Source organism: Thermobia domestica, chromosome 11 (genome assembly GCF_964235325.1).
Source record: "Thermobia domestica chromosome 11, izTheDome1.hap1.1, whole genome shotgun sequence".
In the NCBI taxonomy this organism is placed as follows: Eukaryota; Metazoa; Arthropoda; class Insecta; order Zygentoma; family Lepismatidae; genus Thermobia; species Thermobia domestica.
In genome coordinates, this window is record NC_137464.1 from 169,819,436 (window position 1) to 170,058,644 (window position 239,209).

Here is a 239,209-nt window from a genome sequence, read left to right on the forward strand (position 1 = left end):
GGTCTGTGGTGTACTTGATAATGTTTTTAGCTATTGACTTGTCTGTTTGGGTATTATTGGATTATTAAAACTTTGTATTTTATTAAGGGTTACACAACTATGAGTATTAAAAGGTTGTATAATATGAGTTGTAATAGAAGTAACAGTGAGAACGAAGGTAGTAAGAGAGAGAAGGGGAACTGAATAGAGATATACATAAAACTATTACTATACAAACTCCTTTTACAAAGTACCATTGCATTTTACTGTTGTTTGTGTATATATAATGTATGTAAACGAATGTATTGGCTTTTAAAACTGAATAAACATGAGGGGGTCAAAGTGGTTCCTAAGATGCTTTAATTTTACCAGCTCTGGGAATACCCTTTGGGCCTTTATGTTAGAGACATGAAATTCGATATTTGGACTTCTCATTTAAAATAATTAGATATGTATGTAAGCGTTTTTTGATATTTGCCCTAGAAAGGAAGAAACCAGGGTAAAGTTGCAATTGTTATAAGCGGAAAACCATATCTCGAAACCCCTTAAAGTTATTAGCTAAAAAATTAGTGTTTATGTTTTTAACTTAAAATAATTAAATTTAAAACAATTAAAGACATGTTTATGCGTTTTCTTAAATGTTTCCTTAAAAAAAAGGGGGTTGGAGTTGTAACTGGTAAAATAAAATGGCCATATCCCGAAATTCCTTAAGAGTAGAAACATCTTATTTAATTATGTATTTTAGCTTTTTAAATATTATCGTTAAAAGGAAAAGAGAGGGGAAGAAAAATTACACGTTGCAATTATTATAATAAGATAGCCATATCTCAAAATCCCTTAAGATTAGAGAACTTAGGGATATAAGAAGTGAAATGCCGTGGGAAAAGCGAATGCAGGAGTCTAGAGACGAAGTCCCCGACTAATCAAAGACTAGTTATTCAGTAAATAATCTGCATGAGCTAGACTTTACATACCGATTTCTGGGCATTGGTTTTTGAAGCCCTAAATTAATCACGTAACTTTAATTCATATGTGTTTATTTTCTAATATTCAGTAGTGATTTATAAGAGAGTATTTTGGAATGAAAATTTATATTTAGATTCATATGATTTGTTATAATTCATGTCAACTTTATTTTCTTTATCAGGGTAATAGAAGATAAATTATTCGAATATTTTCATAGCTGTGGCTTTTGTTATGCAATAATTTCATTCTTATCCCTTTAATATGCTACATGTTTCATGTTTTTAAATAATCTTATTATTTCTAAAATTATTTTAGATCAAGCAGGGAAAAAGAAAGAAATATAGTCCATTCTTTTCCATTTATTTCAGCTGTTATTCGTTCCTTTCATTTTGATTAAGAATCAAATTACAAAAGTATGCAGGAAAAATTGCTCTTGACAAGAAAATTAAATTAAGATAGTTTAGAAAACATTTTTCTTATATCATAGGCATGAGTTCAAGCATTAAAGAGAAATTAACAAATTGTTTCCGCTCTCAGCATGTTAGCGAGATTAAATTTTGTAAGTTTAATCCTATTTGGAGAATTTTTGAGAGATAGACCACAGTGCCCCTTGTGTATGTAAATAGAATTTTTTTCGCTTTTTAATGGCAGACGGAAAAGCTATGAATCTTGTAAGTTCCCTTCCAATCTCTCAACACTTTCTAGGCTAGATCCAAGAGCCGGTGGGAAATCCCTCTGCTCCCAGTCCACCTATGTGTGTGTAAATAGAAAATATTTTTGAGTGTGTGTTTTAATCGCTTACTGAGGAGGTATGAATCCTAAAAGTTCATCCTAATCGCCCAAATCCTTCTAGGCTAAACCTAAGAACCGAATCATGGGATTTCATGGATGAATATGTTCCCTTTGCTCCCGCCAAATAGATATAGGAAGAAATTTAAAAATGATTTCCATTCTCAGGATCTTAGACAAAATTTTATCAGTTTTATCCCATTTGGTCAATTTTTGTTTGCTATGCTCCACGTTCCCTTTGCCTGTGTACATTAAATAACGTAATTTTTAGTGCTTTAATAGTAGATTCAAGAGCTAGAATTATGTAGATTTCATTTAGTGGTGGGCACAAAATCGGTTTTTCGGTTTTCGGGTGTTATAAAAACCAAAAACTGGCTTTTGAAAATTTTCAAGAAACCGGTTTTCACCGAAACCAGTTTTTGACATTTTTCAAAATTACCGGTTTTCACCGAAACTGGTTTCGGTTTCCTTTAAAAGCGGTTCGGTTTTAACCGGAACCGGTTTCGGTTTCCTTCAAAACCAGTTCCGGTTTTTTTCTAAAGTTGGTTCTATTTCTGACCAGAATAGTGTTTAATTGTCTCCAAAAACCGATTCCGTTTCCACAGAAATAGTTTTTTGTGTTTTCCAAAAGCTTTCACCGAATCGGTTTTGAAGAAAACCGAAACCGGTTTAGAACCGAACTGGTTTTGGAGAAAACCGAAATGTCGGTTTTTCTAGAAACCGGTTTTTATAAAGAAACGTTTTACCCATCCCTGATTTCATTCAATTTATTGGTGATAAAGTTATGATGTTAAGACTTAAAGGGAAAACGAAGGATCTAGTATTGATACAGACATATGCACCGACGACTTCGCATGCAACTGAAGAAGTAGAGGAAACTTATGAGAAAATAGAAGAAATTATAGATAGGGAGAAGAAGGGTGCATGCATATTTCTAATGGGAGATTTCAATGCAGTTGTGGGAGAAAAACAGGAAGGTAGTATCGTAGGGAAATATGATTTAGGCGAAAGAAATGAAAGGGGAGAGGGACTGGTGAATTCCTGTAGACAGAATTCACTAGTAATTGGGAATACTTGGTTCAATCAGCACCAGAGAAGAAGATATACATCGAAATCACCAATAGACGGTGGAAGATATCAGATAGACTATGTTATGATTCAGGACAGGTATCGGAATAGCTTAAAGAACGCGAAGACCCTTCCCGGGGCTGATATTTTCTCTGATCATAATCTTATGCTGGCCGAAGTAGATATTCAACTGAAAAATGTAGGCAGAAGAAAAGTAGGTAACAACGTGTTGAATACTAAAAGGTTAAAAAACGAGGACTTGAAATAAGAAATCTTTTCGTTGAAAAATTTGAAGAAAAATGTTCAAACGAGGAAAGGATAGGTGCAGGTAGTAACGCACGGTGGGAACATATTAAACGTTGCTTACAGCAGGCTGCAGAAGAAGCAGTAGGTTACCGCGAACACCAAACTGCTAAGAAACCATGGGTTACAGAGCAGATGTTGCAGAAAATGAGGGAAAGGAAGATGTGGAAACAGGTTGACACAGAAGAGGGCAGAAACATGTACAGAAAGTTAAATAATGAATTACGAAGAGAAACACACAGAGCGAGGGAAGAGTTTTACAAACGAAAATGCGAGGACATAGAAGAATTAGAAAGAGTTGGGAAATATGAGGAAATGCACAAGGAGGTGAAATTTATGGAATTTCGGAGGAAACAAGGGGGTATTATGATGGCAGTAGAAAATAAGAATGGGAAGGTAGTCAGCGAGAGAAATGAGGTCATAGGAAGGTGGAAAGAATACGTTGAAGACTTATATGAGAGTAGGGATAGACCGTGTAGCCTAAATGTTGAAGTAGAAAATGAAGTAGGCGAGGATGATAAAGGATTTAGTATTCTTCGGGATGAGTTTGAAAAGGCTATATCTGAGATTAGGAATTGAAAGGCAATCGGAATAGATAACACCAATCGAATTCATTAAAAATATAGGAAACAAGGAAAAGAAAGAATTGTTGCGACTATGCAATGAAATATATGAAACAGGGGAATGGCCAAAAGACTTCCTGAAAACGATCATGATACCGATGGCTAAGAAATCGAACCCAAAGAGAGGTGAGGATTATAGAACTATTAGTCTCATATCTCATGCAGCTAATATTCTGCTCCGAATACTGAACAGAAGGTTATATGGAAGAACAAATGAAGAAGTTGAGGATAAGCAGTTCGGGTTCAGAAGAGGTAAGGGCACAAGAGATGCTATTGGATTATTAAGGGTGATCGGTGAAAGATGTATAGAAAAAGGGAAAGAGTTGTATGTTTTGTTTATTGATCTAGAAAAGGCTTTTGACCGCATGAATCGGGAATTCTAAAGTTGGGAGTTCTAAAGAAGATTGGGTTGGAATAGAAACATCGAAGACTCAAGAAACTTATACATGAACCAACAAGTAAGTGTGAGGATAGGGGAAGAACTGACGGAGGGGAGTGCAGTTGGAAGGGGAGTTCGACAAGGATGTTGTCTCTCGCCAACACTATTTAATATCTATCTTGAAGTGATAGTGAAAAAGAGCCTACATGATGATGATGGCATTTCGGTAGGAGGTAGAATGATTAGATGCATAAGATTTGCAGACGATATGGCGCTTGTTGCAGAATCTGAAAAGAAAATCAATAAAATGTTAGAAAAAATGAGAAAGGGCTTTGAAGAATATGGGATGAAAATAAATGTTAGAAAGACAAAAACCATGGTGATTGGAACGAAGGGGTCTGTTTCAAATATAAAAGTAGGAGGGAAGAGAATAAAACAAGTGAATAGTTTTCGATATCTGGGTAGTATTCTTAGTAATAACATGAAGTGCAAACGTGAAATAAAAGCAAGGTTAGGAATGGCGAAAGAAGCCTTTAGGAGGAAGAAAAGTCTGTTTTGTGAGACCTTGAATAAAGAGTTGAGAAAAAGACTCATAAAATGTTTCGTGTGGACTGTTGAACTGTATGGGGCGGAAACTTGGACATTACGTGAAGGTGACGAAAATCGACTGGAAGCCTTCGAACTGTGGGTGTGGAGAAGAATGGAAAGAGTTAGTTGGGTCGAGCGGAAAACGAATGAGAGAGTGTTAGAAATGGTGGGTGAGAAAAGAACACTTTTAGATATTATTAGGAAGAGGAAGAGAAACTGGTTGAAACATTGCCTAAAAAGAGATTGTTTCATGAGGGACGTCCTAGAGTGTATGGTGGCGGGAAAGAGAGGGAGGGGGCGAAGGAGACTACAATTAATGAATGATATTAAAACAGAAAGATCATACGCGAAGACGAAGAAGTTAGCGGAGGACCGTGGAGAATGGAAGCTTTTCTGCTGTGGCAAGTGACCTGCCAATAAAGGCAGAATACCTATGATGATGATGAATTTCACTCCAATCTTCGAACTCCTTCTAGGCTAGACCCAAGAGAAACATTCCTGAACGGTCTTCGCAAATTTTGCGTAACGTTTACAACGTTAATAATTAGGGCCTTATGCAGAGTCGTTCTTTATCGTCGTGATTAATGTCATACTAAAGAGTTCGACTAACATACGTTTCCTGCAGTGGTTAGGCCTTTAGCTTGACACTAATTATGTATCAAAACGACTCTGCATAAGGCGGATAATAATTATAACTGTTGTGTTAATAATTATAGTTTCTATGTTGTCGCAAACTAAAATCTACATTTTCCGCTGCGTCAACGCAAATTATTTTGGAATGAGTTTCGTTTTTCTTCTACATCCCCTAGTATCCTTGTGATTTTAAAATCTTACCTCTGCCCATTGCCCAATTTAGTCAAAGTATATGAAATTTAAAAGCTACAATTTGTGATGATTATTTCATGTATATATCACCTTACTAGTTACCATTTTATTATTTTATATTTTTTTATTAGGCATCACTTTTCCAAGCGTATTTGTTATTGACTGTTCAGAGGTATCATAACGAAACATTTTTCACACCAAATCTTTCGTGATATTTTGAGTGTTAAGATCTGGTAAATGAAGTTGCTATGGTAACATTGATGTTTATGTAAACAGCCGATATTTGAAAACAGGGAGCGTGTAATATTTTTCATATAATTATGTTGTAAATCAGAAAAAACAACAATTTTAATCAGCTGTAATGGCTCAAGACGTTGAAGATTTGGAGTTGATTTCCGTTATCGGATTTGAAGGTAAGATGCAGTTGTTACATCACGACGATAACTAATTGATCTTACTTCATGGAACGTTCATTATATGTAACTAGAATAAATTTTCCGTAAATTTTGCCAGGCACACTTAAAATTGAAGTATTGAAAATGAATGGTAAATGCAAGTGTTGCCCTGCAGCATCTTCCTGTTCGAAATTTGAGGTACACACCTTACAAGACAACTTAACCAAACTTTCTAGTAAAGCAGAAGAAATGGAGAAGAGCATGACAGATCTGGAATGCCGCTTGGGTAATTTGAAAGGTCAGCTTGGCGAAGTCCAAGACAAGAAGAAGAGTAGTTCTCATTCCCAATGCCATTCTATGCCTTGTACATCAATTCGACCATATCCCCCTCCTTTCTATTCAGCATGTTCATTACCTCCGCAATGCCAACCGATTAAACAATGTCCCCCTGCAATTTCTTGTCCTCCACCACCTGGAGGTTGTGGGTATCCGACATGTCAAACATGCAAATCCCGGATGCCTTGCCTTGGTTCTTGTGGGGTTGAAGCACAACTAAGATCGGAGCTCGAGGAATGCACGAGTTTAGCACGACAGCTGAAACAAGACAAATGTTTTGCGGAGGCAAAAATTTCAAACCTTGAAAAAGAGGTAAGGCGTTTGAACGAAAAAGAGAAGATGCTGCGTTGCTTAGAAGAAGAACGCTTCTGTCTTCAGGAACAAATAAGAAAGCTAAAAATTGTGGAGGCAGAAAGGGATTGCTTAAAGGAAAAGATTGACGGGATGGCGCATCTTAAAGATATTTACAGCGATTTTCAAGACATGGCAAAGAAATATGCAAGTCTAAAAGGAGAAAAAGAAACATTGGACCTCAAAGTTCAAGCTTTGTGTCATTTAGAGGCTGAAGTTCTACAGCTGAAAGCAAAGGAAAACGAATCTGAGTTATTACGCTGTGAACAGAGAGCGTTGCAACTAGAATTAGATCGTACATTGCAAAGTAAACACATAGCTGAAGATGAAGCGAAAAAAGCTCAGAAAGAATGTGCTGAACTATCAAGGAAATTGGAGCAGTATACTCAGCTTGGAGATGTACAAATTTTAAGATGTAAATTGAGAAGATTATTGTCACTTGAAGAGGAGTGTAGTTGCTTGAGAAAGAAATTCCAAGGTTGCGTTTGTGGATCATAAAGAAACAAACGGCACTGCTTTTTTCACTCCTATTCCGCAACTAAGAACTTCAAATAAAAGCAAAAGTCTTGACACAGGAAAATGAAATGACTCTGTTCCTATATGTGAGAAAAAAAACTGATTTTTTTCTTTCTTTTTTTGTTGATGCTACTTGAATCTTAAATATATAAGCTCCTTGTTTACAACAAAAATCAATACTGGTCTTTCATTGTTTTAATTGAAAGTTTTCTTCAAGTGGGGCTTCCAATAGATAAATCAAATACCCTGGGCATTCCAGTTCTGTTGTGCTATTTTCTTTATAGGATCGTTTGTGGTAGCACATTTTTAAATGTGTTTCTTTAATTTTTTTTTTCCGTTTTCCATATACTGACTAAAGATGCTGTATATTAAAAAAAAAGTCCATGTTCCGTTAAGGGTGTCCAAAACTACACTGGACCCCCTTAAGCTAACCTAACCTAATATAACGTTATATTATGTAATCAAATGAAAATCAATACAAAGAAGTGGTATCAAAGACACTGGACCCCCTTAACGGAACATTGACCAAAAAAAGATACGATGCGCTGCGTGAAGATTTAAATTCTGTATCAATCTGTAATATCTGTAGTAGGTTAATTGAAAAATTATGTATTTGTTAAGCAAATCAAACCTATGGGGAGCCCTACTTGATTTTATGTAAATACTTACTTCATTTTTGAAAGATTATCATAAATGCAGTTGGTAGTGTAGAAACAGAAAACACTTTATAGCTATATTGCAAAATACTTTAAAACAATTATGCTTGGTTCGTAAACACTGACCGTTCTTTAAATAGGTTATAGGAAATTAATGACTGATTAGGTATAATGCACTAAGCGGTCGTTAATAGAACGATTGGAGCTTGAAATAAGTGTACGTGATACACACTGTATAGGGAGATGGAATTTAGGTACTGGTATCCATAGATTCTGATAATTACTTTATTGCTGCTATAGTATAGTTCAACATCATAGCATGTGATCAGCTAGCTGCCCAACATGATATAAGCTTTAAAATTATCTTGAGGATGAGCACTCGAAAGAACGTGCTTGAAATATTGATGATCATTGTGAAGAATTTCGGTCACTTGAGGATTGCTTTCAGGCCAATATTGTGGCGTAGATTGATATGTGTTCCTTATGTTTCATTAGCGAAAGTATTCATAGTTTAAGAAACTTGTTCCTAAGAAGGACGTTCGCAAATAAAAGTTGGTATGTCTATTCACGGTTTTATACAGTGACACCATATGATGGAACCTCGGTTAATAATCGGACCGAGGTTTTCTCCCGACAAAAGTTAGTGTATTATTGAGGGACGAACCATCTTTTTTTTTTTTTTTATGAACACGAACAATCTTCGGGTTATGTTTAGCAAAAGGGGTCCAGAAGCACGTAAAAAAAAAAAAAAAAAGTCATGCAAGTACTTAGACCTAACATAACGTAACCAAATCTAATCTCACGTAACCTGAACTAACCTAATATAAGCAGAAATGAGCGAAATTCTTTAATAATTTTTTGGAAAATGATGCTCGACCCCTACACTAACATAATCTAACATAAACTAACCCAAACTCACCTAAACTAACCTAATGTGAACAGTAATTACCAAAATTGTAACATGTTTTAGAAACAATTGCTGGACTCCTTCTGCTAAACATTAGTCCAATCTTCCCCTCTCCCCCCCCCCCCCCCAACATGCTAACAATCTGTTTATAACAAACCGGTATCATTCTTAGTTTATATTATTTAGAACAAATAAAATAAGTTCCTTCAATTTGAAAATAAATTTGCGATACAGTACAGCAAATTTCGAACAGAAGCTATTGTTCATAAGATGTTCACTGCAGATTTTTCTCCAAGAATTTATAAATAGATAGTCATGATTGATGACATGTGTAGATTTTCAGTGCCACAGAATTGGGTGACTTCGGCCGATTGCTTATTATTGTATTTTAGAGGATCGGCACATGTTAAAATATATTAAAAGAACGGAACAAGTAGCAATGTATTCATTGCCGACTTTAAAATATTGGCACAAAGAATTGTTTTTCTGCATGTTTATGCCATTGTTACAAACCGAAAAAAAGAACTGAAACATTTTAATTCAACGTCCCACGCTCATGCTCTTGAGACTAAAGGAAACGGTTGATTAGTCGAAGTAAATAATTGTGAAATTAAATTTTTGTGCTTTCCCACCGAGCATTGAACCCAGAATCACGTGCACCGAAGTCGCGTGTGCTAGCCACTAGACTAGCGGTGCGGGCTGGTTAGAAATCTTGTGTCTCGTAACTGCAAGATGAAAACTAGTGTATATTTTGTGTCTTTAATCAGAGTAGTTCCAAACTGGTGTCCATTGCAGACTATAGGGTTTATCTGAAACATTAAAGGTTTAACTACTCTGCTGCGGTTAGTTCACAAAAATTCCTTAAGTGTAACTTCGGTAGTTGATGGGGTGACTTCGATCATTCCTAGGAATCATACTAAAATGCAAACTCAAAATCTTACCTGGTATCCTTAACTTCCACTCCTGCTTAAGTCATTATCCTCTCAATATTTCGATTCTCTCTGGAATCATCATCAAGCACAGACATGATGGTAGCCGGAATCTATTTTTTTGATTAAATTAATATCACTTCAAAACCTATAAATAGAGAGATCGACACTAAGTGTTCCGGGATACACTTCTGTAAATTCCATTTACTACTCCTGAGTTTATGTGCAAATAACTTCTGTACTTTCTTAGTGTTCACAGCTATTGTTTGTTGTTGTCTAAATCCGTTTACGGGCCAGGACCGGTTCTAGACATTTCTTAAGGGTAAGCAAACAATATTTCGGCGCCCCTACCTAAATGATGATAAAAGAGTAGAAAGTTACAATGGACAAAAATTCTTCAAAAATTGTTACAATTGCAAATTTCTTCAATATCTGTAGTCTCGCTGTGAATATTAACGAGAAATGACAAAACTATAACTAATTGGCTGCTGACGAATACTGAGCAAAGCTCTAATTTTAATAATTAATAGCATTTTTTAAAAATTAAATAAGCACAAGACACAACTAAGATATATACCTAAGATTTATCTTGACAAGTACATTTGAAACATAAATACATAAAAGTCGAAATAGAGTAAAACTCATGAGCTTCAGGTCTAACATTACTATAGGTTTGATTTTGACAAAGAAGTATGTTCTTAGGCTTCATTAAAAGCGTATGTACGTACATAGTACTTTCTAGCAATATGATTATGGTAATTAACCTAATTTCTCGTTTTCTTTGTTACTGAAAATTTCATTTTATAAAAATTTTCTGGCTTTCAATCTGGCAAAAATCTCATTATTTCATCCGTATCCATTTCATTGAGTATATCATTTTTAATGACCATTAAAGCTAGTCCATTTAATCGTTCTTGAGATATAGTTGATCTCAAATACGATAGGAAGTTCGTAAAATAAGTTTCGTCTCAATTTTTCTCCTTGGCAGCGCTACAGTCGCTGTTCTGTTCATGCGTACAAGTTACTCTGATCCAAGCAGAACGAAATGACGCTATTTTGAGATCGCTCTGTGTTGCATGTCGTTCGTAGTGATTCTTTATAATGGCAGCTTTAATCAAAAATCCCACCGCTTGTGAAGTTAGATCTGTGATACGTTTTCTGAAAGCGAAGAACGTAAAACCAAGTGACATTCATCGACAAATCTGCGAGGTTTACGGGGAAAATGCAATGAGTGATTCAATGGTGAGAAGATGGGTCCGACAATTTAAGGAAGGGCGTGATCAAGTGCATGACAAAGAATGATGTGGACGTCCGTCTGTGGTTTCTGATGAACGTGAGTGCAGTCGAAGAGAGGATTAGGAACAACCGTAGGTTTGCGATTAATGCTCTTACGTTAGTCTTCAATTTCCACAAATTTCACGAACAGCACTTTACGAGATTGTTACTGAAAAACTAGGTTCTCGTAAACTTTGCGCACGTTGGGTGCCTAAACTTCTCACTGAAGAACAAAAAAACAACGGATGGGCAGCGCACTTGATTTTCTGACACGTTATCATGATGATGGCGAGAACTTTTTATCGCAGATAGTCACTTCTGGAGATGAAACTTGGATTGCTTATGACACATCTGAAACGAAACGGCAATCCATTGAATGAAGGCACACTTCGACCCCAACAAAGGTTAAACCAAAGCAATTCTTGACACTTCGAAAAGTCATGTGCACAGTATTTTGGAACAGACAAGACATTTTACTGATTGAATATTTACTACGAGGTGCAACAATCAATAAAGATGTTTATTGCGAGACGCTTAGGAAAGTGCACTGTGCAATACAGAACAAACGCAGAAGAATGCTTTTAAAAGATGTGGTTTTCATTCACGACAACGCCCGACCACTCACTGCGAATGTGACCAAACAACTCCTTGAAAGCTTTGGCTGGGACGTTTTTGGCCATCCTCCGTTCAGTCTCGATCTCGCTCCTACCGACTTCCATCTCTTTCCCTGGTGGTAAGCGCTTCAACAACGATGAAGAGTTAAAACATGTTACCACATGGTTGGCAATACAGGCGGCAACATTCTATGACGCAGGAACACACAAATTTATACCACGCTATGAACAATGCCTGGAAAATTACGGAAGCTATGTAGAAACTGAAATTGTGCTAATTTTCGTAAAAATTAAAAGTTCTGGGGATCCAGACTCTCGGGCCACTTCTGTCGGTGCATACCTGAACACAAGTAATTAATAGCATAAATGAAAAATTTACGTTGCATTAGGACTATTACCAAATGTTTATAAATATCGCTTCATCTAAAAATGTAATGCGAGATAATAGATTGATAATGATTCTTACATTTTTATAATACAATGAGCACATGTATACGCTTCTGTGATTGACAGTGAGAGTTTTGAAAAAAAATTTACTTATAATCCTAATGACCTTTCGATTACAGTTTCGATTTTGATTACAGTTACCCTTTCGAGTTATATACGCATATACTGCGTGAAAACTAATTGTATTCAAACACATTTTTAAATACATTAAAATATGAATGGCAGACTCGTAACCGAAGGGGCCGTATCCATTCCATTTTAATTTTACAATAAAATTACTGCAATCAAGTAAAATAAGTTTACAGTTTCAAAAGTTTGTCGACTTGCAAATGCTTTGTTAACAGTAACAGGTATTAAAAACTCCCCCACCTCAACATTATCACTTTCGAAATTTTGTCCAGAAGTCAAAAGAAATTGTTTAAGGCCTTCGTTTGCCTCTCATCTTATTTCAAGTTTCATAGCTTTTTTCCTATAAATTGCTCATTTGGTTTTCTTATCGTTGGCCATTATTATTATGAGAAATAAAGTACTATTGAAAAGTAAAAACTCACATCAATATAAACATGATATAAAACGAAATGACTTAGGATAGAAACAAAAATGTTGACGAATGACAAATGAACTAATAGACATTAACAAAGTGAGCAGGATTGTGAGCCACTGATATTAGGAACTTAAGTTAAAATTTCTCTCAGATATGATCAAAGTTCCATTTGTACCGCCCGTCTTTTAGTATTCGCCCTCTCCCTGGACCAATGGACAACAAAAGCCTAGTCACTTGGACTTCGATAATGTGCATTTCATTTACGATGGCATTTGTCAACCCTTAACTGTGGTCATTGAACTGAAGCACTATGCGAGGACACTTTTTATGACAAGGCGGAGTACCCTTGAAGACATTTCTTCCTACTGTGATAATGCCACTGAATCAACACGTGTAGTTGACTTCCTTTTGTTTGTTGACCCATTCCTATTTCAAAGACATATTTGTCAACGAAATTCTCTAGCAAGGCCACGGAAGGATTGTTGGGAGAAGAATGAAGAGTCTGTTATATTTATATTTTGTGCATATGGTGGACTTGTGAAAAGAATGTCGCTGTCTTTAGTTGTACTGCCGTAGTGCTTAATATAACATCAATTGAAAAGCTAAATTTCCCTTCATTTTATCTCATATTCGTAAAACTTCCCTTTTTTCCTCTTTAAAAATTTGTCCTAAATCTCCCTGCGCTGTGGGAAATCTTCCTCAAACTACCATCACCTTGTGAGTGGCATTGGCGCCAATTGATGTACGAGTCCATTTCAATTGTAAAGGTATGTTTTACAGCCAACCACGGAAAGATTCGACTTCATTGTCCTTATGATGTCTTTTATGTTTATCTCAGTCAGTACAATATTTATTTGAAGCTATTTGGAAATTTTTTCATCATAACAACTTTTCTAATAAATATTGACATTTAAATCACAAAATTCGTTTTCCGGTTTGGCACCCTCTTCACCTAGCGCCTCCTGCGAACGTTCGCAGGATTCAAAATCCAGTCCTGTTACGGGCTTGTATAATAATGAAACAAATGTCACGCTTTACGCATTCAGGGTTCTGAAAATTTCAATTGAGTTATCTCTTACGTTTGAAACCAGCGTTTTAAATCTGTCTGAACTGGACTAGGAACCGGAGTGTGTTGCAATATATGATACGAACGGAAATGCTCAAGGACCCCAATCTGTTAATACACTAGTCAGTAAAATTGGTATTAAAGTAACAAATAGTTTCGCCACTTTCTGCTTTTGCTATGGGCTTCTGAGGGCTACGCTGAAAACATTTCCTCCACACCGGCTCCAGACACAGAAACGAGTTACCTTTGCCAAACGAGTTACCTTTGCAAATTTCCTGCTCGCTGGAATTGATCATAGGACCTTCATAATTAATTCTTTAATGGCGGTTCTTTATTAATCGTACACGTAACGGAAGTTGTGCACTCAGCACAAACAGGCTTACGTGACATTCTAAGACGCAAAATTCTTTGTTTTCATCACGGTAGCCTTTTCTTACTAAACAGTCTGCCACTTGGCGGTAGAATTATGAATTATTGTACCTGTTGCTTTAAAAATTGACGATGTGTTCAGTTATATATCACGAATTAACATATCGGTGTTAACATACTCATGAAACGATTTTCTTTCTTTCTTTCTCTTTTGTTTTCTTTTTTCTTTCTTTTTTTCTTTTTTGCTATTCAAGTCTTTTGAAATGCTCTGTATACATTGATGGCGTCGAAATTAGCCATTTATAATGCCAAAGAAAATGGCCATTTTATAGAGTAATATTATAAGTTCCAGAGTTACGTTAAACGAGTAATTAAGCAGAGATCCAACTAAAATAACAGGTGAGTAGCCAAGGCGCAGTTCCAACTCGAAGTCTAACTAGTACTAAGAAAGAATGCTTAGCGTCCTTGTTTTACAATGGAAAATTTCCGAAATGGAATCAAATGGAATTTCTAGTTTTACATTCAATGATAATGCCCTTTACGCTAAAGGAGATGGATGATTAATGGAGGTGAATGATAATGAAAGAGTTGATGGAATAAAATGGAGAACCCCAAGAAAACCCACAGACACAATCTTCTCCACCACAGTCTCGCATGGCTTGGGATTGAACCGTGAATCCCTAACACTACAAGTGAATGCTCTTACCACTGAGCCATCGTGCCTTAGGAGTTTCGAGTTCAAACCTTACTACCGGCCAGATTTTCTAAGATATTTCGAAATAATCTTTTGACAATCCCATCAAGCGCATGGTGGATAATACGTTGAAATACGCACTCTGAAAATTCCTTTTGCATTGTTATCCCTGGTAGTAGAAGCTCCTGGTTCAACCTCAGCTCAAATGTATCTGTAGTGGACAGCACCCTGTCATGAGTTTTCCCCTTTCCTTCCACATTCTCATTCCGTCAATTATTTCATAATCTTTTCGCATGTACAAGTGAACAATACTGTGATGTCTTGAACGCAAAATAAATAATAATAATTCATTCTAATAATCATGTGTCTCATTTAGGCTAAAAGGCATAATAATGGAAAGTTAAGTTAAAGATTTCATTTTATTTTTTCCGTTGATTTTATTGTTATTGATAGTCAATTATTCTAATGTAATAAATAAGGTACTCATCTCTGTTGCATCCTCAGTGTTTGTTGATCTATTTTCCTGATGAAGGAAAACACTGTTTCCAGAAATATAAGCGGCTATCAGCTAATTTACATAACAGCACGGAACATACTATCCTTTAAGGAAAATTCTGAATTCAAAGATAGTTCAGAACGAACAGGGCTGCAATTCTTCTCGTATAGTCAGTGCATGACACTGTTTCTTAAAAACACTTACAAAAGTAATATCACGACAGAATGGGATATGAAACGGTACAAATTATTTATATATTTGTGCATTCACAGGAACTCCTGTAACATGAAGTAATTGTACTTGAGATTGACTCGTATAAAGTGCTCTTTACGGAAGTTTCTGCTAGCCAGGTTGTTATGAATTACCTTTAAACTCAGAAATTTCGTTAGAGGAACTCATATTTTGTGGTATTATGGGAATTTGTTGATACCTACTTATATTTTTCATTATTTAATCAATGAATGAAATCACTATTGCCCATAATATAATGATAAATAAATATTGAGGGTTCTATTGGTGTACCTTATTTATTTATAAAAAGATGTGCCACAAGTACTTCTTAATTGACCTTTCAGTTGGTATCTGGAATACGTTAGGCAGGACTAGAAAAATTTTCTTCTGACCAGGCACCACAGTAATACAAATCCACTCTGATAATTAAGTCCACATCTTTAGGCCTTAAATTGTATTTACTGCTATAAAATGTACAAGCGTAGCTCATTCTACAGGCTATACCTCTATTGAACTCAATATAAGTGAAAATTTATAAAGCAGCATTGCGTGATTTATGTCTATCTATTTATATAATATATTGAGGTTCGAGGTAAATTGGAAACTTTTAACTTCATAACAAATTTATAAAAGTTCGCTTGAATCTATCGAAACATAAAATATTAAAAAATGGGAATACTAACATATAAAAAAGCAGACTCATATTTTCAGTCGCCATTCCATGGTGATCTGATGCCCAGGATTTTTCGAGCCCTTAAGATATACATTTCAACGCACCATTTTCAAGTCAAGGTTTGTTTTCCGGAATATTGCGTCATGGCTTTTGAAGAAGTTGCCGTATTCCGTTGAGTTTATTTCTGTCAACATTGACGAGTGTGTTAACACTCTGAAATTATTTCTTCTATTTCTACATATTCCATGTTTGCTTTTCTTCTGATGTACTGGAAAAGAATATGATTATCACTTGGAGTCAAAATTAATAGCTGTGTAGTATATGCCTGTCCGCTTGTGAAGTGGGATAACTTATCTAAGTAAAGATGGCAGCCACCTTATATTTAGTATATATTGTTGTGTAGGTTATTCCATTTCAGAAGCGGACAGGCTTTAAGGCTAATAAGTGTAACTTTAGAAGAATAACAAATATGGAGAAAGCAGTAGTTCAAGAAATAATCTGAGAGTAATAACATGCTCATTAATGTTGACAGGAAATCAACGAAATATAGCAGTTTTTTCAAACGTTGCAACGGACCACGTAGATAAACAAATTGACTTTTAATGGTGTCTGGAAGTTAGCTAATAAGTAAATAAATCTGAAATAAAAGCTCTCAAAAGTAACGGTACAAAATGTTTCAGGTAATATTTGAAGCTTTCCTGGCGGCGTATATGATAAAGTTCTTCTCGGGCAATCAGCTAGGTGAAAACTGGTGGATAGGCCAACGTTTCGAGAGCTGTCATCGTTTTCATCATCAGGGCAATTATGTAGAGATCAGCGGATATAAGTAATATATACTCTGGGCTGGCGAAAATGCTGGTTCCTGATTGGCTGAAAATGCTGGTTCCTGATTGGCTGATTCAATCTGAAAACTGGAGCTGTGATTGGCTGGCTATGTTCCGTAGTCCGTGGTACTGATTGGCTGAGGGTTATCTGGATGTTTGTGTGTCGTTTTCTTTGCTGTGGTACTGATGACCGGGTTCCACAGGGGGCTGAGTTGAAATCCAGTGTCTCTATTAACGTTGTTCGATTCATGAACTATGGCAAGAGATTCGGCTACTATCCTGGTCCAGTAATTGGCGCTCTTGGTAATGATGGATGTGTCCTTAAATAAAACTTTATGGCCTTCTGTTAAACTATGTTCAGCTAAACCTGATTTTTCTGTATGGAATAGTCTAATGTAATTTTCATGTTCTCTGCAACATTAAGACCATACACAAGCCGCCACCAAAAATCAGAAACTTACTTCGCCCGATCAAAGATGACTTGGGCTTAAAGACACCAGGCGTGTATCGTATACCCTGTGAATGCGGAAAGGCTTATATAGGACAAACAGGACGCACCATTGAACAACGTTGCAGAGAACATGAAAATTACATTAGACTATTCCATCCAGAAAAATCAGGTTTAGCTGAACACAGTTTAACAGAAGGCCATAAAGTTTTATTTAAGGACACATCCATCATTACCAGGAGCACCAATTACTGGATCAGGATAGTAGCCGAATTTCTTGCCATAGTTCATGAATCGAACAACGTTAATAGAGACACTGGATTTCAACTCAGCCCCCTGTGGAACCCGGTCATCAGTACCACAGCAAAGAAAACGACACACAAACATCCAGATAACCCTCAGCCAATCAGTACCACGGACTACGGAACATAGCCAGCCAATCACAGCTCCAGTTTTCAAATTGAATCAGCCAATCAGGAACCAGTATTTTCGCCAGCCCAGAGTATATATTACTTATATCCGCTGATCTCTACATAATTGCCCTGATGATGAGAACGATGACAGCTCTCGAAACGTTGGCCTATCCACCAGTTTTCACCTGGCTGATTGCCCGAGAAGAACTTTATCAAAATGTTTCAGGTTTTCTTTCTTCGAAAACTATTATAACTTTCTGCCTTATAAGAACTAACTGAATACATCAGATCAATAATTTTTCATTCTCATTTTTTACTACTGTTTTACTGTTATTTTTAAAAATATTACAAATTGATTAATTGGAATGTAATGGGGTAAATACGAGGGTCGTAAATACTGGCGACGATATCGAAAGGTGAATATACGCATGATCATGCACAAGAAAGATAAATTGGTAGTTAGAAACACTGTCGAAGTGTACAGTACTCAAGGCAGTTGATAAAGCGAGTAGTTTGGAGCGGCCAGCGTTGTGTGAGGAAAATTAACGTTAAACAACGTTTGCAAAATTTAAACAACGTTCTTGGATAAAAATTTAAGTAGTCCGTGGCAAGTGAGTACGTCAGTGTGATGAAGTGTTGCAAGAAGCGTATGCAACGATTTACTACCGTATCGGGAAGCTGCACGATAAGTCGAGGCGGTTCGTTCAGGCTGAGAGGAGCCAGTAGATTGGATTCGTAGATATTGTATGTCTATTATGGAAGAGCAAGTGGAGCTAGTGCATGGTTTCCTTCAAAGTAATCGTTAGTAGACTATCTGGGAGGTATCCATGGAAGTTGGTCATCAAATTGTGTAGCACATCCTGACACTCGTGGTCAAATGGCAGCCACGGTGTCAGGTGACACTGGGAGGTCTTGGAACATTTACCACACTTACAGACGTGAGGTTGTGTAATGTTAACCTGTTTCCACAGCTGAGAGAATTCATCAAGGAACAGCTTTCCAGATATTCCTTCCTTAGCACACATTGTAGGGCGGTCCATCACCGAGTTCAACGAAAATAATCAGCTACGGCATACGACGGCTACCACGAATTTGGGAATCGGTACAGGATAACACAGATTATATCAAAGACTTGTAATATGATTGCCAATGAACGTTAAATATCATGTGTGTATTAAGTATGTTGCCAGTACTTTATTTCCAGCCTTCTTATTACAGATATGTGTCATGCGTGTAGTACTTTAATTGTAGCAAGCTCTTTTCAACTATGGCACTTCCAGTGGAATCCTAATGTTTTCAGTAGTCGTCTTAGGGAACTGAAACAACTGATCTCTAACCACTCACCGGCTATTGTCTGTTTACAAGAAATTCATTTTCGGTTTACACAGTTATCAGCTTTAACTAGTTACATATCACGTTATTCATTCCACCATTTCATCCATTTCTCATCATCACCGTCTCCTTTAGTGTAGCCGACATAACCATGGGACGTAAAACTGAAGGTTTTCATTTCATTTATATAAAGTAACAATTAAAAAAGTCATATTAAGATTTATAATTATATACGGAGAAAAACAAAATATACAAAACCCATCGATTGGATTAATGTAATCAATTTCAATTCAGCGTACCTTTTTTTCTCAGGACGTTGGCTTTATGTTACGATAAGATAAATCTAGAAGAAGACAACGGTTTCGTGTTATAATTGGAAAAGAGTATAAATACTCCAGTCATATTTCATATAAACACCTGTGGGATATTAATCCCTCCTGCTTCAAAAGGAAAGTTTTGAACCAAAACTGGATTTTTGAATGGATCTTTTACAACGCAAATAATAATTTTGAAAAAAAAAAAAATTAAAAACGCGTAGAAAATTTGGGATAAACGTAGTCGTCAAATCAAGCAGAAACGTGGAGAAAACATCTGACTAATTACAAGAGCTATTGTACGGACCATTAAAAAAAAGTTATATTTCCTAAGTTTTCATAGTGTAGTAGATCTTGTATTTGGTGTTCTAAAACAATCACCAGAATGAAGAGTACAGTAGGAATATTAGAAATGAATTTCCTACTTCGAGATTGTCTCTATATTTGAATAATTTCCATGATACAGAATTTTAAAAAAGTAAAGAAAAGGAAGTGATGGAAGTCTCATTCATTAAAACTAAGAGCTCTGGTAAATACCCTGCTACCGTCTATGTCTAAAACTATTTTATCAGCGTTTCTGAAGTGTTTCAGGAAGTAATATAAAGCGGATGATATATCATATAACAACTATAAATCTATACATCTTTCAACTATCATAAATGTTCATTAATATATGCAGCCAGTCTGTTGTCCAAATACAACAAACATATGTTGTGGTACAGTTCAAGTTGCCTGATTACTTACTTTATTGGAAGTGAAGTACAGAAACCATCAAGTGGATTTGATTTGTGTACTGTTTTCTCAAAAGGTTTTGATTTAGTAGATTACGGTGTATTACCATACAGACTACCGTATTTTTATTGTTTTCATGCCTTTTCTTAATTGTAAATGTGTCATAATGTGTAACAAACATGTTTATGACAAATTCAGCACGCTAACAGAAGTTCTCAGGCTCAAATATGGTTCACTCTTGTGCATTCAGTATCCTAACACTCTTTCATTTGCGGGTGACTTTAAAGCATTTTACAAAATTAAATGAATTGAAGACGTGACAGGACTTGGGTAATATGAAGGAATGGTATAATGATAACAGTCTTGAAATGAATAAATTCTACTATGTTATTAGCATCTAACGGGGAAAAAATTAAGGACGATAAAGAGGTATATACCAAGCGATATATCTCATGGAACTGAACAAAATTATAGCGGTGAGCATAATTCCTCTTGCATAATTTTCGAGAAAATCGGGATCCTTTGTTTGAAACCTAGAAACTGATGCTGTATGATACTCCATTACTCAGATGAAACTGATCCTGAAATATACACTAATCATGATTTTTATTATGACACTAGCAAAACGAAAGCATACAGTATGATTAATGAAACTTATAATTAACTCTGAAACTTACATTTTTGTTTGATTACAATATCGTCTAAAGCTGAGACATGTTTCCGCCAACGGAAGACATTGAGCTGAATAAAATGAGATATTTAGAGTAAATTTTCATACGTAGTTTCCGAGAAGACTGGGGAAAACGAATTTTAATGGCGTTAAAATATATGTAGTTGGTAATTTTTATTCTGCTGGAATAGGTTACATTTATTTATCTGTGCACTGTGTACTGTTAAGTATACAGATTGTTGTTTGATTTCTCCCAACAGTGACCCACACACTATTTGTAAATGCAGATCATCTTCCCTTAACAGTAAAGAAACATTTATATTGACTATGAGTCATTGTTCGATGAAACTGTTCTTTGACAGCACCTAACCTCACCACACATCTAGAAGTTGTTTTTGTTCCCATGTTTACCTTAGCTTACTTCACTGAAACAGTTGCAAACGATGGTAATGGAAATCTTGTTTTATTATCAGAAGATTATACTGATGTAACGATAGTTAAAAAAATAAATAAAAATAAAAAAAATAAAATAAATTGTTTCGACACTAGTATATGCGTCGTGACGGGGACAAATAATCTCGATACTGACGTTTCCGTTAAACCTCAACCAAACAATCAATCAACTAGTATATGAGAATCTTGTTTGGAGACCGCGTATACAAATATAGTGACATGATTTAAAGAATAAATAAATATTTTATCTAACTACTTATTTACGAAAACCTGCGTCTAAAATATGATTTAAATATATAAATACATACACACAGAAAATTTCAAAATGTTTACTTGGAAACAAATTGCATAAATTACTTCATGACAAAATTGGCTAAATCCACCTTGATTTAAATTCAAGACTGGTCCATATTCCAACAGGAAAGTCCCGATATTTTACTGCCTCAAGGTAAGAACACTTATATTTTCTAAGTGTGTTTGTATGAAGGATGAGCACTTCATACATTACATTGGAAAGAATCTCTTATAATTTTGGGATTCGGATGACATATATATATTTAAAAAATAAAATACGTCGTAAAATTGTGGATTTAAAAAATAAAATATAAAATATTTGTGTATATTTCTATCGGCAATTGGGGCCAGAACCTTTGGTGTTGTATATATATATATATATTTAGCAAAAAGCAGATTTTATATTCTGCAGAAAAGACGATAGAAATATCCAATTTTATTGTTACGTTGGTTTATGCAACAAGTACAGTAATCATGTCCGATGAATGTTAGGACCTTCTCAAGTCACTCGGTACGGATGAGACCGGTGTTGGGTAATTCGAAGTGACAAACAATGTTGGCGTTACATTGCGAAGAAGTCGTTTACATCGTAGTCATGTAATTAGAAATATCCTCTAATGATAATGTCATTGCAGAGAAATGACAGCCTAGGGAAAAGATGTTTCTGCTTTTATTGTTGGGCTCCTAATCCCTCAAGCGATTTGGAAAAGGTTTTGAAAATTCGAATGCCGTTAGGGTACTTCTACAATCATTTTCAAAATATATTTCTATGTTATCTCTTATGCAGCACTTCGCTTCTGTTTTCTCACTACGAACCTCAGGTTATGTATCGGTATATAGTTTGAATTCCACTTTAAAGAGACGATAGTTTATTTTTCGTTTTACTCTTTATATTTTTACTACGAAAAGGATGTCATTACTGAAATGTAGGTATATAATTTCATTGTAATTTTATGTCAATGTTTCGACACCCCTATTGTTTGTGGGCATTTGTATATTATTTCGTAAGATCTTACAAATGCTTGATTGCTCATATATTATTCAATTAGGTACTTTTCTAAATTAATTGGAGATTTTAGAGCAACTCTGAAACAATAATTTTTTTTTCAACTTTTTGAAGTATGTATGATAATTTTGACCAAAATAGAAAAGATGTCCACTTCTCAGAACTTCCATGATCTATATTGTTTTCTTTAGTGTTTTTCCTGTAAATTTTTAAAACGGAAGTTCCATTTATTCAACGTTGATATTGAAGTCCTTCTGGAAGCATAGACCAATTAACCTTAATAGTTTCTGTATTTCTTCTTCTTCTTGAGAGACTAACTTATATTCTCTGCGGAAAAAAATTATCCAAACAGTAGCCTTTTCTTTAAACAGACGAGCTTACTGTTTGTTTATGCGAAAAATTTGAAGACCTGATTTCCTGTTAACATTTGTGTAGAATTTATTCCCCATCCCATTAATTGTGATACCTAAGAAATTTATTTGGTTATTATTTTGCAGTTCTGAAGTGAATCTGATGTTATCATAAGTCTTATTTAATTCTTTAAGTAAGATTTCCAGGTCATTTTTTCCTGTAAATAAAATATCATCTATAATACTTACGCATATAAATTCTTCCCTGTTCGATATTTTAGTGTTGTAATGATTCATAACAACGTTAGCGAGAAACGAAGAAAGGATCTACCCATAGCCAAGACCTATATTTGTAGAATTTACTTTCAGTCTAAATAATTTGTTTTTAACCAAGATTCGGGCTTTTTTGTGGGTGGTCAAACACACCTCAGTAGACGACTGCAGAAAATCATTCTTACCTGCCGTATAGCGTGGATCTTGGTCCAAGCCAGTGGCGGCCGGTGGATTTTGGTTACGAATGTTGCAGTACGAACGATAAAGGCAGAAGATACAAAGTTGACTCATTGACTAATCAGCATAACTTTAGATGCAAATGCTATGCGACATGTTAAATTTAAAAAAATTCTGTTTTTAAAAAATAAAAAATGCAGAACATTTTATCCGATTAATCACATTAATTAATTAGTAAGTTTATTCTCCTCTCTTTGATTGGATTAAATCTGTCTAATATATGCTGGTTGAACTCTGGTATTCTTATAGACTGAAATAGTATGACGTCACATCCTTCTCGTTGCTATGGTGATCGCCATTTTATTTTCTAAACAACAAGTAGCCTAAATACCTAAAGAACCTATGTGCGAAATGAAAACAGTGATGAAATATTTCGGAACTGTTAACATTAGAGTGAAAGAAATACTTATCTTCCTTTTTAAATATTTCTACTGAATGAAACTGAGAAAAAGGATGGAAAGGGTAATTAAAAAAGAAATATGTTAAATACTGTTAGTGCATGACAAGCATTGAAACTGAAATCATCGACTTCACATGTCTTATGAAATTTTCCCTCTGATGTATATTTTGAGAATTTCTATATTTTCAGGTTAAATTAAACCTTAAAGTGTAGTACTCACCCTGTTCATAATCAGATATTAACTTTAAATAATTCCGTAAAATTTCTGATTCAATAATATGAGTATGATATATTTTATTGCAAATTTGAACAGAATTATTGTTTGACACTTGTTTAAAATATATACTGACCCATTCATAATTTGATGTGTAATTATTGGATCTTTTCTAAATGATTTTTAAAACGTTGATAGAGAATATAAGAAAAGATGTTACCTATATCCACTGATGGTCTGGATTGAATATTTCTAAAGACTAGCCTTTTCTTTCTTTTGTAATGTCTACTTAGAAATAATATTATACACTTCCATTATAAACAGTAGACATTAGAAGTATAAATGCCCCAATAGAATTAATATTATTCTAAAAGACTTTTTTCTTTTTTAAAAAACATATATTTTTATAGCTTTCTCTGTGCCGACAGTTTCTCAATCTACACGTTAGGGAGTTTATATTGCGCATAATTGCTTCTTATGGTGGATTACATGATAATTGTGCCTACATTAACTTCGATTTCTACTTTATTACTTAGTAATGTGTAGCTTTCTGAAATAAGCTTTTTAGGTCCATTAGCTTCACGCGTTTGTATAGAAAAAGACATGGCGATCACCATGGTAACGGGAAGGAAATGACGACATCACTATTCCAGTCTATTGTCAGGTCTTTTTCGATGGAAAGCATAACCAATGGTGATAACCTTTCTTGGGACATTCAATTCCTTGAAAGTGTCAATTCTTTCTCATGTGGAAAAAAACTTTTCGTCTTTTGCTGACGCCATAGGTACTGTTAATATTAATTTCAAAGCTTTGTAGATTTACTAAATATTTTTTCTAGATTATTGCGAACGATTCATTCTAGCAAACTCAGTCCTTGACAGTGATCCGAATTCCTCTTCAGCGTTGACTGAAGAGAGTTCGTAGCAGAGATTAGTGTTATAAAAAATGTACATTGAACACACTTTATTCACAGTTTATCCAGGAAAATTTAAAATAAATTGAGGAAATGTATCTGGCGCAAACAACATTACTGCATAAGATATCCTGTAAATTTAAACTGGATTTTTTCTTTTCGAACATTCTCCTGAATTGCCCTTTGCTAATTTTGTCTAAGCCTTAATTGCAAATTTTTCCTTAGTTGAAAGCTGGTCAATGTTTTTTGTAAGTTATTTACAGAAGTCATGGTATATAATTCATTCAGAGTTTGTAGGTTATTTACAGAATTAAAGCACACACAATAAAATTAAACCTAATAATTAAAAATCAAAACAGCTGATACAAAATAGGTACTGGTATATGAATTCCGAATGTCACATATTCATACATCAACACACACACATGTGCGTAAAAGAAAAAACTACATTCCAAATCATCCGTCTTGCTTGTTACGCAATGCACGATGAACACAATATACTTCCACACGAAGCGAAACAATGCTTACCAATGTGATATGTTCTGGAAAGGAAACCTCGAAACCCGCCAGATGAAGGATCAGCATGTAACAGAAGCCAAAAAAATCAAAGAACATCAAAACAAACAGCACTGCCAGTTCTACACCCAGAAATGTTAACTGGGAGGGGTCCAAAGTATTTGAGGGAGGTCCAATACGTCTACATAATATGGAACCTGTCTTATACTGCACCCGAAAAAACGATAAGTAATTCTTACTTACTGTCACCTATATTTTTAGAAAAAAATGATAGAACGATTATTTTTATAAGAAAAGAAGAGTACATGATGAGGCGTAAAATAAAATATTTAGCATACATCAATCGTTTCTGTGTTAAAAAAGTATAGTTTATATAGTATAGAAAGTCTACAAATGTTAGTCAAGTTTCGAAATTTTTGGGAGGTCCGGACCCGGTGGACCCTCTCGTGCCTACGCTCCTGAGCATTGATAACTAGTCCCAAATTCAATGTGGAGTTCTCCATCATACAGTTTTATGTGGAAATTATCAAGAGTATAAAACATACTTATTTTATAAAAGAAATATGTTTATACTAAAATACTATCCACAGAGGGGGGAGGGGAGCGATTCTACATACAGACTTATTAATATTTGATTCACAAATTACTGTAGAAGAAGCCTTCATTATCAATATAAGCTAAGAATTAATTTGTAAATGCGGGTCTACTTTCATTTGTTTTCTTCTCTACTAGATATTTTCTTTCTTATTTTGTAATTTTGCAATCACTTTTTTTTTTAATTGTCATTATATTGATTTGCTTCAGTATGGTCCCGTAATTTAAAAATATGAATGCATAAAAACAAATTCCAGTTGTTAATTGCTAGTGAAAGAAAATTCAGAAATCTTATTTAGCGTGAAAAACCTTCTCGTTTACTGGAAACCGTGGTGTGTTGCAGAAGCATTGCAACGACCAGTCCCTTTAACTTCTGAGATAGGGGAAAGGAGACTTAACATTTGCTCCAATTCCCGCGCTGAAGGAATCTGGTCGTTGCATGCCCGCTGCAACACAATGTAAATTAGAGACTCTGTGACGGATTATTTTTCGCTTTTTAAAACAGATTAAGGGAACGGACAGTTACAGAAGTAAAAATATGTTATTTAAAGTGTATATATGCAAGTATTAAAAGTATTTTTTTCTGTTCTTTACTAGTATTGATAATATTTTTTCTTGAAATACTTTGGTCGTTGCGCAACGCTGCAACACTAACATTAGTCGCCACTGGTCCAAGCAATTTTTATGTCTTCTTACAGTTTAAGAAATTATTGTCCGGTAAGCATTTTGATAGTGATGAACAATTACAGACGGCTGTCATACACTACGACGGCGGTTGACTTCTACAATAGTTGATCCCACGGCATGACGAATATCTGAATTTCGGTGGTGAATATGTTGGAAAGTAGTGTCACTTGTTCTGTATTTGTGTCAATAAATGTTTCAATGTCACTGTGTCTTCCTTGTGTTTACCGCCCTAAGGAAACTTGCTTTCTGCACGCGCCTCGTAATAAAGAACGATGCCACTTTTCAACCCGTAGCTGTTATTAATAGTAAATTTGAATTTTGTAGTGTTAGTAGCAATATATTTAACAACCATTTAACAATTATATAAGTGAGCTCACGCTTCCTAGATATGATTGGGTAATCGGTATAGTAGGCTTACGTAATTTAGGCAAAACGTATGATTCGTATACTAGGAGCGTCTATGCGAGAACATTTTGCTTGACCGCCATCTCTTCAACATAATTCTTCTATTAATGTATTTATCCTGCTAATAACTTCAGGTAAAGGATTCGTTACAATTTCGACGTTATCTGGACTATTTTTTTTTTTTTTTTTTTTAAGTGTAGTCATTCTTGTTTGTAATTGTAAATATGTTATCCTTATCTGATTTCAAAGACCTACAGTTGTTCTTTCAGCTAGTCTTTTTAAAAGAATTCTGTAATCAAATTAAGAACATTTTATTATGTAGGTTTTGTATTACTGTTTGCTAAATAATTACCCAAAATATATACGTATCTTCATTTATTAGTAAAGAAATATTTTGTTTCTGAATCCTCGATTTTATAACTCCATTCCAACTCGATTAAAGTGCAAGAAAATTTAAAATAAAAATTGAAAGACTAAGCAAAAGAAGTTTAACGTCCCTTTTCAGCACAGAGCTTATATTAGACGTGGGCGCAGAGTTCAATGTGGAATCACTTACTGTGTTGCTGAAGAGAAATGAACTAATATAATTATACAAGGTACTATCTAAAAGTTTCTGAAACATGTACGAAGACGAGCACTGGTATAATCAAACGCTAAAGTCATTACTCTTTGCGCTATTCGTCACCCAATATGCTAAAGAACTTTGCACAGATTGTATGCAGCTTCTGTTATTGAGCCCTTCTCATTATTGTAAGTTCTTTGCCATGTGATAACCGATGTGAGATAGGAGGGTGTATACATACATTCTGTTTTGAATTTGGAAAAATTGCAACACAAAAAATCAAGTGTTAAAGCAAACATTTGGAGACAATACTTTGTGCCCACTACAGACTCATGAATGGTTTAAGCGTTTTTATATCACCGAACATTAGCTGCTGCTAATTATTCAGAACAGCTATAATCTAACATTATACAAGCAAATGTTGCTGTTGTATGAGCTATAATTCAGGAATATTGTGTAGCTTGAAATAGTATGGGGAAAGAAATGACAGACATTCATTAAAAGTCAAGGTCAGCTTATATATTTAATAAGTAAAATGACTACAAGTTTGAAATATAAAATAATTTAATGGAAGTCTTTATGGTATGAAGAACAAAAATTCGTCCACTACTCAGAACATACAGCTTCAGGATGTGCATTCCTAGTAGCGTAATCTATATCTAGTTTTTATTTTATCTCCAACCATCTACTCAACAGCATTGTCAGTATCTTCACAGATTCTGTCACATGTCATTCAATTGGCATCATGACATCTTTGAGTTTTACGTCCCATTCTTATGCCGGTTAGGCCAAAGGAGACGGTGATGATGAGTAATGAATGAAATGATGGAATGAAGAAAGTGGGAGGAAACGAGAGAACCCCGAGGAAACCCACGCACACGGTGTTTGTCCACCACAAAGTTCACTTGGCCCACATGTCATTCAAGTTCTGCACATGTGTGTGATGTACCTAATACCTCCTAACCTCCACAGAAAGAAGTTCCAAAGGTTAAGATTGAGTGTAAATTGAGACCAAGCAAAAATTTGTGATCATCTTCGTATGTATCATCCGAGGAAATTTTAATTCAGAATATATTTTACTTGAATAGCGAAAATGAGGAAGGATCTCGTCCGGAGTTTCTAAAGGAAGTATAAGCACTCCCATACTTCTTACTTTACGCTAATCAGTGTCACATCAGCGGAAAAAATGTCGATTTTTCTGATTTTTCATTTATGCACACCACATGACGCTCAGTTTTAATATCAGAAAGCCATATTTTTCTTTGATTCTGGCCAGGTTTCCTTCAGTAAAACTCTACCGTTATGCTTATCAACGGAGTAAATGCTTATTTTGTTGTTAAAATTTAGTCTCTCTTTCTAGCAGCGAAAGTATATTAGACCTGGACTTGCAGTTTAAGGTGGAATCCGATCCACCATAGTACAGATTTTTAATGCTCTCGAATCGTAAATAGTGGATCGAGCAACTGGTTTGCTTTGAAATCTACGTGAAATACACTGATTCTAATATGAACATTTTAGGAAGTACATAAGATACAACTAACGAATGCATTTTCACTGACAAACGGATTGGAACCACGTGGCGTAACAGCCTTTTGTGGGCCTGATTCGCTCCAACGCCATGTATTAGCGACCGGCTGAACTACGTCCAGCCCAGCTACGAACATAGTCAGCGCGCATCGTAGTCCTGTCTCTAACAGGCGTATCAGGAGCTTTCTAGACCAAATGGCCGTCACACGTGACTTCTCAGTTTGCCTCACGACGTTGGGTGGACGTCAAAAATTAGGAAGCACCGGCCTGGAATCGAACACAGGACCTCGCGGACGTGAATCCAACGCTCTAACCTCCAGACTACGATGTCCTCGGATTGGAACCAGTCCAACAATAATAAACTCCGATTTGTAAAGTCTCGTTTGGCCAAATGGCAGACGTTGTAGTGTACTAATCACAGAGATAAAGTGACCCTGACACGTTTGCGTTTCGGTCATTCTTATCTCACACATCTCTATTTAGGACGTGGCGTTAACCGACTGTATTATGAAGATTGTATCGTACCACTGGAGTATTTAGCACATTATTGTAGAATGTCCGGAATATTCAAAACCCAGAGAAAGAGTGACTAATAGTATTAGCCAGTTCTTTTTAGAGGGGATAACCCTGCTCTTAATAACCATATTCTTGCTTTTGTACTTGATATTGAAATAGTTAATGTGCTTTTAACTTTTGATACAAAAGTACGATATTTGATCATTGCTTTTATTTGGGGATTTTTTTTTCTTCTGAAAAGCATTTTCTTGACGGGGATAAATAATTGCATTAAGAAAATTCGTAGAAAACACTTTCTGTTGTCTATAGTCAGAGTGGGTTTTTGTAACAACTTTAGACGAGTAAATATTAATATTTATTGGTCATCCAAAACATCAATGACACGTCTAGTCTTGCATAATAATAATAATAATAATAATAATAATAATAATAATAATAATAATAATAATAATAATAATAATAATAATAATAATAATAATAATATATTGATTATAAAGGAATTCCCAAAAATGTCATTAAAAAGTTATATTATAGTACGATTATAGAACAAATTATAGGATACATTTCAAGTATTGTCGTTTCACTTAATACAAATCAAATTACAAAGAATTATGTAGAAAAAAATATGGGACTTACACGCTTTTACTTTATTTTTATTTCAATTTTTATTATTGACTGATACGGAAACGTTTATTGTCATTAGGAAAGAACTTAAGCGGATTGCATTGTCATCCGGATGGAGTCCACGTGGTCTATGCAATGGGGAATGTTGTTGTTATTCAGAACTGGGAAACGAAAAAGCAGAGCTTTCTTCAAGGCCACACAAATGATGTATCCTGTGTTGATCTCTCCCCGAATGGAAAATACATTGCATCTGGCCAAATCAGTAATTTGGGAATCAAGGTTGGTGATAGGTTTACTTATTGTAAGATAACGATTAAAAGTGTTAGTGAGGACCAATATATATTCATATTACTGAAAAAAATAATTTTAAGTGCCATAATTTTATGATTTTAATTAAAAGCGAGCAGGTAAAAGAATATTATAACTTTACATCATTTATGAGTATCTTGTTTATAGGAGAGGGTGATTTATACTTGTAAGTGAATATGTTAAACAATCCTTAATTCTATGATTCGATGAAATTGAAATAATGTTTAAAAAAAAGTAAAATAAATAAATACATGAAATATTGTACAGATAATCTAGCATTACTAAAGAGAACCTTACGTTTCTGCAGGCGACACAAAAATTATACTGCTAGACTTGTACAAAGAGGAACTTGAAAGAAAAGAAAATATTACTAGTGAGCAGTAGGAAAAGCTTCTATGAAAACAAAATAATGCTGTATTCAGATAAAACTAAATGTTTGGCATTCAGTTCTGGTTGGTGGGTTATATATAACCTTAGGGGGAGGGGGAGATCTCTAAAAATGATCGAAAACGACCGATATTGGTGCCAAATTCATAGTTTTCGGGGTTGCTGAAATGAACAGTGACACTTCTAATGCCGTTTAAATCCAAATTCACCTCTTTATATCCAAAATGAAAAGTATTCTCCCAGTACGATGAACGGGTATTCTGCTACTAGTAATCTAAGTATAAAATATATTTAAGTAATTTGATTCTTTCTGATTTGCAAGAAGTAACTTCTTTAAAAATATTTATAAATATTTAAGTTCCGTTAGCATTATATATCCTGGCGCTCTGAAGTTTTCAGATTACTTTCGTTTCGATATCTCTTAGCAGATAAATGATAAACAAATTTCCCCTCTCTATACCTCCTGAGAAGTTTTCTTTATTGTTTACCGTTCTGTTATCATTGACTTAAAATAATTGGGTGGATCTGTTGACAGACAACGGGACTCAAAAACAAGAAATCTACATGTCTTTTGAGGCTGAAACACAATGTCTCTGTACTTGATTAACGTTAAAAAGTACATTCTTTATAAATACGTAGAGATAAAGTCACCAAGGTTCATTTGTTTCTTGGTCTTTTGTGCTTTCTTCGGGACTGGAAATCTTTTCATTTTGCAGGGTAATTGAAATAACCAATAGATCCGAGCTTGAATACATAAAATATTCATAGGTTTGTTTGTAGAAGATTGAACATGTTAAATTACTGACTGGATTAAAGCGTCTATTTGAACGGTAAAGAAGAACAAATACTATTTATATTGTAATGTCCCACATGCTGTTGTGTATAAACAGTGCTACCCGCCAGTGTTTACAAACACCACCACGTGCTTTAGCAAGAGGATTCTACACACCAAATGGATCTATTATCACCTGCAGACGACGGGTTTCTGATCCTCCCTTGGAACAGACGATAACAACGAAGCAGCAGCGCCACCGCCGCCCGAGGACCTCTATAAATTGGCTGGATGACGGCAATTCTGTACCAGTTCACTGGTGCCCTTCCTATTGTTTGCTTCGGAACATTAGGAGTAATCTAACCCCAGGCCTCTAGTCTCCTTCGGGACTACGCCTTTCCTTTCTCCTGGCCTAGCCTGCTTCGGGGCTCTGTGGTCATCTAACCAACCCACTGCTTGCTTCGGAGCTTTGGGCCCCTAACTCCACTCTTCCTAGCCTACTTCGGGGCTTTGCAGAGATCCTGTCTGCGACCTTACGGTCAAAGACTACCTATAACTAGCCTTATAAATTTGGAGAGATTATTTGTATAGTATTTTGTAAAAATACTTTTTATAGTGGAACTTTTATAATAAAAGCCGGTAGTGGGAGTCGATTCCGGAACTGAACTTTTTTTTTTTTATTATTATTAACGCTCTACCTATAACCTATATGGGACAAAGTTTTACAATATATTCACATGTGGATATGTGAAATGGAATACAGAAGTTTGAGATCAGATTAGGTGGCCAGGATAAGTCGTAAGTCACGACAGGCTTTAAACAATTCAACTCTTATATATGATACTTATATACGTGTTCACGTATATTGATGTCCTGTTATTATTTACATTACATATAGGAATTGTCGTTCACCTCTGTGTGGAAAATAAGTTTACTTAAATATTTAGCATTATTGGTTTCGCACACACAAATTCTTACTAGAACATATTGTCAATGTTTCATGTGCTTCAATATTCGCACATGTGCAATCATTTCCTCAGTTCGGACTGAATGTAATTTTTTGGCTCATGGCAAATCTTTTACTACATCCTGCTGTCTGAAACGACCTAAAAGGTTCACTCAGGTGAGAAATATTTGGTTCCAACAGTACATTCTTCATATTGAAGTGGTTATCACACGCTCGTTACGTTAGAATAGTTAATCTCTGCTAAAACTTAAGAACTATGATTTGTTATGCAGTTGTGAATGTTGCCATCACGATTTTCTTGGATGTCTATTTCATGTATTCGAAAGATATTAGGAAAGAAAATTTATCGGAACATTTTTCGCAAGCTTTTCCGTTTCGAATCTGTAAGAAGTTGAAATTAACAGGAGTATCATGAACGTTTTCAATCTTGCAATAGAGTCGTGATTTTTTTATGGTTCCTGTAATTTATTTAAGATCATTGAAAGTGGTTATTAATTTTGAATATATTTACTTATACGTATAATAAGTTTTCGATGTTTGAGTACGCGTTGATCTAGTATTTTGTAGAATTTAGAATTTACACAATTTATAAATGGATGCGAAATTCAAAGAGCAAAAAATGCCTGTGATCGAACCCGGATTTCTGATTTACCGTGCAGGTTTTTAACTATTACTTTATCCAGACCGTTCATAGATTAGCCATATAATTACATTCTTGAAGTTGGTACTTAGCCAATAAGGCCACAGGCACTCTTTTATTTGTTTATTGGTTGAAGTTTAGCATACCTTTTCAGCACCGAAACTATACAGATGTGGACCTACAGTTTAAAATGGATTTTTTATTTAGTTTGATTTGAATTTAGCGTCCTTTTCAGCAGCGACGCTATATGAGACGTGGACCTAAAGGTTAACGTGAGATCCGAATCATGAGTTCGCACCGGGAATTAAATCCGGATTTCCCACGCGGAAAGCACGTATGCTAACCGCTTAGCCACGAGGGTGCTCTGAGTTTAAAGTGGAATCCAAGCCAGCGCAATCGGTTCACATTTTTAATTCTTCTTCATGGGGTCACATGCATCACACGCGCACGCGCTAGTCACTAGTCAAGCGGGGAAGGTAACTACTGTTTTGCTTGAACAGTTAAATTTCTATGTTAATAAACATCTGTGACTGTCAAATTAAATAGTAGATACGAAATTATTTGAATTTCGTTGAATATGCACTTAAAGAAGGTATGGTGTAAGAAAATGGATTGTTTCTCCTTTTCTAGTACCGTAAACTGGGGTTACTTGGAAATTTTTTTCTTTTTCTTTTTCATATTACCTCTTGTTATTTATTGCAATTATTTTTTCCTCTTCTTGTAATGTTTCTAGAGCTTAGTCCATGTTACCTTTCCTTGCAGTCATCAAAATTTTACTGAGACTGAAGCGTCCCAGTAGCCAGAATGTGCTGTTTCCAAGTAGCCTCAAAAGCGGGGCTACTCGAAAAATATGTATATTTTTATAGTAGTAAGAACTGTGTGAAAGATGGGGTTATGTGGAAAGAACCACTTACAAGATCACAATTTCCTGAGAAGATTGATAATCAACATGTGTATGTTTTCTCCATAGTAATGTGTTCTTCCTAGGTTGTTTTAAATAAAAAAAGATTTTTTTTTTTTTTTTGCACAACCTTTTAGTTAAACGCAATAAATTGTTGAACCAATCTAAACTAATTACAGTGGTAAGCTTGTCTTCCTGAAGGCCTACAGAACCAGTAAATATGCTTTTATAAACGTGGTAGTTTTTTAAACAATGCAGGGAACTATTGGCAAATGCCAATACACGCATAAGCTCTTGAGACTTCTTTAAGACACTACAACATGTCTTACATAAGTTTATGAACTTTATGTATGTATCAGATCAGTAATTGCCGTGCATTAGTTTACAGAATTACTGGTATCGTTTTTAAATTGTATATTTACATATCTTTGCGAAAGTATCATATGGAATTGTTATAATAATAATGTAACACAGTACAATAAGGACAAAATGTAAATGCCAAGCTAGGCTCTAGTGGTAGAAATTCACATATTAAAATTCTTTGCTGAAAAGTTATATGGAAAAACGACTTGTTCTTTGCAAAACTTCAATAATGTCATCGTTGTCTATCCCCTGGTCAATATCATCATTTTTAGCAGTAAACGGAAGGAAATAAAAAAATGGCCACAGATTGTCCCAGAAAGAAAGTGGAAATGTAAAACTAATTCGACTCATAGGGATACGCCTGAGATCAATTTTATTTAGCACAACCAAGTAAAAGTCATTTTTCATTACGGAAATACAGGGACAATTCCAGAAAATTGAAAAAGCACAAAAAAAAAAAAAAAAAAGTATCAATAGTTGTGAGAATTTTTATACCAGTTATAAATAAGACACAACACTTATGACCATCCATGTTGCTTCTTTTAGGTACCTACTTTTCATTGGTCTGGAAGAAAACGACATATCTGTCATAGTTCTCTCATTATTATACCATGTAACAACAACAACAACAACAAAAATTCCGACTAGCCCCAAATTTTTCAAGTAACCCCAGTTCGCGGCATATTTTAAGTAGACATATTGATTTAGTGGCTTTTATGATGTAAAATCTTTCCTGAAAAAACACTGGTAATAATGTTTTTATTCTTTTACTTTTTTTTTTAAAAAAAGGAAAAAGAATGAAATTGTAGACAATAGGAATAAAATTTGAAATGCAAATAAAGATTCGAAGTTTAATTTTATTACTGTTTATGTAATATAATATATATTATTGTGTGTTAAAGGCTTTAGTTTATGTTTGGGACTTCGAGAAGAAAGAAGCAGTTACATGCTATGAGGTCCATAAGGTTCGTGTGGATGCTGTGAAATTTTCGTCGGACGGGAAATATCTCATGTCTATGGGTGGAAGAGATGACAATAATGTTGTGATGTTCGATATTGAAGCGAATGAATCAGTATGCGGTAAGTAATTCTATTTGAAACAGTTTGTGGCTGTGTACTGTTGAGGCAAACTCAAATGTTTCTTTTGAAGAGGCATATAATTGTTTTGATATTCTAATTATTTTCGCTTTGGCTTACAGTAACCCTTGTGTATTAAACGCAGATTTAGATTCTATTAGCTAAAAATAATGAAATTTTATTTTATTAAATCAGGACTTTAATCCTTTATAAATTCTCTTATTTTTTTCCTCGTGCGTTTTGGGCTCAATAAAAAAAATACTGATTCGAAATATTACCGTCTTTTGTAAATTATTTTCCATACAGAATCATTTTAACAGCTCTCTCTTTCTTAATACACACACACTCAAAGGGCAACGCTATACCAATTCTTCAAAATCACACGAACTCACTTTAATAGCAGGTGTAATTAACCACACAATTAACAGTCGTACAGATACTGACTGCCTGTCTGAGGTATGATATATCACGTTCGCTATAGTTGCTGAAGCCAAGCTGGCGATCAGGTGCCTTCCCACGCTGGACAGAACAAAAAGATCATACAGGGTGTCCACCCGCCGGGGAAAACCGGGAAATAGCCGGGAATTTTATGAACCTGAAAAAATAGGGGAATAAGCCGTGAATTTCTCCAAAGAACCGGGAAACACAACGATAATAGCCAAAGAAGGCCGAAAGTTAAAAACAAAAGGCGTAGCTCAATTGTTTTCTGCCGATAAGTCACTCGGCGCTTCTGAATTCATGATCCGTTGGGTCGGATCTAGCGTCATCCTGTCGGTATCCACCGTTTGGGGCGTCCGAATTCAGCATCAATGATGAATCGCAAGTGAACGTGGCGATCGTGAAACAGGCGATCGCTTGAATCCTATGTTGAGGTTCGCTTATCGACCATGTTAGTTATGTATTTAGAAAAAAGAATAGAGTAGTGATGCGTCAAAGGGGGTTGTTTGAAACCTGAAAGAGCGCAATGTTGTAGTCAACAATCATGTGTGTGGTCTTTTGTTTTAGCCTTGGTCTTTTAAGAAAAATGGATAATTATTTAACTATAATTCAACTTTAAGTAGCACGAATTGTTTCTTTGATATATTCTTTATTATTATTTCTGTTTAAAATGAATAGCAATGTAAAGATGAATGCGAGCAGTTAATGGTGGGAATGTGATTGTCTAGTTGGCAGTTATGATTGCTTGTTTAGTAATAGGTCTGGTTCTGCAATCTCCTGATATCTTGAACCACCAGATAAGTTAGCAGTAGTTATTATTTTACAGTGACGTTGCACCTCGAGCCTTATTAATGATGTACCTCATTTAAAATATATATATATATTGCGTGTGTCAAGAAGGACAAGAAAACACCTAGCTCGACAACGTTCTTAGTTGTAGAGAAAAAAATGCACGACAAAATGCTAGCACCAAAATTAGCATTTTTCTCAACTATTGCTTCAATGGTGGAACCATTTCTGACCGAATTTCAAACAGACTAACCTATGGACCCTTTTTGCATGAAGAGCTCACTTCTCTCGCACAAAGATTAATGGAAAAAATAGTGAAGGGTGATGTTCCTAATAAAGCAGGTGCATCTGTTCAAAAAATAGATATATCAGATCCAAACAATCTTCTTCCTGCTAAAGATTGGACCTAGGCTTTGCAAGTAGGGATGCCATGCGTGGAATCAAGGAAATAACGGATCTAGGCAAGCTAACTCTGCGACGAACGTGCAGAGAAGCTATCGCAGCAATGATTAGTAAAATAATGGATAGGTCACCATTGAAATACGAACTTACTCGAGCTATTTCGTGTCTTGATCCTGTGTTTTTGGTCACAACCTGACACTAGCGGAGAAGCGTTTGACATTATCTTTGGAGGAGATAGTAGCTAAACGATGGTTTACGGGAAGCAAAGCAGGTAAAATTATGGGGCAATATCGGAAGGTATTTTCGTCACCTGAATCTATTAATCACTGCAAAACGTTTAAAAGAAAGGAGAAGCGTCTGGATGTATTTTATGTTCAACTTCTTAGCGTATTCAGTGAGGACAGTGTACGAGAACTCAATGATTTTATACAATGTATTTTGATACTGTCACACGGAAATGCATAAGTAGAGAGAGGATTTTCTGTGAATTCTAAATGCATTTTGAGAATCAAACAGGAGAGCCTTATTGCCATGAGACAAGTGTATGATGGTGTGAGTGCATTAGGTGGATTGGAGTCAATTAAAATCAGCAAAGATATGATACATGCGGCCAGAAATACACATGCTCGATATACTGAACATTTGAAGAAAAAGGCGAAGGATTTGAGTGAAAAGGAAAAAAAGGAAAGAGAGAGAAAACGTGTAACGCGAGAAAGACTGGAATTGGGAGCTAAAGAAGCAAAGGTAATTGCTGAGGCAAAACAGAAGCTGCTCTTCTAGAAGAAAAATCAATGCACTTATTGGGAAGTAACGAAAACAGGTAAGAAAATATAATTTATTTCGATAGCATAATTTTATATTGTTTGGGTGGGAAGTAAATAATAATCCTTCCGCCTCTTTCGTAAAATATTCGTCTTTTAGTGCCCGTTATAACCGGGAATTTTTCTAGTAGAGCCGGGAAAACCGGGAATTTCAAAACGCTTTGAGAGTGGACACCCTGTCATAGGATGCTCTTTTCCACCTAAAATGTCCACATAATCACTGGCAGTAATGCGTCCTGTGAGGGTAATCATTACACCAACAGAATACTAGAAAATTGTAGCCCACATCGTAGAATTGTCGCCATGTTTCATACTAGGGACTAGACATTGCAGAGCATAAACTTCTTTGGGCGCCCGATATACATAAACACATATATTGTTGGAAATAAGATGAAGAAAATCATTGGGCTATATTACATGTTTCCAATCATCAGTGATCCACTTTACATGTTCTCGTCACCATTCATTAAAGCATTGTGAGCGATGTAGATAGTGTACATGCCTTTGGCGTGGGAGACCTCGGTTCGATTCCCGGCGGGAGCTCATGTGGTTCAGATCCCACATTAAGCTGTAGATCCACGTCTCGTATAGCCTTGGTGTTGAAGGGGACGCTAAACTTACATTCAGTCATTCATTGTTAGCTATGATGAGCGGTTTGGAAATCGCAACCCGACCGAGTGTGTACAGGTTGTGCAACTCGTGACGAACGGGAATTGTAGAAATAAGCTGTTTCAGGTGCTGATTGAGCTCCGCAGACAGTGTTACCGCATTCGCTCTACGGTCCTTTGTGACAATCCTATTCAGTGCTGGGCGATACCTGTCACCAAGGCTTATCTTCCGTCTGCTACGTAAAAGAGTCATATGTCTTACAATATTTCCACAACTCAAATACTCCGTACAAATTGAATTGGCCCAAGAGGTAGTGTGGCAAAGAGACTATTTAACACGCAGGTCGGCACTCAGTCAGATTTTAGTGGCAGTGACGATGAATGATCAACGAAATCTCATACATTAACTGTCACTGTATGCGTTCGAACTCCAGTACTTGTTCGCGATGATGCTCTGGCAGCAACACACATTTCTTATGTGAAAGGGGAAAGTGCAGTGACCACAGCACAGCAACTCGTTAGTTCCAGAAATTTTGTGCAAACTGTAAAAATGTCGAAGATCAGTCAAGGTCCGACCGGGCCAGGGTAACAGATTCTAAGGCCATATAATACGGCAGTCAGGAAAAAGACATCCACAGCACACGACAACTGTCAAACCAATTCGCCATGTCCCAGTCTATTGTAGTCTGCTATCTTCACGAACTCAGGAAACCCACCAGGAGGTGCCACTTTTTGTCACATGGATTGACCCCAGCTGAGGCCCAGAGCAAAGTAGATGTGACAATGACTGCTGCAAAATTCTCGCGATCTGCGTTTCCTGAAACAGATTGTCAGATGTGACGAAAAATAAGTATTTTTGCGAAATCCGAGTATGTAAAAACAGTGTTTGAGCAAGGGTCAACTTCTAGAACCAGTCGTCAAACAGAGCCGTTTGTTGTGGAATTATGAAAAGATAATTCACTTCGCGTTCGTTCCTAACGGTCATACTACCAGTGCAAACATTTATTCCGAACAGTTAGAGCAAACGTATGCTGCACTACAACAAAAATATCCTGCATTCGTGAACCGAAAGCGCGCCCTCATGCAACAATATAACAGAACTACACTCGGTTCGAAAAATTCAACAAAATATTTAGGAACTTAATGGTATCAAACTGACTTATACCCGGCGTATAGTCCTTACCGCCCTCCCCCCTTCCTCGTATTACTATCTATTTCGGTCCATGACGCACTTCCTGAAATCACGATGTTTAACTAACCAGCAGGAAGTGGAAACAACAGTGACTGACTTCTTTGATCTCTAAGAGCAAGACGTTGTAGCGACGTGAAATCAAGGACCTGACAGGAATGTGGCTGCAGATAGTTTAATACGAGGATCTATGCTTTGAATGTTGACCTTTCGTTGTACTGTAACAAATACAAGTACGTTGTATACTCAAGACTCAAGACTTATGAAAACCTTGTATTTATTTTGCAGATGAAATGTGCATGATCGTTAGAGCTCGGTCATTCAATTTGTAAGATTTCCGGAAAATTCCAAATCTCACGTGCTGTAATGTGTAACCTAGAGATAAAAAGGAAACGATAGGGAGTGATAAAGCCGCAACCTGACTAGAGAAGTCAAGAAGGTTGTCTCTCAGAGATCAATTATGACTAAAGTGCATGGTGAAAGTACACCGACAAAAGTCGTTGGACACTGTAACCACAGAGCTTCGGGCGGCATCTGAGGTTGATACCAATGTATGTATTATTCATCACGAGGTGTTAGAACTGGGATTCAATGGACAAGCTGTTGCCCGTAAGCCAAGGATCATACAAATGGACGAGCATCGTCAATTAGAGTGGACAAAACATGGAGTTAATGGACAGTGACAGAACGTCATGTAGAGTGACGAATCACTACATGCTGTGGGAATTTGATGGACGTATGTGAACATGTCACGCACCAGATTAGGTGAATACTACATACTGGAGAGTTCCCTCATGGCTATGTGGTCTGCATACGCGTTTCTGATACAGGAGACCCTGATTGATTCCCTGTGGAAGCTCATATGATTCGAATCCCACGTTAAGTTGCAGATTCACGTCGCATATAATCTTGCTAATGAACGGGACACTAAAGCCCAACTCACTACCACCGCTGTTACTTATCGAAATACGGAATAAATAGTTTAAAGAGTATTATGGTTACTGTATATTAATTCCAATTTTATCTATATGTTTATGTTACTAATCTCCTTAGGTGGCCCTGCAAGTCCTGGAACCTCTGGCTTCGCTTCTTGCATTACTAACGTACATTCAAGGCCATTATATATGATCACTGCCGGTGAAGATACTGTGAGAGTTTGGCGTGGAGACCCTCGGTTGAAGAAAGCACACATTATGGATGTAAGCTTCAAGAAGTTAAAGAGAGTAATACGTTGTCTGGTGGTAAGTTTTTTTTTTTTTTTTTTTTTTTTTAAATATAAGAATAGAATGTAGAAATTCATTAAAGAAAGGAATGTACAATAACCTGCATTATCACTCTGATCTTCCAATTACTTAACATTCATTCAACAGACAGTGGAAATCCACAATGGTGTAATGTAACAAAATTTAAATACATTAGTTGTTTACAATCATAAAAAGAGAGAAGAGAGACGAAAATATCCATTGGAAGTTGGATATCCACATTTCCTACATTCTATATTTTGTTTAATAGAGGGAATTGGTTACTCCAAAATTCCCATATGATATGTTTATAAATATTGGATAAATATTGAAGACTGAAACAAAGAAATGAGAATTATGTAGTCCCAGTGAGGATTGGCTCTCATTAAAGGACTAAATATTTCTGTCTTTTAATATTTTTGTGTCAATATCTCTACACTTTAGTTCTTCATTTTTATATCTTATGCTTTATTCAACATAGTTATTCCAGAGGTATTTTTTAATTTATTTTTTTAAATAATACGATTAATTTTATATCCTTAATTTTTTGAGCAATATTAATTTTGAATAATGTTATGTGTAACACTGTTTGTACCATAAGTTATTGAAATTATATTGTTTATTTCAGTTTCATTCTTTTTTCTGTATTATAACTATAAATCTTTCCTCTTTATTAGAAGTAAATTACTATATACTGTATACTACGTGTAAGTACATTATGCACACACATACAAGAATGATTTTTTATTAATAAATCAAGTGATAGTGTATTTGATTCCCTAAGCAAACTTTTACTTGGATAGCTACATAGGACGACCATACATAGCTGTTACGGCTTTATTTTGTAATATTAAGAGTGATTGTATTTTTTATTTATTAGTGTGTCTCAATATTATACATAAATACATCAGATGACTTTGTGTGTACGCATTGTACACCAATCTTTTAAAATCCATTGTTAGAACTGTTTGAAAGCGATGCATAATACCTACTATAGGAGCTATAATTTTTTCTAAACTTGTAATATGCAGTTCCTAAGACAGATGTTGATCTATTACTATCCCTAATTATGTTGTATATTCGACTATTTTTACCGCCAAGTTCTTAATACCAATTTTATTGGTCAGTGTTATATTTGATAACGATTTGTGAAAAATTATATAATTTGACGTTTTTAAGTTTAAAGTCAGAGAGTTTATACATAAGCAATAATATAATGTAGATTTGTCTTCCTTAATATGTGATATCAATTCTTCTATAGTGTCAGCTTTATAAAATGTAGCACTGTCATCAGCAAATGAAGTTATTCTATCTCTTAGTTTAAGTAGTTGTACATCATTCACAGAGTGAAAAGAGTAATGGTCCTAATATGGATCCTTGTAGTACATCATATTCTGTTTTACATTAGTGCTTTCGTTTCCATTTGCCGAGATATATTGTGACCTATTAGATAGATAGTTCTTGAACCAAGAAAGAGATATGGTTCTGAATTTTATATTCTCTAGCTTTTGTAACAATATGTAATGCTTAAGTGTGAAATGCTTTATTCAAATTAGTAAATAATCCTGTCGCAAGTTTAGTTTATTGTTATCCAGACACTTGAACTTCTATTACTATATCAGTTACAGCAGTTCAAGATACTCAATTTTTTTTTCCTAAAACCATATTGATATTTGTGAAACTAATTTATAGAATCTAGATATGTTACTACTCGATTATGCCTACACTTCTTAATTACTTTTTTTTTTTTTTTTTAAATAATATAGTCTTCGAATACTAAAATACTATACGAATACTTTAATCATAGATAAGGTTCGGGCCTGGGATGTTTTCGTTATTTCACTTTTACGGTGCAACCTAAGGGAGGGGGAGGAGGAGATATATATGGAAAAGGAATAAAAACAAAAGTGACCGTCTTTGGAACTTCATCACGCTTAAACCACCCGACCGATCTTTAAAAAAATTTCAATATGGATGAAGTTCGGACCTGGGGTGGTTTTTACCATATCACTTTGACGGTAGACCTTAGGGGAGGGGAGGGGAAGGGACAGCTATATAAAAATATATAAAACCTAATAACTCTTGAACCATCCAACCGATCTCAATCAAATTTTCAACATACATGAAGGTCGGGCCTTGGGTGTTTTTTATACTTTCACTTTGACAAGCCAACGTAGAGGAGGGGGAGGGATGAGATATGTGTAAAAAAAAAAAATCAAAATAAAAATGACTGTTTTTGTGACTTCATCACTCTTGAACCACCCACCGATCTCAATCAAATTTTCAACATACATGAGTTTAGGGACAGGGATTACTTTAGGCTATTCACTTTGACGATGCAATGTAGGGGAGGGGGGACAGAAATTTTAAAAATGATGAAAAATGACCAATATTAGTGTTGAATCCATAGTTTTCGGGGTCGATGAGAGAAACAGTGACACTTCTGATGTTGTTTCAATTCAAGTTCGGGTCTGATAGTTGAGGAGGTGGAGGGTACAACGTAGGGGAGTTGAATGAACATTTAAAAATGATCGAAGATGGCTAAATTAGTGTCGAATCCATAGTTTTAGGAGTAGCTGAGATTAACAGTGACGATTCTGATGCCGTGTGTCGCAGCACGGAGGTGGGAAGGGGGACCTATATATAATAATGATCGAAAATGACCAATATTAGTGTCTAATCTATAGTTTTGGGGATCATTCAGATGAACAGTGACATTTCCGTTCCAGTTTAAATACAAAATCAGCTCCGTACCTTGGGGGAGGGGGAGGAAGAGATGTATAAAAATGATCGAAAATGGCCACTATCAGTGTTGAATTTATAGTTTTCTGGGTTTCTTAGATGAACAGTGATACTTTCGACCCCGTTTAAATTCAAATTCAAACCCGCAATTTGAGGGAGGGAAGGAATAGATATTTAAAAATCATAGAAAATGACCGTTATTAGTGCTGAATCCACATTTTTTGGGGTCGCTGAGATGAACGGTGACACTTCTGATGCCATGGCCCGCAACACGGGGGAGGGGGAACTATATATATATATATGTATTGTCAAAACTGACCGATATTAGTGTTGAATCTATAGTTCTTGCGGATGAGGAGGGATGACATACATTAAAATGATCGAAAATTAGCAATATAAATGTGCATTTAAATTATTTATTTCAACCCAGCGAAGCGGGTAATATATGCAAGTTAAATATAAAAGCAGATAAAGAGTGAGGTTAGAGGGTAAATGGGGTAAGGAGTGTTCTAACACCTGACATTGAGATTTGTAAGTCTCAGTGGTCTCCTGTGATTGATATTGGAGTTCTGGCTATCTGAAGATCCATGCGCTCTAAGCTTTTGGTCTAAAGGAAGAATCTACTTGTAGTTCCTCGCTAAGATCTTGAGAATGAGAGGCCAACAATAGCTATGACCTCAAAGTGACCTCGATGTTCTAAGCTTTTATGTGGTGGCCAAATGCATCGTATGCATGTCTTGCCACCTTCTTTCTGGTTATAGCTGTTGATGTCAGATGCTGAGATAAGGAAGATTGGGTCGACAGGAAAGTTGTTTAAGAAAAGATAGCAAAGCGGTAATGGAATAAAGGGAAGTTTCTGCTGTTTATTGCAGTCTGTTTATACAGAAGAAATACATGAATTTGCGTCTTTCAATGATGGTTTGGTATTCATAAATAGACAGTTGCTGTCTTCTGCTTTTCTTGCGAGTATAATGACTTAGGTCTGTGTCGACGATAGTCTGAGAATCAGGGTTCTTACAAATCTGAGAAACTGTGTAAAGTCAGGGAAAATGGTGCTTAAGCTGGAAAACCTGGAAATCAAGGAAATTTGGGAATTTTTTTTTTCAGGAAATGAAACTATTGTCCGTCTTACCTATTTGTTAAGATAGGCCAATAATTCAGCCATTACTTGTTGAAAATAAGTATTAATGATTTTTGTTGATTTTAGGAGTTGTATTTATAGTATGTGAACTTAAGTAAAGCAGTTACTACTTTATGTACAGTTGTACACAACATTATTTCTAATGAAAATGCGATTTAAGAAGATACTTTGATTTGTTACATTTCACGTTATAAATAGTGACATTTCATTCTGTTGGGAATATAATAATATAGAAGTACTGTTAAGTAAATTGTAAATAAGGGTAATTTAGTACTACTCTATGGTTTTTCACACTGTAATAGACAGTAAACATTTTTTAGAATATATGATAAAATTTAAATGCCGATGTCCAATGAAGAAAACTGAGGTCAAGGTCTAGAAGTTAATAGTAATCTGAAAGCCCCAAAGAATGTAGATATAGGGTATTACAAAAATAATAATAATAATAAAAAAAAAAGTATTGGGAAGCTTTAAGATGCCAAGGAAGTAGACAAATGCAGTTTCTTCATTGATTATCAAAGATTTTTGATAGGCGCTACTGAAAAAATAATCGAAAAATGTCCTTTTGGATATCCTTTTACTCGTGCCATTTCATGCCTTGATCCTGAGATAATCGTGCATAAACCTAAAATTGCCCGGATAAGGATGACGAAGTGCTTGGAAATATTTCATCAGTCGTCTTGTCACGATGATGTTAAAGCAGAGCTGGTTCAGAAAGAGGTCAAATCTTTTCTTCAACTGTCTAAAAGTGTGTTGGCGTCTTATTATAATTCAGATGGAAGCAAAACAAATCTTGATGAATTTTATAAACCAGTTCTAAGTGGCAAAAGTTAATTTAAACACTTGTGGAGTTTTGTGAAAATGACATGGATTATTTCACATAGAAATGCAAGTATAGAGTCTGTTATTTCTAGTAACAAAAGTTTATTGGTAGAAAATTTACAAGAGGCTTCTTCAGTAGCTCAACAACAACTGGTAGATTATTTGGTCTACATAGGTGGAATTAGATGTCCCAGTGCCTCAGATCCAGAACTCTTTAACTTCTGTAAAAGGTGCGATAACAAGATACACTTCGGCTTTGCAAGAAAAGAGAAAAGAAAGAGAAAATGAGAGGTCTCAGGCAGTACTTAAACGGAAGAAAATGGCTGTTAAAAGAACTAAAAAAAAAAAAGAAAAAAAAGAAAAGAAAAGAAAAGAAAGAGAGAGAGAGAGAGATATGAACTGAAGAAAAAAAAACGATTGGAATCAGAAGAAATTAAAAGCGAGATAAAAATTTTAAAGCAATCAATCTTAGTAAAACAAGTAATCATAGCTATTATTGTTAAGAGCTTTTAAGTAGCGTTCCTACTTACTTAATATCATTTAAGTTCTATTTGCCTTTTAATATGTTGTACAATATATATAACATAATAAATTTATGTTTTATTGTGATAACAATTAAGATATATCGCAATTCCTGAAAAACAATACCTGAAAAGAAAAAAAGAAATAAAGGTCAGAGAATTGGCATGGGCAGCTGTAATGTCCGCTCCCCATAACTTTCACTAAGTTAAACTTTCAAAGATTTTTGCGTTTGAAGGGAAAAAGTTCACAATTTGCATTCTCACAGTTGCACATGCATTTACATATTATTTTGAAAAGTTTCTCATTGTTTCATTTTCTCATTTTATTGAATACGAAAAAATATTAAGAAGTTCCATTAAAGTGTTGTTTACTTAATTTTTAGGAGCGCTTCTTATTTTCTTCGAAATTAGTAGAAGCAATTTGTTGACTTTTTTAAAAAGAATTCTTAAGTTACACCTGCTCATTGGAGAGAAGGGTGGCCAATTTCTTTTTTTTTTTCTTTTTCTTTTTTTTAAAATAAAGAAATTTAACGTTAATATGTAATATTATTTAAAGAAGTCTTAAAGACTTCCTTCACTAACTCAAATAGCATTTCTTTCGTTACCTTGTCTACTATTATTAGCCTTTTGTATGGTTCTGTGTCTACTGTATAGTGTTGCAAACGAAAAGTTACTGATCTTTTGCAGCACACAGGTTGAGAATCACTGGCCGAAGCCTTTATTTAACTCTTACAGGCATTCATCATCAATACACCATCATCTTATTAAATATCGCGGGTCAGGGAGATGGCACCTGGAAATCAGAGAAAAGTCAGGGAAAATGATAAAAGTAATTTTGTAAGAACCGTAGAGGATCGAATCAGGCCACTTCCCAATACTACTACATTCTTAGCTCGAACTCGAAGTGAAAATGGTAACATTTCTGATGTCCATAAATTGCGTACTCCTGAGAGGATTGATAGAAAACTGCAACGCCCTGATTGCCTAGAATGACAACACTAGATATGAGTTGGAATAGCGTGATAACTGTAGAAACGGTAAGATGAATTGCGATGCTGAAGTCGTCTTAAATTTACAGTTCAGGCGTTAATCTGTTGACTGGATGGTCATTTTTCTAGTAATCGTGCGTGCGTCTTGTGCATCGTGAATGATTACTAAAACGAGAAGTAAATTGTGTGAATTGCGTGTTGTAAATCATATGTTGGAATGTGTCAAATTTCAGTTTTGGGAAGAGATAATGTAAAGTTCAAATATTTCAAGCAAAATCTAGAGTAACTGTGATGCAGTTCTCAACATAACTTAAATGTTTCGTTTGAATCTACATTTAAGACATCTCTACTTGTTTGTATGATGTTCGATGATCTGTAGCTACTGTGAAATTCAGCTTGTATAGCTTGAATGATGGAAGGTTCTGTTTGAAGTAGTATCATGCATTTCCTGGAAATAATCTAACTCCTGTTTCCTACTCAACTTCGTACTTTGTTGTTAACAGATTCCGTGAGTACAGGACTGATCCGTTTCTATCCGAACAACTTGCAGACAGTGAAACCTGTCAAACTAGGTTTTACATAACAACAAAACTATGCACTCATATATCAGTCTTTCAGCTGTTGTGCAATAGAGCCAAGATGTAGTGAGCAAAATTCCACCGAAAATATCCCATGCAAACTTTAAGATTTTCCGCATAGTGGAATGGTATCCAAAAATGGTTTTGTTGTAGGATGAACCATCGTTGATGTTATAATTAAACATTATGCACAGCAGTCTTTCCCATAACCCACATCAACTACGAAATTGTATCCAAAGAAGGCATCAGTGAAACTCACAAAACCTATGCTAAAGATGATTTTGAATGTGGCAGCTTGTAAGAATCCATTATCACATCGTATTATGGCCAGATGATTATGACCATTCAGCAGTGAGTCGTGAAATCCTCGGAAATTGTAGCTGCAAGCTGTCTGCAAGGCCAGTTGGAAATTTGTTGTGACAATGGACGAAGCATGGATTTACTTAAGTAACTGTGGAAAATTTTGGGTCAACACCTACAGAGGTGTTTATGAAGAAGGCCGATATAACTTAGTGCGTCAATGCAGAGGAAATTTCTCGAAGGTTTTATGGTTGTTACTGAATTTTGATGGAGATGGTAGCTCAAGGTTCGTAAGGTCGAAGAAAAGTCTTACTCAATCGAACTGACAACTTACGATTAGAAGTCCCGCGCTTTATTATTGAGTTAACATGAACACTCCTACCGACCTCTTTCTGAAGAAATATACCTGAATTCCCAAGACAATGACAATCATATCCGTTCCAACTGCTGTTATTTTTTCTCATTTGTCTTTTACATTCTACTATGGATCTGAGAACTATGTTCGCTGTCTTTCCTTTCATTGGAGTCCTTCTACGTTTAGAAACGTAGGTGACAACATAGACATGTGCCGACGTGTTTGCATAGTTTTGAAATATAATATCATTAGTTATTTTAATGAATATTGCTTTTTTCTACACCTAATAATATTTCAACATGTCTTATTTTACTTCAAAGAAGAAAAACACGTCGGCACAAATTTTTCCCAATTGCGAAAGTTCACCATATCCTGGGGGCTTGAACCTGGCATCTTTTGTTTACTATTTCTAAAGATACTCCAAGTTGGACTTAGGGAATTTTCAGCTCAAAACACCCTAATCAATACGATCAACCTTATTGGGATAGGTTGTACATTCCTATTTTGACATGCAGTGGATGTGGTGGCATCATGATCAAATATTATCAACTATTGCGTGGCATCCAGTGAATGTGCCTTTTTCACTGATCTAGTTCCTAGCGCACCTGCCTATGATACACGGAAACCTGAGTTTGATTCCCGTTGGGAGAACTTTAAAATTTGATCGAATCAACCAACATCCAGTGAATATGCAATAACTTGCTAGTGCCTTAAGTGATGGTGATGGAATTGGATTTGTGTGAAAACTAGTTTCTGTCTGTGTGTATAGTGGTGTGAATTTTGGATGACGGAAAAGGAGCACCTGATTTCCCGAAATTAATTATAATATAAGGTATAAGTCCTGTGGATGTCCTGACGTCATAATTAAAGATCACTCTACACAAGTGTACATTCCTGTCGAGACGTGATATCATGAACCTCCAAAGCCATGGGATCTGTCTAATCACTCATGTCGCTCTGATCCGCCCAAAAGTCACTTATATCAATAATCAAGACATCTCTAAAAGCACGGTGGACCAAGACCTCACCCGTGATTTATTTATTTATTTTTGAGGTTGGGCTTTGTTTTATGGCATGGTGCCTAATTGTTTAAACCATGCCTTATTTTACTTTTTAATCTACTATTTATATTTATTACAATTATTATTATTATTATTATTAATAATAATAATAATAATAATAATAATAATAATAATAATAATAATAATAATAATAATAATAATAATAATAATATTATTATTATTGTAAAAGTACATATACAAATGATCACAGACGTAATACCTGAAAAGAGACTAAAAATTTAAAAAAATATTATTATAATATGTAAAAGTGATAGTCATCATAGTAAAAACTGAAAATTTTCCTTCTTAACTAGTTTTTCTGGTCTGTCCGAAAACCCATGATCTGTCCAATCAGTAAGAGCGCTGCAGAGTTAGATACACCCCATCAAATTTCTTTCAGACCAATAACCAAAATTGCTAATACCGCTATGAGCCAAGACCCTCCCCGATCTTAAATGACTATTTCATTAACAACCCTAAATCATTTCTTTTGAAAGAATCCACGGAAGGTAGCTTTGGATAGTTCTAAGATAATTTTTCATAACGGATGAAAAATACACAAGAGATAGCTTTGAGGTAAGGTTTTCAGAAGGGATATTTTTTGAATAGATTTTGGGTGTGTGCTTCCAAGTATAGTTTTTTGTGCCCTCAGTTGCTCGATGCCCACTTCGTTGATAGGTTCAATTTCTAATCAGCGGTATTCGTGGGAAAAGAAATAGATAAAAGACGGGATGTACATTATATGTTTTTTTTTCTTTTTTTGGTAGTATATTTTACTTCAGAAATTAATCAGTGGAATAATAAAACATTAATTAATGCATTTCTTGTCTGTGATTGTAGGTGGATGATGAAGATCGCTATCTTTATTGTGGAACAACTTCTGGTGACATACTTAAAGTTGCTTTAAATTTTCATCCAGATCCTACTGTAGATGCAGATAGAACGCCAGCTCTTGTATTTTGTCTTGGTAAACTTAACAGTAGGAAGAAGAATGCTGAAGTAGGAAGATACAGCCTTGGTTAGTGATTTTTTTTTGGTATATTATATCTAAAATTGTAAACGAATTTAATTCAAAGTTTTCATGATGATCCATGTCTATATTTTTGTTTATGATTTTTTTTTTTAATGAAGAAAAGGGGTACTGTTTACCTTACGTTTCACATCTATCATTTTTATTCGATTATAAGCCATCACTCGGAAATCAAAAAACTATTTTTTAAAGAAATCTATTAATGAAGCATGCAAAGCATAATGAATAAATTTTCTTTTTAAATGCTCAAAAATTCTGCTAAATTAATATGTTTTTATGCAAATAAATTTATTGTTCTTACTGTGAATACTTAAAATGCCTGCTGAATGAACAGTATAAAAATGATATTTCCTTCTTGACGAAAACTGATAATCCATTACAATTACAAAATCCACTGACTTGGCATTACTGAGTCTATTACGATTGTAGAAACTTACTGGTAGCGACTTCAGCGATATTTTTCGGAACTTTTTCCTATTGCGTCGATAAAACGTACCGTCAACTTTACCTGCCATGTTAACGCTATGGAATCGTTTCTTGAACCAAGAAAAATGTACAAAAAGGCCGGGTAAACCGTACAGTATTTACAACCGGGTAAATACTGTATATAAAATAATTCAATTGGATTCATGCCTCAGGAATGGTAATATTTCGTAATTGTTTTAATACAAAAACTTCTTTTTAAATTTATCCTATGCCCTCAGTTCTGTCTTGTGCGAAAATTATCTCGTACAGTCACAGCATTTCGTTTTATTGCAGTGGTCGAAGTGAGACGGTATGCGGTGGTATGCCATACCGCCTTTGGTTTTTCAGTATTGAGGACATACCGTCTCTGGTTTTTCAGTGATCAAAACAATATTTAAATAGCCGGTATGTTGAGTCAAAATCATAATAAAACATACCACTTCTGCTTTTTTTCCCACTTTGAACACTGTTCTATTGTTTGCACTTATGAATATTCTTCAGCTTTTACTGTTTTTACTTTCGAACGACAAGAGAGAAAAGAAAGTGTGGTGATCGTGAAAAAACCTAATTCGAGATTTCACCGGATTTACACGTTTCATAGCCTATAGGTACCGAAAATCACCTATAGGTAGGTGATTTTTCGACATCTATCCATCTCTTCGTCCTGATGTACATTCACACAAAGGCCATACCATTCAACGTATTTCAAATTTTGAACTTGAAGTTTTTATGTGATCCTGCAGGGAGTTTCCGTTCTTTCTATCCCTAAAACTAAGGGTAATTTACGTAAGAGTAAAAATAAATAAAACTGCTATTTTCTCAAAAACGGCTTCAACGATCTTGTTTATATTTCATAAGTCAGTTTTCCAAAAACAACCCATTATGTGGTATGTCATTTCTCTGGGAAAAATCGAGAAGGGGCAGTTTATTCTTGGGGGTAAATTCTCTTTCGGAGGATTTTCTCAGAAACGACTCATACAATTTTGTTCATATTTCATAAATAAATATTTTATCAATAAGACGACAATATGGCAGAACTCATTTGTCCTGAAACAAATGTACGATGGGTAACGTATATTTGAGATGAGTTTTTTCGGACGATTTTCTCAAAAATGATTTAGGCTATTTTTTTCATATTTCATAAGTAAAAATATTTAATAAATAACATGACAGTATGACATATCTCATTTGTGCTACAAAAAAGTCTATGAGGGGTAGTTTATTTTGGGGGGATTGAGCTTTTCTTCGAACAACTTTCTCAAAAACGAGTCAGGATATTTTATTCATATTTCATAAATAAATATTTCATTAATAATGCTATAATATAGTGTAAATTATTCCTTACGAAATGAAATCACAAGGGTGTTTATTTTTGGAGATGAGTTTCGTTTCAGACTACTTTCTCAAAAACGACATGGACGATTTTGGTCATATTTCATATTTTATGAATGTTGATATCTGAAAGACTACAGTCTTACGGACATGAATATGGCCATAAAAAGGGCCGTTACTTCCCAACACAAAGTGATCAAAAAAGTCAAGAATGAGGATTATCTTTCTACTACAATATTGCTTTTCCTCGTCCACAACTCTAGCAAACTCAGCAGAATTCTTACCAGACATTGTGTAAGAGTTATTCACAACTTCTAGCCAACATCAGATTGTTGCTCAAACCAGTGAAGAACAACCTGCACCTACACACTCCTGGAGTATATCGTATATTCTGTGAATGTGGCAGATCATACGAAAGGCAAACTGGACGTACATAGAACAGCGATGCAAAAGACACAACAGCTACATTAGACTTCAACAACCCAAAAAGTTAGGAGTAGTACAGCATAGCTTAGAGCTGAGATACAGAGTCAATTTTACAAATAGCACCATAGTAGCCAAATGCTGCAATTTTTGGGACAGAATAATAAAGGAAGCTTAATCTCCGGTCTCTTCATCACAATCCTTGAAGATTAATTCAATGTCTGCATTTGAAATGTCGGAAGTCAATATTTCAACTGGCTAATATACTGAGAAAAGTTACTAGAATCACGCCACCAGGAAAAATTTATTTTTCTTCGAAACAGAAGGTAATATATTTGATGATTTTAAAGCAGTATTTTGTTTAAGTACTGATATATAGTTGTCTTGGCAAAATAAGCGATATTCTCTTTGTGTTCCACAGAGTAAAATGAAATAGATATGAAGTGAATAGAGTATCATAACAGAATGTACCAGGTTATCATAAAATAAGTATCGCTGTTCAGAGAACTCTGGCAGAATGCAACCAAACCTGATAGGAGCATATTTGGAAACGCAGAAGCGATTGGTGTAGAAAATAAAATAAAATTAGTTCCGATTTTCGCCAGCAGAGGTAATTGTGGCGCTGTACACCAAATAAGTACAGCATATAAGAAAAACGACACTAGTGATGCTAAATGAAAGAAAGACTGTAATTGCCTCTCCTGTGGGTCTCGTGGCATTGACTACCAACGCTATTAATACCCCGAGGTCAGTAGCAGATTTACGGAGGGCGCGGGCTTTTGAGCTGAAGCGTCCTTTTATAATTCTTGGATATCTTACGAAAACGAAGTTAAATGTTAGACTTTCCTGTGATCATAAACTGCAGGCTCCCTCCAAAGTTGCAGGAAAAGGTTACTGTCAAATATCGCCTCCAGAGGCTATTGTTTTTGTTCAATATTATATACGGTAAGTGTGGTATAGAAGACAAATAATATTGATATTCAATGAAAGAAAGGCCATAATTATGCTCTCCGTGCGACGCGTGGTATTGATTTGTACTGCTTTTAGTAATCCCGTGGTGTAGTGATGTGTTATAGGCGATGATGATGATGTAGGTTCTGTCCAAAGGCAGGTCTTTGACGTGAAGGTCCCTGGGCAAGAAAATCCATGATGATTGGTACCGTATGAGATGATGACGTTCTAAGGACGGGACCTACAGTATAAGATGGTATCCGACTTACGTGTTTTCACCGGAAATCGAACCCGGGACCCCTTAATCACAAGGCAAAGAGGAGTGTGGGAAGAAAAAAAGGCAAAGAGTGTGGGAAGAAAAAAAAGTTAACATCGGATTACCATCAGCTCACTTCTGGCACATAGTGGCGCTCAAATCCGTAACACATGCAGGCGTGAGGAACCACCTGGAGCGTCACTAGTGTCGTTTTTCTTCTATGCTGCACTTAATTGGCGTTGTACAGCGCCACAATTACCTCTGGTGGCAAAAATTGGAACTAATTTTCTTCTCTACACCAATCGCTTCTGCATGTTTCCAAATACACTACTACCAGGTTTAGTTGCATTCTGTCGAATGGTTACGTCTCCAAAGTTCCCTGAACAGCGATACTTATTTTATGATAACCTGGTACATATCTGAAGAAGAGATGGACAGCTTATTCTAGAGTGTGTATGTGTACACCATCATTTTCGTAACACACAATTATTTGCCTCCAGGTAAAACTCTCTGCAGCACTCCTGGAGTGATCGTAGCAAATGCATTTCAAACGGCTTGTAAAGTTCATCAGTTGTATGGTAGGAGTGTAGGCATAAGTCCAGAGGTGCTTTGTAAATCCCCAGCTAATTTATCTGTCAAGAAATAATATATTGAGATATTCTCTCACTACAAGCAAATAATGTGTAAGCACTCCCTTCATCTTGCTGAAACCATACTCGAGCTTGTAGCTGTGGGACAAACCAATGTTGTAATATGCTGAGATATGTTACATGGTTAACAGAACTGACAAAGATAGAACACTGAAATGAAATATTTAGTTTAATGTTCCACGATTATGCACCGAGGCTAAGTGAGACGGTGTTGATGACACATGCATGAAAACAGTGGAATGAAGAAAGTGGGAGGAAACAAGGGAACTCGAGAAAACCCACGCACAAGGTGATGGTCCACCACAATGCTCACTTGGTGCGAGTTGGGATCGAACCAGGTACCCCACACACTAGAGGCGAATACTCTACCACTGAGCCACCGCAAGCACCTTCAAAGAAATATGACGTATAGATTTTCTTCACTCCACAGGAAAAGTTTCTCGTTTTTGCTCTGGGTTAGATCCCACACTTATCCGAAATAAGTACTTTTCCACGCGATGGGATTGGCTGAATAATCGTTCACACGCAGCACGTTGTTTCGTCCTGTCATTATCATCCATAATTCTTTACCAACGGCTGAATGGCTGCAAACCTATATTTTGTCGAGTGCATTCATAAAGTTGTGTGTAACATTTCCATATCCTGCGATCGCTTTAGGATTTCTTTTTCTTTTTTTTTGGGGGTGGGGGGAGGGTTACAATTCAACAGATATAGGAGCCGCACCATAAGTTTCTTCTCGCGTTTATGTCTTGGGTGGGACCTGTATCTGATGGAACTTATGGCAGAAAAGCTTCTTCTCCCATCGCAACATCGTTTATTTGGGTGCGGGAGGCTTGCTAAACGGCTAAACCTTATAAGGAAATCCCATTGGATGTGCATAATTGATTTGCCTGTGTGAGGCCGAATTCCCATTATCTGTAATGATACAATAAAATACACTAAATGCGAACAATATAACAGTAAAAGCAGTGTTTTTACCAAACGTGTTTTTGGGGGCACTGCCACCCCGAAGGAGACCAAAATAATATGTCTATAATATAACAATAAAAAGAATAGTACCGTTTAAAAATAATATGTGCCCCTCCGAATACTACGTGTGCTCTCCCAGAACATTTTTTTTTCTGAAAGAAACACTGAGTAAAAGGTACCTGCAATGAGAAATATAACAATTAAATCTCTATCTGCAAAGATCTTTCTGCTAAGATGATCACTTACATCTCACATACGCAGAGAGTATTGGGATTTTCGATTTACTCTGTACATTCTTTATAAAATGCGTGATAAATGCAAATGAATTGGAGATAGTGTGTTCTAGGCCTACTGTCATTTCCTTTTGTTCACACTTCTAAACGTTCAGATGTGTTTGGCTAGGCCATAATAATCTGGACCAAGGTAAATATCTTGTGGATAGGTTCCATTGACATTTGATGGGATATAAATAGTACACTTAGTCTCAGTTCGAATGATATTTCTTAATTAATTTACATGTTTGACTATAGATCTGTTCCTTTTATATTCTAGGAGTGACGTCAATGAAACTAATGGAAGATGGTAATATTTTAGTTGGAGCTGGAGATGGAACGGTAGAACTTGTACAACAGCTGAAGCCACCGGAGAAAAAAATTGGTGCTTCTCAGTTCGAGCTGAAATCACCGTCACAGCCTATGTTGTCAGCCGTAAGTTGAATGATTCCTGTATGTTACTAATAGCTTCTTTCTATATATACTTTTTTTTTTTTTTTAATGAAACCACATTTTTGTCTTAAGTGTACGTCGTATTACTTTTATTTATTGATTTATTAAGGAGTTTGGTACACCAAAACACCTTATAAGTTTACTTTGTCCATGTGTCCATCCATTCGTTCGACAGAAAAGTCTTAATAACTATTTGATGGATCATCACCAGATTTGGTCAAGATGTAGATCAAAAGTTGGAAATTGAGTTCCTTGATGGAGGCAATATTCAAACCAGAAGTGGTAAATATCATCTTTTTTTTTGTTTTTACGTTGATCACTATATTGCAAAAACAGTAGATAATAGCAAGAAGCGGTTGTGTGGAATCGATTAAGCGTCCCAACAATACGTTTCATCTCCATTCTTAACTCTCTTCTAAAATCGATAATGGTAGAAATCCACTATAACTTCCGGTTTCGATATTGATCTACATAGATTGAAAAAGATAGAGAGACAGCAAGAAGCCTTTTTTTGGGAATCGATTTAGCATTCTAAGAATATGTACCATTTTCTGTCTTAGCATCCTATTCAAACCGGAAGTGGCAAAAATGTACCACTTTCTGTTTTAACATTGATTACCATAGAATAAAAACCATAGTAGATAACGAAAAGCGTTTTTGTAATCAAATAAGCGTCCTAAGAATATATTTAATCTCAACTCTGATCTCTCTACTAGAACCGGAAGTGGCAGAAATTAATTACTTTCGGTTTTAATCGTAATTGTCATAAAATGAAAATGGTGATAAGCTGTTTTTTGCAATCGATTAAGCGTTCCAGGAGTACATTTCATCTCCATCCTTACATGTCCCCCTCATACCTTCGGGATTTGCGCCAGTGAACTATCGTTGGCTATAAACAATAAATTGAATCTTTCTATAAGCAACGAAGTTTATTGAGAAAGCGTTTTAAGCTAAGATTTTTTTCCTTCTTTCTATTCGTTTGTTTAATTTTCAAAACAGTAGAAAAAATCTGTTTTACCTTTAACTTCTTTATATGTATTACTGCTCATTCATGGATGAAGAATACCTAAATCAAACTGTCTTTCTTTTTTTTTTTTTTTTTTAAACCCCCTTTATATATAAATTTCAAAAAAATCATGTTTAAATTTACAAGAACGTGATTCATTTTATTATGGTTTTGAAAATCCGGAAAACTATAAAACTCAAGAGGAAAAAAGGAAAATAACCCTACTACCTGCTTTAAGTTGTATATTGTAGCACCAAAGACTCTTGCAGGAATTGAGAATGAATATTTACCCTTTTACAGGCATTTACACTCTTCGCTTTTTATTTATTTATTTATTTATTTTTTTATGTCATTCTGAAGGAAAGAGGATCCTTTTAAAAAATAAAACCTTCGTTAGTTCAGTTTAGAAATCTAGCAGCATTGACGCCTTCGCGAACTCCAGTGAAGTTTGCGGTTGCTAAGCCACAGGGGGTAGAGGAAAGTTTTTCCTATTCCAGGAAAAATAGTCGTTTATCCATGGCCCCGAAATTACATGTTCATTCTTGATACATGTAGAAAGTGGAAAGAACATTCCAAATTAACGATAGAAGTTGGTTGTTTGGTAAATTGAAATTTAACGCCCTTTTCAGCATGAGACTAGACCTATTGTTTAAAGTGGGATCCGAGCCATTCCTTGGTTTTATATTCTAAGCAAGTGCTCAAATCGGGAATCAAACTCGGGACCACGCGTACTGAAAGCATTCGGCTCAAGAGTTATGATAAGAATTATTAACAGTATCGACACTTGACAGTAGTCTATTAATAACCAGTTTACCAGTATATATCCACTAAATCAGTTCTAAATTACTTCTAATGGCACTACCGCGATTATAATTTGCAATGGTAAGTAAGTTTTCCAATTCATGGTGTAACATCATGCATTTATTCATGTGGATACCATTTCACATAGCATATACCTGCAGTATCATCTTGTCACATATAATCAGGATTTTCGTACCGGTATGCTGTCTCTTCCATGCCACTCACTCGTGCCGAACTTGTTAAAGTCGTGTACCGTTATTGTTATATAACCAACACATAAACAAAATTGGAATTCACTAGTCAGAATTAGTATATTCATCTTTTGTATGATGTATTCTACTTAATTGAACATTTAGTACCCAAGTTTCTCTTCTGTACTATTATGTTGCTGTTTGACGTTATGTGAAGGTGACCTTATGGTGAGTCTGGTGAGGTAGATCTATTTGACACAAAGTAATCTATATCTACGTGTATTAATGAAATGCTTTCGTGTTAGCAATGGCCTCAAGAGAGTGTCAGCATTGTGTGTTAAGTTGTATATTAAGGGTGTAAAGGTCGGAGACCTGTCCTGGGAGTGAGTGAAAGGAGTTGTCAACGGTCATGGTAGCCAGTCGATTTAAACACATTTGTCACAAGTGGTAATTGTCATACCATACGACATAGCAATTCGGTAATCTGGTACAATTGATTAGGCTGCTTGGCTCTTAATTACAACCTTTTTAAGTCAATTCTCAGCCATTCAGAAGAACTATACATATTATTGTTATTATTATTGAGCACTCATGGCGGTTATGACATGGAGAAAATATTAGATTTTTTTTATATTATATGTTTTATAGGTACGAATTCAATAAAATTCGAAGGGCAAAAGTTTGTAACTTGACTGAGAATCGAACACGGATCTCCGGCTTACCGTACTGCTCGAATTCTAATATATTTTTTTTTAGTTTAACGTCCCACGATTTTGCACCGAGACGGTAATGATGATGAGATGGATGATAATGGTGGAGTGAATCAAGTAGAAGGAAATGGAAGAACCCGAGAAAACTCACGCATACAGTGTTTGTCCACCACAAAGCCCACTTGACGGGAGTTGGAATCAAAGCAGGAATCTCACGCGCCATAGGTGAGTTCTCCACCACTGAGCAATCGCGCTTAAATTCGTGAGTATTTGCATACTTAGGGTGTGTGTTCTGTTTGTACTTTTTCAAGCTACGTGAATGTTCAGAATCTAGTGCGTTAATATATAGAAAGCTGATAGGGTTAAATCTGACTGTTTTTTAATGTACTTACCCTGTGAAAAGGCGTTTCGCCACCACCAGTTGCATTCTATCGGACCAGTAGCATTATGGAGTATCCCGACATCGTAATTTCTGTTGCAAGAAACTACGTTGGAACAGAGATATAGTAATTCTAGTCATTCCATAGGCCAGTGAGGCTACGTGGGAGGGGAAGTTGTAGACGCCGTTTTAGCAGATCAAATGCGCAGAAATCTATCGGACTTTTTACAGGAATGCGATACAAGGGAGTAACACGGATTTCCATTTCCTGCTTCATGTCATGATAAAACGAGAGGGATGATTTGATGGTATGGTTGGATGATTTGTCCATATGAATTTGCACCTGAGTCTTGGCTCCGCATAAACGAAAAATGTAAATCCGGTGGATTGGGGTTATAATGGATTTCTAGAAGTAGGCAGGATTTCATTTTTACCTTTTTATCCATCTTATGTACCTCCAACTTTTCCTCGTAACCGTATCCGGCAACGATCATAATTCTCTACAGGAAATTTTCTTGCCCCTGGCGGTAAAGCGCGATATGTACCTCGCAAGAGATGGCAAGGCATGCATGTAATTGTTCGAGTGTTACCATTACGCATAGATAAATTAATCCTTGTACAATATGAAAAGTGTCTTTCATATCAACCCTGTCAATTGTCTCCCGTACAGTTTGCGATATTTTTCTTACGTCCATTAATATAGCTCGGGTGGAGGTTGTGAACCCGGCCTTTGTGTATACCGAGCCTTAAGAGAACAGAAATATTGAAAATAATAGAAGAGGAAATGGGTGAAAAGAGAATAGAAAACTGGACAGTAAGAAGGTAAGAAAAGGATTAGGGCATTGTGGGAGAATGTATACTGTATAATCAGAGACAGGATTATTAAAATGAAGGAAGGACTTAATATAGGATCTTGTTTGAATCCAGTACTATCAGATATAATAATGAATCGATGGGAGAAGGAGACGATAAAAAGAGGAGGAGAAAGACTGCTTCTTTTTTGCCGTTATGTAGATGACTGTTAAGGAATATGGAAGGGAATGAAAAGGCAGGTGGAGAAATTCATAAGTGTGTTACTTTTTAATGAAGGGGCGGAGCCTAATTAAAGTTAATCTCCGGAGAGTATATAAGAGGTGACTAACTCCCAAACAGCCAGAAGGAGTGGAAGTCTGATGAAGACACAGTTATTGTGTCGAAACTGTTACGTGATTGTGTGCTTTGTTACATATTATCACATAGCCTTGCTCAGTGTGTTGTTGTATTTTAGTATAAGAAATTAATATATGATTTTTCTTATATGCATTCATTTTCAGATAAAATCAACACAAGTCAACGGAATCGTGACCTCATTGGTAATGGTGAATGGATATGTATGGGTTGGGACAACTATGTGTGAAATCTACCGACTTGATCTAATAAATTTTAAGCTAAAACTCCTATTATCATGTCACACTTCATCAGTATTTGATGTTAAATTTCCACGGTAAGTTTATTTTCATTTATTTATTTAGCTTTTCCCTGAAGATAGCCTTACCGCAAAAGCTACATCTGAATACTTGTTACCTCCACTCCACACCTCCCTTATTTTGTTAGAACTCTTTTTTATCTAATAACTCACTTCTTGCTATGTAAGCAGGAACAAAAAACTCTTTTGTATTTGTCTTGGTAGAATTTATTTAGGTAGTTTGATGAAAAAGGTAACATATAAGCAAACTGAAATTGCTGAATGAAAGTTAAATTATAAATAATGTAGTAGGTTGGTTGAATAGTTTAGCGTCTCTTTAAGCAGCAAGGCTATGTGAGACGTGAACTTACAATTGAAGGTGGGATCTGAACTATGTGAGATACCATCGGAAATGAACCCGGATCTCCCGCATGAAACATGCGAACGCTAACCATATAGGGACGAGGGAGCTCTGTAAACAATGCAGTTTTCTTTGGTGATAAGATTGGACGTCTCTTTATTCAATATATCGAGCAGGCATAGATAAACGTTATGCGGTCTTCCTTCTTAATCGAGAAGTCCCTGATTCGAACCTTAAAACAAGTTATTCTGCTTAATCCCTTGCACTGAAATGAGGAGTCTAGCTGGTCATGGCCTCTTGGTGCCAAATCGCATAATGACGAGCTACACTCGTCATAAAATTTAAGCTATTGTAGCATCACATAGGGTTACTATATTGATGTTTTGAAAGTTATATTATGATAAACCATCTATAATACACTTTTTATAACTTATACTTCAATTATCAGAATTCAGAAAATAAATCGTAGTGGAAGGGGTTAATGTTTTCCCAGGGTTTCTTCTTAGTTTCATGAGGCGAATGCTGGAATAAATCAGTTAATAGATTGGCCCGGCTATCTTCCGAACATTCATTCCTATGTTTCAACGTAAAAGATGGCTTCACAACTACGCTAGTAAATAAAGCAAAAATAAAGAAATTAATAAGCCTGTTTTAAGTTCCGTTTCTTTTAACTTATTTGTTATCCATGGCCTCTTTAAGTTGCGAAGATATTTACTTAAATCTTTTACATCTTTTATTTATTTGTAAAATTAAAAAAAATGTACCGGATTTTTCTAACGACTATTCAATAAGATACAAGCTCGCGTTTTCTCTTTGACAGAATTTCTTTTAATATATTTTCCTGCCCAAAATATTCAAAATGGATGAACCAGTTTCAATAGTTCTTTTCTGAAAATAATAAGTCATTCAGAAAATATTAAATAATAGTAATAAATAAGGAAAGATTACATACACACATGAAAAACATAACATCATATTCTAGTTCCTAATATCCTTCAGAATAGGCGGTGGAAAAATTAATTGGGGTTAAAATTAAATACATTAGAAAAAGAATAAGAGGAGAGAAACGAAAAGGAAAGAAGGCATAGTAGATGAGTTTTATTATTTATTCATGTCGAAAGATTCATTTTGTCTAATCATAATAACTAAAACAATTATATTTCTATTTCAGTGGTTATAACAAAGTATTTGCAACTTGTGGCAAGGAAACTATAAGAATATGGAATACAGAAACGTCACAGGAATTGTTGAGAATTAACGTGGCAAACTTCACATGCACCAGTATCGCTTTCAGCAGCGATGGGAAATCTATCGTAAGCGGTATGTACTAAATCTAATTGTAACAGTAAAACAAAGTAATGGAAAAAAAAGTACGTTGTACATTGATATCAGAAAGATACACACAATTTGTGACCAAATATGATAAACACAGCAATACTCTCCAGTACTAAATGGTTTCTTTAGTACTGGAAAGTATTGCTGTGTTTATCTGCTTCCTTTAGTGTTACTGACCCCGAGTTCGATTATGATCTTTGTATACAGCAAGTTGAGATAGAGCTTTATTTGCTGTTATATAATCTCGACAGGTGTTAAAAAGCTTATTGTTTATCTTGGTCTTTAGTTCGTAATCTGCTAATCATTTATACATACAGCAAAAATACATACAGCAGGAAGCAACTGATTTTCACACCGAAGTTAACAAGTGCGCATGAGCCGGCGATCGAACCGGACTATATGCTGAAGATTTTGGCACAGTCTGTTTTTGATTCCTTGATTTTTTTTTTTTTTTTCAAAAATTACCTTTATAACAATTTTTGAAATTCAGATACGTATTTCTGTGTGGAAGATATTCTTTAATTGAACTTCCTGGTCATATTTATAGTACTGCAGAAAATGACCAAGATATCTTGTGTATTTCTAACAAACTACTTACTTTTCTTCTTATTAAAAATCGTAATGTTTTTATTTTGAAAGCTTCTCAATATGAACAGAAAACAACAATCCCTCAAACTCGTAATGTGCTTTGTATTTTCCACATAGCACCACAAATATATTAATATTATTAGAACAATTATTACAGAAATCAGTGAAGGATTAATAAATTAACTTTGCTTTAAATAAATAAATAAAAAATAATAATAAAATGAAAATACAAAATAATTTTATTAACATTTCTCAATATTTCAAATTTGAGGAAAATTTCTTAATTTAGATTTTTTGTCAAATTCCTTCAGTTCATATAAAATAAAATAATTTCGGAAGAAGGACACAGGTTTTTGTAATGGTACAATATTATAAATGTTACTAGTGACTGACGAAGAAAATTGTGGATATTAACTTAACTAATTGATTTTTTCAGGGTGGAATGATGGTTCTATTCGTGCGTACACACCAGAAACTGGCCGTTGTATTTTCGAGATAGTTCAGACTCACTGCAAAGGAGTTACAGCAATAGACATGTCTCTGGATGGGAAGAAAGTGGCTAGTGGAGGAGGCGAAGGCCAGGTATGAATTTACTAATCATAATCAATTTTAACAAAAGTAACAGAGAAGCATAAAGTTTTGAAACATATTCATGTATATTGATAAGCATAGAGAAATCTTATGCTAAACTGGTGGAGAAGTGAAACAAGTGCTGTTAACCTGTGGGGAAAAAACCCATTTAGTTGAATTTTTGACGTTAATTTTTCGGAAAAGAATATAGAAAATGTTCATAAAAATTTGCAAAATGTGATTTCTTTTATAGGACTTAACTCTATAGGATCAACAAAATTCTTTGGAGGGAGAAAGTAGATATTATGAGTCATCAGTAAGCATGGAATGAGTGTTAATCGTTAAGTTTTAGCTCGAAGTGCGAAAACTAATATTTCTCGTATTTACTTTGATAACGGAAAAGTGCATGCTAGTGTAAAAGTGCTTTGAAGAATGGCTTAGTCATGTGTGATTCTCAGAAATCAAATACCAAGAAACAAATTATGTTGTGATATTTTAGAAAACTGAAAAAATATAAAAGAAACGAAAGAATCAAAGAAGACAAGAAGCAAAGTAAAATACTAAATTAAAAAAATCAACTTGCAAAACGTTTCGCATGAAAAATGTGAAGAACGAAGTTTTTATAGTATTATTACGCTCGGTAGAAAGTGACGGCATAATGGAGACACTGCATTGCTGATTTGATTAAGGAAAACACTTATTCATAAACTACTTTTTATAAACATGGGAAAATCAAATTTTACAGATACTTCACTCAGTTACTGAGAAAGTAGCATATTTTATTGTGGACCATCACCACCAATCATGTTCTATTGGACCCCCGGCATTGTGGACTATCACACGCCATCGCAGTTTCATTGCACAACTACACAGGACAGGCATGGGAATTTTGTCCCAATCCTCCTTACAAGCCTTCCGTAGACCATCTGTGGTCATGTGGCAACTGTGCCTCTAGAGGAACGTAGAACGGTCAACTCTGAATGGTACACAATTTGTTTGCCGGAGGTCTTCGGTCAAATACGGAAAACAAACAAGCGCCGTCGTATCATTCTTCATCAAGACAATGCGGGCTTTCACACATCTCGTCTAACAACCGACTATTTCAACACTCAAACAATCGAATTGATGTGTCATCCGCCGTACAGTCCTGATTTGGCATCCAATTACTTCTTGTTCCCGAATGTCAAGAATAAATTGCGTGGACAACAATTTTCGTCGGCGGAAGAAGCCGTTGATGCGTTCAAAAACCATATTATGGAGGTGTCTCAAGAAGATTGGAAAAAATGCTTTGACAAATGGTTCGAACGAATCCAAAAGTGTATCGATCATAAAGGAGCATATTTCGAAAAACAATAAATAAATTTTAAGTGACAAATTAGTTTTTTTTTTTTCATTATTAGGCTCAAAATATAAATAGTGGCCCTCGTAAAGCCACAAGGAAAACTTTCCCTGCAATAATGAACAAAGTTGCTGCACCCTTTGCCATCAATGTCACGGTATGTGTTCGCCCGAATGTGACCACCAGCAGTGAAATGGACATATAATTCATCCATTGTAACAATTTTCTTCCATTTGGAACGCGCCAGATACTTTTCATACAATTTCCTGCATTTCGTCTCACGTCCTGCAATGTGACGCGGTAGAAGGTAGTGTACACGGGATTTCCGCACACACTTCAACCTGAGGCGCTTACGAATTGTTTTGTACACAGGTGACGTTGCGAGATGGAATCTGTAGCCCACGTTGAGTCGGGGGATTTTCATGGCACGCCAATCGACGGATTCCCTTTAGCACTACGGGTGTCACTTTGCTTGCAGCCCTTCTCCTGGTGGTTTTCGTGGGTGGATGTTTCGCAAGGGGAATCTGTTGTGTGTAACGGGTCACAATAGTTTTAGCAGTCGTCACTCCGAGTGTTAATCCATTCTCCCGACACTTGTTTCACAATGCATACGTACGAAAACTTGGCATGGAAAATTGCTATTACGTAATCCTCCCAATACCGGTTGATTTTCGGCTCCATTTGATAATACTGCTCATCACTCACACACCTACAAGGTCACACACAACACTGCTCCCGCCAGCAAATCCGTAGTTCCACCATGATACGCCAGGTGGCAGCACCGAATCGAAAATGATCGGATATACGGCGAACAACCTTCTGTAGTATAAGGTGGGAAATTCAAAAGCAAAATGGGAATTTTTGCTTCTTGAGATAGGATTTTATAATGTTTCAGGTTGGCATCACTGATTGAAGCTCAGAATTCCATTTGCCGAGTGCTCTATTGTAATTCGTTGTCGGTCTAGCGTTTAGCTTTTCTTTGTTATCAAAACTTGTTCCCTGCAGATTAGTATTATGGAAACTGGAAAAATTTCAACTGAATAAATAAATAAATAAATAAATAAAAACTACACTCATATATTTTTTCCATATATTCTTTTTTTAAATTCATCACGCACATTTTGTACTTCCATGAAATATATCTGTCTATGAGATAAGTAGACACATCTTTCTTTGGTTCGCTTCTGATTTAGAGGACACAACATGCCAGTTTTCAGTATAATATTGCTTCGGATGTGTTTGTGCCAACTCAAGTAATACTTCACAGATTAGGACGACTTTTATTTATTTATTTATTTATTTATTTGTGAACAACAACACAACAGGCAAAGCCCAATTATAGTGTTGGTGCATTACTAAATAAACTTACAACAATTTTCTTGAACATATTATAGTTCATATTACATATATAAATTTCTTTGTGTTCGATACATAATTTGTTATAAAAAGAGCATATTCTCCAGATTGGTGACTTCAATAATACGTTGGTCCTTGCCTTTTTGCAATAGAACAGGCCAGAGTTTTCAACACGAGTGAAGTGTCGGGACATGAAAATTAAATGTCGATATCAGATCTGTACAATTAAACTCATTTTGTACTGTTTTACGAAGAAAGATCAGATCTACCACATTTCGTCTTTGTTCTAGTGTAGGGATACAGAAGTTGTCTATTAATGTCAGATAGTTTTCGTAAGATAGATAGATTCCAGTACTCTTGTATACTAAGTATTTGATAAATTTGGATTGAACTTTTTCGAGTTGGTTTCGGTATTGTTGTTGCGATGGGTTCCAGATCATAGCAGCATATTCCAGTTTTGATCGGACATAAGAGTAATACATTTTTGTTAGTGTGGTGATATTGTTAAACTCCTTTCCCGTTATAATTATGAATCCTAACATTTTAAAAGATTCATTAACTATGTTCACTATATGATCATTAAATTTTAGTTTCGTATTAAACGTAACCCTGAGATCTTTCACTGAATATAATCTGTTTAATACGATCTGATTAAATGAATAATTAAACTCTACTTGATTTTTGTTTCTAGTAAACGATAAAATACTACATTTATTTATGTTTACACTAAGTTTATTAAGAGAACACCAGTTTGCAATAGTTTCTAAGTCATGTTGTAAGTTGAGACAGTCATGAGTGGTCTCTATCCTGGCGTATATTTTGAGGTCATCCGCAAAGAGTAATTTGTTACTTAATGATATGTGATCAGGGAGATCGTTAATAAATAAAAGAAACAATAACGGATCTAGGTTGGAGCCCTGTGGAATTCCAGAGTACGCAGTAGAGACAGTTGATTTAAACTCTTTGTAGATAACATTTTGTTTACGATTGCTTAAATATCATGAGAAGAACTTGATCAAGGGAGGAGAGAAATTATAGTTGTTAGCTTATGTAATAATACTTTGTGATTGACTCTGTCAAACGCCTTTTCAAAATCTATATCACTAAGACTAGGCATGTGTGAGTGATGTTTCAAGAGTAATGGGAATTGCCGAGTCATTAAATAATACAGGGCTCATAATTAATTTGATAAATGGAGGAAACAAGCGATTTTGTAGTGAAGGAGCTCCTTTATGATGAGTTCCTCTATAGTAATTGTGCTCAGGGACTGTAGTGATTAACGGAGACCCGGATTCGATTCTTGTTTCAGTCGTGCATTTTTTTTTCAACTTTTGTAGCCTATATCAGTATATGTATGTCTGATAACTAAAATTTCTGCGTATAAACAGGTTATAACGCATTTGTGTAATTATATTAGTAAACCCGACCAGTATGATTCAGTCTTTAACCTTAATATGTAAAACATGGAAGACGCAGTTAATTCTCAAAGAGCTATTATATTGATATTAACCTTAGACTCCACTTAAACAGTAAAACAGACTCCAATGCTCCGTTGGCTTGAAAAACTACCGTTAGCCATATGTTCCATTCCTAAAATTAAAAAGATCACAGAGAATGAAGATGCTATTTTAAATTCATTGTTTATTTCCACGCCAAAGGTAGAATGTAAATACTACTTATTTTCATCGAATTACGAATACTGAAGTTCGAAGATTTTACAGCAGGGAGGTGATATCGGTTGTTGTATTAGTTTGATAATTTGAGTCCAAGTAAGCATTTTATATCATGGATGCAGAATTAAAATAGTGAATTCCTCATCCAGGAATTATTTAACCGAAGATGTAAGCTATTGTGTAACACAGAAGTTTACCATCCCTTCAAGTGATTTATTGGAGTAAAAAAGATTAATTTTTCTTTGTTGTTAAAGAAATTTAACTTATTTATTCTAAGGATTGAAACGTCATTGAAACATATACGAATGAATTAACTATACGAGTGCTTAAGTAAGTCATTGAAATATACAGATGGTGATCAGAAAAATGGAAACACCTGAACGAAATTGCAACTTACCAGATTAATATGGTGTCGGGCCACCTTTCGCCTTCAGAACAGCCTTGATGTGACGTGGAATGGAGGCATAGCGGTCGTGAATAGTAGCAAGTGGAATTGTAAACCATTCCTCGTGCAGGGCATCGGCCAGTTCTGTGAGAGAGGATGGAGGTGGAAATCGTCGCCAGAGTCGTGTTTCCAAGACGGACCACAGATGTTCAATTATGTTGAGATCTGGGGATTGGGCGGGCCAGGGGAGGTGTTGAACTTCATCCCGATGTTCCTCAAACCACGCTGCAACAACGCCAGCTGTGTGAATGGGTGCATTATCATCCTCGAAGATAGCGTCATTGTCCGGGAACAACATCCGGACCATAGGATGCAAGTGGTCTCCTAAAATTGCGACATAATCGTTGGCAGTGATTCGTCCGCTAAGTGTGACCACAGGACCCAATGAAAACCATGATATGGTGGCCCACAGCATCACCGAGCCGCCGCCATGTTTCACAGTTGGGCGGAGACACTGCAGATCATAAGCTTCTTTGGACGTTCTCCACACATAAACACGGCCCGTAGTTGGGAATAGGGTGAAGGATGACTCATCCGACCATATCACACGTTTCCAGTCCTCAACGGTCCAAGTTGCATGGTCGCGGCACCATTTGCGGCGTGCGAAAGCGTTATGGTCCCTGATGAGCGGTTTGGCCCGTGCAACACGACCCTGTAAGTTCATGTCATGTAATTCGCGGCGGACTGTGATTGACGAAACAGGGTGGGGGAGGTGCTGATTGAGTTCCTCCGCCACTTGCTCCGCAGTGGCACGACGGTTCTGCGTGATGTTCCTCAAACCACGCTGCAACAACGCCAGCTGTGTGAATGGGTGCATTATCATCCTCGAAGATAGCGTCATTGTCCGGGAACAACATCCGGACCATAGGATGCAAGTGGTCTCCTAAAATTGCGACATAATCGTTGGCAGTGATTCGTCCGCTAAGTGTGACCACAGGACCCAATGAAAACCATGATATGGTGGCCCACAGCATCACCGAGCCGCCGCCATGTTTCACAGTTGGGCGGAGACACTGCAGATCATAAGCTTCTTTGGACGTTCTCCACACATAAACACGGCCCGTAGTTGGGAATAGGGTGAAGGATGACTCATCCGACCATATCACACGTTTCCAGTCCTCAACGGTCCAAGTTGCATGGTCGCGGCACCATTTGCGGCGTGCGAAAGCGTTATGGTCCCTGATGAGCGGTTTGGCCCGTGCAACACGACCCTGTAAGTTCATGTCATGTAATTCGCGGCGGACTGTGATTGACGAAACAGGGTGGGGGAGGTGCTGATTGAGTTCCTCCGCCACTTGCTCCGCAGTGGCACGACGGTTCTGCGTGACAATGCGCTTTAATACCCAGCGTGACCTGTCACTCATGATTTTCTTCCGCCCACTGTTCCGCTTCCCCGATGTGGTTTTCCCGTGTGTTGTGTAGGCCGTCATCACCTTCGACACTGTCCCACGCGACACACCTAACACAGTAGCCACTGCCGTCACATTCACTCTACATAACCGCGCACCAACAATTTGCCCTCTTTGAAAATCTGAGGGGTCTCCCATTTTACACTACCTCCGTCTGCTGCAGCCACTGGACACTGTTGTTCCACTGCGCCTGACTAGTATGGAGACCGACCTAACACACCACCACTAGCGGTCCGGCGCTGCGGGCACCACGACACCATTGCCAACCCATACATCTGACGTGTTGCCAACTACAGGTGTTTCCATTTTTCTGATCACCATCTGTATATGAATGAATTAATTGTACGAGTGCTTAAGTAAAGTTCAAGGTTAGTATTCATTAATATACTTAATGTAAATATGCATTCTAGCAAACAAGCTAAAAGGCGAATACTCACCGCAAAAAATAGCAGAGTTTTCTTCTACATGTAAGATGCGCTTTCGGAAGAACCTTCTTCCATCTTCAGCTTACTTAAAATTCAAAGAGAATTTAAAAACATGAAAGAGAATGTGGAAAGTCAGAAAATGGTTAGAAGGATTAAGGAATGTAAAACACAAATCTTCTGTCAAAAATTAAACACATGCGAATAAGCACTACCGTCACTGTTTTTTTGTGACATCACCTTGTAGTTTTTCAGTATAACTTCCCTTTAAATGAACTGTTTGGCTATATTCAAATTTTCGGATTATATAAAAATTCGAATATGGCCAAACAGTTCATTTGATAGAAGGTTGCTATGACAGTCACATTTATTGTATTAGAGTGAAGTGTGCGAATTATTAGTGGTAATAATGAAGTCGTCATCATTGTACGCTGCCATTAGTGGAAAATCACTTGAGGCCAATTGAGAAATTTTCATAAGTGTTGTGCTTAAGTGTAGGTTCCAAACCATTTGATAAGATGACCTATTAAACCATTAGAGCAGGGATGATCCATTGTGAAACAATGGATATCAGGGAATAGGAATGAAGAGATAGGTTGAGAATTAGGATTAGGAGTACCATGTATACAAAATCTGTAACAAAGTAAACCGAGTTGAAATCTTTGGGGGAGCCTTGAATATTTCAGAAAGGCCGGACTTCTTACATACTAAAACTTGTTTCAGAACGTGAAAGCATTAATAACTCATTATGCATAGACTACGTATTGTAATCTCTATTTGGTAGAGGCAATAGCAGTCCGGGATTTAACCCTTCACCGAATTTATTTATAAAATTATTACTAAATGTCTTTCTATGTACAAAGAGAATTATATCAGTCTTTCCTTATTATTAAAGAAAACGGATCTGGTCGATCATATGGTCCACATTTTAGCCGGTGACGCCACATAATGTATGGTGTATGTCAGCGCACTTGTTCGTTATGGTAGTTATTAGTGCCCTTCATGATATTTCTGGTTATGTAACTAATCAGTACTGCACTAATTATTGCATTTGGGAAGTTCGTAATTATTATATGCGTTTTAGAATGTTTTTCCTTTCATACCTATACTATTATATAAAGCAGTGAAATCACTCATCAACACAAAAGCCATTCTGTAGCTAGAAAATATAATTTGAACAACCCACTCCTTTTGCTATGAAAACAAGGGATAAAAATAGATTTTTAAAATGCGTATCCTAAGAGAGATTGAAAGAAGGTTCAAATATTTTTTTTCAAGATTTAGTGTCTCATTCGAAAGAGAAAACTTGGGATATAAGCTTCTCATTAAAATAACTGTAGATATGTTTCAACATTTTTCGTAAATTCCGCTCTTATATAGGGAAATGGGGGCAATTTCTATCTTCAAAATTTCAACCCTTTATTTTCGTCGTCGTCTTCTAGATCTTTTTCTGTCTTCTAATTTTTTCGCAGTTAGCTGGGGTCGCCTTTTTTATTTTGCACCATATACACTGACACTACACTGCACCATACTGTTCTTCACACAATTTCCCCACTTCTTCTTTGGTCGGCCTTGTGCTCGTTCCCCATTCAGTTGCATAACATCCACTCGGTGAGCTACGTATTCCGAAGGTTTTTGTCTTACACACCCAAACCATCTCGGCCTACTTTCTTGCAGTTTTTCTACAACTCGTCTCACCCTTACTGTTTCTCGGATCATTTCATTCCTAATTCTGTCCTTCGCGTCACTCCACACATTGACCGTAGTATCTTTGTCACCGCAACATGCAACTTCTACTCCTCTCTTTCCTTCATCATCCAACATTCTGCTAATATGGCATATCTCACTATGGTCTTGTAAACTTTTCCTTTAAGGCATATTGGTATCCTGTGATCACACATACTTCTTCCACTTCTCTCCATTTTGTCCACCCACTGCAAATTCTGCTGTTTACATCATCTATTTCTTTATTTTTCTGCAGTATTAATCACATATGCTTGAATTTCTTCGTCATTGCTACCTCTTCTTCGTCCAGTTGTATTGTATTTTCGATTCATATTTGTTGAATGGGGAATGCAAATATTCTGTCTTGGTTTTACTAATCCTATGCTCTTTGCTCTCCAATGCTCCTCTCCAGGTATCTAATTTTTCTTGCAGTATTGCCGTGGTCTCACTCACCAGCACGACGGCGGTCGCAAATAACATATTCCAAGGTGCTAATTCTTGGATATCCTTTGTAAGCTTGTTTATCACATCTGCAAAAATGTAGATCTCTGCTGAAGGCTCACTTTAATTGTGAACTCTTCTTTGTTTTACATGAGATCCTCATCCCTGTCCTACATTTATCATACATATCTTGGATTATACAGATGTTCTAGATTTTTCTTCACCAATAAGGTCTCATGGCACTCTACCATACGCTTTATCTAGGTCGATGAAGACTATATGGAGGTCCTAGTATTCTCTGTGAAAATATTGTATCCGTCGTCGACCATTCAGTTTCTTTCTTTAATCTTGCTTCTATCACTCTCTCCCAGAGCTTCATTGCATGATTCATGATTTTTATTCCCCTGTAGTTTCCACATTCTTGTACATTTCATTTGTTTTTAAAAACAAAGAAACTTTTACCTCATTTCATCTTTTTTATGGTATTTTCTATCTACTTCTACCCTAGTCGTGGGCAAAACCAGACTCTAATTTATGTGTAGATTTTTCCAAGTTTCCCTGGAGTTTTCCTCATTGAGGAGTTTTTGGAAATACTCCTTCGATCACTTCTTTATAGTCTCCTCAGTTGTCAGAACCTAATTATTTTCATCCTCGTTACAGCGCATATGCAATATATCCTTCTTTCGCCTCTCTGTTACCTTCGAAAGATTGGACATTATCTTTTCTCCCTCATTTGTTTCCAGGTTCTTGTACAACCCATCATAAGCCTTGCCGTTGGTTACATTAAATACCTTCTTGGCGTTCTTCTTCGCTTCCTTATATTCCTTTTGGTCTTATTGATCCCCAGAATTCTGCAATTTTCTGTATCGTTCCTTTTTCTTCTTCACGGCTGCTTGAACTTTATTTCATCACCACGTTTCCTTATCGATGAGGCCTCTTTTTGTATCTACCAGTATTTTTCTTGCTGTTTACTTGAGTGCCTGATACTCTGATCCACGTGCATTTCTTCCTTCATTTACAGTACTTGCAATGTGGTAATTTCCTTTCAAAACTCTCAGCAATTGCCCCATCTAGTCTCCAGCTTTTCATTCGAACAGAACATGTCGTCGTCTTCCTAATTTTTCCTTGATGCAGATATCGGCTACTATGAGGCTGTGTTGCTCCGTTAGACTCTCACCTGGTATTACTTTGCAGTCCTTTGCATCATGTAGGTTTTGCCTACTCCATAAAATGAAGTCGATCTAAGACCTTGAGGTGCCAATCTTATATGTTATGCGTATCAAAGAAAATTGGCAATAAAGAATGTAATAAGTTGTTCTTTCTTTTTATAAAAGGTGAAACTGGAGAATTCACTCAAGCTAGAAATGTGGAATTCGACATTTTAACTCCTAATTAAAAATAAGAGAACACATATTTTGACAATTCCACTTCTAATGCGGAAAGGGAACAATTTCTATAATATTCAAATTTCTGATTTTTTATACAGAAAGACTCAATGAGAGTATTCGTTTAAGTTGGAGGTAAGTAATCTAGTATATAAACTCCTAGTTGAAGTTAATCGAAAACGTGTTTCAACGTTTTCAAAAATTCGGATCCAAAGCGTACAAAATCTAGTATTAAAATGTTCGATTCTTAACTCAGGAAGTGCTTAATGTGACTCTTCACTTAAGTTGGATATATAAGGGTGAAATTCGATATTAAAAGTCTAATCAAAAATGAGTGAACACATGTTGCAGCGTTTTTAAAAGTTCTTCTAAAAAGGGAGAGGAGCAAGTTTTACAATGTTCAAATTTACTGTTTTATTTTCATTACACCTTATTCTTCCCGTGTGAAGAATGTACACTTTTATCTGTTCTATTATAAGTATTCGTCATTTGCTGTAATAAACATATTTAAATAAACACCTAACAGTTGACCTCCGTTTGCTGGGCCGGGCTCCCGTTTGGCCTTATACCACGCTCACAAAGCGTGTCGGGTCACAATTGTGGCAATATAACGCATCTAAGTGCTTTGACTTTTCACTAATTGTATAAAACTGAACTTTAAACCTCGAGATCAATATGATTTGCTAAGTTTCATTTTGCTATCGTAAAATAAAAGTTTTAATGGCTTTTTTACACTTTAAGATTTGTCTACTTAGACATTTAAAGATGACTGCCGGGAAATCTGCCATGTCTGCAAGGTTCATAACTACTGTGAAATCTGCCATAACTGCACTGATCTATGGTTATTGGAAAATCTGCTATTTTTGCATTGGTCAATACCTGTTGTGAAATCTGCCATATCTGCAGTGATCTCCTCGTACACGAATGCTAATTACATAGTCACATTAAGTTGATGTGTTATAGTGTCCTGAAGTAAATTTATGAATATGTCTAATCTTGTAACTTATTATGCTTACTCAGCGTTTTATGTGTATTTTATAGTTTATTTTGATTAGACTATCTCTATGGTACTATCTTATTTTGTGGTTTGATTCTGTTGCAAGTTTTAGTTAAGCTTTTTCTAAAATCTCAGTATAATTAAATTTCAGGTAATGATATGGCAAATTGAACCAACGTATCAGACTCTGGACGGTGTGTTGCAAGAGCATAAAGCCCCAGTTTCAAGCATTCAATTTTCGAGAAATGGTAAACACTGTGTGAGTGCAAGTACGGACGGGACATGCATTATCTGGGACTTAATGTAAGTATGATCACAGTAGATAACAGTATAAACATTCTCTGAAAGTTCCAGAACTGATTTCTTTTATTGAAATTATAATATTTAAAAAGTTTGGGAAAAATAGTTTGCGCCACATGCTACTAAAATAAATTATCATTCGTTATTTCATATGCAGGCACGGTGACTCAGGTGTAACGAGTCTTGGTTTGATCCCAGGGATGTGAATTCTGACAAACATCGTGTCCTTGGATTCCTCAGTTTCCTCCCACATTGTTATTCCTTCAATTCATTCATAATAATTTACTTTCATTATTATCTATCTCCTTAAATCTAAAGGACCAAACATTAGATTGTACAGCTAAATTCAGCTTAATTTTTGCCCTGTCGATGCTACTGTCATTCTGTATTATTTTATACTATCAGCATAGTTATTTTTAGGAATTACACGTTAAGTTAAGCATTCTGGCTATTGATCGAAAGAACTTTAAGCACTAGATCTCATCCTTCATAACCTTAGTATTAAAGACATAAAGGAAAATCACACATCACTGTCACAGGTTGAAAAGTAGTCAAGACTTTCTTCGAGTTTCCGCGTAGCATATACCTAATAATTTCATAAATACTATAAAAGGTTTGAAAATGAAATACAGTCACAGTGTTGCAAGGTGATACATTTAAGTGTGGAACATAAAGAATGTCAATCAGTTTTCAAAATGTCAGTCTTCAGTCTGAATTTAGGCCCGGAGTCTGGCGGGTCACTCGTCTATTGAATTACGAACAATGTTGATGAAAAAGTGGGGAATTGTCTTGACTAGGGCGCGCTTGAAGAAGTCCACTTTAGAGTGTTTCTTCTTGCAAACCATTGATTGAAGCACTGACCACATTTTGTAGTCGAGCGGATTCAGATCTGGGATACTAGTCTGATGTGGAGATGAAATCTGGGACGTTGGCCTGTCCTATGATCATTTCCTGCGTAACCCTTGAGGAGACGTTTGGCTTTCATTACTCTCTGCTGGCGTAATGCATATCAGAAAGTGACTTGTACGTTGTTTGTAGGCTTTGAGTTCCAGGTCCTGATCGAGAGCTCTTAACATGGTTGGTATCGAAATGGACATGTCGTAACATCTCTTGGAACATCACTGATTGAGTTCTGACGGAATTTCGCCGAATCCTTGCCGCTACGGCTTTAACTGCGTGTGGTGTCCTCACATTGCGCGCGGTCTGCCACTATACTGCCGGTCATTGATACTTGTCATTTCATTGTAACACTGGATGGTGCAGTAGACAAATTCTTCACCGATTTGCAGGAATTTCAGGATGGCAAAGATCTGTGGTGGTGGTATGTCTACCATGTATAGCACTATGACTGCAACATGATTCTTGTAGTCGCCTCACTCCATTGTTACACGTTCCCGCTGCCACACGATTCACTGTGGAATGAACAACTCAGGAATACAGCTTCACCCACGATACCCAGATGGCAACACTCACTTATACCCAGCATGGTCAAACGGCGGTCACAATGTTTATGAAACAACTAGATATTTCAAGAAAAGAGAGGAGAAAGGAGATAACAACTCTTAAGAAGAGATGTTCTGTGATTCTACAGTGTTGTTTTAAAGTTATTCGCTCTTTCTTCTTCATTTTTACGTATAGTAATTGTAACACTACAATAAAGATATCAAATACAGAAAGGTTTTAAACACTTCTATAATTCTGTATCTGGGCAATCCAGCAGTTTTGTATAACACAGGACATAAATATTATATCCTGATTTTAATGCTACATTCACGATACTACCTCAGCTTGATGGTTTCATTAGCTGTGCTAGATAAGTGAACTACCGTTGGGCATAATACTCAGGTGAGACAGACAATGTTGCAGCGCTTGCTGCATATGTATGAAGATGACTCAGTAAAATCATAGGTTGCACTGAAACTTCTTATAAGTTGAATGTACGTTTTTTCTGTTGCACATGTGTGAACTTGGCCTAGCCAAGCAAGATTCAAGGCTGTGGAGAGGCTTTAAAAAAGGACGGAAGTTGTGCAAAGCATGTATTTAAAGGTACTATCGTGGCATTCACCTAGTAGAATGGCAGAAATTCTGTGAGAATGAACGGCTACCGGATTCGAACCTAGGAGTCACAATTGTGAATTAAGAACGATAACCACTAGCCTTATATTCCGAGCTGGACAGTATCTTTTTTCTCTCCTCCAAATTTTGTGATACTTACACATTACCTAGGTATTATTTTATAGCAGTTTCAATGCATTAAAGAAATGCGAATGCACGTTGCTTTAAGAACATGCCAAATTATATATTTGTCATTATCTATATTGGAACAAATTTTCACTGATAGAGGAAAAAAAATGTATTGAAATGACAGTCTATTAACCTAAACGTATAAGGAAAATTGAAATTCTTAGGATTATTGGTTTACAGATAGTTGATAGTGTTATGTGTGGAAAGGACCAATTTAGGGATGAAAAAAAAAAAAGCCGGTTTTGTGCGGTTTTTTTTTGTATAAAGCCACCATGTTTTTAAAAACGAAATTTTCGATTTTTTCTTCCTTTACTTTGCTTTTTAAGATTTTCTTATTCAGATACCACCTCTGTTTTCCTGTTGTGGATTCTACAATTAAAAAGTACCTTTACAACATTCAACACTTGTAAATTCTATTTTCAAAACGTTGAAATTGCAACTTTCACAGCACTTCTGGTTTCGATATTGATAATCATAGAATAAGCAAGGTAATGAATAACGAGAAACTTTTTTTAAAAAAATTGAATTTGCATTCTAAGAATAGTTCCATACCTGTCCTTATCTCTCTAGACCAATCAGAACAGGAAGGAATCTATCGTTTCCGATTTCAAGATTGATCCTATAGAGGAGGAACGATAAGGGATAGCGAAAAACATATTTTTAATATGGACTCAATGTTCTAACAACAGATGCTACTTCTGACTTGAACCTTCTACTGAAATTAAAAGTGAAATTGAAAGTGGTAGAAATTTACTGCAACTTTCGGTTTCAATATGATCTCCATTGAGTCAGACGGAAATAGATGGTATGCAATGGTTTCTTTGATATGAATTTATTGTCCCAAAAATAGACACAATCTCAGCTTTAATCCTTCTACTGGAACTGGGTGTAGGGGCCGCGGCGGCTCAGTGGTAGAGCGTTCACTTCTGGTGCATGGGGTCCTTGGTTCGATCTCAGCTCGCGCCAACTTAACTTTGTGGTGGACAAACAACGTGTGCATGGGGTTTTTCGGGGTTCTCCCGTTTCCTCCCACTTTCTTTATTCCACTGTTTCATTGAATTTTCATCTTCATCGTCTCCTTTAGCCTAGCTGGCATAACTAAAATTTAATGATTTCATTTTTCATTTCATGGAACTGAGTGTTATAGAAATCTGTTACTTCCGGTTTTAATATTGAAGTTCCGTAGAGTAGAAGCGGTAAAATATACGGAGATATATGGGTGTTAATGAACTACACCGACCAACTTTACGAGGTGATTCCTCACATCAAAATAAGAAAAAAAAAAGTTCATATGGACCTATGGCGAAAAGTGCGTAGGTTCAGAGCTAGGGCTGTGCAAAATCGTGAAAAAGCCAAATTTCAAGAGACCCTATTTGGAATTCGAGAGACTATGGATGGTTGTCCTTATCAGCGTAAAGGAAGTCACGCATACGCAATTCAAAAATGCATGTTTTATTAATGTTCAATGGGTGTACGGATTATTCCCTGCAGGGTGAAATTCCCAGACATGCCATCAACCGAATTTTCAGATGTGCTCTGACTTTATGATTGGTCCAAAGTAGGAAAACGATAAATCGTGATAGCAATGAACACGGGATCCTTTAGCGCGATGTCAGAAGTGTTACGGATCGTCAGCAGCACGGTCTCTCGTACTCGGGAAAACGCATGGTGCGATGTTTTCTTTCACGCTTATAAGTGAAGAAAACGTGATATATACCATGAGAAAGTACATATCATCACATGTTATTCCGAACACAAAGAAACATTGAGCTGCCGGTTTCTAACACTTCTGCCTTCCCTCCGAAGCATTGGATGTCCATTGTTGTCAAGGTTTACCTCTTGCCTACTTCGGACCCTTCTTGAAATCAGGGTATATCTGAAAACTCTTATTGAAAACATATTTGAGAATTACACCCTGTAGGGAATAACCTTTACACCTATTGACAATTGATGAAATGTGCACTTTTGGATTGTGTATGCTTGGCTTCCTTTACGTTGATAACCACCATCCACAGTCTCTCGAATTCGAAATAGGGCCTCTTGAAATTTGTCTTTTTCACGATTTTGGACAGCCCTAGCTCTGAAACTGCACTTTTCGCCATAGGTCCATATGAACTTTTTCTCTTATTTTGATGTGAGGAATAACCTCTTAAAGTTTGTCGGCATAATTCATTAACATCCTGTATATATTCAATATTCGGAGGATAGATTCCATTTCTCCCTTATTTGACTATTGAAATCAGGACTAATAAATCTATCACTTCTCGTTGAAATATTGGTCCCTTATAGTTCGTAAGTCCATTGTATTTTCACAGTGTGGAATGAAACACATTTATTTCTCTCTCTTTCTCTGAAGTTGAATTTCATTTTGTCCGAATTCTGTTATATCAAATAGATAAAGTTTAGATTAGCAACAACACCATACGCTTTTTGTGCTTGTTATTATTATTGTATGTGGTGGACAATATAACATCCGTGAATTTTCTCGGGGTACTCTTCTTTCCTCCCCCATTCTCATTCCTGCAATTTTTCCATCATCATTCACTTGCCTAGATCATCCATCTCCCTTAGCCTGAAGGGCATAATCATGGGACGTTAAACTGAAAAATTTCATTTCATTTTTATTATTATTATTAGGATCCTTTTGTACTTATTGTTTGAGTGAATTATAGAAGTATCTAAAAGTTTCTGTCGAAAGTTTTGACTGTCTTAAATACACAAATACGTATAAATCAATATTTTGGTCATAGGATTTTATATCACGGACAAAATTTAAAATATTGTGAAACATATTTGCTTATAATGAAATTAAATTTTAAAAAAATACATAGTGCTAAAACCTAAAATAGGTTCGCAATCTACCTTAAACGTGACCGGTTTTGTGACGTAAAAGACAGTTAAAAACTTCCGGAGGCATGTTAAACGGAGACCTTTTGTCTGGGTTGCGAACCCCAAACCATTCTCACACATGGAATTACTGAATGGCCTTGACATCCACCCAGTTTCTCCAACAAGTAATTTAAATTAACGCAAGTCTTGGGGGGAAGGGGGGGTAGAAAATGTAGCTCAGAATTAATTAGAAACATGGGAATAGAAATTCAAAGATAAAATTCGATAAAACAGAAATAATTTACAGAGGTTGTTCAGTCTACATTTGGCCAATTTCCACTTACCTGAAAATTTAGAAGAATCCATGGCGCCAGGTCCGTAAGTGCTCGATGTGTTTCCCTTAGTTCCTAACAATAGTCCGACAGCGTAATTTCCACTGTAATAGGCTTCTCTGAAGAACTGGGAGGGGAATCTTGTCTCATTCCCTTTGCACAGCTTTCCAAAGTCCTTCCACAGTTGTTACACGCCGTTTCAGCAATCCGGATCCAAAATAGTTCATAGGACTTGCATCTGGAGAATTTAACAGATACTTTATTGAAATGTATCACCTGTATACCACTTGCCTCCTCCATTTTCCTGTAGAATGCGAGGGACGATCGTGACGTATGCGATGAGGCCTTGTCCATGTGAATGCGCACCAGATTGGCGTCATTTCCATACATTGTTGGAATCTCATGCTCGTAGATCGGCCGCATGATCTGCTCCTGAAAATACTGCGAATTTATTTCGCAGTTCTTCACCACCCTACAAATCTTCAGTTTACCTCGGTAATAGTAGCCAGTAACGACCATGAACCCTTTTGGGTAGGATTCTTTACAGACACGGGCCCACCTTCTGAAGTTCTCGGTCCCTTTCTCTCGGTACATGACGACTCTCGGTTTGCCGCAGTCGGAAAGTAAATCCATGCTTCATCGAGCGTTACGACGTACACCCACATTTGTTTTGCCAGATGCTGTTCGTACAGTTTTTGGGCGTTACACTTTCGTTCTTTTGGTGGGCATCCGTGAGAAGATGGCCGCGAGCTTTCATGACTTTCCCCAGCTTGAGTTGATGGTGTAATGTCCGACTCAGAGTCCCCAAAGACACTTCAAGACGATTAGCCATACAACTTTGTGTTGGCGGATTTTCTTGCATTGCCATTTTGCGAAGTTTCCTCTGCATGGTGGAGGTGACTTTGGTGCATTCCCGCCTCCTAGGCAACTTCGTTGGTGATCCAAATGGTGGAGTTTCGTTGCCCTTGTACTTTTTAATAACATTTTTTATTCCACTTAAACTGATGTTGGAACCATTCTTCTTGCACTGTTTTCTAATGACAGAAACACTAAAGTGGGCGTCATAAAGGGCCGCAACATAGCCTTCCCAAAACCGGCTTAGTTTGGGCGGCATTTTGGTCACAAAGCGGAAACCCACACACTTGGAAACAAATTTAACACAACACTCACAACAGTGGTCTTGTTTTGTGCGTTATTGTCGTTCGCGCGGAAAAACAACTCCGTTCCCAGGAAGCCACTGCACAACACTGCAGGACCCCACGAGCCAGGTCGGATGAGTCCATTCTGCCCGGGAGGGGGAAGGAACGAAATCGGCCAAACGTAGGTTGAACAACCTCTGTAGAATAAGAATTTAATGATCTGATGTTGAATATTTGAATGGTATGGACTGGTATGACTTAAAGACTAGAGAAGACAATGCATAATCACTTACTTTTGGTAACGGTGATAAGCAGAACCTCTGATGGACAGAATGACGGAGTAGAACAACTAATGATAAACAATCTGACTCGCAGAGTTTCGACGTCAAAATAGAACTTCCAATACCCGGAAGAGAATCCGGTAGTGTTTATATGATTTTTTCGTCAACATTCTTACACATTCTTTCTGCGTCTTCCTAGTTCTAGAAGTCATAACCGGTCATTTGCATTGTAGAAGTCAAGGCACTCTAAATTTTCCATTGGATTATGAATCCTAAAGAATATTCAAACTGCCTCCACTTCATACATTGCCTATTTTATACACATTTTAAAATTCAATTAAATATTTTGTTTGATTACACATTGTGGTACACAATAATAGTATACTTTCGCAAATATATTTTAATATGAAAATGTTGCATTACCTGCAGATTGCTGTGTAAATTGAATGAGATTTATAAATGTTATATAATTACTTGTTAAGGAATATACGACTATAAGACATGCACGATTATAGCGGCTTCGAAACTAACAGTTTATTGTCATATATGGAACTTGCGGTTTCCAGATATTTTGTGCAAGCACAGTCTCATGAAATGATATGAAATCTTTCAGTTTAACATTCTCACAGTTGAAGCTAAGGGAGGTGGGTGATTAAGGCAAGCGAGTGATGGAAGACTTCGTGGAATGACAATGTGAGAGGAAATGAGAGTACCCGAGAAAACTCATGGCATGATGTTGTTTACCACAAACTTACTTGCCCAGGGGATCGAACTAGAGATCCCACGTACCAGAGGTAAGCGCTCTACCACTGAGTCATCCTGCCCCCAAGCATAGTCTCATAAATAAATACATAAATAAAGTACAGTGTCAGTAAATAAAATACTCACTAATCAAGCAATTATCACCCCAGGTTGTATTGGATTGCAGGAATATTGTCTAAAAAAGACATATTTAATTAGCACAAACTATTATGTGTGTGCAGTGACATGTCTCTCACTTCTTTACTCTCAAAGAGTCCACATGAAAACGCTGGATTACTGGACGATCCGGAGTAGCGTACGGCCAGATTATAGACTACTATAATCGATTTAGATACTAAACACACTTGTGTGTGGTACTGAATTTCTTACCACTGAAATGTGGTACATTGTGTGATTAAATTGGAGAGTATTTACCGTAAGAAAAACAAAATAGAATAATATTGATATCACTGATTGATATCCAATTGTTTAAATTATTTCGTATGTTCTTCGTACCAGTAGGAACAGAACATCGATGGAATAAAAACAAACATCTGGCTATTTTGCTTCTTTTCCTCGCCCATCCTGCATCTTTTTCTCAACTTCCAGATATAACCTTCGACCAATTTACATGAGTTTTTATTAATAATCAGCGTAAGTAACAACACCAATGGAGAAGCAAGAGGAAAAAGGTGTTGAGCCTATATTTAATGGTACAGTTTCGCCATTCACTGGTGAAACTGGAGAAAGCTCTGGTAAAATTTCTGTGGAGTGGTCAGCCATTGTATTTGAACTCAAAATCTTGTGATTGTGAGACACCAGCGTACGTGCTCTTGGTATCTTATTGGTACATTTTATGTATCTTAAGTATGTATGTATCTCAAGTTTTGTGTTTTAATTACTATGTGTTACGAGACATCTAAAAGGAATATGATCTCACATTGCTGAGGTCACTGTTACTTATGCGATATTAACTTAAGATTAATTGTAGACTGGACGTAAAATCCGTGCTAAGTGCCAAAAATGGAAAAGTTCGGTTTAATGAAAAAATGTGGCCTATGTGCCTAACGCTACTCAGAGAAAAACTGGCTATCTAGTATTCACTGTGGAAGTAGTTCAAATAATCCCCAGAGGAATGCATATGCTTATGTGTCCCACCAATTCTGAAGTAACATCTGGGCTGTTTACTCAATATTTTCATTTGGCACTTAGCACGGTTTTTATATTCAGTCTACAATTGTTCTATCTGTATTTAGATGTAGCCTGAAATAACAAAACCTTAGTCTTTTGCCCTAATACCATACTACTTAAGAGGTCAACCGAATAATCGAATGTTAGTACACTTCGGTTTAGAACATATGACTCAAGACTCAATTCTGGTGAGCATCAAAATCTCTAGAAAATAAAAGTAAACAAATTAAATAAAATATTGTATATTTTAAATTGTAGAATTTTCTGTATAAATGAAACAGATGTGTATAAATGTAAAATTAACCTATTTTTAAAATAACTTTGCAGTCGAAAACGAAGGGAGACTATAATCTTCGCCAATTCCATGTTTTTGGGTGCTTCGTACCATCCTTCAGAATTTCAGGTGTTGACAGTAGGATCCGATAGGAAAATTGGCTACTGGGAAGCTTTTGATGGCGGCGTTATTCGAGAAGTCGAAGGATCTTCTGTAGCTGCACTAAGTTGCTTGTCAATATCGCCAGACGGAAAGTACTTTGTCACAGGTGGAAATGATCAACTTGTAAAGGTTAGTATATTGAGGAAGTGTGTAATAGAATAATAAATTGAATAGTGTTTTAAATGTATGTGCAATCTTGTTTGAAGAAATTTGGCCACCGAACCTGGAAAAGAAAGATTGATAAAGTGTAAAATTATGTCAAAAGTTATTTTTTTCCGATATTTTAAATTTTACATATACACGGATTGATCACTGAATTAAAGCCACTTACTTAACAGTGTGTAAATATTCCGTCCTCCATCTATATAGGAGAGACCCATGATCTTTCGCTGGTATGATCGACCACGTTGCGTGTAGCGTGACCTTCAATGCGGACATGTAAGTGCTGTTTCATCGTCCACAAGTACTCAATGTGGTTGAGATCTGAAAACTTTGTGGGCTATGGAAGATGCTGCAAGTTCAGATTGTCTACTTCGAAACACTTCTGCACATGACGTGCGCGATGCCTAGATGCGTTATCGTCATTAACATGAACAAATTTTAACATAAGATGTAGTGTCTGTCAAGAGATCCATTCGTTCGTCTATAATCACCAGGGGCCTAGTTGCTATTTAAATATGCCTCACACTATATACGTACCGAAGAAGAAGAGGCTTGTTTCGTGTACCAAATAGGCAACTAGCACGTGCCATTGATTCTGAAAGAAAGTGTGCATGGTATCTCAACACGGAACTTTGAACGTAACTCAAGTAGGTAGGACTATGATTGCAATCCCCTGTGGAACTCTATAGGTATCCCAGAAATGGGTTAGGCTATGCCAGGTTGTGTTCAAAACCATGGGATTCGGTACCTGGGATGTTTCGGTACCAAAAACCGGGACTTAAAGATGAGTTTACCTTAACGCTCCGGAGCAGACGACATTGAAGATACCGGCAATTTCCTGCTCGGTAAAGGAGTTCCTTTCACTAGTAGGTATAACTAGAGATAGGCTTCGATCTATCACAAAACGGGCGTATCCCATTACCGTACTTGAAACATAAGTTTAAAGGTACAGCTGTAGGCGGGAGATTCGTAGTTGAGCTGATACAAACTCTGAATGGGCGGAGGATTTTGGGGGTTCTGTACGTATCAGGCATATCCTGATATCCACCCTCACTACCGAGTGCTCGAAATTCAATAGTAAAGAAATTCGAAATGCATGGGTAATTACTCTAGGGTCATAAGCATTCAGTACCTACCGTAGTAAAGCCTATGGCCAATCACAGGAGAAAGGCAGTGAAATTATCTTCCATCCAGAGTCACGTATGTATGTACTATAGACCCACCGCCCGTGATACGTACTGTTGACATCATGCACGAGAGCTCTAACTTATCATGGAGTTTTCGTCTACACAGACACGATTGTCCGAGAAGTAGAGTGCAATCGTGACTTACCAGGCTAGCAGACCTTTTTTCAGTCTTCTACTGTTGAATTTTCATGTTCTTTGCATCAGACTAGTAGTCGATGTTGGTAATCTCGGGTGATGCCCGGGTCGTCTGCTTGCGCATGATCATAGGATATATGATTTCGAGGTGACAATGCTGCTACATCGTGTTGCGCCTGTGAGCCTAGACCAGTTGCTGAATGGGCCACAAACCCCGACAGTCACTTTGATGAAACATATGCTACAATATATGATGGAATATTTGATGATGTATAACCGGCTTAATGCATCCGTTTGCTCTCGATTGAAACATCAGACTTTCGGGACCCCACGATCTAATCTTTTGTCAAATACTGATAAATCTTGACGATTACTCTCACTACTGACTGACTACCTAGACCCGTAGCTTTGCACTACCGGGGCGCGCGCTGCGTCTTGACATTTACAAGTATTTTTAACAATCACAAGTATTTCTTCTGCAGAAAATTTTTGATTTCAAAAGCTCATCGCAGAAAGACAAAGAATGTTTTGCCATCGGAATCTGTATTAAATTTTGTTTTAAAGTTGGAAAAACAGCTACAGAGACGTACGAAATGTTGCAAGTAGCATTCGGTGATGCATCAATGAGTCGCGCAACGATGTTTCAATGGTTTGCACATTCCGAAACTGGGAGATTGTACGTGAAGGAGGATCTCCATCTTGGTCAGTCGTGAGTAGAAATGAAAAAAATGCCCAGATCAGTACAGTTTTGAGATCCGATCATCCACTGATTGTCTATGAAATTGCGAGAAAGTGAAACATTTCCATTAGCATGTCGCCAAATCTTATACGAGGGCTATCCAGAAAGTAGATTACGTTTTGGAATAAAAAATCAACAAAGTATAGGAAACAAATTTTATTATATACAGATGAAAGCCACACACAAATACTACTTTTCGACATAGTCACCATTCAAATTAAGGCATTTATCGTAGCGATGTACGAGCTTGGAAATTCCTTCGTCGAAAAATTCGGCCGCCTGCGACTTCAACCACTTCGTTACCTCTTCTTGCAGCTGTTCGTCGTCATCAAAACGCTGCATAGCCAGCCACTTCTTCATTGCTGGGAATAGGTGGAAGTCGCTCGGTGCCAGGTCGGGACTGTACGGCGGATGAGGAAACAACTCCCACTGAAAAGATTCAAGAACTTCACGCGTGACATTTGCCGTGTGGGGCCGGGCGTTGTCGTGAATCAACAAGATCTTAGAGCTCAACATTCCTCTGCGCTTGTTTTGAATTGCTCTTCTGAGGTTTTGCAGAGTTTGGCAATACCTTTGAGCGTTTATTGTAGTGCCTCTTTCCAGGAAGTCCACCAAAATCACACCTTTTCTGTCCCAAAAAACAGTCGCCATCATCTTCCTTGCCGACATTGTTTGCATGCATTTCTTGGGTTTTTGGGGAGAACCTGTGTGCCCCCACTGCATTGATTGCAATTTCGTTTCACAGTTCACGTGTTTCACCCATGTTTCGTCACCAGTAACGATGCGATCGAGTAAAGAGTCACCATCCTTATTGTAGGCGTCCAAAAAGTGCAACGCTGCAGCCATTCGCTGATTTTTGTGGTCCTCTGTCAAGATTTTTGGAATCCATCTTGCACAAAACTTGTGGTAACCAAGCTTTTCGCTGATGATTTCGTGCAACAAACTTCGCGAAATTTGTGGAAAACTCAAAGAAAGTTCCGTTATTGTGAACTTTCGATTTTCACGGACTTTAACATCGACTTTTTCGACAAGTTCGGCAGTCACTTTGCTGGGTCTCCCACTTCGACTTCGTCGTGAACATTGGTTCGGCCATTTTTAAAACTTATGACCCACTGTCGCACTCCACCTTCAGTGATAATGTTGTCCCCATACACTTCACACAGCTGCCGATAGATTTCTATCGGTTTACAGTTTTTTGCTGTCAGAAACCTTATTACTGCACGCACCTCGCAGCTCGCGGGATTTTCAATTGACGCAGACATTTCAAACCGTCACAGTATCTTAACGGAGCACAGCACGAACCTCTCACTAGCACGGCTAGATGCCGACTGAGCTGCGCAACGCTCTGACCCCAAGATGGCCGCGCTAGCCCCGCCCCTAGCGGACACAGACGAAAACGTAATCTACTTTCTGGATAGCCCTCGTACGAAGACCTATGGATGCGGTGTGTATCACGAAATTCGTGCTGAGAATTCTCACATAGGCGCAGAAGGACACTCATATCACCATCAACAGGAAACTCATGATAGAGGAGAAAACAGCCACCAACGATCCGACGTTCCGGACTAGACAGAAGAATTGTGAATGAAGAAAACATCAACAGCATGGCCGAAAACGAATCTGATTGCAAATCTCTAAAGAAAACAAGCAGTTTTTACAAAAATCGAACTGATTTTATGGATTTATTTGTAGCCACCACAGTACACTACTATACACACAAAACGAAATAGCAATCAAAACAACGGAACATTTTGATTCCTCACCTCCAAAGCCCATGTATATATCTGCCGAAAATATTATGGCTTCAGTTTCTTTTTATTTTTTTTTAATACAAAAAAGCATCCTTCTCATTGACTATCTTCCACGTGGTAACACCGTCACCACTGAATAGTATGTAAAGCTTTAGGACCAATAAAAAAATATTGGAAAAGAAGCCGGGTTTATCAAAGAAAGGTTTATTTTGTATCACGACAATGTTCTCATGCCTATGGATGTTGCAATAGTCAAAGTCAAGCTGGAGTATGATGTGGTGCCATACTTGCGTTATTTATCAGATTTGGCTCCATTAGACTTAAATCTCTTCCTGAAGCAGAAAAGAATGCTTGAGTGGGCTTCTGTTTTTTTCAGATGCAGATTGTACAGTATCAATTGAGCAGTGTTTTGTTTTGTAGGCCTTGAGGAATCTGGTTTCTGCGATTGCAGAAAGGCTTTACGACATCGTTGGACAATGTATTATGTCATCAACGGAGCCATTGTTCTAAAATAAACACTACTTTTTAGTAAACCTGTCTTCAGCGGAATTGAGCGGGAGTCACACAAATTTCCGTTAAAGTCAGGTTTCCTTTTAATGGAGGTAGACATTTCCTTTTAAAATATATATATATATATATATATATATATATATATCACTTACATGTCTTTCGATTATGGAAGGTAGTTTAGGAACCCATTCATCAAATGTTTCATTATTTGCATCAAACGATTCACCACAAAATTCATTGAAAGCTATCTGTCTTTTGCGGAAACTTTCTAACCATTTATTTGATGCTTTGAATTCAGTTTTACCCACTTTTTAGCTACCGTTTTAGCATGTTCCTGTAATATAGGGTGAGATATGCTGTGATTTTTGGGTCTGACACTAACAAACCACTTCTATACTATTTCATTAATGTCTTGGTTTTCATTTTTCTTAAGTTCTCTCTTTATTTTTCCATTATTGCAGTTTTCCCACTGCTTCAAAATTTCCATTTTTCTTTAGAATCTCGTACACCTGAGTTTCACCGACGCTAAACATAACCCATTTTTTACAAGTCATAATGACTGCTACCAAAATAATGCAAAAATGTAAGTTTAGAGGTGTATTGCTAAAAGTTGATTTGCAAGGTGATTGAAAAGGCATAAAACGTAGAGTTGAGAAGGTCAAGGACAACAATAAACAGGAAATTATTATACACTTCTGAGTATCGGTTGCAGAGTTTGTCTTAGGAACTTTTTCTTTCCTTCAATCTGGTATTAAGATTTCAGAACCATCCCAACTGAGAGCAAGGGAGAAGAGAAAGTGGGGGATTAGAAAGCGCAAATGAGAAACAGTGACATAGTTCTCTCAAATGTTCTGCACATGAGTTTTTGCTTCAGGTCAAGATGCATTTCGTTCAAAACATCGCGCGGTATACTTCACGACACAGAAAAGTTTTCTACTGAATTCTGAAAGTCCTATGAACCTTTCATTGCTTGTCTTCACAACACGTGATAAAGATTATGATTCCTGCTTTATTACCTCAATTTCCTTTTTCTAGAACCTTGTTTTGTAAATTTTCTTTCTCTGTCTTTTGGTTGTTGCTAGTTGCGATACACAAGCGATACAGAAGTACGCCTACAAAGAAGACTGGCAGCTGACATGCTCCATAGGTCTAGCCGAAAATCGTAGAGGGTGAACATGTGTATTGGCTGGGAAAGGTAAACACTGTCCGAAATGATTTAACAAAAGAACGAAGAATTTATCGCAGATACTGTAATCCATATATTTGCCCTCTTACAGGGCGTATAAAAAATTTCTAAACGTTGTAGTCCGGAAGTCAGAATTTTCCGTTAAATGTTTATTTTGCTTTCCGTTGTCAGCATAACACAGTTTCCACTTAATGAAGGCACCTTTACACGTTTTATACTCCAAAATTCATGGGATCGTGAAATATTTCCGTTTAAGACAGTTTTCCGGTTAATAAAGGGTCCGTTGAAGGCAGGTTTTACTATATATATATATATATATATAGTAAAACCTGATCACCAGTTGAATTAGAGACAGCTGGACAGTTGCAGAAACCGGCCTGCAGAGACTCCACCAGTGTATATGAATGACGCGCATCGCGCATGTACTGCTGCCGTGTGCTTCCTCTCTTGGTGTCAGTGTAGTATGTGATGGGCAAGACGAAGGACCTAAGTGCATTTGATCGTGGTCAAATCATAGGGCCAGACAACTGCGTGTCTCGATTTCAGAAGTGGCTGCGGCACTTGGATTTTCAAAGGGAACTGTGTCAAGGGTGTATTGTGAGTACATGGCTTGCGATTAAACCGCACCCGCACAGGCAAACTGCCGTGGACAGGGGTAGGCGCCGACTGGCCTTCATCGTAACAGCTAATAGACGGGCCACAGTGCGTCAAATCACGGAGAGGTTCACTGCAGGATAACGACGCCGTGTTAGCAGCCACACAATCCGCAACTACCTACTCGCCATGGGATACAGAAGCCATCGGTCTACGCGAGTACCCGTTCTAACCATACAGCACAGGAAACAACGTCTAGCATGTGCAAAGGAACACTGCTACTGGACCGTGTAAATAGGTTTCCTGGATAGATGAGTCACTTTTCACAATGGTATATGCCGATGGACTGATACGGGTGCGTCACCAACCGCACTAGGCAATGGATCCATCGTGCCAGCAGGGAACTGTGCAGGTTGGTGGTAGTGATATTCTCATCTGGGGCATGTTTACGTGGACTGAAATGGATCCCCTAACACATGTGACACGGTCCCTCATAGGTGAACGCTACCACGATCTTCTGGATGACCATGTCCTATCATTTGCACGGCTGCAACATCCCGATGGTGACCTCATCTTTCAGCAGGAAAATGCACCGGCTTAGGTTGTTAGTAGACTGGTTTGATGAGCAATCCTCTGATCTGGCAACACTTTCCTCGCCATCACGATAACTGGATCTCAGTCCCATTGAACACATCTGGGACGCCATGGAACGACACCCTTGGGTGCGGACCCCTCTTCCGACCAACCTGCGGACTCTAGGATACTTTGCAGCAGATATGTTTTGAGATGCCACAACTCCAGACAACACGTACGTGTACGGCACATATACACTAGGGATGGCCAAAAATTTTCGGATCCGGATCCGGATCCGAAATTCGGATCTCGGATCTGGGTCCGGATCTCGGATCTGGGTCCGGATCTCGGATCTGGGTCCGGATCTCGGATCTGGATCCGAAACTCGGATCTCGGATCTGGATCCGAATCTGAGATATTGATTCGTATCCAAACCTACATCTGAAATTGTGATGATAAAATTGAATATCTAAAATTCGTCAAAACTTTTTTCGGATTCACTAATATAGTAGGATGCTGTGCTTTTAAATGTTTCCATAACACGTTTGTGCTACCGTTGTTCTTTGTTATTTTAACCTTGCAATGTTTACTTTCTTACATAAATTTTCTTATTTTCTCATATACAAATGAAATATCTTTTAGATAAGATCCTTCTAATCGCAGGAATACTGGACAAAACAAACTCTTTATTAATAGTAGTTTCTGACTCACTAGAGTCCAACCATCAACAAATCTTTCACTTCGAAGGTACAACAAAAAATATAGACTGGTTGGCGTGGAACAACAGTAGATCTTCAAACATACACACGAGAATTTCAGGAGAGCGATATGGTTGTATAGTATTATTAGTATTAATAAAAGTGTTCGTTGTACGACTTTATTACCTAACTTATGGCTTGCCCTTCTGAGGTCAGGAGTTTGTTGAAGGAGTAAATATAAAAGAGATTTCTGTTATTTCTTCCTCACCCTCCAGGTTTCTTTAATCATACATTGCAGGACGTAACCAAAACATATCCATGCATCGTATCATTGAAGCTTTTTGTGTTTTGTATATTAAAGTGTTCAAAAATATTTATCATATTCGCATTTGTTCATGTGATCTCAGGTTCAATTCTCGGTGGAACATACATGAGAAAATTGAAAGCTGAAACAATATGAAAATAGTATTTAAAAGTCAGGAAATTAATATTAAAACTTTAGCTATCTATTGGGACTGTAAGGCTATAGTTAAATTAACCCACACGTTTCGTGAAGATATATTAAGTCGTTATTGTTTATTTACTATAAGCTACCAGATACATCCTCAGAGGCCACTTTACACTGTAATCATCAACACATGAAAACATTGGGAAAGGAATGGAAGGAAGGTCTCCAGAGCCTTAGATCAAAGTACTAACCTAGCATTTGCCCAGTATAACTGAGGAACAATCCTGGAAAATCCTCAGTCAGGATACTGGTCTCCGAATTCGAACCCGGTATAATCCAATTGCGAAGCAAGAATCCTAACAAGTAGCCTGAGCTCACTCCGTATTATTATTATTATTTAATTAACGTAATGTTCTAAAATTAGTGCAAATTAAACCCTACTTTCTTTATTGCTGATGATATAGTTAATAAGCCTACATGAGACATCAGTCTCCCATTAAATAGGCCTTGCTCAAGAAAGAATACCAGAACTGGAATTCAGGAAGCGGGGGTGAAGAGATTAATGAGGATGAGGAAACTATGTGCGATGCAAAAACTGAGAAATTATGACTTCATCACAGATATATTCACTTACATACGTCAATTAATATTTCTCTGATACAGGGCACTCTACTTTCTATAGTGGCAGGAAAATGGCCCGCTTTTGTAAACGAACAAATTAAGTACGTGCATATAGGCGCAATATCCGTGCAAAGAAACATAGATAAAACTAGAAAAAAAATAGGGAAAGCGAGGGGAAAGTGATAAAACGCCATTCAGCTTTAAAAAAAAGCTGAAAATAACTTAGAGCTACGAAAGACGCGAGGCGAATTTTATTGAAATGATTGTTTTTCCTTAGTGATTAGTTGTGCTAACTATGAACATGAATTAAAAAGAAAACAAGTAGCTAGCTCTGAGTTTCGCAAACTGGTTGAAAAGAAAATATTGGATAAAATTTAATAATAAAGAATGCATTTATGATAATTAAAACAAATTAAATTCTTGGCACGACAGTCCTTTGGTTCCTACCATCGGGCTTACGTTCATTTGAAGCGGGATTTGAATCCAAGACATTTACAGTAAAAGGATCCACAGCCTACTGCCGCAGACCACTCGACTATGGCTGTCGGGTTTTCTCGGCTAATCTGTAGCACATTTACAGTAACTAATTATTTTAAAAGTTGCTCCTAAATACTGACAATCTAAGTTTTATGTATCAAATATTTCCTGCGATAATACCATACACTCTCCGACTTCTATAGACGAAAAGCTATAGTTACCCACATTATCTAATACAGAAATAAGTTCTGATTCTCTAATAGCTGCTGATGGTGATAGTCAAGGTTCACCGAAGCATGATCCCAAACCCAAACTGAGATATTGATGTCACTGGAACGCCTGAAAAGTCATTGTGGGTAAGTGAATTGCTCACTTGTCAGGATGAAGGGCGATGGTGATGTGAAATGCAGGGCTGTCAGAGGTACTACTGATAGGCCCTAATAATTGTATTTGTAATATTCTATGTTGCCGTAAACCCTCTTCAAGAAGATAACTGTTAATTTTAGCTTTGAAAATGTTACATAAAGAGTTTTATTGCTATCATTAGGTTGCATATAAATCTCTTTATTCCGTATTTATCGGATTTATTTTACCGCTTAACTTCTGATTTACGTCTTCTGATTTACGAATATTTAAATCACGATTATCCCCTTAAGGTCAATTAGTGATATTTTAACTTATTTCGAACCAACTATGTATATGGCTAGTCTTGTTATATGGGAATAATTGAGACTAGAAGCAGTCTACAGGCTACGTTCAAAAGAATCTTGTCCGACCTCCTGATAAACCACGTCTTTCAGCAAGGTGAATTGTGGCAATCCGATACTAACATGAGGAAATCTTCCGGTTCAAGTGAAAGCTTCCATAAGAATCAGCACCCTAATCAGTGGTATGTGCCTTGCTAATTTTTCTTCAATGTGAAAGTACCTAACTTTATTGTTAAAAATGAAAAGGTTTTTATTTCAAACAAGTTGTCATTACAGTTTTCATATTTGAACACAACACTCATGAAAAGTCATGTTAAAGCGCGACTTACTCCTGAAAAAGAATATTTATCTGTTTTTAATTTCTCGTGTTCCTCAAACTACATGCGGAATTAGTGCAAGTGCCTTCCGCTCGCATTATCTAGGTACAAACGCAATGGCGTATTTAGGGGAGAGGCTTCCGTTCTTAAGCCCCCCCGAAATTGTACTTACTATAGTAAACTATATGAAATATCTTGCAGAATTTTCACATTTTCAGGCAAAGCCTTCCCCCGAAAGTTAGCAAAGCCTCCCCCCGAAACAAAATCGTAAATACGCCACTGTACAAACGGCTACGATCTTGGTACTAGCACATGTTTCGGTTTCCAGATCTCAAATATTTATATTTCAGCCTGATTCTATGTATGAATCCGAAATTTCAAATCTAGATAAGAGGCACCAAAATTCATAGTTTATTCTCGGTGCTCATATTGTGATTTACTAAATAATTATTAAATCTAATTGTAGGGTATACATTTGATATTTTGAGCAGACTGAGCAGCAGGATAATATACGTAAAAAGTAGTCAATACTTGTCTTAACTGTTTATGTTTTCTTAACTGTCAATGAAATTGATGCATTGAGCAGGGACGTGTAGTGCGTATTACCGCTGTTACCGGCGGTAACGGTAAAAATATTACATTTTTTCGTTATTTTCATATATCTTCAAATTTCATTATCGACATGGGAAGATGTTTACATTTTCCTTTTTCTTTTCTTTCTTTCTTTTTTCCTTTTAAACAAAGTTTGGATGGCCTAAGCTTCATTTACATTATGAACGAATGCAACATGCCAACACCAAATAGGAGCATACTGTTGTTGATACCGCAGATTTCAGAGGTAACGCGAACCCCGATAGCGTTCGTTCACTCCAGAAGCACCTTTTAGCGTGCCAGCCAGAAGCATCCTGTGCGCTCGTATTTGGACTTTCGGAATAGCCCTTATGTTACCGTTCGGCTGAGTGGAACAGTAAAAAATAAGAACGTTCCCTGTCAAAACAAGGAGAATCTAGAATATCATCAGCATGTATATTCTACTCACCGCCCGCTTAGGAGTCTATTCGCTCTCCTCTCGCTGTAGAGGATCGAGCTGGCGGTAATTCCACTATACTGTTTCGTTTGCTTCCCCATTCTAAGGATTAGAAACTTGGCTGTAATTTCAGTACTCATAAGGTTATTTCATTGTCTTAACAGCATACAATTTCGGACAAATATAAGTAGCACGTTTTTCATACTAATAGCATTTAGCACGTGCTACTGTGAGACTGATGTTCCAGTGCATTATTTATATGTTAAAATCTATCATTTTTACACGACTTTTGTATTTTAATACATTATCTTTAAATTTGAATAATACAGCAACAGTGAACAAGAAGAATATATTCCATAGAATATTCTAACAAACAAATTTAATATAGGTTTACTTTGATTCAAAATAAAGTTTCTCACTGAATGTTAATTTGAGCTTATGGGAATAATTTTTTTAAAAAAATGAGATTTTATTTCTGTTTAAACAGTATATAAAATTTAGATGGGTGTCTCATGCCTGAAGGAACAAAGATATTGTCACTCCCTGAAGTATCATTAAACATACAGAAATACCTATTGATGAAACACATTGTGCTATATGGGAACTGTTTCAAGAGCAAAGGGGAATAGTAATGATAATTAGAGCGAAGCAGAGATGTTGCCCGCGCTCCTTCCAATTCGAGTAATTATTATTATTTAGAATTTATGCTAATTAAGTTGAAAATATTTTGTTTTTAATTTAGTATAGAAAACTTTCGATGCAACAAATTTCCAACTCTAGCCGCTAGCCTACTAGTTGAATTTGGACTTTGATGCAGTTTGATGTGTTGAAAAAGAACTGTGCAATCGTCTTCATCGTGCCGCAGTTTGACTATCTAACTAATACGGAAAACTTGTTGCTCAAACATACGATGGAACTTCAGTTATGGTTAGTGAGGTAGGGAACTGCAGTCTCTTGTTAATTATATTTTCATTTTTATGCCCACAGACTTAATTTAGTTTTAGAAAAGTCCGTTGATTATACAAAAGGGCATAGGCGTAAATAGCAACCCCGCAACCCTCGCGGCGGGGGCACGAGCTCCAGGGGCGAAAAATATATAGAAACTAGGGCGCATAACTAAAGGTTGCGGGGGCACTGAAGCTTCAAGTTACGCTATTGGAAAAGGGTATAAGTTTTTTTTTTTTAATTGTATTGGGACTTGCTTCTTCTTCCTCGAAGTCTTCAAAAAGAACAAATGCTCTGGATTAGGTAGTCAACAAAAGTATCCCAATAGTCTCAAACACAAGGTATGGAACTATAGGAGTAGGGTAAATGATGTGCTATATAGCTTTAAAGATGAACTGTTAGGAGTCTTTAAATCCATGATGGATAAAACCGACGAATATGATTCTCAAACCAGAGTTTGTGTAGCAAAATTCTATCAAACCTTTCAAAGTTTTGACTCCAATTTTTTACTTCAACTGTTTTCTATTATAACATCAAGACAAGAAATCTTGTTCAATATCATACAAAAGAAAGTTCATGACGTAGGTTACTGCAGAAAGAAAATATATGACTTTGAAGAATATCTAAGATTATTGAGAGATAGTTTCAATTATATTTAGTAAGAAATGAAAGAACATGAAGAGCCACATTGTTCAAAAAGGTCAAGAGTAAATGAAGTGGAATTTGACCACTTTGCCAATGCCTATAGTTTGAAATGGTTGATACGCTGAAAGGAAAAGTGAGTACTAGATTTTCTGATATTGAGAAACAAGAGTTACTTGTAGTATCAGCAACCGGTAACAATCGTCAAATTGTCACGCCACGTCACTGGCATTGAGGAATTTTAAATATTCATCTCGGTCCTGCAACCGAGTGGAACTAGATTCGACATTCGAACTCTCATCCGGATCATTTTCTTTCTTAAGTAAGCCAAACATTTGATCTTTAGAGTAGAATGAAGGAAACAAATAGACTTGTCAATATTCGTCTTAATTTTCTGTTCTCTTCTTCACTGTCAGGACTTCGTGAAATTACTTTCGGCGAATTTTAGATATTCAAGTTTATCATAATTTGGATGGGATGTGGGTTTGGATAAGAATCAAGATCCGAGATCCGGATTTCGGATCCAGATCCGAATTTCGAACCCAGATCCGAGATCCGGATCCAGATCCGAAATCCGAGATCCAGATCCGAGGTCCGGATCCGGACCCAATCAGATCCGGATCTTCGGATCCGGCCATCCCTAATATACACTATCCATGCATAAGCCGTACATGTGCATTTGTGTGGATGATGCACATATACATAACCCATGCTTAAGCCGTACATGTGAATTTGAGTGGATGAAGCACACATACCTAACCCGTGTGTGTGCACATGTGCATTTGCGTGGGTTATGCATACGTACATAACCCGTGATTAAGTCGTGCATGTGCATTTGCGTGGATAAAGCACATTTAAATAGGCTATTGTACATGTGTATGACACGCCCAGTATACCGTGCAAGTGTATACTTTTACTTTCATTCTCCTAGTATTTAAAACATGCAATATGGCCGTAGTATTTTTAATTGAAAGTGGTCGTTTTTCCTCCAGGCGGTGCTATAGAGACTTTTCGACGAATGACCGCTGAATGACTGTAAAAACTCCGTAACGTCCGCTGAGCTATGATATAACATCAACAAGTGGCACCACTGTACTGATGTAATTACTGTCAGACAGTTCATAGGTTTACAAAATTATTTTCGTGACCGATTACAGCAGAACATGTTGCGTTATTTGTTACTTGGCAAACATGTCAAATATACTACCTAAGGCTTTGCTCATTGCAAATAATAAACTCCAAAAGTAAAATTCTCACTGACAATTACTAGTTACTTCTGATATACTTGGAAGGTGATGGCTTTAGTGTTATAGATAGTGTTACTGCGTAAGGCACCAAATATATATAAACTCTTTTTTTTTTCCGTTGCACCTCGAATATGCTTTTACATCACCTCTGCATTACGAGGAAATCACCTGTGGACATGTAAGTCATCTGGGTACTGCGTGTAAATCACCTACGTGCTACGTGTAAATTACCTGGGTACTGCGTGTAAATCATCTCTGTCCTACATGTAAATCACCTGTGCATTGCACATGTACTGCGCACGTGAAGATGTTGAATAGGACCGGTGACGCTTATGTGCATCACATGTACAGACGTGCATTTATACAGATGATGCACATGTTGCATCTGTGCAATTGTACATGTACTATACGGTACTGTACGTGCATTGTGCTGTCTGGGACAACACCTCAGGCGCCTCATGGAGTCTATGCTGCGGCGAGTAGCCGCCGTTATCAGAGCGAAAGGTGGTACTACACGGTATTTGGTAGGTGTCTCCAATTCAACTGCCGATCACTGTATATACAGATATTGACGCTGAACTCCACTCAATCAAGAAATATATTTAACTTTACAGCACTCATGTAGAACGTAAAGCTAAAGCTAAACTTTTAATTCTCGATTTTTTAAAAATATCATTTCAAAATATTGTGTTTTAACTGGATTATTCTGTAACATTCAGAAATCCGTAGCTCTGAATGTACCACAAGCCCTCAAGGCAAAATGTTACAGTTTACATTTAGGTTCTTAAAAAGTGTAATATTGACGTCTTCTTGTATGTGCAACGATGTAGCTTATATTGTTTTACGAATGTAGACACTAATAATAAGTTTTCAATGTGCAGATATAAGGCGTGCAAATACTCTCAAGAAGCGTTTATTATAGAGTATTTCATACAGTAGAACTACAGCAATTTCCTTGAAAAAGAAAAAAGAAAAAGGAAGTCCTCTCCATTAATATATGGTTGCAGTGATTTATTTAGCATGTTTGATTTATCTATTTGTAACACGATACAAAACACTTCTTTTCTCCTAGTGGCCTCGTGTAGCGTAGTCGCTAACGCTCTCGCCTTCTCTGCGAGAGGTCCCGGGTTCGATTCCCAGTGGATTCACTCGGTCGAATAAGTGTAACACACTTTTTCAGGCCAGCCACCCTGAATGAGGTTTTCCTGGGTTTCCCTCATTCACACCAGGCTGCATTCACCTGTCCCAGAGCGCTTCCTTCCCCAATCCTTTCTTCCTTCCCTTTCTCGGATTGTGTGCTCGCCGACGGACGTCATTCCTTAAATCGTGAAGGGCTAAATAGCCTTAGATGGCGAAAATCCAGAAATCTAAATCCTTCTTTTCTCCTACCATTCTCTTTGAGTTTAAACTCAATCTGCCTTGAAGAGGAGAAGAGGCAGGGTCTTGTGAATGCAATTTTGATAGTTTGTTACTGCTATCTATCAGATGTATTTAAAAGCTAAGAACTTTTCTAAATTTCACCGGTACCATTATGTTTCCATGCTTCTACACTTCTTTCGTATTGCAGATACACAAATGTATGATCAAACTTGTAAATCGTAATGCTTAATTATGTATACATTTATAAAAATAAAATGCTAAATAAGGATTTTATACCGAAGGTCGCCCACAATAAAAATAGTCAACTTTCATTGGCTTTACCGAACGAGGCATTTAACCGCTGTTATGTTCCGATACATTGCTGGCTACACTGTGGCCTGTACTTGACAACAGTATCAATTGAGCACGATGCTTGGAACGATGAAGATAAAAGTGACCTTTTACGGAAGGGGTTCATTTGTGGACTTTCTGTCACCCATTACAGCCACTCAGCAGAAGAGGTTTAAAGGTCAACGAAGCTGGTGTGGGTTTCATCATTCGACGTGTGTTTAACAGGCCTGTGGGCTACGTGATCGGCCAGAAATGTGAGAACACGGACCCAACTGGCCGAGCATTAAGAGAGCAGTACCACAGGACAATTCCCTAGTGTCGAGAGGTTTAGCCATACGATATGGTATCTCAAAAGGCACAGTTTCCAACATCATCTGGAAGAACCTCAGATTGGAAGGGCGCCACAAAGCATGCAAACACTGCCTCACGGAGCGCCACATCCAGGAGAGGTTCACAAATGCCAGAAAACTATATGAAACATACTTCGCAAGAAGAAGTGGAAATATGTGCTGTGGATGAGGGATGGCTCTACCTAGATGAGACAAACAGAGTTCGGTTCATTTTTTTTCCAAACAGACCATTAGAGCCCTTCTAACTGTGCTGCAGTGCAAGGAAAAGTTATCCAAAGGAATTCTGATGGTGGAAGGATATTGCCGTTGGGGAATGCTGTTACTTGTCGAAGTGCCTCCCAACACCAAGGTCAATGCAGTTTACTTCCAGGAGAACGTTATAGATCATCTGTATGACACACATCCCTCACCTATACAGTGACAAGATCACAAATGTAGGATTCACATGGACATAGCCTCCAGCCATACCGCTCGATCTTCTTGGGCGTTCTACGCAAGAAGGGCAGAAAAGACAGGAATTCGAATGATTCCATGTTCGTTCATACCGGGACACATAATCAGTGGCTTACTGTGGGTTTGCACTCCTGAAACAGGCACTTACTCGACGCTGTCCACGTACCTTACAGGGGCTTTGGAAATTTGCCAAAACCGATGGCAAGACATTCCCATTTCCATTCTACGCAGGAGTGTGTTACAGTGGAAACTATGCTGCCGACGATTGCTCGGGGCGTGGTCATCACATCGAATACAATCGATGGTGGCGAAGGGTTATCGGTTACTAGCTAGGTTACTGGTTCAAAGTCGACTATTTTGATTGTGGGCAAGCTTCTGTAATATCGTATGTGGAAAGATTGGCCAGCGAAATATTTACCAGTTTAATAGTCAAGTTATCTGAAATCCTTTGTGCATTGATGCAGCAAATATTCAGTATCGAAACAAGTAACTGTAATTTCGAGGAATGAATTTAATTTAAATGTTATATTAAAACAATTTTTCTTTTATATATTTCCCAAATCTAACATACAGTGCTTTTTTAAAAATAAATTTAAATATCCTATGCATACGTATATACCTGTACATCATTTGCAGTTTTTTGCACTACCCTGTGCTTTCAGGATACATTGGGTGGTTTAATAAATGTCAGCTCGAAGTGCACAGTAATGTATTCAAAATGGAACAAACATTGGTTGTATAGATGGTTGTGTAAGGTAATTAAACCAAATTGCGATAAAGCTTGAAATTACACCGGTATTAATTTAAGCAAATTTCACTGATCAAAATGTACGATATTGATTATTACGAGAAATATCTTTCAAGTATTTTAAATCTATGATATTTATATTCATTCTAAATCTATAGCACTTTTTAATGCTTAAAAATACGTTAAATTCTATTTATTTATTTATTTTTTTTTTCAAATAAAAAATGTGTGTTGCTTTTTGTTTTAGATCAGAATTTTGCTGTTCGGGAATGAAAGTAGCAAAACCATATCTGATCTATTCGAAAGACCTGAAAAGGGAATGTTAATGCACATGTTATTTCGATGAGCAGGTCCAGCATTTATCATCTCATTGAAATACTCATATTTTTATTATTATTATTATTAGTTTAAACATGAACATTTGGCACGGAGTTACTGTCTGCGTTTACAGTTTTTCGTACATAGTCATTCTTCGGCTTCAGTTTTTATAAATGTAGTTGTTTGTTAGAAAATCTTGTATTCTTACAGTTTTGCTTCGAACATCGTTCCTTCGATACATGCAATGATGATAATAGTTCTAGTTTCACATTTATGACAACTTTTTTTTTTTCCGTTGATCAATGTTTGTCTAGTTACAAACTACGTGTAACTTCCGTGTAATTTTGTAACTATTTTTGCATTGCAAAATATTCGCATATGGGTTATTCCATTATAAATCGTCAAACAGTCCCCAGGTGACCATCTGGGATTTTGATGAAATTTGGCACACAGGTAACTACATCCTTTGTAAGAAAGTCTGTAATGTTTTATTTTCCTGCCGCTACCTGTTTCTGAGAAATTGACTTAGAAGTTTGGCAGTCTGCATCGTGACTTGCTGAACACGCTGGTTTTTGTAAGTTTGTAAAGAGCAAGAACTCGGTTACTAATTACGTTACATGGGTCAAACTTTTTCTGCTATAAATATACACATCGTTGTAATGCAGTAATATGTGGAAAGCGGTATTACCATTTTATATTCTGATATATAAACTGTTAAAATCAGCACTTTTTTACATTACCGTTTATAAAGCTCATTTTTTAACATGTCACAGATTTCCTAGATAACACAACAAATGTCTGTGTTTGTGCACAGAACCTTACAGGGTAGTGAACTATATGCACCAGTAATTCAGAACTGTTAGCACTTTATTTACAGGATTTATGGGAAGTTAAAATTGGTATCATTGTAGAAACACCAACTTTTTGCATATTTTCAGAACCCTGTTTAACTATGTTGACAGTGAAATATGAGTATGATATTTTGGATGAATATTGCTACTTATGTAACAAATAACTTGTGTGAATTTCAAAACCCTGATGTATTTTCTTCCATTTTAAATCATCGCCTTCGTCAACAGGTGTCGGTAGTCTTTCAGGTTTAGAACGGATATGAAGAATGGAAGTAAAGAAGTACGTATGCGCCAGGTAAAATCATTTACACTGATTGAGCACTTGAAAACATATATTGTAAGACTATAAGAAGAAACAATGTGCCACATAATGAAATTGGCAGAGTACAATTGTTACAAAATAGTAGAGTTCTGTGGTTCAAAATTACAGTTCAGTATTAGTAATAAGAAATTGAGCGTTCAAATAAATAAAGAAACATGCATACAAAGTGAAAAGGAACATAATAAACCTGTGGAATAGGATAATTCCTATAGCCTCCCCTTGGATAGGCTACTGCAATGCAGGGTTCCATTATCAGTATAGTACACCACGAAAGGATGCACAGTTGCCTGGGATTTCTCCCAATGATGCTCGTGAACCTCGTCATGTATAACGAAAGTGTAATTTTCGGCAAAATCCAGTAAAACAATTAGCTCTGCTGTTTGAAGGGAAGTTTTTATATTACTCAAGTATGCGGCTTGAGCCTTGGCTAGGTAATGGTGCTGTCTAAGACTATGAATTCCCTGAGTCAATGTGTCACAAAACTCATTCACAGAGAGCTGTAGGATTTGTAATGTCAACCGGTCTGTGTGGACCTAGTTTTTAAATTTAACACAGTCATAACCATCAAGTAAGTGATCATCAAAACGTTTTACTAAATAATCTTCCACAGCCTTCTTCCTTCCACAGTTGCCACAGTAATGTAACCTACATTGTCTGCTCGTTGCGTCACACACTGCAATGTTCAGCAGTGTCTTGTAGCTGTGTCCTGATCTAGGAAGGGCATCGACCATCAGTTTCATATTTTGATGATATTGACACACACACACACTGAATGAGTGTCATTTGCCTTAACTGTAATGCACCACTTTGGCCTTAAGGCACAAAACTTTGCAAACCCAATTTGAAACTGGGTTTCTGTTAGCAGAATTCAACATATGTTTCATGTAGTAGCCTTTTTTGAATTTGAACTGTACCTTCATCTGTATGCACATACATACATTCTTTCATTTCAGGAAAGATTATGGAACACCCATCGCTTTCATAAATGAAACTACGTCATTCACTGTTACCTGGGGAATTATTTTCCGAGGCTTCTTTTCTTGAAGTGATAGGATTCCTTTCTCATCTTAAGTTCTTTGCTCTTTGCACTAAATAATCTGAGGTTTTCAAACTCTATGCAGTTTTCTGATACTCCAAGTTGCAGGAGCAATTGTTAAGGTTTGGACTTTCTGTTTATAAGAAAATGTTTTGTGATGTTTTTCTACAAGCTGCTGTATAAGCATAGAGAAATTAGCATATCTGTCACATGTCTTTTTAGTAGAGAAATGTAGTGCTGGGTATTCCAAGAGCATCTTCTCCTGTACGACATTTGTTATTTGCTTCACTTTTCTCTTGCTGTATCCTTCTCTGTCTCTCTTACTTACATTCTTCAGTGGTGAGCAGCCTACAGATTTGAGAGACACGTTTAGTTGCTCCTGGTGAACAGTGTGTGGTGTGTAGCTAGGATCATACTTATAATCATTATCACTACTGTTTCTGGAACTGGCACATCTAACACATGTTTAGCACAACTTCTGTCCTGGCACGAGGTTAACACGAAGCTCATTGATTTTGTCCTCATCCAGAGTGGAGAGGGACTCTGAAAGTAAAATTACTTCCATTCTCCATATCCGTTCTAAACCTGAAAGACTACCGATATCTGTTGACAAAGGCGATGATTTAAAATGGAAGAAAATACATCAGGGTTTTGAAATTCACACAAGTTATTTGTTACATAAGTAGCAATATTCATCCAAAATATCACACTCTAATTCAACTGTCAACATAGTTAAATAGAGCTCTGAAAATAAGAAAAAAGTTTGTTTTCTTGCAATGATACCAACTTTAATCTCCCATAAATCCTGTAAATAAAATGTAAACAGCTCTGCATTGCTGGTGCATATAGTTCACTACCCTGTAAGGTACTGTACACAAACACAGGCATTTGTTTGTTTTATGTAGGGAATCTGTGACATGTTAAAAAACGAGCTTTATAAACGGTAATGTAAAAAAGTGCTGAATTTGATAATTTATATATCTTAACATAAAGTGGTCATGCCACTTTCAACATATAACTTCATTACAACGATACATATATTTATTGCAGAAAAAGTTTGACCTATGTAACGTAATTAGTAACCGAGTTCTTGCTCATTAAAAACTTAAACAATCAGCGTGTTCGGCAAGGCATGATGCGAACTGCCTCGCTTCTAAGTTAATTTCTCAGGAACTGGTAGAGACAGAAGAATAAAAAATTACAGGGTTTCTTACGAGGGATGTAGGTACCTGTGTGTCAAATTTCATCAAAATCCCTGATGGTCGACTGGGGATTTTTTTCTAATTTCGGTGATTAGATATGGACTGACCCATATGGTGTTTGTAAACTTTCCTTTTTATGCGTCAGTGATGTATCTCTCAGGTTTGCGTGTGGACATAACTGTTACTTGTTTTTGAATCGAATAGATGTAAGTCTTTCGCCTTTGTCTCCGGACAATTTTCTTTTCTTAGTGAATTGTACGGTTACTTCTAGTACTTTAACAGCTATTTTTTTTTTTTTTTTTTTTTTTTTTTAAGGTGTGGAATTATGATGATGCGTCTACTACTCACGTTGGCATTGGGCATGCTAGTGTTTTGACAAATGTAATAATTTGTCCCCTATCCCAATATATAATTAGTGTTAGTGCAGATGGAGCAATTTTTCGGTGGAGATCTCCATTTGCATCAGAATTACCAGAGGTAACACAAATAGTACCGAAAAAGGCAGTAGACAATGGAGGAGGTGACGCATCAGGATCTAAGAATGTTGATAAAGTTAAACCAACTGCCAAGACTTCACGAAGTACAACACAGGTAAATAAAGGAAACCCAGGTGGGACGAAGAAATCAGATTCCAAGATTTCTCTTAAATCATCTAAATCCGCGACACAGATTCGTAAGTAATCTGTAACTAAAGCTTCTAGTAATCTTTATGTTCGTTATGCATGTATGTGAGTGAATGACATGAAATGGAGAGGGTATGTATGTTTGTGTGAAAAATCTTGTACTATGACCAACTTTATATATTTTGCTATACAATATTTAAAGCAGTACGTTCACAAAAGTGCCTAAAATTATTGATATATATTTGGAGTAAAATGTTTTAAATATTTTTATTGATCTCATTGTCATGCATAGACTCCTTATTTTTTGAAATCTCTTTCAAGGAAAGCGAGACATACTCGTGAGTATATATTGTAGCAATATTTTACCTAGGATGCATGCCTCCTAGTTGTTTAAACTTGCTAGTACATAGGAGTTCGTCTTAAAAGGACAATAATGAAATTATGTAACTTTAAAAAGAGAATATCTTGGAAAATACTTATGTAAATTATTGTGACAGTGTAGTTATAACATCATTTATCAAACAATTTGTTTCCTTAATTTTCTAGTTATTATTTGTTTGAAAGCAGAAAATGTCTATTTGTTAGCTAATTTTATTGTTTTGGAGAAAATGTTGAATCTAGTCAACTTGGAATATTGTAGCAATATTGCCTTGTATTTATGTGATTTCTTATTGTACATCTAGTCTGAAAAATTCTTACGAAAATATATTTTCATATAAATTTTATGCTGAACACTTTGTTTTATTTCTGTAATATTATGTAATTTAGCTTGTATAATGGCGACAAATTTAAATATTCTGAAAGTAAAAATCTAATAAAAACAATTTTGTTCTTAAGACAGGTTTCCTTAGTTTTATGTAAAATTGAAACTGATGTTTAAATACTCCACAGAAAAAATAAACGACTGAATGAAATACAAGGTGAATTAAAAGTCTTTGAACACTTTTATTTTGAAACCTGAAAGGAACATATAAGATCTATTAATAGGAGATGGCAGTAGACAGTGAACTTATAGGGTACGTGGCAATCATGGCCACCATCTTGAATACAACTTCAAAATTTAGTAAAGAAAGACCGGTGTAAACTCAGAAATCCAAAGTGTATTCGTTTCTTTCATATCTTCTAGGGTTTGCACGTTATGAACATAATGTTTGAAAAGTCTCATTGTTAATGGCACTTTCATATTGTTGCAATTTAAGATACCTTTGAGAAAGAAATAGAAGATATAAATCACCATAATTTCCGAAGAACGCAGTTCCAGAGATATTGCAGAAAACTACAACAGATAGCATTCAAACAGACATCTAGTATCAGAGCACGTTCGTGTACGTGATCGTCAAATTCCAAGAAATTGGCACTGTGGATGATAGGGTACGTAGTGGGCGCCTAAAGACTACCACGAATGAGGAGACAGTAAACGATAGCTCTATCATCAGTTGTGAAGAATCCCAAGTGCAGTACTCGTCGATAATATTTCTAATTTCTCAGTAGAATGTGATATCAGTCGTTCCTCCAATGTCCGAATATTGCATATCGATCACTGACATCTTTATTAGTTGCACATGCAAATTAAAGGATGACTCAGATCGGCAGGTAGAGTTCTGCATGTGGGATAGAAGCCAACATGAACTGAGTTCCTCATTTACGTGGCATGCTGTTTAGCGACAAGGCCTATATCTGTTTGAACTGGGAAGTCGATTGGTATAACTGTCAGTGCTGGTATGACAGTAAATCCGTCTGGGTTGATCCGAATAAGAAACATTGTCCTGCAAAAGTAATGACGTGGTGTGACACATAAAACACGTACATCATTGCTCCATTTTCCATCTAGATTATCTTAACGGCGCAACAGTAGTTGACGCTCCTGCAGGACCATGTTTTCTTCCCTTCTAAATCCAGACGGCAACTTTTCTTCATATTTTCAACATAGTGGGGTCCCTTCGCCACTATGGCATTAGTGTGTGTCAATGGCTCGATGCACAACTCCCAGGAAAGTAGGTTGGTTGCCATGGTCGCTGGGATGACGCCCTCACAATTCCTTGATTTCTATATGTGGGGCCATCTGAAGTAGATGGTTTATGCCGAGAAACCCCGTGATACAAGGCGCAGGAACGCATTTAATCGGACATTCTCCTGTGAGTGCAATCGGAGTGGATACGGCATCTACGGTTGTGCATTAGATGGAATGACCACCACATAGAACATGTGCTGTAGCGTGCCGTTGATAGGTGAATTTGAAACTTAATGTTCAAATATGCAAACCATACAACACATGAAAGAAATACACTTTTGGATTCTAGAGCTCGCTCACTTGATACGCTTGGTTGGCTGGCAACATGCCTTCTTTTCCATTCGAAATTTCGAACTTGAATGTCATGGTCGCCATATACTCTACAAATTCCGCTCCTCTTCCCCTCCCACATCTTCCTCCATTAACAGATTTCACATATTTCTCTCAGGTTTTAAAATGAAACGATGTAGGCTTTTTCCTCATCCTGTAGAAAGTACTTAATGATACAGTATGTGTTTTATAAGAATACCCAAGGAAGTTCTGTTCTATTGGATTTCATGTGGTGGCTCTTGCATGCGTTTCCTATACATTTTGTTTCCACGTATTTTAGATAAGAAAAATGACTGGTTGGTGCAGTTAAAAAGAAATGTCAGCGAGACAAGGTTGAACAAAGTGAACTGGAAACAGACGCTAAGAAAATGAGAAGTAGTATATATTAGGCATTTGGTAGGAATGTGAAAGATGAGCGGGCAGTACTGTATAGCGGTGGTGTAACAAATTTAAGAAAGGGCGATGAATCTCTCCAGGGCGCACCATATACCATAACCCATAGAGAACGATTAACCCAAGATAGCTACTGACGCCGATAATGTCAAACATGGGAGCAACGGAAGAAGTAATGGCGTAAGCAGAATTTGGTCAAGGGAAGGTTTGAAGCCTCACGTGCACATTATTTCAGGTGGTTTGTATACATGCATATTTTTGCAAATATCTTGCTCAAGGCGGGGCTTAAAACCCGGAATCCCTCCTTGCGTACGCCAGTGGAAGAAGTATTCAATTGTAAACCCGAAACTATTTGCCAACATCTCCATCATCTTGGGAAATTGTGTAAATGAGATGATGGATCTCACATGAGTAAACTGCAGCTCAAAGAACGAGGTGTCTGTTTCTTTGTTCTCCCAGGAAAAGATTCATTTTTGGACAGAGTGCTAACGTACGATTAGAAGTGGAATATTTGCGATATCCCACGGCTCCTAGTCATTGGTTGGCACCACACGAACCTACTCCCAAACAATCAAATCCATCACAGTATGAACATGTTTGGAAGACTACTAGGAATATCATGTATCGTGACCTGCTGCTTTCACGCCAAGCGATCAATGCAACTATGCACTCCTGCAATTTCATATTGTACATGAAAAATTGAAACCCATGGAATCAGTGCTTGTGCATTGCAAAGGCATTATCCTGTATTAGATCACCATGATATTACTATCAACTTGATTTACATGTATATCTTATTTATGTATCGTCTTATTCTCTGGACATATGCACCGTCGGATTATGATTCCTTCCATTCGCTAGACAATTTGCGGAACGACAGTTCCAATCCGCTGACTTCTATCACCGTAGTATCCATAGTCTACTTGCATGTTGAAGTAAAATTGTTGCTGCTATTGGAGACTATTTCTGATTTACTAGATAATCTTACTTCATGTTATCGCCCTTGTCTTTGCTGAATCGAAATCCGACGGAGCATTTAAGGGAAAATAGACGAAATGTTTTACCTCTACGTCTATTTCATTATTATCTCAACAACAGTTTCACTGCTGTACTTATAGCTTCACGCAAAAACACAAATTGTGGATTGATGTGTATACGGAATATTAATACGTTAGTTAAACACAACGGTAAATACCACAAAAAATAATGGACCTTCTTCAGTCGTTCTTACGGGTGATTAACGCATGAATCATGCGGTAATGAAACCCTTAGTATGACTCTAATCCCAAGTAAAAACGACTGTGTTTTACCTTTTTGTTGTTAAAAAAAAGAAAAAAAGCAGTGAAGTTATATTTGTGTTTCTAGTTCTGCATTTTTTTTTTTTTTTTTTTTTTTAGATCATCTTTAATCCTGTTGGAAACATTTCAACCAAAACACTAAACACTTGAATGGATTATTTATAACAAGGGTGTCAACATGTGCATTTTGGTATTATGTTTTAGTAGTTGAGTCTAAAATTGCTTTGAGTTTCTTTCCATCACCTTCTATTTCCAGAAAAGCCAGATTTTTAACTTTTTGCCTTTCTTCGATCCGCTATCAAGCCTACCAATTTACCTGCGAAGTGGTACCGTGTAACCGGCGTGATTTATCTTCTTGCTTCATTTGTTTGTGTACTGCACGTTTATACTTGTTTCTTCCTAAACGTGGATATCATCAGAATGTTATCTCGCAATTGTGTGAATTTTACGAACTTTTTCCTTATATTTGTGGTAGATATGTGATGAAGACGCAAAGAAATTCCCGAATTTGTAAACGATGCATACTATGCGTATTTTTGTGTAAAAATAGGGTACCAAGATTAAATATTGGCGCCACATACATTGTGGAAGGCTTGCGGTTGTAGATTAAAGGCACGAAAAATCTTACCATTCGGTATCCCTATGGTATGGAAACAAAAATAACTTTCATCATCACTATATGGTTAGCATATGCGCCTTTTTCTTCAAGAGACAAGGATTCAATTTCCAGTGGGAGCTCATGTGGTTCGGATTCACTCCACATCAATCTGTGGGTCCATGTCTCATATAGCCTCGCTGCTCAAGTACTGCATCACAAGTTTGTATGGGTGGCAGTTAAGGTCCATACGAAATATTGTGCGTACGGAGCGGTCAGAAATTTCAAGGGCACTAGTATGTTTACTGTAGATCACCGTGGACGTTGGAAAACAGTGACACACACGTTTAATATTCTCTGGAGTTCGAAGTACGCGGTTTTCGTGAAGATCTCTTCTTTACGGGTCAAGTTGTTTCCCTAAATTTCCTAACCTACAGCACTATATGGTATTGCGGCTTTGAACACTAGAATTCTGACGAATGTTTAATTGTCGGTAAAATGCACGCTGAGCAACTCTTTGGATTCCTGGAGCAAGTCTCCAGGATGAATGTTCCATGTTCTGCTGACCAACGCTCGATGGTGACTGAAATGTCATGGCGAGCTGGATACAATGTTACGGTAACCTCAACAATCACGTCCAGACAGAATTGATCTAAAAAAGGAAAGAAAAGGAGAAACAAAACTTCTTTAGTTATATCAGTCGTGAATACGGCTCTTAGGCATGGGAAAATCATCTGAAAAGTCTAATTTTTAAAAGGTAAGTCCGGTGCGTTTCATAACTAATTGTTGTAAGCAAACTGCTTTGAGTTATAGTTTACTTTGGACATAAAAGTCCATATGTGAAAGAATCGGTCTGGTCACAATTTCAATTTGAAAACCGTCAGGTTGTTCTGCCCGACCCTGTACTTTGTATTTCGTGAGCTACTACTAGAGAGATGATATTTTAAGTACATGGATATGAAGGTAATTTATACATAGCACACTGTGTATTTGTTTTTGTCTTTTACTTAAGGACCACATCATCTGATAATAATATTGAGTATGTGGACGTGAGGTTAGAACTTTCTGAATACCTCTCAATGTATATGCGAGCTATTCTTGGCACTTACTGGTGATAAAGTTTAATAATATACAGTTAACCGATGAATTATTACTTCAGTATCCACCGCTTTACTTGCAGTTTCGTGTACCTGGTTATTTCATAAATACTGTCAGATATTTTGACTGCCGTTTGACCATGCTGGGTATGAGTGAGTGCTGCCATCTGGATATTGTGGACGAAGTGGGTTCCTGAGCCGTTCATTCCATGGTGAGACGCGTGGCAGTGGGAATGTGTAACGATGAAGTGGGACGACCACGAGAATAGTGTTGCAGTCGTAGTGCTACACAAAGGGGGCATGCCACTACCATGGATCTTCGCCATCTGAAACATTTGCAAATAGTGAACGATTTGCCTAAGGCACCATGCAGCGTTACAATGAAACCGGAAATGTCAATGATCGGCAGCGTAGTGGCAGACCGCGCAAACAGTGAGGACATCACAGATAGAGGCACGAGTTTTTCGCAATGCGCGATAAAACGAAATGCGTCAGAATTAGGTAATTTTCAGTTTCTTGACGTTTTATAATATTCTATGTATGCTTTCATTGGTTTCCATTGCGCGATAAAACGCGAAATTGGCAGTTTTGCGCGAAATTTCTAACAATACGCGAAATTTCAAAAATACGTTTTCACTAAGTTAAAAACGCCAGTTTCCTGCTGACGAAACGGTAGAACGTGGCATGAACGGTGCATTTTGGATGATTCGGACATGGCTATAGAGAACATGTTGCGCGTTAGCTATCACCATTGCAGCTGGATGGGGAGGAGCCGTTTTAACTAGCTAACCAATGGCATGGACTGGTGATAAATTATTTTAAACGTACAACAATGAAGGAGGAAAATGTGGAAACATGTAACATGCTTATGTTTAATGCTTAAATGTAACTTGTGCCTATCTGTTTTTAGAAGACAGCAAAACTTTCCCACTCATAGTAAGTTTAATTACTAATTTTCCTTCAGTTTGATTTAAAAAATATAATTTTCTATAAGTGAAATTTACAACGTCAAGTGAAATATTCATTGTATTTTTTTAAAGATAATTAATGGTTTATTACTGGTGATCTATGAATGAAAGGAACAATTTTAAAAATGTCAGGAAATATCTTTTCCACAAGAGCTAAAAAATTCGAAACTTTATTTGAAAAATATGACAAAACGCGAAATTTTCAAACTCTTAGTGCGAAAAACTCGTGCCCCTACATATATACGCAGCACTGAAAGAATGAATAAATAAAAAAAGAAAAAACTCACCTTAGCCTGAGATAATTATAGAACAAATTAATGTGTGGATTATGCTTATAGCCTATTTGAAGTAAATAAGCGATTTTATATTTTAGAAAATACTTTCCCTGAATAGTGTGTTTCCTGACTCTGCGCCGCCGAGGGACGTTATCCCTCATACGTTGACGGGTTTAATGTCACGGTACTAACAGTAAATATGTAAATTCATCAGTAAAACTATTAATATTATTTCTTACATTTGATGGTAACAAAAATATTCAGTAAAATTTGGATTTCTAACAACAGTTCAGTCATTTGTTGCTACCCTTCAAATAAGCATTCTGTAGAACCAACACCAGCAATAGCGTAAAAATTGTCAAAATTAAGAAGCTTAATGCTCGGAGCTTCCAAGACTACGTAACGCTTACTATTTTAAATGCTGAATTCAAACTTCAGTATTAATGGAAGTTTCGATGTACAGTAAAGCAAGCTGCATTTTCAGGGAAAACCCGTCATGAAAGAAGTGTTCGGGAAATTCCCGCAATTGAACCCACAAGGCATCGGAGTGAATACTTCACCAATAAAACTATTTATTTCACGCTGGAAGATATTTAATTTCATTTATGACATTTTGAAAGGTTTACTTTATAAAATATAAATTATAGGCCTATCTTTGTTAATTGTTTAAAATTAATTTTCAGAAAAGAACCGTCTTGCAACAAGTGCTCGGGAAATTCCCGTAATTGAACGCACAAAGCATCGAAAGTGAACTTCAACACTAAAACCATTTATTTTATGTTGATGAATATTTATTTCATATAAGACATTTTGATGAACTATGTCTTTGTTTTAAATTAATATAGCTATTTGGTATTCATATTTGGTGAACGTCACTGAGGCTCCTGGGATGACACGATTTCGTTTGTCTGCCTGTACCACACAGTATTCAACTTTCTATCTTTTAAATTTTCAGGCTGGAGACGCTCTAAATTTTCTGTATAAATTTTGGCGGCATACCAACGTAAAATTACATTTTTTTTTTTTTTTTTTAAAAAAATAGCGGATATCCATGCTACAAAGGGCAATTCTCAGTCTTTCAAGTTGAAATTTTCAGAGTAGAAGCACGAGAGACTAAATTAGCTGTATATATTTTAGCGGCATAAAATTTCAAAATAGCGGGTATCCATGCTACAGGGTGCAATTTTCGGACTTTTTAAGTTTAAATTTTGAGGGTAGAAGCACAAGACATTTTAAATTTGCTGTGCCCAGTGTGAAACTACTGAGTACCACCATATTCTCCATCCAACAGAATTTTGCTCCCGCGCACAAGGCATGGTCAACACAGGAGTCTATGTTGGACAGGGCTGTGGTCCAATGTCCCAGACTTCATTTCACATCAGACTCACCCTCTAGCAACACCCTGATCTGAACCCGCTCGACTACAAACTGTGGTCAGTGCTTCAATCAATAATCCGCAAGAAGACACACTCTAATGTGGACTCCTTGAAGCGCGCCCTGGTCAAGACAGCCCGCCACTTCCCTCTCGACACTGTTCGTAATTCCATTGACGAGTGACCTGCCAGATTCCGGACCTACATTCCAGGCTCAAGGTAGACATTTTGAAAAGTGATTGGTCTCTTCATGCTACACACTTTCATGTGACATCTTGCAGAGGAATATCAATATATCGTCAACACTGTGTCTATGTTTCATTTCCAAACCTCTCAGAGTATTTATGAAATAACTGGGTATATACATTCAGGATTTACTTGTATTTTCCAACTTTTATCCATGAGAAGAGTTTTAATTGCTCGACAAAATTATTATATCGTACTAGTTTGCAATGGGTAGCTTTATTAATTATTATTTGAGAATCAGCAGTTTCTTTACATTTCAACGTTTTACTTTTGAGCCACGATATGAGAAAAGACAGTGTGGTGATGGTTAAAAAATCGAATTCGAGATTTCAACGGATTTACACATTTCATAGCCCATACATCTCGAAAAAAGTTATTTTTGAACGTATGTCCGTCCGTCCGTTCGTTCCGATGTAAACATGTTCACTCGCCTAGAGGCCATACAGTTCAATGTTCAAATTTTACACTGAAGGTTTTCGTAAGATTCTGTAATTTTTTCTTTCTTTCTTCGAATTTTTTTCCTACCCCGAACATACGAGCAGTTTACTAAAAAAAGAAAGTTAAAAAAGGCGATTTGCTTGAAAACGGCTCTGATGATTTTGTTTATATTTCACATATCAATATTTCATTAACAACTTCTTACTGTAGTACAAAATCATTTATCTAGGAAAAATCCAGAAGAGCTTAGTTTACTCTTGGGCTGAGTTACTCACGACTTCCTCAAAAACGACTTGGGCGATTTGTTCATATTTCTTCACTAACTTGATAATGTGGCGTAGCTCATTTACCTTACCATGTGGCACTACAAGTCCTTGTGAGCTTTTGGCCCTCTAAGCGATTAGCCTCTATGCGACCTTCCACTACACTGTAGTAGGGAGCGAAAAAGGCTACAATTCATGGGTGATATAAAAACAGAAAATTTGTACGTAAAGACGAAGAGGTAGTGGAAGACCGTGGGGCATGGAATCTTCTCAATTGCGGCAAATGAACTGCGAAAAATGGTAGAATACCTATGATGATGATATCTTTTTATATTCTTGGAGAAAATTATTGCAAGCATGAATAGATTAGTACGTAGAATAGATTTTATTAGTTTATGAACAGCCGTGACACAACCTGATAGTTTTCATTAAAGATGACACCTGGTCGAAATGTTACTTAATGCTTCATGAACAGTGTGCGAATATTCAGCTGAAGGGTGAACGTACTTAGGCAACTAGTTAAAGTACGCCACTAGTGAATTTTGATCTAGAAAACCAGCTACGACGACACGGGACTAGATATGCTGACCCCACTGATGCCTAAAAACTGAATAGCTGCTAGTTTAGACTGGAGTACCTTTACAAAGCTTTTCTCTTTCTTTTCTACTCTTGTACTCTATACATTTTGTTTGTTCTCCTACTTATATCTTTAAGTTTTCATTATTATAATTTGATAGAAAACTAGAACTATATCATACACGTATGAATGTTGTCACACTCCTATATAACATTAACGATTCCACAGATAAAATATTCAGAAAAATTAAAAGAATCCTAGATAGATTATATTTTCCTTTAAAAAAAAAAAAAAAAAAAAAAATTGAGAGAGATTGATGTATATAACTGTTGAAGGAAAGACTACTTACCGACAACTACCTGTACAGTAGTAGAATTCTACAGACCATTTTTCTTTCTGCTTGAACTTGAAATGAAGCACATACTGCAACAGCTATAAACCATGATCACGGACCAGTGGCGTAACTAAAGGCTTGGGGGCCTCCCCGCAGACAGCATGGAGTGGGGCCCCTTCTGTACGTCCCACTTCACGATTTGGGGCCCCCTTATGGCTTGAGGCCCTCCCGCAATTCGGGGTCTGCGGGGGCCTTATTTACGCCCCTGTTACGGACCTAAATATACGACCTCTATTGGCAAGTGTGTTCGTATTTGACTAAATTATAAAAGTTTACGGATCTTTTACTTTTATGTACAATATTATTCACAGCTAATACAAAAATTCAATTAACTTAATAATTCTTTTACAGTAGACTGTACAATGCAAATTCACATTCAGCAAATGAATTACATACATATATGTCAAAAAATATAAAAATATAACATTAGATCAGTCAAGCTCTTTCCTTCACAATATTTCTAGCATACGAACATTTCTAGTACGTGACACATAATTAACCAGTCATTGTATGTAGAAAAATTGTAAATCTATTCTGTGTGTTCGTAACGATATAACCAATATTGTTAAGGATTCTCTTCATCCCCATGCCTGTCCTTTACAGTAATGCAACACAAGTTTTCCATCAGTACCAAAGCATTCGTGCAAATTTTTGACAAGTTGATCTGGAGATGGCGCAAATGCCTGATTGACATACAAGAACTGAAAGAGAGACGGAGGTATACATTAGATTATTTGATGCTTCATTCTGGATAACATTTCTACACGTAAATTATTGCAAGAAGAAATTTTAAAATATCAAAAGGAGAAATATTTATATAAAATGGCATTTTGTGTTCAATGTAAGAAGACATATTTTTCGAGTAATTTTCGAAATAAGTAGAAGTAGCAAAACTAATTCATTTTAAATTGGAAAAACCTAAAGAAAATATTCTGCATCATTTTTAAATTTTATTATTATTATTATTTATTGTAACGAAACTTTCGTATGAAATATACGAGCGTTATTTACTAAATCATGGCATTATATCAAAGCGGACAAAATCCAAGGCCCACCAGTGTATACAGGCTGACATTTTTTATTATTTACAACGCTTTATTTTATTCAACCGTAATGATGATCACATTTTTAATCATATTATTCACTGACATATAACAGACAACACCAATCACATTTTACTAGCACCAAACACTAATTCCCTTAATCTCTAAACTCATTATATATTTACGATTAATAGGGGCACGAGTTTTTCGCACTAAGAATTTAAAATTTCGCGTTTCGTGTTTTATATTTCGAGTTTTGTCGCATTTTCCAAATAAGGTTTCGCATTTTGTAGCTCTTGTGAAAAAGAATTCTCTGAATTTTTACAATTGTTCCTTTTATTCATAGATCACTATAAAAATAAACCATTAATTACCTAAAAACAAAATACACGGAATATTTCACTTGACAATGTGAATTTCATTTATAGAAAATTATATTTTTTCAAATCAAACTGAATAACTAAACTTACTATGAATAAGAAAGTTTTGCTGTCTTCTGAAAACACACAGACACAAGTTGCATTTAAGCATTAAATATAAGCATGTTACATGTTTCCACATTTTTCTCATTTATTGTTGTACGTTTGTCACTTATCATCAGTCCATACTTGGAAAAAATCTCTCACAATTGGCATTGCTTGTTGGAAGCCACACATATGTAAGTGCATTTACAACAAACTTCAAACAATCATGGGCCATTCCACGCGAAAGTGAGCCTGAACCCAAATTTTCGAAAACTGTCAAAACCAATGCATTTTTACGTATATATGAAGTAAATTGAACGAAATTTACTTTTTCATAAAGAAAAACTTATTTATACTTAGAATTCACGTAAAATTTTAAGTCTGAGTTGTGAATTTGTAACATGTCAGCTGCGAGGATTTTTTTATTCTTGTAATTGGCAACATTTTACGGTATATTGTGCATGTTTGGCTGAAGTAACTTCGAGCTATTCAAGATGCTTCTTTTTGCTACAAGCTGCAGTTGAAAAAGTGTTTATAGGATAAAAATTGTTTATAATATCATTAAAGATATAAACGTCAACTTGAGTGTCCTGCCCGTGACAGAAAACTACCCAAAGTTATTGTACTGAATTAATAAATTTGTGAATGTGGTTCGTACTTAGTACAAGTAACAATTTGCACGTGTACTTCACATTTACCAAACTTTAGACTAATGCTAACAATATATTTCGATTTATTTCAATTTGAAAACTTGTCCTGCCCGTGACAGTGGGCATGCCACTGGTGGGATAGTTTGTGTACATTGGTTATTCATGATAGAAAATGATTCCATGTGTACTAAAATAAAGTTTTCTAAGCATGAACACTATTTACTTAAATAGAGGATTATCTATTACTGTCAGTATGATGTTTTAACGTAAAATAAGTGTCATATAAATATTATCATTAGCGTCACCTTTTTGTTCGTTTCAAGGGAGCAGTAGATGGGATTGGAGTACGTACAAAACGGCCAGTATGGAACTTTGTGAAACAAAAGAAAGTAATTGTAGAATGTGCTGCTGATTTCGTAGCAGCTTTAAGCTCTTCGTTTCAAAATATATCTGTTTTACTACTATCATCAGCAGAAATTGAAAAAACAAAACAAAAAAAAAAAAAAATGTTTTGAATAAAAGACGGGAAAATGCTCTTGTCAATTGAATGTCCCCAATCAAAACAGTTTTTCCTGCAATTTGACAGCGAAAATTTGGTAGTTCGTCGAACTTTTAAACCAGAGCTTCATCCGTATAAAATCTTTAAATTTCTAAAAGACTTTTATTCAGATTCTGAAAATGATGATTCCGAAAGCCATGAAGCTATCCTGAGCGACGACTTAGGATTCCATGTTAACAAGGCTTGCGTTAGACCAGCTGTTGAAGATATAACACAAGGAACATTTTTGTTGATGGAATTTTTCTCTAGTGGACAGAAAAAGAAAACATAGACATGCAACTATCGCACAAAGCCCAGTGGAAGAGGACGAAGAAGTGAAGGAAATTCGTATGAAAACCTTAAGCGATTGCGGTAAAATTTTCAAGACTGATGAAGATGTGTCTTACGTGCATTTCGATCAAATAATACCTTTGATACCAGCAATGCTGTGCCCCGGGGGAAGAGGGGCGAGCGGGGTGTAGGCTCCGGGCGTCAAAGTAAGGGGGCGCAAAATTCAGGAGGAAAAATTATATATATATATATATAATGGAAGGAAAACAGTATTGAAAAGTGCTCAAAATCAAGGAAAAGCAGGGTTTATTTTTAAAAATATTCTTACGCGTCGCGCCAACCATGGTGACGCTTTGCGGCTGGTCTGTCGATCTCACTCATATTTACAGGGGCGCCGTAGCGACTCGTCGTATACTCTCGCCCCGGGCGCTGATTTTCCACGGCACGGGCACTGGATACCAGCACCTATTTTATATACTGTTAGATAGTGTTTTGTACGAATTTCCCTACAAGGTGGGTGTAAATGGGCAAATAAACCATTTCCTAAAGTGTAGGTGGTGAGAAATAAGTGTACGACATATTATTATTTTTATGTGATAAAAGCAAACCTCAAGTAAAGTAAATATAATTATTTGTGTAAAATGCTATAATAGAACAGCAGAAATTGACTTATTTTCGATTTTATTTCAGTTTTGAAATCATTCTTATTGAGATGTTGTGTGTTGATTCACACGGTGTCCTGCCCGTGACAACCATGTGTCCTGCCCGTGACACAGTAAAGTTTAGTTTATTCATTAAATAAATATTTGGCAAATTTCTCTTATGTGAAGTTTGTTAAAAAATTTCATCATTTATACATTTCCGTTTAAATAAAAACATTTTAACCTAAGAATTCACAGAGTTTTGTAAATTCACTTGGTGTGTGGAAAGTCACTTCTCTTTTTTGTCCCCGCCCGTGACAGATGTTTAGGAATTAATATTTTCTAGTCTAAACAGAAAAAAAATACTGAAAACATCAGCTAAATATACTCCTAAGTCTGTACTGCTCATATATCATACAATTAGCACAATTTATATTGTACTTTTAGAAATATACAACTTTAATGCATCAAAAATGTAGTGTAAATGTCCTGCCCGTGACGATGGAATGGCCCTCATCACTTTTTAAACTCCCCACCCAGCTGCGATGGTGATAGCTAACGGGCAACATGTTCCCTATAGTCCTGCTCCAATCACCCAAAATGCACAGTTCATGCCACGTTCTACCATTCCATCAGCGGAAAACTAGCGTATTTAAAGTAATGAAAACGTATTTTTAAAATTTCGCGTTAGATCGCGTATTGTTAGAAATTTCGCGCAAAACTGCAAATTTCGCGTTTTATCGCGCAACGGAAACCAATGAAAATACACACAGAATATGATAAAACGTCAAGAAACCGAAAATTACTGACGCATTTCGTTTTATCGCGCATTGCGAAAAACTCGTGTCTCTAACGATTAACTACAATGATATGACACATAAACCGACTATTTTATAAACAACGACGACGGAAGAATTCAACAATATACTTTAGTTTTTATCTTCAAAACAATTACTAAATGCTTTCTGTCCCAACCAATTAGAAGGATAAACCAAGAGACTGTGTGGGGGGAGGCTATCCTCCAAATACCTTCTCTTCTTATTCACTTTCTTACTTTTTCATCATAGGGCGACATCGTTAAATCAAAACTCGATTTATCCAAATCTGCAATAAACCCACCGAAGACATCTGCATTATTGCGGAGTACAATATTTCTGGGTATTTATTGGCCATCAATATCATCGAAAGTATGGTACCAATATTAAAATTGAAAAGACCCTAGAGGTCATCATTTGTTCTCTTGTTTACTCTTCTTTGTTAGCGTTATGCCTCGGGTACTCCGATTCTAATGGTATTTGACTCGTTTCGATTTTGTTTCAGGAATCTTCACTTTGGATTCCTTACATGTTAACGGTAAATTCTATGAATTCATGTTGAATCACCTGGGTAAGTGTCAGAATATTCTGACGTTTGTTCTGTCGTGTATATATTTATATATGGTATGTTCTGTCATGTTTTTCTCTCTCTCTCTCTCTCTCTCTTTTTTTTTCATTGGCACATACATTTCATTTACGTTTTGGTTTTGGTGCTAAAAATAACAGATTTTTTGCAAAATCGCTCCAAACTCCATAACAAACACACTATGATGCACTTAGCAAGACAGAAAGCCGTGTGTCGCAATTTTTAAAATTAGATTTCTTCATGGATAACTCTCTCTTGGAACTTTCGTAACTACTTATGGAATTCCAACAAACGTTGCTTTTGTAGCGCTGATAACGTATCTGGTAAATCATCTGTTATCTTCGTGAGAAACCGTAAGCTTCTTGTCGAGAGCTTCTATTTGTTATGCAGTGGCTAAAGCCTACTTTTATAACATTACAGCACTAGCTTTTATAACAAAAGAAATACTGACCTAAGCTTCAATACACTGCATTTTAAACTATAATGTATTACAATTTCGGATATCCATATCCTTCATCAGACACTATATAGACACACTTCATCACACAAATTATACTTTAAAATACAGTATGTGTTGAAGCTTTGGTCAGCATTTCTTGTTACAATATCCAATTTAAAGCCATGGATAGTGTTATTATACTAGCTTTTGATAGTAAATAATTACAAGTTCTCGCAATTACATAATTTTAAGCAGTATTGTAAACTTTACATATGTTTATCATAACTCCATAACGACTTGAAATATCATAGTGCTGTAAACGGCAAAATTATTTGTTAATCCATTGCAAACCATACTAGTACCTACATACGAAACTTATCTAACTAGGGAAGGTCGCGAGGTGTTACTCTGACTTCATATCGATACTATGTTCAATCGACTCGTTTTTGCATATGAAACAATTACGCAAACAGAGAAATCCTCTATCCTCGATTACGAACGTTAAAAGTTCAAAATTTAACAGATTTTGCAGAAAGTTTGAAGTAATCATTTCTTAAGATAGACGCTTCATTTTTGGTATTGGGAGGTTTTCTTGGATGTCCAGCGGCAAAATATATGCAGTTTGCAAGATAAGGCCTCTTATTGGGGAGTAATTATTCATATGTAAAAACGAGTCGATTGAGCATATATCGATATGAACGCAGAGTAACACCCCGCGGCCTTCTCTAGTAAGTTTTGTTCCTAAATACAGCCTTTCAAAAGTCAAATTTTCAATCTCTTTCGACTTCGTTCTCCTTTATTCGAAAAAAAAAAAAAAAAAAAACCGCCATATCACGATCATGGTATCAAACACCAAGGTACTTTGGATGATCATTGCTCCGTCCGTCTCAGTTGAGCTGTTACTTCGATAGAAATTTCCAACTTTAGATGTTTGTAATACTGTAGTGTCCTTAGTTTGCAGCATTCAATAATAAATGTTGTAAGTTTTCGTTTAGCATATAATTTTAAATATGTAATAATCTAACGTAGTTCCATTTAAAAATATTAAACTTTATATTGGGTTGGCAACACTGTTCACCTTTTGGTATTGCAGAGTATATCAAATGATTTCCCCTTATTGATATTTGCTTTGTACAAAATTTCAGTATTTTCCATCTCTTAGTGTCAAAAAAGCTCACCGTGTATAGTTGGACTTTCTAGTACCTCTCTTAACGTTTGATAAATTTTGTGGCCTATTATTAAAATGAAAATACTCACACATCTACTCCGGAAGATACTGTGGGCAACCTTGCTCTAATTTTTCAATGTAAACGTAAGTATTATCTTCTTGGGGTTCAAAGACTTCAAAAAATTGCAGTTGAATTCTTTGTTCAATCATCGTTTGTGTCTTATTGTATTTCTTGTCGCCAAATTAATAAATTAAAAAAAAAATGTCGGGCAATATTGTATACAAGCAGACATTTTATTATATACTACTAAGGCTTACTTTACTCAACTGCAGTGACACCGATTTTAATTCATATCAGCTAATGACAACAACAAGAAATAGAAAATTGATATTTCCATTGCAGTCACTTATTATTACTAAGACTGGAGACGGTTTCAGTACGAAGTATCTAGTTTCTTTACATCTTCTATGGAGTGTTAATCTCCAACGACTTTACTGTCCAATTCCAATAACTATATGTAGTCCTGTCAAAACCTTTTGATTCAAATATATTCTAATTTTTCTCTGTATCAAGATTTAAAAAAAAAAAAAAATGTATAGTTGTAGATTAAATACACAACTCATAGGAATAATTTACACAAGCATGTTTACCTGTTGGCTTGGGCGGTCTTGGTATTCGACGAGCTGTGGATATGGCGATTCCTACATTCTTAGCGTCATACCACAGATCTCTGCGTTTAATCGAAGCTCTCCTTCCACAGGGTTATTGTTTGGACCCAGATGGTTCAGTTCAAGAAGACTCTAATAAGTAGGCAAGCTTAGCAGATACAAACCTCCCAGAAATTAGCAAAAAAAAAAAAGTGTTATCAGTCATCTTGGTATACACCAATTGCATGTCAATTACATAATCATTTGTTACAATCTGTTGTTGTTCCGGTAGATAAAGCCAGGCTTCTTGCTGCCTCGTCTCCCGAAGCGGGTGCATGGTTAATGGCGATACCTTCTCCGCCTTTAGGCCTTCATTTGTCAAATGAAAGCTTTCGAATTGCTATAGCCTTACGTTTAGGCTTAGCAGTTTGTGAGCCTCATCGCTGTCCAGCTCGTGGGGATGAGGTTAACCAACGTGGCCTGCATGGCCTTTTATGCATGAAGAGCGCTGGTAGATTCGCCCGACATTCCTCTGTAACTACAAGCCCTCAGCTGGATTTCCTTCAATATGGGAACCTTCTGGTTGCTATCGTTCGGATGTTAAGTACTCCATTTTTCCAGAACGCTTATGAACTATGATGTCACATTATTTCATAATGATCTCTACTGAATCAAGTGACGTTCAAAAAAAAAAAAAACACGCATGTACCAGATTAACGTATCTTGTAAAATCGAGCTGAACGAATTTCAGCAAATAATACTTTCTTTTATTAGTATTCTAATTTAAATATTTCATAGTTCAATATAAGATAATCCATAAATAGAACATAATGAAACTTCGGATACGCCACTGATGACAACTTTGACTATTAGAAATAAATTAAAATCACACACAAGAACTTATAATATTACTATTTGAACTAATAACATTTTAATAATGGAATACTACCCTTAAACGCTATTTATGCACCCGTTTTATAAATTTAATCGTATACGTTCCGATGACTCATTATTAAAATCATCGGTCACACCTGTTAAGAGATTTTTACGTTGGTTCGTGGACTCAATGGTAAAGTTTTCAGTTTTTAGCAATGGTATCACTCCAGTAACTAAGTCACTACGAAAAGAAAACGTGTTTAATCTGCTAATACTGTAATCTGCTATTTTCTGTTAATATTACTCAAAGACATTATCGATCTTAATAATCTTACTTCAAACTATTCACATTATAACCACGACTACTGTGCAATGTTTCCTTAGTGTATTTAGTTCGAAGAATCTCTGAATATTCGATCTGGAAGGAATGGAAGGAAATACTTTTACAATCCACTAATATTAATTATGTGAAGTACTTTTCAGTACGACTCTGAGAGATATGGTTGCTCAAAATCATCTATGCTGTAATCGTTACTATGCAAAAGTTTGTTCAATGTGGCTCAAATCTTACGAATTATCAATAAACTCCAACGGTACTCTCTTTGCTCCTCCAAATCATTAGAGACTGACGAAAAGAGTCACCCTAACGCAGAACATTCGCTGGCAGCATTGTCTAGACTTAAGTGTTCAGTAGGGAGTAGGGAGACTTAAGTGTTCAGTACATTCATTAAGATGTATGGGAATTATATACTTATACTAATAAATAAAAATAGTTAGTTCCCATACATCATAGCCACACTAAACACTTTTTCTTATCTAACTCGTGACAATGCTGGCAGCTGGCAGCGAAAATTCGAGTTTAATATGAATTTTTATACACCTACAGAATATATGTGTGGAGAAGCAAAGTGAGATCATTTTTAGTTTATTGGTAAGATTGCTCTTCAAGCGGTTTACATTATCACGCATTACGAATTACTTCGATCAGGAAAGAAGTGAAATATCTTCAGTCTGCTAAAGGATCAAGCTGATTTGAGTTTAACGTTCCTTTTCAGCACAGACGTTATATGGGACAGGATAAAAGTTTAAAGCTGGATCCGAACAAATATTTGGGTTTGTATCAGAGGCAAATGTCCCAGCAGGAATCGAATCCGAGACAACGCGGACAAAAAGTACGTGGATTCGCAAAGAGAAAACACTTTAATCTACTAATGCTAAGTGTATATGACAATTTTTTTGATCAACATTCCTCAGAAAAATGATCTATCATAACTATCTACACTATAACAACTATAACAGATCAAAGTTTGCTGAACATAGTTCAAACTCTTTTGGACTAGTTCGATCAGGAAGGAATGAAAATACCTTTAACCTGCTCTGCCATTATTCCTCAAGAACATGATCAATCATAACCATGTTACTTCAAAATACCTACAGCTCTACACCATATCCATTATTACTGACATAAAGTTGATAGTCATATGTCAAACAATCTTGAAGAATCCAGGTTATGACAAAATGTAAAGTGTATGCATAAGAACTTCACTCGCTCAGATGATTATTCATCAAGGTAAAACGTACTAAATTTCTGGCCGTTCATCTTGTATGAGGAGTAGTCTTAAGGTTGTAATACCACCTCAAAGAAATTAAGTTACTTAACGTTTTTCGTTCTTTCTTTGTAGGTACATGTCTGTAGTCCTGGTACATGGAAATTCCAGCGCCACAGTAACATCGTACGCCGCTAGAGAAGCCAAAACAAAATGGCGTAGTGAGAGAAATCTGAATGACTAAGAAGTGGCAGATCATCTCTCTGTGAATAACCAGGAATCGCGAGAGAAGTGGAGGCCTTGGTGCTCGCAAACCAGCGTATCACAATAAAGCGATAGTGAAAAAGCGAAAATTAGTCATGGATCAGTTTTCAATTTCTTGCACAGCATTTTCCACATCATAAAGGTCGCAGCCCGCTGGGTTCTTCGACTGCTCACATGCATTCAAAAAGCGCCACCAATGGAAATGTAGCAGCTTGGAAAGGCCAATCCACATTATGTCTTTAAACACCTAATCACCATGGATGAGTGCTGAGTGTACCGCTTTGGCCCCGAGACAAAGAGCAGTGGATTCACCACCGCCAAAAAAGGCGAAAACTCAACCATCATTGGGCAAGGTGATGCTGAGTGCCATGGTGTGGCGGTAACAGATTATGCAAACCATCACAGAAGCATACTACTGAAATCTCGTGACAAGGTTACGGAAGGCTATCAAGACGTCGAGGGAACTTGTCCAAGAGGATCTTTTTGCTCCACAACAACGGCCCAGCTCATTCTGCATAGGATACAGTCAAATATGCTGCTTCTTTGGGCTATTAAATTTTGCCTCACTCTCGTATTCTATTCTTCAGACATGGCACCCAGTGACTTTTTCTCTCTTTCCGTAGCATGGCAGGCATTTCTGGAATGGCGATGAGGTAGTTTTCCAGGCGGAACGTTTCCTGAATAACCAAAATGAAGACTTCTACAACCAAAGTCGCCGCCAAGTCATCCATCGTTGAGAAAATGCTTGTCACATTGAAGGATGAATAGATAGAAAAGGATTAATACCATCACCAAGTTTCATGGTCGCAGATTGATTATTTTGAGGTGATAATTAAAACCTTATGATTACTTCTCGTAGTTTTACCTGTTTTACCTCACTTTATTACGCGAATGCTCACAAACGAAACTACGAAACAATTACATCTTACTATATTTTATTATTTTCATTTTCTTAAAAAAGTTCTAAAGGATAAGAGAATAGAAAAGTGTTTCCGACCCTTGAGATTTCCTCGTTTACATTGACTGAGCATTTCCTTCACTTTCTATTGAGATAACCTTGAAATATCAAGTTCCAGACAGATACAAATATCACCACTCTTTTGAAACACACAATAACGTACCAAACTTTCTGTGGGATCCATCTTCAGAAGGTTTTTCTTCATGAATTGTATTATCCACCCTATTTCCTTCTCTTGTTCAACAAACCATCTTTTCTTTTTGATAATCGGTGCGTCTCCAGTTGGCTTTAACAGAATTTCAACTGAAAAAAAAAAAATCAAAATACAAATATCTTACCATATAAAATTAACGAATCTTATGTACACTTCGGAAATAATAAACTTTGTTTGTTTGGAGCATGACATCGACCTGCAGGAATCCGAATTACATGCAGTCTTCGGTAAACGAATTATAGGAAAATAAAGCATAAATAAGAAAACTAATGTTAATTTCTTTAAATCGCCACGAAGATGATTGTATTAAAGTTTTTTTTATTATTATTATTTTATTTTACCGAGTTACCTTTACTTACAATAAATGCTCACTGTAAGTGGATATTAGTTATGCCAGTTCAGATCTCAAAGAATCGATAACTATTACAATTACTAGTTTTCATTTTTTAAAATATTCTATGGTGAGAAGTAAAAAGGATATAACAGCTACGATAAAAAAAGAACTGAGTGCGTTGCTATGAAAAGATCATAAGGTCATTAGATCTAATTGCGATAAATGCAGTTTGTATATATATATATATATATATATTCGAAATATTGGATAATTCGAACAGAAGTCCATTCCCTTTGAAAACTGTATTGAAAACAATAGTAAAAAATCGTGGATAAATCGAACTTTTGAACCTATGTTTTGGATAATTCGAAGTAAATACAGTTGAATTTTTTTAATGTTGGACAGATGTAAACAGAGAAATACAGTTTTAACGTGTTTTCAGTTATCCAGATGCAGCCATTGGGAAGAGTAATACAAAAGATAAATAGAAAATCTATGTAATGATAAAGATGAAGGTGAGTTGGGGAAGAAGTAAAGATAGAGAACGTGTGCCAATCTCATCTTGTTTTAGAATTGGTTGAAAATTTCAGATGAATTATTGATAAGGTCAAGAAAATGTTATTAATATCGTGTTCCACGCAATACATGAAATTCAATATTTATTGACCGTACAAAAATAATCAAATTTAAGCAAATGAGGTGTACGACTTCTTCAAAGTAAGAACAGAATATTCAAATTGTTACTGATGTTTAATTGTTGGGGCTATTCAATGTATGTTGTAGTGTTGTACGTAAATATATTTTCCATTGTACACGTAGTTTGAATTATGTGCAGTCAATGTCGTTTGTTAGTTTGCGGTATTCGATCATGCAAATAATAAGCTGCTTTAAAGGTAAAGTCTACACCATATGAATACGTTTTTGATGCACAGTACTTTGGTTTGTTTGTTGTTATATATGTGAAAATGAATGTTGTTGGATAATTCGAATATTGGATAATTCGAAGTTTTTTCGTGTCCCCTTGGACTTCGAATTAAAAAGAGTCCACTGTATATATATATATATATATATATATATATATATATATATACATACGAGGATCACTGCAAAGTCATGGCAACTATATTTTTCCTCGAAAATGGTGACGAATAAAAAAATTCAGAAATATGCACAATGAAGGTTATTTCATATGTAAACATTACATGTAGGAAGATGGATGAACACACATACCACCATAAAGATATAGCACGAGAGAATCTCTTTTTTTTTTTTTTTTCGTCGTTTCAAACTGTAATGTTTTACTGTAAACTGCAACAGTGCACAATAGTACATTACAAAGTACGCAGTGTGTGATGGATTCTTTGGAAGACTACTTGGAGGGACTCTAAGATGTCTGTTACGTGTTCCTGCCCCGTACTATTGTGTAGTGTTGCAATTGACAGTAAAACACGTTTGAAACGACAAAAAATTTTCGTCTTTTTTTCTTTCGTGCTATATGTTTATGGTGACGTGTATGTTCATCCATCTACCTACATGTAATGTTTACGTATGAACTAACCTTCCATTTGCATATTTCAGAATTTTGTTATTCGTTACCATTTTCGAGAAAATAAATAGTTGCAATGACCCTCGTGTATATATATATCGCGTCGTGACCTTCTGGTAACGAAATGACGTACTAGTTGAACAGACTCGCCTTGAGACACTTTTAAATGGAGAAAAATTCGTATAGTTTCAATTATGTCTTTGCCATCATCTTCGGAGCGCTTTGAAAAGAAAGTTACGCTGCTTTGTTAATTACATATTGAAATGCCTTCTTACTCGTAGAAAAAGGTCGTTTTTTTTTTCTTACGGTACAATGGGCAGTAATGGTGAAGTTCACATTATCATGTCTTTTCCTATTTTTTCTTATTCTTATTTTCTTTCCCTGTAACAGCTATTTCATTTCTGAGTGTTCTAGTATTGCTTCTCGCGTTCTTTTCATCTTCTGAATCCAAACTGATTAGATATATCGTGCTCTATCTTTATTATTATCCTGTATATTACTTACGGGGATACCGTAGCCTAGTGGTTAGAGCGTTGTACTCATGTCCGCGTGGTCCCGGGTTCGATTCCCGGCCGGTGCTTCCCAATTTTCGGCGTCTATCCAGCGTCATGAGGCAAACTGGAGAGCCACGTGAAAATAAGACGTGGCGGCCACTAGGTCTAGAAAGCTCCTGATGCGCCTGTTACGGATAGGGCACTGACCACGTGCTCTCTGTTAGGCCGGACGTAGTTGAGCCGGTCGCTAGTGGATGGTGCCGCCGGAGCAGGCTTAGGCTTACAAATTGGGCTGTTCAACCAAGCGGTTTGGTTTGGTTTGGTATATTATTAACACATGATTTTCAACTTATGTTACAGGAATTTATAGTTTGTTTCCTTTCTTTGTTCTTTGGAGCTAAAGTTATGAACGCATTCTGCATATCTGTTGATACTTTTCATGTCATGTATATTCGATTTAGCCAGGTCATAAATAGTTTATAAGTTTCTCTGGTATATACTATTAGTTCTCCTTCTCTGTAATGTTTTTTTTTTTTTTTTTTTTTCAAATTCCAGTGTAAAATTGGAGATCTTAAACTGTCTTGCTCTATCTGTTTATCGACTGCCTACTTAAATTGTTTCTTCGTAAATTTCTGTTATGCGTTCCTTCCGTCATTCCTGTGTATTGCGTACTTTCATACTTTCCTATAAGCACTAATGTTTTTCGTTTTACTTTTATCATAATTGAAGTCTTATTGTTGTCTTTTTCGCCATCCTATTTTCTTACCTTCATGTAGGTCTTCTCTGTTTTCTTATTGTTCATATTTGCTCATTTCTTTCTATTCATTAAGTTACTCACTATCTTATAATGTACCTCACTATTTTATATTCTGAATTGTGTTTTCCATTAAATCCAGTACTTCTTTCTCCTCGGGCTTACATTATCTCCTTCACCTATATTCTCGTTTGATTCTCCATTATTTTCCCTTTGGATTCAATACTTTTTGTCGGTGTATTTGTTTTTTTCTTGTCTCTTCTCTCTTCAGAGTTTGAAATTTACTTAACATATTCACGTACTTCTTTTCATACTCAATCTAAAAACTTGAACTTTATACTTTATTTGTCAATCGTAATTGACTGTGCACTAACAATTAGTTATGGTTTGAAGTCAATCTGCTTTCTGGCATTTTTTCTTGACGTAGGTACTTAAGTCGGACACAGATATAACCCATTTGATGTATATTATCGATTTCTGGCTTCCTCCATGTGTGTCGCCTTGTTTCCGGTTAATGAAAATGCGTCATTGTTATCAACAGTTTTTGGCTTCTGAACAACTAAATAGTCTTGTTCTTCTCGTTCCTCCTCCTTTCTCTGAAATTTCGTAAACCCTGTCTTCCTCAACTTCGCCAATGACTGCACTTCAGTCTCTCACATTAAGCTCCCCTTTTATATCCTTTATGTATTACTTCTATCTCTTCCGTATACCTTCTTTAACTTTCGTCTTTGGAGCTAGAAGTTGGGATATACATATATACTTCTACTATTGTTATATTTCCTGGTTCTGCCTTGATCTTTACAGCGAGTATCTGTTTTGTTTATATCCAAGTTCCTAGTTCCTAACCCAGCTGCCCCATCTCTTGCTCATGACATGTGAATGTCATCCCAATAGTCTTCGATTCAAAAGGCCCAGGAGCAATTTCACTTCATATCCTTCAGTCAGTGTTAATTTGTTCCATTCTGGATATTTTAGTACTTATTAACTATAGTACTGAGTTCATTTTCAAGATTAATTGGCTTTCAAGACCTCGTGCACTGTGACGACAGGATCTTTTTAACGCAACTGAGTTTCGCAACCACAGGGCTTAAGTTAGAACTCTTAACAATCGTAAAGAAAGGCATGTTCACAACTGCACTCACACAAGGATCCTTATTGAAATGAACAATCCATTGTAATAAGACTCTTCTTAAATCATGGTTCATTACTTTTACCAAAACACGTTGACTGACGAGCCGACTATAAGTAATCGGCTCTGCAACCCACACCCGTTCATGACACGTGCTACAATAAGAGCATTAGGAACCGGTCTCTGCCGTACGGTCATTTCACATTTGAACTGACTTACATTTTACAACAACATTTCTTCAACTTTTTTCAAGTGGGGACCACTCTTACTGGTCAGAATGTTCTACGAACCACCCTACTTTTGTGCACTTCGAAAGGGAACTTATTTATTTAATGTTCTGAAAATTATATACAGATATATATGATCACTATATCAGTATATTTATATTTTTAAATCGTATTAATTAAAATTGTCTTAGGGGGCACGGTGGATCACTGGTATAGCGCGCACATCTGATGCGAGTAGTCCCTGGTTCGTTCCTACAACATGTGGATAACTTCAGAAATCTTTAGTGTTTCTGGATTATTTCAGGATTCTTTCGTTTCCTCACACTTTCTCATTCCACCAATTATTTTATAGTCATTCACTTTCATTAATCATCGGTCTCTTTTTAGCCTACAGGGCATAATCCTAGGACGTTACATTAGAGGTTTATTATTTCTAACTCCCTTAATACTAGAAAACTATGTAATATATGAAGAAATATATGTTATATTTTATCATAATATATGTCTATAAGCTATTATAATTTGTATAATCTTTACTTTATTAATTTGTATAATCTTTACTTTATTAATTTGTATAATCTATTATTTATTAAAATCTAATATTTGTCTATATCTGTTTATTTTCAAATATAATGTATAATAAGCAATTCACTTGGATATATTTTTTCTTCATTTTTGGTCTAATGTTCAATCTAAGGCAGACCTCAAGGATCACAGTGTAAGAAACGCTGCTTTGGAACATTACTAGATCAAACCTGGCTCGAGTCCCGGGTTCAATTCCCGGTGGGGCCACTCGGTCGAAAAAGTGTAAAACGCTTTTTCAGGCCAGTCACTCTGAATGAGGTTTTTCCTGGGTTTTCCCCATTCACACCAGGCAAATGCCGGGGTGGTACCTAACTTATAGGTCCCAGGCCGCTTCCTTCCTTTCCCAATCCTTTCTTCCTTCCCTTTCCCCGGATTGTGTGCTCGTCGAGGGACGTCATCCCTCAAAAGCGTGAAGGGCTAAATGGCGTTAGATGCGGAAAGCCCAGAAATCTAAAATCCTCTCCTATCAAACCTGGCTCGAATACAAGATAATCTTAGATTGGAAAAATGATGATGAATTGATATATTGACAATGTAAGGACATTCAATATTTATCTTAAAAAGAATTAGAGTAGAAATGGAAAGTAAGTAAAGTCATGCAAAGTTTTAGGTTAAGAAAACAAGCTTCAAGCTTAAGGGAAGACAAATTACCTATCATTGTTTCTGTGCAGTGTTATTCTAATTTTAACTGAACAGCTAGCTAAATAACAGACGATAAAGCAAACCTTCAATAACAACACGAAGAAATCGATCGTAAGTGTTCGGAAATGATGTTTATGTAAAGAAACTGAATTAACGAAGACATGCAAGAACTGAAAAGTGCATTTTCAACGAATGCGTAGGAATATGTTCTGTAACCTTTCTAAACTTAGAAAATATGGGTACAAGGAGCTATCAAGTGAGCTATTCGTAGATATACAGTAGGGAGGGAGTAGGGTTGCCAGACATCCCGGTTTTCAATGAAAAAATTAACTGTCCCGAAAAAGGCTTCCGGGACGTCTGTTTGTCCCGGTTTTCGTTCTTCAGATTGAAAAAAAATCAACCTGCAAGAACTAGTACGTGTTACCTAAAAACGGAAGGTTTTCGGAAGATTTGTGTAGCCAATTGATTTTGCTATACAAACAACAAGGAGTTTGAAAATCACATCCATTCTTTCATCCTAATGGTTGTTTATCTTCCAGCCAGAGAGAGAGAGAGAAAAAGTTTTGGCCTAAAGTGGATGACTTTAGCTACTCTGAACGTATTGTTTTAACCTACCATTCCGCTACACCAGACATTTCTTATACGACGTGCTTGAAATAGGTGCCGACTCGTGGCCTTAAATTTCCACTTTTAATATTATTATTTTAAAGTAGGGCTTACAGTGACAACATCCATTGTTAGCTTCAGTATTTTTGTTTTGGAAATCATACTAATTGCGTCTGTATATACTTTACGACCTAAGTTTGCGAACATTACAGTAGCAAGGGGAGAGGAATTCAAAACACCTTAATAATAAAATCATAATTTTTGCCAGCAGAAATTTACACCAGTGGAAAAATATTATGTAATAACAAAACCCGAGCAGAGGGATATTTTTAAGTTTTGCTCGCTATATTACTTTCGCAAATCAATCTGAGAGTCCGAAAGATTTCTTAGGTGTTTTATACATTTGATGTGAAGAATTTGCTTCATTTTTCGAGGAATTCACTGTTATTATTGTAAAAATAATATGGAAGGTTCCCTGAGTGTCTATCGCATTTAGATCCGTAGTCTTACACCTAAGTTTCATTTGAAATCCTACGTCAACGATTGCAGTAGTGAGTTGTCTTTAATATGCTTTCCCGTGTGTAGATAAGTATTTCTAAAGATACTGTGCATGCATTCAATAATTTTGGATTTATGGTTTCCCTTATCTAATAAAATTTTCAGTAATTTTCAGGTTAAAATTCCGTAACAACTTACTCTAGCACGAGAAATTGCATTAACATAAGTTGTAAAATGAAATGAAATCTTTGAGTTTTACGTCCCACGATTATGCCGGTTAGACTAAAGGAGACGGTGATGATGAGTAATGAATGAAATGGTGGAATGAAGAAAGTGGGAGGAAACGGGAGAACCCCGAGAAAACCCACGCACACGGTGTTTGTCCACCACAAAGTCCACTTGGCGGGGGCTGGGATCGAACCCGGGACCCCAAGCACCAGAGGTGAACGCTCTGCCACTGAGCCACCGCGTAACATAAGTTGTGTATTAGGGTAGGTCGAAAAAATAATTTTCTTTGTTTCGAAATGCTCTAGTACAAAAAAAGTTGCCTATTATAATAAGAAAAAAAGGAACATCAAAAAATTAAAATCGGTTGCAAAAATCGTCCTTTTCTTGCAAATTTTAAAGTTGCTTTAAACTTTTAACATAAAGACGCTCTACCTTTTTTAACCTTTAAAAAACCTAAATAAGTAAAATTCTGATCAATAATGGTACCTTTTTCGTTCGCGCAAGGTCTGAGAAAAAAAGAGAAATTTATCAATATTTCTCAAATTTCATTGCGAAATTCTTCGTTCGTTTTGCTAGAAAAAAAAAGAAGAAGAAGCAGAACTCACTGGACATTGATTGAACTGCTTTGAACTGGATTGAATCATACGTGCGTTGAATCATACTGGATTGAATCTATAGACAAAACAGTTATAAAGAAGATAAATTTGACAGCCCAGCGGAAAATTCACAATCTTCAGCGAACACTGAGTACAGTTTAACGTCAATCCAAACCAATTTATGGCTATTTAAGCCTCAAAATACCCGTCTTCAATGTTAATGGGAGTAAATTATGTAATTCATTACAATGTTACAAAAATTATATTTTTTTCATCTTAGAAACACAAACCAATGCTTGCTATATTGCACAACATGTGCCACTTAATGGCTGTACATGTTCACCGTGTAACCGAACTTTTTCATACATTTTTAGATATATTGATCAACTAGCGTAAGGTCCAGGGATCTAACAGACCAATCGGGTGGTACAATTTTAATAAGCACAAATCAGCATCAGAGGAAGACCATACATAAACAACAGTTACACTTGAACGTCAATAGCAGAGTGATGAACAACATTATTTACTAGTTTTCATAGAACTTGCCACTTAGCGTTTTAGAATGTGTCCTTTTAGAGCTTTGTGTGTGTGTTTCACTATTAGAAAGGTTAACTAAAAAATTATCCTATGTATTTGAATGGTAACATACCATTATAAGTTTTGCATGTATACTCTTTACAACGGAAATTAATTTACTCGAATTGATATAATTTCCTAACATTAACGTCGGATTTTTTTTTTTTTTTTTTCACGATTTATACCATATTCTGTTCCTTTACCTGTTTATTTAAAGTTAAAACTGAAAAGGATAATACGTATCATTTCTCTGAATTAACAAAAAAGTGTGTCAACTCCCGTTATTGCCCACATTCTCTCAAACTGCCATCGTTTAAACCATAGCATCTTGAAGAATTGTATAGTTTTTCTTTTCCAACTCTACTTTTATTCTTTCCGAAATTAGCATCAATTCTTCTAATACAATACATTAGAGTTTAATTTTTTGTTTTTTTTTCGTGAAAATAATGTTCACGGGACACCTTACTCTGTCAGAATGTTCTTCTTCTTCTTCTTTTTTTTTCAATGATTTGAACACTTATGATGTCAATCCTGATACGAGATGCCTTAAGAACAATAGAAAGAAATGCAAAGGTTTTATTAAACGCTTGCAGAGACATGGGTTTAGAAGTAAATGCAGGGAAAACTAAATACATGGAAATTCACCATAATCGTAATACTGCTAATTATAAATAATACTTTCGATAAGCTAAGCAGTTCAAATATCTACGATCAACATTAACAGACTAAAAGCCATATCCACGAAGAAATTAAATGTAGACTAAAAGCAATTATTTCGTATTATTATTCAGTCTAAACTCTTTTATCTTCGCAAATTATGTCCAAGGAATAATATATGAAGTAATAATTATGCCTACTGTGTTGTATGGTTGCGAAACATGGTCGCTTATTTTGAAGGAAGAACGCAGACTGAAAGTATTTGAGAATAAAACCCTGAGGCAAACATTCGAACTCAAGAGGGACGGGAATGGCGGAAACTTCATAACGAGGAACTGCACAATTTATATCGTTTATCAAACATCATAGGGTCATAAAGTCGAACTTAGGTAATTTCGTCACCGGAAATTTTGACATAGTAATTTCGTCACCTGTAATTTTGTCGCCAAAATATCAGCATGTAGGAAATTTTGTCATGGTCATTTTTTCACCTTTGTTGAACTAAGTAGAGACAAAGTAAACGACCAAAACAGGTAACCTTATCTTAATCAAACTTGGAAAACAATTATGTTGGTGTTGGACTCTGCAAAATCGAAGTTTTTAATGCTCGATGCAAGAACAAACACTAGTAGAAGAACATAATGTCAGCTTCAGCAAATGTTAAAAAGCACAGGCAAAATGGGACGCTAATGGATTTATATCACTATTTACAAATATTAAGTTTTGCCAATATCAAAATTTCGGAACAGAAAATAGCAAACAAAATATAACTTGGTATAATGCAATAAGTGTTTTACATGTTCATTTTCTACTATTCACAACATTTAGTTCCAGTGTTATACGTTTTGCACAAAGATTGGAGCCGTTTATGCTAAATCTGAAACACACTTCCAGTTTTCTGTTTTGGTAGTTGACCCAAATCTTGATGAAGCACAATTGAAACCGTTGCTTTAACTTGTTGAATGCCATGAATAAACTTCCAAAAAGTTGGGTGGACATTCCTGCCAGATTATGAAACTTCTAATTCCACGATTCAGAAATATTAATTGTCGTAGAATTGCTGTTCAGGGTGGCTTGGTGAACATTCCAAATGTCTGGGGGACATAGAGGGGGCACATTACGTAAACAAATAATCCCAGACCGAGTTTTAGCACAGTGATACGTGCCGGACACGTAAGTACTATCAAAATAGTCCAGAAGTTGCAGCTCTTCCTCCGAAACCTCTTTTGTATTAATCGATGCGAATCTGCTATGGGAAGAAATACCAATCCGTTCATTTTCTCGCAAAACAGACGAAAATTTTCATTGCTTTTGTACCGTTTTGTGGGTCCAAGCTCTTGGACCTTCCCCCATGTTGACTGAATCAGGTGAAAAATGCAACGCTGTACACGAGTTGAATTTCCAAAAGTTGCTTTTACAGCCTGCATTTCTGCTATCTTCGAAATCCGTAACCACATTTACAGAGTGCAGATATTCAGTAAATTCACTGCACTGATGCATCATCGCACGAAACAGTTCTTCATATGAATTTTATGTCTTGCTCTGCATTAGGGCGTACACCTAGTAAAGAAAGTCTCACCTCAAATAACATTGTGATTTTTTTTAGGAGACTGAAAAGTTGCCGTCCACCATCCATGTTTCACTTCTCAATAGCTCCATAAGGCTATATTTAAAGTAAACTTCCAGAAATATTTATACACTTTTCTTCCTTTATATAAATTTGTTTTCTTCATATATATCCAATAACAATTTGGTAATGATTACTCAGAGTTGAAATATTATAATCTTCTTTCAATAACTCCTAAAAAAAGTCACACTTTTCACATGACTCAATTACTAGTTTGGGTCATTTGCTTTGCCTCTATTTAGTTCAATAAAGGTGAAAAAATAACCATGACAAAATTTCCTATATGATAATATTTATGTGATAGAATTACTGGAAACTTTTATGTCTTGTCTCAAATATGATATCTAAAATATGTAACTCTTTATTTAATAATAATAATAATAATAATAATAATAATAATAATAATAATAATAATAATAATAATAATAATAATATTTCGATTATGCTGCATAGTTTTGCTTCAGTTGAAGATTAAGGAGAGCAATTTCAAAATGTTTTTCGAGTGCATTTACTGTACTTGTATTATGTTCTAAAGACACCGGTGATGAAATTATCGTGACAAAATTTTCGGTGACGAATTTTCCGCCGCACCATCACGTCTAGGAAGCTCAGTTGGGGTCATATAGGGGCATATAGCCAGAATGGAAGGTAAGTAGGAACGCTTTCAAAGTTTAAACTGGAAATCCAATCGGAAAACAACCATTAGGAAGACTAGCAGGGTTTGCCCAAGTGGAATTAAGTTCAGCTGTATCTGGAATTAAGTTTGTAAATAAATAAATAATTCGCTCTAATTACAGTAGTTACTAATTAGCTAGCTTATCTGATTATTTTTAAAAAGTCATCCTCTTCCATCTCTACCCCAATGGGTGAGGACAAATTTGAACATCATGAAAACTGATATCGTTAAACTCAGAAACGTCGAAAACTATGAATTCAACACTAATATCTGTCGTTTTCGATTCCTTTTAAAATCTCACCCCCTCACTGGGAAACGGAATATGACCTTGAAGTTGAATTGGATTAAAACTATCACTATTCATCTCAGCAACCCCAAAAACTGTGAAATCAACTCCAATATTGGTCGTTTTCGAAAAGGAGGAGGGGGAGCAAATTATTTAAAGCACAGCGGCAGACAATATATAAATGCGGGCCTCACTACAGAGTATCACTTTCGGTTTTTTAAGTTTAAATTTTCAGGGTACAAGCACGAGACACTAAACTTCCCGTATAGATTTTGGCAGCATACCAACGTAAAATTTCAAAATAGCTGCCATTTGTTTCAAAAGAGCGGGTACCCACGCTACAAAGCGCAATTTTTGGTCTTTTAAGCTGAAATTTTCAGAGTAGGAGCACGAGACCCTCTAAATTAGCTGTATATATTTTGGCGGCGATCCAACGTAAAATTTCAAAATGGCAGCAAAAAAGCAGTGAATAGAAAATGGTTGCAAGTTGTGACAATAATAATCTTGAAATATACATCACTTAACACTCTTGTCCCAGTCATTGAAATTTTTCGAAAAAACCCAATTAAACCCGAAAAAAAAACATTTGGGTCCAGGTGGGTTGGGCTTTTTTTTAAAGTTTTTTTTTACAAACCCTGAAGACTAGGCGCAGATAGAAGGACAATATCTACAATAGATGGAACTCACAGAAACAGGAATACAATGTAGAAACTGGATCCGGTTGGTTAGAGACAGAAGTCAATGGAGAGCTTTTGTGAATGCTAAACTTGTGGATTCCACAGGCTATAGAGTTATAGTGACGTATGAAATATTAACAAAATCGCCTGAGACGTTTTTGAAAAAAAAAAAAAAAATCGTTCAAAAAGAACTCATCCCAAGGGAAAACTATCCCTTCTGACTTTCCCCGAGGATGACTTATACTACCGTATGGTGATGTTAACGAAATATTGATATGTGAAATGTAAACAAAATCATTGAAGCAGTCTTCAAGAAAATAGCAATTTTTCATTTTTAACCTTCAATTAACTGCCGGTATGTCTGAGAGCAATTTTTTTTCTTTTTTTAAATCTTACCTTACGTTTAAAATTTGGTGTGGATACGTTGAAGAGCCTACAGTCTCATAAATGCTTATATAATCATTATAATCAACAATTATCAATCTACTGTTGAATGAATGTTCCTAAAACTCTTCTCCATATCCATTTATTTTGGACAAATTACTTTCCACGTTACTGTGCAGTGCTTCTTAATTTCGTCACATCCAAAGTTGAATGAGAAAGAGATCGAACTGAACGTGTCAACAATATCAATGGGTACTAATTTTAATTGGTTTACGTCTATTAAAGAATGAAAGTATATCTTTAAAATTTGGCTATTGCCAATAGTATACTGAAATTTCTGGATATTGTGGACTATATGCTTAACCATTTAACTAGGATATATTCCTATTTTAATTATTTCTTTTATTTAAACCAGAGATACCAGATACTAACGATCTTAACTGTAGTCTTCTTTCCAGGGGGGAGTCCTCATTTTCTTATGTGTGTACCTAGCTGAAAAATGTGTTTTTCGCACGAGTGGAATAGGTTTATGGAAAGTATTTGAACCCCTTCCCCCTTTAAGATACTCATTGCAATCACAATGTAATGATAAAAATCCGTAATATCATCCTTTCCCACCCACACCCCTTCTCACAATCACCACCCACGCCGATGGGGGGCAAAACTTGGACTTAAATGGCATCAGAAGTGTGACTATTCATCTCAGCCGATAACTATGAACTATACAATAATACCGGTCATTATAGGTTATTTTTACTTGTCAAAAATCATCCAATCCCACCCAGTGGTTTAGGATTTATCTATATCATTTACATATATAGCTCTTTTTCCTTTATATATATATATTATTCAAATATAGTGATGAGAAAACTTGGTGTATACCTTTAGTAATTTCCTTTTATTTTTTTAAGCGAAGCGTCTTGTAATATCGGATTCAAATTAGGGTATTTAAAAAAAAAAAAGCAATTATTATAACAGAAAATTTTGTTTCCTTTTAAATTCAACTCTATTTTGTTTGTATCTGTGGAATTATCAAATTGTGTTGAAAATAATGTAAATTTGAAGTAGTGTTTTTTTTTTATGGTTTTCGATTTGTGATTAACTCACACATGGAAAAAGAAATTTTATTATTTGTTTGTAGTAATACGCGAGTATCTATTACGAAAACAGAGGAAATGTAGTCACATTACTTCTCTTTCCCAGATTACATGTGAACATCGTTACAGTGAATTTGATCGATCTGTATGATTCTCAAATATATATATTTTTCAATGGTATTTTGATCTGGTGATCTCTTATTCATAAATGTACATTTTAAGCCAATTCTGAAAGATGTGTGCTAAGGAACACGAATGAAGAAACTGATTATAATCATGTTGAGGTTATCATTTCAAGCCAAGTTTTGAAACATATCTTTAGAGGTGCGATTTTGGGCTGTACCCAAAACAAAGCAATGGGTATTTTGAGTTTAGGAAAATTCTAACAATCTTGCTTCAGCGCACGGCCGCGCAACCTCTGACCCTTGGCTGCAGATAACAATCTTATCGCACAGTGAATCTAGAATAAGTAAAAAGTGATTTCGTAGACATTTGTGAAGTAAACGTGATTTTTAGATTAAGCCCTCTTAAAATAAATGTGCAACCCCGCTCGTAAAAAAGAACAATGTTTAAGAAAAAACGTATATGAGCAGATTTCGGAGAGATCTTTACAATGCCAGCTCCAGTTGGTGCGTACCTTAGGCACATATAACAATTTATACCTCATTAACTTTACCAAAATGTGTCCAAACTTCCCTAAGCTAATTCAACTCTATTACATCCACTTAAACCGGCCCTCCTATCGACCCGCAGTCAGAGCGTGAATTTTAAAGGCTACAGACAATTCGTAAAGGAAGTAAATATGCAATTAATTTCCTTGTGGAACCGTATTGCAAATCTGGACCAATATAATTCATATGTTTGATCCTGAAGCAAATATATTCATTATCCTTTCCGTGGACTCCCAGCTTAGATAAACTTATGTTCATGACACATTTACATTTTTTCATCACTCTTACTAGGGAAGGTTCTAGAACACAGGTCCCCCCATATAGGATAGTAGCTAGGTTGGTTTCTTTCCGGAGCAAAGCTTAATATTTAATTCACATAGAATGCCGAGCGAGCGTTAGCGAGTGAAGGCGGGTTACAACCCCGCAGGGCACGTTATTTTCTGTCTTTATTACAGCTAATTGAAAAACGGGACCTGCGTTCTAGAACCTTGCCCTCTTATTACCTTAAAAAAGTGTATCTTAAGGAAGAAGTTACATTACTGGATGAATATTCACTTTAGGAGGGCTTACCTATTAATACAAATAATGTGTGAATATATTACATAAAGTGTGCAAAAGCAAGAACCAACCTGTGCTAGGGAGTCACTAAAAAGCACGAATGCTACCTAGTCGAGTCAGGACAGGAGAGTAGGGATGCAATCGTCGGGAGAAGGCGCGATGGTAGATATGCGCATACACCAGGATAATGGAAAACAGTTTATATGGCATAAAAACACGCGCCTCAGATGTGGCACCACTCGACAATACTTCTATGGTTACATATGTATGATCAATTTGTATACTGCCTTCACATGGCATTTCTACGTTTTATTATACATATAGGGTGAGAAATGAAATCTTCGAATTTTACGTCCCCTAGGTTATGGCGCTATGCTAAAGGAGGGCGGAGTGTGAATGAAATGGTTGACTGAAGAGAGGAAACGGGAGAACCTCAAGGAAACCCACGCACACGGTGTCTGTCCACCACAAAGTTCATTTGGGGCGAGCTGGGATCAAATCAGGGAGTCCATGCACAAGTGAACGCTCTACCCGTGAGCTATCGCGGCCCTACATGTAGTGTAAGACCCCAGTATATTTTGAGTGCTTATATATTACTTTTCTTAAAATAACAAATTTTTTCCGTAAATTTTAAAAATCTGTTTACCTAAACTAGGACAGCACTATTCTTTCTTTGCGGCTTAATAATTTTCAACTATAAATTTTCGAAAAAAATGCTTGGTTCTGTATATTTAATCTGCACCATAAAATTTTACCTGCACCGATTCACAGAGCTTACTTTTTTGTTTTCCACTCTTCGTTTGCACTGTCTGCTCTGCAGAACTTGAATCTCCAGCCTCAGGCAGCGAAGGAGATTCTGGCGCATCCTGTTGATCTAAACTTTTATGTTTTGGTGATTCTTCTTCGGACATATCGCAGACTGTAAATCAGTCAAGTCTATTACAACAACATTAGCACATGATCAATTACCTACGTAGCGTTAGAGATCATAAAACCTAGCATGACGTCTCTTAAATCTGCTCGAAGCAGAAGTCACATTCCACAATATACATTCAGTTATGGAGCAGTTATTACACTTGTTAAAAGCGAATAATTAAAACAATGGAAAGGAGGAAATGTTGGTGCAAGCACGATCGATCTCATGAAAACTTTGGAATTAAAAATTTAATACACGTCTTGAGTGATAAAAATATTTAAGCTATTTTTTCTATATTTTTGAAAGTTTATACTAAACTGATGATATACTTATCACTGGCGCAAATCTCGAGGGTTTGAGGGGGACATGTCCCTCCAATAATCCGATTTAAAATGTGTTTTTATGTAAAAAAAAAAAAAAAAAATGGGTCTAGGATGTTTCGGTGTAGGGCATTTTGGTGTAGGACGTTTCGGTGTACGGATGTTTCGGTGTACGGACGTTACGGTGTAAGGACGTTTCGGTGTAAGGACGCTTGGCTGTAAAGGACATTTCGGAGTATAGCCTAATATTTCATTGCATTAATCATATGCTTGTAATGAACAGTCATGAAGTGTCATAGTGTAGCCACTCTGCAATAGTGTAAACTGATTAACATTGTTATTGAGTCTCATTGTTCTTGCTCAATCTCTTCGTAACATTGGTGTATTTTTCGTTTTTCTGACTTTATGTCCGGCAATTAACTTATTTGTTCCATTTGAACAGCACTAACAAGGAGACTTACGAAGTGTAATTTACTGATTTGAATGAAACTTCGCATACTTGTATAATATCAAAAAATAATCGTCACTTTTTTATTTTTTACTTTAGTAATGGTGCGGGTTTAAGGGTAGAAACCACCCTTTGAACGTTAGAGGTGGCTTCCAAACATAAACAGAAAATAATTATTAAAATAGAATATTAAATGATACGGCCAGCTTACTGCCAGGGGTTTTTAGTACAGGTGATTCAGAACCTGACAAAATTACAAAATTCAAATTGGCGGATCCAATATGATGATTACAATCACAAATTTTATTCTGGTTTGAAATGTTCTGCAGTTAGCCAAGAACAATTATAATTGGCAGGGACTAGTGAGAGAAGGTGCAGACTGATTTGAAACCCCTTTCTGTACTTATTTTAACAGGACGTTTGATTACATCTATAGCCCAAAAAGTTAGAAGCCAGTGCCAATGCATTTGTCGCGAATGTGAAGCAACACGTGTTATTGGAAAAGAAAATATTTATAACTCTGATCAATACGGTTTAATTTGGAAATGCAGACGGGACGTACTCTAGTGTTTATGAGGATACAAACAGTAGAAAGTGTGACACAGTCAGTAAATTCTATGACTCGTAGCTACATCATACAGCTTTTAATTTCTGCTAATAGTGTTTCGTTATCACCACTGTTAATTGTTTTGTAGGAAAACAATGGAACATTTGTCGTATAGTCCAACACAACCTCTTTAAAGTTGAAAATATCCTTGTGAAAGCGTCAAATCCGGGACAATTAACATGAAGTGTTGTGAGATCATGGTTCCAGCGTCTAATGCAAAGTCCGTTTTGTTCTTAGCTTCCTGGAGTGATCACAATTCATCAATTTGTGAAGAACAAAAGAGTGGGATTCAGCCTCTTCTTGTGTTCTTTAGACCGTTAAAAATTTTAAAGAGGCTTTTTTTCTGACACTGTCCTCTACAACTATAACATGAATTTATATCTCCTTAATAATATAATTAAGATCCCAACACTGATTCATAATCAGTTTTCTACTCCTAGATTTGCTAATCTTATTGGGTATGCATGATATAAAAACGGTTATTTGGAAGAAAAACCACCTGTGTTTGAAAATTTCCTTTCGAAGATTGTGCAGTATTTTGCGATTTGTGCACAGTTATTGCCGTAATAAGGTATGTGTGGTGTACACAATGTTTATGCATCACACACTTTTTTTTAACTATATATCATTACCATAAAACGTTTTCCGAATCGATTCATAATTATAACATTTGAGGATATAAGAAGTTCTGACATAGAGTGAAGCAGTAGTAGTGGTCCCCGTATATCTAGTCGAGTCAGCAAAAAATTTTATGACGTCATAGGTCAAAGGTCAATGACCTTGGCCCGGGGTCAATGACCGAGGGGTACCTAGGACCACCCCCTCTAAATTTTGGCAGGGGTACCTTGGCCCACCCCTTAAATTTTGGCAGGGGTACATAGGACCACCCCCCTTAAATTTTGGAAGTTGCCAAATCTAAAAATTGGGTGTGGTAGCCTAGGACCAGGGTATGTACCTCTATTAGTATTGGGGGTCTATGTCGTTCCCTTTCATGGGTAAAAAATTGCCAAAAATTGAAATTTCGGGGGTTTTTGACCTAATTTATCCCCTTTGATGAGGTGTTATTACCTTATATAATTATATGGGCGTATACAGGGGTTCATTACCTTTCATAAGACATGGGTATATTAATGCACCCATTGAGAAATTTGGGAGGGGTACCTTGGCCCACCCCTTAAATTTTGGAAATTGCCCAATTTAAACATTTGGTATTATAGTACAGGACCCTAATATGTATTATGATAAATTTGGGTGGTCCACCTCGTTTCCTTTTAGGGGTACCAAATTGCCAAAATATAAACGTAAGCAATACGTTATACCACGTGTTTGGTTTTTGGCTCAATTTATCCCCTTTGATGAGGTGTTATTACCTTATATGGTTATATGGTCATGTATAGGGGTCCATTACCTTTCATAAGACATGGGTATATTAATGCACCCCTTGAAAAATTTGGGAGGGGTACCATGGCCCACCCCTTAAATTTTGGAAATTGACCAATTTCAACATTGGGTATTATAGTATTGGACCCTAACATGTATTATGATAAATTTGGGTGGTCCACCTCATTTCCTTTTAGGGGTACAAAATTGCCAAAATATAAACGTAAGCAATACGTTGTACCACGTGTTTGGTTTTCGACCTAATTTATCTCCTTGGATGTGGTCCTATTACCTTATATGATTATATGGTCATGTATAGGGGTCCATTCCTTTCATAACATATGGGTATATTGGTGCACCCCTTTAAAAATTTGGCAGGGGTACATAGGACCACCCCCCTTAAATTTTGGAAATTGCCAAATCTAAAAATTTGGTATGGTAGCCTAGGACCATAGTATGTACCTCTATCAGTATTGGGTGTCTATGTCGTTCCCTTTTAGGGGTAAAAAATTGCCAAAAATTCAAATTTCGGGGTTTTTTGACCTAATTTATCCCCTTGGATGAGGTGTTATTACCTTATATAGTTATATGGGCGTATACAGGGGTCCATTACCTTTCATAAGATATGGGTATATTTGTGCACTCCTTTAAAAATTTGGGAGGGGTACCTTGGCCCACCCTTAAATTTTGGAAATTGACCAATTTAAACATTGGGTATTATAGCACAGGACCCTAATATGTATCGTGATAAATTTGGGCGGTCCACCTCATTCCCTTCTAGGGGTACAAAATTGCCAAAACTATAAACGTAAGCAATACGTTATACCACGTGTTTGGTTTTTGGTCGATTTTATTCCCTTTGATGATGTGTTATTATCCTATATAGTTATATGGTCATGTATAGGGGTCTATTCCCTATCATAAGACATAGGTACATTTGTGCACTCCTTTAAAAATTTGGGAGGGGTACTTTGGCCCACCCTTAAATTTTGGAAATTGCCCAATTTAAACATTTGGTATTATAGTACCGGATCCTAACATGTAGTATGATAAATTTGGATGGTCCACCTCGTTTCCTTCTAGGGGTACAAAATTGTCAAAATATAAACGTAAGCAATACGTTGTACCACGTGTTTGGTCTTTTGGCCCAATTTATCCTCTTGGATGAGGTTCTATTACCTTATATGGTTATATGGTTATGTATAGGGGTCTATTCCCTATCATAAGACATAGGTACATTTGTGCACTCCTTTAAAAATTTGGGAGGGGTACTTTGGCCCACCCCTTAAACTTTAGAAATTGCTCATTTTATATATTTGGTATTATAGTACTGGACCCTAACATGTATTATGATAAATTTGGGTGGTCCACCTCGTTCCCTTTTAGGGGTACAAATTGCCAAATTTTAGTACAACCACGTGTTTGGTTTGACCTAAGTTATCCCCTTGGATGAGGTTCTATTACCTTATATGGTTATATGGTTATGTATAGGGGTCTATTCCCTATCATAAGACATAGGTACATTTGTGCACTCCATTTAAATTTTTGGTAGGGGTACATTGGACCACCCCTTAAATTTTGGAAATTGCTCAATTTAAGCATTCGGTATCATAGTACATGACCTCAACATGTATCATGATAAATTTGGGTGGTCCATCTTGTTCCCTTTCATGGGTAAAAATTACTAAAATATAAACATAAGCAATATGTTGTACCATGCGTTTGGTTTTTGGCCCAATTTCTTCCCTTTGATGGGGTTCTATTACCTTATATGGTTATATGGTCATGTATATGGGTTCATTTTCTATCATAAGACATGGGTACATTGACGCACCCCTTGAAAAATTTGGGAGGGGTATCTTGGCTCATCCACTCGGTTTTAGAAATTGTTTTAATATAAGCATTTGGTATCATAGTACAGGACTTCAATATGTACCACTATAAATTTGGATGGTCCACATCGTTCCCTTTCATGGGTAAAGAACTACCAAAAATCGAATTTCGGAGGTTATTGACACCTATTTAGCACGTTATATGGTTTATTACCTTTATATGTTTATGTTCCCTTTTAAATTTGGGAATTATCAAATAACAAAATTCGGTAAACGTTTTCTAGGACCCATTGGTGTTCCTCTTATGGCCAAATATTCAAAATTTAAATGTTATTGACCGGCTTTATTATTGAATAAGTACAGGATTTATTACTTTTTTTCATAAGACACAGGTGTATTTGTGTACCAATCTTAAATTTTGGGAGGGGGTACATTTCTTATTGTCATATCAATAATTGGTAAATGTTCTTTGGGTAAATCATTGTGATCACGTGATCAGTTATTGACCTATGATGGGATTAGGAGTCCAGGACATTGGTACATTGAAACTTTGTAGGATAATTTGAGAATGCGTCATTGGTATTGATTATTACAGCCAAATATAAACGTAAGCAAGACGTTGTACCACGTGATTGACCTTGAGTTTTAGAAATCTGATAGCTAACCTTATTGAATCTTATGACTCATAGTCTTAAGGGAATACATGCTACAACACTGGCAAAGTTATTGTTGATGCAATTTGATTGGTTGATCACTATCTTTCGTGCAATCTGATTGGCTGATCACTATCTTTCGTGCAATCTGATTGGTTGATGAGTTTTAAATCTTTGCTGCATTCAGTTTTTAAGTTTTGTTTTACATTTAAAAATCTTGTTTTCGTTCAACATTTTGCACTCAATGATAAATATGATCAAAACCGTTTATTTGTTAATCGAATAGTTAAAAACCGGATAAAGTTTGACGGTTAACCGTGAAACGTAAAATTTTTTTAGTTTGAAATTTTTTGTTTTAATTTTTTTTGTTTCAGAATTTTGTTTGAAATTTGTTTCAAAATTTTTTGTTTGAAAATTTTTTTGTTTGAAATTTTTTGTTGCAAAATTTTGTTTGAAATTTTTTTGTTTAAAATTTTTTGTTCGAAATTTTTGTTTTGAAATTTTTCGTTTTAGAATTTTGTTTGAAAATTTTTTTTGTAAATCTTTTGTTTAAAATTTTTTTTGTTTGAAATTTTTTCGTTTCAAATTTTTGTTTAAAATTTTTGTTTGAAATTTTTCGTTTCCAAATTTTGTTTGAAATTTTTTGTTTCAAAATTTTGTTTGAAATTTTTTTGTTTCAAAATTTTGTTTGAATTTCTTTCGTTTGAAATTTTTTTGTTTGAATGTTTTTCGTTTCAAAATTTTGTTTCAAAGATTTTTGAAATTTTTTGTTTCAAAGTTTGGTTTGACATTTTTAAAGTTTGTGCACTCATTAGTAAAGAACCGGAACTGTTTAGAACTAAAACCTCTGGCAACATTGTGGTGCAATAGTACACGTTAGAACATGATGCAATAGTACACGTCAGAATATGGGGTTGTACTTGAAATAAAAAAACACAATTCATTGAAATGGATCATTTTATTACACTCCACATACATCCATACCAGATAGTGGTTCTGGATATTGTCGATACAATGTATTTTGAACTTCTTGCACTAGTTTGTCTTTAGCGTATAATTTTAATTCCAATTGAAGTCTTTTAAGGTCTATTGCAATATCAATTGGTGGAAACTCAATGTTCATTTGATCACAAATAAACTGTTTATCAATACAGGTATGCACCCACGAACGATGTTGACAACCATTACAATATCTAGATACATGTTGTACAATATGCATAACACATTTTTCAAAATAGTACTTTTTCAGGAATATACTTGTTTTGTTGCACACTTCCACTGCATGTTTCGCGCACTGAAATACGCTGATGAATTTGTTCCATTCAGTTTGTGTTAGATACATCATGTTGCGAGGGACATGAAATGTACTCTTTTTACGTAACAGCACCATCTTCTCTTCGAGCACCACTTCATGATTTGAGCCTAATGATTTGACTATGGTCACATTTAGCTAATCGTTCATTTGGTCGATTCGTGCCATTCTTCACAGGTCAGTTGTACACCAAATTGTTCTGCTTTGCCCAATCGAATCACTGGGTCAAATGTTCTAGCACTGATACCAATCATCACATGTTTTGTTTATTGGATAATAGCTTGCGAAGATGAATTCTTTATCGTTAGAAGTACACATCTTTCCTCCCGAAAAGCACTTGCTCAAATGATTTCACGGTATTGGTTGATTTATAGAACTACGGCTGACGTCATGTGCTGACGTTTGAATTCATGGTTTCATCACAGTTGCTGACGTCATGCTGACCAACCACATTCATACAACTACGGCTGATGTGCTGACGTTTGAATTCATGATTTTGCTGACGAATCTGGCTGTGTACTAAATTCAAACTGATAACTTCGACCCAAGAGTCTTTTATAGCATAAAGATACAGATCCAGTATTTAAGAAACGCAGCAGTTCTTCTTGTTTTGATGCCTCCGTGGGTAAATATCTTGCTGGTAAAATTATATTCTTATCATTTTCAAGCTTCACTACGATTCTTAATCCAAACTCTGTAGGGATCATTTGGCTAGCTAAGATTCTATAAGGTACATTCTGTTGTAAATCAGTAATCTTGGTAAATGATTTCATCACATCACGTGTGTTTAGAAACTGCAGACAAGTAGCCATGATGATGTTATCATGAATACTAACGCGAACGATACTTATATATGATGCAAAAGTGATGACGTTGCATTATCATGTTCTGACGTGTACTATTGCAACATGTTCTGACGTGTACTATTGCACCACAATGTTGCCAGAGGTTTTAGTTCTAAACAGTTCCGGTTCTTTACTAATGAGTGCACAAACTTTAAAAATGTCAAACCAAACTTTGAAACAAAAAATTTCAAACAAAAATCTTTGAAACAAAATTTTGAAACGAAAAACATTCAAACAAAAAAATTTCAAACGAAAGAAATTCAAACAAAATTTTGAAACAAAAAAATTTCAAACAAAATTTTGAAACAAAAAATTTCAAACAAAATTTGGAAACGAAAAATTTCAAACAAAAATTTTAAACAAAAATTTGAAACGAAAAAAAATTTCAAACAAAAAAATTTTAAACAAAAGATTTATAAAAAAAATTTTCAAACAAAATTCTGAAACGAAAAATTTCAAAACAAAAATTTCGAACAAAAAATTTTAAACAAAAAAATTTCAAACAAAATTTTGCAACAAAAAATTTCAAACAAAAAAATTTTCAAACAAAAAATTTTGAAACAAATTTCAAACAAAATTCTGAAACAAAAAAAATTAAAACAAAAAATTTCAAACTAAAAAAATTTTACGTTTCACGGTTAACCGTCAAACTTTATCCGGTTTTTAACTATTCGATTAACAAATAAACGGTTTTGATCATATTTATCATTGAGTGCAAAATGTTGAACGAAAACAAGATTTTTAAATGTAAAACAAAACTTAAAAACTGAATGCAGCAAAGATTTAAAACTCATCAACCAATCAGATTGCACGAAAGATAGTGATCAGCCAATCAGATTGCACGAAAGATAGTGATCAACCAATCAAATTGCATCAACAATAACTTTGCCAGTGTTGTAGCATGTATTCCCTTAAGACTATGAGTCATAAGATTCAATAAGGTTAGCTATCAGATTTCTAAAACTCAAGGTCAATCACGTGGTACAACGTCTTGCTTACGTTTATATTTGGCTGTAATAATCAATACCAATGACGCATTCTCAAATTATCCTACAAAGTTTCAATGTACCAATGTCCTGGACTCCTAATCCCATCATAGGTCAATAACTGATCACGTGATCACAATGATTTACCCAAAGAACATTTACCAATTATTGATATGACAATAAGAAATGTACCCCCTCCCAAAATTTAAGATTGGTACACAAATACACCTGTGTCTTATGAAAAAAAGTAATAAATCCTGTACTTATTCAATAATAAAGCCGGTCAATAACATTTAAATTTTGAATATTTGGCCATAAGAGGAACACCAATGGGTCCTAGAAAACGTTTACCGAATTTTGTTATTTGATAATTCCCAAATTTAAAAGGGAACATAAACATATAAAGGTAATAAACCATATAACGTGCTAAATAGGTGTCAATAACCTCCGAAATTCGATTTTTGGTAGTTCTTTACCCATGAAAGGGAACGATGTGGACCATCCAAATTTATAGTGGTACATATTGAAGTCCTGTACTATGATACCAAATGCTTATATTAAAACAATTTCTAAAACCGAGTGGATGAGCCAAGATACCCCTCCCAAATTTTTCAAGGGGTGCGTCAATGTACCCATGTCTTATGATAGAAAATGAACCCATATACATGACCATATAACCATATAAGGTAATAGAACCCCATCAAAGGGAAGAAATTGGGCCAAAAACCAAACGCATGGTACAACATATTGCTTATGTTTATATTTTAGTAATTTTTACCCATGAAAGGGAACAAGATGGACCACCCAAATTTATCATGATACATGTTGAGGTCATGTACTATGATACCGAATGCTTAAATTGAGCAATTTCCAAAATTTAAGGGGTGGTCCAATGTACCCCTACCAAAAATTTAAAAGGAGTGCACAAATGTACCTATGTCTTATGATAGGGAATAGACCCCTATACATAACCATATAACCATATAAGGTAATAGAACCTCATCCAAGGGGATAACTTAGGTCAAACCAAACACGTGGTTGTACTAAAATTTGGCAATTTGTACCCCTAAAAGGGAACGAGGTGGACCACCCAAATTTATCATAATACATGTTAGGGTCCAGTACTATAATACCAAATATATAAAATGAGCAATTTCTAAAGTTTAAGGGGTGGGCCAAAGTACCCCTCCCAAATTTTTAAAGGAGTGCACAAATGTACCTATGTCTTATGATAGGGAATAGACCCCTATACATAACCATATAACCATATAAGGTAATAGAACCTCATCCAAGAGGATAAATTGGGCCAAAAGACCAAACACGTGGTACAACGTATTGCTTACGTTTATATTTTGACAATTTTGTACCCCTAGAAGGAAACGAGGTGGACCATCCAAATTTATCATACTACATGTTAGGATCCGGTACTATAATACCAAATGTTTAAATTGGGCAATTTCCAAAATTTAAGGGTGGGCCAAAGTACCCCTCCCAAATTTTTAAAGGAGTGCACAAATGTACCTATGTCTTATGATAGGGAATAGACCCCTATACATGACCATATAACTATATAGGATAATAACACATCATCAAAGGGAATAAAATCGACCAAAAACCAAACACGTGGTATAACGTATTGCTTACGTTTATAGTTTTGGCAATTTTGTACCCCTAGAAGGGAATGAGGTGGACCGCCCAAATTTATCACGATACATATTAGGGTCCTGTGCTATAATACCCAATGTTTAAATTGGTCAATTTCCAAAATTTAAGGGTGGGCCAAGGTACCCCTCCCAAATTTTTAAAGGAGTGCACAAATATACCCATATCTTATGAAAGGTAATGGACCCCTGTATACGCCCATATAACTATATAAGGTAATAACACCTCATCCAAGGGGATAAATTAGGTCAAAAAACCCCGAAATTTGAATTTTTGGCAATTTTTTACCCCTAAAAGGGAACGACATAGACACCCAATACTGATAGAGGTACATACTATGGTCCTAGGCTACCATACCAAATTTTTAGATTTGGCAATTTCCAAAATTTAAGGGGGGGGGTCCTATGTACCCCTGCCAAATTTTTAAAGGGGTGCACCAATATACCCATATGTTATGAAAGGAATGGACCCCTATACATGACCATATAATCATATAAGGTAATAGGACCACATCCAAGGAGATAAATTAGGTCGAAAACCAAACACGTGGTACAACGTATTGCTTACGTTTATATTTTGGCAATTTTGTACCCCTAAAAGGAAATGAGGTGGACCACCCAAATTTATCATAATACATGTTAGGGTCCAATACTATAATACCCAATGTTGAAATTGGTCAATTTCCAAAATTTAAGGGGTGGGCCATGGTACCCCTCCCAAATTTTTCAAGGGGTGCATTAATATACCCATGTCTTATGAAAGGTAATGGACCCCTATACATGACCATATAACCATATAAGGTAATAACACCTCATCAAAGGGGATAAATTGAGCCAAAAACCAAACACGTGGTATAACGTATTGCTTACGTTTATATTTTGGCAATTTGGTACCCCTAAAAGGAAACGAGGTGGACCACCCAAATTTATCATAATACATATTAGGGTCCTGTACTATAATACCAAATGTTTAAATTGGGCAATTTCCAAAATTTAAGGGGTGGGCCAAGGTACCCCTCCCAAATTTCTCAATGGGTGCATTAATATACCCATGTCTTATGAAAGGTAATGAACCCCTGTATACGCCCATATAATTATATAAGGTAATAACACCTCATCAAAGGGGATAAATTAGGTCAAAAACCCCCGAAATTTCAATTTTTGGCAATTTTTTACCCATGAAAGGGAACGACATAGACCCCCAATACTAATAGAGGTACATACCCTGGTCCTAGGCTACCACACCCAATTTTTAGATTTGGCAACTTCCAAAATTTAAGGGGGGTGGTCCTATGTACCCCTGCCAAAATTTAAGGGGTGGGCCAAGGTACCCCTGCCAAAATTTAGAGGGGGTGGTCCTAGGTACCCCTCGGTCATTGACCCCGGGCCAAGGTCATTGACCTTTGACCTATGACGTCATAAAATTTTTTGCTGACTCGACTAGATATACGGGGACCACTACTACTGAAGCGAGGGGACTCACTATAAATAAGTATCCCCTGTCAATTACAGCAGCATTTAATTTTTATTTTATTTATTAATTTATATTTTCTACTTCATGAATTTATTTCTCCCTAACGAATAATTTTAATTTTGAAGAGTGGACGTTTCGGTGTAAACATTGGAACTTTTACACCGAACCAGCCTTACACCTAAACGTCCTTACACCGAGACATCCGTACACCGAAACGCCCTGCACCAAAACGTTCTATAACGAAACATCCTGAAACCGAAACAGCCGTATCCCGGAAAAAAGGTAAGATTTGTGCTTGATTACCACAAAGGAAAGTGAGATGAAATTGATGCCCCCCAGAATAAATCTCAAATCTGCCCGCCTCCCAATGTTCATGACAACTTTGCTCCTCTAATCCTCCACAGCATTGTTTTTCAAATTCACAAATTTTTTGAACATCGCTTAAAAAAGATATGGGAACGGTCACCCGTTCCCCCACCAGTGTTGAAGACAAATTTGCGCAGCTAATATTTATCTTAGTCTTGGTTCTGGCTTCCCTCACTTTTTACCTTCTAGATCTGTCACTGTACATCCTGATAAGACCAAGAGTATTATGAGTATTATTAGATTTTAATGGGAACGCCAGCATCTAAACCATTTGTCCCCATCATGATCAACACAACTGCCTCAAACAAAATGTCCCCTCCAAATAATAATAATTGATCCCCCATCTCAGTATGACATGTTTATCCTGGTGCCATCAGTCGCCAGAACCTCGTTAGCCTGCATTGCAATGAATGCAGTTTCCAGGGTGCACTAGTGGTCAATATTCTATGTATTAAAATTTCAAAATTAAACTTAAAGGGCCTTATGTAGAGTCGTTTTGACGTATCACTAGCATCATACTAAAGGCCTGACCAGGACGGTAGCCAGCCCAAAAATGTAGGGGGGCCCGATCCAACCATATTATAGTTCATCACTATATTATAGTTCATTTGCAAACCTACCGTGAAAATTTTAGAGGGGGCCCGCAAAAATTTAGGGGGGGGCGGCCCCCTAGACCCCTGGATACGGTCCTGGGCCTGACTACTGCAGGAAACATGTCAGTCGAACTCTTTAGTATGGGACTAATCAGTGTGCGAAGTAGACAATTTATATTGGGGGGGATAAAATTAGGCCAATTGACGTAGAATCTGAAGGTGCAATAATTCAAAATGAGACAATAATGCCTCCCCCCCTCACACACAAAATATGATGTGACATCTGTAATAAATAAGGGATTTATTAATTCAATAAATATACCGGCAATAACTATGAATATATTGACATGCATACCACACCTAACCTTTCTGAACGTGTTTAAATGTCGTACTCACTCTTGTGCTCTCTAGGGTTTATTCACATAATAATTCGGTCCGAGCGATAGGGCCTAGCCATGATCACAAACACGTGTTAATTTTTCCGCTCATATTGAAATCTTCCACGTTGCGTACAGCCTTGCGAAAGAAAACCTCCTTCAGTGTTATGAAAACCACTAAAATTATCAGTTAAACCTAATTTACTTTTAAAAAAATCTACATATTAGCCTATTGTACGAGAAATGAATTGTTGCTGGTCTCGATTTCTGGCATCAAGGTCAAATCGAAAGCCAAATATCTAAAAAAAAAATAAATAAATAAATAAATAAAATAAAATAAAATAAAATAAAACAAATAAATAAATAAATAAAAAAATAAAAAAAACTCTCAATTCAAATTTCGAAATCGCGCTTCTACTTCTCGCTAATGCTGCGCTCTCCTGGATTTTTTTAAAAATATCGATTCTATGATGAAGCTCAGGAAATCAACACTTACAATTACTTTACTGTTAGGTTACAGCTGAGTTGATTCAATATGTGCTACGTTATCAAATAAAGTATAAACACTACATTGAAGTTTTTCAGACAGGATTATTGGCGTGGACAGCAAACTGTACAGCGAAAAGAAAGATAGAAAGTGAAGGGCAGGGACGGCGTTAAGGGTGGGCGAGGGTGGGCGACTGCCCACCCGGTGGATGGTCTCGCCCACCCATCCGCCCACCCCAACAGAAGTAGAGTAATGAAGGTGACCAGTGCCGGATTTAGGTTTGATGGGGCCCTAAGCTATTGAAGATAATGGGGCTCTTCGTATTTCTAGCTTCCTTTTTCAGCGACAAAATTTCGCCTTTTTTATTTGAATATATGCTATATGGTAATTTATGGACCTAATACATATCTAAGTACGTTTTCGCATATATTTCGTTATCTTAACTTACTGTTTTGAATACATTACAGAAAAACTGTAAAATTTATAAAATTAGCGGTAGTTTAGTTTGGTCCCAATAAAGCCCCTTGCCGATCTTCTCTGTTTTCTTTTTGCACCAACTATGATCAACGCTCCACGCCATGCTTCTACAATATGTGGAGGCCGCATCATTTCTCATTTCAAGTTGTTTCTAGTCAGTTGGGTAAAGTTTGAAACGTTTCCAGGGATCCGATGTAAGTAAATACAATCTGAATATCATCCAGGGTTGGTAATTACTGCCTGAAGCTCAACTAATCGTGTAAGCTTTTTCCAGGCCAGGTTACTAGAGTAACTCAAAATGGAATGCAACTCTTGAAGATTACACAAGGTGTAATACGACACAAATTCGCTGGAAGCAGAGGTGAATCTAGAAGGTTAAAACTGGAGGAGGGGCAACTAAAACCAAGATTATGATAGATATATTGTGAGTTTACTATAAACTTTCAAAAGTGTGTAAGTAATGGCTTCAATAATTTCTGTCACTCAAAAAACTGGGGGCTTAGACCTCTCCGGCCCCTGGTTAGATACGTCTCTGGCTGAAAAACTTGTTGCAATAAAATTATTATAAGTCCTATAAATGTAGGTAGCATCTTTTTACTGCGACGTGAAAAATGTTGGTACCTTGCCTTGCTATGTAGTAACTAGTGCCGATAAACTAATGCATTCAGTCTGCTGCATACTAACTTACACAAGGTAAATTCGGGCAGTTCTTAACGTAACAATACATAAAATACTGTTAATATATACAAACGAACGACTCATATGCCTATAACGAATGGATGAAATCACTATGATTATTGCTCCTATCCTTTCCTTTAGTCAGGGGCGGATCCATTCTGAATGTTTGGGGAGGCAGTCGCTCGAAGTCAATAGGTTTTATTTTACGTTTATAATACAAAGGTGAAAATTCTTAGGATTGGTTTTATTTTTAAAATAAAAAATATTCAATTCTGGGGGCGATCGCCCCCTGGATCCGCCCCTGCCTTTAGTGATCCATTATTGCACTCTATAGATCACTATATGAGCTCTCCGTGGCTAAGCGGTTAGCGTACGCACCTTTGGAGTGGGAGACCCGGGTTCGATTCCCGGAGAGAGCTCATGTGGTTCGGATTCCACGTTAATCAGTAGGTTCCGTCTCATATAGCCTCGCTACTGAAAGGGACATTAAATTCAAAATCAACTCAACTCTATAGATCACTTTGAAAATCAGTGCCAAGTTCTGAAAGTTATGAAAATACTTCTGCACACTACTTTTCATACTTACGTACAGCGAAATATCTATAATTTCGCGATATAAAGATTATTGCCGCTTAGGGCTATAATTCCAATATGTTTTACTATTATTTCACCAGCTTGTCGTTCCATGTCTTCTTCTTATGCATCCACTGTTACCAGACTCAATTTCTTGTAGAATTCCAAACAGTACGTGAAAGGGTAGTACTAGAGTTCTATCCGCATACAAGATACTGTATCACTTATGCTGTGAAGTCTTATTAAAATAGTTAAATGTAATGGCTGTAAAACAGGGTCCCGATTACAAATGGGGCTCTGAAACAAGATCCCCATTACAAGCGGAGTTGGGAAACGAGGGCTCCATTATAAGCGGGGCTGGGCAACAGAGATCCCATTGCAGGCGGTTTGGAAAACAGGGCCCTATTACTTGCTTCATGAGAGCTTAATACATAATAGTACAGAACACCGTTGTTGTATGTGCGTTTTATCTTGCTTGCTTTTTCATATTATTTGGAAATGACTTCAGCTATTTTTCTTTAAATTTTTTTGGGGCCCCCAAGCTTATACGTAAATCTGGCACTGAAGGTGACATCCTATATTTCAAAAGCAATAGGTATTACTTTCGATTGAAATGTAATAGGTTCTAGGACTCTGTTTAACTCTGCAATGAACAATGATTTTAAGACAGATACTTATAGTAATATAATGATGACAAAACTCGTGATAATTGAATTAAAGTTTAACACACACATACACAATCGTGCTATTGAAACGCCAGTGTTTGTATGTGCTGTACTGAAAAAAAAAGAGTATATTTTAAAAAGCCGACTAAATAATGGACAGGTGGCCAGTATTGTCTATTGTCTCATTTCAGAAAGAGAGGGAGGGGAATAGTGCTTTGTGTCGGCGCGATAGCTTCCTATAAAAGGGTTGCAACTTGCAATTGTTTACAGCAATGTACCAATTACCACATGTCTTATCCGTGTGGCATTAAACAGATTTGAAAAAACCCTTATTACAGCATTGTTGAGTTGATCTGTGTTGCGTTCAGAAGTCTTGGTGGTCGGTGCTTGTTCAGCTAATATGTCGAAAAAACTTATCAGCGATCTCTTCTCAGGCTCAGTGTCTTCCTTGTGTTCAAAGAAACGTGATTTTCAATCCGTTGACGTTAGTGATAATTCTTCTTCAATAGAGAAAAAGACAAAAATACAAATACATGTGACAACCAGGATTCTCAATTTGAAGTGTTCGATTACGAAGAAAGTGAAAATGAACTAGATGCTGGAGAGAGCAAAGATGACAGTATTGCTTCTGAATATACTGATTTATACTTTTAGTCTCTTGCTTTCTTGTAACAAATCCCTCAAAGATAAAAATGTTTGCAGTAGCCTATTTTATCCTTGGTTTACTTTACCTACTTGTTGTGTATTTTATGTTATTAACGAAAAGTAGAGTATTATATGTTAGTCTGTGTTGTTGGAACCTTCTTTCATTTCTATGCATTCATGTACATTCTTGGAGGGAGAGGAGTTAAAGCTATCTTGAACTTCATCGACTACACAGTACACACCGTTATTATTGCTTAAAAAAAAAAAAAAAAAAAATACCTGGAAGTAGAGGTAGTGTGTCTGCCACGCGGAATTCTGTAGGTCGAGCCTATAGCCCTGCCTAAGTCCTGCATTTCTCCAGTCCCATCAGGCGAATGCCGGAATTGTACCTTCTATAAGGCCAAGACAGCTGTTTTCCACATCCTTGTTTCTCCCCAATTTCGGTCTGAGCCTTAGCTAACTAAAGACTATAAAAATTGAAACTTAATTATTGTGAAAAAATGTTTACATTGCCCAGTTCTCATTTTCATTGTCCGCCCACCCAGGAACTAGGTCCGCCTCTTTCCGCCCACCCCATCAAGCGTTCCTGGCGCCGTCCCTGGTGAAGGGTTAACTTTAAATTGCACGCTCCAGTTGAAGTGCTTATGCAGACACGGACAATGAATGACACCCCTGCCTTCACTAACGTGTCTGCTCACTACAGACGCATCGTAAGCATATACGTTAACATATAGCCACGAGAGAATATATAACTCAGATTTTGAGTACTTTCAAAAGTTCATTTCCGTAAACTGTAAAAGGCACTGATGCTCAAGCAATAATAGTCCACTTAAATTCTATTAAGTCCACTTGTTCTACAGGGTGCGGCAGAACCTACTAAGCAGTTTTAAGGAGCAATAAAAAGTAAATCTGAATATATAGAGAAAAAATGTTTTTATTTTCTAAATCAGTACAATATACCATTTTACATTCATTTAGTTTTGAAAATAATGTTCTCAAGAGGGCGGCCGTTAGCATCAATACAATGTTGTAGACGATCCCTGAAGTTTCGAGCAGCTCTTGCAAGCATATCGCGGTGTATGGCATTCACTTCGTCAACAATCCGCTGTTTTAACTCTGATAGGGTGTGAGGGCGGCTTTTAAAAACCTTTTCCTTCAGGTATCCCCAAAGAAAGTAGGCCCAAATGTGCAAATCTGGTGACCGCGCATACCATTCGACATCACCCCTCAAAGAGACGAGCAGGGGCGTCATTTCAGACTTTGTTTGGGGGGGGGGGAAAGAGCACCACCGACATAAGAATTTCACGTTTTGAACTAGTATATTATTAGACAATCGACTAAAGATATGTATTCCTCAAAATCTTGGGGGGGCAATTGCCCCCTCCTGCCCTCCCTAAATAACGCCCCTGGAGACGAGGCTTCCCGGAAACATTTCTCTCAAAACATCAAGTGACATTTGAGCTGTGTGAGCAGCCATGTGTATGTGTATCTACTCTTAGTGTGCTACCAGTTTCCTCCAACTGCCGAACCCAGGATCGAATTGTGTTTGCATTAGGAACAGCATTGTTGCGTGGAGTGTTGAACTGTCACCGAAAAGCTCGTTGTGTAGCGATCACAGATCTGTTGTTTTCATAATAAGCGCGTACGGCAAAACCACGATGTGCACCGGTCCAGACCATATTAGCTACTGAAGACTGAAATGGGGTCAACGACTGAACAAAGGCAGACTACGTGCAACTGCCTACCCCCACCACAACTCTCGCGGTAATCGATAGAAACTGCTTAGTCGGTTCTGTCGCACCTTGTTATTGGATATTACAAATAGTAAGAACACTTGCAAACTAAAATGATATATAACAAAAATTAAAACAAGATGATAATCGATACAAATGTAGAGGATGGATATGACATGCCTTTGCTTACTTCTTGGCCAACCACTAAGAACATTTATAAATCCATATCCTACTTTCTTATGCGCAATTAGTACATTCAATATTCACGAACGACGACGAACTAAAGGGTATGAGGCTACCGTTGCAAGTAGTCATAATAATATAGTTAAACTAAGCAACGGTGAAAATAGTGGGGAAATTAGAAATGACCAAAACTGGACAGTTTACATTGCTCATTTCGAAATACGGCTAGCAGATTAAACTTACAAAAAATGACAAAAGTCAGTGAAATTTAGGGATGGTACCGAGACCGAGATCGAGACGGACTTTTATATACCGAGACAAGACCGAGACCGAGACTGACTTTTACATACCGAGACGAGACCGAGACCGAGACAGACCTCTATAAATCAAGACGAGACCGAGACGAGACCATGGTCCGTCTCGAAAGTCTCGGTCTCGTCTCGAATATTGATAGTTATTTTGCCTTTACTCAAAATGTGTTTCGTTGCTGAATGAGATAATATGGGAACGGTTGACTAATGTACCCGCACAGTGGCGTATTTAAAGGGTAGGTATCGGACTCAAGCCCCTTCCGAAATAAATTTGTAATCAGTTTTCGCACTGCAAGTACAACACAAATGTTTGTTACCCGTTCCTCAAGCCTCTCCCGAAACAAAATCCACTGCTGTTGTATGCAGTCTCTCTCTCTCTCTCTCTCTCTCTCTCTCTCTCTCTCTATATATATATATATATATATATATATATATATATATATATATATATATATATATATATATATATAGGGTGGCCCATTTTAATGTTTCCACGGAAATGTCTGAGAAATGGTTAAACATAAATGAACTGAACAAAAACTAAAAATGGAAACATGGGTCGAGTGACACCTCGTTCGATAGGTCTTTAAGAACTAAAAAGTGATGTGGCAAAAGATTTTTCATATCGGTCATCGTATTCAAAATAGTCCCCAAGATATGTTACCTGCATCAGATGAAGGTCCAGTAGCACTAATATGAAAACGGTTGAACATAAATGAACCAAACAAAAATTCAAGTATTAAAACCACGGGGCAAATCGAATGGCGTTGTCGCGGTGCCCCCCAGGGCCAGCTTTCATGGGGGCCCAAGCCCAACTTAGAAATTTTAAACGAAAATATGGGTCAAGGATACCTCGTTCGATAGATCTTCATACACTAAACAGCGTTGTGGCAAAAGATCGTTCATATGGGTCACCGTTTTCAAAATGGCCGCCAAGACATGGTGCCTGCATCAGATAAAACGTCCAGTACGACTAACATGAAAACGGTTGAAGATAATAACGGATGAACAGAATAAAACTCCTATAGGAAATCACAGAGGGTATTTATCATTCCAGGACTCGAAAATGTTGCAACAGAGGAGAAGATGCCTAGAAAAAAGTGCCAAATGCAAAGGAGGAAATCTAGTTCCTAGAAAATCATCGTTCCAATGTCTTCCGTAAGTGGGTGAAGCGGGACGGGAAGAAACGGTGAAATTGCAAATGAGAACCTTAGTTTTTGCAAATTGTATCTACACAACAAAATTATCTGAAATGTGATTTTATAACAGATAGGTGTCTTTAAAGAAAAAGGTAGGTAAAATTCTTGTTAAATATTACTTTCCATTTTGATTGCAGGCAATGATTTGTGCAAAAATGAATCAACTGAAACGCGAAACCAATTTGTCGAACAATTCAATTTTAGAACAACGTGTACAAATGTTGGTTTTGCTCAAAAGTCGTGTGCATAATATTGGTTCATTACTTCATTACAGTACCAGTCACTTGTACACCCAAGTGTTTCACACAAACCATACCTATTGCAAGTAAAAGTGGGGTTCTCGTTTGAGATTTTACGATTCATTTCCGCTTCATTCACTTACGGAGGGAGATCGGAAAGATAATTTTCTAAGAATTAGATTTCCTCTTTAGCATTATCTCACTTATACTTTAATAATCTTTTTCTCCGTTGGAATGATAAATACTTTCTGGGATTTCCTATACGAGTTTTATCCTGTTCATTTATCTCCAACTGTTTCCATATTAGTGGTACTGGACGTTTTATCTAATACAGGCACCGTGCTCGTGGGTTTTCTCGGGGTTCTCCCGTTTCCTCCCACTTTCTTCATTTCACTCATTTCTCATTGTCACCGTCTCCTTTAGCCTAACCGGCATAACCGTGGGACATTAAACTTAAAGATTTCATTTCATTTTTCCATTTAAAATTTTAAAGTTGGGCCCTGGGCCCCATGAAGGGTGGCCCTTGGGGACACCGCGACAACACCATTCGATGTGCCCCCATGGTTTTCCTATTTGAACTTTTGTTTGATTCATTTATGTTCAACCGTTTTCATATTAGTGCTACTGGACCTTCATCTGATAGAGGTAACATATCTTGGGGACTGTTTTGAATACGATGACCGATATGAAAAATCTTTTGCCACATCACTTTTTAGTTTTTAAAGACCTAACGAACGAGGTGTCACTCGACCCATGTTTCCATTTAAGGTTTTAAAGTTGGGCTCCGGGTGCCCTTTAAGAGCGACCCTGGGGGACACTATGACGTCACCATTCGATTTGCCCCATAGTATTTCCGATATATATATACAACCGCGGATCCAGGATATAATAAAGGGAGGGGCTAAGCCATATTTTACCTCTTTATCCAGTGTAAAGCAGGATTGAAGCTCATTTTATTCAGTGTATACCTGAACATTAAGCGGGATATAGCCCCTATAGCCCTTCCCTTGAATCCGCGCCTATATATAGAAAAGCAGTGTTACCAACGCAAAATAAAGTTATATTTTCTCAAATTGCACTATGTAAGGTATTATCTATTTCTAATTTAGATATTAAATAAAACCGCAATACTACATATATTATTTCAGTGTAACAAAGGACAATACAGTATCACTAACATCAACATTCTCCAGTAACTCAAATAGCATAGACAGTGCAATGCGCATCATTTGTATCTTAGCGTCAAATACTATGATTATGGAATAATGTATTTCGAATGAATGAAGGAACAAAGTTACAAGAAATGAAAAATGTAACTTTTTCTCAAGACTTTACTTCGAAAACGTGCTGAAAAATCACGTCTCATCATGTAGATGCTTCCAAAAGACTTAAGTGATCATATTGTCATTTACAAGAATTGTCATTTCAAACCGTTTCAGAGATAATAAACACATGGATAGTGATTGTTTTTATTTCTTAAAATAACGCATTTGTGTTAAGTTTTTATAATGATTGTTGTTTTAGTTTACTTTTATAACATTACAACAATAGGTTTTGGTTGTTTTAATTAAAACAAGTTGCAGTTCCATTATTTTAAGCAGTACTGCCAACTTAAATAATTTGCTAAATATTATTCTAATACATGTAAATGGAAATTGTAACTGAAATTAAATGTAACTGATAACTTTTCAGTAACACTAGTTGTTTCCCTAAGCCTTAGGCCTGATGTACACAAAACCATGCTTAATTAAAAGTTCTAAATATACCCTAGTTACATTTCACTTGTTTTAGTTTGACCATCGACCACCTCAAACTCGATCAATACCATTAGCTATATGCAATTATTCAAGGACTTATAGTTAGTAATACACATTGTGTTGATTTTTGGTTTGGTTTGTTTTAGTTTAACTCCCCTTGATTATGCTTGGGCGTCTAAAGGAGACGTGGAGCTAATGATTATAATGGAATCCGAACCACTTCGGTCGTTCAACCGTACTCCCACCGGAAATAGAATTCGGGACCACGAGAACCGAAGTCAAGCGTGCTAGCCGCTAGACCAAATGGAGGTCCTCATATTGTGTTGATTTAAATCATTGAGTCAGTGTTGCCAGATTCGAAGATCAAAAAGTAGAGTGCCTGTGCTCCAAAAGTAGCGGATTTGTAGGCCAAATATATACAATAGAAATGAATTATTTGGCAACTAATGACTGGTACTAATTGAATAAATTTTAACGTGAGCTGGAAAATGTGCTGGACATACCGGTAATCAAATTGCAAGAAATTATGATCGATGAACAAAAACAATTCTAGACAGAATACCACGAGATAAAAACAGATTAGGAAACGTCCTTATACAAGAAGGTTTGACGAAATCAAGAACAACTAAGGAGTAACCTGAAAAAGAATTGCTCAAGATAGATAGTTGTGGAGAAGACTTGAAAAGCCCTTTATCCAGCAATGGATTGACAATGGGTGATTATGATTATGCCTATGATTTTATTATATCTGCACCTCAGAGGTAAACTAAACCAAGTCATAATTCATAATTTTACAAGAGAAGCGAAAAACCAGTTCCTTAAGTAAGGCCTATAGTACTGTTTTCAAACTATATTAAGTAGTTACAAAGTAATAAGATGCTTTTAGTCTTACGTTGTTACACCACTAGAAATAACATAGTCTATTAAAAAGTATTCTTAACTCAATTTCGACCAAAAAACGACTTAGCATAGTCTACCTCTAAATATATATAACTTTTACTAGGTAAGGTAGGGTAAAAACATCCAAAATTTAACGATATTCGTACAGCGAAGAACAAATTTGATTGTTCATATTGCAGCAAAACTACGAAAATTAATACTAAAGAAAACTAGAAAGTTAAGAATCACTTGTTTTGCCGGGACAGAGAAAATAGATACATATAGCTCGAATTACCTATATACTTACATAATATGTATGTCCATGTTTCGCAAGTAATTTTCAAGCAATATACGTAAAATTTCAGCGTAATGAACGCATGATTAGTTTTCTCGAATAAAGATCACATGCACCGCTGAGAAAAATGAAATGAAATCTTTGAGTTTTACGTCCCACGGTTATGCCAGTTAGGCTAAACGAGACGGTGATGAAGAGTAATGAATGAAATGGTGGAATGAAGAAAGTGGGAGGAAACGGAACAACCCCGAGGAAACCCACGTCCACCACAGTTCCCTTGGCGGGGATTGGGATCGAACCCGGGACCCCAATCACCAGAGGTGAACGCTCTACCTCTGAGCTACCGCGGCCCCATGCATCGCTGAGAACTCAGGAATAAGCTTAATCTACGTTACGGCACTGGATATATGCTTATATAGTACATTACGACCTTATAAACTTGTATAAGAAACAGAATGTACTTAAAGTGAGACGTGTACTATACGAAACATAAGACTTTGAATCTAACTTGTTTGGTGATCCAACTCGAACTCGAGACCACAGATAGCAAAGATGAGTGCCGTAGCTCCCACCATAAGGTTAAGGAAGTGCCTGTTTTAAAGTGTCAATTAAACACTGCGATGTGAAACGGTAATAAAGCAATTGATCAATTTGAAACAAAATATATGATAGTAATAATTTACTCTAAGATAATGAACGTTATATTCTGTTTTTAAAATGACAATCTAAACCGAGTGTTTTGGATAATAACTGAGAAATTGTAAAATTTCAATTTCTGTACGATTAAATACATTCGTGCTGCTATGTGTTGCGTTATCCGTTAGGAGATATTGAATAATTCTGATTCAAAGGAAGTAAATAAACTACTGTATACTGCTGGAGTTAATTTAATAGAGTCCAATTGTATAGGCAGTACTGAGGCTATTTGAGACAAAGTCTATTGCTGAAAGTGAAATATGAGTTACTATTAGGGTTCTATCCCAGGTATGTTATACCCACTGATGATTGAACCCGGAACACACGCATGGGAAGCATTAGCGCTAGCAAATTAGCTACGAAGAAGTACATCATACCATAAGTCTGTCAAGAATGAAGGCAAAAAGTAAGAACCGGAAACGACAGACTGTACGATAATAATACTTTCACAATTTTAATTTCATACTATTTATTTCGAGACTTTCGAGACGAGACCCGAGACGAGACCGAGACTTGGCCTTCGAGACCGAGACCGAGATCGAGACAAGCATCTGTTGACCGAGACGAGACCGAGACGGCGATTTTTGATTCGAGACGAGATCGAGACCGAGACAGCTACTTATCAACCGAGACGAGACCGAGACTGTACAAAGTCTCGTCTCGTCTCGATACCATCCCTAGTGAAATTTGGCGTTATACTAAACATGGTTTGAGGGGGGGAAGCGAGAATCCCCGGTTCGCACCCTGGGACTAATCACGCGTCAGAATGATTTTGCGTAAGGCCGAAAAAATGCAGATTAAGTCAATAATAGTCTGCCAATATACGTATAAAATACTTTTTATTCCACTTTTGTTGCTTCAAATGATTCTCTAAAGCGTATTCGACAGTTATTACTTTGCTGCATGAACAAATAATTGTGTACAGATAGATAATGTGTGCGCTGGAATTAACTGGGTGCTATTCTAGTACCTGCTATCATATTATATGCAATTATCTTATCACGAAATTCACTCCCAGTATCTTAGAAGTTATTTCTTAGGATAGGAGTTGCATTCATGGTGCAGATTTACTTCACTACTAATACGGATTCGGACGTATGCCATAAAAATGACTGAGGAAAGAACACAAACAAACTTGTGCTAGGCGAGCACTAAAAGTGAGAATACTATCTAAACCGAGTGAGCGCAGAAGCGCAGCACGTTGGTCCGCGAGACGTGTGTCTGCAGGGAGCAGGCGCATTAGGAAGGGGAGTATGCGGTAAAAATAAAGTAATGAAAAAACATTCCATATCGCACAAAATTACATAGGTTAGTGCACTTGTAATTTTATACTTGTAAACATAAAATATAACTTCATCGTACAGAAATACTCCGGCGGTGGAAATTAGTTTGTCATAAAGTCGTCTTACATCTGCACTCATTCATATTAACCCTAGTATAGTCCTCGTAACAATTTTACACTTGTAACATTACACTTCTAAATTTGAAATACTGATTTCCTACACTGTCAAAAATTCGTCCGGCAATGGACTTCAGTATTCTACACAATCCTCTTTTAGGTACACTCTTTCATTTTAACCGTAAAATAACATTTTTATGAAGCTCTAGTCTTAATACTTTTAAGAAATGTTGAAGTATAAATACGTAAAAAATAAGACCCAAGAATAAAACAAAATTCTGATAGAACGTGAAAATGTTAAAAGAAGAAAAAAACAAAACACAAAATATATATTTTTCTTAAATAATTAATACTTTTCTGACGACAGTATATACTTAATTTAAATAAGTCGTAACCGTTTCAATGGCAGAAAAATTTTAATTGTTTCGTTTGACGTTTAGGACTATTTAGGCCAGTCAATGAAGGGTCGAATAAGGAAAAAAATGGTGGAAAGCTGGAACAAATTTTATTTTCTTTATATAAGTGTCCGTAACAACATACTAATTTTACATCACTCTACCACTCCGGATTTGGCTGCCATCTTGGAAAAATGGCGCTAAAAATTAGTTTTTTTTTTTGTAAATATCTCGCATGGAAAGCATTTTAGAGCAAAACGTTATTACAAAAAATAATCTACATTAAATTCTCTACAAGAAATGTTCTTAACATTTTTTTCTAGGATGCACCGTTTAGATGCTAAATGCGTGGCAAATTACGCATTTTTCTTTCAGCATCGCTTTATAGCAGAACCTTAACGAAAATTTTCTGATACTATTCTGTTTTAATGATTTTTCTTCAGGTCTATTAGATCTTCTTTGTTCAAGATGTCAGCTAAAAAATGTTTTATCTGTGAGAAACTTCTCGGTGATGATGTTACATGTATAGTAAAATAACATTAGTAGACTGCAGTATTAAAGTGAAAGATGGAAACGACTGTCAACTTAAGGGACTGAGAAGTGTTACACTTCATGAAAAGAGTAGAAAAGTTTACACAAAAAAACAAGAAGTAGCAAAGCGTTGCTATTACAACGTACATCATCCCTAACATTTAATTTTCAAGAAGCCTATGTGTTTTGTGGACAATGTTAATCAGATGAATTTTTAAAGGAATAGGATAAAAAATTTGTGAGTGAACGTTATAGTGTACATCGTGTCGAAACCATTCAAGTTAAAGATTCTATTATGGAAGCAGCCGACAGAAGAAATGACGACTGGGGCAAAGAAGTTAGTATTAGGATTGGCAATGTTCATGATTTAGTTGCTGCTGAAGCCAGATATCATTCCTCATGCATGAAAAAGTTGTACAAGATTTCTTCTGGAATGAAACGTGGTCGTTCGAAAGATAATGTTGTTTCAGATATCATGGCCTATGCTTTCAACTACCTTTAAGCTCACAAAGAATAGTGCCAATTTTCATTCAGTGAAAATTTTCAAGATTATAATGATACACTGTCAACTGAAAAAGCAATAAGAACTAAACTGAAAGAAATTACTCAGAAAATATTTTCATATCAACAAACAAAGAATGCAGGATGCAGAAGAGCCGAAACTTGAAAGAGAGCTTCCTCAGAGTATGGAGCACACAGTTCTAACGAAGAGAGAACATTAAGAAAATGATTATTACCATACTTTTGATTAAGATGCACCGCAAGTCCTACTTGCGATGAGGCTGAAAGATATTTTGGTATAGCTGCTGCAATTATGACATGAGAAATTGTTATACTTCCCCCCCCCCCTCATTTTGTGCTATTCCCTGTCTTGTTTTTGAAGATAATAGTATCGAGAAGGCATTTTTAAGGTTCCAGTAATGAATGAATCAACGTCATTCAAAGATTATCTGCTGATGGCTATTCATCAGTAGGCCTATCATAAACCTGTGATCTGGTATCTACAGCAATCATTTGCTCGGCTGTAATTATGATTCTCAACTTCTTTTCGTCCATATACTTACGCTTTTGACGATCATACCATGCATCCGTAAGAATTTTATGCCCTGTATCACGCAAGCAAACTACGGACTTGTTTTTGTTTGTTGGTATAATAATATCTTCTGAGTAATTTTCTTTCAGTTTAGTTCTTATTGTTTTTTTTTTTTTTTCAGTTGGTAATGCATCATTATAATCTTGAAAAATTTCATTGAATGAAAATTGGCACTCTTCCTTGTTAGCTTCCATAATAGAATCTTTAACTTGAAAGGCTTCGACGCGATGTACACTCTCACGCTCACTCACAAGTCTTTTATCCTGTCCCTTTAAAAAATCATCTGATTAACATTGTCTACAAAACAGATAGGCTTCTTGAAAATTAAATCTTAGTACTTCTGAACTAAGGGTTATCGGCGTAAGTGATGAAGTACGTTGTAATAGCAACGCTTTGCTACTTCTTTTTTGTGTGTGAGCTTTTCTACTCTTTTCATGAAGTGTAACACTTCTCAGTCCTTAAGTTGACAATCGTTTCCATCTTTCACTTTAATACTTTCACTTTCACTTTCAGTCTGCTAATGTTCTTTTACTATACATGTAACACCATCAACGAGAAGTTTCTCACAGATAAAACATTTTTTAGCTGACATCTTGAACATAGATGATCTAATACACCTGATTACTTATCTTTAGTTACACCATCAATGAATGAAAAATATATTAATTAATATTTTATATAAGAAATATCATTAAAACAAAATAGTATCAGAAAATTTTCGTTAAGGTTCTGCTATAGAGTGATGCTGAAAGAAAAATGCGTAATTTGCCACGCCTATAGCATCTAAACGGTGCATCCTAGAGAAAAAAAATTAAGAGAACATTTTCTTGTAGAGAATTCAATGTAGATTATTTTTTGTAATAACATGTTTTGCTCTAAAATGCTTTCCATGCGAGATATTTGCAAAAACTATTTTTGGCGCCATTTTTCCAAGATGGCGTCCAAATCCGGAGTGGTAGAGTGGTGTAAAATTAGTATGTTGTTACGGACACTTATATAAAGAAAAAAATTGTTCCAGCTTTCCACCTTTTTTTTCCTTATTCGACCCTAAATCATCCTTTATTGACTGGCCTATATTACCCAAGTGCATTGGAAACAAAACTTAACATTTTATTTATGTAGTGTGCATTGCTTTCATGAGAACGTCACATCATCAGCGAAAACAACTCGCAGTAGTGATTTACTTATTTGCTCAAGGTCCTTAAAATAATTTTCAAGTTACGAATATTTTCATTTATATATATACCATCATCGTTTATTTATGGAGTGAAACTAAACTGATCTGACTTCGCCGAATATAAGATTCTTTGTATTGTTTTTCATTTATTACTGTATTTAATATATTCTGTTTTACTTCATTATTATAAAAATTGCAACATATGTTCCAAAAATACATTTTATATATTATTAATTAGCAGAAATTGCGTGAGTTTGGTGAGAGGAGGGTGGTTACAGAAGCAAGATTTCTTCCAATGCTTTCCCCTTTCATTTTATATATGTGCACATACCTACATGTGTTTCATTCCTCTGTTTTTTCTTCCCTTTTCTTTTCTTTTTCCCTCCCGAATTTTGCGCCCCTTACTTCGGCCTCCGCTTACCCCTCCCTCATGGCAGGGCACTGAGCAGGATCTACATCACCTTCAATAGCAATCTTTCACTTATATACTACTATTATATTGATAAATTCTATATAAATCTCTGACTCAGGAGGGATAACTGTTCCTCCCTGATCCGTCTAAATGACGCCCTGTGAATCTCACCATTTAACCGACTTATTTTTAATTAAAGAAAGGTGTATTTACTTTAATAATCGTAAAACACATTTACGTCTGTTACTTCCGATGCGTGAAATGGGATTTAGGCGCTCTATTTCAAATAATGCAAGAACTGTACATTTTCAAGAACTGAAGTCTGCTGACATAAGAGATCATATGGAAAGATCGAAAGATCTTTCCTTTCCTATCTCAATCTGTGCTAGTGCTACCTACTAATATATAGTATAGGGCAAGAGTATAGTACCTACTAACTTACAAACCTTTCTTCAACAATTGAGAATTTCATGTTCTGCCAAACTTGGTCATAGCGTTAAGAAATACAGGTTTTATTGACTATTTGGTTAGATGTTACATGTTACATGTTTAGATGTTACATGTTTAATATTTATATAGACTGGGTCTGCGTCATTTATATGTATATTGAGAGATAGGATTTCGTCTGCACGTGCACGGAAAGAAAAGCAAATAATTGGGTGAAGTAATTTCTACATTTTGAGACTGAAATTCTGGGAGTTCTCCTGGGGGGACAGAATTTTCTTCGGGGGGGGGGGGGATTTCCCCCGGGCTACCCCCTGAATTCATCCCTGGTTCCATTTGACATCGATTCGCATCAATGACGTACTGCGTCATCCACCGACTGCTATCCCAATCACCACCGACTGTTATCATTTTGAGTTTGCAATATTTCTCTTCGTGAGAAAACAGGTTCCAGTGTATCACATTCTGGCAAGTATGACCAGAGTACATGTAACTTTTAGGGGCTATGGGGGAACGATCATTCTACTTCCGGTTCGACGACGTTGCAAATGGTCAGAGTAAGCATATTTCCATCTTTTAATATGTCCTTGCACAAGTGCAAGTTTCAATGTGATACTCGTCGAGGAGCTGGATAGCTTACCTTGTAAGTAGACCTACATGTTAATTGCTTTACTGGCTTTATACATATTTTTTGAAAAGTGATTGTACTCTTTAGCTGTTCTCTGCCAATAGCAAATGAATGCATGATACGAAACTGGTATACAGAAGAATTTAAAGAATTTTTATAATGTGATATTTCTCACGGTGCCTTTTATAAAGGCGAATTTACTATACAGAACTGATATACAGAAGAAGAACTAAAACCACTTATCTATAATGTGATGCTTCACAGGGCGCTCTATGCATAGGGCGCACTGTATTTTTCACATGTTCTTTATCAACAGTGATAATATGTATTTATTGAACAGAACTGTTGCTATACAGAAGAATAAATAAAACTGTTTATCTTTGATATGGTTTCGCAAGGGCGCCTTACGTAAAGGGCGCACTGTACTCTTCACGGGTTCTTTACCAACACTAACAGTATGTGTTCATTGTACAGAACTGTGCCGTACAGAAGAATAAATAAAACCGTTTATTTTTGATGTGGTTTCGCAAGGGTGGCTTATGTAAAGAGCATACTTTACTTATCACGGGTTCTTTACCAATAACAATCCTTGAAACTTCATTTATAATGTGATGTTTCGGAGGGCGCACCGGGACATGTCCCGGTGGGCCAGTACGGGCCTGCTTTCTATGTTCTATCTAGTGAGTCACTACTTGCTCATATGTAAAAAATGCACATTATTATTATTATTATTATTATTATTATTATTATTATTATTATTATTATGTTGTGCTATTGTTTTCGCCTATTCTGCTGTAGCAACCTCGAGAGTCTACGACATCCGACATTTTTAATTAGGTGCGGTCGCCCCACTTTTTGTTGTTTGGTTCGATGCTGGTTTCACTGTCCTTTTCCCATCTTTGAAATACCCTAAGCACGGCAGATCGCGAAAACTCGACAGTCGCGCTGTTTCCAAAATGAAACTCCCAGCCATTTAGTCATCCTGATATATCGTTGTCCTTCCCCATTCAAGGCACAAGCACCACACTGACTAATCGAGTGACATTCTTGTCACGTTTGGCGCGCGGTTGTGTTATGCTTCGTAGCTCTTATCTCAGCCCAATGATTTATTTCAAAAAGTAGCAAGTGGTCAGAATGTTTTCGCTGGTCAGTATAGTTTTGTTGGCTTTTAATTTACTAAATAATCGCTCAGGCGTTACCGTCTTCACAGGTAAAAATGAGATATAGTTGGAACATCACATAATTTTTAACATCCTAACTATAAAGTTTAACTTCAAAACTTAAATGGGCCTCTTTCTGTTCTGGGCCTCTCAGTGTTTGCAGGCCCTTTAGTTGCGCCACAACATTCTCTCTATTCAGAAGGATAGCGACAAATACAAAAGTCAAAATTCATTCTGTCCATTTTTCATGCATCATACACTTCAGAAAAAAATCATATAATACTGATATGTAAGAAAATATTAGTATTGTTTGTTTGTTTTCTGTATACAAAGAATCATTTAGGTTTTTTATCTCATATTCTGGTAATAATCGAAAAAAGGCGCTTCATGTGATAAACGGACGAAAGAAAATTTGTCAACGCGATGCGAGTGACGTTCTCTGCAACCTAATTCCCGTTTTTCGTACAAAAACTCTATTCCTACTTGCAAAAAGAAAAGATTTGTGTTACCCGTCAATGGTTGAGGTTATGCCCTACGGCTTAGAGACCTGCACGGGCCGAATTTTTCGGCCCGAGCCCAATCCAGCCCGAACGTACCTAGGCCCGGCCCAGCCCGCGCCCGAAATGTTTTGAAGATTTTCGGCCCGAGCCCGGCCCGGCCCGATAAGTTTTTTAAAATTCTTGGCCCAAGCCCGGCCCGGGCCCGATAAATTTTAAAAGTTTTTGGCTCGACCCCGGCCCGATAATTAAAAAAAAATACCTCTAGCACCAATCTTTCTCAAAATTTAGTACTAAATTTGACCTAACCTCAGAAACATTTTCTAAACTTTGGTTCACAACCTGACGCTTGCCTCCCGAATGGTACCATTGCCTCCTAGAACTTTGCCTGTCATCGAGAAAACAAAAACTCCATTCCTTGTAACAAAAATCTAACTTAATTGATTTTTAGCATAAAGTGAAGATGGCAATATTGTTTAGCGACAGGCAAAACTTTCCCACCCCTTGTCATATTTTGAGTTCAGTGAAGGTCAAGGTCACAGCTCAATTTACCACACAATGCCTGCAATCCTCTATAGTGAAAGTGGAGCAGCTGAGCAACACAAAGTGTAAATAGCTATTGCATTATTTGTAACATTTTTCACGGACACACTTCTTCAACGTTTGGCTTTATTCCAATTATCGTTTAACGAAAGTCAATAATTATTAAAGAATTTGCAATTGATGGGCCCCAGGCCAGCCCGACCTGAAGAGAAATCAGTGTCGGCCAGCCCAAGCCCGGCCCGGCCCGAAGAAATAACAGTGTCGGCCCGCCCAGGCTCACCCGGCCCAAAGAAATAACACAGTCGGCCCGCCCAAGCCCGGCCCGTGCAGGTCTCTACTACGGCTGAACAACACGGCTTGTAAAAATAGACTCTGACTGACTGCAGGTGGCATTTTTGCCGATCCCAAACGTTTCAGCATTCTTGCCAATTTGATGTCGAGAACATAATCCAAACAACCCCTGCGGGGCTTCTAACCCGTTCCTACTACAACTACTACTACTACTACAACTACTACTACATTAGCTGTGGATCTATATAGTACAAAGGCAAACGTACTACTACTACTACTACATTTGCTGTGTATCTATATAGTACAAGGGCAAACTTATTTTAATGAAAGAAGTTTAATGAAAATTTTAAAACAATGATCGTTAAATCAGTTTTTGAATATTATTTTTAATCTTATTTTAACGAAAGAAGTGTTATAAACATTTTTAAAAGTAGTAAAAAAACTGTCCGTAGGCAGGATTCGAACCCTCGCCAAAAACATTTTCGTTATTAGCATGTTACGCTAGACCACTTTTTTTTTCATAGTCACTTTATTTTTCTATATACATAGTATTACAGAGTAGATTTACAATGGAGAACAAACATGTTTGATCACTAAAGTGAAGAAGTAAAGTGATGGTTTTATCCTACTTGTCCAATATCACCTTAAGAAAGTTTTCAAACGTTTTGTTTTCCTCCAAAAACTGACACGTCTTCCATCTTGTTCTTCTCAAAAAATCCATGTAATCTTCCACTGTGAGGAACGATCTATAGCTGTCAATATACCAAAGAGTATTGGCTATTAGCCATGATACAGCGTTATTTTTAGATTTCGGATAGTACTTGTAGTCAGGGTAAAGTATTATGTCAGGCAAGATAGCATTGGGGGATGTACGACATATTAACGCTAGCATCGTTACAAGTTGTATCCAAATGTTCTTAACGGTAGTACACTTTGTAAGTCTATGTATCAATGTATCATCATCTCCACATTTTGCACAGGCACTTGAATCGGAACGTTGTATCTCGGATAGACGTTTGTTTGTCGGGAATAAATCATGTATAACCATATACCAAAAACTTTTCACCTGAGATGTCAAAAAGGCACAATGCAAATTAGACCATATTTGGGACCAATGTCTGCATGGATTTTTTGTGACTACCCTTGGTACATGTTTGGTAGTAGATCTGTCCAAGAGAAACTGATATAAAATTTTTGAAGTCAACATATTCCAGGCACTTCCGTGGGTAAATAACTCCATTCAAGTATAATTGTTTGCATATATTTTGGGCTATGTTTTATGTAATCATAATTTGGTGGATTTGGGGCAGGTAATTGTGGTGTCCAGCAACGTAGCCATTGACTTGTATGTGTATCATCAAGATGAAACAAGGTGTAGGCGAGCATGAGAAGTAAAGCTTTACATTTAAGATCTATATTAATTAGTTTTAACCCTCCTAGATTGTAATCATTCATCATAACTTCTTTTGCATTTCTAAAATAGCATCCTGTCCAAATAAACCAGCCGATCACTGACTGGAGTTTCTTAACATATGTATCTGAAATTTGATAAATTTGTGCAGCATACCATAGCTTTGAACAGAGATACGTGTTCACGTACCAAATACGCTGAACAAGATTTAAATTTCGATACCGAACTATTGCACTATCATGCCTAATTGCATTCACAATTGGAGTCCAAATTGCATTCTCTTGATCGGCTTCTCCACAAGTAAACGTAATTCCTAGAATTTTCAGTTTTTGTTCCGAATCATATTGGACAAGATTTGATGTCATAGCTCTCCATGACCAATTATTAAACTTCATGCATTTACTTTTGTTAAAATTTATGTTAGCGCCACTCGCAGAACAATATCTTGTTAAAGTACGTTGGACATGTATCATTTGTTCATTAGTAGTACATGTTACCGTGACATCATCTGCAAAGGCCACGACAGTTATAGTGCGGAAATCATGAAGATTGGCTTCCTTGTAGCAAATTAGCGTTCGTAATAATGGTTCTATTGCTAATCCAAAAAGTAGCATAGACAAAGGACATCCTTGACGGATCCCTCTCTGAATTTTAATTGGTGTGCTTAAGTGGCCATTAATTTGTAACTGAGAGGTAGCGTTTGTATATAGATCTTGTATGTTTTTAATGAATCGTGGTGCGATGTTATAAGCAGCTAAAACGGCATACAAATAATTATGTTCCAATAAGTCAAACGCATTTTGAAAATCTACAGATAGTAAACATGCTGGCACTTTCCGAAAACGAAAATATGCAATAATGTCACGGATTGTACTTAGTGCATAATAAATATTCTTTTCTCTAGAGAAGGCTGTTTGATTGTAGCCTAGTATTTTGTCGACAAAGAGGCTGATGCGACGTTTATACACTTTAGTGATTATCTTGATGTCTGTGTTTAAAAGCGTAATAGGTCTAAAATTTTGAATGTGTCCAGACGTTCCCTTTTTGGGAATCATGATTATTACCCCGTTGTTTTGAAGTACATTGCCGTGTTCGAATATTTCGTTACTAATTTTTGTGAAGACGTCTCCAATGATATCCCAATATTTTTCGTAAAACATATAAATAATTCCATCTTTACCAGGGCTGGTATGCTTACTTGTAGATTTAATTTCAGTGAACAATTCTTCTTTCGAAATGGGTGCAATCAAACTGTTATTATCAATATCTGACAATGAACCTGTTAAGTTATCAAAAAGGAAAGGCCATTCATCATCTTTCACCTGGTTGGCTGTAAAAAGATCTCTATAATATTCCTGAAATTGAGTCATAAGCTCTGAAAACGCTGTTATTTTTCTCCCATCAATTGTGGTTATATAGTCTATAAAATTATTGTTTTTCCGTTTGAGTGTTCGAACTACATGATAGAGTGTCATGCGTTCATTCGTCAATAAATCGGCAGTTTGAATATTATGTTTATAGATATCGAAGTATTGCCTTTGTTTTATTAGAATTTTTGCTTTTATTTCTTTTACACGCCAACAGTTCTGGGGAGTCGCATTAGCTTTCCACAAATCATTTAATACACTATATAAAAAATCTAAAGTATTTCTACTGTCCCGTTGTCTTTCGGCACTCATCCATTGAAAAAACTTCCTAATTTTTTCTTTTGTATAGTGCACCCACCAAGCGTTTAATGTAGGAAAATATTTTTGTTGTGTACACCAATACTTCCATTTTTCATTAAATAGCAGCTTTGTATCGTCGGAAAACAAAAGCTGTTCATTCAGTTTCCAATACGAGCGTCCAGATGTCTTACGTGTAATCCCTTGAACTTTCAATATTAGGGAGACCTCTGCATGATCAGAAAAGGAGGTCGGAACAATTGAAATTGAGCATACATTATGTAAGATTTGTTGGGAGACATACATTCGGTCAAGCCGTGATTTAACTGTCGAAGTTATGTACGTATATTCAATATGTGTATATTGAGTAATCCAAACATCGTGTAGCTTTAGTTGTCGCACTATATTGTCCAATGCATGACATTTATTAAACTGTCCTGTTGTATCTTCTTTTCTCAAGACACTGTTAAAATCGCCACATAACACAATATTGGTCGTTGTTGGTGGTATTAGGGGTATAAGGTCTTCATTAAAAAAGATTTCACGTTCAATCCGTTTCGTCGTTCCAGAAGGACTATATACATTAATATACAGGACATTATCACATACCACACTGATGCCTCTCCCTGATATAATTCGATGCACTTGGTCTACCGATATTCCTTTTTTTATTACAAAAGCAGTACCTCTCCCATCTAACCCGATATTCACATATGCATTGTAATTTTGTAAAAATTCGAATTCCGAAAACACAACTTCTTGTAAACTCAGAATGTCGAAATCATGGATTTTAATAAAATCCATCAGTGCTCGTTTTCTTATAGGACTTGTAAAAGCATTGATATTTAATGTACCTATACGCCTGGCATTGGGAACTACAATATTCATTACTTCTTAGTTAGTAAATATAGGGTGCATATATATGGGTGCATACATGCGTACATATTTAATTTGACCTAGTATATCCAGAAATGTCAACTCTTTTCATGTTTTTTTACGCATGTAAATGGACTGAACTAGAAACGAACATTATAGATACATGTCATGGAACCACAGTAAAATATACAAAAGTAAAAAAAATTATGTTGAAGGCTCATTCATATTAGAATCATCCTGTACTTTTTCCGATTCTTTGCTCTGTAAGAGGTGTTGATTGCCAGTCTGACCTTGTCTTTGGCTGAGCTTCCTTTTCTTTTTCTTCGTTGAACATGATGATGGTGTACCGTTTTCTTCCCCATCCCGTAGCGTGGAGACAACACCAGTTTCGTTCATATTTCCCGCACTAATAGTCGCCTCGTGCACATTTGCTGACTTTGCGTCAGCTGAACCGGGTTGTTCCTGTGAAACTTTCTCGGCAAAAGTATCACTTTGATTGGAGACCTCAGTGTTAGAACGAACGGCAGTATGTACGTGTTTGGTCCTTGTGCTTGTACTCTGTTCATGTATTTGTTCTTTAAGGGGTAATGCTTGTTGGTTCGATAAGGTACTGAGCAAAGTCGGAAATTCAGTTTCAAAAACTGAGTCAGCAAGGACAGGATCTTGATTTATTGGTTGTGCCTGTGCTAGAGTAAGTCTACCTTGTTGGTCAGCACTAGTGCATGCGCTTACAGAGCTGGATGCACCAGGCGGCTCTTTTTTGAAGGGCGTAATATCGCTTTTACTACTTGGTATCGTTTGCTCTGGTAATAAATCATGTAATGTCGTATTGTGGGACGGTTCCCTTTTTTGACGGTTTTTGTTCAATAAACAACTATGCACAAGATGTTGGTCTGAGCCACACAAAAAACATGTTGGTGGCTGGCCATAGTAAGATACTGTTGCACGATGACCATTGATTAAGAGTCGGGAGGGGATATGCTGTTTGATTTCCATGTACACTAGTCTATTCCCATTATTTACAGGAAATAGAAATTTTTCTGACCACTATTCATCCACAATTTTTTTAATGTTTCCGTACTTACGTAATTCAGCACTGATTGATGGATTTTCAACTTCCATAGGCAAATTGACTATTTTAACTTTTGTTATATCCTCATTTTCACTCGTTATGAACACGTCACTTACAGTGCCGTCTTCATGCTTGAAAGGTAATTTATCCGGCAAAGTCCGTAAAATATTGTCCATAGCACTTTGGGATATAAAGTTGACATATATACAATACTCATCACTATTTAACTGCAAGCCCTCGATTCGATCAATATGTAACTTGACAACATCTGCTAACCAAACATGAACTTCAAAAGGTTTTGGTCGAACACTCATTGTCTGTCTATCAAATGAAAATTTAACTGTATTTTGCCTTACCTTTTTATTCATAACTGTGTTTCTCTTCTACTGTTGCAAAACAAGAGTTTATGCAAATAAACAGATTTTCTGTCGATATATCTATTAAAGAAGATAATGTGATGTGTTTACAGCACGAATAGTCACAGAAAAGCCTGCCCTATTGCACAGCGCGCAGAGGCATCCACACACTTCAGCAACCACACACAGACTGTGACCACTCGGCTACGAGACCCGACAGCAATTCTCGTTTACTTTGTGCTATATGTAGATCATATCTTGTGATATCGCATCTGTATCGACCAATCAGATCAGAGGATATGCTGAAACGTTTGGGATCCGCAAATATGCCTGCAGGTGCACGAAAAAAAAACTGTTGGTGTCCTCTCCCCGCCCTCTTCATGTGTGGATATCCTGGACATATTCAAACTGAACGCTACGATCTTTCAGTTCTTCCCAGTAGAGTTGCCAGCAGTGATTGCTAAATGAAAAAGTGAGCATCTGATGGCGAAAAGACGAAGTACTAGGAGAAGGGAAAGAGAACAGTAACCTTAATAATTCACATATAATATCATACGATATAACATTCCATTCAATTAAAATCATTAAGAGATTAATATCAAAGTACTATATATCAACAAAAAAATGTTTCCTAACAATTTCCTTTAGTTAGCAACACTAATAATCACTATAAAAGTAAAAAAACACTATAAATTAGCATAAAATGCTCGAAAAACAATATTAAATTAGCATAAAATTTTATAAAATCGCCACAAAAGTGTATACAATGAGCCCAAAAGTAGCGCAAAAGGGTATAAAATATATGATAGGATAAAAACTGTAAAAATTCCTAAAACAGATCATTTTTATCATAGGGAGTTTGCATCACTGTTCGTGACATATGCGTTCTATACTACTATTCAGAAGGAGAAATTGCAAGTAAAAACAGAAGTTGTTTGAAAGAGACGTCAGGGCATTATCTACGATTGTTGCACGAAAACGGAAACCATCACATTGCAGAAGTGAATACATACCTCACACAACTTGTGTTCACGAAAATAGTCCTCGATACCTAGACAAGGCCGATATCCATGGCAGTATTATAATACCGGAGCCTTTCATCATTAGCACATATGCCGTAAAGGAGGTTCGGTGGTGCGAGAAGCATAAAACCTGGATGTTGGATTACCTAAAACGTGTCATATTCTCGGGTGAGTGCTCAGTTACACTGTTTACCAAACAACAAGGAAACTGCTCGTCTGGGGAAGCCCCTCTGATGCAAACAATCCATACGGCTTGGTACGCACAATCAAACATGGAAGCGGATCCGTGATGGTTTAGGGTACAATATCATGACAGACTTTGGGTCCCCTCACTGTTCTTGAGAATTGTTTCAATGCCAAGAACTATAGGACCAATCTGGAGGAATTATTTACATTCTATGCCTCGAACACTCTTCCTGGACGGTGGTGCAGTATTCCAGGATGATAAATGCCCCATTTACACTGCTAAATTTGTCATAGAGCGGTTCAGTGAACGTGACAGTGAGCATGAAGATCTGCCATGGCCCGCTCAATAGCCAGATCTCAAGATGTTACTCAATCCTTTAACAAATCCTTTACAAAAAACTCTTTGGTACATGTGATTACAAGTTCTCGGAGTTGTTAAAGGATTGAGTAAAGAAACGTTTCCCTCCACCTCGTGTTGCTGCTGTAGTGGCCGCCTCGTAAATTATGGGCTTTTACCTGGTGTTTAATTTTCAATGTCCACTACCTGTAGCTTGTTGAATATGAATTATTAGTTGAATATGGTCTCATATTACAAGATTACACTGTTAGTTGAATATGAGATCATATTCAACTAACAGTGTAATAGTGTAATATTGTGTATTCGTTGATAAAAAAAAACATATTAATTTACCTAAGCTTGGTAGATGTGAAATATGCATAGAGTGCTTAGAATGTTAGTTGTAAATGCTTCCGGATAAGTGATTTTCGGGAAGACAAAGAAGCATATCGGAGGTTATCAACAGCGCCTGAGAGAAATAATATCGTAAAAATTACTTTTATCGCAAAATTCTAAGGAAAGAAACTTTACCTAATGTTCTAATTTATGTTAGAAAAAGACGGGCATTAGGCGAGCCTTTCTTCCATCCTTCAAGATCCGCCGCTATGGATACTATATAATGTGTCTTATGAAGATTATTAATAACAATTGATTAGATAGGATTGGCACAGGGTATGTTCCACTGGATGACCTGCGTTTTTACACTAATTAATCTCTCACACATAAAAACAGTTGCAGACAAATTCTGTAAAGAGTATTGTGTCACTTTCACGGAAAGACGAACAATAATCTGGAAGTCCAAAAATAAATAATTTCTTCCAGGAAATAACGTACGGCATACTTTCTATCGCAACGAAAGTTCCTTTTTTCTCGAAAATTATTATTATGAAAATTTACTCAGAGACATCCAGTTATCTTGTCCAGCTTAATAGGATCTACTTATTCGTTTGTGTCTCATATTTGGACAAACTTTACCGGTAAACGCTAAAATATATTTAAAGAGATATTTATAGTAATTGCGTTTAAAGTTATAAAATCAAGATATGCCTATTCCGGTAGCGTAGCCAGGATGTGTGTTTCGGTAAGGGGGGGGGGCAAGTGCCGTTATAGGTACATATAGAAAAATTACATACAAAAATATATAAACATAAAAATATTTTAAAAATTACAAACATCAAAGTGCCAAAGTACTTTGTCGGACCTCTTTGCGGGGGGCCTCTGCCCCCTTCCCTACGCCACTGGCCTATTCAACTACATTTAAGAAGCTAAATGTTATGCTTTTAGCATTGTGTTAACCTATACTGTTGTGCTATTTTGTCGCCACATAATAACAGAACAAGTATATGGATTATTTTAGATGTCAGAGTCCACAGTATAAACAAATTTTTATTATCTTGATTACAGATACTCCATAATGGTAAAATTCCTCGAGATAATCACCTGCATTACCAAATTTACGTAATCTGTAAATTCCACAAAATAAAGTCATTTTAATGTGAGCATATTTGTAGCCAAACTCGATTCAATTTCGGAGATATAAATACAAATAAGATAATTTACTTTACATAATGTTTGAAGGGTTAGTTTCGAGATTTCCCTTTTAACCACAATTCTTTGAAAAAGCAAATGAATATTGTTCATTTACATATTTCATATAATAGAAAATATTTAACAATACAGTTAGTATATATTTTCCAACAATATCGAAGTATCCTTAGATCGCGATCTTATTTGGTTACATTAGGACGCGATTTACTAAACTTGCGAAAAATAGGTCTAAAAATGCGAAAAGTCCGGAAAGGTTCCGGCATTTTGCCACGAATTGGAGGAAATGTTGGGGCTGCTACCCCTAACACGCCCTTCAACGCTTGGCTTCGCGGCCCGAACTGTTGGGAGGCGCCCTTTTTCTCGCCACACGGCATTCGAGACGGCACATATTATAGAAGCTTTATTTCCGCAAGGCCTCCAAGACAAAGGAGAGAGAAAAAGAAGAATATGCAACCTGAAGCGTCTAAATCAAAGGAATGTTTCTTGACCAGTAATCATGATGTTGGAAGGTTAAACCAAACCGAAAATAGTGTTGTATACTCCGAAGGACAAAAAGGAAAAGTAGTCGTTGAAGATTTGCCCATAACTGCAAAAGTCACAGAGGATACAAATGACAGCGATGTGACTGAGATTGTTTTGTACAATGAACAAGAAGACATTTCTGGAACTGTCGAAAATGACGCAGGGACAGAAAATGATTCTAGGAGTGCAGATCGTGGACCAGATGATGTACGTAAAATAGTATTATCTCATATTTTTCTTTCTTATATGGCTGGAATCTTATTTACGATCTGCGAAGTTCCGAAACATGTTAAAAAAGTGTTTAACGAACCAAGTACTAAAGACAGAAAGAAAACCAATCAAGTATCATTATATAGTTCATTTAAGCCCAAGTTGATCTCAGAACAGAAGCAATTAGTTATCTTTCAGAAGGTCGTTTTTAACTCTAATACTGTTAGCACATTTTTAGAATCAACCACATTTTATATGGTTTCCAGAGTATTGACAGTATGCTACTCACTGCTAACTGCAATAAAAGTGACAGTAAATGAAGAAATTCTGCTAAATATGCTTACGGATGAACCAAAGCTAAATGCAATGCAAAAAACTGGTAAAATTTATGTTTTTGCTGAGTGCAAAAGAATTATCTCAGAAAGCGAAAGAAAACCAGAATCTACAATATTGCATTTTAAAAGAAAAAGGGTTGCACGTGCTACAATGTTTGACGAATTTTTCAAAGAAAACCTGAAGCTAGAGAACGTTCCAACAATTCCTGCTGCTATAGCCGTGAACTACAGGATAGCTGAAGAAAAGAAGAAAAGTGACCAAGAAGTATGCAATAATAAGACTGATGGAACAGTGCAAAGTGAAATTTCAGAAATTGAAGACATTAGTTCATTATGTTCTTTTAAGGGTGTAAGAGAAAACAACCACCCAGAAGAGAAAGAAGTTGGAATCTCAGCTAAGGACAGAAGAAAGAGCAAATGGAAATTATTTTTCAAAAGACGCAAGTTTCAACCAAGCAATGGAAGAGAAATGGATAAGTCTCGATGCCATGGCGAAGGGGAAGTAGAAATGAAAGAGGGCAATAATCATAATTTTATTTATCATAGCCACATGGATTCTCATCTAAAGAACTCTTTTAATTATGAGCATCCATGTGATGTAGTTAACCAAAAGCTGAAGAAACACATGGAAGATATAGAGAAATACGTTTCCAAGCAAATAGCGAAAAGAGTCAAGAAAACACTGAAGACGATTCCAAACGAAGAGCTTCTAAAGAAAATGGTGTTATTGGGAAACAATGGACATTTAGTAAAAGCAGAACTCATAAGAGAAGTAGAAAGACGAGTCAAGCTTTTTCTGGAAGTTAATCACTCTATGTTAGTTAGTGATGAAATGAGGAACGCAAGAAAAATTAAATTGGTGGACAAGATGTTTGTGATGATTAAACGACATATCAAGGAAAGCATCAAATACTACTTTTTAAAAGGTATGTTAATTACAAGTAGCTTAGCAATTATTCAAAGAAAAGTTAACTTTCTAAGATTTTTTCCCTCCAGTTTAATAAAACAAATTATATGAATTGTTAACATTCACGTAAAGGAATATTCTGATAATAATTAGGAATTATATATTTGCGCAGTATATTCATCTTCGGAAAAATACTTCTCGTGTATATTTCAAGTTATTTACTAAACACTATGTAGGCTATATACTATTACCGCGTAATTATAAATTTAGTAAAGCCTCCTATCAGCAAATAGCAGATTGATGTGAAACTAATGGATATATGCATATTTTAGCAACATTTGTGAGTTATAAACAGTGAGCATTTGTACACTTCGACTGTCGTATGTGATTCTTGTGTTGAGTGATAATGAGTACGGTGTCATATGTACAGTCCGCGGCATAAAATTTGTTTCAAAAATTCTAAGTCCAAATTAATAACAAACTCTTGCCCAGCTTTCTTATGCATTCCCGCAATACATGTATCAATCGATTACTTGCTTCTAGTATTTATTCCAACTCCTCCCCGTCCTCCACCTCTCCTTGTCTAAAGCAGTGTGTGTGACGTAGTACACTCTTTCCATTCAGCTGAAAAAGAAACAGGAATCAAGTTTACAACTTTATAGCTTTAAAACAGTCTTTTCCATTCGTTTGTTCTGAAATATTTTTAAGAGCCTAAATTAAAGGAAAGTCACACAATCTTCCCAGAGCTTCATAAATATCTTTAGTTTCATTCTTTTCTTTCTTTAAAGAGTGCAAGCTAGTAAGATGCTCCCTAAGAAATCTATGGAAATTGCCAAGAGCTCTAAAATATCTACGGACAGAAACGAGTTTTATTCAATGATTCATTGAATTTCTTTTCAGTAAGTGCAAGCAAATGTTTCAGGGGCGTCATTTGGGCAGGACAGGAGGGTGTAATTCCCCCTCTCTTGAGCTTCATAAATACGTATTTTTGATCAAATGTATAGTAATACACTAATAAAAAGTGAAAATCTTATGTCGCCGGAGAATCTCTTCCCCCCCCCCTTCCCCGAATAAAGTCTAAAAGACACTGGTTTTAACAACAAACCTATAGAGTTACGATAGCACATTGCTAAAGAGTTTACATTTTGTTTCAAGACTCGAAGGTTTGATCTCAAGCCATATGACTTCCTGGGTGACATTGAGAGAGAGAGAGGGATTCAAGTATGGAGACAGAGAGGGATGATTTGTATACACAGATTTAGAATTGGGGAAAAAATGATCGGACAGCATTCGTATTATGACGAAAATTCTGATTTTGTGAAAGATAAGGGAAGTTTTTGAACTGCGAGGATCGCATTAGGCAGTTGTCGAATTAATGTGGAGAACTCTTTTTAGAGCATCAGATGATTACGAAAGGAGAGAAAGATCTTCAGAACTGAGGAATTAAGATTTTAAAAAACCTGGTTTCGGCGATGGGTTTCGAACCACGAACTTGTGGTTATCGAACCATGACTTTATCCATTCTGCTACGGAGAATTCTATTACTGGTTCACATACGTTTCCCTTAGCTGCGTTGAAAGCTACCTTAAGGGGATATTCCAAAAGTTGACTCGGTAGATGCGCCGTTCAGATAGGACGTAAACCTCTCGTAACTTAGTTACAATGTGCAAAATGAACTTCCTCTTCTTCAGGACACTTTTTAAAGCTTTAAAATTTGTTACTATTGTTTTAATTAAGTGACATTTGATAGAACCATCTGATAAAGTAGTGCCAAGCCCTGTGCGTCATTGTCGGTTAGGTGAATGGTTAATGTAAGTTACTTTTACGTGGATGGTCCGAGCTTCCAATCAAGACCATTCTTATTGATTATTTGATTTGAGCTACGCTCATACTGTATATTCCACAAGTTCAAGTTTGAAGTAATGTAGTCACAGCTAGTTTAATTCGAAATAATTTTCCAATATTATATTTGTTACTAAATTTACATGGCACTCCTCACTTGTTTGTAGCTCTGCATAAATGCAAAATTGTTTTAAAAGTATATTTTACTTTCAAGTATTATTGATTTTTTAGAAATTGTCCTTCAAATTTATTTTATAATTATTTTCTATTTTTTTAATTATAACATTTTCTATTTATATTGTATTCTATGTTACACGTTTATTATTTATATTTTATGTCTTACCTTTGAAGAGGAGCTTTTGACAATTCAGAGCAGCAGGGACATACACAGGATGCAGGCCTTTGCAATCAAGAGCTTTTGCCCCCACGAAATCACTACTTTTTTTTTTGTAAATTATATCTAATTTTAGAGATGATGATAGCAGGGGTGGATTCAGGGGTGTGCGTTCGAGCGATCACATCCCCCAGAATAGGGAACTTTTTATACTTTTTATTTTAAAAATAAAACATATCCTAAGTATTTTTCATCTTTGTATTATAAACTTAAATTAAAACCTAAAGTAGATAGGCCTTACTTTCTTAAGAAACTTAATTCTGCAGAAGAGCTACTTCTCCTTTTCTAAATTTGTTTTTTCTTTTCTTTTCTTTCTTTCTTTTTCTTTTTTCTTTGTTTTTTTGCAATCCGCTCGTACCTTGATTTGACTTCGAATGACCGCCCCTCCCAAACAATCATCCTGGATCCGTGGATGATAGACATTTTAGTAAAATATGCCCTCAATCGCTGAAATAAATTCCTGTCAAGCTTTCGATCGCTGAAATAAATTTCTGTCTACGGCCCTGCAAAACAGTGACGATTTTAGGGAGTGATCAGTTAGTAATACCTCCCTGGAGCAACGACACTTCTCCAGAAGTCATATCTCCGATAATTCAGAATGTGATTTGTGCATTATCACTTTTCACTCTCAGTGTCTTGAAACGCACCAAAAAGGAACTGTTCTGAAGTATTTACTGGTTCTCCCTATGACCCCATTTCAATATGGCCAACCTTGGACATATACACATCTGAAATATCACCTTTAATGTCAGTGATCCCGAAAACTATCCATTCGACACAAATATAGGATATTTTCGATTCTTTATTCCTGTCACCCTCCCATTGTCAACTCGAAGCCAATAAAGGCTTATTTTGGACTTACGCAGCATCCACAGTGTCACTTTTCATCTTTGTACATGAATTCGACACTAATTTCGTTCGTATTTGACTACTTTTACATGTCACCTTCACCTCTTGGTAGAGATTTTTTCAGTATCTCGCCCCCACAACTATGGAGAAATTTCAACCAACTAAGTATAATTATAAATTATCATCTGAAACACAACAGTACGGGTGATCTTTTTCGCAGAGGAATTCGTTAACTACTGTTTCAATATCAATGTATTGGCTTTTTTTGCTGTTCATGCTCAAGATTGCCAAAGGGCTAAACTTCATCTGCGCTATTGTGCAATGAATATAGGTTTTAGTGGTTTAATTTACTGAATACTCGCTTAGATGTTGCTCTCGTCACAGAAAAAGTGATATACAGTTATAAAAGTAAAATGAAATGAAATATCTAATTTTTACGTCCCACGATTATGCCGACTATGCTAATGGAGAGAGTAATGGTGGGAAAAAATGAAATTGTTTAATGAAAAAAGTGGGAGGAAACGGGAGAAACCCGAGGACACTCATGCACACGGTGTTTGTCCATAATAAAGTTCATTCGGCGTGAGCTGGGATCGAACTAAGGACCCCATGCACCATAGGTAAAATTATAAAAGAATAGGCGTCTAAACAAATACGGAACACTACTATCAATGAGAGTTATATAAGATTAGATTTTTAGTTATTTCATTCTAAGTTAAAATTTCAATCAATCTTGTTCTTCATTACTGTTCGAAAACTTAAAGTTGTTGCTGCAAGGACGTGATAAATCTTTTCAGTAGACTTCGCAGTCCCCTCCACAGCTTCTTTTTCATGTAAGGCTAAAGTAGTCTCATTTTAGACATCAGGAAAAATAGTGGAATTACGAATTTTCAATGGGCCCCGTTTTACTCTGTACTCCCTCAACGCACTTCCGTTAGTTACGTCACTGTTCAGGATGCATGATGCAGCTTTTGCTTTTAGGAATACTTTCTAAGGCAGTACGAGTTTTTTTTAACTTCTGTGTGAATTAAGTTGTATTTGCTAGAAGTGTCGGTTAAAGGAAACTAAAGATCCTACACTCAAACACAAATAATCTCTTTCGAAACTCTAATGGAAAACGAAACGAATCGTCCTAAACATGTTACGCTTTTGAAGAGAAAAAGAGCAAAGCAGTAGTTGCACATACGCTTAATGGTGTTTCTTGGATACAAATTTATAACTTACAAAAGTCATGTTCACGTCATGGTTTGATAGATGAAGGGTTAGTAAAAGGAATTCTTACGCTGGTGGTGGTGGGTTCGAATCTCTGCTCTTCTTGTTACTTTTTTCTCTTAGCTACACTTAGTTTCTGCATTCCAAACCTCGAAGTTTGGTTTGGATTATTTATGAAAGCAAATAGAGAATTAATTGTAGTCGAAATTAGTTTCAAATATGAGATTATAATTACATATTTTGTCTTTAACTTATTACGTATCAATTTTTATATCAAATTTTCCAGTCTTTATTTAATTCATCTTCCGGTGTAATACAATGAACATTTGCAGAGCGACGTCAGTCGGACGAAAGTACTATATTCCATTGTTACTCTAATATACCTAGGTATTTGTTCATATATTTATAAATTGTTTACTAAGTAAAAACTTATGGCGGTCCACATTATGTGTCATATAATAGACCGTACGAAGGCGGACATAGCAGAAGGCGTATTGCAAATATCCCTGTTGATAAAAAGTAGGGGTCTTCTTCACTAGATTTGAACCACTGTTACAGGCGGTTTTGGTTTACATAGCAAGCATAATACCACTCGGCCACCAAGTCTCGCACGTTAGCCTCTTTATTAATGCAGAACATATTGAGACGCTTACATTCACTGGTGTCGCGTAATGTATTTCATAAAATTTTGTTAATAAGTGGGTCGAATTAGGTAGCCCTCGAGAGGGCTGATGGTGTTGTGGGCGAGCATTTATTAATAGTGTGTATAGTCCCCTTGGGACTCGATTACAGCTGCCATACGCCGTGGCATTGAATCCACCAGGCGAGAGATATAGCGTTGGGTGCAACAGATCGACCACGCATCTTCAACACGCTCCCAAAAATCATTAGATATTCGTGGAGGATTGTTCGACCAAGTTTCCAGCAATGTTCTTGCAACAGAGGCCCACATCCCAGACAGCATGTTTGCTTGCCGCAAGCTTGCCTGTTGCTTTTATTCGATTTTATTTCGCTTTGGCTTAAACACAAAAGCTTATTTCCGCTTAGCTCAAGCTGTAGTGCGGGCAACCCATGCTTCACTTGCGAGACGCTTTTCTTTAGATTGAAGTAAAAAGCCAGCGCGCGTTCGATTTTCAGTTGTTCTCAAAAACCACGTGACGCTGACCTCTTAACTTTCGGCGACAAGGTAGTGTTCGCGTTGTTAGCGTCTTGTTAGCTTGAATAAAGGACAAACTTAATTATTTTTTTAGTTGTACCGTCTAGTACTCTAGTACTCTAATCCCACGTACCTATAGTGTCGCTCTATATTTCCTCATATTTCGGTAACCATGGGGCATAACGAATTGTAGTATTTATGTATAAAGCATAAATGTGAACATAGATGGCAGCAGATTTGAGCCAACTTATTTCGCGAAAGAATACAGAACTGTTGCAGATATTTTAATATAAACTTCAAGTTTAACTTACAGTATAAACTTTATCTGAACGCTGTGTTTAAAGTATAAACATTTTCCTGCGTTTTTATATAAAAAGGTAGAAATTTCAAATACTCGCGGCTAATATAATAACATATTAGATATTTGTAAGAAGCAACGGCGCGTTGCCAGGAACTGGCCACCTGGAATCTCTAACCAGGTAAAAAAATAGGGTATCCGTAGCTGGCGGAGAAAAATAAGCAAGTCACTTAGTGTGTCCATCCCCTTTGGTTTATTTTATTCGCGATCTTCGTATATACGGTTGGATTACTTACCTCTTTGGGGTTAGGAAACAACCGTCGAATTGTATTTTCATCCTCCACGGAGGTTGACACCCTGATTTGATCTTAACTGTTGACAACCTTGCTATTCTCTAGGCTTACGATTTATTTTGATACTCTCCTCTTCGGAGGTAGAGATACCTGCAGAAAAAAAATAGTTGACGACTTTGGCACTTCTACCGGCGAACGATTCCTTTCGTGCTCCCTCTCTGGAGGAAAGAGCACCTTAATAAACTCTAAACTTAGAGCTTTGCTCTAAGAGCAGAATATATCCAGGGGCCGTCACTACTTTTGTGGTAAGCTGGCGCCATCTCCCACCTTAGTTATAAAGATGGCTTCTCAGAAGACATCAGCGAAACCAGAGAAAAAAGTACAATCACCCCGGATTCCAGGTCTGAGGGGGAAAATAATAAAACCTACGTACAAACCAGAAGATTTTCTGGTGCCTTTAGGCAAAAAGAAGCAAGCAGCCGCTCCAGCGAAATTGAAATCCACTCCACTCAAGCAATCAAGTGCTTCGCAACCATCCACTTCGAATACTCCTGAAGATATGGATTTCACGGTTGTCGGAACGCTAAAACGACGTAGGTCTTCTTTAGCAAACCTCAACAAGGCAGAACACCTTTCAAATAGTCCCTCAGCATATCCACCTCTCCCACTCAGTAACAAGTTCGATGTTTTGTCCGCAACACAATCAGATAATGCTAGCACTAACACTGGTACGACAAAGCAGCCTCCAAGTTTCAAGCCTCCTCCGATCTTCATCTACGGAATTACTAACACCTATACCTTTATTAAGACCTTATCACGAGCACTGAAGGAGCCCCCTCTAGCTCAGCCCAATAAGGAGCGCATCCGTATACAAGCAGCAAACAGAGATGATTATAATTCTATCAAGGCTTATTGCGAACAAACAAAAACTGAGTATGCTACAGGCGTGGCGAAAAATGAAAGGCCTATTAAGGTCGTTGTCCGAAAACTGCCTATAGACACCGACCTAGACGATCTGAAGGAAGAACTATTGCGTCTCGGTTACAAACCAATAAACGTCCACCAAATGTCTCGCAAAAGCAAGACAGAAAACAAGAAAATTATGATGCCACTGTTTTTGGTTGCATTGGAACGAACTGCAGTTGTTAAGGAGATATATGCTATTACCAACCTTCTCCATTACAAGGTCCACATCGAACCATACAAGCCTCCCTCAGTGCTGCAATGTTACAGATGCCAACGCTTGGGGCATTCACAGGATACCTGCCAAGCCCACCCGCGCTGTCTCAAATGTGGGCTATTTCATTTCACCCAATCCTGCAGTAAAGCAGACTCCTCCACACCCGCTACTTGCGCCAACTGTCAGGGAGATCACCCCGCAAATTACCGTGGCTGTCCAGTCTTTAAATCCTATTCTGAGGCTCTTAAATTGCCGGCCCAGCAGCCGAGGAAACTTCCAGAAAAGACTAAGAAAACTTCCAACAAACCATCAGAAGAAACGACTTCCATGCCCACTGCTGTTAATATCCAACCTATAGCTACGGACAATGAAGACGCTGAAGCTTCCACTTCTCTCCACACCCAATCAGCTTCTGTCGAACAACAGGAGGGCCCGAAAGAAGACCTAGACTTAAAGTCCGTTCTTTCATTTCTCAAGGGTTTAGAATTACGCAAAATAATAACACATATTAAACGTGGTATTACCCGTTTCCGCCAAGCAGCAGACTCAGCTTCCAAGGCTGCAGCAGTAATAGAAACAATAGCGGAAATGGTTGATGATGGCTGTTTCTAAATCCAGCGTGTTGCATCACACACTTGTCCTTGCTACATGGAATGCAGATGGTCTCGAGGGGCAGAAACAAATGCTTATTAGATTTCTCAAACACCATAGAGTTGACGTCATGTTTATTCAAGAAACACACTTCACTGCTCGTATCACTACTTGGCGACTACCCAATTACATTGTGTATCGACAGGATAGAGTGGGCAGACAGAAGGGAGGATTACTACTCATAATCAAAAAGGCATTCCCAGTCAGGTCAATTACAATACCACCCTTACTAACTTTGGAGGCACTTGGTGTTGAGCTAATAACTCCAGGCGTTCCATTAATATTGGTCACCGGGTACAGGTCCCCGGCTACACAACTAGAGCCCACAGACTTCGATGTCATTGCTAACTTAGGGCCCAAAGTCATCTTAGCTGGAGATATTAATGCTAAACATGGAGAATGGAACTCCATTACTCCAAACACTGCTGGAGATACTTTACACGAATATTTACTCAGGTCCAACTTCATCATCAGTGCTCCACCAGACCCAACTCATCATCCAAAATTCGGCGGACAACCCGATGTGCTTGACGTAGCCCTTTGCAAAGACGTATCCTTTACAGTCCATCCATATGTCATTTCAGATTTAGATTCTGATCACGATCCAGTCATTTTTCACGTCTCCCACCGCAGCATCGCCCATTCTGCCCCCATCTTCAAGCAAATAGACACTGACTGGGACGTATTTAAACAAGAACTAAACACCATGATCGATCTACGAAATAGGCCTGCCACCATTGCGGACATCGATCAAGCGGTCTCTCACATCACGCTAGCACTTCGTACAGCAGAGGCAGCGAGCTCCACTACAATAATCTCTCCATCGCAAACCAGTCATAGCGACAGTTTTCATTTACAACTTTATCTTCATCTGAAACGTTGGGCTAGACGTCGATGGTAGCACACACTACATCCCGCATATAAGACTTTATGGAACAAACTTTGTAAGAAGCTCAAGATGCTCACTACAAGACAGAATCAACAATACTGGGAAGACACTTTTCGAAATGTCACACTAAATGACCGTAAAATTTGGACGTACTCCAAATCATTCCAACGCGCCACAAATGCTTCCAAAGCCAGAGTCATACAAGGACCTCAAGGACTGACTCAAGATCCTCAGTCGCAAGCGGACATTTTCGCTGACTCTCTGGAAGAACAGTTCCAGCCCAATAGAGCACGCCTCGATCCCTATCTGAAACAGCACATCCGAACCACATTATATAGCATAAGTACTCAAAACCCTACACATGGCATCACCTTAGTAACACCCCGGGAAATAGAACGACATATAAAATGTCTGCAGGCAAAGACAGCATCTGGGCCTGATGGGATTCGATCTGAGATTCTTAAACATCCAACTAGAAAACTACTGGTCTTTTTAACTTACTTATTTAACGCCATCTTTCAATTATGCTACCTTCCCAAGACCTGGAAGGAAGCTCGTGTCATCACAATCCCCAAGCCTGGCAAGAATCCACTGCTCCCGGAAAACTACAGGCCGATAAGTCTTCTATCGCACTTGAGCAAACTCTTCGAACGGGTATTTCTCTGGAGGCTGAAACATCACGTAGATAATAGAGACCTTCTACCTTCTCATCAGTTTGGGTTTCGTGCACAACATAGCACTACAACGCAACTCGTACGAGTAGTGGATCATTTAACAACAGCTTTCAACAGGAAACAATACACCCTTGGAGTATACCTGGATGTGTCAAAAGCCTTTGATAAAGTATGGTTAGCAGGACTATTATATAAACTATACACCCAAGGTTTTCCAGATCGTCTTATACATTTACTACGTTCATACCTGACTGACAGAAAATTTCATGTATCTGTTGACGGTGTCAAATCCACGTCCCGATCTATCAAAGCAGGTGTTCCACAGGGCGCTGTACTTTCACCGCTTTTATATAATCTGTACACGGCAGACCTCCCGACCTTACCACATTGCTTTTCCGCAACGTATGCTGACGATACTGCCTTTTTTACAACCAGCAGCTCACTTGCACAGTGTTACATCTACATGCAACGTCAACTCAACGGCTTTCAGGAATGGGCAAGGCGTTGGAGAATTAAAATCAATGCAGACAAAAGCTGTGCTGTCATCCACAGTCGACGACGCATCCGCGTCCCTCGAAATTTAACGTATGAGAACGCACACATTCCCCACGCCACACACGCTAAATATCTGGGTGTGACATTAGATCATGGGTTAACGTTCGCCTCACACATCAAAGACATAAAGCAACGAGCATTACGCAAAATCTCAGCATTGTACCCCATCTTTCGTTGCAGTTCAATTTCTCATGAGGTCCGCGTGCACATATTGAAGATGATAGTTCTATCAACTCTTTCTTATGCATGCCCTGCCTGGCAACATGCTGCTAACAGTCATCTTCAAACACTTGAAAGTGTGCAAACAAGAGCCGGTCGAATCATCACTGGTCACGATAGATATACACGCAACAGCCAAGTTCTGGAAGATTTAGAGCTGCCTCCTGTTAAGGAAGTTCTACGGCATCTCCACTATAAGTTCTGGCATACTTTGCCAAGGCACATAAATCCAGCTATAGCTACCATAGGAACCAAATGCACCCTACGGAACGTTCATCGCACGCCACGCCTTTAATATCTTTCCTTAGATCGTAATGATTTCAACGTCAGCTACTCTGCGACAGTTGCAGATGTAGTCTCACAGACATAACAAAACAATAGTATTACCCAACAAGCCACCTGCACATCTGTATATATTCTTTCTGCCATCTTACTCATGGAGTCAGGGGCTTCGGCCCGATACTCTACACAAAAATTCAACATTACCGTGACCGTGACCGTGACCGTGTTGCCTGGTTTAGTATTCTTATTACCTAAAAGACGTTCCAGAGTTCACAGGAACCCAACTCTTCTCCGAGTCACTATTGATGGATATCTTATCCATCCTACACCCACTGTCACCTACTTAGGCGTGGTCTTCGATTCTAAGCTCACCTGGAACGCCCACCTGAAGAGGCTAACAGCTAAGGCTAAAAATCGATTGAATCTCCTACGCCGACTCACTGGAACAACTTGGGGCTTAAAAGCGGATGTCTTGCTTCACACCTATAAGGCGTTCCTCCGCTCTATCCTCACTTATGGGCATACTGCCTGGTGTAATGCTTCTGCTTCTTATTACGAAAAGCTCTGCATACTGGAGAGACATGTTATTCGTCTAGCTTATCGCCTTAAGCTACCATATCCCACATGGCTCACCTATGAATATATCTCGTTTCCGAAAATTACAGAACATCTTGCAGACCTCCGTATTAGATATATCACCTCTCGGATAAACACAGGTCATCCGCTCTTTTTAGACATTCTTCACTGCGATGCTCTCACAGACTCCACCTACCGGTTCATACTTTCACCATTAAACATATTTATATCTCTATATATCAACAGCACACACTTGACTCCGGACGAACGAGAAATCTACGACATTTATTTCATTGCCGATCACATTCCTCATCTTTTTCCATTATTGCACGAAGATCCTCACCATTAACAAGGGCTTCCCACTATGTTCATTAGTCCCGAGTCGCCCCGGGACAGAAGATATAACCCTTCATCTGTCTGATTAACACATTTATGTTTGTGACGTGCTAGCACTTCATCTCATTTATCATTTTCACCTCTCATAATTTCATTGGCCACATGTTGCACCTACTCTATATTTTTGATTTTGTTGCACTGATGATTAAACATGTTTGTTTTCTTTTCTTCTTTTGCATTTATTTAATCTTTTCTACTTTTGCACTATATAATTATTCAATCTTAGTTGTTATTGCACTATGTATTATATATTTCATCATAAATTAAAATAACTGTACGATAATATAAAATTAAATGACGATGTGTCACAACCCTTTTAATAGATGCTCCACTTCAGCAGTTAATAAAGAATATCTCCTAGCCCATCACCTACCTTTCCTTGCACCTGTTTTGTGTATAAGAATCGCATGCCAAAGAGAGGGCGTAACCCTCTGAGAGGCAGGAGAATGAAAATTCTTATATCATTGACTTCAACTCTAATAGGGAACCCATACTGTATCTTCCTCCTTAACAACAAAAAAAAAGCGTTGCCTGTCACAACTAAACATTAACAATTATGTTTATTTTGATGTTTTGCAGAAGCGGATCGGAGGCTTAGGTGTTTTCACGGTTGTGCATTTGCTTCAATAATTGGGAAGATGAGGGGACAATATATTGTAGCATAGATTTAGTCAGACGGTTAAATTATACGGATTTCATACTGTTTTATCTAAATTCGCTTACTGCAAGCTTCAATATAATTTGTTTGGCGTGTGTTTCGCTTTCAATAAGCTTAATAAAGCTTGCCATTGATGAGAATACGCTTATACTTGGCTTGCGTTTGAGATAACTTGACTTGTGTTTAGCTTGTGAAGACAAGCTTGCAGCAAGCCTTGCCCAGATGTAACTAACTAGCTTGCCACAAGCTTGCAGCAAGCTAATTGGCTTGCATAGTATAGCTTGCGGCAAGCTAATTGACCTTGCAACAGCAAGTTTGTGGCAACTTGCAGCAAGTTTAAATTGCTGTCTGGGATATTTTCAATAGGGTTCAGATCTGCTCCATGAGGAACCCAGTCAACTATTTCGACATCAGGTTGCCTCTGCAACTATGTCTGAACCACATTTGAATTATGTATCGAGCTATTGTCCTGTTGCAAATATAATATGCCGTCACCTACATGAGCTTTTATTTCCGGAAGCGTTTCATCCAGATGTTCCACATACTTGTGGGCGTTTAGGCGACCAGGAATCCTGTAGATTCCTCCGAAATTTGCAGCATTGCATATCCATGCCCAATAGTGGACAGTTACATAACATTCGACCAGAACGGGAAACGTATTCAGAGGCATACCTTTTTCCATGGGAGCGGTAAACACGCTTCGGCCCGAAGTTTGCACTGGAAAATATTTTTTCGTCTGTGAAAACGACCTCGTCCCACACACGTGCAATATTTAACTGTACAAACGCCAGACGGTCAACCATGTGGTCTTCTGTTAGTCACTCCTTAACAGCTGCCTTCTATGATCTCAAACCAAAGGATTTGAGTCTACGACGGACAGTCGTAACATCGCCTGGGAAATTGGTTTCCTCTCGTAACTGTCGGGCAGACATGAAAGGGTGCTCACGACATTGGGTAATTACACTCTGGTCTTCTTCGGCAGAGGAAACTCTTTGTCGCCCACTTCCTCTTTTACGTCTTACATCTCCTGTTTCCTCATATCTCCTCCACCACCTCCGTGCCGTAGCACGGTTAACGCCATATCTTGCGCCTGCCTCGCTATAGTTCATGCCCGCATGCTCAATTAAAGCAATCACGCTGCTTTTAACAGAAGCTTCGTAGTGAGCCATTTTCACACCAGAAGCAAAATGATAGCTTTGCTTAGGTGTTTGAACGGAGCGTGCTTCATGTGACGTCATGTAACAAGGCGGAGTTTCCTCTCATTGCTGTAGACGATATCGTACGCCCTCTGCTGGGTGTTTCGTGACGGAAAAAGTGCTTTGAAGCAGTTCATGGCGACCGCTTTGAAATCAAATGTAAAGTATGAGAATTAAATTTGTCATATCTGTAGTTTGGTGTAGAGACAAAACAAAATTGGAAACCAAAGGTTTAAGAACAACTCAGATTATTAATATAAAACAAGTCAAAGATTATTAACTTGTATTATCATACAAGAAATGCGAGAATTTTGAAACAAAGACAAATAACTTAGAAATTTGCAACTGAAGAAACAAAAACTAACTTAAACACACTAAAGGGTATGAGTAGGGGGATTAATGGGGACGTCAGCAATGAGGCTATATGTCCCCGTCTCGATTAACGCGATGGATGGATTTTACCATTTCACTTTGACGGAATAACGTAGAGGATGGAGAGGAGGGGGAAGATACATAACAGCTATAAATATAAAAATAAAAGTGACAATGTTCGGTGGTGAATAACTCTTGAACTACCCGATCGTTCTCAATCACATTTTGAACATAGATGAAATTCGAACCTGGGAAGCTTTTTGTCATTTCATTTTGATATTAGAACTTGCGGAAGAGGAGGGGAGGGTAAATATATGAAAATGAATAAAACTTAATAACTCTTGAACAATCCGACTGATCCCAATCAATCAAACATTCAATATAGATAAGGTTCGGACCTGGGATGTTTTCATTTTTTGCCTTGACGGCACAATGTAGGGGAGGGGAAGGGGGACTATGTAAAAAAATAAAAATAAAAATGCTGTCTTGGTGACGTCATCACGCTTAAACCACCGAACTGATCTTAATCAAATTATCAACATAGATGAGGTTCGAACCTGGGGTGGTTTTTATCATATCCCTTTGATGGTAGAACGTAGGGAAGGAGGAGGGGAGGGGAGATATCTATAAAAATGAATAAAACTTAACAACTCTTGAACCACCTGACCGATCTCGATCTAATTTTCAACATAGACGACGTTCGGACCTAGAAACTTTTGTTTTAATATTTTCACTTTGACGGTAGAACATAGGAGAGGATAATAGAAGGGGAGATTAATATATAAAAATAAATAGAACAACTCTTGAACCATCCAACAGATTTCGATCAAATTTTCAACGTACATGACATTCGGGCCTGGGATAATTTTTGTCATACCGTGCCCCCAACATGGAGAGGGGAGAGGGATACATAAAATCATCGAAAATGACCAATACCAAAGAGTGCTTTAGTAATAGTAAATCCATAACATATTACTATTTTTCTTTAATTTAGCCCAGCGAAATCGGGGTGCGACTTAGATTCGAGGACGTCTTAAGTTCGAGTAGTTATCGTGAAATAATTAAAGATATTAACGTGTTATTGAATTACTTTTCTAATAATAATAATAATAATAATAATAATAATAATAATAATAATAATAATAATAATAATAATAACTATTATTATTATTATTATTATTATTAGTAGTAGTAGTAGTAGTAGTAGTAGTAGTATTGAAGATTTGATCATTCAAATATTGAAAGATCAAAATATTCAAATACTTTAAGACAATTAAACGTGTGTCATCGCCGACTAATGATCACCAAAAATTCTAAATTTAAACAAAATATTCACACATGGTTCCGACTTGAGAACCTCCAGATTATTAGCACAGATTAGCCTTGAGCACAGATCCACGCTCTATATGCGCTAAATGGTATGTTTTAGTATGTTTAAATTAGATTTTCTTGCCTCCAGTTACAAAATTCTAAGTTAGTATTTTTCGTTCTTTCAAAATTTCTTTCGATTTTTTTTAATCATGTAAGTCAATAATCTTTGGCATAGTTTATATTAATAACGTGGTTGTTCTTAAACCTTTCGTTCGCTATTTGGTTTCTTCTCCACACCAAACTACAGATATGATACGTTTAATTCTCATACTTGTCATTTGGTTTCAAAGCAGTCACCATTATCTGGTAAAGCATTTTTGTTCGCCACGATTCATGAGTTTTGTAACAAAACACGTGAAGAAATGAGTTAAATGAAGGCTGCAAGTGTTTATATCAAAGTTGAGTATTGTGAGCTAGTGACAAGCATGTAATAACGTCTGGTATTTGAAAATAATGTTAGCTATTTTTAATTCACTAACTGGTATTAGATTTAATTCAAGCTTAAAGAATTGGAATGAACAAACACAGTGTAGCTTAAAGAAACAAAACGTAAGAAGAACGGATGAGATTCGAACCCTGGACCACCAGTACAAAAATCCTGTTCTCTAACCCCTCACCTAACAAGCCATCAACTTCTATAAGTTTTAAATTTGCAAGCAAATGATACCATTATACGTTTGTGCAATCAATGTTTTGCTGTTTTCCTCTTCAAGAACGTAACATGTTTACGACGATTCGTTTCGTTTTCCATTAGAGCTTCTAGAGAGATGATTTGTGTTTGAGTATAGGATCTTTTGTTTCCTTTAACCGACAGTTCTAGCAAATACAACTCAATTGAAACAGCTGTAAAAAAAAAAAAAAAAAAAAAAAAAAACTAGTACTGTCTTAGAAAGTATTCCTAAAAGGGAGAAACTCCATCGTGCACCCTGAACAGTGACGGGAGTGCGTTGAGCGAGGCCAACAACAAAATGGGATCCATTGAAGATTCGTGACTCCACTTTGAAGGGTTTTAATTAATTTCACACTTTTTCAATGTCTAAAATGTAACTACTTAGCCTTAGATGAAAAGGAAGTTGTGAAGGAGCTATAGACTGTGAAGTCTACCGAAAAGATTTATCACGTCCTTGCAGCAACTATTTGCAGTAACTATTTCCAGCAAAAGGGAATAAGTACATCAGACCTAAGTTTTCAGAAACGCTAAAAAAACCTTCCCGAGGCGTATTTGTATTTGTTTCAACACGTGTATAACTGATTAATTGTAGCGAAAGAACTGACAAACTCTAAGACAAGAAGAAGAATCTTGTATTGTAGCACTGCAATTGGTGAGAAAAGCTAAAAGTGGAAAAAATATTTTTATGTACTTATTCCCTTTTTCCAATCAATGGTTCAATTATGAGCCTATATTTTTGAGGTGTTAAAAATAATAATAATAAGAAGAAAACTTATTAACTGGTAGGTTACGCTGGACACTTAATTGTGTATATGGAATAATGGAACGTGGGGTTATACAGAGGATATTGGATTTCTGTTGGCGATCAATTAATCTTTACCCTAGTAGGGAATACTGGTTGGTCCGGATTTCGAACAGTAATGAAGATCAAGATTGATTGAAATTTCAACTTAGAATGAAATAAATAAAAATCTAATCTTATACAACTCTCATTGATAGTAGTGTTCCGTATTTGTTTAGACGCCTATTCTTTTATAACTTTACCTATGGTGCATGGAGTTGTTGGTTAGATCCCAGCTCGCGCTGAATGAACTTTATTATGGACAAACACCGTGTGCATGAGTTTTCTCGGGTTTCTCCAGTTTCCTCCCACTTTCTTCATTAAACGATTTCATTCGTTTCTCACCATCACTGTCTCCATTAGCGTAGTCGGCATAACGTGGGACGTAAAACTTAAATATTTCGTTTGGTTTTTCTTTTATAACTGTATCTCACTTTTCTTGTGACGAGAGCATCATCTAAGCGAGTATGCAGTGAATTAAACCACTATATTCATAGCACAATAGTACAGAATGAAGTTTAGCTCTTTGGCAATCTCCAGCATGCAGAGCAAAAAAAGCCAATACATTGATATTGAAACAGTAGTTAACGAATTCCTCTGCGAAAAAGATCACCCGTACTGTTGTGTTTCAGATGATAATTTATAATTATACTTAGTTGGTTGAAATTTCTCCATAGTTGTGGGGGCGAGATACTGAAAAAATCCCTACCAAGAGGTGAAGGTGACATGTAAAAGTAGTCAAATACGAACGAAATTAGTGTCGAATTCATGTACAAAGATGAAAAGTGACACTGTGGATGCTGCGTAAGTCCAAAATAAGCCTTTATTGGCTTCGAGTTGACAATGGGAGGGTGACAGGAATAAAGAATCGAAAATATCCTATATTTGTGTCGAATGGATAGTTTTCGGGATCACTGACATAAAAGGTGATATTTCAGATGTGTATATGTCCAAGGTTGGCCATATTGAAATGGGGTCATAGGGAGAACCAGTAAATACTTCAGAACAGTTCCTTTTTGGTGCGTTTCAAGACACTGAGAGTGAAAAGTGATAATGCACAAATCACATTCTGAATTATCGGAGATATGACTTCTGGAGAAGTGTCGTTGCTCCAGGGAGGCATTACTAACTGATCACTCCCTAAAATCGTCACTGTTTTGCAGGGCCGTAGACAGAAATTTATTTCTGCGATCGAAAGCTTGATAGGAATTTATTTCAGCGATTGAGGGCATATTTTACTAAAATGTCTATCATCCACGGATCCAGGATGATTGTTTGGGAGGAGCGGTCGTTCGAAGTCAAATCAAGGTACGAGCGGATTGCAAAAAAAGAAAAAAAGAAAAAGAAAGAAAGAAAAGAAAAGAAAAGAAAAAAAGAAAGAAAAGAAAAGAAAAAAAAACAAATATAGGAAAGGAGAAGTAGCTCTTCTGCAGGATTAAGTTTCTTAAGAAAGTAAGGCCTATCTACTTTAGGTTTTAATTTAAGTTTATAATACAAAGATGAAAAATACTTAGAATATGTTTAATTTTTAAAATAAAAAGTATAAAAAGTTCCCTATTCTGGGGGATGTGATCGCCCGAACGCACTCCCCTGAATCCGCCCCTGCTACCATCATCTCTAAAATTAGATATAATTTACAAAAAAAAGTAGTGATTTCGTGAGGGCAAAAACTCTTGATTGCAAAGGCCTGCATCCTGTGTATGTCCCTGCTGCTCTGAATTGTCAAAAGCTCCTCTTCAAAGGTAAGACATAAAATATAAATAACTAGCAGCGTTCACCCCGCTTCGCTGGGGTCACCCCGGAACGCAATAAACTTTGTTACTTAGATAATTTTTACTTTTTCGCTTTCAAGTGATATGATAAAAACCATAGAAGATTGGAGTAAATGTTAACATTATATCGCCTGTCATTTATGTTAACCCGCCGAGTGACACGGTCATGTGGGTTGCATATAAATACGGTTAGATTTAGCTATGATGAGCTAACAAAGGATTTGTACGTTATGGACACTTGAATGGTCAATTATCTCAAGACACTGGTAATTGAAAATTAAAGTGATATGATAAAAACCATCTAGGGTCCAAATCTTAATAACCCCCCAAAAATGAAAGAAATTGGTTTAGCCGTATTAGCGTGATGAGCTAACAAAGGATTTGTACGTTCTCTTTTATATAGATAGATAAACGTGTAACATAGAATACAATATAAATAGAAAATGTTATAATTAAAAAAAATAGAAAATAATTATAAAATAAATTTGAAGGACAATTTCTAAAAAATCAATAATACTTGAAAGTAAAATATACTTTTAAAACAATTTTGCATTTATGCAGAGCTACAAAGAAGTGAGGAGTGCCATGTAAATTTAGTAACAAATATAATATTGGAAAATTATTTCGAATTAAACTAGCTGTGACTACATTACTTCAAACTTGAACTTGTGGAATATACAGTATGAGCGTAGCTCAAATCAAATAATCAATAAGAATGGTCTTGATTGGAAGCTCGGACCATCCACGTATGAGTAACTTACATTAACCATTCACCTAACCGACAATGACGCACAGGGCTTGGCACTACTTTATCAGATGGTTCTATCAAATGTCACTTAATTAAAACAATAGTAACAAATTTTAAAGCTTTAAAAAGTGTCCTGAAGAAGAGGAAGTTCATTTTGCACATTGTAACTAAATTACAAGAGGTTTACGTCCTATCTGAACGGCGCATCCACCGAGTCAACTTTTGGAATATCCCCTTAAGGTAGCTTTCAACGCAGCTAAGGGAAACGTATGTGAACCAATAAAAGAATTCTCCGTAGCAGAATGGATAAAGTCATGGTTCGATAACTACAACGTTTGTGGTTCGAAACCCGTCGCCGAAACCAGATTTTTTAAAATCTTAGTTCCTCAGTTCTGAAGATCTTTCTCTCCTTTCGTAATCATCTGATGTTCTAAAAAGAGTTCTCCACATTAATTCGACAACTGCCTAATGTGATCCTCGCAGTTCGAAAACTTCCCTTATCTTTCACAAAATCAGAATTTTCGTCATAATACGAATGCTGTCCGATCATTTTTCCCCAATTCAAAATCTGTGTATACAAATCATCCCTCTCTGTCTCCATACTTGAATCCCTCTCTCTCTCTCTCTCTCTCTCTCTCTCTGAATGTCACCCAGGAAGTCATATGGCTTGAGATCAAACCTTCGAGTCTTGAAACCAAATGTAAGCTCTTTAGCAATATGCTATCGTAACTCTATAGGTTTGTTGTTAAAACCAGTCTCTTTTAGACTTTATTCGGGGAAGGGGGGGGGGGGGGAAAGAGATTCTCCGGCGACATAAGATTTTCACTTTTTATTAGTGTATTACTATACATTTGATCAAAAATACGTATTTATGAAGCTCAAGAGAGGGGGAATTACACCCTCCTGTCCTGCCCAAATGACGCCCCTGAAACATTTGCTTGCACTTACTGAAAAGAAATTCAATGAATCATTGAATAAAACTCGTTTCTGTCCGTAGATATTTTAGAGCTCTTGGCAATTTCCATAGATTTCTTAGGGAGCATCTTACTAGCTTGCACTCTTTAAAGAAAGAAAAGAATGAAACTAAAGATATTTATGAAGCTCTGGGAAGATTGTGTGACTTTCCTTTAATTTAGGCTCTTAAAAATATTTCAGAACAAACGAATGGAAAAGACTGTTTTAAAGCTATAAAGTTGTAAGCTTGATTCCTGTTTCTTTTTCAGCTGAATGGAAAGAGTGTACTACGTCATACACACTGCTTTAGACAAAGAGAGGTGGAGGACGGGGAGGAGTTGGAATAAATACTAGAAGCAACTAATCGATTGATACACGTATTGCGGGAATCATAAGAAAACTGGGCAAGAGTTTGTTATTAATTTGGACTTAGAATTTTTGTAACAAATTCTGTGCCGCGGACTGTACAACAGCAGAGACTCTGTATTGCAGAATAGAAAAATTCTCCGATTATCTAAGAAGGCAAAATAAGTATATGTGGTAGTTGGTGAGATTGTGCTCAAGTCTATTGGTGCATTAGATTGATCGAAAGCGTTAATGTGAGAGATCATGACGACATAAAGAATTTGTAACGAGACATTATTTAGAAGAGAATAGCGAACAGGCTGAATCTAAGAGGGCCCGCAACCAGCGGAGGTAGGTGGCCGGCCCCCCTAAACTTTGTTTGGCCCCCTAACATATTCAGCTTCCCCCCAAATCTCTGTGGCTGATTTCGGCCCTGAATCTAAGTAAAATAGATCACCAAATATTGAATTGGAATATAGAGCTTATACTGCACAACTGCCTTCAGAACTCAACGTACATCTAGAACGATTAGTTCCTATAACAACAGCTTACGGTATCTGGATAAGTAGCAATTTCCTGATCATCACCGCCAACATTGTAGAACATATAAGATGTTGCTCGAGAACACAGAACATGGACCATAGATAGCTGGACGCTGTTGATTTGGGGATGTTAATGGCGGATGTCAAAGGAGGGGTATGTTCCTGACTGCCGACTTCCTATGTTAAAACAAACCTATGCTGGTTTGGGTCGCAATTTCATAGTATTCCATTACTCATAGTATTCTACCAACTCTCAAATCGAAAATTAGTTCCAATGATTATGTTGACACTTTAAATGCTAAGTACATCTTATGATACAGAATTTGTTCCTTGACAACAACGTAGTATTTAATATAGTAATATTCCAATTCAGAGAGGCAAACCTGTTCAAGTGTTGTTTCATGAATATCGGGATCTACTTGAATACATCATGCCTCTCCTGATCCAACTTGAATATTGGTGGTCAACCTTGGGGGACCCAGTTTAACCCAGTTTTCCTCTTCCGTAATCTCTAACGAAGCTGAATCAGAGCCTGCACAGGGAATTGTGCAATTTTCCTCTGAAAAATATTGACTAGTTATTTGCTTCAATTCCTTGAAAAGTGTAAGATGTACTACAAGCTGAAAGTTGGCTAATGTCTTACTAATGAACTAAATTGAATTTTGTTAAGATCTTTGTACTATTGAAATAACCACATACAGTTAACAAAATAATACAAACAACTGGAGCTGGAAACACTTTAGATATCTGAGTTGGAAACGGTAAGATGGCGACCGCGGAGGCAATCTATGAGTGGCTGTGTATTAGGGGAAGTAGAACAGGTTGTAAGAAAAAGAGTATACAGTATGGTGTAAAATGAGATACCTCTATTTTCCACGGAGGGCAAATTGTTAATGCTGCGTTATGTGGTGCGTGCGTCACAAAACTAGCAAGGGTGTTGAGTGTGTCGCGACGAAAAGTGTCCAAGGTAATGACGGCCTACGAAACCCTTGGCAAAAAGGCATTGCGAAAAGGAACAGTAACCGGACGTGTTCCGCCTAGCAACCATTGTATGATACCGTGCAAGTGACGGAGGAATTCAAGAAGCACCTCCCATAAAATATACCGACAGAGTTTGCTACAAGATATGTACATTACTTGCACATACGAGGTTAGTTGCACGGGTGAAATCGCTGATAAGATAACCTCATGATTTAGTACGAATAAAATGATGCAGCAAATATGTCACAAGGACCGCTGATCACTGGGAATTGTGAAATGTTCGCATGGGTGACATTCACCTTATTTCAAATCACAGGGTATATTACTGTATAGTGGATGCCCACATAAGGGCATAATCTGAATGTTTTTCGCGCGAACGTGAAACATCGGCGTCGGCACTGTCACATTGTCGGCAGAAATACTGTAGTTTTCAGTAAGTTCTGTGCTGATGCATATCAGCCACGTCATTGCGCATGTTATATCACCACTTTACGGAACCGTGTGTATCTTGTGGTCCAAATGTTGTTTACGGGCAATGACATCATATTTTACATTGATAATGTGCCCATCCTAACAACTGGAGATGTTGCGGCGTGGGTTTGGGGATACTGGAATGAATTTGAAAACCTGCCGTGACCCATCCAATTTCCAAGCCTGAATATAAATGAGTGTCCAAATGAAAAGGTACGAAACGTCGTACAAACCAAACTGGTTGAAATAGAAATATCCCGCTTTGGGATAACGTAGTGTGGCATCTACGGAAGAGAATATAGTGTTCAGCGAGGTTGTGCGTATGCGCGGCGTCTCTCACATCATGCAGGAGAGAACCAGGTAGGTGTGTTCCGTTCAACTGAAATATCAGTGCATGTGATGAAATCATGTCGCTCACGATTGAGAAGTAGCGAGATCTTATCAGATTTATGACTGCAGAAGGGGTTAAACCGGACGATATTCATCGCCGGATGGTGATGTATAGGGGGAGATTGTGTGTCCGACAAGCCAGTGAGAAAGTAGAGTGTCTGTTTCCGCGAAGGCCGGGAGAACTTGAGTGATGACCCGAGACCAGGCGAACATGGTAATCATGGCCGAATTCATTGACTAGGTGAATGTCTTGGTGGCAAGTGATCGGCGTCCCACAATGCGAATGTTGGCAGTGATAGTGGGGGCCAGGGTTGGAGCAGTATGGACAATTGTGCACGACAGGTTGGCTTACCGGAAAATGTGCGAGCAGTAGGTTTAGAAGATGCTGAGCGAACCTCAAAAGAAACTGTGTATGAGGTTAACATTGCAACACCTATTCCGGTGTCATGAAGACCCCGCATTCCTGGAGCGGATCGGCGCCAGGACGAGAGCTAGTGCCATAACTTCGAGCCAGAGACAAAACGGAACCGCATGGAATGGAAGCATGCGTCGTCACCTCGCCCAAAAACTTCAAAGCTGCGCCCTGAGCAGCCAAAGTGATGCTCATTTCTTTCTCGACGCCCTCGAGCACGGAGAAACCATTACCAGTAACGTGTACTGTGAGATACTACGTAAGCTACGCAAATCTATCACGAACAAACGGCCTGGGTTGCTCAAGGAGGTAGTGATTATGCTCCACGATAACGCTTGTCCATGCGTATTCCAGGTCACACGAAGTGTACTGGACGAGTTCGAAGAGCAATTTGAGCATCTGCCCTACAACCTGGACATGTTGCCCTGCGACTTCTATCAGTTTGGCCCTCTAAAATAAACATCAAAGTTAAGCTCTTCAACTCGGAAGAACTGAAGGAAACGAAGTGGGGAACTGGCTGCTACCACAGCCAGAGGAATTCTAGAAACAGGGATTCCTTCGGCTCGTAAAATCGTGAGTTAGTTGTGCTCAGGCCTCTGGTGATTACTTTTGAATGAAAACTGCAATTATACCCACACTGTCGTTTCGTATCTTTTAATTTGAACATCCCTCGTAATCAACATATGTGGTCGATTTTAGAGACACAGATCCGCACACATCCCTGCTCCATCCTCTATGATGGAACTTACGGGACCCGGACAAATCTGCCAATTACCAAATGCGCCAAACGCGAAAACGACCAAATGTGCCAATTGTGAAAATGGACAAATCAGCCAATGGACAAATCTGCCAATGGACAAATCTGCCAATTGACAAATCTGCCAATTACCAAATCTGCCAATTACCAAATCTGCCAACTACCAAATGCGCCAAACGCGAAAATGACCAAATGCGCCAATCGCGAGAATGGACAGATCTGCCAATGGACAAATCTGCCAATTGACAAATCCGCCAACTACCAAACCTGCCAATTACCAAATCTGCCAATTACCAAATCTGCCAAACGCGAAAATGACCAAATGCGCCAATCGTGAGAATGGACAAATGAGCCAATTACCAAATCTGCCAATGGACAAATCTGCCAATTGACAAATCCGCCAATTACCAAACCTGCCAATTACCAAATCTGCCAATTACCAAATGCGCCAATCGTGAAAATGGACAAATCTTCCAATTGACAATTCTGCCAAACGGAAAACACCCAACTCTGTTTGTATTATCATCAAATAACTGGATAATCTAGTAAAAACATAAAGAAAGAAAGTATTTATGAATAACAAGCAAGAAACTAAGAGTAATTAAGAGAAAGTAATCAAATCATCGCCCAAATATTTGAGGATTTGAACGAGGTAACCATTTACAATAGCATTAACATTTACTTATTGGTGGAGATCGGGGCATGTTGACGAACTGCATATAACTCCTTCATTAATTAACATAATGAGCTGTTGTTACTGTCATAAAAGAGCGACCTATGGATGCAGCTGCCACCTTTATATGGAATTTGTAACTTGCGGATTATGGTGTCTATTAGATAAAGAGTGTTTTTGCCAGTCTGAAGTATTTTTTTTTCAGTTCTCTGTTACAACATCACAGAATCGTCACTACTTGGGGTACAGAGGTAAGTAATATAGCATTAGTTAGATCTGAACTTTGTTTTTATGGATATTCAAACAATAAAACGTAAATGCCAAACAATTGCTGAGTAATTACGACTTTGTTGCACAAAATGGGCTTGGGGTTAGTTGGCGTATAGCATTTGGGGTTGGTTGGCAAGTGTGCCAAACAACCTCATGTGAAATTTTATTTCATTTTATTTTTATTGTTACATTGTTTGTTTTATTGTTATATAGTTTACAGTTCTACCAATCTTTTACTTCAATGTTATAGAATAGCATGCAGGTATTGGATTGCTGTCAAAATTTAGAAATCGAGATAAGACTGTATGCCGGACTCTGAATTTTCTGAATAGGCCTAATTCTCAGGATCAAGAATATTTTACATGTGCTCTTTTGTTACAAAAATAGAGGCCTAGCTATTGCTTTTTCTTTCTTTGTGGAAAGTAGGAAATAAATTGCATTTCTCGATAATTCAGCTAAAACATATCTTAGTTTCTCTTAGCTACTTTGCGAACAGCGGGAAATAAACTACCTTTCTTGATAATTCAGTTATTTTAATTACATTTTGAAATAATATGAAGAATTAACCTACACCAAATCATATTAAAACTGATGTGGTTTGATAATCTTGTAGCTTTCAATGTCATGACAACCAAGCTAGAATGAAAGAAAGAAGTTTTCATATTTCATAATGCTGATTCTTTTAAATCTTGTGAATAAAAGTAATTTCAAACTTCAAATAGCCTACTTCATTGCAATATATATAATAGAATTCAGAAAAATAACGTATATTTCTAAAAAATCCAATTTTTTGTGTGCTTTGCTATATTTAAAAAGAATGCCAACTAGCCCCACGCTATCAGCCAACCAGACCCTCAGTAGGGGTCGGTTGGCATACTCTGTTTTAAAAGAAAGAAAAATTATTTCTCGAAAACTGTAAGCAACAAAACAAAAACAAAAATGGAATTTATTAGAGGAAACATTGGTCTCTCCGTACACATCCATTACATTGCAATAGAGTGCACAATCTGCTCATAAAAAAAATAAAGAATGAAAAGTACGCCAACCAGCCCCGGTCTCCCCTATATGTTTAAAAAGTTGGTTATTTTGTGAAGACCGGAGAGACATATGATGTAAAAGTTCAATAAATCGTACATGCTCTAAGGCAATAAGAGATAATTTGCTTGTAATTATGTGTTAATTTTGATGAATTTATAACTGTTAAAAATGAATGTTTTTGTTATTTGCTGAAATGATTGGCCACTTTCTGCACTGAGGTTATATTTTGGGGCGCCCGACCTCTTGGACATTACTAGTGATGGGCAGTGGGAATATTCCCAGTGGGAAGGGATTTTAAAAAAATAGGAATATTCCCAGGTTTTTTCCCTGGCCTATAAATTCCCGGGAAGGAATTTATATAAATTTCTTTACTTTATCTTCCAAATTATAAGAACCGTATGACTAATTACATTATTTTAATATATTATGATTTACTTCTAGATTTTAAAGAATTTGGAGGTTAAAAAATTTTAATTTTTTTTGACTGTACTTGACATAATTAATAATATGAGTTTTTAAGTACCATTTCCATTTGCACTAAAAGGTAGGGTAATTGTTTAGTATTGGGGGCCCAAAACTAGCAAAAAGTAGGACGATTTACGGAACAAAGAGTTGATAGTGGTGTTCAAGTAGTCAAGAAAGTATTGAACACAATTTTGTTTAGGGCAGTAGGGGATTTGTACAAACCGTAAAGGTAAGTGGAAGTGATTTATGTGAGAAAAGAAAGTGAATTGTTGGTAACGAAGATAGAAAACAACGTGCCCTGCGGGGCTCTACCCCGCCTTCACTCGCTAACTCTCGCTCGGCAATGCTGTCTGAACGTAATTTAACGTATGAAACCATAAAACAACCGCATCGGAATAGAATATCGCAAAAAAAAAAAAAGTAGGTGCAAAATCTGGACCCACCAAACTAAACAATAGCCAAAAGTATCAAAGTACTAATTTACAAATGATGAAAAGAATCCATTTTGTAAAGTAATGTAGAATTATGTAGAAACAGAGATGAAGTACTATTAATAAACCCTGAACCACCGTTAGTAATAGACGTCGGTCTGTCTCCTGTCTCTGACTCGAATTTCTGAAGAGGTACTCGGACTTCTCTTACATGTGAATTAAAGCATGAAATTTCGAGAAATGGGCAGGAAAAAATGTCGTGTATTGCAATATTACATGCAAAATTATAAAGATAAGAAAGTATCTTGCAATCGCAAATGTTGACAAAATGGTGGGACATGTGTTTTCTGGCAGTTACCCAACCTAATTTGTTTATAACACTTAAAAATTTAATATGCTTATATCAGTAGTAGAGTCAAGTTCAGATAATCCACTTACATGTAAATTTAAACTTTTTAGCGGTTTAAAAGTATGTGGACTTACTATACCATTTTTGAAACATATTTACTTTCGTAGAACATATTGTAAATAAATATAGATTTATTCGTACTCTCTAAATATAATAAAATATTAATAAAATAACATCGTTCAGAATATACATTTTAAAGGCTCCGCTGGGAACAAGAGTAATAATATACTGTGATATAAAAACGTATTTAACTTTGAAATCATGATATAGTAATATAATGCAATTTTATTTGTGATTGTAGATAAATTCCCGGAAAATTCCCATTTTGGGAATCTTCCCGGGAATATTCCTAGGGAATATTCTGGAAAAATATCTTCCCGGGAATTTACCCATCACTAGACATCATATATACATGTTACAGTTGGCAATACTTTTTAAAATGGCGCAGTTGCAAGAAATTTATAAAGTGATGTTGCTTGTTTTCGCACCTTTGATACTTGACCAACAGTTTTTGGTAGTTGTGATTACCACATATTCTCCTAATTTCACGACTTTTAGTAGTATTGCCAACTTTAACATTCATTATCATATCTCCTAAACGGTGTAAAATATCAAATTGCTGTAAACGGCATTATGATCATTACATCTTTTGAAAATAATCTACGTAATTATATGTGATACTTATCTCAGCTCTTTTTCGAAATAAAGCCCTTTGCAAGAAGTCAAGTTTTGAATTCCTTGTAACTTTTTTCTTCTGTTTGATAGAAATACATCATATGCTGACATAGTATTCGACACTAAGGTGCTTTCGATGTGCGATGCACCATCCGTCTCACTTGGGTCATCACTGTTATAGAGACCTCCAAAATTGGGATGTTTCTGGATTTTTGTGATATTATAGCATAATTAGTTTGCAACACTGAACAATAAAAGTGGTATTGTTTGTTTTCGATTTGTATGTAGACTTAAAATTTGTAATAACTTAACGTAGTGCTATTCAAAAAGTACAACTTTGTGTTGAGTTGACAACATTTTACATCCGGTGATATTAACCAATACGTGGCTAGGTGTCCCCCTTCCTACAGTTGCTTCATGCAAGGTTTCGCTTCCTTCCCTCTTTTTGTTTTTCTCTGGTCACAATGGAAGAAACGTCGAGAGGAAACGGGCGGCGGTAATTTTGTCACCGGAAACTTCGTCACCGGAAAGTTCGTCACGGTAATTTCGTCACTGGTAATTTTGTCACCAAAAAGGTAATTTCGTCACTCAAAATTTTGTCACGATAATACCATCACCAATGTCTTTTAGAACATAATACAAGTACAATGAATGAATCGGAAAAGTTTTTGAAATTGCTTTCTTTAATCTTCAACTGAAGCAAATATAATAATAATAATAATAATAATAATAATAATAATAATAATAATAATAATAATAATAATAATAATAATAATAATAATAATAATAATAATAATAATTATTATTATTATTATTATTATTATTATTATTATTATTATTATTATTATTATTATTAAATAAAGAGTTACATATTTCACATATCGTATTTGAGGGGATACGGCTGTTTCGGTGTAGGATGTTTTGATGTAGGACGTTTTGGTGCAGGGCGTTTCGGTGTAGGACGGTTTGGTGCACGGATGTCTCGGTGTAAGGACGTTTAGGTGTGAGGCTGGTTCGGTGTAAAAGTTCAAATGTTTACATCGAAATGTCCACTCCTCAAAATGAAAATTATTCGTTACGGAGAAATAAATTCATGAAGTAGAAAATATAAATTAATAAATAAAAAAATTAAATGCTGCTGTAATTGACAGGGGTTACTTATTTATAGTGGGTCCCCTCGCTTCACTCTGTCAGAACTTCTTATATCTTCAAATGTTATAATTATGAATTGATTGGGAAAACGTTTTATAGTAAAAAAAAAGTGTGTGATGTATAAACATTGTGTACACCACACCAGGGGCGTCATTTAGGGGGGGCAGGAGGGGGCAATTGCCCCCCCCCCAAGAGTTTGAGGAATACATATACTTTAATCGATTGTCTACTAATATACTAGTACAAGACGAGAAAGTCTTATGTCGGTTGCGCTCTTGCCCCCCTCAAGCGAAGTCTGAAATGACGCCCCTGCACCACACACACCTTATTACGGCAATAACTGTGCACAAATCGCAAAATGCTGCACAATCTTTGAAAGGAAATTTTCAAACACAGGAGGTTTTTCTTCAAAATAGCCGCTTTTATATCATGCATACCGAATACGATTAGCAAATCTAGGAGAAGAAAACTGATTATGAATCAGTGTTGGGATCTTAATTATATTATTACGGAGATGTAAATTGATGTTATAGTTGTAGAGAAGGACAGTGTCAGAAAAATGTCTCAAGAAAATTTTTTAATGGCCTAAAGAGCACAAGAAGAGCCTGAATCCTACCAGTTGTTCCCGCAGAAATGGTTTATATTATGAGTTACTCTTTTGTTCTTGAAATAGGTTCAAAGTTGATGAAATGTGACCACTCCACGAAGCTAATAACAAAGTGGACTTTGGGTTAGACGCTTGAAGAAAAATCTCTTGGAACCATGATCTCACAAGACTTGATGTTAATTTTTCCGGATTTGATGCTTTTACAAGGATGTTTACAAATTTAAAAAGGTTGTGTTGGACTACAAGACCAAATGTTCCATTGTTTTCCTACAAAACAATTAACAGTGGTGATAACAAAACACTATTTACAGAAATTATAGGCTGTATGATGTAGCTATGAGTCATAGAATTTACTGACTGCGCCACACTTTCTACTGTTTGTGTCCCTGTAAACACTAGAGTACGTCCCGTCTGCATTTAAAAATTAAACCATATTGATCAGAGTTATGAATATTTTCTTTTCAAATAACATGTGTTGCTTCTTCTTCGCGACAAATGCATTGGTACTGGCTTCTAACTTTTTGGGCTATAGATTTAATCAAACGTCCTGTTAAAATAAGTATAGAAAGGGGTTTCACGTCAGTGTGCACCTTCTCTCAGTAGTCCCTGCCAATTATAATTGTTCTTGGCTAACTGCAGAACATTTCAAACCAGAAGACTATTTGTAATAGTAATCATAATATTGGATCCGCCAATTTGAATTTTGTAATTTTAACGTCAGGTTCTGAATCACCTGTCCTAAAACCCCCTTGGCAGTAAGCTGGCCGTATCATTTAATCTTCTATTTTAATGATTATTTTCTGTTTATGCTTGGAGGCCACCTCTAACGTTCAAAGGGTGGTTTCTACCCTTAAATCCGCACCATTGCCAAAATTAAAAAAAAAATACGTGACGATTATTTTTTCATATTCTACAAGTTTGCAAAGTTTCATTCAAATCAGTAAATTACACTTCCGCAAGTCTCCTTGTTAGTGCTGTTCAAATGGAACACATAAGTTAATTGACGGACATGAAGTCAGAAAAAAGAAAAAAATACGCTGATGTTCCGAAGAGACTGAGCAATAACAATGAGACTCAATTACAATATTAATCAGTTTACGCTATTGCAGAGTGGCTACACTATACTTCATGACTGTTCATTACAAGCATATGATTAATGCAATCAAATATTAGGCTATACACCAAAACGTCCTTTACAGCCAAGCGTCCTTACACCGTAACGTCCGTACACCGAAACATCCGTACAACGAAACGTCCAGCACCGAAACATCCTACACCGAAACATCCTAGACCCGTATTTGAGATAAGAGATAAAAGTTTCCAGTAATTCTATCACAGAAATATTATCAACTCGTGTACAGCATTGCTTTTTTTTCACCTGACTCACTCAACGTGGAGAAAGGTTCAAGAGATTGGATTCACAGAACGGTGCAAGAGCAATGACTATTATGGGAGAAAATGAACGGACTCACATTTCTTCCCGCAACAGATGTGCATCAGGAATACAAGAGGCTTCGGAGGAAGAGCTGGAACTTCTGGACTATTTTGATAGTACTTAATTCAACAAGTTGAAGAAACGGTTTCAACTGAGCTACATCAAGATGCTGTGGGTCAACCACCAAAAAAGAAAATAAAAGAGTGTTTCAGATTTTGCAGAAACGGCTCCAGTCTTTGTGCATAACGTATAACACTGGAACTAAATGTTTGAACAAAAATTGCTTGTTGTTTCCTATCATGTTATGAATAGTAGAAAATCAACCTGTAAAACACTTATTGCATTATAACAAGTTATATTTTTTTCTATTTTCTGTTCTGAAATTTTGAAAACTTAATATTTGTAAATAGTGATATATAAATCCATTAGCTACACATTTTGCCTGTGCTTTTAACATTTTCTGAAGCTGACATTATGTTATTTTATTATTGTTTGTTTTTGCGTCAAGTATCCGAAACTTCGATTTTCCAGAGTCGAACACCAACTGAATTGTTTTCCAAGTTTGATTAAGATAAGATTAGCTGTTTTGGTCGTTTACTTTGTCTCTACTTAGTTCAACAAAGGTGAAAAAATGACCATGACAAAATTTTCTACATTCTAATATTTTGGTGACAAAATTACAGGTGACGAAATTACTATGTCAAAATTTCCGGTGACGAAATAACCTACATGCTAATATTTTGGTGACGAAATTACCGGTAACGAAATTACCGTGACGAAAATTCCGGTGGCGAAATTTCCGGTGACGAAATTACCTAAGTTCAGAGGAAACACCTAAGTTCAGAGGAAGTCCAGAGGAACACGGTCGCATTACTAGGTGAAAGTCATATGGTGCGAGGATGTTTCCTCTCGACGTTTCTCCCATTATGCGCTTGTTTCAATGGAGGCACAACCAATCCCTGTTTCCATGTCAAATTTTGCAGATGACCCCCGTTGGAGATATTCACGATACGCCACTGGTGTCGCTACTATTTTTATTGCATTCTACACATACGATTTAGTAGTTCATATTTTTGTTTGACGGCTCTATGTGCATTATTAGCTGAGATAAAGGCCTGCTACGGGTACTCAGATACAAGTCTGCAACAACGCCTCTAGCGGTTAAATGGGAAGGGATATAACAAAGTTTGTCCTCTAAAAGTTGCATGGCATTTAATGTCCTTTTGAACGATTTCAACAGTTATTGCAAATTTATTGCATTGCAAATTTCGAAGTTGCTTCCCGTTGGAGGTATTCACGAGAAGCCACTGGTCACGCTACTATTTTTATTGCATTCTACACATACGATTTAGTGATGCAATTTTTTGTTTGAAGGCTCTACGTGCAATATTAGCTGCGATATAGGCCTGGTACATTCTTATTGAATCACCCGGTATATATATATATATATATATATATATATATATATATATATATATATATATATATATATATATATATATATATATATATATATATATATATATGCAAAATGGTGTCTAGTAGTAGTAAACCAGAAGGAGACCCGCACGCTGAGAATTAGTCGACAACGTATGGAACCGGCTGGGCTAGCCACTTATGTCCTATCCGTACCTCCTAGTGGTGCAGACTGGTAACTTCCTGTCCACGGTGAAACTTACAGGTTTCCCTAATGATACGAAGGCGAACACGGGGGGCTATCACCAACATGCCTGGTAGGCACGGTGATTTTTGCCAAATACCTTCCACTTGTCTAAACAATCATGATAGGACACAATAAGCCAAGAAGACCTTTATTCTCCGGAAGCCGAACTGTGTCTAGGCAAGGCAACGTTCAGAATCACATGCAGGCAGAGGGTGCTAAGAATCCCCGGAGTTACGGACTAGGTTGCCATTTAAAACTGACCATGGCTACATACAATACAAAATCCCTGGCTTCAGAAGCAAGATTCCAGGAGCTGGAAGAAGAGCTACAGAAAGTCAACTGGGACATCGTCGGATTGAGCGAAGTAAGAAGAAAAGGAGAAGAGTTAATCGAATTGAAGAAAGGACACTTATTCTACTACAGAGGATCAGAATGTGGCAAGACTGTCGGAGTGGGATTTCTTATCAACGAAAAATTGAAAAACAAGGTCCTTGAGGTAGATAGTATATCTAGTCGAGTAGCAAGGCTTGAAGTCAAACTCTCCCAGAGATATACACTACAAGTGACTCAAGTGTATGCACCTACTACAAGCCATTCAGAAGAGGAAATGGAAGTGAAAATGGAAATGAAATCTTTAAGTTTTACGGAAGATAGGTTATTGCGGAAAAGAGCTGGAAAGACCTTCACCCAGCAGTGTATTGACAATGGTTGACTATGATTATATATCCAGTGAAACTTGTAGAAACCGGAACTTGAATAAAACGGAAATCTGTCTATAACGGAAACTCCTCACAGTCCTTATCGCTGTTATTCCTTCGAGTAAAATCCGGACCCACCGCCTTCTGTTTTATACAAGTTTCACTATATATATTAGCTAAAATGCTAGTTCTTCGCACAGTATGACGAAGTTTGTGCAAAATATTTGAAGTTCCTACAAATCCGGTTTGGATTATCCGGAGATCTGGGTGAACGAGGGCCGGATAAACGAGGTTGTACTGTACGTAGATTAAAAACTTCAAACTTGTTAAGGCATTATATATACTTATAAAAAGGATGTATGTATGTATGTATGTGTGTATGTATGTATGTTCGAGCATAACTCTCGAATGCCTGGAGCAATTTCAACCAAACTTGGTACACGTATTACTTACAGTGAGGAAACAAACACTATGGGCGAAAGATACCCCTTTCATCCCTAGGAGGGTCGCAGGAGGATGATATGTAAAAAAAATAATGTATGTAGGTATGTCTGTATGTATCTATATATTGTCTAGCATAACTCTGGAACGCCCGGAGCAATTTTAACGAAATTTGGTACACATATTACTTATAACCAACACAAAATGTTGTAGGGGTGAGATATACCTACCATCCCCAAGAGGGTCACAGGGAGATGACATATACAAATAATCGAAAATGACAGGTATTAGTGTCGATTTCTCAGTTTTCGGGGTCACGGCGATAAATGGTGACAATCCAGATAGCGTTTCAGTCTCAGTGGAGGTCAGATACCCCTACCATCTCTAGAGGGGTCACAGGGGGAATGAGGTACAAATAATCGAAAATGAGCGATATTTGTTTGGAATCCATGGTTTTCGGGGTTATGGAGATGAATGGTGCCAAACTCGATGGCGTTTCTGTCCAAATGTGGCTAATAAACCCCTATCAACCCTTCGGGGTCACATGGGGGATGACATGTATATATAGTCGGGATGAACCGTGTAATCAATTATTGAAATGTATATTGTTAGGGTAGTTGGGAGTTCAAATATTTTTATAAACGTGATCTCCCCGTTCGAAGGACGGGCATTTCAGCTAGTTTAACCAATAAAATACAAACCAGGGACATATACAGGCGATAGGTTCTGGTGGTCCGGACTCAGCTCCCCCCTGCTTTTCTGTGAATTTAGTCTAATTTTAGGAGCGATTTTACAAATTTTAAAATTCTTTATTCTCAAATTGAAATTGGCCCCCCCTCTAGAAAGAAATTGCTGTGTATGCGCATGATAAAAACAGTAGAGGGAAAGTAGGTTGGATTGATTGTAACTACCGTTTTAAGAGTGATTCGTGCAATTAAATAGGGATATTCATTGGTTAACCTCAATTTAGGTGACAATCATTTTCTCCTCTGCATCGATCGGCATCAGAGTTTTAACTTTCGGAATAAATTCCAGCGAAAAATTCTACGGGTGCTGAACGCCTATCAAAAATCCTCTATAAATGTTTGATCCTAGAAGCATCCATCTAATTAGTTAATTATTAGTGTTTAGCGTTTCTTTCCAGCACCGAGGCTATGTACTTATTACCAAGACTTCTTAATTAACTTTATTATTACCTACGATTACAACTAGCATGTTCGAAAACGTATATGTGTGTCACCTTGCAAAAAGACAAGCAAGCTGCTAGTTCGCTACTGCCAGGACAATGAATGAAAGCTGTCACTGATTATTGGCAACGAAAGATTCAGTTGTTAGTGCAGCATATATATATATATATATATATATATATATATATATATATATATATATATATATATATATATATATATATATATATATATATATATATATATATATATATATATATATTTAAATAAACTAAACATGTAAACTTGTACTCGAGCATCTCATTTTAATTGGTTCGATGTGATTTATTGATTTATACATAAATAAGGTTTTTGACATACAGATGGTGATCAGAAAAATGGAAACACCTGTACTTGGCAACACGTCAGATGTATGGGTTGGCAGTGGTGTCGTGGCGCCCGCAGCACCGGACCGCTGATGGTGGTGTGTTAGGTCGGTCTCCATACTACGTCAGGCGCAGTGGAACAGCAGTGTCCAGTGGCTGCAGCAGACGGAGTTAGTGTAAAATGGGAGACCTCTCAGATTTTCAAAGAGGGCAAATTGTTGGTGCGCGGTTATGTGGAGTGAGTGTGACGGCAGTTGCTACTGTGTTAGGTGTGTCGCGTGGGACAGTGTCGAAGGTTATGACGGCCTACACAACACACGGGAAAACCACATCGGGGAAGCGGAACAGTGGGTGGAAGAAAATCATGAGTTACAGGTCACGCCGGGTATTAAAGCGCATTGTCACGCAGAACCGTCGTGCCACTGTGGAGCAAGTGACGGAGGAACTCAATCGGCACCTCCCCCACCCTGTTTCGACAATCACAGTCAGCCGCGAATTACATGACATGAACTTACGGGGTCGTGTTGCACGGGCCAAACCGCTCATCAGGGACCATAACGTTTTCGCACGCCGCGAATGGTGGCGCTACCATGCAACTTGGACCGTTGAGGACTGGTAACGTGTGATATGGTCGGATGAGTCATCCTTCACCCTATTCCCAACCACAGGCCGTGTTTATGTGTGGAGAACGCTTAAAGAAGCTTATGATCTGCAGTGTCTCCGCCCAACTGTGAAACATGTCGGCGGCTCGGTGATGCTGTGAGCCGCAATATCACGGTTTTCATTGGGTCCTGTGGTCACACTTAGCGGACAAATCACTGCCAACGATTATGTCGCAATTTTAGAAGACCACTTGCATCCTATCGTCCTGATATTGTTCCCGGACAATGACGCCATCTTCCAGGATGAAAATGCACCCATTCACACAGCTGGCGTTGTTGCAGCGTGGTTTGAGGAACATCGGGATGAAGTTCAACACCTCCCCTGGCCCGCCCAATCCCCAGATCTCATCATAATTAAACATCTGTGGTCCGTCTTGGAAACACGACTCCGGCGACGACTTCCACCTCCACAGAATTGGCTGATGCCCTGCACGAGGAATGGTGTAAAATTCCACTTGCTACCATTCACGACTTCTATTCCTCCATTCCCCGTCGCATCAAGGCTGTTCTGAAGGCGAAAGGTGGCCCGACACCATATTAATCTGGTAAGTTGCAATTTCGTTCAGGTGTTTCCATTTTTCTGATCACCATCTGTATATATATTATTTTTAAAGGAAGAAAATCAATCAACATTCTGGACTATATTTCATTAACTGAGTAATGTAGTCTTAGAATTGGTGTAATAAAGATCTTAATGACAGAGACGACGACTTCTATATAACTTTGGAGAGGCATTGAAATATGTGTAGTTCCTTGTTACAAATTCGAATAAAGATATCTACATCCAGGGAGGCCGATCCCCAAGATCAGCGCGCATGGTTAATGACGATATAATTCAGTTTAACTTTTATATCAGGAAGTAGCTGTAACAAAGCATCAATTTTCATATCTACGAATAGGATGTTTTAGTACATGTTCTAGAAAAGTTTACATGGCATTTTGTTTACCTCAATATTATCAATGGAATGATATATGTCTCGTCATTGGAAGACTGTTAGGACTACGCGTATCATTCTTGGAAATATGTGTGTCAGTGTTAAGAGAAATCAAGCAACAAAAGGTACAATCCGATTGTTAACAGTTAATATTTTTCACTTTAGGAATCTGTTATCAAGATCACAAAATTATTTTATGCACTAAGCATACAAGTTACAAAACACTAGTTGCTAATGTGTATTTACTAATAGATGAAAAGTTAACTCAATTATACTAATTTTCCTTTTATATCAACTAATCTTGGATCATATTTAATCCACATTAAACGTATTAACTACATAAAGAGAAACTTGCTCTGAAAACACTGGTCAACAGTGAAAATGCTTCGGAGATAAAACTAATCAATTCTTACTAATTTTAGGGTGCTAATAACGAATATGAAATTAGTTTTTGAAGATTGGTTCGGATTTCAAAGAAATACGATATCATCCGATGTGCTCTGCTGGGCAAATTAAGGGTTCGTAGCAACAGAAGCTGTCTACTTATTTCAATAAACTTCCATTGTTTGACGGTTAGTTTCATTGCTACCCTCAGGGACATACGCAGGGGTGGGTCCTGTGGGTCTTGACATTTGTGGTGACTTGTTTGTAAATTTAGTCTAATTTCAGGTTAAATTTTACAAATTTTAATATAATTTAGCTTCAAATTGTATTTGGACCCCCGAAAAGCTTAGGGTCCCTCCCGAAATAAATTCCTGTGTAGTCTCTGGCTATTCATATTGCTCGCACTTCATCGCTGACAAAGAAATATCAACCACTTCACGGTTTAGTTTGTATTGAAGAGTTTGACAAAGAAAACATGTTGTGTAACGTTATTTGGTAGTTATAATTTGCCATCCCGAACGTAGTGGTGGTGGTATATTGGGCGGGTGGGTGGGTGCTATTATTATTATTATTATTATTATTATTATTATTATTATTATTATTATTATTATTTATCTTTCTATGACTATACTAAGCAGAAACATGTCGCGTAAATGTGTTTGCAGTGAAGAGCAAATTGTTGTTTTTAACGAAGTGAAACGAAAAGTGGTATTTCGCTCCTATCATAAAGAAAGCCTATCACTTGTACTTTGGCTGTAAAGTGGGAGATGTGGACAAGAACTGAGCACCAAATATATGTTGTAATACTTGTTCTACAAATTTGCGGGACTGGCTACACGGAAAAAGGCAATGCGTGCCATTTGCAGTTCCAATGATATGGAGAGAACCGACAGATCATACTTCTAACTGCTATTTTTGCATAGTTCTTCCAATTAAAGGTATATCCAAAAAAGAAATAAGTGGACTGCTACTTATTCAATTCAAATATTCCTTGAAATGTTCATCACTGAGCCACACTCTGAAGAACTAAAGGTTCCACAACTTCTCGTACCTTACTCCAGTGTTTTACCCGATGAAGAACAAAAGGTGAAGAATGTCGACCCACATTGTCAAATTCTGCTGCAGATTCATCGTCTTCCAACGATCCTAACCTCACAAAACCAAAATATCATTATCTATTCACCATATGATACTCAACCTGAATTAAATTACCTGGGGTTTTCAAAAAGTGGCGCAGAACTGCTGGCATCCAAACTCAAGAAGTGGGGAGCTTATTCTGAAGATCTAAAAGTGTTCGTGTTTTGAACAGGTCAGAATCTCCAAACAGTATTTTCAATGGAAAGTGACATATTACGTTGTAACTATGTAGGCCTAACTGGTCTTATGAGTAAACTTAACATAGACGATAATCTCAATGAATGACGGCTATTCATAGACGCATCAAAACATTCTTCAAATATATTCTGCGTAAACTTCCACAAATTGCTGAAACTAAAATCAGGTATGAATCCTTATTGGCACTCAAATTCGCCTCCTCAATTCAACTCCTCAATGATCCTGAATTTGATGCAGTGTTAGAAAATGAAGAGAGCATGAGATTCTTTCCGAAAAGTGGTGACGAATGTTTTGGAAAACGAACGGTCTCAGAACTATAAGAAAGTAGAGTTGCACCTAATACCTTCTACCAAGCAATAGAGTGTAATGTATCACTAAAAATACATATGTTGCACTCCCACATAGATTTCTTCCCAGAAAATTGCGGAGCAGTCATTGATGAACATGGGAAACATTTCTACCAAGTTATATCTATGATGGAGAAACGATATCAGGGCTACTGGAGCAACTCTGCTCTTGCCGATTGTTGTTGGACGGAAAATTCCCAATTTTACCCTAATTTCCCCTTTTCTCGTACAACACACACACATATATTATCATGATATCATTTGAAAGCCTGTTTTATTCTGAAGAGAATGACGTATAAGTCATGATACTCAAATAAATAATAGGGCCGCGGTGGCTCAGTGGTGGAGCGTTCACCTCTGGTGCTTGGGGTCCCGGGTTCGATCCCAGTCCCCGCCAAGTAAACTTTGTGGAGGACAAACACCGTGTGCGTGAGTTTCCTCGGGTTTCTCCCATTTCCTCCCACTTCCTTCATTCTACCATTTTTTTATTACTCATCATCACCGTCTCCTTTAGCCTTACCGCCATAACCGTTGGACGTAAAACTCAGATTTCATTTCATTTCAAATAAATAATACTGTTCGGATTAATTTGATTTTATAGTTATCTCACTTTCTTCCTATATGAAATTTGGTATTGTCTAGCAGAACTGAGAAATATTTTTTCCGTCAAAACTATTGTAGGTATTACAATGAAACTTGACTCATATATTATTTATAAACTACAGTAGTTTTAAAGGTATATTATATTTGGGTGCCTTTAGTTGGGGCTGTACCAGGGGGTGCTACATTTGAACAAAGGGACTTTTGGACGGGAAATTCTCAACTTTACCTTGATTTTCCTTCTTCTTATACATCATGTACACATGCGCATAGTACCATTTGCAAGCTTGGTTTATTCTGAAGTGAATGGCATATGAACCAAGATAATCGGATGAACAGAATTGAAGCAATAGCTACTTAAGTGAAAGACCAAATAGGCTTGTTGGCTATCCAATAATTACCACAAACATTAGTCTTTTCGGGTTCGATTCCCAGTGAGAGGGAATTAAAATTCAAACGTGTTACGTCACATCTCATATAACCTAAGTACAGCAATGGGATACTAAACTCCAAAAACCAACATCAGTAAACATTCATTTTGAAACATAATTGCGAATTTATAAAAGTAACACACATTAAAATTAAAATACCCTTTTCCGCTCTTTCATAAATTCTCCTTTCTCTTCTTCTTTGTAATACTGTAAGACGGTGATTGAAGAATACATCTAAAGTAAAATGATAGTTCGGTGACTTATTCATTGGCAGATTTGTCCATTGGCAGATTTGGTAATTGGCGGATTTGTCAATTGGCAGATTTGTCCATTTTCACAATTGGCGCATTTGGTAATTGGCAGATTTGGTAATTGGCAGATATGGTAGTTGGCAGATTTGGTAATTGGCAGATTTGTCAATTGGCTGATTTGTCCATTCTCACGATTGGCGCATTTCTTCATTTTCGCGTTTGGCGCATTTGGTAATTGGCAGATTTGGTAATTGGCAGATATGGTAGTTGGCAGATTTGGTAATTGGCAGATTTGTCAATTGGCTGATTTGTCCATTTTCGCAATTGGCGCATTTGGTCATTTTTGCGTTTGGCGCATTTGGTAATTGGCAGATTTGGTAATTGGCAGATTTGTCCATTTTCACAATTGGCGCATTTGGTCATTTTCGCGTTTGGCGCATTTGGTAATTGGCAGATTTGTCCATTGGCGGATTTGTCAATTGGCAGATTTGTCCATTTTCACGATTGGCGCATTTGGTCATTGGCAGATTTGTCCTAGGCCCGAACTTACAAGGGTAGGGAGGGAGATTATATATCGAAGCGGAAGATGGCTTATACATCAACCGAAAGAACTAATGACGCCTATTACGAAACTGTAATAAAAAATTTACGAATGTATATACTGTGCGAGTTATATGAATATACAGGGTGTCCAGAATATACAGGGTGTCCATCGCTAGAATCGCAAACGGTGAGACAGATGCCAAAACAGGAAAACATGCATTTGATCATTTTAAAAATACAACGTATCAAAGCAAAACGTGTTTTCCCAGGTTCACCCTCAGGGTCCCAGGCGGAGTCCAACTTAAAAATTGCAAATCGTAAGCGGGTCACGTAACACATCGTTAGAAACGTGTTGGGAAATGAAAGAACACGGAACAAGTCTTGACTAAAATTATGCTGTGTAAAATGGCGGCCGGTCAAAATGTCAGCAAAAAACGTCATTGTAAAGTTTATGCCCCCCCCCCCAAATAAAAAAACTTGTAACAGTGAGACAGATGCCAAAACAGGAAAACATGTGTCATCATTTCAAAAGTGCAATGATTGAAAGTAAAAATATTTATCCCAGGGTCCTACACAGAGTCCCAGACTGGGTCCTACTCAAAATTTTCAAGTGGCAAGGGGATCAAGTAGTATAACGTTGAAAAGCTGTTGTTAAATGAAAGTAGATGAAATAGGTCTGGACGCTCTACGATAACACGGGAACAGAAGTCACATGTTGCTGAGATGAAGATCTTACAGTGGATATGTGGTGTGGCGAGGAGGAACAAAATTATCAATGAAGTGATCCGAGGAAAATAAGGCTTGTAGGGGAGAATCTACAAAAAAGTAGATTTTGATTATTTCGTTATGCTAGTAGATCATTGCAATATGTAGCTCACCGAGTATATGCTATAAGACTGAATGAGATAGGAATGAGCTGAGCAAAGAAGTGGATTGATTCTGTGATGGAAGATATGACTCAGTATGGCGTTTCAGTGGATATGACACAAGATATAGAAAGATTGTGGCCAGTAATCCATAAAGCCGACCCTTGCTAACTGGAAATAGATCTTAGAAGAAAAAGAGATCCATTATTTGGAACCAATTGGAAACACATAAATCATAACGTTGTATTTTCTATTGCTATGTATATGATATCAGCACTAAATATTATATATCACAATGGTTCAGTAAATGACTTACATGGTTTGAGGTCTAAGACAAAAGTTCTTATTTGCACGTGTAATAAGATTAAGTGGATTGAACAGCTAAATGTAATCGCGCGTGCAGCACCTAGAAAAGAAAGTTTTTTTTGTCATTATTGACTTTTTTCGTCTGATGTTCAGTCCATAGGCAGATAACTCTTTACCATAGCGTAGCAATGGTACCAACAGCTCTTTACCATAGCGTACTAACAGGACACTAAATATTGTTTTCATTTCACATCTTTCATTTCCTCACTTTCTCTAACTCTCTTCAACAAACCATAGCTTCTTGGCTACTTGTACCCTTCACGGCAATCTTTCGTTTCTTCTTTAATTCTTGCATACGTAGTTTGGAATGGTCCTGTTCCCATTATCTATTTCTCTCTTTTCTGAATCTAAATAACTTTCCTAAAATTTTCTAGCGAATTTCATATTTTACCATTTTTCAACTTTTATATACCCAACTCCTTACCTCGTATTTATGAGTTCCTCTTGTGAAGGACGGGACCTACTATTAACATAGGCTCCAAAGTACGAAGTGATACGGGGTTGAAATCCAGCACTGTTGGCGGATACCTAGACTATCATTCGAGATCAACTCTCGTAGTATATATCGTTCCTCATCCTACTATTTCACCTCCAAGATAACTGTCTCGGGCCTCTTAATTTTCGCTTTGGTATATCATCACTTGAGTACAGCAGGATAAAGGCGTTTAATGCAGAGGATTGAGCTAGAAACGAAATGAAATAAATATTCCAGTTTTTACGTCCTTGTGCCGTGTAGGCTAAATGGGACAATTATGATAAAAATGAAATGGTGGGATAAAGAAAGTAGGAGGAAAGGGGAGAACGCAGAGAAAACTCTCGAACCCGATGTTTGTCAACCACAAACCTCATTTGGCCTGAACTGGTATCAAACCATGGACCCCATGCACCAGAGGTGAAAGCTTTATCTTTGAGAATTTGCGGCATTGGATTATGCTAGAAGATAATATGTAAATAATGAGAATTCCCTATATTATGTCTGTCTTTTCAGTTTATTTCATTTTCTTTCGTTTCATATAAATGGAAGTAGCATATTGATAAAACAATGCCAAGCTTTTGACCGGTTAATCTTCACAAGATCAAGAAATTTACTGTAACATGAACTTGTAACGAACATAAATTATTACTTTCATTACAGTTATAAATGAGAATTAATTACAAGGGTCGTTCAAGGTTGACCAGGATTTTCATATGTAAATAATCAATGAATAGCCGGATCATAATGAAACTTGCGGGTGATGTAATGTATTCCTTCTCGAGTAACTAGCGCTCAGCATGACATATTTGGAGCATGCGCAGCAGTTGCAGCGAACATGGAGCCAAGTAGTGTCTGTGGCTGTGGAGCAGCGGTGTGTTATCAAATTTCTTGTGAAGGAGAAAGTTAAACCAGCTAAGATTTTCAGAAGATTGCAAGCACAGTATGGTGAACAAACGATGTCACGGACAAGAATATACGAATGGTGTGAACAGTTTCGCGAAGGACGGGAGCTGGAAAGATCATGGCAAGTTGCTGGGACATGAAGGGTGTTACCCATGTGGATTTTCTGGACAAAGGGAGCACAAATAATGCCCAGTTTTACTCCACATTGTTGAGTGGTGCTGTACGAAAGTCCATTTGCAAGAAAAGACCTGGAATGTTGTCTGGAAATGTCATTCTTCTCCACGATAATGCCTTCCCTCACACGGCCAATGTGACAACAACAACTCTGGCCGAAATACGCTGGGAAGTTCTGCTCCATCCCCCTACAGTCAAGATTTAGGCCCCAGTGATTATAATTTGTTTGCACCCCTTAAAGACTATCTAGGAGGGAAGTAATTCACACAGATGAAGCACTGCGGAACGATGTCCTCCAGTGGCTAAGACAACAACGAAGTTCTTTGTACGCCAAAGGAATCAGGGAGCTGTCACAACGATGGCAATGGTGCCTCGACGCGCAAGGAGAATACTTTGAAAAGCTTACATAGTTTGTTGCTTCTTGTGCTATCTGTATCCTCTGAACAAATAAAGGTCTCGGTCAACATTGAACGACCCTTGTATATGGTTTTAGTAATTAGATTATGAATAAGTTTAGTAATTTGATTACCTTTTATTTTGACATTTAAGTTAATTATAGAACACAAAATTGCGTTACCAATATCATACTTATTTAAAACACGCTTTATTACTAACAGTTTAATCGTAAATAATATAATTAACCTTCAAATTCTAATATCATGTCAAATAAAAAAGTAAGGTATCCAAACAGTCCTCGTACCCCTAGGTTTGAGAATCACAGAGAACAAATCAGTGTAATTTTAGTTAATTTATTTAATCAGTACAACCTATAGTTGAGTACGTGCACATAAAGTATGTCCAGTGGATTTGAATGTGCCCCATCGTGCTGTACATACCTATGAACAGATGTCTGCATCTTCGTGACGTTTTTGACACATTGTGGAGCATCTAAGGAGTTATCTTTCGTGAAGCTTCCTCCACACTTTAACCCAATTCCTAATGTGTCCTGTACCGACAATGAAAGACAAGTGACTTAGTTAATCTCTCCAATGAATTATCTAGTGTTGGGAGATTTGGACTTCATAGGATACGTTTCAATGGAAAAGGAGATGATGGAGAAACACGCCGAATCCAGCGGCCTGGAAATTGTTTCTATAAGGAAGTCACGTACCTGGAGAACTACGTCAACTGAGGCTCTATCCTGTTGTACCCACAACCATCCATGACTCCTGTCTCTTACAGCTGAGGTATTACTTTTGTCTATAATCTACCCCGTACGTAAATAAGAATGTCCATTCACATAGTCACAAAAATATGGTGCAAATAACTATCGTGATGTCATTCTAGCCCACCTTATAACGTGAGGCGGGTTTCGTTCCAACTCTTGCACAAAATCTAAATATTCGTCAGACCGGAAATCCCTGTATTGCAGTTCTCTTGTGTGAACTGCAATACATCACACATTTATCTGAAAATAAATCGTGAGCGAGTCACAGCATTTGGAAATTTTGTCAATACAGTACGGCAAGTTACGACATGGTATTCTATGTGGACACATAATCCATTCACAAACATCGGTCTAAACGCTTTTATATGCAAATCTTTCTTAAAGTGGTTGAACAAGGTATACTCAGTTCAACTGCTCTTCCACGAAGCGATTTATTTGAAGGAATCGCAATTGACCGAGCAATGGCATCATGTTTCCTCAAGCGTGTTCTTACGCGAGCCCTCTTTGACACATTTGGAAAGAGAAATCGTTTCTTCCAATCAAGCAGGGTTACTTTACAAAGCACAGGATTGCTTGTGTCATTATTTTCTCTATATGTGATCCAGAACTGTTTAACTGCAATCACTCACGTCAGCCATGGCTTTACAACTTAATTCTCCACGTGACCATGAATCGCAGCGATATTAAGGAGTGCTTGAAAACAGATACCAAACAGTGCTGTCTGTGACCATGAAAGTAGTGTAGCGAATACCGCAACTAAAATCATACTGACATTGTTCTCTGTGATACTCAAACGTAGGAATACGAGGATTTCTCGGACACCTTTTAGAATCTCATAAATATGTCAGACCTCGGTAACCCACAAACATTTCAGGTAGATTACTTAATAAAATTTCTCACATTTCAGGTTAAATATAATGAAAGTTTGTCAGCTTGAAGAATGTCCATACATTTATTTTGGTGATAGTTATCTCAACAGTTGAAGATAATCGAAATTTGTCAGGTATGATTTATAGAGCTTTGACCATTTGTCAGCTTATTTTCTATTTAGTTTGAATTCCTGTTCTTATTATTAGAAATTGTGTTTACATCTCGGAAGTTCTTTTTGTTTCGACTTAAGAAGTAAAATACTAAATTAGTGTACATTGTGTATAATTGTTTCCTTTAAAATAGTAGACGGAATTAAATACATCACGATTCACTCATATCATATTATGTCAACGACGGAGGAGTATCTCAACATTTTCCTACCAAAATCCTGAAAGAATGTAATTATTAAAAGGTCTGGTGGATTTTCTATGCAAGGAATGTTGCGATCTATTATCTGCTGTTTGAACTTCTTTGCTGTGGGATATATCATAACTTTTCTACTTTTCCATCTGAAATCATAGAGTCATGCATTTTTGTCTCTCTTCAAAACTATCTTCTCCTTCTTCATCTCAACCATAGGCTGATGGACAACATGAAAATTTTAAAACCTTTTCTCTCCTTTGGGAGAGCTGTTTTATACTTTGATAAGGTCTCTTCTTCGTAACTGCACATAGATATTCTACCCTTGGTCTTCCTTTTCCTGGTTTTCCTTCTGTCTTTCCCTATATCAGCACAGTGATCCAATCGGAGTGTCGAATAAGATGGCCAAGCATGCTGTTTCTTCTTTTTCCTATTATCTTCATGATCTGAGGGGCTTAGTGGAAAAGGGGCGTATCCCACATTTTAATGTTTTCGAAAAACAGAAGGGTTTGCAACTGACAAAAGTTTTACTATGGAAGAAAGGTACATAATTATAACCACATATATTAGAGGAAGGTCTGATATGTTTCAGAAAAAATCATCATGCATCTTTAAGAAGAAATAAACATAAGATATGCACATGATCAGGGACGTGTAGTGCATATTACCGCTGTTACCGGCGGTAACGGTAAAAATATGACAGTTTTACGTTATTTTCATATGTGTCTAAATTTCATCATCAACATGGGAAGATGTTTACATATTTTCCTTTCCTTTCCTTTCCTTTCCTTTCCTTTCCTTTCCTTTCCTTTCCTTTCCTTTCCTTTTTTTTTTAAAGTTCGGACGGCCTATGCCGCATTTACACTGCCAGCGCCATTTGTTGTTGATACCATAGATTTCAGATGTAACGCGAACCCCGATAGCGGTCATTCACTTCAGAAGCACCTTTCAGCGTGCCAGCCAGGGCCAGAAGCATCCTGCGCGCTCGTATTTGGACGTTCGGAATGGCCCTTATGTTACCGTTCGGCTGAGTGGAACAGGAAAAAATAGGAACGTTCCCTGTCAAAACAAGGAGAATCTAGAATATCATCAGCATGTTTATTCTACTTGCTCTCCTCTCGCTATAGAGGATCGAGCTGGCAGTGTGATTCAACTATACTGTTTCGTTTGCTTCCTAATCCAAGTATGGAAACTTGGCTGTAATTTCCGTATTCGTAAAGTTATTTCATTGTCTTAACAGTTTACAATTTCATAGTAATGATAATTAGAGAGAAGTAGAGATGTTTCCCGGCGCTCCTTCTAATTCGTATATTTATTATCATTTAAGATTTATGCTCATTAAGTTGAAAATATTTTGTTTTTAATTTAGTATAGAATACCTACTTTCGATTCAGCAAATTTCCAGCCCTAGCCTCTAGCCTACTAGTTGAATATGCACTTTGATGCAGTTTGATGTGTTGAGAAAGAACTGTGAAATCGTCTTTACTATACCGTAGTTTGACTGTCCCGCATTGTGTTTGACAGTCTGACTAGTTTTCAATACGGAAAACTTGCTGCTCAAACATACGATGGAGCTTCCTTTATGGTTGGTGAGGTAGGAAGCAGCAGCCTCCTGTTAAACAAAGATATACAGAAGTTTATTTTTTTTTCTTCATTGTCATGCCCATAGACTTCATTTAGTGTTAGAAAAGTCCGTTGGCTGTACAAAACGATGTAAGTTTTTTCTAAAACTATGTCGTGACTTGCTTCTTTATTCTCGAAGTCTTCAACAAGAACAAATGCTTTGGACTATGTAGCCACAGGCCCATATCCAGGGGGTTTAGGGGAGCCGGTTCCCCTAAATTTTTGCTGCCCCTTAATATTTTCACAGTAGGCTTGCAAATGAACTATAATATGGTGATGAAGTATAATAAGGTTGGATCGGACCCCCTTAACTTCAGCCGCCCCCCTACATTTTGGGCTGGCTACCGGCCTGTGTAGTCAACAAAAGTATCCCAACAGCCTCAAACACAAGGTGGAACTATAGAAGTAGGATAAATGATGTGCTGTATAGCTTTAAAGGTGAACTGTTAGGACTCTTTAAATCCATGACGAAAATATCGACGAATGAGATTCTCAAACCAGAGTTCGTGCAGCAAAATTCTACCAAACCCTTCAAAGTTTTGACTTCAATTTTTTACTTGAACTGTTTTATGTTATAGGATCAAGGTAAGAAGTCTTGTCCACTATCTTACAGAAGGAAATTGATGATGTAAGTTTTTTCAGAAAAAAAAATAAATGACTTTGAAGAATATCTAAGTTCATTGAGAGACGGTTTCGATTATATTTAGTAAAAATGGAAGAACCTGAAAAGCCACACTTTTCAAAAGATCAAGGTAAATGAAGTGGGATTTGACTCCCCCCTGAAAAATCGTTGCCAATGCCTATAGTTTAAAATGATTGATACGCTAAAAGGAAAAAAAAAGGACTAGATTTTCTGATATTGAAAAACTAGAGATACTTGTAAAAACAACAACCGGTAACAACTGTGAAAGTGCCACGCCACGCCACTGCACATGATCATGGTTTCCAAACCAATACGAGCTTTCTATATTAACGGATCAAAATGAAAGTTCCAATACGCGAATATGTATGTAACTTACAGAATAACACAACAGAGTAGACCATGTTTGTCTCTGCAAATAACGTTTACGTAATCTACTCAGTGAGAAACAAATCCACACATGTTCGTGTAGCCACGCAAATAACATGTTTTAGAGAACAAAAATATTTCCTTTGTACGGCAGCACCCTAATGTTCTAGAACCGTACACACTATAAACAGAACACTGCAGACGGGTATCACACACATTATACTGCACAATAAACTATTACCCAGGGCACAGTACTCACGTCCCTGAAGAGACACTTCACACTAACACTCGAGATCGCTACTGTCAATATCCTCTACCCATACATAGTTCCTGTCACCATTATTGCATTTTAGAGATCTGTAATATTCGTGGTGGATTGGTGGAATGTAGTTTAACATGCTCATTAAATTATCATACTTAGGCTTCTGAATAGGTTTTCCTTGAGGAAAAGCATATCTTACAGAGAGCGCGGTCGTCCTCTTCCTTGCTGCAAACGTAGAGTACTCAAAGGCTCACACGTGAGAGTATGTATATTTCACCTGGACTAGTTGGCTGCCTTTCATAAATTTCATGCCAGTCGCTGCTCTTATATTGAAGACTTTCCCATCTTCTGTTATCTTGCTAAATATCAGAACATACCGCAACGCTGATACAACCTTCATGTCTCCTGTTGTCATTTCGATGACTTGAAATGGCTTCTTTTTAAGCGCTGTCTTTATCAGTGACTTGTGCGGGGGTGTACACAGATTGTTTTCCTCTTCGCTCTCTCAATGATACCGAAATCAGCATCGCAGAGGAGGAATATATGACCAAGAACCAAAACTATGTTCTATTGTCTAGAGGTCGGTGATATCTAACAAATACAGTCAGAGTACCACAATGACCGAATATTAATTTTGCCCAACGCACGAATCACTGTACACTAGTACGTCTGTTGCGAATATCTCTGGTAAGTGCATCATCACTCGAAGAATACAGCTTGCAATTTCATCACTGTCACGAGAAGCAACAGATTCTAACCAGACACACATAACAGCAGAATCATCATGACAGAAATGGAACCCGAAACAATATATCCTCAACTACCGCAAATAGAAAATAGTTCGTGGGCTTATGGAAATAGTTCGTGGATGTTGGAAGTGCTTGATTCAGATTCATAGCAGCAACTATGGTGCTGCTGTTAATATATTTGCATTCCTATTTTGCACTTCTCAAAGATTGGTAGGCTGCTTCGGCTTTATGAATATGCATATGATATTCAGGTGGTCTAGGTTCTATGTGTAGCATCGAATCACAAGTTTTACAAGTGTCGGTGCTTGACATTTTAAATGTGATGTTAAATTCATTATTGAACACATATCAGTGTGTGTATGTAATTTCACTGGACTGACCTCCCTTTGTTCACATTGTTCTACATATAAATCGTACATTTGTTGTAAAGAATGCACCGAAACTACAGCATGTATATATGAGTGTTCAGGGTTTGCAGCTCTGCTGTAGTGAGAACAGTATATTGGAAACGACCTAAAGTGATTTCTGACAATATCTAGATTTTCTTCCGAAATTGCATGGCGGCGGTGTTGGTGTTTACCTGGACGGTCCTCTTTGGGCGAAAGCAACGGTTTCGCAGGTATATCTTTCGTATGTGTTCTCTAATCACCACGGGCGGTACGCAATCTACGTTCAGTGATACCATGGGTATTGCAGAATGCTTGGTTGGCATACATTAACTTTCATTCCAGATGACAGACGAAGAACATAATCAAAAATTTTGGCGCACCCGAAGACATTCACATTTTTCCTGTCTTTAATGTACAGTACCTTTGAGTAGGCCAGAGATAGGGTAGCGATATCAGGGAGTTTAGTAGTAACAACCTGATTCGACTGAATTTGCTCAGGGTAAAATAATTGGATGGAGAACTTTGGTTTCTGCGGCTTACTTTATCGAAAGGAATGCTAACGCCTATTTCCAACGAAACAAGCGATTTTTGTGGTTCACATTTTCCTTGTAAACTAGGGCTATTCCGTAACAGACATTGCAAAATTCTTTCGTACTGTATCGCTACGCAAAAGAAGCAAATCATTTTTATCGCATACCAAACTTTGATTTTCATTGTACAGTATAAAGTTGTACGGAAATTAATAATTCTGTATTAGAAATTAGCCTGGTTCGGTTCAAACCTTGGCAAAAATTGCGGAAGATAGCGCAATGAAAAACTTAAAAAAAAAAAAAAAAAACAATTATGAGCCTGGTTCTGAACAAGATTTAGGAAAAATTGTGAAGTGTAAAGCCTGTCTCAGACGGGACTGAAGTCAGGCTGCGATTCACGATCTAAAATTCACGACCTTACTTAACGATCGTGTGAGAAGTAACTTGCCCCTAGTTCAGGTTGAAATTTTCTGCTGTCCTTATTTGGATCCTGACTTGGAGGAAATAGAAGCAGTTTCTATTTTCATCTGGACTTGCATATAACTACCAATCAGAAAAGAGTAGCGCCTGACGACATTCAACTTTATTTCTCCCTGTAATTTCAAAACAATGCTGCCTAGACAAGAGAAGCACAAATAGCATTAATAGGCATATGAAAAATATGATTTTTTGTACCATGATTTATATTATTTAAAAAATGCAAGAATAAAGACCTTAGAGGAGGTATGCAGTGAAGGTATTCGCCCAAACACTACAGCTGTGAACAAATGTAATTACATCTTTTAAAAGAATAAAAATAGGTGATTATTGTGCAATTTGTATACCAAAAAAATGTAACATGTTAAAAAAAAAAACGTGCAGGTTTACTTTTGGCGCACCACTCGAAATAATTGTTCAAAAATTAGAATTCTTTCACTAATTACCTTCTTATTGTTTTCTAAATGATTTATGCTGCGCGACATGAAAATATCCACATGACATAGTTAAAATTCAAGGGGGTATCATATGCAATTGTTTAAAAATTATAATTCTTATTACGATTTGCCATTTGCGTATAAATACAGCGTCCGGATGCAAGCATAAAAACTACAGCCCAAAAACCACAAAACAACCTGCGCTAGGTCGCCACTAAAAAGCACGAATGCTATCTAACCGAGTCATAGCAGAGCGAAGCCGTGGGGCCCAAGAGTTAGCGAGGTGGTGCGTCTGAAGGGAACACGCCCGTCAGCGAAGGTGGGTATCCGCATAAGCGAGGGTAGTGAAAACGAGTGGGTTTTGATAATGATACGAGTTTCAATAGCATTTGTCATGGTTTCATACTAGTAGCGTTCCACTTGTAAACAAAATACAACTTCTATAAACTGTGCAGAAATTCATCGCCGGTGGAAAATAGTTTCTATATAGGCATCTTTCATATCAACTCATTTATTTTATCCGTCGTAAAGCACTTGTAATAATTTTAGACTAGTAATCCCACACTTCTAAACATAAAATTCAGATGTGATGCGCCAAAAACAGAAACAATGAGAGTTAATTGTAATCAGTGTTATGTGGTTTTTGTGAACTTTTAGGGAACAGTTCTACAATGCTGGCACAATACAAAAATTCCAGGTGTAGTGCATGAGATGGGTTCCCGGTGGGTATAAGTTTACTTTATGGGCTATGTGGGCATTTTTTGTGGGTACTGAGCTGAGAGGATGCACTCAGTACCTATACTAGAAAATTTCTCTTTCTTCTTTATTTTAGCTTTCCGCGCCTGATAACTGCCCTCATTTACATATTTGGACAAGCCATTTGATTTTCAGTTCTACAATCTGGTGGATCCAAGGATCTACAGACCATTTTTTAGCTGATACAAATTCCCTCATGTTCGTATCTTACTACTGAATTTTCGGAGTTACTAATTTCAATAGGGTATAGAACTGAATAATCCATTCTGTAGGTTTTTTTTTTTTTGTAGAACGAGGATTTGTAAGTAGTTCATTATTCACCATTGAAAATACGGTGCTTTCCTGTGCATTATTGCGGCGAAGAATTCACTCCCCGGTCCACCAGCTCCTCTTTACTCTTTCTCTCTCTCTCGTTTTTTTTTGGGGGGGAGGGAAGGGCGGATTTTGTGTCAGCAATAGAGCAGATATCGCTGCTTTGGCTATTTCATCCTCTTCAGATGAACTCATATCGTGAAATAGAAAAACAATAATATTTACGATATGCGTAACACGTTTTTCGTTTGTTTTAATACAGCAACCACGAGAGGCTCTGCTGGTAAAACCTATCTAGTTTTAAGGATCGTCTGAGACCCCTACATCACCTCAGGATAAAAGAAATTGTATGGAAGTTTCACTGTTAAGTTGTAGCCTGGGTTGAGGCCTTAGTTCAGATCCGTGTGAGACGGGCTTAAGGCACACAAACCATGCTAAAATCAATTATAACTCCTATGACTGTTATTTTATTACGGAGATGGTATTACGGAGTTTTGCGTTTC

General features: G+C 36.8%; 2 protein-coding genes across 4 annotated transcripts; one reads left to right on the forward strand and one right to left on the reverse strand.

The window, feature by feature from the left end:
• The first annotated feature begins 5,749 nt into the window (after positions 1 to 5,749).
• On the forward strand, positions 5,750 to 106,918 carry LOC145664554 (cilia- and flagella-associated protein 52). Of its 2 annotated transcripts, XM_081731321.1 has the most exons (12): positions 5,750 to 5,933; positions 30,403 to 30,602; positions 35,565 to 35,742; positions 41,040 to 41,227; positions 50,577 to 50,754; positions 56,365 to 56,519; positions 60,938 to 61,107; positions 62,601 to 62,749; positions 63,789 to 63,934; positions 75,266 to 75,417; positions 84,499 to 84,736; positions 105,879 to 106,918. In XM_081731321.1, the coding sequence occupies exons 1-12, from the start codon at positions 5,882 to 5,884 to the stop codon at positions 106,242 to 106,244; spliced, it is 2,172 nt and encodes a 723-aa protein (XP_081587447.1). In that variant the 5' UTR covers positions 5,750 to 5,881; the 3' UTR covers positions 106,245 to 106,918. The 2 variants fall into 2 exon arrangements, with proteins under 2 accessions (XP_081587447.1, XP_081587448.1); XM_081731322.1 differs by lacking the exon at positions 30,403 to 30,602 and having other exon boundaries at positions 5,770 to 5,933.
• Atg12 (Autophagy-related 12) lies at positions 84,694 to 143,504 on the reverse strand. Of its 2 annotated transcripts, none has more exons than XM_081731324.1 (3): positions 143,213 to 143,504; positions 127,536 to 127,675; positions 84,694 to 84,830 (listed from the first exon to the last, which is right to left on the reverse strand). In XM_081731324.1, the coding sequence occupies exons 1-3, from the start codon at positions 143,343 to 143,345 to the stop codon at positions 84,786 to 84,788; spliced, it is 318 nt and encodes a 105-aa protein (XP_081587450.1). In that variant the 5' UTR covers positions 143,346 to 143,504; the 3' UTR covers positions 84,694 to 84,785. The 2 variants fall into 2 exon arrangements, with proteins under 2 accessions (XP_081587450.1, XP_081587449.1); XM_081731323.1 differs by lacking the exon at positions 84,694 to 84,830 and adding an exon at positions 116,726 to 117,145 and having other exon boundaries at positions 143,213 to 143,497.
• Positions 143,505 to 239,209: the final 95,705 nt, after the last annotated feature.

Excerpts from the sequence above, each read along its gene's own strand:
- Atg12 (XM_081731323.1), bottom strand. The coding sequence starts at position 143,345 with ATGTCCGAAGAAGAATCACCAAAACATAAAAGTTTAGATCAACAGGAT. Across the intron at positions 127,676-143,212 it reads GAAGAGTGGAAAACAAAAAA|TTGAAATTCTGTTAAAGCCA; the intron begins GTAAGCTCTGTG and ends TTTTTTTTTCAG. Across the intron at positions 117,146-127,535 it reads TGGATCCCACAGAAAGTTTG|TTCTTGTATGTCAATCAGGC; the intron begins GTACGTTATTGT and ends TCTCTCTTTCAG.
- LOC145664554 (XM_081731321.1), top strand. The coding sequence starts at position 5,882 with ATGGCTCAAGACGTTGAAGATTTGGAGTTGATTTCCGTTATCGGATTT. Across the intron at positions 50,755-56,364 it reads AGTAGGAAGATACAGCCTTG|GAGTGACGTCAATGAAACTA; the intron begins GTTAGTGATTTT and ends TTTATATTCTAG. Across the intron at positions 75,418-84,498 it reads TGCATTATCTGGGACTTAAT|TCGAAAACGAAGGGAGACTA; the intron begins GTAAGTATGATC and ends ATAACTTTGCAG.